The 247370-nt window shown below is 40.9% G+C and overlaps 2 protein-coding genes across 2 annotated transcripts; both read right to left on the reverse strand.

Annotated features, from left to right (window-relative positions):
- Nucleotides 1-20881: 20881 nt before the first annotated feature.
- On the reverse strand, nucleotides 20882-229483 carry fstl5 (follistatin-like 5). The gene is made up of 16 exons (XM_061047595.1): nucleotides 228928-229483; nucleotides 196316-196457; nucleotides 182740-182770; nucleotides 154820-155068; nucleotides 119154-119341; nucleotides 113476-113596; nucleotides 89819-89985; nucleotides 80178-80298; nucleotides 64914-65075; nucleotides 63615-63749; nucleotides 44170-44196; nucleotides 43645-43763; nucleotides 38121-38270; nucleotides 32326-32433; nucleotides 30622-30746; nucleotides 20882-23373 (listed from the first exon to the last, which is right to left on the reverse strand). The coding sequence occupies exons 1-16, from the start codon at nucleotides 228948-228950 to the stop codon at nucleotides 22671-22673; spliced, it is 2571 nt and encodes an 856-aa protein (XP_060903578.1). The 5' UTR covers nucleotides 228951-229483; the 3' UTR covers nucleotides 20882-22670.
- Nucleotides 229484-230121: 638 nt separating this feature from the next.
- Nucleotides 230122-232663, reverse strand: LOC132982568 (putative nuclease HARBI1). The gene is made up of 5 exons (XM_061049119.1): nucleotides 232143-232663; nucleotides 231984-232049; nucleotides 231262-231536; nucleotides 230987-231057; nucleotides 230122-230167 (listed from the first exon to the last, which is right to left on the reverse strand). Exons 1-5 carry the CDS (start codon nucleotides 232228-232230, stop codon nucleotides 230122-230124), a joined length of 546 nt encoding a protein of 181 aa, XP_060905102.1. The 5' UTR covers nucleotides 232231-232663.
- Nucleotides 232664-247370: the final 14707 nt, after the last annotated feature.

Genomic DNA, 247370 nt, shown 5'->3' on the forward strand with positions numbered 1-247370 from the left:
ACTAAAAAACAAAACAATTGCACCAGCTGGAAATGAAAGCACTGAGACGCTATCCGTTGTACAGTTAGGCCACCCTGGCTTCTGGCCCTTTCAGGTCAGCTGATCGCAGTTTCAGCCTCTGATTGGTTGACAGACCACAACAAGATAACAGTCGGTTTAGCTGAGTGAGCTAACAACTGAAATTACACTATTCAAAACAAAATAATTTTAAAAAAGAAGAAAAAGGGGGTGGCACTGTGGGTTCCTGGTACAAATCATCCAGCTGACGGGGGCTAAACCTTCTGTGTGGACTTTGCATGTTTTCCATCACACATTTCTTGGGGTACTTCCGCCTCCCTCCACAGTCTTAACAAATGCCGATTAGATTAACTGCCGACTCTAAATTGTATGTGGTGATGCATGCATGATTGTCAATGTCAGCTCTGTGATTGACTGGCGACCCGTCCAGAGTGTACCCGGCCTCTCGCCCAACGACAGCTGGGATCGGCCCCAGCCCCGCGACCTTCAACGCGATAAACGGTTCAGATAATGGACGGAATGAGGGATGGACAGTAGAAAAAAGACAAAACACATGCCCTCTTTCTGTTTACCCTTGCTGGTAAACACAAGTAAAACAACACAACAGTGGGCCTGTAAAGACATGAAGACATTAAAATAACAGAACGATGCAGCAATGATTAAAATGCACACTTTTTATTGCATACTTGATTTGTTCTTTGCACTGCAGCCTCTCATAAGCATTGCATTAATCCATTGTTATCCTCCATTGGCATAACAAGAAAACAGTGTTGGTGATGACTTTATTCACTGTGAGCGATGCAGAAAAGATGCTTAAAGATGCTTTTAGTACCAAAGATGCTTAAAGATGCTTTTAGTACCCATACTTGAAGTATGGGGAGAGGAAATGTTGAGGCTAGCAGGGACGCTGTCATCTCAAAGGCAATCATAAGATTACTGTAAAGGCCGAGTTGCATTCAGGAAATCAATTTGCTTGACTGTCATACAGACTGTAATTTCTGTCAGTTGAATATTGTGAAATCACTTTTCGCTGCAGCTGAACTTTCAGGATGTTTTTGCACTTTTTAAAAAAAACAAGACGTCTTAAGGAAGGGCGCTTGAAATACAAGTTTAATTTGGACAGATCTCTTCATGTGCCCTCGTTACTCCACGTCTCGGGCCCTACAGTGACCAATCAAAGCTTCCAGTGCCCGAGTAAAGAGCGATGTGTGACTGTTGAATTTTTTTATCTCTCTTTAAGGAGAAAACAAATGGGTGTAGCGCCGGGTTTTGCTTTTTCTTGTATATAGTGTTTTAACTGTGTAATGGGAGTCTCACTTTCTCTGGCTCTCCCTCTAATTATCTCTGTAAACGGGCTCTCTCTCTCTCTGATAATTAAATGCAGTTCTGCAGCGGAAAAAATGCAAATGAACGGGACAAACGGAGCAACAAGTTTCTCTGGCTGTTCCCCGCGGACATGCCGAGCCAGGAAAGAGATTCAGAGGCAACAAAGGAAACAGCCTCCATTGTGATAGCAGGAGAAGAGTATTTCATGTTTTTTTTTTACTGTCAGCTGCAGAACATAACGAACCTCTTCTCTGTGTTCGGTTACCGTGCAGGCCTCCCAATTCCCTGCGCTCGTTAAGAACTAAATGAAGCAATGTTGTTTCTCCGACAAGCTAACTTAGACTGTGAATGTATGGCGTTCTTGAAATCACACATTTATATTTGGACAAAGTCTCTTTTAGGGTTTGTCTCCTCTGCAGCTTAAAGTTTTTAATTACACTAAATCACTTCACACGCTGTGCAGGTTAGAAAGTGCTCCACATAACGGTTCGTATGTTCCATAATAACCAAAGTGAAAGTAATAACATAAAAATACAGACATCACAACATGCATACAAATGATGGCAAACCATGGCAGTAAATCTCCTACGCAGACCCCTATGGACCCCCTACCTTTTTAGTGCAAGAAGCCCAGGAGGTCTTGTCCCGGCAGCAGAAGACGGGCTATCGAGTAGACGGAGCTACCCCGACCTTCAGCGAGGTGATCAGGCACTACTACCACCCGACGTCCCTGATGCCCAGCCACTACCTTGTCGTCCCTCAACCACCTCCCGCTATACATTTACAGTCTGACTTAGCTTGTCGGAGAAACAGCACTGCTTCATTTAGTTCTGAACGAGCGCAGGGAATTGGGAGGCCTTCACCGTACCGAACACGGAGAAGAGGTTCACCCAGCCTCCGTCATCGGACTGCGTCGTCCCCACAGCCACCACCGTCGTCCTCTTTCATGCACGGCCTGCTCCGACCTCCACCTCAGCTGCAAGGAAGTGTGGACAACAGGAACGAGAGGAATACAAAGGAGAAATCCTTCCTGCATCTTATCCCATATACTTTTTTTTTGTAAAGCGTCTCCATCTGCAGAGTCCCTCTGCACCTTTAAGAAAAAGCTAAAGACCCAGCTCTTTCATGAATACCTACTAACTTAATGATGATGGTCTCCATATTATTGATGATGATGATGGTAATGACGATGGTTTTTGTTTGATAACGACGACTTATAAGATGGTTTCTATACTGATTAGAGCTCTCAAGAACTGCCCTCAATGTTGTGCTTTGCCTCTGGTCACTTCCTGTCAGCACCTGTGTGTCCAATCAGACTCAAAGCTGATCGTTTGCTCTTACTGACATTGTTCCCTTTTTTCTAGATCCTTGCTTGTGTTGTTCTTACTCTCTGATGTACGTCGCTTTGGATAAAAGAGTCTGCTAAGTGAATTGTAGAATTGTAGAGATAACACTTGTTATGAGTTGGTGCTATAAAAATAATGATTGATGGATTGATTGATTGATTGATTGGTTGATTGGGGGTCATACAGCCATATGACTTTTCTTTGACAGCCCAGTATGTAAAGGAACAGATTGTGAAGGATGATGCACATCAAACATGCAAGTTAAAACCAAAACAGCGGCCATATAATGTTGCTTGATTTGCCTTTGCTTGAACAACGATATATTTTGGTGTCTAAAAAGGCAGGGAAATGTATTCTTGAGGAGTTATTCTTGCATTTTGGGGCTAATCAGTCACTCGATGCTAAGTGCTAAAGCTAGCTCTTTAACAGTCTCACAGATGATTGGAGTAGATCCTGAAGTATGTACTAATCCAAAAATAGACTTTGACTCATGAATCCAGAATCGTTTCGAATCAAAAATAAATTCTGAATCGAATCTTGACCCCAAGAATCGAAATCGAATCGTAAGACACCCAAAGATTCCCAGCCATACTTCAAACCTTCATCAGGTTACATGACCATCTCTCATTCTTGTAAAGTCATCCAGTTTCTGTCAATCAGTTCACCTCTACTCATAGAGGACTATAACTTTGTCTGTGTAAATTAAACGGCCAGGATGCAGTCTTTGGGATGAATTAAAATCTAGAAGTCACTCTCCAAAAACAACATCCAGTATATGATGCATAACCAGTTTACATCTGTATCTTTAAAAATCTTTCTAGCAGTTCCAAATCTGCAAACGACATCTAGAAAAACACACAAAACTGAATACACAACAATAAATGCACTTGGCTATTTCTATTCCATGCATGGGCGCTCACAGATACAATAAAAAAACAAACATGCACCCAATTCTATTACCTGTACCGCCTCTTTCTTTACATTTCATCTATTCAAAGCGTCACACCTCAGTATTCCCACACAGCTGTGTGAAATTGCAAAGACCTTTACGACTGGTCACCAGATAATTTCCTCGAGTCAGTAGCTGGCAGAGCTGAAGGACTTTGCAATAACAAAAGATGAACGTGCATGCCTTCTGAAAGCTGCTTCTGTGTTCCATATATTCCCAGGAAAAAACTCCAGAGTCCCCGAGTGAGGGAAGTGTGGTGGGTCGCGGGGCAGGCAGGCGTTGAGAAATGCTGCAAACATTGGCCGCCTCTTTATTATTTTGGGAAATATAAGCTCGCTTGCTCAATTGCATTTGAATTGCCTCCGACTCACCTGTGCATAGCATTCTCCTGGAGGGAATAACTGTTTATACTCACACCATATGTGGTGTTTTTCCCCCCCTCGCTGTAACAAAATAAATGCATATTGAGAGCCATAAAGAGTAGCCCCAATCTCTTCCGGTGTAAGAGCTTTTATTTTCATCGGGGGACGAGTGAGAGAGAAGATTAACATCTTGTTACAGTGTCAAACATCGCTGAAACATCTGAAAGCTATGTGACTGAAACTGTAAATCAAACGTCCCTGCAGATTTGAACACGTTTGGTTTACCTTCTTTATAGCACAAAAGGTTGTGGCTCTTTTTCCCTCTGACACCTCTGCCTGTGTCAGTGCATGCACTTCACCTCAGGGCAGTAAAAAAAACAATTTCATGTCATTCTGAGCACAATATGTAAAGCCGTCACCTGCAGCCAACAGGACGTGTGTGTTAGAGACCGGAGATATGCATCCCATCATGTGGACAATGCATATGCATATATATAAATGCATATTTTTACCAAAGGAATATTCTTGTACTGCATGTATCTGGCTTTTTCTGAAACACGTTTCGTCTCAGAGTTAATATATCAAAGAGGAATTCATAAATATATGCAGAGACTGTAGAAGGGAAACATATTTTTTTCCACAGGTGGAACTAGAGGGCAAGCCAAGAGACTGCATGATTTATAAAGTATGTTTCCTTTTTAATGGATGTTTTTAATTAAGTGACCACACATCGGAAAAATTTGAGACATTCATTTTTACATACATTTTTTTCAAACATGGCAACACCACTGTGGCCTTCATAGCTCAATGCATTCCAACTTAAGAAAACATACATAGCGAGAGATATTGAAGAAAACATCTCAGTCTCTCAAATTTGACATTTAACACCAAAAAAAACGTACAAGTTAGAAAAGAGAGACTAACATTTAAAGGCCGAAAGAAGAAAATAAGTCTTTTAAGCCTAAAGGAGGACTACCCCTTTTATCCTCCTGATCAGGTTATTCACACATGCACCTCACAGTGGGAGACTATCCCTGTCGGACGGGAGGTGGGGGGGGGGGGGGACTCCTGAGGCAATGCATTACGTAAAAAGAACGATGTGGATTTGTCAGACGAAGCTATGAATCAGGGCGATGTAATTAGACAGGAACATAATATCAAACAAAGAGCACACAAGAACAGAAAACATAATGCAGCTGTTTAATCGAGTGTACGGAGAGAGAGATGTGAGGGGCTGCACGACAGAGAACGCCAGAGCAGTTGAGTTGAGGCTTCGATGCATTTCTCAAGATCCCCTCAGAAGTGCTGGAAGTCGCTCCAGCAACCAGTCCCAAACTCCATACTTTGGTCCTTACTTTTGACCATACCAGGACTTGAACCAGCGACCTTTCCGGTTTCCAACTTGAGTCCCAACAGACTGAGCTACTGCTGCTCCAAAAGTAAAGTTTTAAATAAGTATATATAAAATGAAGGAGGATCATGTTATATTTAGTGCTGTATGGCTTGTTTTCCCTGGGTTGAACATTTCAAGTGAACATGCAGTATGTTGACACCACTGTTTAGGTGACACCACACTGAATAATTTATTACTGCACCTCTCCAAACAGTGTTTTTTATTTACCCCGGAGGCAGGGGGAACCAGTGTTTTATTTGGAACAGGATTTTCTAACACAAACAGGCTTTCAGTGCTAATTTCTGTTTGATGCAAACTCGAAACCTCACAGGTAAACATCCATGTTTACCTGATGTCTTGATTGGTGTGGCATAAGGTAAAGTATTAAAATCAGCACAGAAAGTCAGCGGGAGACTGACATGCTGTGCACAACAGTCAATTTCAGTCTTTAATTTGCAGAATACAGAAACCTGATTGTACGCAAAACCATGCAGGTTTTTTCACTGGATTTCAATCACATATCCTGACCATGAACGGAAAAAAAAAAGATGCATGACACGACAGCCCAAACATTTAGAGCTCCCTCTGCAGTATAGTTCATTAGCTCCGCCTCCTCAGTGTCAACAGATAGGACATGGCTAAAACCAGAAAATCAAAACACACAGTACACACATTTTTTCTCCAAAATGTTTTTTTGTCATTATTGATCATTATTTTCAAGATGAGAAGTAAAGTATAAATGAATTATTTGATTATATAAAAAATGTTTACAATGTCATGATTAGCTAGCTCCCTTTAAAAATGCGTTGTCTATCTTTATTGTCATTGCTATAAAAACGACGCAAAAAAGTTTAGCAGCTCTTGTCACTTGCAGCACACACAGATGGACGGTAAGACTGATTATGTAAAGACAAATAAAAATCACATCATAAGAAGCAAACAGTAAAAAGGCTCTGGAAAAGTGCAAATGGTGCAGAGCAGCGATCAGGTTCTAGAAAAGTTCAAGTAGTGCAGAGCAGCTGTCTTGCTCTCTGAGGAAAGAGAGGTAACAAACACTTATCACGAGAGAGTCGTTGAACTTTCCATAACTGTGACTGTCAGTTATTGGGTACCTCGCAAAGCCCTGGACAGACTCCAGTATGTGCAGAACCCAGCTGCCATGGGAACACATCTTCCCCCCCTCATCAACCTTCACTGGCTCCGGGTTAAATCAAGAATCACACAAAAAACCTACAAATCTCTGCACGGCCTTTCATGAACCCTTCTTACCTCCTCCACGCCCCATAATCCGCCCCTGAACCTCCGGGTCCTCGGACACTGGTCTGCTCTCCTTTCCCCACACCAACCTGTGGACTATGGGAGGCAGAGCCTTCAGTGTGGCCGCTCCCCCTTCCTCTGGAACTCTCTCCCTGGAGGTATCTGCAATGCTACATCTTTGGACACCCACCTGTTCAGCTCTGGATTTGATTAACTGTGTTGTCTTTGTGTGTTCTGATGTTAAGCGTCCTTGGGTACATTGAAAGGAGCTATGTTTAAATTCAAGATATTATCATTATTATTCATCTGAGGAGGAAATGATTTGTTTTATATCTTGTACCTGGATCTCAGGGGAATAATTCAGTCCTTACAAAGAAAAAGCAAATAATGTCCATTACTTGAAGATATGGTCGGTGTAATTGTGTTAAAGAACTTGCCATTGTCGACACAGCTGGATGGAGAGATGGATGGATTTTTAATTGATCCCAAACTTGGAAAATAACGACTTCACAGCGGCAGGTTATCGGTGAAAAATGTAGCCCCAGAGAATAAATATACACAGTCAATGAACCCTCACGCTAGAAGAAAGAAGTACAAACATCCAGACAGTCTACTCAACACAAATTAATCATAGCCTCAAATATAATCAAACTAATTATTGTACAGAGGTGAATGATGTGCAGAGATTTAAAACCAAAGATACTGCATGTTATTAAAAACGATGCAGTACGACCTCTGGTCTTTAAAATAAAAACGATATAAGACAAACAAAAACAAACTCAGAAAGATGTCAGTCATCTTTAAAGAAGGTTCAGCTTTAATCACGTTCAATAACAGTCTGTGGTGTTTGGATGTGTGGTGACCTTTGACCCCTGTTCGTTCATTAAAGTCACCTGTTTTAGTAGGTTGTTCACAGCAGCTGTTGTTTTCTCTCCGGTTCACGCTGTTGGTGTTTCTCTTCAGGTTTTTCTTTTATTTTTTTAACAGTTCCATCAGACAACTTCAGGTGTTGAATGTCTTTAATTTAATTGCCTATTTATGGACTGTTGCACATTGGTTATACACTAGTATTAGTCATCTGGTGTCAACTGTTGCCTAGTAACGGCAGCGGTAAGCAAGAGAGTGCTGGGAGGACTGAGAAGGTAAAAAAAAGTAATGACATGAAGACTTGATTGTAGACTTTTTTAAATAAATAAATATACTATCATTGTTTTGAATTACCTTCACAAAGAGATTAAAATAAACATGTGATGCTAACTGTGATCAGCAGCAGACTGAGCTGTCTGCTGCTGTCAACTCTCCAAGAATACTGCAGGTCGATGAATCACTGTGAAACTCTTTCAGCGTCCATGTAGCTCACATAATTATACAGAAACAAAGTTTGAGATCAATATTATAAGTCTTGTGTACTGCAGCCTAAAGACCGGCGTACACTGTATGACTGTAGATAAGTCATGGTGGAGAAATGTGCTCACACTGAACGAATTAAATCAGGACGGAGTATTCACAAAAGTCGGTTGAAGTCAGATATAGTTCAGTTTTCTCATATGCACAGCTTCAATACAAACACAGACAAAATCTGTATCAACAATAAACACCAGCTAACTAGGACTTAAATCCTTACAAATATTCCCCGTCAGCTGGAGGTCTGCATGTTTCCTGCCAACGTTTCTTTTCATGATGGGAGGCGGGAGAGGAATTAAAACAGGCATTGCTGCCGTTGTCATGGTGATTTCGGATGCTGTTTCTCAGTCTGTGCTGGTAAAATCAGCAAAAAATTTCCCTTAATCTGGGAATCATGTCTCACACTCACACTCACAAAGTGCTCTATAAATAAAGTGTAGTATTATAACTGTACCAGTGTGTGCAGTCGTACAACCAGAATATCAAAGATGCCAAAGTTCATCTGATCAGCTGTGATCGGCCTCTGAGTGCACTGCATGATTAACGTGCAGTCGGGCTGAAATTTGGCCGAACTTTAAAAATCAGTTGTACAACAAAAAAAATAAAATAAATCAGGTCTAAATTGTCCTGAAATCTTAGAGAGTACGCCCGGCTTAAAACGGAGTCAATGGTTTCAGGAAAGAAATATTATGGAGAAGGAAAAAAAAACAGGTCAGCTCCGTCTTTAATATTGCAATAACAGAAGAAGTCATATGAATATAAAATAAATAGTGAAATATAACGGAGAAAATATAAAGCTGAATCAATACAGAAAAATTGAGTTGATGAGGTTGGTACGGATATGAGGTGTGTGAAAGTAAAAGTGAGGCACTGTTAAGATTTTCAAATTAAAACTTAATTTTTTTTAAAGCTGTAATTTACAGCTTGCTGTCTCTTCCAGGGGTTTTTAATTAAGAGAAAATATTCCTTTAAACTCAGAGGAAAGATAAAACTCATGTAGTAAATCTCCTTTCCCTGATATCTAGTAAATCAGTGACACGCACTTATAAGGAGTCAATTACTACTGAAGATTTCTGTAGAAAGGAGCATTTCTCCATAACTGAAAATGACCTTTGATACTTAACTTGCAAACCAAAAATAAAATTAAATAAACTTAGAGTAGTTCTCACTATATGTCTTCTTTATGAATCATATCATGCACAGTCACTAAACGTGCTGTGATTGATTCTGTTCAACAGAAAATGAAAATACTGTAATTCCGTTCTTTAGATCCTCCAGGAATCTGAAAGAATATCTCCGACTGCTGCTATCAGCGAGCTTGTACTTTACAGCTGATTGATGCTGAAGTGTTTGTGGCTCATTTATATATCCTCTCTATCACTCACATCCCTTTATTCTGTCTCTTCACGGCCATGCTCCGCTAAAGCTAAGCAGCAAATTCAAACACCTTGAAGCATGATTTATTTAAGTACATTTTGTTAGTAAAGTTTGGAGACTGAATTCACTGTAAAAAAGTCGGCCAATCAAAAGGCACTTTTCTCAGCACAAATGCAAATATGATTAAAATGCATTTTGCAATTTGAGCTTTTATGATTCCGTTGAAAAGCGCAGACTCCATCACTGATCGGGATAAGGGCTAATTGGAAACGGCAGAACAGTGAAAGCCTTTGAACTCAGTCTTCTTTAAATCTGAAGCTGAGGTCAAGAATGGACTTAAAAGCCAGTAGGGTTATGTTTTTACTTTCCATGCTAATGTAGACCTTCACATTTTTGTTGCAAAGGCATGTTTGTTTTCTCCTTTTCTGCAAACAGAGAATTGACTGAATCTTTAAGGTGAAAAGCAAAGCAAGAATATAATTGCAGCAAAAAACTACAAACGCAGTTTACTGTTGTGTTTTTTATGCACACTCTCTCTGTCTTTCTCTCTCTGTCTCTCAGCTTCTCTCTCTTCGTCTGTCTTCCTCCCCCTCAACACGCCCAAAATAAGCACAGGACACTTTACACTAATGTCACTTTATCAGGTATACTGTCCTCCCCTCATCAGCAACACTGAAGCATCGGCCACCTTTAAAGAAAAGGAATTTGGGGCGCTGGTGGAGCAGTGGTTGCTGCGCGTGCCCCATGTATGGAGGCTTGTGGTCCTCCAGGCGGGCGGCCCAGGTTCGAGTCCCACCTGCGGCTTCTTTCCCGCATGTCATTCCCTACTCTCTCTTTCCCTGATTTAGAACTCTGTCCACTATCCTATCTCTCCATTAAAAGGCACAAAAAGCCAAAAAATAGACAAAGGAATTTTAAATAATACACTGGAGCACCATCTTTGTTGACTAAGTTAGCGCCTCAATCCATCCATTATCTATACTGCTTTTCCCATTCAGGGTCGCAGCGGGGGGCTGAAGTCGATCCCAGCTATCATACACCCTTGACTGGACGCCAGCCAATCACAGGGCTGACATATAGAGACAGACAACACTCACATTCACCAACAGGCAATTTAGAGTCAGCAGTTAACCTAACGAGCATGTCTTTGGACTGTGGGAGGAAGTCAGAAAACCCAAGTATGCACTGGGAGAACATGCAAACTCCACATAGTCTGTTTTGATCTTTGAAGGCAATCCTTTACACTGTGTTTTTAACGGACTCCGAAGCTCCTTCAGTGAGCGACTAGTGATGCCACAATGTTCCACTGAACGTCTCAGGCGGTCCTTTGTTCCTGCAGCAGTCCGATATTTTAATGAACATTTGTAGTTGTGTTTCTGACTCACGGCTGTACATTCAAATGGTTTCAGTGGTGTTTGTTATTCTCAAAGCTCTCTCAGTCACGTGCGTCAAAAGGTCAGAGCAGTAGAGGAGGCTATTGGGTGAAACATTGGATTAAGTTTGAGTTTCAGTGACAAACAGTCGCTGATTCAGCTGCAGGCACATTCCCAGAGGACAGACAGAGAAACGCTCTGTAAGTACAAGAATGTGTCACCAACGCATAACATATATCTCTATATTCACACATCATATGGTGTCAGACTCACACTTTCTCTTTCCTTTTCATATTCATGTGACATCTGTAACCTGTATGTTATTTCATCACCCGTCACTGTCAGGTAGGCCGTGAGTGTCAGCCTGCAGGAGACGACCTGGAGGCTACAGGTTAGATCTCAGAATATCTGAACGACGTGAGTTTAAAGTTTAATTCAGCTGTTTTGACACCGCACATTGTTCTCATGGTATATTTGAGGATTGTGTGTAGAGTGGGCCGGATGTGTGTGTGTGCCCTTTCAATCAGGTATGAAAATCTGATTTAAAAAGGGCAACATGCTTAAAGACGATCTGCGCAGAAAGGTCGTCATCTGCTGTTATCGTCTGCTAAACAACGAGATAAGGAGTCTGCAGCCGGGGCTAGCAGGTGTGAGAGGCTGAACCCAGGCGTAGCAAGCTCACAATAAACATGCTAATGCTAATGTCTACCATGTTTACAATCTTAGCAAAGAGTTCTAGCATGCTCACACCTTCTTATTAGTAGAATAACAAACTCTCTGTGAAGCTGATTACTTTGCACTTATTTGGTCAAATCCATGGACTGTTAATATATCAGTGGATGAAGCCTGAGTGACATCACCCATTGGTTTCTGAAGGGCTGTTGGTAAACCTATCCATATGGGGTCGCCATACTGGAAATGCTGAATCTATAAAATGTGTCTCAGCCGTTCTCTCACTCATAGTTATTTCCATTTTTCATTGATCACTTTGAGCTGCTGTTTTTTTAAGTTTTAAGTCTGTTGTAGTTTTCTTCAGGTAAAGTGCTTCATGATGTTCTGCTCATGCTCGACGCTGCATGAATAGTTTCTCACTTACTTTTCAAAGTTAAACTTCTGCCTCTTTAGCATTCGATACAATTACAGTCATTTACACAGTTCAGGCGTAATGTGTAATTAGATAAACCCTTGAGTACAAGTGTAAAAATATGTAATCTCCTCTAAACTACATTACAGATAAACGTCCCTGTGTGTGTGTGGGGGCAGTCCTGCTGGCTCCGAGCCCAGAACAAGGACTTGTTGACATCCAATCATGACATCATAAGGAATTAGACTGTTTTTTATTTCTTTCCAACTGAGACTCAAAATGTTGTTGATGACCAGTTTTATGAGGACGTTTTAAAAAAGAGTCAACTTCTCATTTCTGTGAAGAAGAGCCAACCATATCATACATGCAAACTGTCAATACTTTTCTTAGCAAGCTGTCTCACAATGAGCCTGAGTACAGTAGTTGTAACAATTCACAACTAGACTCAGTTGCAGAGAAAAGTCCAGGACACAAAAAGCAGGTTGAAAGAGAAAGTGATTTAATTAACAGTTTGTTGGTCATACACAAGGAGACAGTCAGCGAGGGTCATAAAATCCAAAGAAGGGCAAATCCACAAAATCCAATCAATGGTCAAAACCGGGCAAGCAGACACGAGGTAAATAATGCTGGAAAGCATGAAACACTAGAGTAACGATGACAATCACAGGGGTATAAATACAGGTCAGACTAATGGGAGATGAGACACAGGTGTGTTGGAACAAAAGGCGGGAAAACCGAACCGAACAATGGCAGGAAGTCAGACTAGAAATCACACACAAGCAGCAGACAACAAAAATGAAACAGGAAGTGAACATAAAACAAAATGTTGACTAACAGAATATCACAGTAGTAGGTTTGATTTGGTTTTCTGAAGGTATGTCTCAGTAAAATCAAATTATAGCTCAGCTTGCAACACTGCAGAGGAAACATGTATTTTGCATACCAAAGTATGTCTCCCCTTCAATTAAGGTACAAAACTGTTGGACAATAATGCACATAAAAAATGTTTGTAGATGTTCAAGTCAAGTGTAAAACATTTTGAATTTCCTTTTGGATTGTCAACAGGCTGTTGGTTTTAGGCTCATTATTGTATTTGTAACCTCTCAGAGATTTGGACATATCTCAGCGTGATTATGTCAACATGAGGAATGCTACTTATCACCTAGCTGTATTTCTTCCAAGTCCTACCCACACCTTAGCTGAACTCCACCCACAGATCATCTTACAAATCTCCAAACTTTCTAATATTTAAAACTTTATTGACTCAACAGGAACTTAAAAACGTCCAAGTGGATAAAATATTCAAGCTGTACAGACACGAGAGATATATAGTAGACAGACACAGCAGATACATTTCCAGTATATGTCCTCGTTCTGTTCTGCAGTCTGCCTCTTCACTTGAGAGCTTTACATATTGGAGGAGTCCCTCACGGCCTGAAAACCACAGGACTTCTCCGTCTCCGTGCACTCAGACTTCCTCTCTGAACAGCTGGCTCTCTGGCTGAGAGCCGTCGAGCTGGAGAGGGCTGAGCCGTGTTTCCTCCTGGCAGTGATAGAGCTGCTCTCCAGAACGCTTTCCCCCTGGTGCAGGATGCTTCTCACTGTGTTTGGCAACCCGGGAGGGGGGGCATCACATCTGGTCCTGTGCTGTGCAGAGGCAGTCGAGAGAAGTAAATTCTCTTAATGACGACTGACTGGCCATCGGCCCGGTCCTCTGCGGCCGGGATCGTGAAGCTGAACTCCTGCTTGAGCGGAGAGAGAAATCTAAAGACGGAGAACTTTAGTGATGTGTGAAACAGAGAACACATTTCAGGTTTTTTTTTTAAATTGGTGCCTGAATGAAAATGAGGGTGCTTGAAGCGGAACATGTTGCTTCTTGTTTCGCTGGATGATCTGACATTTTACTTGGCTCTCCTCTCCAAGGTCACACTGTGTGCTCTAAACGCTGCTGTGTCCAGATGTGCGGTCAGTCAGATCGATGATAGATGCTTAGAACCCACAGTGGATCCATTAATGAATGATTCAAGACATGGGTGGGTTTAAACTTTCAGCTTGTCCATACATATATTCAAGTCCAACCTTTGGGATCAGAATACACTCTATAACTTCATATTCTTGTTTTTTTTTCTTTCAAAGTGTTAAACATAACCCAAATCATTTCTAAAATCACTTTCTAAAGCAGTTTGTCAATGCAACCTCAGCGTCTCTCGTGCTAGATCTTTTTAAAACTGCTTGATTAACCAAAACTTTGTGGCGTCTGGTAAGAATGCGTGTATAAAAATACCATTAAAACTCTAAACATCTGACTCTACTCCAAGAAGCTTTCCTCAAAAGGGAATTTCAAAATTAACATATTTTGCAATGAGGGAACATTTAGTCACTTTTTGAGCCGATTTGCGCCTGCAAACCTGATGGGTGACTAAAGTCATCAGCCATAATCTTAACTAAACTACCCTCCTGACAATGGCTCTACAGGTGTTTAAAACACTTGAATAAAGAGTATATTATAGTGGGAAACAGTGCTTACGCAAGCTGCAAGCAACGGTCCAGTCAACCCAGCTCAAAAACATATATTGTCAAGTGGTCTCGAGGGTTAGATCTCGGTCATTCTGTGTCAATTTGTGTGCAATATGTAGCTTCAAGCTAACCAAAGTGTGCTAACATTAGCCTGCTAACACAACAATGCAGGACACAGGCAACTTATTAAGCTTAGTGCTTACTTATGGTGCGTTCAAAATTGATAACTCCTTTGTGCAATCGTGAGGGTAGAGGGGTTGGTGTTGTGTCGCTGTAGGAGAGCGGAGGCTTCAGAATAGCCAAACAGCAGTTTGTTTTGGTTTAATGCGGGTGCTCAAGGGCGACATCTACTGGATCAAAAAGCCGCACATTCTTCCTTTTAAAGCAAAATGCGTTCAGTTCACCTCATGTCTTCTTTAAAGTCTGAAACATAAAGTTTCAACCTGGTTTCAAGTCCAACCTGTGGCTCCATTCTCGATGTCATTCCCCACTCTCTCTCCAAATTACCTACTCCATCCACTGCCTTGTCCAAATAAAGGCAAAGCCCCAAAATGAATCTAAAAGAGAATAACAACCCTAAAGGCATCTCTGCGTTAACGGTTGACACATATACACACAGTGCTGTGTTTGTGACGTTTTGGTCTGACAGCTCTGATATGTTACCTTCTAATCTGACAGGATGTGACAGCAGAGGTGTAAAAGCTCTTCACAAACACCTTTATCCGTAACTTTTAGACTTTTTCCCTCCTCGGGTCGACCTTGAGGACTCCCTCCGTCTTTTTTGCAGCACACTGAGCAGCCGAAGAAACAGGCCAGGTTGCATGCTAAGTGGAGGTGGTGGCTCCTGTCATCGCCGACCTGGGTGCTATCAGGAGCGGATCAGTCGGCTGTGTCTGGATGACATGACTCCGAGTCACCGCTGAGGCGTCCCGCGGCCTCGGTGTCATGGCAGCCCGGCTCAGCATGACAAGAGGGAGACTAGAGGGGGTGAGGAGTCAGCATCTGAAACCACATCCTGGGGGTGCTTCCACAGCCATATGTTTACTTCACAGCTCACCCCCAAAATCATATAAACAGATTAAAAAAAGATAATAACGACTTATAACTGAGCATCTTAAGGCAGTGGGAGAGACGAGGGAGGACAGTAGTAACGGCAGCCGGTGCAAGAATACAACTTGAAATGGATCTGACAGTTTAAGACGTACCTCCACATAGCATTGAATCTGCAAATTGAAACGCCGTCTCCTTTGTTTACACGAGGTCCTGTGAGGTGATGTGATTATCCTGTAGTATGAGAATATCTTGTAGTGTGTGCTTGCTTGCTTGAGATTAAAGAGAAGAATATCTGATGAGATCTATATATATACCTCCTTAAGTGCATGATGGTACCTGACTTCAAAATCGGGTATGATTTTAAAACTCCTGCAGTTCTCATCTATTGTTGCAGCATGCATCCAGTGATTTGGTCGGTCCATGACTTTTTTTCCTTCCTTCTTCCACTCGATTGGAAGGATTGGTTCTGACATGTCTTTCTCTGTGGATGTTATCTACTACCTTTGATCGTGTCCAGTTGTTCCTCTAGTTTAACTTTCATACTAACATTTGTAGGTTTGAGGGGAATGTCTCAACAACTGTGGGATAAAACGTCATGAGGTTTTGATTTGATATCCATGGTTGTTAAAGGATGTATCTTACTGACATTTATGATTAATGAATTATCCTCTAGATTTACCACAGTATTAAAGAACGTACCTCAGAGGCAAAGAAATGTCACGGCGCTCATGTTCATGACCCCGCTCAGGTTTAATTAATAAAACTTTGTGTAATGCTCCAAAAGTCAAAGTCCTATCGCAGCATCGAGTTGTCCGGAAGTGCCGCCGGTGCTCAACTAACTGAACACCTAATGCTTCCAACTGCTTATCTTGGTTGGTTGAATGATTTTTGTAATCGGGCTGAAATAAACTGAATGTACGCCTGTGGTAGCCCCCCCCCCCCCCCCCCCACCCGCCCCCGCTCACAAACGTCATACAAGAACTCTAACTTTTACAAAAACTATTGCTTCTACCCAGTGTTCTCGTATCCTTATCACTGAGTGTTTTTGACCAAAGGCGACCACCGCGGACAAATCGGCGTTCTTTTTGTCGTCTTTTGACACAAGTTACACTTTGAATGCACTAGTGACAATCAAACCGTAGCCTACTGAACTTCGGCACTTCAGTGGTTGCTGTGAGAATGTCAGTCAGCATTATGGTGTCAGCACTTAGACCAGTTCAAGACTTCCCGCGTGGCAAACGTGGGGCCCTCTGACCTTCCTCACAAGACACAAAATAATGTACAGTGCCTTTTCAAAATCATCTTAACTTCACATCCTGTATTAGTAAGAACAAAGTATACTTAGTTTTAAAGTTGGATCAGGGATACATAAATGTAAAATATTTAGGCTTCATTGTGATTCACTTGTACTGTAAATCGTTCATTTACAAGACAAGCTGTTTCACCTGCCCCCCCTTTCTGAGGAGGGTTTGTTGTTCGTTTGGTGCCTGTTTTGATGTAATGTTGAGAAAGTGGCAAGGCCGTATATATTGTGTTTTATTTTGAAATTGACCGGACGCTCTGTGTGTTTCCTTGTCTGACTTCCTGTCCGGGGTTGTCATAAACTGTCTAGCTTGACTGTAGCGTACTGCGTCGAAAAAATGGACTCACAGTGTATTTGAAACTGAGCAGAGCGATGTGGCCCTTAATTAAATCATCACTTGCCTCTCTGAAAAAATAAATGAATCAATAAATGTAGGCCGTTAAATGACCTGGTTGTGACACCCGGGTAAAGTCTATTTGTTTGGAAACACTGGATGACCATTACCTTACTGCCATCATGTTTCTATTGCAGGCTCTGATGTGAAAAAAATGCTTTGTGTAAACATGAGGCCCCCCATAGATGATGAGGGGTGAGCCTGTCATTAAAGCACCAATGACAGAGCAGCTAGCATGGCAATAGACTCTTCTTCTGTTATCTTTTCAGGATTTTGTTGAGCACACCTCCGCTGTTCTTTTTACTCACTTTTTCAAGCACTAAGGTAGAGAGCATATACTGTACAAAAGCAGGAAAAAAAATGGATTGTTTAATCAATAAGGGAAATAATCACCCTGCAGGGGATCAAAATTGTTATTTCCTGTAATTGATACAAAGTGCACGTTTGAATTAGGGTAATTAAATTCATTCTTTATTTACATTCTGCTTACTGCATCGCTCTGACAAGTCCATTTTGCAGTTCAGACGGCTTCTTTCTCTGAGAGAGAAAATCTATTTTCTAACTGCTGTCGCCCCCCCGCCACCGAGAAGTCCACTGATTATTCTGCAGAGAGAGAGAGAGAGAGAGAGAGAGAGAGAGAGAGAGAGAGCAGGGTGCAGCTCCAGCAGTGGCCTCCATCAGTCATCAGGTGTGCTGGAATAGGATGCAGCACACAGGTTGTACTGCCGGCAACATGATGAAGGAGCCCGGCGGCGTGATTACGCTGCTGCTCGCCTTATGAATGGAATAATAGAGAGAGGCAGAGTGCGGTGCTAAATCCTCCTGATGGAGGGCGAGACTGGAAGTGTGTGCGGTGGGGAGGAGTCCCGGGCCCTCCCATGTGACCGGGAGAAGATAAAGGACTGACAATAGATAATTAAGGAAGTGCCAGGACCTCTTCCCTCCTCACACGGCTGTTTTATTAAAGGGGGTTCAGTAAGGAGGAATATTAATAAAAACTACCAGCCTGGGTGAGTCAGGGATGAATATAAATTGGGACCGGTGGGGGGAGGAATGCTTCAGGGAGCATTTATCAGGAGTGTAGAGAGAGAGAGAGAGAGAGAGGGGGGGTGGGGGGGGGGGGGGGGGGGTGCACACTGATCATCATGGCTGCTCTGAAGCTCCTGCTGCTGTGTGGATCTCTGGTGAATAACCAAACACCTGTCATCAGCAACAAAAGTGCTTTAACGGGCTCTCATGTACGTACACTCACACTGCTGTTCACATATTCATGTGCATGCTACACCGCTGTGCATTTAATGCTCTTTTTCTTCTTTGCTTCCCCCCATTTCACAGAGACACATTGTTCCTGTTTTCTGCCTTTTCAAAACAGCTGCTATCGCTCTGTATAGATTCCTACCTGCTCAAAGACGACAACTCACCGCTGTGTTCTTGTGGTTTAACTCGAGCCGGGGAAGTGAACGTTGTGGTAGTTCAGAGACAGAAATCTCACGGCTGAATCACATGTTTGTTTACAGCGCACAATGTTTTTGCTCCTGCGCTGGCGTTAGCGTAACCTCGCCCGATTGTCGTCGGCTGTTTCACATAAAGTAACGAGTTCTTTTAAATGACTGTTGTTGAATCTGGAAGGTTACTAATTTCTTACTAGTTACCACAAATACTAACACTTTAGCCTCAACACTGGATATACTACCTCAACCATTAACATCAGTGAGATTCTTTTAAACGTTGCTGATTGGTTGATTGATTTTATTTGATTATTGTGTCATGCATAAACATCATGCCCAGCCCAAAACAGGCTAACAAGACTCCATTTTTAATACAAAGACAATGTTGCTGTTACATCAGTCACAATAAACCAGTAATAATAATAATATCATTTTATGATTGGACCTATTCTGGGTCATACAGTAAGTACGTTTAGTTTTTTATATGTAAAACATGCTCTGTATAAAAGGGCGAGTTAATCAAAACTAGTGCCCGCTACTTTACAGCACACTTAGCAGATACAAAGAGAAAGTTAAAACAGACTCAATAAAACAAGAATCAAACATTTTCATAAAAACACGGTCCACTTTAAAAATCCTCATTTTTTGATAAACATATTATTATAATTATTATGTATTATTATTATTATATAAGGTCTTCTATTCAGAAGACTTCTTCTTCCTCCATGGATACTTGCACCTTAAACACTCCAACTCCCTAAATTGAGCATATTTCATACGAAGGAGAAAAGTTTTTGGGAGATTTCGAGGTTAAAGTCGTATTTGAGAATAAAGTCTTAAGAGCAGAAAGTTGTACATTTACCAGAATAAATTCTTTATTTGAGTCTATAGTATAGAGTGAACGTGGAGCATCTTGTGAAGTTATACTTTAGTAAAGGTTTCACAAATAAGGAAATAATTCATCTTTTGGCACATCAGCGTCACACTGTCATGACTATCATGACTATCAGGACGCTGAAGGGTACTGCAAGAAACTGGAGAAAGACCCACACTGGCATGGAGAAAATGATTTCTTTTGTGGCAGAGGAAATGTCTTTGAGGGTTTTCCTTTCATCATTTTGGCGCAGGCTGATGGCTGATATTCTGATACAACCTTTCAGAATAATAACCAAAAGTAATTTCGATCGAATTAAGAATTTAATATTATGAATTAACAAACTCATTCGCTTCAATTTACAACTTTAATCTCAAAATCGTAGAATTCTTTTTTCTTTAACATTGCCCTACTACGTTGTAATTTCAATATATTCTGTATGAGAATGTCGTATTTTAGCTTAAATAAATTTTTCTTTCATTTTTACTTTTAAACCTCGGCTGTGGCTCAGTGGGTAGAGTCGGTCGTCTCTCAACTGGAAGGTCAAGGGTTCAATCCCCAGATCCTGCAGCAACATGTCCGATGTGTCCTTGGGCAAAATGCTTAACCCCAAGTTGCTCCCACTGCTTCGTCGGCAGTGTATGAATGTGTATGAATGGATTAGTTACTTAAACACAGCAGCCTCTACCATCAGGGTGTGAATGTGTAGGTGTGACCTGCAGTGTAAAAGTGCTTTGAGAAGTCAGAAGGATAGAAAAATCTTATACAAGCTCAAGTCTATTTACCATTTAACTCTGTAAAGCACTTTGAAATTGCTTCATATTAGATCGGCGCTCTATAAATGAATCCGCCTCTGCTTTCCTGGCTCAAATTTGATATCAGAAAGTAATAATAATCAAAGAGAAAGTGTACCTTTAAAAGTGTTACGCACTTTCCATTTAGCCTTCAGGCAGTCATACGTTGAGTCATGTTCATGCCAATCACATTTCCCAGGAAGTCCAAAAAAAGATGACAGCCTTTCCCAGTAAAAGAGAAGTGAAATGATGTGAATGTATTCGACACAATCTGACGACTCGATGAGTAGCTCTGCACTCTGAACACTCTGACTTCCTGCTCGCTCAGTCTGCTTCCTCTTCTGCTCACAGATCTTTAAGTCTCACAATCATCTTATCCTTTCTTTGCTAATTAATACTGACGCTTTACAATGCACGCTAACACCGCAGGATAAATGCACCCAAAGGGACGACAGAGTCTTGACCTTGTTCTTGTAGCATCTCTTGCAGAATAATTACTTGGCAACAGGCTGCGATGGCAAACGTTGTCGACGTGTGTTTGTCTGCGGAGCAGCTTGAAAAACAGCATAAAGGGTTTGTTTTTTAATGAGGACAAGAGGCGACATCACATTTTGTTTTTTCATGATCTAGTTTTTATTGTTGGGTAAAATGACAAGCGTGTTTTCTCTATATAAATAACAATCACATGAAGGAACATACGAGACATGGCTATAATGGAGGTGAGAGCGGTGTTTGTGATCACAATGCGCTTGTTTGTGCACAGGATGTAGAGAATGACAGCTGTAGTGTAGTTTGTTCTCATTTCTTAAAAAGGAAGGTGAGTATTTGCTCGGCAGGAAAAAAAAGGACAGAAACCTGTGTGGATCTGTACATCGATGGGAAACTAATGGAGTCACAGTCAGCCGCTATGTACAGAAACATAAATAGAAAGGAAGAGGTCATCATCACCAGTACAGTCGGGTTTAAAGGTTATAAAGGAAAAAACAAAACAGATGAAATCAAAAGATATACAAGTCAGGTTTTACAGGAAAGACAGAGTGACTTTATATAATCTGTACACATTAAAAGTCAGTACTAAATTTTGCGATACAGTTGCCCATTGTGATTCACAGAGTCATAGAGTGCCAGGGTGATTATGCATAGAAATGTGTCCAGCTAGGGAACAGTTTCATCGACTTGCCAACTATATTTCTGCTGCAGGAGCGTTCGGGTAAAAGAGCCGAGTCTTTAAATTCAAAGACCCTCTCTCTCTCTCTCTCTCTCTCCACAGTGTGACGACCCCGCCCTCCAGTGTGCTAGCTCATCATTAACTTAAGTTACACAACATCCACTCAAAGAATCACGCTGTCAAACAGAGCAGCGTGTCTCTCACAGGTCTTTTTTTTTTGTTTTTGATGCAGCGAGAGGCTTTCTATTTTATTTTACTTTTTTGGTCCAGGGACAAAGAAATTAAGATTTCTTCACACGTGAGTGCTCTATTGACTCACTGCTAAGGAAACATTTGAAATCCTTACGATTTCACAATGTGGAGTGTTTAAAGCTGGTACAGTTTAACTAACATCACCACTGACTTTCTGCTTTGGACTAAACAAAAAGGGAGATTTATATATTTGAAAACCTTCCCCAACGCTGGGTATAATTTGGGATCAAAGGTTACAGATCGCACAACTGTAATGAACCGCTCAGTCTCTGTCTGCACTTCAAACAGGATGGGATCACAGCAAGGGCTCGTTTTAATTAGACTGAGGCGGCTGCGTTGGGCGGATGGAAAGACGAGAGAGAGCGGGGGGATTGTGAGGAACAGCTCTGACCACAAATGGAGGGGTCAAAGGAAAAGGTGTAGTCTGCAGTCACACAGGGAATAATTACGCTAATTCCTCTGATGGAGGGGAATTTTCCTTGAAGGCACAGGAAAAAAGTTTGGGATGGGTAACTTTAATTACAATCTGGACATATACAGTATATATATTTATATATATTGATTTTTGCCAATTTTCTTTAAATATTAGTTTAATTCAGAGATTATCTACAGCATTCCCACACACTGAAAACAACTGTTTTTGATTAATAATTGCAAAAGTTGCACATGTTTACGGACTCATACCGATTTTTCCTGAAAAAGAGAACCAGCAAGCAACATTATGTTGACTTAAACGTGATCCAACAAGTGGGAAAACGTGTTTTTAACTCTGCTTTAAGACGATCAATCGACAATCAATTACTCCTTCGCTTTTTTTTTGCTTTTTTTTTTCATGACAGTCCTTCATCCAATGGACTTACAAAATTTGTTAGTATTCACAATTGCACTCCCACAAAATTAAAGAATCTGCAACAGAATTCAGTGCAACAGTACCTTTGAAGGAAAACAAAGCTCGTTGGGTCTTTACGTTTGCGTTACTTAAGACTCTCCAACCCACACCACCACGTTGCCTTTGAGGACGTCGGTGATCTCACAGTTGAGCTTGTTGAGCCGTCCGTCCAGGATGAAGAGAGACTCCCTGGACGGGGTCATGAGGTACTGTCCGAACAGTCCGCTGCCCGCCATCACCCTGTTCCTGCCGCTCCACGGCCACTCGAACGACCTGGTGGCCTCCTTCAGGCTCTTGATCATCTTGACCTTGCCGGAGCTCAGCTCCACGAACAGAGCGTCAGTTTGGCGGCCGGAGCTGCCGAACACGTTGTACTGGTGGACCTCGGTGAAGGAGCGCTGGAAGGACAGGTCGGACAGGTGGAGGTTGGTGTGGATGTCGAAGGGCTCCTGGATCTCCCCACGCTCCGAGATCTTCTGGATCCTCATCAGGCCATCGCTGTCGTCCACGGTTACCAAGTAGTGACCATCTGGGGACGCGTAGGGAGTGCCGGTGACGTCGCGGTTCTGGCCGATCACACTATCAGTCACACTGTCCAAGACGAGCTGTGGCTGCGTGGCACCGGTGGAGTCGGCCCTGCAGTTGACGAAGTAGTAGCCACCGAGGTGGGTGTAGGCCACCGACTTGGGGATGCAATTATACTCCCACAAACTGATGTTCTTCACGTAGGACGTCGTCTCCAGGTCGATCTTGTGGAGAATGGGCTCGTTTCGATGAAGGATGAGGCCAAATCTGTTAAAGAATGGTGAGAGAAGAAAACAAAGAAAACAATTTAATCAATAACATTTTGTTGTTTTCTTTGTTGTTAGTCCCAGTTTATGAAAGATGGATTTTTTTAGCAACACACAGTGGAGACTGGCATGATTGGACGATCCATCCACCACTTTGGTCCAGACTGAAATCTCTGGATAACTGTGGGATGGGTGGCCAAGAACATTTGCTCAGACATTCATCGCTCCAAACAGATGAAGCCTAAAGAAAATATCGTGTCCAAATGTTATCTACCAATTGACAAGAGTCAACATTTTATTAATCCCAGGAGTATTTTATTGGAAGGATTAATTGGTACACCATTTGACCAACAATGTACAGATTTGTCATTGAATATATGTCCCTTTCACAATACACAGTAATGACTTGGATGATCCTTGATGTGTCCCCATGATGAATGGAATTGAAACAATGGTAATCTTTCACCCACCTCGTATGAACATCATTTGGCTTTTTAGCTTAAATGCTAAACCTTCATCTAAATAGCCTGAGATGTAATACCAAGTTTCAAGGTTCAGGGTTGTCTTTATTCTCCCTGTGAGAGGGCAATTTGTTTTGCTGTCAGCAGTAAAATTCATACATACAGCAAGTAATCAGCATACAACATAAGAAGGACACTAAGAAGTAAAAATAAATAAATACAATAGATAAAAAACAGATGAAAAAAAGCAACACAACAAGTCGTTCAAGCATGCTAACTCGCACGCTAAGATGTCTAACATTTAACTAGCTAAACATCAGCATTAGTCTTGTGGTTGTGAAAATGACAGCTTGCAGAAACTTTCTTATCCAGAGAGAAACTAGTGCAACAGAAGGGAAGGCTAAACCGGAATTACCACCAATAGTCCAGTCCTTTAGGATACTTTAGACTGCAGGATATCTTGTAAATGCTGACTGAACATCATTTTAAACTGGTCATTCATCATGCTTTGTGTCGAACAAATCCTTTTTTTTTTTTCTTTTTTTGCAAGTTAAGAGTTTTGATGGTCTCTTGTTTTCTTAAGTTCATTAATTCTCAGGCAGCATATGGTAACGTATTAAAATAAAGCTGCACAATGCGCATATCAAGGAGAAGTCAACCTGAAAGAGAAAAATGCAAATTGATTTGTTCTGGGTAATTATAAAAGTTGTTGGACTGGCATAATGTTAAAGAAATGTTCAGGAGAGAAAAAAAACAAACCCTGAACGTTCCTTCTTGGTCCATTTAACCCTTGAACGGCTAAATTCTAATCCCTGACAATCTTTAGATCGTCAGTATAATCTTCACTTTCCCGTCTGATAAGAGTTATGGCCGTTTCACATGTGGGTCATGGATTGTGGTGAAAACGCTAAAGGACCCGGAGAATCTGTTAATGGGTCATTACATTTTAACAGCTGAACAGAGTAGACGGGGGAATATGCACACAGCTGACGGGCCTCAATTAATTGTGAATACCAGCTGATCGATGCTGACAGCCACTTAAATCTCGCCGTCATTCATCATTTTTTATGCCGTTTTAACACCGAGCTGTCTCTACCTGTGAACGAGAAAATGTCTGTTTAAAAGCCAAAGAGCACATTATCATCCCTGTGGAGGGAATCATTGATCCAGAGATCGTCGTGTTCATTGGGTCCAGTCAGAAATTAACAGGATATAATGTGAAAAGATCTTTAACATGCAGACACTGTATTGGTTCGGCCTCAGTTGTTACCCAATATGCTCGTCCATGACTTATTTTAGAATCGTATTAGTTGGTTGACATTTCCTAAATTGTTGGATTTTGTGGCCTGACAGAATTTGGGGGCCGGCTGTCTTGCATTTTGAGAAGTTCTGAGATTGGATTTCCCACCTTACTGGGGGAGCACTTTTCAATTTATGGATAAGGCTGTGTTTGTGATACAAATGAAAACCGAACCTGGCTGAAAACAGACAAATATTAATGTCCTTATTGGTCCAGCCATCTGTGGCTCCGCTGTGTTATTTTCTGTCTCCAGCTTTCTGTCGAACAATTACTCGAACTGTCAAAGAAGAAGTTGGGGCGAAACTTGTTTAAGTCGAGTGTGAGCACGTTGGACGATGCTGCAAACTGAGGCGTGAGATAAAGAAAATGACAAAAGAAAAGTGTCTTTCAAGCTTAAGGCATGTCAAAGATAACACTTTATTTAATATATAAATATGCTTGGTTTTTTTTTACAGGCATTGTTTAAATTACATTGTCAACAGTCTGACAGCTTTGGAGTCTGTTCAGCATTAACAATGGGCTTTGGGACAATCCACTGCAGTCATGAGTAGGCAAATCAGTCACAGTGAACAATATTCGATGTAGCAAAAGAAAGGGCGGGGGGAATGCAAATCCATTCAGGGGGGGGTAAGACGCTGTGAGAGCAGAGGTGCAGGTGTGCAAGTGTGTGTATGTGCATGCATGCAGATGTCAGCGTTGGAAAGAGTGTGAGTAGATAAAAGAATGAAGAAAATGGAGGGGAAGTAAGATGAGTAGATTTGCAGATGAATCAATTGGGGGTTAAGTGTCTTGCCCAAGAACACATCGGACATGTTGCTGCAGGAGCTGGGGATCAAACCCTCGACCTTCCTGGTTGAGAGACGACCGACTCTACCAGCTGAGCCACAGCTGCCCCATGCCCTCTTGGTTGCAAAAGGATAATCATAATAAAAATGATATAGTTATTTCACTATAAATCCTGCTTTTCATCTCTTAAAAAACTACAACTATTATCACTATTCTCAAATGCTAATTGGTTTTCGGGGAAGAAAAGGACGTTTTGCATTGTGGCTCTTGCAAAAGTATATACATATATATATTTTAATGTGGCTCTTGAGTTGGGTAAGGTTGAGTAGCACAGTCTATAGACTGAATAAACACAGATTTGATCCACCTTCTCATCTAATGGTTAGGTAACTTGAGGTCTTAACTTCCATGTCAAACCTACTTAATGTGCTTCATGTGATTTATCTGTGTCATATGATTCAAATCAAAGGCGGATCTCTGACACGTTACAGAATGGGTCTTGATCTTAATCTGTCAGACCTATTTAACTCATTTGACTTAAGGAAAAGTGATTTTTAAAATGTACAGCACAGTTCCAACCTGAACAAGCCGCCTGTCAAACACTGTTGGATTGTTTTGCTTTTGGGATGCATTCAGTAATCGTTCCTGTGATGACAGATCAATGAGTGGTGAGCACACGCTGTGATGGATCGCTAACCTGCCCGAGAGCTTAAAGGTCAAGGGTGCATTTATCCTGCAATCAAAAATATGACTTTCACCAACAGAGAGATGAAATGTTTTCATGTTTGATCAATTAATAATCAGACGTTGTTTGGCGTCGCTGTGATGTGAACACAGCTGGGCTGTTTCTTTGGCAGACCCAGAAACGCTCTCAGCCAAAATGACAGCTGCTGTTTGTCATTTGTACCGATGATTAATGCATTAAAGATTCTCCCTGCCTCTGCACAGCGGGGGATGTGTTCAAATAAAGATGCACTTCACAATTTATCATCCACATCTTCATGTCAATGTCTCCAGGAAATAAAGAAACGAGTGGGTCCCAGCCCTTTGCTCTGCGGTTCAGTGGAAGATCCTTAGGGCAAATTCATGAACAGGAAACAGATCATTGAATGCTGCGCAGTAAAAGATATATAACACAGGAATTCTTGTTCACCCTTCCTCCAGTGCAAAAAACATCAAATCAACATCTCGCTCCGCTTGTTTTGCCAAAAGGCAGTCTGGCAGAGTACTGACGATGTGGGAAGAAATAAGAAATAAGAGCTTAGTTCTGCTGACGCGTCGACTCTCCTGACTGTAAGTCGATGGTTTTAATGAACGACGGCCCCCAGAAGTTCCTGCCTGCCTTCGAGTTGCTGCTGAGGGAATCCCCAGTCATGAAACAATCCCGGGAAGTCGCTGAATATATGTCCACTCCTCAACACACTGCTCATGTTGCTAAATTGACTAATCAATGGCGCTCTCCTGCCAGCAGACGAACGACCGAGCGGGTACCGGATCAAAAAAAATAAATCAGAGGCACAAGGCAGTAGTTAATTTTAAACTTTTCCAAATATTTTTGGTATAAACAACAGTCGAGGTAATAAAAAAAACATCCAGGCTCTGTGTGTGCTTCAACTGTTCACTGATACACAAACTGGCAGATATACAGAGGACTTCTTCACAACACTGGCACCAGGCCATGAGTTTGTGACAAGACTACAAGGGACGCCAACCGAGTCTCAGCGTGATTCTTCCATCTGCTCTCGGTAAAATGTAGTAAATCAAATTATTAATGAAGTCCAAATCCGTCTGTAACAAGAAAGAAGGATGATGAAGAAGGACAAGATCTGAAAAAAAGTACGCTAACATTTTTATTTAAGGTCTCAATATTCACCATTAACTAGCTGCTTATTAGCATGCTAATTAGTAGCATACTGGTTTATTAAGCGCTTATTAGTGCCTCATACATCACCAAAGTCTAAAGGTAATAGGTTATAACTTAAAGAGTTTCCTCTCCTAATCACTGCTTATTGATAGTAAGTCAGGAAGTTGTTCAACATGAATTATGTTCTTATGCTTTGATTAGTCTGGTCCTTATAAGTTAGAAGTAAGCAAAGCAAATTGAGATCAGAATCAGAATCTGGGTTTATTGCCAAGTACATTTACACATACAAGGAATTTGACTTGGTGTATTGGTGCTAAACAATTAACAGGGAAATAAAGCAGAACTAGCAACAACTTAAATAATACAGTATAAGAAGCTATTAAAATATATAAAATTGAATTTAAAAATGTATGAAATAAAGATAAAAAACACAAAATGTACAAAAGGTGCAATGTAGGAGCTGTGCAGTGGACTATGAGATCATAATTCATGTTCAACAACTTCCTGACTTACTATCAATAAGCAGTGATTAGGAGAGGAAACTCTTTGAAACTGACCTATGACTACTGTTTTGTGTTTCTGAAATAAGACTCATGATAAACATAATGATAGCCAAACTCACAACATAGACTGTAAAACATAGACATGGTCACCATTTGGTTTTTGAAGCCGAAGGATGTAGGAAACACTATCTCCACCTCACTTCAGTCGGGGGAACAGGCAAAGAGGTGGAGCTGACTCTCTTGGCTAACAGCTACAATGCACACACCTGTCAATCAACTCTGCCACGCCCCTTATGATGCAAACAAATTCCTAACTGTTAGCCTTAATGTCATCAAAACAGATGAGTTATAAAATAAGCTTTTTTGAAGCTATCACTCTTCATCTCAGGGGATTTATCATGGGCACTTTCCAGTTTTTCCATTGCTGCAACACCTGTTGGTTTGACTGATAACTGGTCTCATATCTGGCAAACCGAGGGGCGTCCAAAACGGCCATGTGTGGGGGAGCCTTAAAAGCGCCTAACCTTCTCTGGTCCAAACAAATCCAGAGCATTCAGGAGCAGAATCTAAAGTTAGAAGGAGGACATACTAGCTGCTGCATTGTTGTCAGAGAAGCCAGCACTTCAACATAGCATGTTTCCTTAATGTCTGATCATATAGTAAGATACCTTTATCATTTCACTCTGTAGATATCTTACTGATTGGACAGGAAAATTGTCTTTGATTTTCTTTGAAAAATTGATTTTAAATAGTAGCTACCCAGTTACAGATGACATAAAGTAGTACAATCAGTGACTGAAGATCTCATCCACAGTGGTATTTTAAAAGGCCTGCTCAAAGATTTGGAGCTACACAAAGACAAAGCATTTTAACATTTGAAGGACAAGAAGAAGAATACTGAGGCACCACACAACACGTTTTCAACCGTTTGCTATGTGAAGGTATTTGTTCAGGTATCGTGTTTCACATTTCAGCCGTCTAAACATTAAACAAGAAGATGAGGAAGCTGCAGAAAAGTACAGAGAGCTAATTTTAAAAGCATCAAAATGATGAGCAACCTGTAGGTAAAGACTGCAATTTTCTAACACAAGATTGCAAAAAAAGAAAATGTGGCCACACTTTCCTGCAATCTTCCTCACAGGTCCCAAAGGATCTAATTACAGCTGTGCCAGCATCCCCCGACCAATACACAAACACAAACACACACACACATACATACACACACACGCTGGCCTGCCTTCCCCTCCTCTCCAGGAGACCGTTAACATCCTCAAATCCTCCAGACCTCCTGCGTGTTTCTGGCCTCTCCATGACATTAGTCAAGCGTTTGGGACCAGCTTTTCTCAGTCCACCGTAAGCCTGACTCTGACATCGCTCATGATTTATAAAATCCACAGCAGCGCGTTTCAGCTCTCTCTGCATTCAGTGTGTGCGTTTGCTCTATGATGAACCGAAATGATAAAAGATGGAAAGGTGCCAACTGTCTTCATGTGGCCAACGTGTTCAAAGCTTTGTGCAGGATTCTTTTTTTTTATCTTGGGGAAACAAAATGAAAAAAAAGTAATCAGCCTTTTAATGTTCGAATGTCTTGTGTCGTTCTAGTTTAAAGGCTTTATATGAGATTTTTCACACTTAAATATAATATAAATCAAGTATATCCTCTGAAAATAACTCTGTGAGTCATGACTGTCTACAATGGGTGTAACACCCGAGTCCCACTGTCTGTGATGTTTTCAGAGTTTTCAGAGTCCTGTCTTCACTTTGTTTACATCGCCCGGCCGGCCGGCTGACTCCTCCCCTCGTGTATAAAAGTTGTTTAGTTGAGGGACTAGAGAAAAGAAGAATAACATACTGTACTCACTGCTTAACTGTGTTTCTAGATCACACTCATTTCAGGTAAATTTACATGCAGTGTGAAGATGGAGGATATAGAGGATGCATGTGTGCCCAGCTCTGTTCATTATACTGATGTTTTTCCAACCTTTTAATTAACATTGTTTTTTATTGCAATATTTGTTTTTATATTTCTTTCCCTGCTGGCCAAATAACAAGGCTAATCTTTAGATAATTAGACAATCATCAAAGGTTGTTATAAAGTCAGATATGAAGAGTTGATTCAACAGCGAAAGAGAAAAGGGTTTATTTTCTTCATCATGTTCAATCTCTCTCTAAAAAAACCCCTCCATGCCAGCGTTACCAGACATGCTCACCCTCCAACATCATTACTGTAGTATTGAGCCCAACAGACAAAAAGTGGATAAAACACCAGTGGGGTTGGATTTTAAATTGCAAATCAATTTGCATTAGGCGCATTCTTGGATCACACCGGACCTACCTGATGTGGTTAATGATGAGGCTGGAGGCAGGGATGAAGAAGTCGTCCACTCGGTCGAAGCGTCTGCCGATGGGCTGCGTGTGCACCGTGTGGTGGGAGACTCTTCCACTGGCCTGATTGATCACCTGGTGAATGCCAGCGGAGGGAAGAGGTGGGTGTTAAAGACGGGTGGGATGAATACACTCTGCTCCTCATTTAAGTTTATCACTCATACTTATCTGTAGCTTGAAACCAGGAGGGAGTGATACCTGTGATATTTACTCATATTATTCCATAAAGCAGGATACACTGGAATAAATCACTAAATAAGAACGCTATCTTTTGTATCTCAGCTTTAGGTGCATCGATTGGGAAAACAACCCCTCCAGTTTTTTTTTTTGCCTTCTTGCTGAGATGTTGGAGCTTCACAGTGGGAGGTGATGTGTGCTGCTGTCACTGGGTGTCGAAAATAAAGAGTGGTGCATGCATGAGAGCAGGCAGACAAGCGCTCGTGTGTAGGCAGGGTTTTTTGCTTTGATTGTGCCACAATGCACAAAGAAAATTGCCTCACGAGAAACCTCGCATTATGAGTTTCTGTGCAGGCGATGACAGGCAGGATTTTTAAAGCTACACGGGAAAATCACCTCGAGCTGACTCAGGCGGATTCTCAGAGGAAACAACAGATAAATAAATACATTATTATTATTACGCCTCTGTTGTTTCTGTCTGTGTCACAGTCACATGCAGTCCGGTCATTACAACATGTTGCTGCTGAAAGTGACCTTGAAGGACCGGCCTTCCATCCTTCATCAAAGTTAACCATGAAGGAACACTTTTCAATGTCCTGCCAAACAAACATTTTCAGACAATGTTTAAAGAAGCTATGATTCCTTGTAGTTCAAATATAATGGGGGGTGAATGCATTTTTGGATGGATACATTAATTTATTTTACTTTTAAATTAATCTGACTAAAAACATTAAGAATCCGCCATTTATCATCTTATTCAGTGTTTTAATTTTAATTCAAATCAGCCGGAGGTTTGAGCCAAAACACTAGAAAAAGTCTCACTTTCCAAATCCACACACCACGCTGTAAGTGACTTTTAATTACCCCTCATCAGACCAGACAAACACACCAACAATTAGAAAGCCGTCAGAGGCTGCAGTGATGAATGCCACGTCGATGTCATAACACGGGAAAAGAGGTGGAGGAAAAGTGTGAGAGTTGTACAGCCTTCCCATGATAGTGATTAAAATCATATTTAGAATGAACTGTACGTGTTGCTATGGCAATGACTTTATACAACTTTACACACAGCATAAGCTATTATTAGCATAATAAGCTAAGTAGCTAATAAATAAATGACTGTCCTGATTACAAAGTTCGTTGTGAGGAAAGGCAGTCGAAATGTAAAGGTCTAGGCACTCTGATGCAGTGTAGAAGTATAGAGTCGAAACACATAGACACATCTCTGTTTAATGAATACATGCTCAGGATTCGTTCTTATGACGCTTCCTTTTTACTAGACCCAAGTACAAGTGCAACACAAACACAAACACACACGCATGCACCGCCTCTCAGGTAACGACTAAATTCAAATACTGTGCAGAGATCTGCATCTTTGTTTGTCTCATTCTCCGTCCTTCTTCCAATTCAAAGGAATGAAACTCAGCAGAGAAATAAATCACATTAGAGTGCAACAAACAGTGAGCTGTGGCCTTACCTGAAGAGTGGGGAAGTTTTTCTCCATGTCTCCCCAGCTGAGCAGCCACACCTGGTCGTGAGATTTATCATAGTGAAGCTTCACCGGATAAGGGTCTGTGCTGACCGTCTGGAGGGGGACACACACACACAAACAAAACAGAGTTTTTAAACGACCGCTGGGGCCACAGAATCCCAATTCATGGCAATCAACTTTGAAAAAAAAGATCCCTTTTTGGAATGTTCTCCTGCAGACTAATGCGTCTTGCCGTCGACAGGAGCAAGTGTTCTCTTAACAAGGCGGATTGGAAGGTGTGTGCCAGGTGTATTTGGTGTCGAGCTGCATTTCAAATCAAGTGGTGACAGACACAATTGCTTCACCACACTGAGGTAATTGCTTTCAGTCTTTATCCATTATTTGACACCGCTGCAATATTCCAGGGCAGAACAATAGACGATGTGGCATGTGACAGGAAAGCGCTCCTCATGCATTATGTCCACCTGAGTGCAGAGAGACAGGCGGCTCAAAGGGAATAGGGAACGCACCATGGGAGAAGAAGAATGCATGCAGCAGCTGCCTACACCTTCAACAGCAGCAAAAAGAAAAAGCAATCTTTTCCCTCAGAAAATTATTGCAACTGCGCTTTCCCCTACAAACCTCTCTGACTGGAGCTTACCTCTTACATATCTGTTGTGCTTTATAGCCCCTAATAGTGTTGTTTACCGTGGTAAAATATATATTGTTTCACCGAGAGCGCAAACAGCTCCTGAGAGGTTTTATTGCAAATAAGACAGGGGGGGTATCTGTTGAATCCTAACTAATCTCCGCTCATGTAGTCATGAGAGAAAACAGGTGTTCGGATTGTTTTTTTCCCCTCTTGACTAACAACTTCTTCCTAGCCGCGGTAGATTATCCAGATCCTCATCCAATATGCTCGCATCAACGCTAGCGCCGACTGTGAATCCGTCAGAGATCAAGCGAGGAAAACATCACAGCAGCTTCAAACATTTATCCCTGTTTACTTGGCGATTAATCGGTTTTAACAAGCTGAATACAATCTGCTCATTAAAAAAAGTCTTCAGCGAGGGTTTAATTGGTTACACATTTAAAAAATACAATTCGTTCATTATTATAACTTTATGCATGTCGATCATTTTAATGATTCAATCAGAATATTGAAAGCGGGGGAACTTAAAACGGCAGAACTCGAGTCTGTTTTACTATTCAAGAGGAGCGACGGGTTCAGGTGGTTAATTAACAACTTCTAATTTAATGCAATGAAGCTAAACCTCCAGGCGACTGAATAATGAGCTTGTGACAGTCTCTAGGACACCAACCTGCTTACCGGCATCCCTGAGAGGCTCACGAGCTGTAAACAGCCATCAGGGTGTCCAAAACATCTGCAGGGATCTCGGATTAACCTGACACGACCAAAAAAACCCACTGACACCGATGATTTAACTTCAATGCTGCAGACTGGAAATGAGCTGAATGTTGTCACTCAGACACGTGCTGCCTTGCATAAAATAAACGGTGCTGCAAAAAATGGCAGAGTGAGTGATCTGTAAGGTAAACGGCATGGGGCTGGTTGCCATGTTACAATTTCTATGAATGGGGTTGCAGAAGGTTACAGTCTCCATGAAGAGGTGGGTCACAGGGGTTATTTGGCACACCACATCAGTGTGGCGGTTAAGTGTAGGTCTTGACTGCTGCAGTGTGTATGAAACAGGTTGGGGTCAGAGGTGAGCAGATGAGCTGAAGGTGAGAAAAAATGGATCTGAAAGCTGAATAAGCTGCACTTGAGATGGTCAGAGTAAGAGGGGAGGGCAGGGGGGATACACACTGCAAAGGCTGAAGCCAAGCAACACAAAAGACATTTTACTGGGCTTTCACACTTGCAGGAAGCTCCAGATATTTCCAGGAGGAGCGGTATATGTGTGAACGCAAACAGCCACATTTTTCACTTGGACTCCACCCGGAATTTTTCCTGCCAGCCCCCTTAGTATTTTTGTGTGCGAGTGATCCTATGTGAGAGCGCAGCAGGATATTATCAGGGGAATCCACTCGAGCCAATGGGAGAAGGGAGGGATGTTTATATACTGTGACTGCTGTTCCATGATTCATAGAGTGTATGAACGCGACCGCTACGATCTCCATGCACGTAATTAAACAGCTGCATGAAGTTTTCTGTTCTCCAGTGTGTTGTTCTCCGCTCTTTTGTTGACATTGTGATTCCGCAGACGCACACATTACATTGACTTAAAGGGATACTTCACCCATTTGCATTAATCTTTGTATCATTAGAAACCTGGTAGTATTTTTGAATGGTCGTGCATCCCGCCCTCATTTTCCCCTGAGATGGGAAATCTTTGTATTTCTGAGTCTGAAAAGGAGCTCTTCCAGTGACGCAAAGATTTTGCGTCACTGGAAGCTGTTGCGGTTAGCGGGGTGAAACTACAACGCAGGGGAAACTACAACGCTAGTTCCTCTGAAGCTACAGACCAATCACAGATCAGTGGGTGGGACCTCACTCCCAGAATCGAAACTTAACGTCCGCCATATTGCTTGGAAGCTATGCTAACAGGCTCATACCATCTATATAATATTCTCATCATAGCATCGTGTAGCCGTCTGGGTTGCTCTGTCCCCTATTCCCGCGTCGTTTTTTTACGTCTCATCTAACCTCAGGAGATTTCCCCCCCCCCCCCCCCAGTCTCCAGCTGTGATGTTCTTATGTGAACAGCCAGGTCAGGAGAATCTCCTTAGCAGGAGTGCATTATGTGAAACTGGCTTTACATATGTTTTTTGTATGAGTTTGAATGCACCCAGACCTTGTTATCAAATCTAATATGGTTTAGCTTTACACATCTGCAACTGACTCCAACTGTGCAAATGAATTATGATGTGAACCCAGCTTTCTGTAGCCGCGCAGAAACAGGTTCTGAGTGGCAGCCTGATTAATTTCCACATCCTGTAGCTGCAAACTGAAACTGAGACGAGCATGACAAGTTCAGAAATGTTGATTAAATTTGTCTGACACATTTGAATAACAGGAGAAGACTTATGCACACTTCTTAGTTTGACATCTTATTTTTCCAAACACTGCAGGTCCTGAAGACGACCTGATAAGAAGTTGATTCACTTATATCATGACATGATATTCATTAAGATTCCCCAACTGAAATCGATGTGACACAATCAGTTGTTCTTCTCCAGATATGTCATCACTTTGTTGCTGGATGGCTAAACAGACTCCTTTTAAAAGACAGGTGGAATACCTGTCTTTTAAAAGGAGTCTGTTTAGCCATGTCTACCTGACAGCAGCTTGAAGGGAACAATATGCAAGGAAATTAGTTACATCTGATATTGTTGTTGGTGTGCTGTTTAAGCTGGTAAAACATGAGGACCTACGTTGTTCTTTACTCCAAGAAAAAATACAAATTGGATCCAGCGTTTCAGTTTGATATTTCTTAAAACATAACCGAAGCATGTTGTGATCTAAGGCCCCGTGTCCACCTAGCGCTTTTGGGATCTTCCATCTTATTTTTGTGATTGCAGCAGCAAATGTGAGTGCGGCCGCTCCGAGCACTTTAAGTTGAAGATCTTTCAACTTTTCAGAAAGGTACTGTTTACGTAACCGACGCTCAAAATGTAAGATATTCACGGTATTTTTACCTCCTACGGATCGTGTGTTGTATCCACATCGTCTTTGCTCCGTGTCTGCTGGGGTCATAATGATCTCAAATATAAAACATGCAATATATAGCTACGTTGTTACCGATGCAGCACATGAAGATAGATTGATGATATCTGGGCACACAAATCTGATCTGATCACCTCAAAATAACAGTGATCAAAGCCTGATTACTGAGTTGCTGACTTTGAGTGTCTGACTGAGTCTCTGATCACCTGTGGAGAGCAGGTATAAAGTTTACATCAAACTAGGGCTGACCCCATATAGCCGAGTACTGGACGATTCGTTTATCAGAGCCTCAGTCGACTGCCAGTCTCACAGTCGAGCACAAGGATCATTCCACTCCAGCTATATGGGGCTGTTTGATGTCTAATTTCACAAATATATGTGTCTTTTCTCCAAATAATTAATGACTCATAGCCTCTCATCGTATAAATATCACCTTATTAATACCCTTAATGCAGCTCTGAAAACCACTCGTTATTTAAATCAATCTCCTTAATGTTCATGAAGAAATCCCCTGAAGTATAAAAGAAACCAGCGGATCCCTGGTTGGAGAATTTCATTGGCTACACGAAATGTCAGTCATTGGCATAGTTGTGTGGAATTGGCCGTCAGAACAGGGGGAGGGGCCTCTTTTCAACAAGGGCTCTCTCATTGGCTGCTATACGCTGCTATCTCGTGTCATGAAAAGGTCAGCGGAAGAGCAGAGTTTTTTTTTCCAGTTCCTTGAATCTTTATGGATCTAACATGTTTGGGTTAACTCTTTGAACCCCCCCCCCCCTGAGTTTTCCCAGTAGACATCACTCCTCTGTAGGGAGAATAAAAATGGCAGATCTGCGCAAAAGTTTTGTTCTAGTCTGGGGGTGGAGTCCATGGGTGGAGATACCAGGGGAGGGGAGGGGATGTTTTTTTTCCCAGAATCCCACTGTGACATCACAAGGAGAGCAAATTTGAAACGGAGCATTTTTCTCTGTGTTGTAAGACTTATGCAGACCACAAACAAAGGACTGGATGGTTTATTTCACATGTTGTGGGTCAGTAGACACTCAGGTTACCCAAATACATGTTCGAGGATTTTTTACAATACGTCCCCTTTAATTGGGGAGACTCAGTTTGGTGGATTATTATGATCAGGAGAGTTCAGTAAATCTTTAAATGGTAAATTAAAAGATGCTGTTTGTTTGTTTGTTTGTTTGACCCACACACACACTGGGCCGTCATTGTGATGTCACATTAATGCAGATATAATGAGTTAGAAAAACAATGTCCTGTCACAGAATAAATTGTTATTCCAAGATTAGAAGACAAATAGTTTACTGAGAATGTGGATCAATAAGCGCAAAAAACAACAAAACTTTTGACTGTCAGTCGACTATAGGAAAATCTGACTATGTAAATTCTTACTCGAGGACAGGCCTACATCCAACCAGCCGTACGTGCAGCCTCCTATCTGTTTCTGAAGCGCAACAAGGCTGCTATCTGCACACACCCTGCACTCATTCTGGTGTCATAGACGTACCTCTACATTATTAATCAAGTCGAGTATTTCAAGTCAGTTTGCACCAGATGTTTCCCCGAGAAAGTCTGCAGAAAGTTCTCATGCAGTTTTGGTGAAAGTGGAGAGCTTCTAGTCCAATGCTCTCACATAATTGAGTTTCTGGATGAAGGACGATGTATTGTATCAAACAGCACCCAGAGTGGAAGGGGACGATTTAATGAAAAAAAAAAAAAAAAGTCTCCTTCATTCAACAAAATCGATCACAGAAAATACCCATGTGAAGAAATGATTTATCGAGGGTTTTAGTGAAAAAAACTATGTGGGAACATTTTTTTTTCTTCCCCCCGGTACAACAGTTTGACAACACAAGACGGAGAGCAGGAGGAGAAACCGCTCTCTCTCCTCTGACAACCTTGAGTTTGTCTTTCTGGCAACAGATGGAGGAAAGATTTCCAGTTCTCCGAGAAGAACTTTTATGACTGTACAAAATCTGAGAGATTATTTATTTCCCCCGCCTTGCTCTGTGTAAAATTAAACCTCCCATCCCAGGACATATTGTTGTTGTGCTGCTGGCAAATTGGACATGAACCTGTTTTTTTTCCAATTTAGCCTGAAGCCTACCTGGACGGCCTTCTGAGACTGGATGTCGACTATGAGCACTCGGTCCAAGGTCGGCTGTGTCACATAAATAAACTTGTCCTTGACGTTGACCGCTGATGACCACACACACCTCTGCACCTCCTCTCCCGGCGAGGTGGGGCACACCTCCTCCTAGAGAAAAAAAAAAAACACACATTCACCGTTTACTAATGATTTTTCATATCACAGGAAAAAAAAACATGTCATTAAAAATCAATTAACTTCATCCAGTTGTTAGCCTGTGTTGTTTACTCCTTAAGCTCTTATCACCTATGCTGATGTGAGTCGTGTTATCTTGGCAAACGTGACGAGATAAATGAGCTTTGCAAGGTCCTGAAAAAATCCTCTGATCGCTCCTATTTGTCCACACATAATCCTGCAGAACAAAGCCTGCAGATGCTGTGAGGCTGTTCCGCTTCCAGACTTGGCTTCTCTCCCCTTCCTCCCCGGCCAACAGAAATCTCCACCAGCCTCCTCTCTCTCTCTCTCTCTCTCTCGAGTTTTACCTCCCCTTCTCGCCCCCCTTTTCACCAGCCGTCCAAACCTCCGAGCTCTGCCCAGTCATCTGTTCCAAACTCGGAGGGACGATTTAGGGAGCTGCAGCAGAGCCGGGGAAGGATGAATGAAGGGCTTTCGGCATGGCAGGATGAACTCTTTCTCCCATATTTACAACCGCAGAGGAAAGCACATGACAGGCGGCGTCCCACAGGTCAACTCCTCTCACTTAAACGTTTTTTTTTTTTTTTTTAAATGTATGAACTTCAGTGAACTCTTATCAGGGAGGAGGGGGAGGTGCAGCGTCCCTGACAGAATTGATCTCATCTTGAGTTCAAACCCCCGACTCCTCCTGTCCCTTTTGTAATTCATCCCCGCAGACAAAGAAGGTTAATTTGGTCAGACATGAGAGAATAAAAATCTTGTGAAAATGTTGTTTCATGATGCGACGAGCCAAAACAGCGACACTGCTCCGGCTTTTTTTTTTTTTTGGCTTCTTATTAAAGTTGTTTTATTCTTTGAAGCTGTTATGTAATTTGTTGTCCAGTTGTAGCACCATCTGTCTGTTGTTTGGATCCAACAACAGGTTCGGGGAAAGAAAGTTTATAATGCCTCCACTTTGGTGAAGTAATCATTGAGTCATCAGAGGTGAACCCTGCGGGACCCCTGCAGACCCACTCTGAGGTCATTTTGTGCTACAGGGCTGTAAATAATCCCACTTGTTACACCTCTAGGAGGTGAGAAATCGAACATTTGATGCCCGGCAGAGGGTGTGAATGGAGGCGGCTGTAACCCTTCCAATGTTTATGTGTTGCATATGTCGGTACACACGTGGGCGCATTGCATGTATACGATTTATGGACTTTATCTGACTTTGTCTTAAGACTGCAGATGTGCTTTTTTAGCCCCCTTTGTTATGGAAATGTCCACGATCTCCAGAGCTGTATATATTTTTCATGCATCCAATAAAACCCATTACTGCATAGGACATTATGCAGCACTGGAATCGTGCCAGAAACACTACAGTACAATATGATACTGTATCTCTTCAGAGGGAGGTGTAAAAAATATACTACAGCAAAATAAAACTTTAAAGGGAATTGTACTCGTTTCACTCCTGAATATTGCTGGTGACATTTAAAGAGCTATGTGGAGATATATGAAGGCTCTGATATCCCCCCCCCACCCCCCAGTTAAGCCACTGTGTGATTTGTAGTGCTAATATATGTGTGACACATCATCAGGCATCTGTGGGGACAGAAAAAAAAAACAGCAGCAGACAGTGAATCTGCAACATCCAAAGTGTCAAATAGAAGGAAAAAAGCAACATCTACTTCTATTTCTCAAGGTGTTTTTCTTTTTCCAAGGTCTCACTCCAAACTGCGACAAACTCCTCAAGTTGTAGATAAGTGGAACCTCATCATGTAACATTTTGATAAACTGAATCACTGCGCATTAAGGGAAAGTACATCTCCTACACACAGGGCTCGTTTTCTTTCATATTTTCACCCTGATGTTTTCAATAAAGTGCAGTTAAGTCTAACTAGATCCCCCCCCCCCTTACATCCAGAAGTTGAATTTCCTGCCGTGTGTGTATATACAAACATGTTGATCATCTGAGATCCTCTCTGAATGACTAAAAGCTCAGAAAATGCTTCTGGTGATGGAAAGTGAAGTGAAAAATGGAGACGAAGTGCAAATGAGCTGTTGATTATCATGTGCCAAAGTCCCTTCAGGCAAAGAAGAAAACAGCACGGAAATATGCAGCTGCTTGTTTACAAGTGGTATCTTGATGGTTTTTTTTTTTAAATCTAGTTTTATTATTTTTTTAAATGAACACAAATTATTCTGTATTGTGATTCCCCCCCCTTGAAAATAAGGAGCCCTATGGTCATAGTAAATTGCAAGCACATCTTCTCATCTGAGCTGCAGACGGAGGCCCAAAAAAAAGACACTTCCTGACTTTTCTGCATCTGGATACAACAGCTTTTTTTTTTTCTGTTTTACAGTCAAACACTCTATATGGTAGTTCAGCAAAATGGATTGGCTATAAAATTACCATAAACCAATCAATCAAGGCATCCTCTGCGATGGAGAAAACATGCAGGGATTGGCCTCAAGTGTTCACACGGTGATACCCCCCCTAGTGACAGTGCTGGAGCTGGCATCACAGCATTGCACAGCAGTGATTGATATCCTAATACACACACAGCTCTCAGAGGAACACTTGGCTGATTGTTGTGCATTCATAGCATCGCTTCATGTGTAACAGCCATCCAATAAGCACGGGGCTCACAGATGAAGAGTAGAGTAGGGCGACACATGTAAAGCTAACAGGTAGAAATCAGCGACAGGCTTTGAATGTTTTGCTGCTAGGGAGCTTCGGTGATAAACGGTGATCTGAGGGGGATGAGGATGGGGGGGGGGAGGAGGGTGGACGTTAAGGGTCCGCTGAGAGGTCAAACCTCTGCTGCTGCATTTGGTCTGTCAGTGAACTCAATTAAAGGGAGTGATCCAACACTGTGAGGTGGCCATGAGTCCACCCGGTGTGTGTTATATCTCCAACTCTGCAGAGCGTCTAAGAGCGTTTAAGCATCTCTTTAAGGCATCGTTTTAGAAGAGCGCACAACTCCACTGTTTTGTTTTAGCCTGACAGTGATGACATTTCCATTGTTAGCAGGCAATGTTTTTTACAATACAAAAAAGAGAGAAGAAGTTCAGATTAAGCCACCGTACAGCCAGATATTTCCCCCAGGAGTCAGTGAGAAAACCAAAGACGGAGCTAAAAGAGGAGTGGATATTGGACCAAGAATAATAATGCAGACATAAACACGACTCCGAGTGAATGCTAATGTCCCTGCGTAGGCTGAATGTTTAAAAAGGCGACTGCTATACAAACACGTCTGCCATAACACTTTGGTAATGTGATATGTCTTTGTGTGTCTCGCCTTATACGTCAACCATTTCAGGACTAAAAAACAAACAGACAGATAAAGTGATGCAGATTGTAAGAGCAGCTCTCGTTGGCCTATTACATACTTCATCGTCTTTTCATAGTATTGTTTACAGTTTTCAAGTCGTCCATTCCTTTATTTTACTTTTCTTTTTTTTCCGATGCAATGAAACTCATAACTATAACAACAGCATTGTATGTTTTTTCAAATCTATAAAACCTTAATTTAACTTAAACAGTAAAATTGAATTGAGCTTCTTTATCGCTTTTCTAGTCTTCTGACTCGTGTTGTAGTACTCAAAATCGGTCTGGGTGTCAAGACCGGTCTAGAGACCACTTTCTGAAGGTCTTTTTGAAGGTCTCGGTCTCACCTCGTGATCAAAATCATTTTTACTTGGCCTTGTCTCGGTCTCAGACTGGGTGGACTATATCAAGACCGGTCAAGACCACCACTGATGGGCTATTTTCCACGTTATAACTGTGATTAGAAGGAAAAGGCCTCGTTCTAAAACCTTCCCGGTGTTACGGTCTAAGTGAGTGACACACCCGCTGTAGACAAGATGATGATTTTTTTTATAGATATTTATGGTCTTGGTCTTAACTCGGTCTCGGAGCACTCCGGTCTCGGGTATGTCTTGGTCTCGGTAAGTGTGATCTTGACTACAACACTACTTCTGACTACTCAAAAGTGCTTTTACATCGCAGGTCACACCTACACATTCACACACTGATGGTAGAAGCTGCTTTGTAAAGTGACCATCAGTGTTAACTAATCACATTCATACACATTCATACACCACCGCCGAAGCAGAGGGAGCAACTTGGGGTTAAGCGTCTTGCCCAAGGACACAACCTTGTGATCGAGAGACGACGACTCTACTTCAAACATTCAATAAAACTGTCCATATTACATGAATAGCAAATATTCACCATGATAGGTTGTTTTATATACACACCTCAAATACCCTTGGATTTTACTAAAAAAAAATATACCACCAACGTCTCTGCACAAGTACCTCACATGAACTGTTCTCATAGATTTGACAAAGAATATAAAAAGAAAACAGAAACGTTTTTCCTTTTGGATCAGGCACAATCACAATGAATGACTTCACCATGAATCATGTAGTTGTTCCAGGTAGGACATAAAAAATCAGGGTGCAAATCATATCCATGCATGGTGGCATGCTCGTTAGAGGCTTTGTGTGAATTTACAAGTGTGACAGCAAATCCCCTTCTTGAGCACGACAGTGAAGCTGCTTGGCTGCATGTGAATAAGACTCCCGGCCAAATCCCAGCACAAACTTTATTGACTGCTAATGATTGATTGGAGTAGCTGTTACTAGGTCAGCCAACAGGACGCGTCAAGTGCTGTTTGTCAGGCCTGGTGAATAATAAATGACATGCGTCACACGCTACCACATTATTCTATTTAGAAACTCTAACACCCCTCGTATTAACCCACGGGAGTTCACCCTGCAAACTTTGAATCATAAATGTTTTAGTGTTTACTGCTTTGGGCTTGAAAATGTACAGCTCATGATTAATGGCACACGGTCAAACAGTCACTTTAAGCACATTAGAAATCATGTCAAACAACAACATGGCAATGAAACAATGACAAAAGGAGACGTTTTTATCAGAAAGCACACTGACTGTTTGGAGAAGGAAGGATGCTGGCTAAGTTTGCAGAGACAGTCGGAGGACCAAATGGACGCATTTAAAGGAGATCTATTCTGCTGGTCCATATTTAAAGACATACATATAATGTTGTGGTGATGGATGTCCGTTGTTGTTGCTAGTTCTGCTTTATCTCCTTGTTAATTGTTTAGCACCAATACACCAAGTCAAATTCCTTGTATGTGTAAATGTACTTGGCAATAAACCCCCGATTCTGATTCTGATTCTGATTCTGATAAACCTTGGCAACGTTTATCAAAACACAAGATACACAGTTGTTGGTGTAATCTGTCGACCTATCAGAGCAAAGCATGGAGCAAAGTTGTAGGACACGCCCAAGTAAAAGCTGCTGAATTTTTTGCTCCCAAAAAAACTCACCTGCAAGGCCAGCAGCTTCTCACTGGGCTTAATGTGTCGCTGTATCTCGCACGCCACAGGCTGGATGACTTTAATACCGTCGTCATAGAACACGTAGAACATGTTGCCGATGCCAAGACCTGGAGAGAGAGAGAGCGAGAGAGGGAGAGAGAGAGAGAGATAGAGAGAGATAGAGAGAGGGAGAGAGAAAGAGAGAGAGAAAAAGAGAGAGAGCGAGAGAGAGAGAGCGAGAGAGAGAGAGAAAGCGAGATAGAGAGAGAGAGAGAGAAAGCGAGATAGAGAGAGAGAGAGACAGAGAGAGAAAGAGAGAGAGAGAGAGCAGCTTCAGTGTGCATCCATAAAAATAGCTCATGGGACCGCAGTGTGGATATTTTGCAACAGGAAATAAGCCTACAACACAGCTATCTGCTTTGAAAGCATCAAATCATTTAATCCCTCTCATCACAGTTCAGTAACCCTATTACACAAATTCAATTAACTCAGTTTAATGAACGCCATAGTGAGGCAGAAGCAGTCTAGACGTACCTTCTTCTCGCCACAGAATGTTTGCCACTGCGAGGGAGAAAAAAAGAGGAAAGCAGGGTTAGAAATCAATGGAGGAATCAATAGAGTCCCTTTGTGAGCGTTAACACCCAAACACTAACTCCTATCGAGGCGAAGAGGAAAGCAGGCCGCATGAAAGTTTTATGGAAACCGTCTCTCTCCCCGACACCTAGTGCAACAAATAATCGATGGAGACCCTCTGCTTTGGAAATAATTTGATACCAAACACTGGAGAGTGCAGTGAAGTCGACATACTACAGTTACACAGTTTAAAATCTTACACAGTCAGATTATCATGCATCAATATGAGTTTTTATGGATAAGCCGTCTTAGACACCCATGAGCAGTCCGCAGGTTTCAGGCTCGGAAAATAATCACAAGTCATTGGGGAGGGGGATTAGCGTGCGCCTGCAAAAGCAGTTTTTGGGGATTTCTATAACAGGTAATTTCTCATTAAATTCAGTTGAAGGTGTCTAATGATGTGAAATGTTGAATGAAAAGCAAATAACACCCTGAGTGATTTTAATAGCCGACCTGAATTACAGACCAGCTGCTGGCTCTCTGGGCAGTCTTAAGATAAAGGATGCTATTACTTAGAATTACATGACTCAAGAGTGATGGGGTGAGGAGCAAAATCTAAAGCTATTATAAAGTTATTTTCCATGCAAATATAAGAGCAGATTCTCCTTTTGTCATATTTATTCTGAGATCCTGCTGTAGCACTACTATCCTCTCACGGCGCCGTTTTTTATTTGTGACCTTCTTCTCTCATTGTTCATCCGTCCCCGGGTCTTCCCTCGGCTTCCACCCCATCTTCCATTTCCCAGGCATTTTCAGTCTACAAACCAATCTCCGAGCCAATTCACATCCGATTCTAATCTCGCCCTCTATTGCGATGCTCATTCCTGCAGCCTCTTGCTTTCGGGTGGACAGACGCAGGGAAAAACAAAAGGAGAGAGGGGTGGGGGGGGGGGGGGGGGGGGGGGGGGGGAGAGACAAAGCCGACAGGACACTGCTGTGCCGTTAGTCAGCCTTAATCTTTCAAAAGTGCTTTGTCAAGGGTTTCCTGTGCAGCCTTGCATACATTTGGCTCATTAAAAGTTACACAAAAGGAGTTTATAGATAGAGGGACAAGGAGGGAAGGCAGGACAGATTAAAAAAAAAAAGAAAAAAAAAGAGGAAAACAATACAATTTATTTGAGTTGTGCCTAAAATGGAAAAAAAAGGAGAAAATGGAAAAGAAGAACAGAGATGAGATCTTGTGTGCCCCGGTCTTTTCCAATAGCCCACAGTATTGGTGCTATTTATCACTTGGCAGAAAGACTGTGGCTGCTCAGAGCATACAAGGGGCCCATACATCAACTTCATCATCCATATAAGAAAACAAGCTCGCTGCCACTGTAGGCGGTGAGTTCACTCTTTTCTGCTGGTAATAACTGTGTTTCCACTGGGCTCCAAACATCGAGAGCAACATGCTCGCCAGCCAGCCAGCCTGGACTCCGCAGTTCCTACCCGTCAGCAAGGTTACATAAATTCAATTTGTTTACAAGAACAAGCTAGTGCGACAGTAGACCAAACATGCCTGTAGTGTTTACCGTAGTGATATTACAGAAGACAGCAGATGTATGAAATAGGTTGAGTAATTGGTTCACAGAAGATGGAAATACAAAGTGTAACTCAGGATGACAGCCTTTGGGGTTGCAAGGTTTTGCATCCCTCGAGAGTTTAACCCTGAAATGTCTTGGACCTTGAGCCTTGCTTTAACTGCAAGAAACTTTAATAACGACAAACTGCAAGTGTGGTGATAATCAGAGGGATGGTTCACTGCTGTAGGCCAGAAACGAGCAGAGCAGATATCCAACTTAAAGCAAATAAAACTCACTTTTTTCTTCATCTGCGTTCATAAAAAACATGCAGTATATCTCTTTCATGCAGCGATGGATAACATGCAGAGCTGTTACACAACAGAACCATTTTCTGTAGCTGCACTAAACAGATTCTGATGCACCTGCCATAAGTCACTCACAGAACACACAGTTCCTAAACCAGGCTGCCTCAGAACCTCTGTTTTTGGGTCCAGAGCCAGTAACCATGACAATAGGTTGGTAGAAACGTGTCCTCATCAATCTGACCCTCTCATAGTGTCTGTAATTATCTTATTCCAAGCATTCCCCTCTTCAATACTTACCTACTCTAAAAGCTTGAGCGTTGGGTCAAATGTTTGTATCTTTGTATCTTGTCTTAATTAAATATGTTTGCAAATGGAGCCGCTGTGACGCAAGACACATTTCAGACCGTGTCTGACAATAAGGTTCTATCAGTCAATCAATCAATCAATCAATCAATCAATCAATCAATCAACCAACCAACCAACCAACCAATCAATCAATCAATCAATCAGCCCACAGGTACACACTTAATGTGAAGTTGCCTAGCTGAGTTTCTGAACCCTAAAATATAAATCTAAAGGATGGTTGTTTTTTATAAAGTTTGATTGTATTAGAAACAAAGTTGTGTGAGTCTTTGAAGGATAAAGAAACAATGTTTGAAAATCCTATCCAAAGACTGAAACAATACCCTAATACTTGCTACATTCACAGATTTCTCAAACAACCGAGTCAGAATCTCGACAGTTTTGATGGAGTTTGCAGCTGGCGTGTTGATCACAGGGACGCCCACCAGAGCTGTTGTCCATGAATTGAATGTTCATTTTCCTACTATTATTATTCTACTGATAACTTGGCGGCACATCTGAAGAACATATTGTAACCGCCGGCTTGAAACAATCTGGCTTAAACATGTTTACCAATAAAGTTTAAGAGAGAAAAGATTGCCCTTTTTATAGAAAAACTTCCATAGTTTATTTGAACGTCGTAAAAGATGAAGCGCTGTATTGTTCTTTTAGTTTGGTATGAAATCACTGGGTTTATTCTTTTGCATGTTTTACTGAATGTAAAAATGACGATGGATAGAGCTGAGAAAAGTTTTCACAGGTCATTTGAGAAGTCTAATTGGAAGAGGCCTTCGCTTGGCGGTAACATGACTTATCAAGAGTTTAAGTCCATACTGATCAAAAATATCAGTCATAGTTTCAGTGCTTTGTGCTCTCCACTCGGCTTCTTGGCTCAGCGCACTGCACGCAGTCATGATTCACTTGGCGATCAAATCCCACTTCTGACGGAGCAAAAAAAAAGTCTCTGGGCTTTTTTATTTTACCCATCAATTCTTCAGCCAGAGGTTTCTTTTTTTTCAAACAGCTTTTAGCTAGTCTCTGCTGCATATATTTGAGGGCGCTTAAAGATTGAGGGCTGACTCCAACAGTGAGTCCCTGCAGTACTATTTACAGTCAGGTAGAGTGAGGAAGTCTTCAAAAAATAGCAGGACTGACTGCACTAGAATTAGAGCTGGAAGCCTGGCGGAGGACTGAAGGCTGTATCATCTCTTTAAGAGGGAAAGGCATTTGAAAGACTTAATCCTTGGAGAAAAATCCAGGAGAGTTTAAAAAAATAAAAATAAAATACATGTTACTGACGAGAAGCTGAAGTGTCGAGGATGACAAATGAAATTCTCTCTCTAAGTGCTTGTGCTCAGTGCAAACAAAAACAGACAGGAGGAGATAAATAACTATTTTTACAATGAATATGACGCACCATCATGGGAAAGGTTGGGTTTTTATGCTTATAGGACTCGTTAAAGGCTTCATATGTGATTTTTTGATCTAGCAGATGTCGCCCTTGAGCACCAGCATGAAACCAAAACAACTCGCGCTGCATTGTTGTGTTAGCATGCTAATGCTAGTGATCTTTATTATGCTCGTATCTTCACACTGCATGTAAATTTACCTGAAATGAGCGTGATCTAGAAACACAGTTAAGCAGTGAGTACAGTATGTTATTCTTCTTTTCTCTTGTCCCTCAATTAAACAACTTTTATATGCGAGGGGAGGAGTCAGCCGGCCGTCCTGGCGATGTAAACAAATTGAAGATAGGACTCTGAAAACTCTGAAAACATCACAGACAGTGGGACTCGGGTGTTACACCCATTGTAGACAGTCATGACTCACAGAGTTATTTTCAGAGGATATACTTGATTTATATTATATTTAAGTGTAAAGAATTGCATATAAAGACTTTAATGTTTGGTGAATTCACTCAGGATAATGCAAACTGTATGACCTTTAAATAAGTTCAGTGTTATTCATCATATTTCTTGTATTACTGTAATTAGTCAGTCACTTATCAGGGTTAAAATTGTGTCCTTTGTGTTGTCTCTGCTCTTACACATTGATAACTTATTTAAAAAGACGGCTTCTCTCTTCATAACTATGATTATTTCATCACCCTTTTCACAGAGAGCATCATAGGAAATATTCATAAGCTGTCATGTTGTAACCAGGGCTTAAAGGCGTTTAAACTTTCCACTGGATTTACAATATTCATTTCAGAAAAGCTCGAGCATGAAACTCAGTCGACAGGCAGTAGGCTGCTGACACTGTGGGTAGCGTCACTGCCTGGTTTGAGCCCCTTGTTGCTGACAGCGTGTCCAACTCTGTGTGAAGGCCCGCTGTGATGGGGAGGGACCGCTGATGGAAAAACATGGACGCGGCTCCTTTTGGCACGTATAGTTGGTCCTCTCCATTCAGAGGATATGGAGCAGACAGCACGGCCGACCCGCGCGGAATAAAAACAGCTTTGTGAAGTCTTTGGTATGGAGCGGAGGTTCACAGTCGTTTGCCGTCCAGGCCCCGAGAGATTGCAGGGCTTTGTTCCAACCAATCACTTCAGTGGCAGATTTCACTGATTAGATCTTCCTCTCCGCCTGAATCTCTGAAATCAACAACGCCGTGTTTGATTGGAACAAAGGCATACCAACTGCGACACATCAAAAAAATGTTTATACACGCTGTACAGAGTGTGGACTAAAGATAGTGGGTTGTACAGGAGATTGCAGAATATAGAGAGCAGATAGCAGAGTCTATAAAATTGAGATAATAAAATGGGTAATAAAAAAAATATATTAGGATGAAATGCCAGGATTTGTCATTGAAGGAGTGGAGAAGGTTACTCATAAATTACAGGAATTATTAGCAAAGTTTGGAGACTTACACACTATATTAGTCTTAAGAAGTCATTCAGTGTCATGTGTAAATGTTTCCGAAGAGGAAAGAACCCTTCCAGGAGGATAAAATAAGCCAACACTGTTTCCTTCTTTGAGGAAATGTCGCTATGTTTGGCTCAACAGTGTGGTTCTGGACGTAAAAGTCCCATTCATGTTCTCCATAGTGGATTTTATCATTAGTCGTAACGTCGTAACCATCCAAGGTAGACTGACCATGAACTAACTGAGTGTGAAACGATGGTTTATGTTCCTGTAGGAGACACAAGTTTGTATGATATCAACCTGTTTTTGAGAAAAAACATGGGTTGTTCTCGATATTGGGGAAAAAAACTACCATAACCACGATCATAGAGTGTCACAGCAACGTCTCTGATTGGGGGAGCTCCCTGTTACCATGGCAATGAATGCTGCCCCTCTGCGCCATATGCAAACGGATAGTTTCGCTAGCAAGCTAGCTGGGTAGTTAGCTAACGCGTTATGTACTAATGACCTTGTTATGCCGCAGTGAATGTAGTTTATATATTCAACAACACAAAATACAAGATAGTACAACACTTGTATCAACATTTGAAACACTATAACAAAAAGAAGAAGCCATAGCATTCCCAATGGATTGTCGACTCTGAAAAGTGATGTACAGAGTCTTGTACCTTATCGGTTTTCTCTGTCTTTCAATGTCACTCTGGTGCTGAATCAAATGTTTTATAGTCACAGGATTCCCCAGTTTTGGGGAAGCTGGTTTGCTTGGTTCCAAGCTTCAATCTCTTGATATAAGGATTTTGTGAAAAGAAGATTTGAAAGGGGAAATTTACTTCCTGAAGCAAAGCTGCCGAAAAAGTGGGTCGTCACTGTTGAGCTCTATAGAAACAAAAAACAACCACCTGGTCTTAATCTATGATCAAGTAACTTAAAATAAAATATCTGTAAAACAGTGTTTGTTTGGGGGGAAATGAAGTATCTCCTATATTTGCACATTTGTTCACAGAAGTAGGTTTTAAAAGTCTGACTCACAGCTTACTGTCCAACATTTAAACCCACTCCCCACTACAGCTCCAAGACGTTCTGTTCCCGCTGAGGTATGTAAAGGTCATGCATCACTTTCAGTGAGTCATGAAGTATCGAGTGAATATGAAGTTAAGAGTACATGCTGGAGTCCTGAGTGGGATATGAAGCGGGGAGATACACACACTCCTCGACCTGATATACATCACTATAAAAAGAAGCATACAGTGACTGTTTATGATTGTGTTGCTTATTAACCTAATTTGCAAAACAGTTAAGGAGCGATTTGTAACTCGCACACCTAGTGTTTACCAAATTTAAGAAGTAAAACTTAAATAAAAATAAGAAAAAGGATTTTTTTTATTTTCATTGTCAGAGAATGAAAATAATCCAACTTTTTTCCTGAATTTACTTTAATTTAATTCTTTAGTTTCTTGATACGTATTGTGAGTTGACTGTGTTCTTATAAGGTCTGTCTCTGCCTTCCTTCTTTGGTACAGTAGCTGCAGCAATGTGCATCCAATAACAAACTTCATTATTTAAGTTGAATTAACCTCAGCGAACGAGTCAGCTACTGGCCCGTTAAAATGTTTCAGGGAACCTGAGTGCCAAGCTAATTAACAATATCAACCTCCTAAAACAAAGCTAATAGGATTCGGGGAAGTTTGCAGCGCTTATACTGCTTATTAACAACGTTTAAATATCCGGGCACAAGGGGTCAAGGGGTCAAGGGTAACTGCTACGGTACACTGACCACGAATAAAACACTCCTGCTGTAGCCACTTTGTGTCCTCTGTGCTCACAGCCTTTCTAATGAGGACTTAGTGAGAATACAGTGGCAACACTGTGAAACTAAGGTCTTAGGTTACATTCAAAAGAAACTCAAACTGCGAGGTCCGTCAGCGCCACGTTTTTTCTCCGTCAGATGGTGCGCAGCAACAAAGAGAAAAAACATACTAACATGTAGCTTTGTCTATCTGAGGATGATTTGGTGTTCATTCGGTGCCTGTTTTGACGTAATGTTGATAAAGTGATGAAAAATACGATCGTGAGTCCGTATATATGTGTTTTATTTTTAAATTAAGTGGACGCTCTGTGTGTTTCCTTGTCTGACTTCCTGTCCGGGGATGTCATATTCTGTCCACCCAATCACTTTAAACAACAGCGGCAAAGGGTTCACGGTGGTCTGATGCAGAGGTCTCGAGTGTTTACTGGAAATTTTGGCGGGCGCAAATATTCAGAGTCAGCTGGATAAAACCCACAAACACTCTGAGGAAAACCCACCGGTAACACTTTATATTAAGGTGCTTGTAATAAGCATTAATAACAGGTATTAGGTCACTCATAAGTCACTTATAAGACCTTTTTAGATTCTTATTAACAGAAATAAGACTATATATGTGTTAATATAGGCATAATTAACACATTTGTTATGTCTTATTAGACACTTATAGGTTCTTATTAGAAACTTATTAACACTTTATATAGGTCATAAACATTAATAAGATGTTTATTAACATTAATAAGACTAATTAAACTATAAATACATTTATAATTGGCTTGTAAGATATTAATTAACACAAAGAAACATGTTTATAGACCACTTATTATAAGATCATAAGATGTTTATTAACACTGATAAGACTTTATTAGGTTCATATTAATGCCTTATGAATACATAAATAAATACTTTATTATGGACTAATTAACAGTTAATAATGCTCCTCTGCAGGTACTGGATCTAAAGTGGGAACACTAATAAAGATTAATAAATACTTTATTATTTATTATGCACTTTTAACAGCTCAGTGGGAACAGGTTACCAATCCGCCAATGTATAATGTTTGAGATGATGACATATGTACAAGAGGTATATGCTCAGGCCGAGTCGGGCTAGTAGGGGACTTGGGACTGGGAGGGGGAGGGGGGACATTTGTGCTTTGGCATGGTATGGGGCAACTGGGTGTCAGTGTGCATGTGCTGTAAGAATAAATCTATAATAATTATGTCTTTATTTGGTCCAGAAGGGCTCTTCAGTTAAAGGGGCCAAAGGGGCATCAGCTTGAGCCTGTATATGCACTGTGGGGTACTCAGCAGGTCCCTGATATGAGGCCTGAGCATAATGTAGAGACATTAAGTGGAGAGACGAATGCCACAAACGCTCGTTCTGAGCCTCGCAGATCCTCTGACATTGCAAAAATAATTGGCACGTTGTGAAGGGCAGATATTTATGCCAGTTTAGCGGCAGACTGTGCAGAGATGGATGGTGCACTGCCTGCTGGTGACAGACTCGGTTAAAGAGATCTCAGAATAGTGACTGCTCAGGTTTTTTCACAAACAACAAAGCGCTCGGGTAAATCTGAGAGAAAAAACAATTCACTTTGGTACGTCGTCTGAGGAGAAGAGGTTTTGTGACCTTCAAGCCCCTCGGTGGTGAATTCATCTGACGGAGATGGTTCATGCCTGGCTCATAAAATCATGTTTTTCAGTTCATCTCTCTGCTTAATACCTTATTCAGCCCTTTGACAACTGGCTTAGTTAGTTATTCAGCTCCGTCTCTCTCGTAGTTGAGTGTCTGAATGAGGAGCCCGAGGCAGGTCATAAACACAATGCTTTCACAGAATGAGATCATTACTTTCCACAAAGTCAGATATCGCAAACATTTCCAAGTATAATCATGACGCTTCACTTAAATCCGGGGGTCTGTTACAGATCAATGGGATTAGATCAAGGGGTAGTCTGGCACCACAACATGCCCACCAGCGTGTCAACTTCCGCGGGATCAGACAGCGCAGGGATCTCGTGGTTGAAAGCGTCCTTGATGCTGATACTTAAAGGCAAAAGCCGTCCTTTTTTTAATAGCGTCCGTATCTCTTCCCTGAGCCTGGAGAACATTAGGTCAGTCCTTGAGAACATTGTTTGCTTATGGCAAAAGAATCAGAAAGAGGGATACTTGAAAACAAAATAGGAAAATAAAATAGAAAGTATTATGTTGAAAATGAACCGACGGACTGAAGTAGATAAGTTTTTGGGAGGTAGTTAAGATGTTCAGGAGTTCGTTTTTAAGATGCTCAAATGTGTGTATTATATGAGACGTGGTTAAGTTGAACTGTGTTTAGGTTTGATCTGGTTAGGGTCAGATCTTCAACGATAACGTCACTTCCTGTAGTCTCTCCTTTAAAGCCAGGATGCTACACCAGATGCTGATCCATAGATGGGAAATGATCGGGCCAATCACTTTTGAGAGCCTCTCTGTACAAACCTGATGTCACCAGACTCAGTGTACGAGGCAGAAAAACTCAATCAGGCACTGATTCATGTGGATCAGTTTATCTTGTCTCACTTCACCAGCTCATTTTAAGAAGGCTAATGAGTAAACTGTTGTTTTGGACCAAGCATCAACCTCTGGTGTTTTTGAAGACAATTCAGAAGTGCAAAAAACTGCAGTTCTTCGAGTGTCCACTTAATGCTGGCTCCAAGAGCACAGGAAGTCACATACACACCAAACTCAAAAAAGCCGTTTTTGTTTACGGCCTGGTACAAAAACGATATTGGTCTGTAATCGTCCTCATGGGCACACACTGTACGGTGGGTGAATTCTTAAAAAATAATGTTTTGATTCTATGAACAAAACGTGTTATCCAGTTAGGCGCGTATTTGACCTGATTGACAAGTGGGCGCGATGTTACAGTTTGTCAAGAGGCTTAAAACCCGCTTCAGTTCCAGCTCTCAGTCTGTCGTTAAGTTGACTGAAAGTTAGACTGAGACAGCATTTCCAACATGGCGGCTGCTGTAGATGAGCCTCCAGAGCCCCCTGCAGGAACAGATGGGTGACGTCACTCAGGCTTCATCCATTGGTTTAGCAGAAGAAATATGCTAACTCACCCTGCTGGAGATAACACTCTCACTATACAGTATCCCTTACACACACATAACTTGTTGAATGTACAAAATCAATAAACACATTTACAGAAGAAACTGTGCAAAGTAAAATGTGTAAATACAAAAGTCTAAATTTCATGGAGCCTTGTAAGTATTTATTTTAATACAGACCCAGAAGTTTAAAATGTTCATTCAAAAAAATTTAAAAATTGTTGAAAAACTTTTTTTTTTACTACGACTGTTGCGGTGGAGCGGCTGTATTGGCACTGTTTGCAAAAAAAAAATGTGAGAAGATAGCATCATTATATGAACATTACTTCAGACAGAATTCCTTATCTGTACTCGGCAGAGGAGAGGGGGGGGATATGAACTCACTGAGTGCATGTCAGTAACTTCTTCATCTTAACTCACAATCGCTCTTCCTGCCGTTTGACAGTTAGTGCCGGGAGAGGAAGTCGAGTTCACCTGGGCCAGGCTTTGTACTCCAAGCAGGTGAAAAAACTCTTAGATGCGAGGTTTCATGTACTAGCGAGGGGGCTAACCAGGGAATGCGTTTTCTTTCAGTGTAGTGAAATCTCACCCCGAGCTGGACCTTATTCAGAAGCAGCAACTTTATTTGAACTATGAGAAGCTCCATGAAATGAATCCTTCCTCTCTGAAGAACTTAACTATACTTTTTACAAAGCTGTTTGAAAAACCTATTTCTCTATTAATACACGGCTAACCATTTGTCATTCTCCAGGAGAGGTCTAGCTGGGGAAATCAGGTTTGCGTAATTCCGTTTCCCTGATTACATAAACCGGGCTTCTTGTAAACACAGTGAGTGAAATGATGTTTATGGTAATGAGACGGGCAGGAATGATAACCAGACCTGGTGAAGTCTGGCCATTCCTGCTTAACTGCTGATGTGTCTGGCTCTGACAGTGAAAAGCATTACGAATACATAAGTTGATTCTAATGTGATTTAAAGTGCTTCGGCCCAGTTTGGTGTGTGCTTCTCCACAGAGGTTTCACAGATGCAGGTTTTTCCTCTGCCTCATTACGGCTGCATGCCATTTACAAGAAGGTGGCTGATGACGGTTAAAGACTGGTGTTGTAGAAGGATGTAGACAAAAATAAGGGCTGAGCTGGAATATCAATCGACTTCAAAGTTTCATAGTCAAGAGAAAAATAAGTGGATGTGAAGATTTTCCAATTCTTTGTTTGTATTGATCTGTTTTTTTGTATGAGAATGAATAAATAGCATTTGATGGAGCTTTGAGAAAACCTGCAGAGATTGATTGATAGCTGACCTGGAGCATGATCAGTCTTCTACCTTCTGGTCAGGTCACCCTGACAAAGACGGTACGTGCAAAGAAATACAAAATTTGGTTTTCCACTGAGGGATAAAGGACAACATTTTGTTATAATCCTACTGTAATAGTTCATCATGTTTTTCAAAATACTAAGGCAGATACACTTTCTGTAATGTTTCATTTCTCCTTTTTATTCCAACTTTTTTTAAAGGTTTATTTTTGGGCTTTTTATTCCTTTATTGTAGAGACAGGACAGTGGATAGAGTCTGAAATCAAGGACAGAGAGAGAGTGGGGAATGACATGAGGGAAAGAAGCCACAGGTTGGATTTGAACCTGGGCCGCCTGCTTCTAGGACTACAGCTTCTCTACATTGGGCGTGCAATCCTACACATGGCAGAACAGCGAACAATGGAGGGTGGGTGTGCTGAGGGACACGAGGTATGGCCACAGAAAACATTTGTTTTATAGTCTTAAAGACGGCTGCTAAAAAGCAAATTAGAAACATCTAGAAAGCTGTATGCATGGCATCTACTTTTTTATTTACTTATGAGGAAATGTTTCTTGCATGTGTCCCTGTTAAAGAAACGGATAAATACAAAAATGTTCAACCAACATAGGAACATCAAGTCTTGGGAAGATATGCAAAAATTAATTCATGTGATTTTCTTAGAAAATAAGATGCTGGTAGTCTTCCAGCATCTCATGTGATAATGATAGTGCGTGTGTGTATGTGTGTGTGTGTGTGTGTGTGTGTGTGTGTGTGTGGTAACTGCATATGGGAGCAACTTAACCCGTCTTGCAAGATCATGTTTGCACTGAGCTTAATGTGACATGCTGATTCTCTGGGTTTATTCAATTATTCATGTTTTTGTAAAAGCAGCTTCTTCCGTAACATAATATTTACTGACAAAGAGTCACTCAGGTCAGAGAAGCTGCCGTGTTCAAAGACCCTTTGTGCTGATCGAGTTTGCTGTGATAACAACGAAAATCGCAATTAACACAAGCAGCTCAGACTCTCCTCGTTTTTTCTGCTCTGGCCTTAAACCGCCTGATGTACTGACCGCAGCTGGCAAGCTTCCTAGAAAATATCACCCAGCCGCCCTTTTACTGGAGAAACCAATAAAAATATCTGTCCATCTCCGCTGGCTAATCAAATGCTAAGATAATGCAAATGACAAGACAGGGTCAGCACTGAAACCTGGAGCCTTCTCCCAGATTTAATAATCTTTGTGTGTGTGTTTGTTTCACCTTCTTATGAGAGCAGCTGCACGGCCAGAATCAAGGCTGCTCTCTCATATTAGTTTTTCTCCTCAGCTTTATATCATCCTTCATAAAGTATATGAAAAAGTATTCTAAATATGAGATTTTTCTCCCCCACTTTGACTCATTATATGATCAAAGTCTTTATATGTGATTTTTCACACTTAAATGTAATATAAATCAAGTATCTCCTCTGAAAATAACTCTGTGAGTCATGACTGTCTACAATGGGTGTAACACCCGAGTCCCACTGTCTGTGATGTTTTCAGAGTTTTCAGAGTCCTATCTTCAGTTTGTTTACATCGCCCGGACGGCCGGCTGACTCCTCCCCTCGTGTATAAAAGTTGTTTAATTGAGGGACTAGAGAAAAGAAGAATAGCATACTGTACTCACTGCTTAACTGTGTTTCTAGATCACGCTCATTTCAGGTAAATTTACATGCAGTGTGAAGATACGAGCATAATAAAGATTGCTAGCATTAGCATGCTAACACAACAATGCAGCGCAAGTTGTTTTGGTTTCATGCTGGTGTTCAAGGGCGACATCTACTGGATCAAAAAATCTCATATAAAGCATTTAAACATATATTTATATCAAAATAATTATATTTGCAGGTGTCGCCATTACATACTCTGAAAAACAGTTTTTTTTTTTAAACACTTTTGAGCATTTTCAAAAATATTTTTTGCATTTCAATCAGATGAAAAACTTGAATTGAACGATAAAAAAAGACTAATTTCATAATGACTTGAGACATTAATGATTTTTCTGATCTATCATACCCACTTTCACATTTAATGGTGTCAGTCTGGGACACCTATTGAGTAGCGTTGTGAGATGTGAAGCTCAAAAACTTCTTATTTATCTGATACTGGCGTCAGTAAAATATCTCATTTCAGCCTCTGACTCAAACAGTTCATTCTAGCTGCTGTCTCTTTAAGGCCCGCCTCCTCACATGCACACTTTTCTCTGATTGGCCAGCTCTGTTTGAAGCCACAGGGAAATTTGAGTCTGCATCCAGATGGGCGTGTCCTACAACTCCATGCTTTGCTCTGATACGTGACATTATATGTATGTATTTAAATACAGATCAGCATAATAGATCTCCTTTAAGTTTCTTTATATCTGTGCAGTCGTCTTTATCAGTCACATCTCTATTTTCTCACATGGACGCACACAGTCGTCGGCTGTAAAGTACTTTCTGATGGACCTGCATTAAAAGCACTTTAGACTACTGAAGCAGGAATAGAAATAGACTTGACCTTTTGCGACTTTTCAACTAATTACAAATCTGATATTGCTCTTTCTGTCTCATTATTCTCCAGACCTCTTTTGGTTTCTAAATGAAGGACACAGAGGTGATTTACCTTCTGAATACTTGAAAACATGGAACACAAGGTATATGTTTCATCGCTTCTTTATCATCCTGATGTTTAAAATAATTACCGGAACAGGCAAAGTGAGAATCTGGAAATATGTCAAGACATACCTCAAGCAGAAGTATGAGCACGGCTGGAGATGCTAGTTATAACGGATTCAACGGCAATTAGCGATCTTTCTCACCTGAAAAAATAAACCTCAAACGAACCGTCCTCTTTCTAAACCTTTGATATGGAAGATTTCAGAGCAAAATGAGACAACTAATAGATTTCCAAAGGGGCTGAATCACCTGTGATCAAAACCAACAGCTGCATCAGTACCATAAAAAAACTTCATCATCATCTCCTTCTTTTTTTTTTTTAATCCAGGAGAAACAGCCCGGACAACTCAGGGCAACACATGCTGCAGGAAGAAAGAGAAACCAGCAGCGATCAAGCTGAAACTAATTAACGACTGAGCCCTGATAACTGTGTATGACAAATATAAAAACTTTTAAAAGGCAATAAAGCGTATAGATGATTAAAATAACTGTTTAACAGGTAATTAACTATACATGAGCAATTTCACTGTTAAAATCCACCAGATGCGTGTGTGGTCCGTCTCCCGACACCACGGCAGCAGAGCTGGTCTTCACTTTAGTCAATGTGTGTGTTTCCACTTGCTCCGCTGTGCTGCGTCTCTGCAGTCCAGAGCCCAAAGCAGTCGATATGCTAGGCTTTTCATTTTGCGGCGCATCATTTAACCACAGAGCAGATCGAGAGTCACAGGAAACGTCCGGTTAATTTTCATAATAAAACTCTCCATTTTGACGGTTCAGAACAATGGCCTCATGTGTGTTTGTTGTCGTGTTTTTATACAGTTTTATATCACATGCAGCGTCTTATCTTGCGCTGTCTGCTTGGTTTTGCGACTCCAGCTGTCCAGCGGTGCTGCTCTGTGCTGCTCTGTGTGCACGGAGATGTACTAGAGCAGAGCTGACACATAATGCATGCATATCTGGTGGAAGTTCTGGGTTACAGTTATTGTGATATTTGGGTTACTCACTACTTGTATGAGGAAAGAGTTTCCAAATGAGGCAGTTTTTCATGCCGCAAAAAAAGTCCAGCTCCCTGGATATGAACTAGTTTACCTTTCTGTCTCATACATCATAAATGAAAAGGAATATTCTACTTTCTTCACTGTCAGAAAAATCCCATAAAAAGGATTAAAACATAAGCAAGACATACCTCATTCCTCAAGCCACAGATCTCCATTGTTGTTTAAAAACACACTCAAAGAAACATCACTCAACCTCAGGACTGAACTGGGTTACATGTTTCTGAATTAGTGAGACTTAGGGGCTGTAGGTGGATTTAAACTGGATTATATTGTAACTGCAGGTGCACCAAATCCTCAGCTGCAAAAAAAGTCCCACACAAACAAACACAAACTATACAGAACTGAGAGTGTTAAGAGAAGGATAAGAGTACCTCTTACTGTAGGGCAACATGTGATCCTCTGTGTGAATTTACTCTCCAGCTGATTTACGTTTTAGACATTTTTTCAACAGTAATATTATTATATATTTGTACCTGACTATCACTTGAAAAATCGATTATCTTGTATTGAAGCATTGCTTTGTTTTAAAGATTTATTTTGATAGGACAGTGAATAGAGTAGGAAACCGGGGAGAGAGAGAGAGAGAGAGAGAGACAGTGGGGAATGACATGTTGGAAAGGATCCACAGATCGGACTCCAACGCCGGGCGGTCCACTTAGAGGACAGTATCCACTGCACATGGGGCTCAGCCAAACCGCTAGGCCATCTGTGCCATGTTTAGGGACGCTTTAATGGCTGAAACTTTGTATTCATTGCTCACAGCCTTAAAAAAAAAAAAAAAAAAACTTGTGTTGCCCATGTTTGTCTCAGTCTTCTCATGGGACTTTATTCAATGCCTCTAAAATGAATAAAAACCACCCTCATCGTTCAAGAGCTTTCTGGGACGGTCTGACATGAGTTTGAAATAATTAGGTTCAATGATGTAATTTATGAAAACACGATACAACATATTTACATGTGGAAACGGTAAATCCACTTTTTTTACACCGCAGTTCACATTCACACACTGATGGTAGAGTCTGCTATGTAAAGTGTCCATCAGTATTAACTCATCCATTCACACGTCGCAGACAAAGCAGAGGGAGCAACTTAGTGTGTCTTGCCAAAGGACACACTAAGTTGCAGGTCATGTGGCTGCAGGAGCTGGGGATTGAACCCCCCAACCTTCCTGTTGAGGATGACTGACTCTACCAGCCACAGCCGCCGTTCATAGGAAAGAACCATAACATTTGTAAGTTCCCATAAAGTGTCAAGTACCCCTCCTGACCTCTATGTTTGGTCTGGACGTTTATTTTTAGCAGCAGAGGTGAAGCTCTCAGCGGTTGAAGGCTGAAGTGACCATCAGCCCCGAGCTCGCAGCGAGAGAGACTCTCTCCATGGAAAAACAGACACTGAGCTCATACTTAACTTCTTTGTGAATGAAGGTTTCATTCTCAAGGGAAATCAGAGGAGTGGGTCATGTACATTGATGCCACACACTGTAGTAGAGTGTGTTTTGATTCTGTCTACTTTCCATAATGTAGTAGTGTAGCCATGTCCGGCTGTCTGCTCACGTCCCTTTGAACTCCTCTCCTGAGGGGCCGCTCGCTCTCCGCTACATTCAAGTCCCCGTAGCATTTTAGCCCGACGTAGACCTTGAAAAGCTTCAAAGCCCACGAGTGACTTCTGACCTCGCTGAGCTCGCTCCTCCTGAAGCGTGACAGGCCGCGAGGAGGAGGAGGAGGAGGAGGCGTCGCAATGATGGGACGGCATCTAAACGTGTGTCAGAGGTATGTGACGGTGTGACCGGACTGTAAAGTTCTTCAACGTGTTGTTTGGAAAACGTTATTAACCACAACAAACTTAAACCCCCCGAAGACACATTCTGACATTTGTGGAGAAGGTCAGAGTTAATTACCGCGCAAGACTCCGTGCACAGAGAGGGAACAAGACGAGATTGTTTGTGTTGAAAAAATAATGCCAAATTTGAATAAGGTTACATGTGTCACTGCACTAATGCGACATATTGGCAGTGGACGTCTGAGGCCAAATATCACCTTGATCAATTCATATCCCCCTCCACAAAATACTGATGTGATGCATGGCGGGGGATGGAAATGTCAGACGATGAGGTTGATTTACCGACTGACAAGAAAATAACAACAACGGCATAACAGAAAGACTTGACTTCTAGTGATGAAAGATACGACAGAAAAATCAAAGTACTTGGTCTTTTTCGATTCTTGTTTTCAAAATCCAAAACACAAAAACGACACTTCAAATCCATTATTACCCCTTTACCTTTTTTGAAGATTATTTGCTTTTTAATATAGATGGAAATGGAAGAAAAATGTGCTGTTTGCGACAAAAAAAAGTGTTACCTGCAACTAGTTTAACGTATTTGCAGCATTTCTTCAATTTGCATGAATATTTGGTGATCAGTTAAAGTCCCTGACCGTTGAAGATTAAAGCCGACATTGGAGGGTTTTTTAACTATTTATTTGAAATGTCATTAAAGGCTTTATATGCGATTTTTGGATCCAGCAGATGTCGTCCTTGAGCACCAGCATGAAACCAAAACAACTCGTGCTGCATTGTTGTGTTAGCATGCTAATGCTAGCGATCGTTATTATGCTCGTATCTTCACACTGCATGTAAATTTACCTGAAATGAGCGTGATCTAGAAACACAGTTAAGCAGTGAGTACAGTATGTTATTCTTCTTTTCTCTAGTCCCTCAATTAAACAACTTTTATACACGAGGGGAGGAGTCAGCCGGCCGGCCGGGCGATGTAAACAAGCTGAAGATAGGACTCTGAAAACTCTGAAAACATCACAGACAGTGGGACTCGAGTGTTACACCCATTGTAGACAGTCATGACTCACAGAGTTATTTTCAGAGGATATACTTGATTTCTATGATATTTAAGTGTGAAAAATCACATAAAGTAAAAATGTTTAAAATGAAATATCAACTGAAAAGCAACAGCTAAATGTATTTCAAAATAAAGCTGCAACTAACAACTATTGTCAAATGCACAACACCTTCATTGCACCTTGAATTATTCAAAATGACTCAAACTCAAAATATGCTAATTTAAATCTTAAGCTTTGGACAAAACTTGTGTTTACATAACATGATAACTTTGCTTTAATGTGTAGCCTGGTTACCATGGTGATATGATGAGAGATTGCTCCACTGTTTAGTGGTGGGAGGGGAGGATGAAAAAGGGAACGAAGCAGAAAAAGAGAAAAATGATGAGAGAAGTGAGAAGTGGGGGAAATGTTTTAAGGTGAGCGACCGAGAATTTAATGTTAACATCTGACTGTTGATTGAACATCACCGTTGATTCTTGAAAGAGAGACGTCCAACGTGTCATCTCTTTTAATGCTCGCACTTCACCGACATGCTGCTGTGATAAGCACGGTCCAAACACATCTCACAATCTGTCTCTTTGCAGCGTCTACGGTGAAACTCTCCCTCACATCAGAAGTTTAAGGACATGATGGTGCTGCGTTTTGTCTGTCTGTCACTTCTCGATATATTTTGCATGTGCAACTCTCTGCATACTGCATCAGTAAGGATACGAGAAGGCTCACACCTCAGCTACTCAGCTGCAGAAAACAAAGTTCTGTCTGCACACAGCATTGCAAACACACACACAATGACACAACCAACAAATTAAAGACGATATTATTGGTTGGCAAATTATTTTGTCATCAACTTTTCAGACATTGTTGACTAATCGTTGCTCCCCATTTATTTTTACCGGTTAATATTTCAGTTTTATCATTTTTATGACCATTTAACTGGTTGTATAAGTAATACAAAATATCAGAAAATGATCTGTGTAAGTTCTCAGTCATCCAGGTCATGGTCAACTCGAAGCTTGATCCAAACCAGTCCAGTTGCCTTTGGATCAAGCTTTTAATTGGTCAGAAAATTGTGTAAAACGATGAGCATCATTTAGCTAGATCCCAAAAAATAGTTTTCCTCTGACTGACAGGCCGAGCTCAACATATACTCAGTTTACAAGGATGCAAAACAGAGTGAAGGTTTGAGATTTAAGAGGAGAGAAAGTGAATGTTTTTGCATTTAATAGATTTTAGTTTCTCTTCTAACAATCATCCTCTAATTTTAGCTCTTAAAAAATGTCCCATCAGGGCAATGGAAGAGACAAGGTGAGGTACAGAATGTCTCCCTGAGTGGATGGAAAGCTGCATGAACCATTACTTCTTCCTCTAGAACAGGAGACCAAGAGAGTAAAGATAGTATCAGCATTACTTCCCTTGCAGAGAGGCTCCATCATAACATCACAGGATATCAACTATTAAGAACAGACAGCATCCATTATTAAGAGCTCCATTATCCTCTGACTCAAAACAGAGACCGACATCATGACTTATACATACAAGTTTTGCGTGCAGAGTCCTCCACAAATAGCGACGAGATGTCCTCGTCCACGCCGGCTTCATTCTTGGCGATGCAGGTGTAGGCGCCCGTGTCCTCAAAGTGCACGTTGCTGATGTGCACTTCACTGCCATTAGCTTCATGGAACAACAGAAGGGGAAAAAAAGACAGTTAGCATTTCCAGATAGAGATAAAAGGCAGATTCGATGCTACCATCCCCTGCGTCCATGTTTCTGTTACATAACAGTTCTATAATATGTTAGAAAGGAAGGTAAGAAGTTTATTTTGGAGGGAATTAAAGATAAAGTGATTGGAGTTCAAAGTAAGAATTTGGCACAGGTACACCACATGCTGTGTTTGTGTGAAGCACTGGAACAGATTTCAGGTGAAGTGCTTTTGAGTACAATTTCACAGGAAAAGCATTTAGCTTTAGGTAGAGTGAGGTAAAGTTTACTGGGGTAAAGTGTATTTTTCATAATATGTAATGTATGTAATATGTGTGACCTTTAAACCTTACACGTGGGACCGCTCTGCTGCTTGTGCTGGCTTTAGAGATGGAAATAATGTTAATCTTATGATAACTCGCTTTTTTTTCCCTTCTCGAATATTTGAATTTATTTATTTTAATAGGGACAATGCAATTTAACATAATTTCAATACAAAGCATGAAACTGATGTGCTGCATAAAGAGGATATAGCTATTGCTAGTATATACTATTGTGAAATTTTAATGGTATAACATACATATGTTTAAAAAAACAAAGACATTGTGACATGTTTACACATCTCCATAGGCCAGCACAGCAGTACTCATCAACAGGGGTCTCTCCCTCTCTCCATATTCTACATTTGTTCACATTTAAATATTATTTCTGGTGTAAATTTGACTATTTTATAGTTTTTCCTATCTTTGCTTTGCAAGTTTTGTTTGAAAATAATTAAAGATCCGTCTCATATTGAGGCCTGTCCCACATGAACGCAGGGTCATCTTGTAGACTGAAGTAAATAAGAGCCCAGGCTATGAATCAAAGGTTTAAGGTATGTATTAATATGTTTATTTTATGAATTTTTCTATTTTCTATTTTAGGTTTATTGCCAAGCTCCAATCTACAGCATTATTCATCGTCTAACCAATAATAGTGACATGGTTCTTACTGGTAGTAGCAGCAGCAGTAAGAGCACCTGAAGCAGTAAAAGAGTGAAACAGCCGTAATAAAAACAAGAATATAAGTAGCAGTAGGGGGGGATAAAAATGTGTGAGTGTGCATGCAGTGAGCAGCACAGTCGTGACTCCTCTGTACCTTGCAGGGTGAGCTGTTTGGATAGTTTGCTTGTGATGTCCATGCCGTTCTTCAGCCAGGCCAGCTGGGGGCTGGGGATGCCCTCAGCATGGCAGCGCAGGCTGGCAGTGACACCCGGCTCTCTGGCTTGGCTCTCTGGGTACACTCGGATGACCGGAGGAACTGGAGACAAAAAAAACAAAAAACAGGAGAGACAGATGAGTCGATGAAAGACTAAATGTAATACATTTTTTACATTAGTACCACTAGAGAAGAGAGGCAGACCTTTCTTAAAACAGGAAGTTTGGAGAGAAGATGCCAAGTCCCTGAACTTATAGTTAAGCATTAGCATACGCTATCAATAAGATCGAGTGTTTTTTCAGCGTTGCCGAATGCCTTTAGATAAGGTGAACACGCTCTGTGAAGCCAAACAAATCAGATAGATAAATAAGGCGGAGAACCTCTGTTCAGACGTCATCGATTCTGCTTGCTTGCCATTGATTTTATGTAACCTTTTGTCAGGAAGGAGATGAGGGGATAGAAGCCGAGAAAACACACAAAAAAAAAGTGTGAAGGAAGAAAAGACGCAGACTAAATGTCACTCTTGTCTGCAAGAATGTTCCAAAAGCGGAGTCATACATTTCTGCACATAATGCCATTGTCATGCCGGGGTTTCACATCTTTACTCTACCCTGAAGCAAAAACAAACAACCAAAAAAAAGACTCCCAAACATACTGTATTTCCAAGCACCATAAATCAACATGAATCAATACAACACACAAATACATTAAAAATATGCATTTATGCATTGGCTGAGACTATGCCACAACTTTTTTTTCTCCTCACACCCGGGGGCTAACTTGTTAGAGTCGTGCTCCACAAAACATGGAAATATCAAAAGGATGAATTTGAATAATCCTTTAAAAGGAAAGAAAGTCTGCTGTGCATAACGGCATAACAATGATGAAAGCTTTCAAAAGGGATAGTGGCATATCTGAGGAGACGCTCCGGCTGAAATGGAGACGGAAAACTCGGACAGTGAACGATGAAGTATTTACAGAGGGACCGTAAAAAAAAAAAAAGAAGCAGCATGAGTCATTCCACAACAGCCTGTCACATATAAAGATGACAACCTGGCAGTGGTTTATGTAGGGACATGAAATCTCTCTATCGTGCCATCATGTTTTGAGAAATCCCTCGTAGCCTCTGTGGCCCAAATCAGTGTCCTCTTTTTTCTTTTTCTGAAACTGACTTCAGAGACTTGAGCCGAAGGATGGAAGAGAGAGAGAGTGTTGGCAGAAGTAAAGAAGACAGGCGTGCAGTGGAGACTGTTTCCTGTGGGCTAGCGGGTTAGAGGAAGTCTTTACTCAGCCAGGTGAGTGAAAGGAGTGAAGATTGTTGCCACGGCCATCTGGTAGAACGTCGACTTTGAGTGCCAAGGCGGCCTCGGCGGGCTCTTATGATCCCCAGGTATCTCAACCAATCACAGTCACAGAGACACTCCGGTCGCACTGATTCCCCTCAGCATTATCGCGGTTCACTGAAATACAACCCGTGGATACTAATTATTTTGTGAAGATTATCACTCACACTTAAAGATCCTCTTGAATGCCCACAGGAGCAAATCAAAGCTCTGGCCCCGTTTCTCCTAGTTTGGGCAGCTCATGTTGCTCGTCTGGTTTTCTTCTTCTTATCTCTCTTTGTGTCGTGTGTTAACTGTTAATTACTCTGCGGCAGCCATGTTTGTTGAAAAATGCTCTGCAAATAAAGGATTGTTTGAATCTATAGCTGTCTCTGAACATTAATCTTCCTGAATGCACCAGCAGAGAGAGAGAGCAGGGATCGAAGTATTTCTTTAGGTTTGTACTTTTACAGCAGTGTTCAAATCATTTGCATGCTTTCAAATTTAACCAAAACTACATCAGATTCTGCTTCCTGTGTAACAAGTGTATCTGAGCGCAGTATATAGAAATACAATACAGTTAAGCATTAAAAATCCTGTTACCAAGTATGTGTACATGAATGCAAGTATCCTAGCAGGGGTGGACAGGGATACTACTTCAGGTCAGATAGATATGGGCAGCCTTTTTAGGATAGGACAGCTGAAGAGAGACAGGAAATGTCGGGAGGAGAGAGCGGGGACGACATGCATTGAAGTGTCAAGGTCGAATTTGAACCCACTGCCGCTGTAACAAGGACTATACTGTACATGGGGCGCACGACACAACCGCTATAGGCTATGCAGCGCCCCGGGGCGGGACTCCATCCCAGGCCACCCTGTCCACATGAACCGCTTAATTGTGTCCCTATTCTACACATCCAGTTAAAACAGTAAGAAACAACCTGTCTCCATATTCCAATCCCTGTTTGAACAAAAAAGCTACCACTGTAGAGTTTTGAGTTCATTTACTCCAGTTACCTTAATAATAAGCTAACAGGCTATGTAGTAATGCTTTCTGCCATTTTGTCACTTATGTCATCTTTATCAAGTCCAATAAGAATCTCCTTCTCAGTTGCCAGTAGCAGATGGAGCTATTGATCATCGTCATAGATCCCAATAACATTATGATAGAGCTACTGTGACTTTCATAGTGAGATGGAGGCTATGCACTTCCATTAGCTTGACTGGTTGAAACACACCGCTCGGCCGCTCTGTTGCACTCATTATTGCCATGCTGCTTAGCTAGCCATGCTGTGTATGTGCAGGCTAACCTCGCCCCTGACTGTCGATCATGTCATTTATTTTGAAGCATTTCTCTGTGTCTGTGGAGAGGGCCTCTCTCTTTCTTATTCTCTCCCTCACTGCTCCACTTTTCCTTTTTCTTGTGACCGTCCAGGGGATAATGTTGTCAATGTGTACATGTGCTTTTTCGGACTTTGGTATGATTGTATGTGAGTCTAATGGGTGTGAATGTTTTTTTTTTTTATCTTATCTGAGCCTCTATCCAAAGCTTATTTTCTGTTACTATGTGAGAGACAATACCGTTTCTTTTAATCTTAAAAGTCTGTTCCATGTGAGAGAACAGTCACTTAGCGGGATCCTCAATTATCATTGTATTCATTTACTCCTAAATCCATGAAAGGTGTTAATAGCAGCACGTTTCTGCAGCCAGAAATCACACATGGATCTTCCCCGACTCTTGAAGTAACTCTAAATGACAGATTTGAAGGAGGAGTTTGTGGTGGAGGCGTTAAAGACTATAGCGAGTGCTGAAGCAGACGATCAGAGACCGGTTTAATTAGATTTAGGTATAAAGGGAGCTTCATAACCGGGTTCTGTGCTCCACGTATACTTAATATCCCAGGTGTGATCAAATCTAGTTCACCGGGGTGCATGTTCATGTTGTAATTATGAAGGCTAGGCAATGTTTCCCTTCAGTCAGGCTGAAGTTAGAAGAGATAAATTATGCTTGAAGTCCAACTCATCCTTTATCTAAATGGCCAAATTGGTGCCCCATGCGCAGCCTAAACACGTTCTCAGGGACACACGGTAGCAGGAACAAACCATGAAAATTAAATCAAAAGATATAGTAAAGTTATTTTCAGTCTGCCACAGACTTTTGATTTTGATTTAAATTTCCAACACATTCTTTTTGATGGTTGGTTTTAATAAAGGACTTTTTTTTTTCAGCAAAGTCTAAGCAGAGTCTAACTGTGTCATAAAGGAAAAGGTCAAATTAAATCAAAAAGGAATCATGGAGGATTAAAGGTGTGAAATATCAACTTTATCAACACATTTATCTAATTCATTCTCAAACTGTGATATGCAGACCACTGGTGATCTCTCCTTTGGTACACCGGGAGTTTCTTATACGGGAGTCTGATTATTTTTTAAATTTCTAAATAAAGATGTACAGATCAAATGTTTGACAAGCTGTAATGGCAGGCGGAGGAGGCAAATATGATGGTTAAAATTTCTTGCATTTGTAGCTCCAAACGGGATATATTACATAGAAAAGTGCGGCGGATACGTGGAGCAGCACAGAAGAAACTGAAGTCAACGACAATGAACCCAGCACAGGTGCGAGAGGCGACGTTAGCAGTGCAAGTGATGCTTCGGTAACCACTAGCAACAAACAAATTTAAACAGTAAAAAAATACCACTCGAGTCACATCCAGTTTGGATTCTTTTGGAGCAGTTCAGAGAGTGAGCCCTGGCCGCAGTGCGTTGGTGTTCGATCAATAATAAATATCATGCATATCAAGAATGAAATGGCCGCCTGTGTAAACTGTAGATGTAGTTAAATAGCCCTACGCTATTTTATTTCAATGTTGGCCATAATGGTGGTACTTGGAGAGGAACATATTCTCTGTGGTGGTACTCACTGTGGAAAGTTTGAGAACCCCTGATCTACTTTATAATCTCAGACTGAACAGCAGGATGAGATTTCAGAGTCATTGCACACGTATCCTTCGACGCTAGCCCAAAACCACAACAATCTACTCATCAACTGTACAGTGCGAGCTCCCATCGACCAGGTTCCCATGAGTGCCTCATTAATTAAACCTCTCCAGTAATCATGAAAGTGGCATTCATTAGTGAGTTGGAATTAAATCAAAACAGATCAACTATGGGGTTTTTTTCATTAAAGGAGAAACTGTTCACACGGTTTGAATTCGGCGAGCTTTGTTAGACAAAGCTTCAGACGCAAATCTCACATATGGTGAAGTAATTAAAAGGCACTTTATATACGGAGGTAGAGATGTTAATGCATTCTTTATTGTTTTTATCCATGCTGATATGCGCCGTATTAATCTGATTTACCAGAAGCTACACTTAAGAATGTCATCTTACAATCAAGGGCTTTGTATTAACATCTTCACAAATTCAACAGATCTCCTCTGAAGAATGAAAAAGTGTTGAATAATGTGGCAGAAAGTGGAAAAATGATGTGGATACAACTCGACCAGCTGCGTCCCAGAAGGTTTTGGATGGTTTGTTTGACTAGTCGACAAGTTAAAACTGATTCTCTTTGAGAATGGATGAGGAATAAATGTACTGTACTACAGCTTGTCAAGTTAGAAATGTATTCATTAGAATTGTTCAGAATTGTTTAGTTAATATATTTTTGAGAGATTTAAAAAAATCTCAAAATGGTGTATCTTCACAAACCAATTTCTGTGATTTGGTGAAATCTATCTGGACACAGGTTTGGAGAGGACGAGACAGGGCAGAGATCTGATGATCTGGATGGTCTTTTGTTGGAGCTATATTGAGCTATCTGCTGATGCTATTGAGACTGATAGAAAAAAAAAGAAAAAAAGATGACATGACGTGCAGCTTCCATCTCATCTCACACACGTTTTGGGAAAAATTGCTTGTGTGATTGGAGAAGATGGAACTGGTTGGCACTTTGTGCTGGAGATGATGATGATCCAATCATAGCTGCTGACACCCCTTGCAGGTGTCCGATAGGTTACAGTAGAAGTGCTTGTGCAGTGTGCAGAGGTGTAATTACTGAGTAGGTGAGAGCAGGTTTGATCAGAGCTCAGAATAGGGATGTAAAGGTTGGTCAGGAGCAGAGCAGTTTGAGTCCTCTCTGGGTTTCCTGGATCTAATTCAACCAAACATCTGGGCTGGGAGTGCCTGCTGAAACTTTAATAACCCGGCCTGTTTTTTCTCAAATGTCAAGAGAGATTTGTACGCAGGTATTCACCCCAGTGCAGCATGGCATGATTACATAGTTAAACAGAGAAACATTGTTAAATATTTGAATGAATACTGAACACATTGACTGATAAAGGGGAAGTGAATTTCAGAAAAGTTTCTGAGTCTCTTGAAAGGTCACGAGTAATATCGAAGGAGACTGAATTAACATTTATTTTTAGACACAGTAAGTGTGAAAGCTGCGAGATATGGGGCGCCAGTAGCCTATTGGTAAGTGTGCACGCCCCGTGCATGGAGGCTGTAGTCCTTCAGGCGGGCGGCCCGGGTTCAAATCCGACTTTCCAGCATGTCATTCCCCATTCTTTCTCTCCCTGATTTCTGACTCTATCACCTGTGGTTAGTGCTTTCTTCCTACTGATTGGGGCTTTTTCTTCCTTTATTTAGAAAGGAGGGAGAATCAAGTTAGAACTCAGGGAGAGAGAGTGAGGAGTGACATGCAAGAAAGGAGCCACTGATCGGATTTGAACCGGGGCTGCCCGCTTGGAGGACATCAGCGTGCCCACTAACCACCAGGCTACAGGCGCACCACCAAGGTGACCATTTTGCAGATTATTTAAAGTTTTTGTCATTTAGTTGGACGCACTCAGCTATGATTTTTGCAAAGACGAAGTCATTAAAGGGACAATGTGATCTCACAGCATGATTTTGCTGGTAATGCAATGTTAGTTTTGATAAACATCAATATGTAAATGTTATCTTCCAAAAGTGCTGAATCTTTTCCTCATTCATTATTAACTGTCGAACAATGGAGCTCATCTCGTCCGACCTCTCTGCCGAGCCAGAGAAGCTCTGTGCCCTACAGTTTGCATTGAATTAGCTGCTATAGATTTTTCTGTCAGGTATCTGCTCTGCATATCTAGCTTATCTATCTCTACTCTGAAATGTGGCTGTTGTCCATCAGTTACTGTTCCTCGGGGGTGGGGGGGAAGGAGCGGTGGGAGGATGTCAGAGATTTCTGTAGGAGGAGCCAATTCCCATCAATGATCCTGAAAATCCCCACTGGCTGCACATATAGAGCTCAATAAAGGTTATTTCTTAGTCAAAGGCCCATTATCTGAGAAAAGCTTATGTCAGTGAATTCCCTGAATGTGGGAGAGGAGGAACATCATGAGCTGCTGGAGATGTCAATTAAGGTTCAAGGTTTCTTTATTAGAACCTACAAAAGGTAAATGTGCAGACAGGAGTAATGTTGAATGCTTTTAGTAACTGATCGAGGCTAAAAGCATTTATATATTATCACCTACCCCATCCGAGGTAGAATGAAACAATAACAACTTTGTGAGGAAATAGTGGAATATACCATGTTAAGAGACAGGCTGAATAATGATTGCATGGCATGGCTTTGGATGACTGTAAACACAAATGTTGCAGAGCTGCATAATAAAGAACTGAAACCTATTTAGTGTATGTGATTAAAATGAGAACACATTCAGCTGATATACTATCAGGAGGGTTGGGGCTAATTGTTTTCAGCTTTGGATAATCACTGTTTGTTACTCACGTTAATTAACTAGAAAGAGTGTTTTTTTTTAATATGACACACATAAATGGATGAGTCTATTTTATAAAATGCAACACCTTGTGACTAATATGGTTTAGAAACCTAAGGCAAATGTGGAACTGGAACTTGAACATTAAAGCAACAATATGTATGAATTCACTCTGATGCTCTTTGGCGCCCACCTAATGTCTCAGAGTGCAAATGCACAGAGCGCTGTTTTAAGCCTCCTCCTCTACTCTCCCCCTCACAGAGAACGTGCATCTGTTGGCGAGAGAGGCGGTGTTGAGAGAAGGCAAAGTCTGATGTCGACTGCCAAGGTACGGTAATATCACCGGATTTTGTTTAATATGCTAAAAGTAATGCTCAAACAAGTTTTGGACAAAGGAAAAGAAAACAGAAATTAAATTTGTCAGAAGTTTAAAGAGGGTGAAGGTTTATGAAACGTAACCTGCTGGCACACCTCATGTGATTGTAGCTGTCTTCTCCTGAGACCTTCATATTTAAAGGAGCATTATGTAACTCTGACCCCTAGTGTTTAAGATGGGTACTGCAGGCCAAATTCAAAACATTGCAGAGAGCTGTCTCCCCCCGCCCCCTCCTCTCTAGTAGATGTGCACTCAGGTCACCATGTGGTGGACTCTGAAGCTTCAGTGTTTATCCAGCTCTGCATGGGTCTGTAAACCTTTCTGTGTTCTAACCTCTCTCCATTTTTCAAAAGCATCTCCAATATTGATCCTAGTTTGAGCACGTTTCTGCTCGTGGAGCTTATTAGAAACATGCAGAGGCTTTTTAGGTCGGGTACAATCACTTCTATCTGAACCACTTCTCTTGCCCGCTTCCATCGCTGCAACACCTGTTGACCTGATAACTGCTCTCATATCTGGCAAACCGAGGGGCGTCCAAAACGGCCGTGTGGGGGCGCCTTAAAAGCGCCTACCTTCTCTGGTCCAAACAAATCCAGAGCATTCAGGAGCAGAATCTAAAGTTAGAAGGAGGACATACTGGCTGCTGCATTGTTGTCAGAGAAGCCAGCACTTCAACATAGCATGTTTCCTTAATGTCTGATCAGATAGTAAGATACCTTTATCATTTCATTCTGTAGACATCCTACGTATTGCTTCCTGAAAAGAAAAGTGTTTTTACAAAGTAAATCCACATCTTCCACCACGTACCTAAAAGCCTTATTAGCTATAGAAAATCATGTCTTATACACACAACAAAAGTGGGCATTTAAACAGCTAGCATACTGTATCAGCCTTTCTTATGCCTGCATGGACGGTCGCTAAAATGAAAGGAGCAAGCTGGTCAGTGGGATTTTTCCCCTCAAACTCGATTCAGACAAGATGTGAGAGAAGTGGCATTCTGATGTGTTTCTGAGAGTGTCAGGAGAGCCTCTGCCAGGAGAATGCAATGCAGCAGGGCTGACAGCTCCATCATAAAGCTCCCCAGCCAGTCGTCAATCACTCAGCAAGGCTCCCGTCGGCCAACGCGCTGTGGAAGATGAGCAGGCGTGAAGACACACACACACACACACACACACACACACACACACACACACACACACACACACACACACACACACACACACACACACACACACACACACACACACACACACACACACACACACACACACAAACACACAAACACCATGGCAGGAGACCACTTCACCATCACACTACTGGGAGATTTCCAACTAAGCCTGGCAGACTCGTTACAACTCTTCAATCAGTTCAAACTCACGGCTGTTTTCTTCCAAACATGGCGGTCATAACCATCTGATTGTAAGAAGTGCCCTGGTTACCTGTGAACATCCCCCACTCCGAATAACACACATAATCCCTCTGCCCTCTCTATCACATGTACGCAACCACTCACTTATACACCAGAAGGACTGTACACACACACACACACACACACACACTGACATCACACTATGGCACAATGCACACAGCATGATAAAAGCCTGCTCACTCAGCTGTGATTACTCGCTCACCTGAGCTCTGGATGTGGGATTAATCCAGCTCAGAGGACTCTATTGTCCAGAGTCTGAACCCAATGCATCACATGTTCATCACATAGCCCGGAATAAAAAACAACTACTCAGAAATAAAACAAAAAAGGAAGAACAAATACTGGAGCAGTTCTTAAAAAAAGAAGATCTGGGACAAAAATTAAGTAGGATAATGGATCTCTGGGGAATTCCACTACGCTGTCGTTGCTTTGCTTTCTACCTCGAAAGTCGAGGATTCTTGGGTGTCGCGCAGGCAGAGCTTTTTTTTTTTTTTTTTTACCTTTTGATGTGTGTTTTTTTTCTCACTCATTTTGTTTATTGCAAATCTAAACACTAAGATTAAAACAAAAGTAATGTAGTCCACAGAGGCTTTTTGCTTTTAACAATAATGAACAATATATTAAAAAAAACATGAATATGAAATACAGCATTCATTAATTTCTAAGAAAGCTAAAGTTTGGGCTGAAAAAGTAACAAGGTAGAGGGAGGGAAAGTGATCTGTAACAATGGCAAGTAGATGGTAGATTTGAGATAGATTTGAGCTGCAGTGGTAAATATCTAATATTATTAAACGACCGCTGACTGAAATGATAAAGTGAGCTTACTCTATGATCAGACATTAAGGAAACATGCTATGTTGAAGTGCTTCTCTGACAACAATGCAGCAGCCAGTATGTCCTCCTTCTAACTTCAGATTCTGCTCCTGAATGTTCTGGATTTGTTTGGACCAGAGAAGGTAGGCGGTTTTAAGGCGACCCCCTCCACACGGCCCGTGTTGGACACCCCTCGGTTTGTCAGATATGAGAGCAGTTATCAGGTCAAACCAACAGGTGTTGCAGCGATGGAAGCGGGTCAAGAGAAGTGGTTCAGATAGAAGTGATTGTACCCGACCTAAAAAGCCTCTGCATGTTTCTAATAAGCTCCACGAGCAGAAACGTGCTCAAACTAGGATCAATATTGGAGATGCTTTTGAAAAATGGAGAGAGGTTAGAACACAGAAAGGTTTACAGACCCATGCAGAGCTGGATAAACACTGAAGCTTCAGAGTCCACCACATGGCAACCTGTGTGAGCATCGACTCTAGAGAGGAGGGGGTGGTGGGAGACAGCTCTCTCTAATGTTTTGAATATGGACTGCAGTACCCATTTTAAACACTAGGTGTCAGAGTTGCATATTGCTCCTTTAAGAAATGTATGTCTGACGTACATCAACGAAAGTCTTTGAAAAGATTAAAACAAGTATCAAAATAGAAGCTAATTAAATTTCTGTATTTAGATGTATCAACTGTTTCATCTCAAGTTCTTCCTAATCACACATTCTAGGAGAAATATGAAGACCCCCCCCCAAGTGACACAAGCTCTTTGGAACTGGCAGTAAACGCAGTAAAGCAGAACTCTCGAGCTGTCCTCGGTGCAACATCAAGGCAACCCTCTCACTCCCAGAGGAGAACTCGAACATGTGAGTATCCCCAGGAGAACTCAGGAACTGCTGTGCACAGAGGTGAGCTCAACTCTTATTTACCTGGATATATGTCTCTGTAATGGCTCCAGCTGGTCCCTTCCACTAGGGAATATGACACTTTGGGTCCTGAGGGACATTTTTTTAAAGCCTTAGAACAGCAGAAGTGCACGCATTGTTTTAAGTGAAGTCAATGCTGAAGCTCCTTAAACAAACTAATCCTACTAAACCCTGAAGAAGGCGCAGGTCAATACCTGTTGGTGTATTTTTTAAATGGTTCTAGCAGCATGAATTAAAGGCTTTTATTATATTTTTCAAACCCATCCTAGTGGTAACGATTGAAGACTCTGATCAAGTCTTGATAATGGCATGAATATTGAATAAAATAATTAACCCATCCATATTTCTCAATGGCTTTGTCCACTCCTTGATTCTATAAACTAACTTGAATTATTGACAACATTAATCGCCTACCACTTACAGATAACCTTTAAAGGCTTTATATGTGATTTTTTGATCCAGCAGATGTCGCCCCTTGAGCACCAGCATGAAACCAAAACAACTCGCGCTGCATTGTTGTGTTAGCATGCTAATGCTAGCGATCTTTATCATGCTCGTATCTTCACACTGCATGTAAATTTACCTGAAATGAGCGTGATCTAGAAACACAGTTAAGCAGTGAGTACAGTATGTTATTCTTATTTTCTCTAGTCCCTCAATTAAACAACTTTTATACACGAGGGGAGGAGTCAGCCGGCCGCCCTGACGATGTAAACAAACTGAAGATAGGACTCTGAAAACTCTGAAAACATCACAGACAGTGGGACTCGGGTGTTACACCCATTGTAGACAGTCATGACTCACAGAGTTATTTTCAGAGGATAGACTTGATTTATATTATATTTAAGAGTGAAAAATCACATAGAAAGACTTTAAGTCTCTCTTTGGTTGCAGTCTAACATTACTGCTCAACAAGGCCCCATGGGTACAGACTTTCCATGCACATCAGGTATTTGAAATCTCTTGGTGACCCCCTTCCCCTCCTCACTTGGGAGTCCACATCAGGATCTTTAAACAACAAAAACAATGTCACAGGTGCAGACAACAAACCCAGAAAAACAAGATAATTAGGCTGAGAAGTATATGATGCGATCATTTCTCGAAAACAGTTGGAAGGCAATAATAATATGACAATGATGAAGAACTGGGCGTGTAGACCGCATCAGTAATGTTTCTGTAATGAATCATTGGTAACTGCAAGCAGCTTAAGCTACCTTTAGAAAGATGATGCTGCCAGGCACAAGCAAACACAACATTAGGATTCATATTGTTCCATTTTACCCATCAGAAATACTTAGATTTCAAATTAGGTTTTCAAAATGAGTGCAGCTTATCCGGGGGTTGGAAAACTAAATGTGTTTTCCCAGTGGCAGGAGTGGTTGGTGTACTTGGTGATTCGACTCAGACTTCCATTAATTTAACCCCCTAAAAAAAAAAAACGATTTGTTTTCTACTAAAGTGGCTGGGAGAGCGGCCCGAAGTTTGCAGCCACAGTACAAATTAGATGCAGCTCTATTGATTCCTGTGGGTAAAGCGGGTCACAGCAACAAAGAGAGAGCTTCAGATAAAAACATAAGAGGAGACAACGTAACTGAGGGTAGCAAATAATCACAATGAAACTGACATTTTTTGAGGGTAAAAGTCAGCATTACGGCGTCTTCTTCATCGAGATTTCAGCACAAATCAAAGAGACCGTCTATAAGGAAGCATTAGCATCAAACCTCCTGAATGATCCTCCACACATTGAACAGGCTGACAGTACAGCTTGTGCAGAGAGTGGAGGATCATTCAGGAAAGAGGATCCGGCTGTGCCTGCTTCACGGGGAAATCAAAAAGTTCCTCTTAAAGCACCTTCTGTCTAAATTGCATCAGCTCTTCTAAATGAAACTCCACATGCTGTATATCTTGTCGTTCTCATGCGGCCTCAGAGTGATGGACAGCATTCTGAATCCACTTTCCCAGAGCTACCCTCTCTCTCTCTCTTTTTCTCTCTCAGCTGTTTCTTAATTGAGTTTTTAGAAATCCTCAGTAGTCACGGCAGGATAATAGCCGCTCCTCAGAGACTTGAGCCCCGACCAAGAATATGGAATTCATTGTCTGCAGTAAAAAAGGTCATCTGCAAGTTTCAGTATCAATTACGGACAAAAGTAATCGCTCTCATGGGGTTCTTTCTGTTTCCATAAACACAATACTGGGTATAATGAGACCTGTGTATTATTGCAATTAACCTTGGAGTGATCTTTCAGAAGAATGATAATGAACCAAACTGTCTGTCAAATGTGATTAATACATGAAGCTTCCTTTTTGGCACATTGTGGTTTATGCACATTCGTCTCATTAGGAGAAGGAAACAGGCTCATTCACACAAACTCAATCTCAGCGCAGCCTCTACACCTTTGCCCTCCGCAGGCCGTCTCTGTTTCAGCATTCACGAGGCGCGTTCACACACTCACGACTTTTCAAAACCAATTAGCTTGAAGTGGAATATAAAACTCTTTACTGGAAATTGGTACCATGGCTTACATAGGCCCCGTGTCCACCTAGCCTTCAGAAAAGCGCTGGCTGTGAACTCAGGAGCGCTTGCATGAAGCGCTGAGAAGAAAAGTGATGCATGTCCGTCCTGTCTCTATGACAACAGTCCGTCGACAATGGCCGCTATATGACCAACACTCTGTTATTTTTTTACTGTATGTTTTTTATTTTAGTTAATTTCCCAATCAAACACAGAGCAAAGAGGATGTGGGTATCAAGACATGATCCCAAGGCGGGATAACTACGGGGAATATCGAAAAGGGCGCCAACCCCTTCTGAAAAGTTAAAGATTTCAAATTGATCACTCAGAGCGGCCACCCAAAATAAACAGAGCGCTCAGAACAATTACGCTGTGGGCTTTTTGTCCAGGCAGCAGCTGCTCATTCTCTCTCCTCATTGGAGAAAAGATCATGGCGCTCAGAAGAAAACGCTAGGTGGACACGGGGCCTTAAAGCACAGGTGTTCATTAAAATGGATGTGATGTACTGTATATGGGTCTTAAATGGTGGTAAATAAATCATATTTCAGATTTAGATTTTTTAATTTGTCACTCTTTTTGGCTAAATTAACATGACTGAGAAAAAGTCATTATTAATATAACATGTTGCCCGTGTCACAGTTATAGGTGTGCATTTGTATTTGTTATTTCTGAGTGGTTGTCAATCTCTAGAGGGTAAATCTAAGATAAATCGACCTTGTCAGAGGAAAGGTGTCAAGGTCACAGAGATTATGAGTGAAAGGAGGGGAGATAAAAGTATTTCAGCGCAGACAGTGATTGACAGTGTCTGACAATCCCTGAAGATTTTCACCGTAGTCTCTTCCTTCACCTCGATTTGTTAACATAAATGAATTGAGACCAACACCAGGCCCTGTGCACGACTGACTATATGACAAGAGGATGGAGGTAGACATGACCGAGCATACAGCCACACATGGACAAGCAGAGGAAGAACAGTGGGATGTTTTCTAAATTTATCTCAGTATGGGGTTACATCAGAATCCCATCTGGTGTTGAGTTACAAGCCATTAAGGTAAGAAGTGGACTGTTGGTATAAGGTAATGCAAAGTCTGAAGGTTTATAAATACCCATAGACAGTATAGCTGTTTTTTAGGTCTACAATCTTGTTTAATATTTTTGTCATGATCAGTAGAATCTAAAAGAACCATAACCAGAAAACTAAAGATCTTCATATTTGAACCCAACGCTGTCAGAGAAAGCAGCAGTGGTCCATTCATATTCATATGTCGGCAAACAATCAAAATAGACATTTCTCACTTCCTGTAAGCATCTCAAAAATATGCAAAAGTTATTTTGTCATCTCTCACAAAGAGACAGAGAGCAGAGGTTGAACATTGTTGCCATTGCATTTGTGCAATTTAGAGAGTGTGCAGATATTTGCTTGAAATCTTTGGTCATTAAAAACAAGGACATACCTAAAATTAACTTCTCTTTTTGTTGCCATGGTATTAAAACAAGTATTAATATCATTAGATTATTTCTCTGGTATCCTATTGATGTTTAAAACTCTGGGACTGTTACAACCTGAGCTGTTACTTGAAGATAATTTTGCTGCCCGTAAACTGAAGTACATATGTAGGAAGATGTCACTGTTTTTCTGTTCTGTTTTAAGAGTCAGCCTCAAGTGGACATTAGAGGAACTGCAGTTTTCTACACTCCCAACGTTTGGCCTTATTTTTCCATTTTAATTAGTTTTTTTGTGGCTTTATAGGATAGGACAGAAATAGAGTAACAGGAAATGTGGGGATAAAGAGTGGTGGATAACATGTATCAAATAGCGTCAGGTGTGGGAGTCAAACCTGCAGCCAATGGGAGTCTCCGTACATGGAGGGCCTGCACCACCAACTGAGCTAAACCGGCGCCCCTCAACACCAGAGGTTGGTGCTTGGGTGTCACACAGTTTACCTCTTTATACTACTGTTTGTAAGTGATCTAAAGAGACTGTGGGGAGTGTTGCTAGGGAATGACACTTTTGGAAATACTTACTAATAATTACTAAGACAATTTCTTTTCATATGTGGTGTCATCTTACCATTCACTTGGAGAGTGTGGGTCTGAAAAAGTTTGGCATATCCATCAGCATGACAGGTGTAGTTGCCCATGTGGGTCGTGGTCACCTTGGTGATGTAAAGTGAGCCGTCGTCTCCAAAGTCCTACCAAAGAGAGGAGGAGAAAACAAAGTTTAAAATGATATATTTAAGAAAGTTCTGTTTTTTTTTTTTTTTTCTGGCAGTGCAGCGGTGAGAGTTGAAGGCGGCTGTAGCTGGAAATGAAGTGTGTGCCAATCAGGATGCAACAAAACCTGCAGAGTGCAGATGAGACGACAAACATTCATCGCAAAGGGAAATGAAAATATGACAATCGTACAAAAAAGGCACTTTGTGGAGCAATGTCCATCAATCTTCAGTCAGAAGGCAATTGGAGCCAAAGCAAACAAAAATAAATGACAATGGTAAGAGGAATAGTTTTCTGCTTCGTCTTTTTTCCACTCAGAGGAAAGTGATCTGATGGAAAAGGGCTGAAGCCATAACTGAAGAGCATAAAAATTACATAGAATTTAATACAAAAACAGTTACATATATTTAACAAAAGTGTGAGTTGATGGTCGGCATGCTGCTCCAACAAATACACAGAACATGTTGCACGTCCATTCTCCGGAGGCCTATTTAAAGCAAAACAAAAGATGTGATCACACCAAACCTATCCATGACGTTAACGTGTGTGGAGCGAACTGAAACATGATTAATTCATGCTGTGTCGTGACAATTAAGCCAGAGAACGCACCGAAGAAATGGAGAGAGAGAATAAATGAGTCAGCTGTGAAACATAAAGAAGCCCCCCAAAGCTAATGAGACCAGCGACGGTGTGCCACAGGGATGAATCGTCCCGGTAAAGAGCCAAAGCATGCCATCTTGACAAGTCATTGTGATGAGTTTTTTTTTTCTTCTATTGTTGTGTCTTCATCATGTTTTGTGTGAATGCCAAATCAGTGGAAATGGAAAACATTGCCAACTGAAGTAATTTATTCCTTAAGTACATTTACCAGGAAGAGTTGTGCAGGAGTAGCTGCAGGTTTGACGTCGCCCTGCAGTATTCCTTTCATATACTCCGCTTACTAAAATAAGAACTGACCAATCAAACACACGATTAATGCTGAGTGTTTAATAATTCTTATTGAATGTGCTTCTCTTAAACTCATTGGTAGAGTTGGTCGTCTCTCAACTGGAAGGTCGAGGGTTCGATCCCCAGATCCTGCAGCAACATGTCCGCAATTTCTCCAACTTTCACATTTCTTTACCAAAACTCCATACCGCACCTTTAAGGCTGTTACTTTGATTAATGTTGCCAAATGTTGAGCTCATAGTGGATTAACATTTGGTCCATAAATAATATAATAAAGAGTTCGGTCTGGACCTGCTCTTTCTGTAAAGTGTCCCAAGAGAACATTTGTTGTAAATTGGCGCCATACAAATACAAATAATGATTCATTAATTAAATATGTACCTGCCCCTAACATCCACATGCTCTGGTGTTTTGGGATGCAATACTCATTTTTCAATACCTGGTAGTTTATCAAAATAATATGCAATTTGTAGGCGCTGGAATATTAATCATCATTAAGCAGATTTTTTTTCAAACATTTCAGAACAAATGTCCAAAATAATCTTTAAGATTACATTTTGATTCGTAATTTCAGGAAAAAAACTCAAAATATATCTTCAATTATTTAGTAACAGACAATACAGCAAATCAACTTAATTAAACTAATATTAAATGAATCTGCAGAGACACTTGGAGTTAAAATAATGCGTATCATAGTCGATTTTTCACCACTTTTGATTTCACAGCAGCTCTCCAGCAGCCTTTTTTTTTTTTTTCCCAGCGCCCTCTGACTTGATGAAGGCCGTGTGTCAAAACGTGATCACTGCCATGCATTAAAGAATTATCCGGGTATCTTCTTAGTGCTGTGAACTTTCGATCTTCAGATTGTCCACGACTCTGCCCCTGTGCTCCTTTTGTCTCATAACTGAACACACCAATCTTTTACTAAAAAGAACAGCTCAGCCCTGATTACTAGTCCTCTGTCAGAAGAGTTCACAGCAGGACGAGAACCTTCTCTCATTAAAAAGCTTTTAACATTTCCAACACCTCTTCGCTGGCTGTTTTCTTCTTGGCATCCAGCCTCTCTGTAAATGTGTAAAAAACAGGCGCCATTGTGTTTACAGGCGTACTGTGTGTTTATCAGTTCGTCCTGGTATGCTCTGATCTAACCTGCAAGCTCGGTAACCGGGCTCGGGCTGAGTGAAGCATCAGAGCTTCACAATATGAGGGGAAATCGATGGTGCGTTTTGGCCCCTCGGGCTGAGAGCATATTGTGTCACCTTCTTAAATGAAAAATGAATGGGGGGGAAGAAATGAAACTCAGGGGGGTGGAACGAGCCGCGGCAGAGGCTGTCGACATGATTCCTCCACCTCGCCTCACCACGGCTATCAGCGGCACCCAGCAGCACCCAGCTCTCTGCAGACGCAGCAAGCCGGCGTGTGAAGGGTGACAAGGGCAGGTAGAGGTGGATTTACAAATAGGCCACAGCCCTCAAGAAACTATAATTAATAAAGCTGCCAGTGACAGGTCACCTCTGAAAAGGACACCTAAAGAGCCACCGCATTGGACAGCTAACCTCTCAGCTAAGTGACGAGGCATTTCAGAAAACCCGTACTGGAGAAGTTTGCAGGCTGGCCTTATGAAACTTTGTGAAAAGGAGCACAACAACGTGCTGGGTGAAAATAGCCTGCGGTGTGAACTCAGAGTCAGAGGAACTTGCTTCTCTCAAATTAAAACCGTTTTAGGTCAACACAACTAAAAATAGAGGGCTGCTTCACTAAATTACTACAATCACATTTTCTCACTTTCCTTCAGGGGTATAGAGTCACACTGCCACTTTCAGTTTTGTGTGCCAATGTTTTTAGATGTCTACTGCAAACAAAAAGTCCTACCTACACCTCAATGTTATCAAGGTAAAATAGTTTCAGAAGTAACCCTGCAGCATCCACAAACCTCAGAACTGGAACTACTTTCAAACACGGCCAAGATAAATTGTTCACATTTGTAAGAATACCTGGAGTACCATGGGTACTTCTTTTTCTTTACAAACTGCATTAGTCCCCTATTAATTCTTCATCTTGATTTAGAGACATGCTACTAAACACAGAAGTCCCAAATTAAACACGGGACCCATGGTGTCTTGCTCAAGGCCACCTCAGCAGTACCTGTCACCTGGAACCTCTGGAAGCTTTCCATACTTTGATCTGCACCAGTACTTGAACCGGCGACCCTCTGGTTCCCATTCTAAGTCCCTATAGACTGAGCTACTGCTGCCATAAAACCAGAGTTAGGTGGACATTTCAGAGTTGATCATTTGATAGTATCATGCCATAGAAGAACAAACTATCTTCATGCATTTGTTACAGTAGAAAGGTACGGTAAAGTACTGTAAAGACTGCAGAGCTAAAGTGGATAAATATGTGCTCCAAACTCCCACAGACTCATATTATTTAAATGTTTTTTTAGGAATGAAAAAGCTTTTCATTTCTCAACTCACACAGAATATTTTCACAATCCTTACGTCATGTTTCCATTTCACTCAACAAAAGAACAAACTGTGCTCCCAATAACATCTTTATCTTTTTGAGTGGTGAAGCCACCGATGGCAGAGGCTGCTATCTAAAAGTGTCCATCAGTGTGAATTAATCCTTTTCATACACATTTGCTGACACGTCAACATGTGGCTGCAGGAGCTTGGGATCGAACCCCAGACCGTCCGATTCAGAGATGACAGACTCACTGAATCACAGCCGACCATTTAAGTTTGTAAATTGTAAAAAACCTTACAGGATAAAGAGTCATTTTATGCTTTTCTCTTTTAATAAATTCCAGGGGAAGAAGGAAAAAGAACAAAATATTGATCCTCTGATATCTCTTCTTTTCTGCATCACAGAGCTCCTTAACGACCTGAATGAGCCACAACACTGCGCTGTATAAAATAATGTTTCTTCATTACCACAAACCTAGCCGCTTGTTGTTTTTGTTTGTTTCCTTCTAAGCTGTTAAAAGGAAACTATTCAGAGTGTTTTTTTAGGAATCAGTATATCTTCTTACGCCAATGATTGATATACTGAACAGGAAGTAGAGGCTTTGAGTCAGAGAGCTGCAGACTGGCTCACAGCTGTGTGAGATGAACACATCGTTGATTTTGTTGACCGTGTAGGTTCTCAGTCATCCTGGTCATGGTGTGAATTCAAAGCTTGATCCAAAGGTAACTGGACTTGGTTGAAGATCTTGAAGATGTTTCACCTCTCCTCTGAAATAGCTCCGCCCACTAGAGAGTTCAGAACTGAAGAAGCCTTTTGGAGGAAGAGAGGTGAAAAGTCTTCAAGATCTTTAACCAAGTCCAGCTGCCTTTGGATCAAGCTTGGAATCATCTTTTCAAAGGTTTGTTGGCGATATATCTCGACCCTGACCTTTAATGCTTTGTTCTCACAAGTGTATGTGTTAATATGCATTCAATTTGTTTTCATCTGCAGGAGAATAAAAACCTAATTCTCATCTTATTACACGATTTTAACCTGTGCATATGCTGATTACAGCACCGTGCGTCTGCTGTAGGCACCTTGTTAGCTTTGTGGGATTTTTGTGAATGAAACATGAATAAAAAAAAAGTGAAGGCATGTCCGTCTGTCGAGGCAAACATAAACGAGTAAATACATAAAAACAGCCTACCTGGGTTGGGATCTGTTGGGGAGAGAAAACAGGTCAAACATTGATGAGGTTAATTCATTTAAAGCAGCGAAGGGGAAGAAAAACAAAATCAGTCAAGTGACACTTCAGATGACGTGATCACAGATTCATCTATGTTGTAAGTATTCTCCTCGTTGTAGATCCAACTTAATAATCTCACAGTGTGTCTGCAGACTCCCTGACCACATTATTAATACACCAACAATACCCTCTTGATAGGAGATGAAGATGTATTCAAAGTGACCACGGTGGTTCAGTAAGATTTATGTGTTATCTGCCTTCCAAAGATGCAGCGCTTCATTTATCCCTCCTCTGGGAACAGCAGCACAGAGAGAATACAAATTCCATCGCTGGTGGTCATGCACAATGATCAAAACTGAATGTAGATATTTTAAATGATGACGATGATACATTCAATGTTACATGACATGCAGAGGCGCTGCTTGTCAACAGGCAGGGCAGGATACTGGTCGGGACCTCAGGCCAGTAAGGGGCCCCTGAGGGCTGACAAACTTAAAAAAATGGCGGTGGCTTAAATCTAGAAATTCTTGTAATGACAATGTAAGGTGGCCCCATCTGACATCACTCCTTCTTGTTGCCCTGCTAAGCATCTCAAGCATCATTACTGTTAAAACACAAAGTGCTTCAATGAAGTCACTTAAAGGCTTTATATGACAGACAGGAGGAGATAAATAACTATTTTTACAATGAATATGAAGCACCATCATGGGAAAGGTTGGGTTTTTATGCTTATAGGACTTGTTAAAGTCTTTATATGTGATTTTTTGATCCAGCAGATGTCGCCCTTGAGCACCAGCATGAAACCAAAACAACTTATAACCAATATGGCGCCGTCACAGAATCAATATGAACGTACAAAGACGAGATGACGGCCGAGCTTCAGTGCAGAAAAAAGTCTGAAAGTCTGAAACCCGTAAAAATAAATGAAGAAGCTTCAGTCCAGTTAAAACCATCTGAGGATTTTATCGCATTTTTCAACATGGTAGAAAGTCAGGATTTTGCTTAACCTTTAAATTCCATACTTCAAGTTTTTATCCACAGCTTTCTGCGGACCTTAAAGATCAGCCCTTAAAGTCTTTATATGTGATTTTTTTTGATCCAGCAGATGTCGCCCTTGAGCACCAGCATGAAACCAAAACAACTCACGCTGCATTGTTGTGTTAGCATGCTAATGCTAGCGATCTTTATTATGCTCGTATCTTCACACTGCATGTAAATTTACCTGAAATGAGAGTGATCTAGAAACACAGTTAAGCAGTGAGTACAGTATGTTATTCTTCTTTTCTCTAGTCCCTCAATTAAACATCTTTTATACACGAGGGGAGGAGTCAGCCGGCCGTCCCGGCGATGTAAACAAAGTGAAGATAGGACTCTGAAAACTCTGAAAACATCACAGACAGTGGGACTCGGGTGTTACACCCATTGTAGACAGTCATGACTCACAGAGTTATTTTCAGAGGATATACTTGATTTACATTTAAGTGTGAAAAATCACATATAAAGACTTTAAAGAATTATCCGTCTGGGAGTGAAAAAAGAGAGGAAGAGGAATAAGCTGCAGGACACTGGAAGACATGATGGGGATGAACGCTGCGGTTGGAGGGGCCCCATATACAATTTTGGCTAAGGCCCCAACAGACTCTAGAATCTCCACTGGGTACATGTGGACAATACAGAGGTAATGTGAGACTGAATGGAGTAAAGCTTCAAAGCAGTGAGGGAGATAAAACACCTTTTTTTTGACGGACGAGATAAGAAAGCAGGAAAAGGAAACAGAGCGCAGATTGCACGGCTTCCTGCCTCATATCGTTGAGTTTTGTTTGAAGCAGCAGTCTTCAGAACTCTTTCGATTCTTATTAATTCAACGTCTTTCCAGGATTTTGTGCTAAATGTGAAATACTTTTGCTGTGACCTTGCAAATTGACTTTGCAACTAGGACATGTTACACCAAAAATGAAAAAAAAGCAGCGGAGAAATATTTCTTGAAGGGGTTGATTTCCTAAACTTTTTAAAGAATTACAAAAAGTGCATTTTTTCATCTTCTGTGCTGGGACTGCAGAATCATCATCCCAAGACGCTAACATTAACAGTCAGGCACACACACATACAGCAAACTGTCTTTGGCTCGGCCACTCAGGGAGAATTGAAATACTGACAGCCTTAGATGATGATGCAATAGCCAGCAACTGTCAACTTCATGGAATTACAGTAAGCTGCTTTGTCAAAAATTTAGAGAGGCTCCATTGAACTCCGGGATACAAGCGCACCCATGGGGATTAATGCCGATCTACTAAGTGTGAACGTCGACAAAATTTCAAAAAAATCAACCCCGTTCTAAACTGGGAAGGCCGGCGAGATCGGAATTCATAAAGCTCCCGTGTGTGCTCACAGGAATATGACTCTAATTAAGGCTGGCAGTGGATACTCACAAATATTAACAGCCAGCAATTATGCAGGAATTGTCTGCAAGGCAATTTAGAACGAGTCGGAGGATGCCAGGTGCAGAGAAAAATCCATTCTCCTCTCTGGAAGGAGCAACACATGATTGACTGGATGTCTGAGAGCCAAAAATAAATCTGGATTAAGCCGCGGTTGATGTGTTCCCCCACCGGTTAGTTTTCTCTCGATGCAGCGTGGTTTTGCACATCTTTTTTTCCTGATGAGTCACAAGAGACATGTCGACACTCGTGCTGATTCGCTCGCTGTGTTGGTGCAGATGCTCGGGAAGTATTTTGTGCACCAGCAGGGGTTGTAAACTCTGGGTATGTTAGACATCTGACAGTCGTAGACCTCCAGGGTTAAAGAACAGCAAGTTCTCTCGGTCTGAAGAGGCAGTTTAAGACTCACTTCATGAAGCTGCAGCCTGACGTGCTGTGTGCACCACAGAGACAGAGGAAGACTCTTTTAGTGCAAAAAACATTAAACCTGGTTCATACACAGAGCCTGGGAGTGGCAAAGTGTTCCAGGGTTAATTAAAATGCAGACTTTGTTGCACCCTTTTTTTTCCGCTCTGTTCCCTCCATGACGTTAAGCTTCTTCAGAGTGAAATCTAATTTTTACGACTTGTCCAGGTGTTTGATGGTTGGAAAGCACAAAAGGCTGCGCTTTTGAACACAGGATGTCCTCCTTTCCGATCCCTCATTAAGCTGAAAAACAGAGACTGCAAAGGAGATGTTATATTTAAAAAAGTTGCCCAAAAAAAGTCAGACACTTTCATATCGTTGTTCTATCTGCGGCCATTATTCCAGCCATTGATGAACTTCACACAAAGCTTTTTTTGGTGACTTTTTTGCTGCTACAATGGAAACACTGAAAAGCATTTGACAGCAGAATCTTTCATCTCCGCTCGGATATGTGAAAAGAAAAAAAAAAGGGCCTGTGCAGGATCTGCATATTAGTCACCATGCAGGAAAGTGATGATTGTGTGAAGTGCAGACAAAGACCACACCTCGGTCGGGTCTTGCTGTGTGTCTTCAGGCAATTATTAAAGAAGAAACACATTTATGTTTTATTGTTTTTGCAAAAGGAGAAAAAATGAAAAAGAACAAAACAGTTCCTGGGAAGAAGAATAAAAAGAAAGACAGATCAAAAGACTACTTTGACCTTGCAGGACCTCGCACCTCTCTTTCTCTTCTTCTTCCACAAATCCTCTGAAAGATATTCAGAGCCGTTTTTTTTAAAGAAATAATCTGACTTGACATTTCTTTTTCTCTCACTCCCAGCGTTTTCACACATCTTCTTTTGGAGCTGGATTGCTTAAAAGCAGTCACAGTATATTATGGGGGAAAAAAAATTGCAAAAAAAAAACAAACAAAAAAACGCGAATGGTGGGTAAAGCTGTATCGCTCTCATGTGCACGGCCTGAAAATCACCTCATGATGTCGACGCCGCTCTTAATGTGCATCTCCACGTCGCGGGGAAACCAGAACCAGCGTGCTAGTTTAGAAGCCAGTTGATGGTGCCAAGGATGACTGGCGACAGCTGGCCGCCTCTTACTCATTTTAAGGGTCATCAACATTTAATGTTACATTAGCGGCTTCGCTGGGTCTCCCTTTATCTACTGCGACAGTGTTGACTTAATTATGCACAGCAGTATCACACTCATCTCGGTCAGCGGTGACACGCGCAGATGAAAAAAGGGGGAAGGAGAAAGCGTCTTGCCTTCTGTGCACCTCGTCAACCTAAGTGTCCTTCTTCCTTTTTTTGATGTGGATGAAAGTGACACAGCGGGCTGTCTGGGGCCGCGCTCGCAGATTAACACACACACACACACACACACACACACACACACACACACAGGCGCACATAGGCGCACATAGACATACACATGGCGTACAGTCTTTTCACAGAGCTGGAAAAGTAGGTCCTTCCTCTAGGGCTGAACCCCTTTGGAATCCCCCCCTTCATCTTCTTTCCTTTTGTCTGAAATCCCTGTCCCTCCAAGCGAGTCTCTGAACACAGACACCAGGAACACAAACTGACATCCTGGATTACTGTCAGACCTACAATACAAAGCCAGCGCCAACAGTCAAATAAAATGTGCTGACAATCTGAGCGGCTGCCAAAAAATATAAAAAATAAAGTCGGAATATGACAAGGTATAAATATAGGTTGAAATTATCTGGAGTTTTGCAGCTTGCGTCGTTAAGAATTGATGATGCTTCCCAATGTGAAGACACAATAATCAGACCTGCTCTCTGCTCGTGTCACAGCCATTTAACTATTAATCCTGATTCTATATTGATCTGCCTATCCATGTTTATATATGTCCGCTACCTACCTATCCCTCTTATCTCACCATCTATCTCTCCGTACACAATAAATCAGAGCGAGGAGTGATGACAGCCGGCTCTTACATTGATGTCGTCCAGGTTCAAGGAGTTCAGGTATTGATGGTTTCTCTTCCACAATATTGGCGGCCTCCGCTCCCCGGTGATGGCACATGTCATCACGGCGCTTTGGCCCACTGTTACCGTGGTGACGCTCACTCTCTGGTCATCTGGAAGGCTGAGCAGGTACACATCTGTTGAGGAGGGAAAACACAACGTTAGATGCATCGTCTGACGGGGGACTGATGTTTTTTTCTTTTGGAGTTTGGAGACATTTTATGAAACTGAGGAGTAAAGAAGTAGCAGCAATTAGTTCTGTGTAAAACTTTTAATTTGAGTTTACTTTATGTCTGCATATTGAAGGACTTTCCTTTCTTGTAACAGCTCATAATTCAGATAAACTCACTGAGATACTTCACGATGCAAGATTTCATGTTTTGTTTTTTTCTTCCTCGGCACATTTTCACTTAATGAAGCCTGAAAAACAACAATGCACAATACAGAGTGTCTCAATTAGCTGCTGTTCTGCCGTATCTATAGAGGCAGATGTTTTTTTTTTTGTTTTTAGCTAAAGATGCACTGAGGCAGCACAATTATTGCAATTTGCAAAGTAATGGGAATAGATTAGGTTAAATGTTCTGTAAATCCTTTGCATAATTTATGTAATGATACAATAATGAAAGTCCTGCTTCCTCTGCTGGTCTCTCTGAGGACCCCAGGTCCACCAATCTGCACCTTCTTTTTTTTTTTTGCCAGCAGCACAAAAACAGACACATCTGGGAGGCGGCGGTTCTGCTGGTGTAAGCGTGCTGCTTTGTAACTAGAAGCTGGAATATTTTTAAACATGCTCGCTGCTTTGAGAGTATTAAACAAGCAAGCTAGGCTCTCCACGTAGCTGTAAAAGCCCAGGAGTGCACCTTTACTGATGAAAGAGACATGGCAAAAAATAAGCTTTGCACTGCCAGCGAGGTTCCCCACGGAAACACAAGCCTCGACTTCGACCCGACTCACTGCTTTGCTTGATTCTGTAATTCTGTAACACCAGCATGGAGCATGCTTTTGGTGGTTACGAGACGGGGATACATTCTCTGTGGTAAATTTTTCTACCCATAATTGAAAGTAAATAGGGCCACAAAGGGGACGTCAGGGTGGGTTCTGAGGTCAGCATGGCTATGGTTGGTGTTTTTTGTCGAGACAGAATGCACACCCCTCACTAATTCTCCTGCTGTGTTACGTAACATGGCCTGTGAGAGAATGCGATTTTAATCTTTCTCTTGGGTAATGAGCAACGGAGCAAAAGGAAACACAGACTCAATTTGTTCTGCTCCTAAGGGCATGAAATACAAAAACCTAATGAAAGAGCAGGTCCAGCAGACAGTGTTTCGGTCGCCACAGCCCCGAGAATAAGGATGAGAGCACCTTCAATTACAGCAGGACTCCGATGGCCCCGTACCAATCGGCTTCTGAATGCTTTTTTTTTTTTTTTTTTAAACCTTCTCGCTCGTTTGCTCCACTCGTTGTGTCTTTGAGCTGTGTGAACTTACGGGCCTCTTTGATCCAGGCCGTTCACACTGAGAGCCGTGAGAGAGAGAAACTCAAACTTCTTCATTTCAGCAGGAAGCTTGCAGAGTTAAGACTCGTAATCTGTCGTTTGGCCTGGAGAAACCCCCCGAATAAACCCCCGCCAAATCTCCTCAAAATTACAGGATTAATAACAGACATTCCTTCTAAGTGGAGCAGAACTCTAACTGTGGGAGATTATACTGTCAGTGGAGAGTTTGATCCAGCTCTGGGGTGATTTGGGATGACTATAGTGCCAAAACTTCATGAACCCAACTCTTTCTTTTGGTTTTAATTATTTAAGTATTGTTGTATTATTTTTACAGACTTCTTATTTAAATAAAAATGAACTGTTTTTTGACGGTAGTTGCACGTCCACATCATCAAATTATCTCTATTTATAGCTTGACATGGTGCAGTGGTTAGCGCTGTTGCCTCACAGCGAGGAGCTTCCTGGTTCAAATCCCCGTCTGACAGGAGCATCTCTGTGTGGAGTTTGGATGTTCTCCCCGAGCATGTGTGGGTTCCCTCTGAGTACTCCAGCTTCCTCCCACGTTAGTTTAAATGGTGACCCTACAATCGCCAGTAGGTGTGAATGTGTGTGTGGCTGGTTTCCTGTCTCTATATGTCAGCTCTGTGATTGACTGGCGATCAGTCCAGCGTGTAACCCCGTCTCTCGCCCAATGACAGCTGGGATTTGCTCCAGCTCCCCAGCGACCCCGAACGGAGTAAAGATAATGGATGGACGGAAGGAGTAGCTTAACATTCAGCTGTTTAAACATGACAACACAGACAACTGAAAGTATCAGCCTGTAAGTCTACACATCACTCTTTGTAACTTCTCATATTTGGTTTTCCTAAAATGTTTGCTGTTTTATTAATTTATTTTGGAAAATGTAATCAGGAAAAGATTACACCTTCAGTACTTTTAACATGTATTCATTTCTTCCTATTAACTTACATCGTACCTATTATGTGCGTTTGCGTTTTCCTTTCTAACAGGGCTGTCAAATAATCAAAAATAGTAAATCCTGACTAATTGCTAGATTGCAATTGTTAATTTATATTAATGACATTTTGATTTCATATTTAAAATTATTTTATTTTACATCTAAAAATACAAATTGTTAGGCTTTTATTTTGAAATGTTGTACTGTCTTAAGCTGACAGTATTTTACTCGCTGTTTGAATTCAACCCTGCTTTTATTTTGAAATAAAGTAAGGACCCTCTGGTAGAGTGAAGGTTAGGACATGTAGTTAAGCACAAAAACAGGAAGTGGTTAGGGATCCCAAACTGAGGTCAAACAGCTCAAAGGAACGGTAACAAAGGTCAATGTGTGATGTCATCAGGTCAATGTGTGATGTCATAAGGTGGATATGACTTTGGACTCGTCAGCTGAGCTGTCTGAGAGTTTGTTAAAGTGAAATGAGACATTGAAAGATGCAGCAGTGTCCTTCTTTTACATCACTGAGACTACAGGGAGACACTGAGGACGAGTATCTACGGAGAGCCTGAAGGGACAAAACAGCATGGCGTTTAAAAAACAAAATGATGCGTTAATTTGAGACTAATAATGCTGACAGTCCGACTTTCTAATCTGTATAAATCCAAACACCTGTAACTGCTTGCAGACATAACACCTAGTTGAATATCACCTAAACTTTGACAGCTTTTTTTTTCGCTCTTTTTCGAGTTTCGCTCAACTTATCTCACAGCTTTCTTGACAGACAAACACTTTATAACGTAAGTGAATGCAACACCACTAATGTTGGCTGTAAACACAGTTTTTTAGCAAACACATCAGAGACACTTTCAGCTCCATGAAGCCGGAGATGGTTGCCAAGCTATTGCAGCAGATTGAATTATATAACCCAGGTGCTATGATACAGAGTCCACTGCCATGTATTTTTAGATCTTATGCTCATTTTGTTGCTGTATTCTGAATACTTTTTTTGCTTTTTTTTTTAATGGAGCTTTTAACTGTAGCACCTTGAGATAATCATTTTGAAACCAAAGTTTCACAAACTGTTATGAATACAAAGTGATCTCACCCACATGAGACAAAGTGAGACTCAGTTTAATGATTCATTAGTGATCCAATCAGTCTCTCATTTCTAAAACACAAACATGAATGCATTCACTCATTAGTGAGTCTCTTTGATTGGCTGGTGATAAAGCTGTCTTGTGATGGCGTGCACACGGGGGGAGTCCTCCTGTCATGAACACAACCCGTCACTTACACTGATGTAGACAAAGAAAAAGGTTTAAATCGTACATGAAAAGCAATAAGGAAGTTCATAAAGAGACTGAGACATTTCCCTTGTGGACTTCATTATGTGACAGAAATCATTTGATGTGACTCGTTTGATCAGTGAGGAGCTGTTTGTATGTAATGAAGATGTGACAACAGCAGTCAGCAGGGGTGATATGAGAGCCTTTAAGGACAGATAGAAAAGAAATTACTTTTGGAAAATGAAAAATATTGAAGCGAAGAGAAGCTATTACTGTAAAGGTCCTCGATTAAACCGTTTGTCATTGGATGAGTTGAGAAAGTGGAAGTCTGGAAGTTGAGCTGACCTTTAGTTTGAGAGGGTTACTTGTTGTGTTGGGTGTCAGGGGCGTGTCCAGACTTTATGACTTTACTCTTTTGTGAAAACAGTCCATCAGAAGAAACTAATCCCTTCATATAGCGCAGACGAAGCAGCGGGAGCAACTTGTGGTTAAGTGTCTTGCCTAAGGACACATCTGACATGTCGAACCCTCGACCTTCCGGTTGAGAGACGACGACTCCACCACCACAGCCGCCCCTTAATAATGGCAACATATCTCCTTAGCTTAATGCTTTATGACATGTTCAAATGCCTAATATAAAGTAGCCTACTTGAAAAATTGCATGCAAACTCCTGCACAGTCTAACGCGAAAAAAAAACAAACATTTATTTGCAGAGCTTTGGTCCCGACACATTGTCAGTTAGTTCATTGCAAGTACGACAGAGTGCATTACTTTCCTTTGCACCTGTTTTGTAAAATAAATGTGCAAAGTATGTGTTTACAATTTAAAGTACAATATCCTGTAATATGCTACTTTGATATGTAAGGAGTACTTGCAGTCTTTTGCAAAAAAAAAAGCCTGAATAGTTAATACTTAAGCACCGTTTCTGACAGGGCAAATAGCCAATCACAGTTTAGGATTTCTGGGTTGGCTAATAAGATTTTAAGTGGGCCCATTCCTCCTTATGGACACAACTCCAGACTGACCCCCTGTTGGGTGTTTCATGTGAAAATGGCCTGTAGTTTATGTCGATCATTTCTGCAGCAACAACCTGCAACTCTGATGTAATTTGCATGATGTCGTTTCTGACTGAGAAAAACTATGATCCAGGAACAATGTGAGAAAATAAATAGACTCAACAAACTGGGCGACAAATAATAAGTACGCATATTAAACAAGCAGTCAGATTAGTTGAGATTTCAAGATTAAACTAAAAGTGAATGCACCTGTAATGTTGATATTGAGAATTACTGAGGCAAGTACAACAAGTTAAACCAGGAAGACTCTCTTTGAAAGTGAAATGCAATTTTACTATTTACCTTTATTTTTATTTTCCAAAAAATTGTCTCAAGGTTTTTGAAAACTTAGAATTTCAAATCTTCGTCTCTTCAGGTTTGGTTTCTGAACAAAAATGGAAGGTCATCATTAATAATGTTGATGTCTTTTGAAAAAATGTTAGGCTAATTGTTGTTTTTTTGTTTGTTTCTAAATGGCATTTTTTGGGGGCATTTTTGTCTTTATTGGAGAGGACAGCTAAAGAGAGACAGGAAATGTTGGATGAGAGAGCAGAGGACAACATGCAGCAAAGGGTAAAGGTCAGATTCAAACCCCACGTCTGCTGCAATGAGGACTATAGCCTCTGTACATGGGACGGACAACGTAACCACTAGGCTACAGGCACCCCTGGTGGGCTAATAGTTAGTGTGGGTTTCCTAAATAAATGTCAATATAAGGAAATAAAAAAAAAAACCTGTCCAGATGGAAAGCAAAAATCTCAGAGCCAGCAGAGGAAAATGAAAAAGACCGAAGAGGGGAAAAAAAGTATTTATAGGAAACAACAAAAGTGGGACATTTAACTCATGGAATCAGCAGACATGCAGAAAGTGAAGAATAAAGGAAAATGGATCTTCCATCAGTCACGCGTGGCTAATCCATGACTCTCCTCCTCCTCCTCCTCCTCTGGCACTATTAACGCAAGAGCCCGGAAGGAACACCATGCAGCCACTCTGCGTTTCTCCATGGTGCTGAGACGATGGTGGGTGGAGACGCTGACAAAAATCTCCTTCAATAATGTCCTCCCTAACCATTCAATTACAGCCCCCTTGTCTGTTAATGCTCCTGGAATACGCTGCAAGCAACAAACTCCATTTGCCGCTGATCCCCCTGGGGATAGAAATGTGTGAAGCTACAGCGAGAATTTAAAGAAGGAAGTGGGCAGACAGAGAAACAGGCAGGTTGGCTCCATCATAGCTTTAGCCGGGCTGACGGAGGAAGGAGGGGAAGTGTAGAGAGGGAAGCGAAAGGCTTGTATCCGACCTGAATGAGAAACTCCTCAGAGAGATGGAAGTCTGGGCTGCTGGATGCGACTCAAACACTCTGAGTGCAGCGGGGCCCCCTCCTCTGCGAGAGATTTATCAAGAGGAGGAAGTGGCCTTGGCTCCTCTTTTTGGTCTGATTTGAGGGCCTGAGGGGACTCTTGCCTCCTGGGACGGATCAACCTTCTCCGTCCAGAACCTGTAATTAGTGATTAACTGTGAAGCCCATACTTTTGATTTACTCCGCTCTGCACCCAGACCGGGATGTTGGTCGGTTGCCTCGGCGAGAGGTAAATCACCTTCTGCACTGGAGGCAACAAGCTTGTCAGGGGAAAATAGCATGGGCACTGCAGGACGTAGCGAGGGGCCCGGCTGCATGAAGACAAATTGCGGCGAGGTTGCTTAGCCAACCCCCTTACTCCGTCCTCTATCATGCTCTGTCGCTCCCTTTCTGCAACACACGCTTTCTTGCTTCTGTCTCTCTTCAGCAGCTCTCCCATTCCTCTAACACACTCCCTCTCACACTCCCTCTCAATGATGTTTGAGACTACTAAAGCTGAACGCTTGTGTAGCCCCCATCGCTTTAGATTTGACATTCTGAAGTGGAGATAAAAGAAGTTTCCCTGATGCTGAGCCTGAGTATTCATAGCCCATGTGTAAAGACTAAAGGGTGGGAAAAACACCCCCCCCCCCCAAAAAAAACAAAAAAAAAAACAGAATGCAGAATCAAGTGAGAAGTATCTGATCTTTGATGCGTGAGTAGATTTGTGCAAACTCTTTCCCCAAAAACAAGAAGAAGGGAGCTGCTTGTTTTGATTCCAACTCGGCGGACTTGAATGTTTGACAGAGGAAGAAAACAGTTTGAAACGCAGAAACACACACATTCCCTTTGTTTTCCCGAGGAAAATACTTATTTTTCTTCTTTTTATGTTGAACTGCCACCACTAGTCGCGCTGCTAAACAAAGCCGTTCCCTGTACAATAAAGGGACTGAACAATAACAAAACACCAATCATGTGAATTTCAAGAGAAAGTGCTCCATGAAGACAAACACACATGTTGACAGGGAGAGATCTCGTCTATGCACCGTCCCAGGATCGGAGTTATTCCTCTAAACTCTTGACAGAAAACTCAGTTTAAAAGAGTTGGAAATGTATTCTGACTGAAACTTAGGGAATGAAAATGGGAAGAAAAAACTAAACAAAGAGAGGAGGTAGTCCCCTCCCTGAAAACTGAAAGCCCCCGTCTAAAAGAAAAGCAGACATAAAGTTTACAGACTGTTCTGGGACAGTTGAGGTGCTTTATCTTTCATGTACACATCACTCTTCTTATTCTAAAGCACAGCTTCTCAATGACTGACATGTTTCCTTTTGAGCTTTCAGGAGCTTTTATTTTCCATATTTGGACTTCCTCAGATTTGATTTTGCACCTCTACCAAACCGGTGTTTAATGTGCATACACCATCGTTGTAAGCAGGCAGCAGAAGACTGGACTTAAGGTCAATAAAAACAGTTACAATTGAGCACAATTGATTAATAAAAATGACTAAACACTGTTCAAACACTGTCCATATTGTGTGTACCCTTCTAATTGCTATTTGAAACAGTTAAATGGCATCTTCAATTACAAAAAAACACTATTTTTAATGAATTGTGAATTGTGAACTCTGCGACTTGCATTAGTTTGCACAGTATGGCCAATGTGGGGTCAGCCCAATGGTCCCACAGCCCAATGGTCCCACAGCCCTATGTTCCCACAGCCCGATGTTCCCACAGTCCTGGGGATTTAGCTAAAAGCTACATTCCATCTGTAGTCCATTGCTACTGGATAATAGGTTGGGTGTAATTGGCTACCAAATTGGGATAAAGGGGGATAAAATCGGATACAAAAAGGTGCTAGCACCAGCAGCCTTCAGTCCTCCTTGCAGGTCAATGTCCACATTGCTGTGCTATATGTGGCTATGCATTGTTCTTGTCGATTGGTTATATGCCAGTTTACCTGTGCTGAATTATGGATGCAATATTACATTTACTTTTGATCAATCTGTGGACTAGGCTGAACCGCTATAAACATCCATTAGTGCTGATGTGCATTATATTCTGAATAAGATGTAATGTAGGATGTGCCAAGGGGTCAATATGTCCTTACATCACTGCTGCAGGAAGGTGTTTTTATATTTGGAATTGTTACATGTTTTGTATGATTCTCTTGTAACTGCAGGTCGGAGTCCAGGACACGTTTCCCTTTGAGGACAATAAAGTTTATCTTATCTGATAATATAAACAAAATGTAAACAATTTAAGCTCGTTCATCACAGACAGAAATAGCATTGCATGAGCCTTTCTCAAAGGTAGAAATAAGTGAAGTCAAAACTGACTGAGGCAGTCTGTTCACACGCTGATTTATCAAAAAATAAATAAGTGAATGTTTGTTTATTTGAAAACTCGGGAGCTCAACTTTAGGTCAGAGAACTTTGGCAACATTTTAAAGGCACAACTGCCTTTGATGTGGAGTCTGAGCTTTTCCACTTAAATGAGATTATTTTAAAAGGCTCTTCAACAGTTCCTACCCTGAGGAAAACACCCAAGGCAGGACTTACAGTGGCCAGTCTTTCAGTATCTATCGTCATCTCTTGTCTCGTACTGCTGCATCCAGACAACCACAAGAAAAAAAGTCATGTGTTTTGTTTTTTTTGCAGGATCGTCGCTATAACATGTTTAAAAATGCAAAAATGACAGGTGTGACGTAAAGGTTAATAATTACCCTCTTCCTCTCTCCTCCCACAAACATTATAAACATCAAGATGGCTGTAAAACTCCAACAAACGGCCTCAGTGAGTGCATTACCTCCGGCTGATCAGCCTTCAGTCTGTTTCCAAAGCAGCTGTTGGGAAAGAGATCCTCGGGGAGGGCCGACATTAGTATGCTACTGAGCCTGAGAGGAGCTCTAATTGGATTAATTTTATCACAGCTACCTTGTGGAAAACAACTAATGAAAAATCCCCTATCTTACCGCAATACGTAAATCATAGAGTGCTTAAGCTATAGCAAAGAAGAGGTTGTGATTTAGTGCTTTCATTGTATTTGAACCACGTAAGCCTGCGTTTCTCTAAACTGGGTTCGATTGCTTTCTTTAATATTTTTTCAGGGTTCAACGTTGATTGGCTCCGGAGTTCTTTATATTGGGGAGCGACGATATCCTGGCGGTTATGTTGCAAGCTCCATGTACAGAGGTTAAAGTCCTCATCGCAGGGGCTGTGGGTTCGAATCTGACCTCTGACCTTTGCTGCATGTCATCCCCTGCTCTCCCCTCCCAACTGTCCTGTCTCTCTGCAGCTGTCTCATCCAATAAAGGCAAAAATACCCCAAAAATAACTTTATTTATTTACATTTTTGGGGGGCTTTTTGTGCCTTTATTGTAGAGACAGGACAGAGCCGGAAACCAGGGAGAGAGAGAGAGAGAGAGAGAGAGAGAGAGAGAGAGAGAGAGAGAGAGAGAGAGAGGGGAATGACGTGCGGGAAAGGAGCCACAGGTTGGACCTGAACCCGGGTGGCCCGCCCAGAGGACCACATCCCCCTATCATGGGGTGCCCACACTAACCTCTGCGCCACCAGCGCACCCTAAAAAATAACTTCCATGAAAACAAAAACGAGTTCTGTATATTTAGCACATGCATGAACCTACTTTACAGTCCAGTAAGCTTTCATCCGACTGCCTGCATATTGTGCTTGTTTTCCACCAGCATCAGCCTCACAGCTGAACTCTTGGAGAGCGGCAGAGCTGCAAATAGCCCGTGCCAACACCTCGGACTGGATGACAGGAGATGGTAAATGTTGAGAAAAAAGGAGGACTGTAGCAATCTGTTTACACTGAACTGCTAAACAATCCTGACAGCCAGAAAAGCACGTTGAACCTCTCTCAGTCGGAGGGCGACGGAATATATTCAGAAAAAAGAACGTTTTTCTTCTAACTGTGAATTCAGAGCAGGCCCGTCTGTGACGCGTGAGCTGTGCTGAAGCGTCATCCACTGAATCAACAAAATCTTGGACGTCTAACAGTGTCACCGCCTTCAAAGTCAGCGATCTTTATCAATAGTTCACAATATATACAGGAAGAGGATTTTGGATTTATGCAATTTCAAACAGCTGCCTACAAAGATTAAACTTCACAAAGCAAGCCAGCAGGGAGAAAAAAAAAGAGTTTGAGCTTTAAAAACAGCAGGGGGTAGTGCAGTGATTTACTTCTGGGAGATGATGTGTTCTTTTTGGAAAGGCTGCTGTTGTTGATCCTCCTTTATTTAGATTTATTCTCTGTCACATTTTTTAATTCCAGCAGTTTTATATTCATCATTTATCATGTTCTCTGAGATGTTACACTGCTCTGTCTGCTCCTAAAAGTGAAAAAAAAGCAAATCACTTAGTTAGCTATCTATCTATTTTTTTGTACATTTTTTTGTACATTTTTTATTTTTATTTAAATTGTGTACTGTGTTCACTTTTTGTTTGCAATCTTTTCTCTTTGCTGCTGTAACACTGTACATTTCCCCGTTGTGGGATAAATAAAGGATTATCTTATCTTAGTGGGTGAGCTATGCTTTTAAAACTAGAGCTGGTTTATACAAAATCTCAAAAGAGGACTGCAACAACATCAGTGTAGATGAAATAAAAATCTTTGGACTTTTTTTACTCTATACGGACTGATCAAGCAGAGTATGAAATAAATAGTGATGATAGCCAACTATGCCATACAAACAAGTAAAGCTAATGTAATGCTGATGTTTGCAGCACCGTCCCTCCGGACATCCACCGTCTGTTTAAGAGCATCAGAAAGACATGGATGATTTTGGGAGTATCCGCTTCTTTTGTGTATTTTAACAACAGGTTGTAAATATTAATGTTTGAAGCCTGACTGATGTCAGCCGTCTGTTCCTGCAGGGGGCTCCGGAGGCTCATCGGCAGCAGCCGCCATGTTGGAAATCCTGTCTCAGCCCAACTTTGAGTCAACCTAACGACAGGCTGAGAGCTGGAGCTGAACATCAAGCCTGCCTGTCAAATAGTCCAGCTCCTAACCTCACTATGCATCGTTCAGAAAAATGGGTGGTGGAGCAGACCAATAAGTCCAGAGTCGGACTGCTGAAGCAGGAAAGGTTAACACTACCTAAAGGCAAGACAACAAAACAAGAACAAAGAACAGAGGCCTACATTAGGACGGGACAGCGTATCAATAAAGGAGCATGAACAGTTATTATGTGTTTCAGAGATGGAAAGCTCACGGCTGAACGATCAACTCAATTTGCTAATTTCTTTCTAGTTACCGCAAATCAAAGTGACTCCACTTCGTCCCAAAACTGACATCTCATAAGTCACATTGAAACCCTTAAAGGCTTTATTTGTGATTTTTCACACTTAAATGTAATAGAAATCAAGTATATCCTCTGAAAATAACTCTGTGAGTCATGACTGTCTACAATGGGTGTAACACCCGAGTCCCACTGTCTGTGATGTTTTCAGAGTCCTATCTTCAGTTTGTTTACATCGCCCGGACGGCCGGCTGACTCCTCCCCTCGTGTATAAAAGTTGTTTAATTGAGGGACTAGAGAAAAGAAGAATAACATACTGTACTCACTGCTTAACTGTGTTTCTAGATCACGCTCATTTCAGGTAAATTTACATGCAGTGTGAAGATACGAGCATAATAAAGATCGCTAGCATTAGCATGCTAACACAACAATGCAGCGCGAGTTGTTTTGGTTTCATGCTGGTGCTCAAGGGCGACATCTGCTGGATCAAAAAATCACATATAAAACCTTTAAAGCAGGACAACAGTACATAAGACATGAACAATAAAAGACGGCTCAATCATAGAGTTTTAAGTGAATCCTCTAGCTTCTTATACCCTCTGATTAAAAATAAGACTGTGCTTATATTTGTGTCATATTACTCACAGCCGCGTGTAAAAGCTAAGAAATCCAAACTTTAGCTTGCATTTTAAAGTTGATATTTTCATAAATTGTTTCTTAGGTCCTATTTGCTGATAAATGAGGAGCCTAGAGTCCGCTGAACCCTCGAAGATCCAACTCTCTCATGATCTTGATTAAAATACATGAGAATTTTTTTTTTTTAAATAAAGAATAATAATCTTTGTCTTGTGTGTGTGTGTTTGGTAAATATATAATTTGTTGAAAACACACAAAGCCTTCATTCCTTCATCAGGTTCAAGAGGAACAGAATAATCCTTTCTTGGGAATTGTTGAGAAGATTGCCTCTTGCCACTTGAGTTGAAGATCTCTTAGAATAAAAAGTAAAAAAAAAGTAATTTGACTTCTTTGAAATCTCTCTAATACATTCTGGAGATGGAAAAACTCACATGTTGGAAAATGAACCATGAATTATGAAACCGTTTTAACACCACTTCTTGCTGCCTGTGTAGTGAATGCTCAGCAGGGGGGTTTGACAAGTGAAAACTTGAGTATCCATTAATTTGTCGCCGTGCCATGGGAGCTGAATAACAGCGAACTCGTCTTAATGCAGGGAGCCGTCCCCAGAGGGGCACTGTTGGTTTGGATGTCTAATTATAATCTTCACCGACGAACAGAGTGTAAGTCAACTCATTTCTCCAGCTTCGGAAACTTTCCGCAAATGTAGGGATTACTTCAGACTCGGAGGCAAACAAGAATAAAGCCGTCTGGCATTACGAGAAAAGACAATAAGAAGGAGGATAAAATCTACAGAATGAACTGAAACAAAGGAACAAAGAAGTGCAGGATAGAAACACCATAGAGTGAGGAAGGAAATCACAACTGTAAAGCAAATACAGCTATCTTTCCCGAAATGACACCCATAAATAAAACAGATATTTCAGTTTTCTTACACCAATATATGAAGATTAGAAAATCAGTTAAGTCATTTCAAACCATGTCGAGGATTACGTTTCCTCTGCGTCTGATAGAAATCTCCCATAACTATGACCAAGGCCAGAATTAAGATTTAAACTTAAACAAGTACTAAGTTTAGCAGTAGGGCTGGGAAATTAATCGAAACCCACATTCAGAACCTCTAATCGGTGTAATCTTACCCATGTCGATTATTTTGATTTTTTTCAGGGCAGAGTCACCTGACGACACGTCCAATCCGCGACATGACAGCAATGTCCGTCGTTTGGACGCATTTTGTCTTTAAGGAAGACAACACCGAACAAAAAGAAGTCAAACTTAAACACTGCTGAAAAACGAAGAAGTTATTTATTTTCTACTGTTTTAGAGAAGTTCATTTTACTTTAAAGCTAAAATGTGTCGTTTTTATTTCAAGCCAAGCCTTGATTTCAGTTTGAAATATTCAATAAGTAACCACAAAATAGTTCATCATATGTGCACTCTCTCATTAGGAAACATATCCCAGATTTAATAGTTCAGTTCATATTTACAGTAGAGACCTCGTCAGTGAACTATGAGGGCAAAAAACTAAAACTAAATAATCGCTCATTCATTGTAATCGAGGTCAAAGGTTAAATTAATCATGATATTGATTTGAGGTCATATCGCCCAGACCTACTTGCCCAGTTAACTTTAGAAGTTCATTCTTAAGAAATAATCAAACCACGAGGTCCATTTGGTAGCTGTTATTGAGGGTTAACACAAACAACATCATGGGCCATCTGGGATGAGATAAACCATACAACCAACATCTCAAACACCATAATACTATTTTTGTAATTTATTGTAAGAAACGCTAAAAGCAGAACACAAGTTATCCTTTGAACTACCTTTTTTATATGTAATTTCACAATAATGGTTCTATGTTTTAGAAAGGACTCTCAGTAACCCCCTCTCAGTGTCTCACAATCTCCCATGGGGTACAGACCCCCACTTTGGGAACCACTGGCCTAAGGCATATTTTGAGGTTGGTGTATAGCTTTGTCCTTTACTTTGCCGCAAAATTAAATAGATTTTAAAATGCATTTTTGGAGTTATGTACAATATGGACATTAGTAAGTATAATGGACATTAGTAAATATTTCACAGTCCGATGAAAATGGAAGACCATCCCTCATCAAAACATACATCACGCTGTCCTTGAAAGACAACGTTGGTCCCCTGGTTCCCCTCATGTAATCTGAGGACCACGTCAACATTTCAATATGATGGATCTCATTACAGGTCATCTCATTTTCCCAGCAGTCCCTCTGGAATATAGCAGGTATATACAGTACACCGAGGTGTTTCCAGCCTCAGCAGAAATCAAAGAGCTGTATCTCCAGGCTCAGTGGAAAAAGTCAGGGTTCAGATCGATATCTTGGCAGCCAAGAAACAACAAGCAAGGGTGAGAAATGTCCCACAGTGCAGCGCTGATAGCATTAGCACTCTACTCAATAGAAAGTACAATTGAGGTCATTACTGTGAGTCAATAAATAAAGTGTAATGAAGACGTAAACTTTACATCCATAACGTTTTGCATAGGTGACAGACACTCCACCGTCGATCATCAACTGCAAGACTGCTATGGCCAGAGTGTCAAAACTCAGTCCTCTGTTAAAGGCTTTATACGTGATTTTTTTGATCCAGCAGATGTCGCCCCTTGAGCACCAGCATGAAACCAAAACAACTCGCGCTGCATTGTTGTGTTAGCATGCTAATGCTAGCGATCTTTATTATGCTCGTATCTTCACACTGCATGTAAATTTACCTGAAATGAGCGTGATCTAGAAACACAGTTAAGCAGTGAGTACAGTATGTTATTCTTCTTTTCTCTAGTCCCTCAATTAAACAACTTTTATACGTGAGGGGAGGAGTCAGCCGGCCGTCCTGGCGATGTAAACAAAGTGAAGATAGGACTCTGAAAACTCTGAAAACATCACAGACAGTGGGACTCGGGTGTTACACCCATTGTAGACAGTCATGACTCACAGAGTTATTTTCAGAGGACATACTTGATTTATATTATATTTAAGTGTGAAAAATCACAAATAAAGCCTTTAAAGATGAGGCCTTTTCACATGTCACTTTGTTATTTTTTTTGTATTATATCTTTGCTTTATTACAGTGTATAGCTTCTGTACAGTTTATTTTAATTTACTTAGTGTCATGATTTGGTTTTGTATTTGAGTTTCCCTGTTTTATCCCAGTGTTGCTTGTTTTCCTTGTGTGTTAATGTTCACTAGTGTTGCTGGTTTTTCCTTTGTGTGTTTCCTAGTTTTGTCTTCAGTGTTTTCTGTTTTATTTTGTCATTTATTATCCTCGTGTATCTCTGTGTTCTAGTGTGTTTTGTTAGACTCTTGAGTTCTGTGTGTCTTTAGTGTTTCATGATTTATTTTGTATTGTCCTCAGTGTTTCTCCCTGCCTTGATTGCCCTGATTGTCTTTACCTGTGTTATTAGTCTCACCTGTGTTTGATTACTCCCTAAAGTGGATAGTGAAAGGAGATAGGAGGGACAATTCGAATGCACCCTTAGTCTCTGTGTTTCTTCCCTTCTGGGGCACTTCATTGTCGTTTGTTGTTTCTATGTCTTTTTGTTTATTAAAGACTTTTAGTTCATTCTGCACTTGGGTCCACCTCTACTCGTTTTCCGACACTCTGCAACACTTAGCTGTTACTACGACTTATTTATTTTATTTGTACTTTTCTACTCTTTTTTTTTTCTTATAATGCTATTCTATTTTATATATAATTTTTACATTTCTTGGAGAAACGCACAAAAATTCCAATGTACCTGAACCGTCCTGTACCTGTACAAATGGCAATAAACATCTATTCTATTCTATTCTATTCTATGTGCTTAGAAAGCAAGGTACACCTTAAAAGTCTGCTGTGCAGGGACCTCAGAGGAGGGATGAGAGTCAAGCCAACAAACTAGCCTGAGGGAGCATTCAGACACAGGATTCTTTCCGAGCGCTTGCTCCTCGTCTTCATTGTTGTCTGTGAAGTCAGCGTGTCTAGACACTTAGAGGATGCATTTAAAAAGGTGTACCCAAACTAATAACATTAAGCTGTGTGGAGGCAGAGCTCCCTGTGATTGTCCAAGCCAACTTCAAAGGGCTTAAACAGCCCATTGGCACGGGGACTAGGTCACAGTCTGCCTTGTGTGGAGCAGCTTTTTAGAAAAACCCTCTGTCTGAACGAGTCCCACAAAGAAACTGTTCAGCCCACCTAGAGACACTGATCAGTTTTATACTGTCAGAGAATGGTAGCTCATTTCATATATGGTAAATGGATTTGAGCTTGTATAGCACTTTTCTATTCTTCTGACTACTTAAAGCACTTTTTTACCCCTACAAGTTATGTTTTAACTTGGTAATTTTTTATCTTACTTTGTTTATTTATGTTTTATATTCATACTTTTTATTATTATTAATATTATTGTTTTTTTGATCATTTAATCACTTGTTTCTATTTCTTTCCCTGCTCTTACCTTCTTATTGCTGTTATCTTTTTATTTCATTTTAGCTCTTTTAGTTTCTTACATCTTTTTAAATCTTTGGTCCTCTTGGTCTCAGCTCGTGTTGTTGGGTTCTTGTGTTTCCCGGGTTCTTATGATGGTTCTTGTGATGGTTCTTGTGATGGTTCTTGTGATGGTTCTTGTGATGGTCGGGTTATATATGTCTGTTGGGTATCGTGCACTTTGGGTTCTTTTCTGTTGAATTGTATTTAATTATTTTTAGTATTTTGTATTTGTTATGTTCTTGCTGTTGTTTATGTTCTTCTGTGTTTGCTTTAGTTTGTTCTTGTTTTTGCTGTTTGTCAAAGCACTTTGTAAACCTGTGTTTTTAAAAGGTGCTATATAAATAAAGTTATTATTACACATTCACACACTGATGGTAGAAGCTGCTGTGTAAAGCCATTATTAACTTATCCCATTCATACAAGCCGCCGACGAATCAGCAGGAGCAACTAGGGTTAAGTGTCTTTCCAAAGGACACATCTGACATGTGGCTGCAGGAGCTGGGGATCGAACCCGTGACCTTTTGGATGACAGACGACCTATGGATCTACCACTGATCGGTAGCCGCCCCATTGGACCCAACGCACATACATATAAACTCTCTGGTAAGACTTACATAAGGAATACATTGTTCCATTTTTAAATTCAGGCTGACATATTATTGTGACCGCTGTGGGTCAGTGGGAGTCTCGTTCGTCTCTCAATGGTCAGGAGTTCGATCCCCAGCTCCTGCAGTCATGTGTATAAATGGATCACTTAATACTGATGGACACATTTGAAGTGGTGAGAATGTGTAGGTGTGACCTGCTGTGTTAAAAGCGCTCTGAGTTGTCAGAAGAATAGCAAAGTGTTATACAAGCTCAAGTCCATTTACCGTTTACGTATGACTCAGATGTGGCAGATGGCAAACGTTCACAGTGATCAAAGATGTGCACTGTGTCTGCTGCTGAAGACAGACCTCCCTCGCAGCACCAGTGTTGCCAGATGGAAAATACAGCAATATCGTACTGCAGCTTTAAAATTATCGCATTTTACTTAAAACTATCGTACATATTTTTAAAAAATGAGAAGGGTCCTTAATATCGCACTGAATAGCAAAACAATGCCCTGCACACCACATTAATTTAAATAAACAAACAAAGGACAAAGTTTTAAGTGACATTGAAATTGCCAAATTGTCGTACATTTGGCCTTTTCTGCAATTACTGATCGTACATCATACAGAGGGCAAAATGATGGTACAAATATGATAGTTATCATACATCTGGCAACACTGCACAGCACTGAATGCAGAATTTTTTTTTTAACTATTTTGTTTTTAGCAGAGTGAAGAGCTCTGGAGTAAACCAGGGAAAAGAGAACAATGTAAGAAAAATGTTTTTGAAAGCACCTGTATCACATTTCCCTCCTCACCTTCTGAACAGATGCTCCATTTCTGCTCAGTCTCTAAAATATAGAGTACGATTCAAATCTTTTCACATTTCTATAGTATACACTTTGCTAAAGAAAATCATGGTGATTGCTGGGCCTATTACTCGACAGGACTGTAGGTTTCCTCACAGTATGTCCATTTGTCTCTGTGCTGCTGAAAGTTGATGTCAACGTCTGACAGTCGATGCCGACGTGTTGCAATATTCCCCGACAAAAAGTTAATGACACTTTATGATAGATGACACCTTATCTGTTTACCCATGATGCACCAGGCCATCACTCACTAAATTATTCAACGATGACAAGGGGGTGACTATCAGTAACGTGGCAGACATCATTCATATCTGTAACATCATCTAATTAAAAGACATCACTTCTGCCAGACAGCTTCCTTACTGCTAGCTGAGGCAAATTGATTCCCCCCCCCCCCCCCCCCCCCCCCAGTCTATGCAAAGCAGGGATGAATAATGCATGCACATTAAAGTCTTATCTGCTGTCCTGACAAACAATGTTGCCACGCTTTGAATATTCCACTAAGGTGTGCAAAGGGGTCCTTATTAGTGAGTACTCGGGACAGGTGCCGTTTTCATAGGGGGAGTCATTCAAAGATTTACTGCCGTTCCTTTCCCCGAGCTGCGCTGTGATTCTGGACGCGGCGGATCAGCTGATTTACTTCATGACGGCGCTCAGTTTACGACAGCGCTTAAGGTATTTGCATAGATTTTTACAGCTGCCACTCACAGATTATGTCGGCAGTGAACTGGGAAAAAGTATAACTTTGCAATTCATTTTTTCTCCTCAGGCAGCTGAGACCTGCTAATGCTCCATCTGAAAGCTACATGTCATTGAAACACGTGTTCAAGGCTACAACTTAAGTCATTACTGAAGACATCTGCAGTTGCATTCTGTCACTGACAAAGCACCTCGCCTCCCATATTAAGGACAAAGATGAAGCTTTAATATTATGTTTTTGTGTTTGTACCTTCATATGGGAGAATACCAAACGCTATAAAGCAGATTGGCCACGCTCAGTAAATCTGACTGACTGGTGTTTTTAACTCGACATAACAACAGCATAAAAGAGTAATGCTTCTCCAATTAGCATTTATGTCCTAATGAGAGGATGTAGATGATGCTTGATGATTATTGGCATATGTGCAGGGTAGACAATGCAGCGCTGTGATCTGGTTTTGGTACAGATGGTTTTACAACTGGAGAGGCCGAGTCGCTATATGGTGTTAAATAGGGGTGGGAGAAAATGTCATTAGATACAGTCGGCATCAAGGGGAACGCCCACAAAATGTCGCTGAGGGGGAAAACAAACCGCTAGATACAACGCCAAAGTGCTGCTGTGTGCCCTTCGTCACTCAAAATAAACTGAAATATCAAAATATAAGGTTTTATATTTTACCCAACCGCAAGCACTGAGCACAATAGGAGAGAATGGAGGCGGTAGGATGAGCTTAGTCGCTATTGAGATCCAAAATTCAAACGTTTATGCCTGAAGTCAGCACTGCATTTGGGAACGACAATTCGGTCCGTTTAGTCTGATCTTTCGTCCCGTCTTTTAAAACGTATCGGACAACAACTCCATCCTCTTCTGTTCAGTTTATGAATATATCTTTCTTTGTCAATTGACAGTAATGAATCAATATGGGACATGACAGCTTGTAAGCGCTACCATCGGAGTTCAAAATCCACACGTTTGCATTATTGGTGGCAGGGGGAAAGGATTATTTTCCCCCACGTGAGGCCCCGCCCCCAACTATGACGCGATGCCGACTGTATCTATACGGCAATATTCTGTCATCCTGACTCGTGTGATAGATAGATGTACTATATTGATCCCAAACTGAGAAATTGTGTAATACAAATATAAATATTTTAATTTATAAACATATTGCACTAAACAGATTCCCTTACTAATTTCACTAACGTCATCACCACATCATGACACCTCAAGACATGACTGAGGGAAAATAAGTTTATTGGCCAAAGAAGAAGTTGACAGCGGGATAAAAGAAGAAGTAGAAGAAAGAGGGAGAATGTCCGACAGAGGTGGAAATATTGAGTATCCTACCATATGTCAATGTACATTATCATATCGTATCCATATATCGTATAGTACTGAAGTTATCATATCGTATAGTACAGTATCGTACCCTACCATATCGTCAGTGTTAATATCATCAAAGAAATAAATGACAAAAATATTCGTTGACGAAGGTCTTTTTAAATTAGTCAACCATGACGATGAGACGAAACTCCGCTATTTGACGATTTGATAAATAATATTACTTCATCGTTTAATTGACGAAAATGTGACGAAACGAAAACTACATCACAAGTGAGGATTATCACGTACCCCCCTCAGCTGTTCTAAAATCATTGTAAACCATAGCAGACTTCATCAAAGGTGTGTGTGTGTGTGTGTGTGTGTGTGTGTGTGTGTGTGTGTGTGTGTGTGTGTGTGCAGAAATACAATGTGCAGCCTCTCACCTGCAGGTCCGTGAAGCCCCGCCCCCCTGGAGCTTCTGTTAATCAAAATAAAAGCTTGTGTCTGATTTCGTTGACTAAAATATCTTCTATTTTCGTCAACTAAAATTATGTGCAATTTTAGTCAGTGACTAACTGACTAAATTAAATCAATAACAAATGATTAATATCTGACTAAATATAAAAGGACATTTTCGTCAGGAGACTATGACTATGACTAAATTAGAAAATGGTGTGAAGATTAACACTGCATATTGTACGGTATCCTACTGTAACATATCACGAGTTGCCTTTCAATTCCCTCCCCTGGTGTTAAAGAAATGTTAGTAATACTGAATCCATTGATATTTCCATCGAGTCCAGATCTCTGCAAATTTCAGCACTTTGGATCACTTTTTTGTTTGCTTGTCCGTGCAGCTTCACAATATTCCATATTATATTCTTTATTTCTCTTTCTAACTAGCCTGATGCTGATGTGTTGATAAATGAACATCTCCAGTTTTTGTATTTTTTTTTATTCTTCTTTTAAGAATGAACAACCAGGGGGCTTGTTGCTTTTTTGGCTCCAGCCCTTTCCAGCATGACTCTGTAATCCTCCTAACATGTATGAATAAGAGTTCTATTGAAATTAAGTAAATTGGAATGTTCAGTGCAGTTGTGAGTCTTCTGAAAAAGGTTGAATTGGCCGACCTTACTATCAAAGCCTCTCCTCTTCAGCTGCCTCGCAGGCCCTTTTTTTTCAAGCACCTAAGCATTTTCGCAGGCTGATGTAGGTCGATGGATAAAGTGAAGACGACGCCATCTGTGAACTGCAATGACCTCCAAGTGTGTCAAAGCGCTCATTTAAATTTAAGTTGAACGGAGGTGGAACGGCTCGGAGCACTCCAGGAGAAGTGAATGAAATTCTTAAGTCAAGTTGAGTTGTTGACAAAGACATAGAAACTGATATCAAGCACTTTATTATTGCCTGATTAGATCCTCCATGTTTTTATAGTCACCTGAATAATTGAGCAATCATCGTGAAATGATTTAATAAAAAAGGCTTTTGCAATCAGTCATTCATATTTTTCCAGCTAAATAACAACGTTAGGTAGCACATACAGATGAAGAATGGAAGTAAAAGAGAGGGAGGAAGACGGGTTGAAAGGAAGTCAGCCACAGCACTAAGATTTATTATCATTAAATATCCCATTTCCGTGCGTGAAGTTAAGCTGGGAGCTTGCAAAGAAAAGATCAGACAACTGAGGAGGAAGTAGCTGGAGTTAGAGAAACTTAACTCTTCAGAAAAAAAAAAAAAAAAAACAGCCCAGCCCTCCCAGGATTGGGTGAGGCAACTTTCTTTTTTGTGACTTGCCAGAAGGGGTTTAGTTCTCCCACACATTCACGTATATGATGTGAAGAATAGCAGATGAGAATGAGACCCTTCCCCTTTTTACCATTTTGCTCTCATGACTTCGTTTGCTCTAAGAAATGCTTAAAACACAAAAGGGGTCGACGGGATGAAGGTTGATTATGAATTCTCTCCGACTCGTAAATGTGTCAAGCCAGCCAAATGTCAGAGGAAACTGTGTCAGAGGATATTGAGCCGCCTGAAAATGTCAGACAGGGAGTATCGAGAGAGGGGGGGAAACAAAAGGAGGAACTCTGCGCACATGTGTAGGCTTCACTCGGATGCAGCAGAGCACCTGTCATCGTTATGTTGCCTAATGAGGGCAGGGTTTCGGTTTGAATCCATGTTTAACCCCTCAATCAATGGAATCAAACTCTCAAATTGGTTGAGATTACAGCAACAATCTGGAGTTCATCCTTTGACGAGATGTCAATTTGGAAGGAGCCATGTTTCCAAGCAGGTGCAACAAAGTAAAAAAAAAAAAAAAATCATCTGAACTGCTCCTCAGATTTCACAGTAAAACACAATCAACACTTGATTTTTCTTTTATGAAGCACAGAAGGTTCACACATTTTCAGACAGCTGGCTTTGATTTTATGCCTTTTAAAAAAGGAAAGCAGAGATGAAACAGGTGTTTCAGGATTTGAGGATTTATTCAAGTGTGTAAATCAATTTTGTCACGTGTTGTTACATATTCCTGTCTTCCTTTTTTAAACTTGAATCCCAAGTATTGAAATATTGGCCAGGCCAAACACACAGGCATGCACACACATACAGAGATAGCTAAACTTCTAACTGGGCCTGATGTATTGTGCAAACTCTAAACCATCAACTTGGTTCCAACATGGTAACCAGATATAGTCTCATTCACACCTTTGTTGGACGCACCCCTGACCTCCCTGTCAGTACTCATATGGTGCATTCATGTGGTGTCAGACACATTGGAAAAATGTGTTTCCGAGTTGTTAAATGCACATGAACGTCTACTCAAGTCGGAGCAACACCTTGGAAACAGGGGAAAGAACTAGGTGCCCGACTTGCCAACTTGGCGTCATAATCATTATCACCTGGGGGGCAAAATATGTTTTGTTCATGTTAAGATTTTCTTTATTAATTCACGTATTGCACATCAACTTTTTGCTCAAATATAACTTGTAACAGAGAAATTCAAACATCTTGTTGTTGTTACAACATTCAGACTTTTTGAATTCAAAATACGTAAACGCACTGAAGTCAGAAGAATGACTTGCATACTTGGAAACTGGGAAACTTCCGAGGAGCACCTGAATGCAGCAGTACCAACAAATCAAACCAGCCCACATTTGCAGGTACCTTATCGGCTGATTTATATGATTTTTTTTTTCAGTTTCATACCTACAGTACCGTATTTAAATGACGTTTGCAATGTGTTAATTATTGACCCTGATGAAGGCCACAAGCCGAAACATTTCAGTCTAATAAAGTTAATTAAGTTGATCTTCATAAAGTGCTGCTCGGGTTTTTTTTACCTCTTCAAGCCTTTTTCACTCTCCTTGCATCTTGGTTAGTGTACTCTCCTTCTCTGGGACCGATGTATTACATTTTTTAGTCCTACACGCTCTTAGCCATGCTCTCTCAAATGAAGGACAAGGAAATTGTAAGCATAAAAATATCAGAAGCTGTCTTCTGAGCGCTCCATTTTTCAGCAAAGGCTTTTTTGAACTTCATGAAAAATAGAAAACTTGCAGTGTTTCTTTTTCTTCTTCCAAAAGGACTCAACAATTTCTTTTAAAAACCTTCAAACTTACCAAAAGCTGTGTAAAACTCTTCTTTCGTCAGGTGCTCGTCGTCATTGACATCGTTGTACTTGAGCAGGTCGAACAGCGTGCACTCGGAGACATCCTTGGACAGACCCTCTTGTTTGATGACCTTCAATGAAAGCAGTGAGATTTGTTAAAGAAAGTGAACTGTTTGTTGGACTATGCATGAATGAATACTTCAAAAAGTCCGCCCTCACACATCCGTGGGTGCATACTCAGTACCTCATTCACACAGCCCATATAATAGCACAATACAGAAATACAATAATACCTCAATAAGCATATCAAATCACATACAAAACCAATGAAGTCATCCCAGGGTGTCCATTCTCGCAACAGCTCAAATTCAAGTTTGGTGTTTAAAGGCTTTATATGTGATTTTTCACACTTCTCTTATCACTTATCACACTTTTCCTATCTTCACTTTGTTTACATCGCCGGGACGGCCGGCTGACTCCTCCCCTCACGAATAAAAGTTGTTTAATTGAGGGACTAGAGAAAAGAAGAATAACATACTGTACTCACTGCTTAACTGTGTTCCTAGATCACGCTCATTTCAGGTAAATTTACATGCAGTGTGAAGATACGAGCATAATAAAGATCGCTAGCATTAGCATGCTAACACAACAATGCAGCGCGAGTTGTTTTGGTTTCATGCTGGTGCTCAAGGGCGACACCTGCTGGATCAAAAAATCACATATAAAGCCTTGAAGACATTTTTGTTATCCTAAATTAAAAAAAAAACTAAAACATAACCCTGTGAAATATAATGGAGTTATAAAATAAAGCAGAGTGAAATTAAAAGGAATAATCAGAAAAGTACGAGTCTCCCACAGTTGTACTTGTCAATGTGATTACTTTATGCCCTTAATCTGCTGTCAGCTTTGAAAAAGTTTGGACACAATCTCATCTCTATAGTGAGTCCAAGGTTACGTGCCTATTCTCAACTTTTGGTTGAATGTCAGAGTTGATGAAACACACAGATTATGAGCTGTCAGTTTGTCGTTTAGGCAGACGGAGGCTCGCTGAAGTTTTTGTCACAGTGGATGGTGAAAGTGCCCCCAAACACTGTGCAGGCTTTCTGATTATCCTGATCCTATTTAACCCCCCTCTGCATGGCCCCAACAGTAAATCATCCATCACACTCCATCAGCTGTCAACACGCTGATCACATGGGACAGCTTTGCACATCATGACTCACATATCGGATCAGTGCATTTCCCCTTTTTGCTTTCCTAAAATTAAAGGAGTCACCTGTAGTAGAGTTTTCTAGAAACCCTCAAAAACAACTGACTGTGCAAAATCAACAGACGCTTGTGCCCTAAATTACTTGAGCTCATCTGCAAAATGAACTACTGATCCTCTTCTTGCTTATAATAATTAGCCGATTTCTTTCTAACTCAAACCAGAAGGGAGCAAGTGATGACTAAAAATGCTTTTTGCAGATTCCTCAGGGAGAAAAGTTATTGCCTCTCTGGTCCTTCTTGCTTGCTTGCTTTCTGGAGTGGTGTAGGTGTAGGTGGGGATATATTTGTACTGTAAGTGATGTTGCAGTCACAGGTTTTTTTAAGCTTTAACTCTATGTCTTCAATATTTCATGACATGGCCTTGCACCCCGCACACAAACTTGTGATTGCATCAGACTTCTGCAGTCACTTTCCTATAGCAGGTGACTGATTCATCCACGGAGAAAGAAGATCAAGAAAAACAGCCAGAAAGGCAAATGTTTTCTTGCTTCCAGGAGACCTTGCGAGCTAAATGAACTGAGAAACATCGTGGACAGGATAACTGGCTTTAATGTTTAGAGCTCCAAATGGAAGCTGAATATAATCTATACAGACACAGTAAGACTGGCTGCTCAGTCAGGTATAACACTTACAAATTAAAGAAAGGCTACGTTTTTATCACCGCAAAACCGTTTATAAGAGGACATATTATCCCCCTTCTCCACCTTTTCAAACAGTCCCCCTGTGGTTTAAATGAAACATCCGTGCTGTGCTTTGATCAAAATATAACATGAATCAAGCACCAGAGGAGGTTTGTGACCCTGTATAAACCAGCTCTCTCAGAACGCTCCGTTTTGGTGTGTGTGTCTCTTTAAATGCAATGAGCCCCGCCCCCTCACTCCGCCCCTCGTCGGTGTGCCTACAAGTTCAGCTTTGAGCTTCCATGGCATCTCGTCAGCGTGCCACCTGGGAAAAACATGGCTGCCAGAGACAACACAGGAGGGGAGGGGATTATTATTATTTTTTTTTTACCAGAATCTCACTGTGACATCACAAGGGGAGCAAATTTGAAACGGAGCATTTTTCTCTGTGTTGTAAGACTTATGCAGACCACAAACAAAGGACTGGATGGGTTTATTTCACATTTTGTGGGTCAGTAGACTCTCAGGTTACCCAGATATATGTTCAACAACACTGTAAAAATAGATTTGTCATAATATGTCCCCTTTAAGTACAAAGGAACTACTCTGTTGGAGGCAGTACACTCTATGGCTGCTTGAGCCAGTACGCTGATCACTGGAAAAAGATGTGAAGAGGTCATATATGATACAGAAGGGTCTGATAGAAGGGTCTTTATTCAACTCTAAGAAAGAGGTTGTGTTTGTAAGGATCTCAACATGCTTTTTTCCTTATTTTTTGTCAGGTAAGAGTCACAAAATATTGGTGAGAGCATAGTTTGGGTTTCGGAAGCACTTTTCAAAAGACTTCCAAAGCTGCATAACAAACTGGATAGACTGTATGGAGACACAGAAGCTCTGACCTTGAACTGTTTTTAATGGATTTTAATTGGAAAAACTCATATTTTTAAAATGCTTTTTGAAAGATCTAAACCAAGCGGATATAGAAATAAAGTTTCTGCTCTCAGCTCAATGACCTGACCTATTGTGTGTGCATTTTTTTTTTTTTTTTTGTAGCACGACTGCTAAGAAGGGTTCAAAACTCATGGCCAACTATCAACATAAAGGTCAAATATATATAAAGGGCAAATAAAAAGGGGGGTGCAGTCTTTAAATAAGCAGTGATCAGGTGATTTAAAGTTTATGTAACAAGTGACAGAATGCAAACGGCAACCTATCGAGGGGAGTGAGAGGAAGGGAGACACCAGGAAGTGTAAAAAAAGTGAGGTAGGAGAAGAAAGGAAGTGAAAGGAAACAGAATAATGATCTGGATGGAGTCCATGCAGGACAAGGAAATGTCTCTGAAATTTCTGGTGTTCTGTCTTAGGTTAAATGATAGATTCAGGCGATGTATAAAAGAAAAAAGGAAGAAGTTTTGATTTGCCATTTTAAAAAGGGCACCCAGGACTAAAAGGCCAGGGACGATTGCTCCCCGTGCCCCTTCATGTGCACAGCCTAGCAAGTCAAGTAAGCCAGGGTGAGCGATTTCCATCCCAGAATTTCAGATGAGATCAGAGAATGCACCAATTATAAAAGGGCGCTTCAGGGCAAGATGGAGGCAGCCATAGTTTTCTACTTTTAACGGCTCATAGAACTGTGATTTTCCACTTTTTCAGGTCATGTTCATGTAAAAAAAAAAAAAAAAAGTACATTTCTTGTCGTTTGTGATGATCATCTTTTGTCACTTAGACAGTTCTCTGGTTTCTCAAGAGTTCGGGGGTTAAAGAGATTTCTTTGATACTTGATGTAGGTGAAACTGAACCATTATGTTTTTATATCCTCTAAGGAGAGCAAGGTAACTGTATTTTCTCGGCTATTAATTAAATTCTGATTCAACATTTAATTCACCGGCATAAAAAAAATAATCATTAAAGACCCAATCCATAATTGCATTCAGACGCCCTTATTTTGAGTCACTAACCCACAACCGCCTTAGTTTATGACGTGTTTCATCACATTGACGAAACTATTCCACTGTGGCGTTCATCATGGACTCATTTATTATGCAATAATTCTCTTCTGGAGTGAAATAATGCTCAAGTTCAACATTTTTAGGATGTTTTTGTGTGTACAGGCCTGTAAAGTTTAGAGGGTCAAAAAACATCTTTAGATTATAATCATGATTTTAAAGCTGTAGAGAATAAAGAGAACAAATCAAACCAACACAAAGACAATGTTTTTTTTTTTTTTCTAAGAGGGCCACGGATGGTTAGATGCTTGGATTCAAAAAATCAATCAATCACAATCATTATTTGTATAGCGCCAATTCATAACGAGTGTTATCTGGAGACGCTTTACAAAAAGAACGTGTGGGAAAATATGCAGGAAGGATTTCTCCTTTGTGTTCCTCCCGTTCCTGTTGTCCACACTTTCTTGCAGCTGAGGTGGAGGTCGGAGCAGGCCGTGCATGAATGAAGACGCCTATTTGACACCCTTTGACTTTAGCCCCATAAGGTCCACCTGATATTTGAAAGTCTGACTATTCCAGGGAAGCTCAACGCTCCTCGTTTCTTTGAGAGATTGTCTCATGAAGCTCCGAGTGAATTTAAATTTGCCAAGATTCCTACATGTGTCATGGATTTAAAAAAAAAGCAAAGGGAGGCTTAAAGCAGCAGTGTAGGAACCTCTGAAAAGAGCTTCTCCATCTGGATGTTAACTATTGCAGACTAGCTTGTGTCATTCAAACACTGGGGGAGACTTGGAGCGACACGTCTCGAACTGGAAAAGAGTTAAAGGCATCACCAAGAGGTTTTGAAAAATAGGTCCAAAGTTATATTAAAAAAGGTTTATTTGGAGCATACTTACAATATTATTATTCCTAGAATCACAACACACAACACGGGTTGTTGGCTGTAGATTTCACTCACTTAGCATTGACTCTGCGTGTGCTGGCAGGGGGGCGCCGTGTAAATGTAAAAACATGTAAAAATATGATAATAATATGAAAATATGGTGGAAAATATCCCCATTTTGAGGCGATATTTGGATGCTCTGAACTCAAGAAAATGTTAATACATTCACTGGAGTCTAATGAGACCTCCCCTGTTGGGCGAGAGAGCACTGACAGAGCTAACCAAGGTGACCCCCGTACAGATGGGACATCTTACAGGATCAACACGAGACTGACCCTAAGCACAGCAACTGGTTTCAAGGCTCTGGAAAAAATCACTCGCAAGGTTGCTTACCCTTTCAATTATTTACATACTTCTTATATTGAATCAGTCCTAAGGTGCTGAGAGACAGTATTTGTTATGCACAGAATCTTCCTCCTTCTTCACAGCGGCCACAAAAAGCTCTTTTATACACCCCGTCCCTCTTGGCAGCGCTGGTCAAAAAGGCTGCAGCCTCCCGCGAGCACAGCGCTCCTTTTGGCCCCACATTGCTTTTCAAAAGATTCACTTAGAGCCTTGTGCTGAAGCTACCAGAGGGAAGGGTAAGAGGAGGGAAAGTGGACACAATTATGGAAGACATCAAAGTGGTGAGTTTGAACACCTGAGCACACAGATGGATGGTTCATTTGTAGTCTCCTTTCGGATGGATTTTTAAATAAAAATGACAGTTTTTGACAGACATCAGAGGTGCTGTGTGTGTGTGTGTGTGTGTGTGGGGGGGGGGGGGGGGGGGCTGTCTTCAAAGTTTGTGGGTAAAAAGAATCAGACAGTTCATGTACTTAAATACATTCTCATAAATCTTCTTATCAAGGTCGTTGCATTTTAACCTTCAAACTTATAATTCAAATCATTAGAAATGTCCTCGTCCTCACCTGTGAGAGCTCGCCGGCACCTATTTGACCGTCGTTATCCGCATCAAAGCGTTTGAACATCATGTCGACCAGTTGCTTCCTGGCAGCCATGTTGTCCTTGTGGATCTTAGACCCCATGTAGCGTTTGTCATGCAAATCCAGAATCTTGGTTTTCAGCCGACGGTAGTCGCTCAGTCTGCAGTTATCATCTGGGAATAAAACAATGAAAAAGAAAGGGTAAGAAGAGAACGAGTCGTGTGGTAGAAATCACTGCTGTTAGAGTTTCCGAGAGGGAAATATTGTATTTTATGGTCTTAAAAGACACAATTTGAATTTTAAGCAGATGTCTGAACAGATATTTTATGAACACTTAGATGAATCCCAGATGATGGAAAAGGTGCGTGATTAAAAGCGTTGATCTAAAGATTCCTAAAATTGGATAAAATGTTTTCCAATCTCAGCCAATTAGTACCTGTGAAATCTGCAATCCCCCCGAAGACTCGCATTATTAAACAATAAGAAGCTTGTTTATATCCAGCCAAACCTTCAAATCCGAGCACCTCTTTGATTGTCTTCATCACAATAACAAATGCTAAGGATTATTTTCCCAAGGGGGGAGAACAAACAGTGACAGTCGCGCAAGCATTTCGCCCGCCTACAACACAAAGGAAAAAAAGACGAACAAATCCATCACACGGATGTCAAGAAGCCGAGTCTGACAGCGGCAGAAAACACGATGCTGTTGTATTTACAATCCGCCATCAAAAGGCTGCAGATCAAAGAAGTCGACTTCATGAAAGGTTGAGCAGAGTAAAGTCGAGGCAAAGGGAAAAATAATGAGTAGAACTAGGTGTTGACACATGTCATATCAACTCCTCATTGTTAGATCTGGGAGTGTTTCTCCCCCTAATAACAGTTACATTAACTGGTGTCAACAAACCCACAGGAAGAAAAAAAAACTTTGTTGTTTCTTGAGATGCTTTTCAAAATCTCCTGGGAGAGGGTGACATCTTGAGCTCATCGTACGGAGTGATCAAACCTGGAAAGATATAAAACAAGAAGCTGCCTCTGTGGAGGAAAATGAACTTATTTTGAGGGGGGGGGGGGGGTGGGGGGTTGATCAGGCGAGAATGATTTAGAGAGCGCTGTAATGAGATCTCCGCTCAGTAGAGCTGGGTGCTCGCTGGGAGCTGATGATTAAAATCAGAGCAGGAATCAGAGCGACCCCAGAAACCAAATGACATGTCATTATGGGATGCGTTTGGATCTAATTTTTGTCTAAAACATTTCTCCCAGCATTCCTTTAGTGAAACAACTTGAGCAATCAAAATTGAAATGAGATGCTGAGAGTAATCCTGACACCGACCTTCATTTTTGGGGTAAGAGGGGCTGAAAAGAATTTCTAACACGTTGTCGGTAAAAATCAGTTCAACAGAAGCTTTTAAGTCATTTCCACTCTAATCACAATTCTGTGTGACCTCGTAACCATCCACAGATATTCAAACTTTACTTCCTGGCGTTGGTTTATTCAGCACTGTGACTAAACAGGGTTTGAGCTACAACAGTGATGAACTCTGATTTCATTGTCCTGGTTAAACATGAAAGATGTTGGCAGTGTTGGAGTGTTACACCGTCTCTGAGAAGGATCAGCGATATGCAGTTTGTTAGACATGTCCCAATCTAAGTGTTCATTTGAAAAACCAGACACAAAGAATTAACAGGAAGTCATGGAAAATCATCGGTATTGGAATCGGAAAAAGGCTAAGTCGATATTTGAAACAAGTATTGGTACTTTTCACAATAGGTGCATTTATAATAATAATAATAATAATAATAATACATTTTATTTAAAGGCGCCTTTCAAAACTCGCAAGGTCACCTTACAGAGAGAGATAAAAACAACAAAGTAAGAACACAACGATAAAATGAACAATAAAAACACAAATGTACAGGATGTTAAGGAGTTATGAGAGCGGATGGAGAATGATCAGACTGAATATGCCGGTTTAAAAAGATGTGTTTTGAGAAGAGATTTGAAAATGGAGAGGTTTTGTGGTGGAGGGAGTTCCAGAGGTGGGGGGGCAGAGCGGCTGAAGGCCCTGGACCCCCATGGTGGACAGGTGGGCGGGTGGTGAATTTATAACTCAAACAGTATGAAATGGACTTGAGCTCTTTTCTATTCTTCTGACTACTCAAAGTGTTTTTACACCGCAGGTCACACCTACACATTCACACACTGATGGTAGAGGCTGCTGTGTGAAGAGACCATAAGAATTAACTACTCAATTCATACACATCGGGAGTCATTTCGGGTTGAGTGTCTTGCCCTACATCGGACATGTAGCTGCAGGAGCTGGGGATCGAACCCCGGACCTTCCTGTTGAGGGATGACGGACTCTACCAGCTGAGCCATTCCCCTCATCTGCAAAACATCAGTTGTCTGCACAGTCAGAAAAGTTTACATTTTTCTCATAACAGCCTCTCCTGTCGAGCAGCTAACAGCGCTGTTCCAAAGGGGTTTTTTGCAAACTTAGCTGCCAGTCACCCCAAAGCATCAGAGCACCAAACAAGACTGGTGTTGTTCTGACCTGCGTCCTATGGCTGTCTATTGTTTCTTCAGGTCTCACTTTGTAACGTTTACAGCCTGCCATCCTGTCACTCCTGCGTTGCTCTGTTCTGTGAACAATGGAGCTGTCCTAAAAACTAAAGATTCCCCACAGTGCCGCTCCGCCTGGATTATGTAACTTGTAAAATTGATACACGTCCCCAAACCCCGGTGGAGAAAAAAAACAAAAACAATCATGTAAAATATTCAACATAAATGTTGCCATTTAATGCACTGAACCAGAGTAAGCTTACAGCTGGATTTCCTCTTCGTCTGAAAGGAGATACATGATTAAAAACAGATGCCTCGATAAGAGTGTGTAAATAAAAAAGTCACTTCTTTTGCAGCCTCCGGCTCCAAATCCAGTTTTACACCTAAAGGACCGTTTGTTAGACAATGTCTCCACCATCAGAACACCTTATGGGGGAATACTTTTGGGAAAAACAAGACTCATGTGGAATCTCTGCCAATGATTACTGACGCTGGTGTGGATACTCACAGGGGGTTAAACACCTGACTGAAACATTTAATGTTGGTTTTTCCTTTGATTTTTCGCCTGCCTTGTGTTTTAACAAGGCCTCTGTTGTTTCAACTTGGGCCACTGAATAATTGAAAGATCCCAAAGCCAGGTGGAGAGAATTAAACATAAGCACGGAGCTGTGTGGAACAATGTTCCAGTTTGTTTTAGGAGGCACACCTGTCACTGCTAGAAACAGCAGAGTTGTTGACAGATGTTTGAGCTGCACACTCAGTCTGAAGCTTCCTGCAAACATCAGGGTGGGAACAACAACAGTGTTGGTTGGTCTCCTCTTCCAGCTACTGCAGATAACAACACAGCTGGAAGATCGATTAGATTACTAAAACGCTTTGGCTTTCAAAAAAAAAAAGAAGCACGGTGACTGGTGACTTCTTGGGAATGGAATTGGCAAAGTTTAATTCTTTTCCTGTGAACGCCATGAGCCTTTAGAGCGCACGTCTTTCAGGCTGCAGCATGCCACATATCATGGGAGAGGGTCTGTTTTGACAGCCGTCAGTGCCAGAGAAGCTGTCTTAGTCACAAATGGCAAAATGAATAAAAGATAAATGGCTGCTGGCATAACCAGGGGATATGAAGGTCAGTTACGTCAAAGGAGCACATGCTGGTGCATGAACACATAGGCGCAAAGGTACACAAACACACACAAAATGTATAAGACAACACACATATGCCAACAGTCTCAAAACATATTAGTATCCAAACAGTACATTTTTTTAATTAGCTGCTGTTATTTCTCACAATTAAAGGAGATCTTTCATGCCGATCCATATTTGAATACATACATACAGTATAATGTCACCATGTTGGATGTCTATACTAAACCACTGCAGCATTTTTTCCACAACGTGGTTTCCTGCGGCTCTGAACGAGACTTTACGAGAACTTGGCGAGACTTGGCCAGAAATCTGACGTCAGGTTCTGCCGACGTATTAGAACAAAGCACGGAGCCAAGATGTGGGACAAGTTCAACCTGGTAGCTCACTTAAATTTCCCTGCAACTGCAAAAAAAAGCTGGCCAATCAGAGCAAAGTGGGCATGTGGGGAGGCTGGCCTTAAAGAGACAGCAGCTGAAATGAACTGTTTCAGGCAGAAGCAGAAATGAGGGATTTTACTGACGCCAGTATGAGATAAATAAAGAGATTTTTGAGCTAGACATCTCGCAACGATACTCAATAGGTGTCCCAAACTGACCTAGTTAGTGAGAATAATAGATCTCCTTTAACCAACATACATTTTTTAAAGCAAGCCTTTAAGGAACAATGAACAGCTCAGAAAATATCAAATACAGTCCAGTGCATCAAGTCAAATCAAGAACTACTTGTAGCATTCTCAGTCTGGTAGAACTGATTTTTTTTAATAGTGACTCAAAGTGCATCTGAGCTGTGTGGGATTCATTAGAATGCAAACTGCTTGGTTCCCCTCATAGATCTGGGTGTGTAATCAATCAACACACAAAAACAAATTAAGTGATTTTTATCCATGATGCGTTTGGACAAACTAGGGTTGCCCCCTCATGCTGGTGACTTCGATCATCAGTCAAGAAGCTCGGGTTCGAACCTCATGTTGTCAGTCAAATCCTCTGTGTTTCATTTGCTGTGTAATTGTTCAGAGAGGAAGCAGAGTGACCTGGTTGTTCATAAACGTTAGTGGAATTCAATGCTGGGCATCACAGAGGCAAAGGAGTGCATTTCTACATTATATTTATGGGGTAAATTATCATTAGCTAAAATATTGTGCATTCTTAAAACCAAAACTGAAAAATACATGAACAATAAAAACCAAAGTCCTAAAACAAAGGGTGACTGCAACTGTTGGGGTGTAATTTGCATGAAGGTCAATTCATCCATTCTGTATTATAACATGTTTAATGATCCCATATTATTCCCATTTTCACCTTTCATGTTGGCAGTCTGTGAAACCTATAGAGCGGCTTTGGACCTTTAAAAACTGGCATCCATAAAAACAACCTGATTTTAGCCTCTGCCTGAAATGGGTCGTTTCAGCTTGCCGTCTCTTTAAGGCCCTCCTCCCCACATGCACACTTTCTTCTTATTTGCAAGGTTCTCTGGAAGCCTTTCGCGGGCAGAACGCTGCAGGGCTGCCAGGAGAGGGCTGCTCTCCAGTGCCAGAAGAAGAGAGCCTATATGCAAGAGGTTTCACCGGCTTACGTCGAGGCCTTAAGCCATCTCGGCATAGTGGACCTATGCGGTATTCTGGGATTACTCCCATTCATGTTTACTTCATGAGCTGAAAATTTGCCCACCTTTAGGACATCCAGCATTGTTAACACTACATGTGAGTTTTAAAACAGGGATCAACATAAGAATCTAACTTATGCATGAATGTAACTGAATGTTTGGAGAAGCTGAGTGGGGCTTTCTGGCACAACTTTATCAACTACCAAAAAGGCTTGAAGAGGTGAAAAAGCTCCATCCACACAGCTGAAAAGTGTCTTATAAGGTAAATAAAATTGATCTTCATACTACAAGTGTTGCTGATTGTTTGCAATTTAAACCGGAGGCAGGTTGAGCAATGCATGATACTCACTTAAAGTGTTTGTCTCTTGCCTGTCATGTCACCGACGCAAATACACCTCGTACACTTTATGGAAAAGTGTGATTTCTGCTGGACTGACAAAAACATCCAAGTGTTTCCTGTCTCCTCTATTCTCACACATGGAGCACAACACAACGGTCTGACCTTCAAACAAGCTTTAAGAGGACGTTTACAGACAAATAAAACCTCAAAAGGAATCATAAAAATGTTCTTCTCTTGTCATCCGACGTCTGTTCTTTCATATAACATTCTTTATACAACGTGGACCTGTTGTTCCTGTTTTCCAAAATTGGTCAAGGGTGTTGTGGCGGAACCATTAGCTGTAAGATCTGCACTGAATCGGTTTATTGTAATGCAGGTTTCGTCTACATTATTCATGGATGAGACATGTAGGGCAGAAAGGTTGTGTGGAGAAGCCTGCCGATATAACTGAATTAGGTGGTTTGGAGTCAGGCTTTGAACATTTTTCATCCACTCACAGGAGCTTTTACTCTCAATTTTTCACTAAACCTCTCACTATTTTGTGGGATTTAAAAAATCTTTGGAAAGGCATCTTCTCTATAACGGGGTTGTTAATCTGTCAGAGTGGCTTTTAGTCAAAAATGTCCATGTAGTGGTATTTCATGGGTGGGCGGTGTTAACGTCTGAACACCGCTGGTAATAGCTACAGACGGGATGCAGTCCTGTCGGTTTGCTTTACTGTTGGCTCTGACGGCTCAATGACCTTGCTGGTGACGAATGTCTCCGGTCACATGGGCGCCATATGAGACGAGTGACTGGCCAGGTTCCACCATGAAGAGCCATTGCCTTGAACTGTTCCTATAACGTGGAGGTCAAGCTCCCACCTGGAGGGAAATCCATGTAAGAGTGAGAGGACTCGTATGTGCTTCATTGATTGGAGGGGGTAGATCATTTGATTGATTAAAGCTATTTGTTGAAAACACAACAGCAGACGTCCTGTGTCCTGTGAGTAAAGAGTTTCATTATTCAAATGAAAGACCAAGAGTTGTTTTTTCAGCCAGAGCCGTTGTTGCCAACTCTCACTTTTATTTGTACATCTGGTAAATTACTAAACGAGAAGAATCGTTTTTTTTACAGCCTTTTTGAGTTGAAAGAAATAGTCCATTGGTTGTATTGTGTTGAGTGAGCTACTTAGCAGCTCATGGTCGATAGAAAGTGTTTGAAGAGTGCTTTGAAAATCTCTCTCTTTGGAAGAAAGAAATTGTCTTTAAATTAGAGATGCATTAATTGTGAAAAAAGCGCTGATGTTTCCAGTAACAATCTAGTTGATTGCCAATTCACATAAGTTTATAATTCCTTCTTGTTAATTCTTTGAGTCTGTTTTTTCCAATGAGCTATGATAATCAATGTTTTTAATTTGTTGTTAGTAGACCCTCTTCTTAAAATGTCACTAGATCATGTCTTATAAACTGCATGTCGCTGATCTTTCCCAGAGATAGTATAACACTCCCACACTGCCAGAGTTTGTCCAACAGGTGACTTCCTCTCCCTAACGACAAAACTCTTCTCTGAATCAGCTACGTTAGCTATATTAGATTTGCAGCTTTAAACTGATGCAACTCAACAGATACACATCTGCTACTGGCTTCTGTGCATGACACACTATTTGCTGACGGGCTGATGATTGTCAAGAGGGCAGATGCATCATCCAATACTTCTTAATATTTTGTTTTGTTGTTTTTTAATTTGGTGATATTTCAACATTATTTAGGTGGAGGCTTCTGAATATTGTCTATTTTGTTATTTGTTTAAAATGTGTTTTTTTTTTCTTACTGTGCCAATAAATAAATAAATACTAAAATACTGACGCTGAACCAATGCATCGGTGCATCCCTACTTTTTAAAAAGGAGTAACCCATCTGTTATGGCACCAGAGGGAGCTGCCCAACTGACCTTGAGTTTGTTCAATCTTAAGAAAGAACATTTGAAAGTGTAAAACAACCAACAACACATCAGTATGTGTGGAGTCAGAAAGACTTGAGCATACTAGACAACTGCATCCCACTGTTTAGCTCTACTTGAGCGTGTGACTCAAGGCTACAAAAGCCTCAAACATTTTTTTTTTAACTTTGCATCATGAATTGAACATTAGTAAAATAGTCATTGATGTCGGACAAACAGATTCATTGTGACGACCTAGCCTGTTGCAAGAAAGTGAAATAATTATCTTCACTTCAATAATTTGATTCCTATCATGCTGAAAAGGTAGGAAACGACACAAAAGGAGCCTGTCCAGCAGCATTGGCATATATCTATTAAAATACTCAGAAGGTTTTATCAGTCTGCAACAAATTACATCTCTCATTGTACAAGCAATTTGTGAAAAACTGCCAACAGAGATTACTGGACATAAAATATGCACAAACAGATAGCTGCTGATGAAGTAATCTTTCTACATGTTTGGTGTTTTCACAGTCCGACCTCCTCCCTTAGCAGGTGATGATTCTGTGGATGAAATGGAAACTAAAGAGAAGAAATAATGCTGTACATGTAAAAGTATCAACAGGATTTAAACAAAATCCAACCCTCAGACAACTTTAAATTAATAGTAAAGGCTTAATGTGACCATAGCAGGAGAGTCAATACAGCAGCCAGTACTGATTTATAATTTACCTCCTGATTCATACAAGTGACTCTCATCCTGCTTTAAAATGCACTAAAGACTTCCCCTCTAATCAGATCCATGCTACCATTAAAAAGAGATCAGATAAGGGCCAAGGGTGTTCTTTGACGCTGCTGTAGTACGACTAAATGTAAAGTCCAGGGTCCTCAGGCCATTACAAGAAAAAGAATAATTACTGTGCCGAGAAGGAGCCTTCTACTTCAGCTATTCACGTATTTTTTAATCCAGCAGCTTCATTCACTGCGCTCGCTCAGTTTGAAATGTCTTTATTGAAGTCAATGAACAGAACTGCTGAGCAGTTCATGAATTACTTCAACAATGCAACTTTTTCACCAACTGGGAGATGTGAAAAAGCTCTAACTAAAATGCAAAATTCCAAGTTTAAAGCTCACATGAGATCAGAATACATGTTCTACACACTGGATATGTAGATGTAAACTATCCATAACGATTAATTCCTATAAAAAAAGGAGCAGTATGTAACTCTGACCCCTAGTGTTTAAAATGGGTACTGCAGTCCATATTCAAAACATTGGAGAGCACCGTCTCCCCCCCACCCCCTCCTCCTATAGAGTCGATGCTCACACAGGTCACCATGTGGTGGACACTGAAGCTTCAGTGTTTATCCAGCTCTGCATGGGTCTGTAAACCTTTCTGTGTTCTAACCTCTCTCCATTTTTCAAAAAGCATCTCCAATATTGATCCTAGTTTGAGCACGTTTCTGCTCGTGGAGCTTATTAGAAACATGCAGAGGCTTTTTAGGTCGGGTACAATCACTTCTATCTGAACCACTTCTCTTGCCCGCTTCCATCGCTGCAACACCTGTTGACCTGATAACTGCTCTCATATCTGGCAAACAGAGGGGCGTCCAAAACGGCCGCGTTTAGTGGGTGCCTTAAAACCGCCTACCTTCTCTGGTCCAAACAAATCCAGAGCATTCAGGAGCAGAATCTAAAGTTAGAAGGAGGACATACTGGCTGCTGCATTGTTGTCAGAGAAGCCAGCACTTCAACATAGCATGTTTCCTTAACGTCTGATCAGATAGTAAGCTCACTTTATCATTTCATTCAGTAGATATCTTACTGATTGGTCCCTTAAATTAAAAAAATGTAGCCTCTACCATTTACTGAAACATATGAATCAATTCAAACTGACTTTATCATGATTTAAATTCTTGCCGACATCATGAGAAAGTCTCAGCTTTATGATTACATTTCAATGTATTCCACTTTGGGGAAGAAATGTTCCCACTATATACTTTAATAATATTATATTTGTCTATTAAATAACATATAGTTCATGTGATACACAGAATATAAAGCATTAGAGTCAATATAGCATCATAAAAAGAGCATATTAAGGGAATTCTTTAATGCATGAACTCATTTGGGTTTTGTTTAAGCCGATTCTTGTGGATTAATGTACTTGTAGTTTTGTGCAGTATGTATGTTGTTAGCTTTGTCTTTAAATCATTTTCACTGTTTTTTTTGTTGTTGTTGTCATTACAGGATGATTTAGTTTCCCCATCATAAGAAAATGTCCAATATCCTGGCAACGTGGCACTTCAATTAACCTGGAAAACAACCACATGCCTACAACAGAAGAAAAACAACAAAACTTGGCGTGCAAACGAGAAACATGATGACATCCTCCTGAGTGCTGCAGCAGCGATCCACAGGGAAGAGCTGGATTGTGATGAACAAACTAGATGATGCATGAAGGCTAACAACAATGTTGGCTTTTAAGTATCTGTTTTTGCACAAAGCTTTTTTTTTTTTGCAGATATGGGAGTAATGAAATTGAAGTGACATCAATATTTTGAACACCTGCTTTCTAGGCAGCTCAGAGGATTCACTCCCGTGCACCAGGAATCTGCAGCTATCGATGCACACTGTGATTTTTGAGTGACGTCTACATTTACAGTGCGTGATTCTTTGTGCACAAAGTACCTTCTGAATTAAAAAAAAAAATACTAAGAAAATGAACCAGATTGTCTCCTAAAAAAAAAAAACCCACTTCTCTAGTTTGGAAAACAAAATGAAGTCGAAGAATAAAAAGAAAAAACCTTCTACATGCTGTTTTGTTTACTGAGGCGATAACCATGAGTGAACCCCCTAACCCCTCCTCCTCCATCTGCCCGTCTAAAAGCACCACTGTTTTATTTATATAAAGAAAAGGGTGGCTCAGCAGAATGCCTCGAGTCAACTCGGCCGAAAACTGTCCCATCTTTGCACCGCTGAGTCTGCTCCCACACCACCGCCACCCTCCCCCTCCTCCAGCTTTTCCATCTCCGTCACCGGGGCCTCGGGTACTGCCACGGCTCACAATACATCAAGACAGCGCAGCGTGACAACTGGGTTACCCAAATCAGAGGTCACTGATTGCAATCTTTAAGAGCAACTAGAGGTGTCACCGCGGCAACACCTGACTGGATCTGAAATGGATATCTGGGCAGTAGGGCAGCAATCTCCTCACAGCCGCTCTGCCTGGGATGATACAGATGCACAAAAAAAAAAAAAAACTCAGAGCAGACCTCAGGGACAGATAACAGACTTTGTATATTCCAGAGTTTAGAGTCAAACTTTCAGTTTTCTCTCTGACTGTCATACTGAATGGCTTTGCAGCTTTATAAATCTGAAGGGTAAGAATTCAAAATTGAGGTTTTCTTGACCTTGAAAACAGCTGCAAGGAAAACACTCTTAGCATAAAGTCTGTTTATTTACAATCTTATTGCATGATCATCATCTGTTAATGGAGTTTACAGAGCTATCATGCGGCTGTGACACTTTATCATGCACTATGGTGGGTTGCTGTCTGACGCTTCTTTTCCAAAACAAACAAACAAACAAACTTGAACGCCCCGGTCACATTCCCATGAGGCCGAGGTGACATTTTGGAAACTTGCAAATGCGACTTCTGCAGTCAACTTTCTCATCAGCTACCCTGACATTTAAGGTCTCTAAATGAAGGTGGTCACACAAAGAAACTAGCAGAGTCACTGTTCCTGCTGTAGCTAGTTAACTTGACTTGAAGTGTTTTAATAGTGGCTAAATATTTGAAACAGTGAGCAACAATATCTAATTAAAAACAAGAGCAAGACGATTTGATCTCTTCAAAGATGTTTTATTATTTTGAAGGGTTGAATTCACTTTTTCAACATGAAGGAGGAGGTAATGCAGATGGAAAGAAATGTCATCGTCATTGTAGCAAACTGTTCTGTTCTGAAGAGCTCTTACACAGCAGTTTCTTTTCTGGGGGGGGGGGGGGACTTTACTTTGAGGACAATTTTAAAACTTTCTGAGTTTTTCGGTAACAGCTCAAGACAGATTCCCTCCTTCATTCAGTCTCTGTCACTTCTGTTTCCTCCCTGGATGCAGGTATAATTCTCTCCCTCCCATCTTTCATCAGGGCTGCTGCACTTCCTCATGTCTTAATCTTTGATGTATTACGCTCCACCCCTCCTCTCTCACCTTGAAGGGGATCATTATCATCCAGCAGGCTTTACTTGAACCTCAACACGGCAATCTGACTCGCCCCCCTCCCACGTTCATCTTCTTCTGTGGGTTTTTACACAAACTTCTAAAGGCTATAGTGATCCAATCTGCAAGATATCAACTGAATTAAATGATAAAATGACCTTACTCTATCATCAGTCATTAAGGAAACATGCTATGTTGAAGTTCTCTGACAACAATGCAGCAGCCAGTATGTCCTCCTTCTTACTTTAGATTGCGGTGTTTAATGGTTTTGTTTGGACCAGAGAAGTAGGCGGCACCCCCACATGGCTGTTTTGGACAACCCTTGGTTTGCCAGGCAAACAACAAACCAACAGGTTTTGCAGGTTTCTATTCAGATAGAAGTGATTGTACCCGACCTAAAAAGCCTCTGCATGTTTCTAATAAGCTCCACGAGCAGAAACGTGCTCAAACTAGGATCAATATTGGAGATGCTTTTGAAAAATGGAGAGAGGTTAGAACACAGAAAGGTTTACAGACCAATGCAGAGCTGGATAAACACTGAAGCTTCAGTGTCCAAGAAATGGCAACCTGCATGAGCATTGACTCTAGAGAGGAGGGGGGGCGGTGGGAGACAGCTCTCTACAATGTTTTGAATTTGGACTGCAGTACCCATTTTAAACACTAGGTGTCAGAGTTACAGATTGCTCCTTTAAGGAAAATTCTGCTACCATTAACAGCAACCCCCCCTCCTTCAGTTCTTGCAGTTTACCAGGCTTTTCCTTTAGCTCTGTTAGACCCTTATAATGTTGGTTATGTCATAAGTTCTGATGGTTCATAACAAATCTTCTCCAGTACACAGGGGAACATATGGCTCATCTTAACTCCCACATTGTATTGTAAGCATGGCGTGTGAATGCTGTTAGCTGGAGCACATTTAATTATCACAATTTATGCATTATGAATGTGAGTGAGGCTGCAGATAGGAACACACTTCTTAAAGACTTTTTGTTTACAAGTGTTATTGCTTTTGTGTTGAAGTCATTTTTTCAGGACGATCCTCAGATTTGATAAAATATGCAGATATAAACTAATTTCCCCACATCATCGTACGCCACCAGACACACACAAACAAGCGAAAACAAGACAGACGTAGACTGAAAAAGAAAAGGAAAAAGAGGAGGAGATGGCGAGAAGAAGGTCTTTGTTTACTTCTCAAGTGTGATCCCAGTAGAGTCGTTCACACAGAGCTTACTCCTTCAGCACACCTCGGACGAGACATCAGATCAACACATGGCTGCAGGTTTATATTTGGACTTTATGGTATACAGACTGGGGAATATTGTTCTCCACAGTTGGGCCGTATGTCGACCGGCGGTGGCTTTCCACTAGACACGGGGACATTTATCAGATGTCACTACTGTAGTTGATTTAGAGATTTAATACGAGAGACTAAAGATCAGTGGGAAAACCGAGCAAAATGAGACGAGTCAAACATTATAAATCAAGTTACTCTTGCAAAAAAAAAAAAAAAAAAATGCAGTCTTGCTGTAATAAATCATCCAGACACACAGAAGTGATGATGTGCCCATTTTGGACCACTCATAGTGCGGGCAGGTTAGCCAAGGCTTAGTCAGTGGATATGAACTTTTACATTCTGCTCTCCTGTCGGGTGTTTGTGTTCACATCATCGTGGAGACATCTTATTCGAGGAGAAGGATTAGAGCTCACATCTCTTGTTAAAATCTATTTTCATATGCCAACATGCTGTGAGCAATGACAGAGATTCTGTGTTTAAACGCTGTAACCTTCAGTCTTATGAATTCATCATTAGTGAATGCCAAAAAACAATTTGAAACATTTTTCTTTCATATCTTGCAAGGACAGCGTAATGTTTTCTGTCAGACTTGTTATGCTTAGTTGCTGTTAACCCCTCTCTTAAAGGGGACATATTATAAAAAAAAATCCACTTTTACAGTGTTTTTGAACATTTATTTGGGTAACCTGAGAGTCTACAGACCCACAAAATGTGAAATAAACCCATCCAGTCCTTTGTTTGTGGTCTGCATAAGTCTTACAACACAGAGAAAAAGTCTCCGTTTCAAATTTGCTCTCCTTGTGATGTCACAGTGGGATTCTGGTTTTCTGCATTTAAAGAGACACACACAGCAAAACGGAGAATTCTGAGAGAGCTGGTTTATACAGGGTCACAAACCTCCTCTGGTGCTTGATTCATGTTATATTTTGACCAAAGCACAGCACAGATGTTTCATTTAGACCACAGGTGACTGTTTGAAAAGGTGGAGAAGGGGGATCATATGTATATCATATATATAAGTACCTAACAACAAATGAGTAAAAACACAAATCCTACAGCCCACAGTATATATCCATCAGTTGAGTCATTATGATGGAGATAAAAGTAGTCCAGCCCAGCAGGAGGTCTCATTTGAACAAATCCAACCCCCGACTCAGTATGAGTTTGACAACCCTGCTTTAGACTGATCTCAGATATGAAACAAATGAACATTTTTACATGGAAAAATTAGCATTACATTTAATTTTAACAAATGAGTAACTGCTGAATTCAATGATACAAATGAAGGCCGCTGAATCATTCTGTAAGTGGGTGTTTAGTTGAATATGTTTTGTTAAGTGCTTTGTTTTTTTTTTAAATTGGAGACACATGTTTGAGTAGGGCTCCAATTCATTTAAACTTTGATTAAACGTCAAAGCTTTTTTTTTTCGAGCTTTCTTGTCTGTGCTGCTGTAACGCCCGAATTTCCCCTCTGGGGATCAATAAAGTACTATCCTATCCTATCCTATCCTATCCTGTCCTAACCTGATGCTCATCACAATCTCTGAAAAGCCCAAAGTGACACCTTCAAATTGCTTCATTTGTTTAACCAATAGTTAGAAAGCAGAGACCTCCCTTTCCCTCAGACTGTCATAGAAGATAAAGTAAAGTAGAAAATCCTGACATTTAAAGGGCTGGAGGTAGCAAGTGTAAGACATCCTTTCATTGATTAATAGGGAATTAAGACAGTTGGCGACCAATCTGACCAATCGGTTCTAATCCAGCTCTAACAAGTTTAGACACTTGAATAAATACTGATCCAACTCTATCTGCTAGGGCTTCTCCTGCATTCAGAAATTGGAGGCGGCCGCCAAATTTCACCAGCCAGAACACATTTCCAAGAGCAGCACCTTCTATTTTCAGTTACAGCTGTACGCATGGTGGTGGCGCTGTATTGTAATCAATCCAGTGCACCAGAAAATGTGCTGCCATCAACAAAAGAGGAGGGACAATGAAAGGAGAGGAAGGTCATTTTTTTCCGGTAAGAGCGTCTGTTTGTTTTCTGTTGCGCTGCTGTACAGACATATCCCACCCAATGAATTGTCCTACAATTATAAACATCTCTATGCAGATTTCTGAATTTGGTGTTCAGCCTGGGGAAGGCACGTTTATTTGACTCAGTTGGGAACATTAGAGACTCCAGACTGCAGCAGATTTCATGAACAGAGAGTCACACAGAGTACCACAAGGATTCATGTTTTTCCACCATAAACTGTACACCCAACTATGGATAACACGTATGGTTCATAAAATCAAAACACCCCCCCGTACATTGCGTGCCCATGATGACAATAACTAATCAGACCTATTATGTTTTTTGTACCAGGCTGTAAACATGTTCATTTTTGCTGTAAATACAACTTTTTTGCCTGTGGTGTGTATGTGACTGCTTGTGTTCCTGCAGCCAGCCTCTAGTGGACACTCGACGAATTGCCGGATTTTGCACTTCCGCATTAGCTTCATTTTTCAAGGGTTGCTGCTTGGTTTAAATGCGCCGTTTTTGTTTTTGTTTTCAAGCACTGCACACACATTAACGTAGGAAAGGTACCATCACCGCCTCATTTTAAACCAGGAAACACCCTGATCTGCTTTGAAGATTATAATTGTGTTAAAAGCTTGAGAACATTAAGTGAGAATATTTGTCAACCAGGACAGTTTATCATTTTTATGAGATAAAAGTTGGCCTTACTACGCTGCTGTTTTGGCACTACAGTGTGGAATGTCTCCTGTAGTGACCTAGTTAGCTAACCATTAGCAGAGCAGATGACTTTTAGCCTACATTTCATCCAGCTTTCTTTTAACTTTTAACTCCTTTGACTCAGCATATCGGTGTTTACTTCACCCGAGTGTATTCCAGTCCCCGGAGAGCTCAGCCTCTGAGAAATGATTGTCCTGTATGAATAAAACTGCAGTCTGCCATAAGTGTGTTTGTGGTCCAGAGGATTACAAGAATCAATCTAGCTTTCATGTAATGTCTAGTAATATACTGCAGGCATTAATGGATACAAGGAGGCATCTAGACTCTCTCTTTCTCTTCGACTATAAAGCAGACCCTTATACTGACCGGCATTACCTCTGATTATCACAATGCCTCCAGAGTCCTGCTTTCATACCACAGCGGGGTCAGCATTGTGCTAAAGGACTCTATTATCATCTATCCAGCCCCTCGACTCATAGCTGGGAACCATAAAAGAGTTGAAGTCCGATAGATCTGCTGCTCCAGATATGGCATACAGCCTTTATTGATCGGGTTATAAAACATTCAGCTTCACAAACAGGGATGGAGAAAATAAAAAAACGGTTGTGTCTCAAACTCCACCTGCAGCCTGCCTTTTCATACACACTGTCTTTTGGGTTTTTACAAACTCCCAACATGCTGCAGACGGAGCACTGAGGGAATTCAAAATGATGCTAGTTTTTGAAATCACTAGCCCTGCCTTTAATGTTTATCTTGATATATTTCTAGAACTTATCAGGCTACCTTGCATATGTAAGTGCTGTCATCGCTCTCTTTAATCTCAGTTTTGTTCTCCACCAACTCCTGAGTAGAATATCCTGCTCGACTGCACAATGTTTCATGAAAAAAAGTAGAAATGAGAAGCTAATTCGTGATCTTTTTTACCCCTTGTGAACTTGTAACCTCGACTGTTTCAGGTACAAGAATCAATATTTTGACACATTCTCATCAATCTTGGATGTTTATGTTCTCTTTCCTGAAGTGCTTTGAGATCATCATGACCAAAGAAGTAGGTCCAGGTCTGCCGGGCTGTGCAGCATTTCATGTGTGACTAGAACCTGCATTTTTCTTTTCTGATGGTTTGTCAGGAATCCGACTGTTTTCTGATGTATTGAGTAATCTGCCGTATTGGCAGCCAGTGCAGTCATTACCGCTTTTGACAGACTCTCATTCAAACTGATAGAGCCATGGTGAAAGCAAAAAGTATTTCAAACCAAACACAGAGGATTCTTTATGTCCAGTATACTGTGCTGGATCTTTAAGCTGTTCTCAAAATACACGACTGCAATTTCCTTTGAATATTGAACCATCAGAGGAATTTTAAAAAAGCCACATTTGAGAAGTTCTATCATTAATGTCTTAAACTGCTTGGCAACCATTTTGTGGCATAATTTAGGTCGTGTGATGCCTCATTTTCTCCTCATTTATCATTTTTGGTTTTGGAGAATAATTCACAGCTCATTAAAAAACATAAAGCTGAATATATCAGGCAGAGATAGTTCATACTTTTTTTTTTTGGCTTTGGCAGATTCTCCAATCAAAAACAATCTCTCATAAGGCCCATTTTCTCTCTTGTTCTGAAGTTGTCAACCATATCAAACACTCCTGCCACATGCAGTATTCTCAGAATAAAAGAAAGTTCAGAGCACTTTAAATCAATTTTTTTTATAACCTGTCAAACGTCAGTGCAGTTGCCTTTTTCATTAAGCTCTGAGTTTGCTGGAATGTCACAATGTGCCAGGAGTCCGTTGAACAAGCCGACTTTTGTCACTAATTCTGGACCGATCTTTGGCGCATTAGAAGTTATTATCAAGTTTGATCTCTTTTAGCTGCTCTTGCCTGCAACGTCATCCATAGCAGGAGGCTTTCCTCTAAAAACATTGTGTAGTCGAGCAGGATATTCTACTCAGGAGTTGGTGGAGAACAAAACTGAGATTAAAGAGAGCGATGACAGCACTTACTTTTACAATGAGTAGCCTTACAAGTTCTAGAAATGAAAGATAATGCTGCTCTAAACATGCTGGACAATGATACAAGCTAACGGATGCTAACACTTTACTAAACATTGGATGATGTTTTAATGTTTTCCCCTGGGGGAAGGAGAAACAGGTTATTAAAGGTCATGTTTTATGCCAAATACTATTAACCATGTTTTTCTACCACTAGTATGTTTCCCTAACCTGTTTGCAAGTCCCCCTTATTATGAGAAAAGTCCATCCTCTCCATCTTCTACCTGCTCCACTTTTCAGAAAATGTTAGCTCAAACAGGCCGTTTGGAGATGTTCCCTTCACGACATCACAAAGGGTAGTAGCCCCTCCCCCAGGTGGGTGACACTCCCACAGCTAGGTGTTTGTTCTGCCCTCTGATTCTGTCTTCTCACCGTAAACAATAGAAGATGGAGTGAGAAAGCCCAAGTACACCCAAGACCTTCCAGAGAGGGGGTGTGGTCAGACACAGCTCATTTACATATTTAAAGGTACAGACACAGAAACAGCCTGTTCTGAGCAGGGCTGAAATAGAGGGGTTTATAGACATGATCAAATACAGGATCAGAGTGGATTTAGAACAAGAAACTTCACAGACATGTTCTGAGGAGCTCTGAGACTTATTTAAACTGGATAACAAGGAGAATAATATGTGACCTTTAAGTCATTTTCTGAGCAAAAATTACACAGATTTTCAGTTTAACACTTTCAACGATAGCAAAAGAACCTTTGGCCGAGGGCTGTTGGTCTGCCAAGGTGAGAAATGTCATCTTGCAGCAAGTGAAGCTGTTGAGGACATTTCTCACTAATTAATTAATCGAGAAGATAATTATCAGAATAATGGGTTAATAAAATAACTGTCGATCGCAGCACTACAGGGAGGGCTGAATAACAAGTTTCTACAGGATGACGCTCGGGGCAATGGCACAAGCAGCCAGTATGCAGATGAGATCATTAATACAGTACAGGTAGTCGAGTAGCAGCACTGTAATTATGAAAGTATGAAAGTAAACAAACCAAACAGGAAGTAAAGTACCCTCAGTCTTAATATTCAAAATAACAGCCTTACAGAAAATGGAAAATAATGGATTTTAAACACGCGATTAAAAAAGCCATTCATTCCTGAATAACGATTGAAATCCAGCGATTGATCATGATTACACAATCTAATAGTTTGACAGACTTAACCTAAACACAATCTCAAACAACAAAAAGTGTGTCTGCTTGATGATTGCATGCTCTGCAACAGTTTGGAGCAGGCTTCCCACAATCCCACAGATTTTCCTTTTCTTCCTCAGAAGAAAGGCGTTGCTCACTTCACCGCAGCGCCCTGCACCTACAATCCAACTCATTTGTCACATCATCGGGTCAGAAGGGTTGTGCTATACATAGAATGAAGTCAACGCTTTTGATATTTCAAGACGCCCACAACGCAGAAACCCAGTCAACCCTCCCCCCCCACACACACACACCACACACACACACACACACAAACAAGCTCTCCTTCTCCTCATCTTTGCATCTGCTACTTACTCACAAAAGCTCTTCTTCAAGCAGTGTTGGCAGCTATTGTTCACTTTCATTTTACCAAATTGTTCAAAGACTTCACATCCAGGATGGAGAAAGTGGGCAGAAACAAAAGAGAGCGAGGAAGGAGGAGGCAGTGAAATACTGTCAGGGTAATGGCCTGCACAGGAAGATGAATTTTTTAACCAATACTTTAATGGAGAGCAAACCTTGTGCAGAATGCAAAATGGTTTCACTCATAGCAAACAGTTATAACAGAATGCAATTCATCAATTAGTCTGACAAATTTTTAAGGGTTAAAGAGGACACCTTTTTCAAACAGTCCCCCTGTGGTCTAAATGAAACATCTGTGCTGTGCTTTGGTCAAAATATAACATGAATCAAGCACCAGAGGAGGTTTGTGACCCTGTATAAACCATCTCTCTCAGAACGCTCCGTTTTGGTGTGTGTGTCTCTTTAAATGCAAAGAGCCCCGCCCCTGAGTTTTCCCAGTAGACATCACTCCTTCACTAGCGAGAATAAAAATGGAGAACCTGCGCAAAAGTTTTGTTTTAGGCTGGGGGTGGAGTCCATGGGTGGAGATACCAGGGGAGGGGAGGGTTGTTGTTTTTTTAACCAGAATCCCACTGTGACATCACAAATAGAGGAAATTGGAAACGGAGCCTTTTCCTCTGTGTTGTAAGACTTATGCAGACCACAAACAAAGGACTGGATGGGTTTATTTCACATTTTGTGGGTCTGTAGACTCTCAGGTTACAGTTTAAAAACACTGTAAAAGTGGATTTTTCATAATATGTCGCCTTTAAAGAGTCAGGGAGAGACCATGTGGAGTTAGCATTTCTGCCCATGTGTTGGAGAAGTATCTTATAATTCTGACACAGTTTAGGTAAAAGCATTACACTACGCTACAGCTGGGAGGCTATCAGAAGACACTTCAGCTAAGTTTGCTCTCGGAGAGACATAATAAAGAATCATACATGAAATGTTACCTCCTCAGAAGTTAAGAGCATCTCAACAAACACAAAAATGTCTCTTTTACTTTTTCTCTTTGAAACACCTTCATCATGGCCACCGACGCTCTCAGAGAAATAAGTGGCTTTTTAATAACTACACAATAACTATACAATTTATATAGTATAGAATACTATACAATTTTTTTTTTTACCAGAATCCCACTGTGACATCACAAGGAGAGCACATTTGAAACGGAGACCAGAAACAAAGGACTGGATGGGTTTATTTCACATTTTGTGGGTCAGAAGTCACTCAGGTTACCCAAATAATCACACAATTAACCACAATAAACCACAATTTCCCAGTTTGGGATCAATAAAGTAATTCTATTCTATTCTATTCTAAATATATGTTCAAAAACAAAGTGGATTTTTTATAATATGCCCCCTTTAATATAGACGTGCATACTTATCGGAAAGTTTAAGAAACAGACAGTGAAGCGAATGAATACTTATTTAAGGTTTCATATTTGTAACAAACAAAGAGCTGATAAACTAACGGTTAACTTATTCTATTTGAATACATTTGAAATGTGAAAACTGTGGCTACTCTTTCCTTCCACAGAAACTCCGCTTGTGAACATCAATACAATCATTCTGCTCCTTTAACCTCTTATTCAGCACTGCGGGGAGGAGGAACTTCAAACATGTTTAATTGGCTAATTTGTCAAATGATTGTTTGGGATCCGCGGCCCAGTCCTCTGCACACACCTCTGATGGAATAATTGGCCATTTTAGGCACACAATGAACATGCAAATGAACATAGGCAGCTTTGAAGCTCAGCAAGCTATAAATAAAGCGATCGATCAAAGACGGCGGCTCTTTGTCTTTGGATGTACTAACCTTCAGGTGGCTTTGGCGTTGTCGACGTCAGATTGTCTAAAAATAAAAAAGACTAGAAAGTACCAATAAGTATCAAGTGATGAATATGTTTTCTAGCTGTGTAGATGTTGGATTGATAAACTATGCATCATGAAGACATCACTTCAGATTCAGCTCGCGTGCTCTGATGTTCTGTGGATCAAAAATGTTTTATTCATACATTTCTTTCAAAAGGAACATGTTCATGTTTTAGTATCAGAGTGAAGCTTGTTGTCCTTCACATCAGTGAAGTCTTCATGTAACATTTATGATGAGCATGTGGTAATGTAGGAAAACATGTCTTTAAGAGTAAACGTAGGGCTGCAGTTAAGCATTGTGTTTGGATGGAAATATAAAAGAACATTTACATATTTATACATTTTGACTCTAATGAAATTAAAATGATTATCTCAGTTAGTTCATGAAGATGATTATTCCGCCCACACCATGTTTGTTGTTGTCTACATGTTTACTGTCTTAATGAAGATAATGTAACTGTTCTACCAAACAGCATCATTCCTCTTTAGCTTGCCCCCCCTCATAGACTAATACAGGGGGTTCACCAGGGGGGTGCAGATACATGAGGGGGTGCTGGTTGCCTGGATGAGGTGTGTCCAGAGGCATGGTTAGGGGTGGTCTGGGCCCCTCCTGAAATCTGATTGGCGACACCAGATGCCACTCCAAAATCTCAAACTATAAAATATTTTCAGAGGCGGAAAACTATCTGGGACATAATTATTTTTTCTTGTGGGGCTATATTTTTGGGACTAAATAAGTCTAAAGTTTGGGGTTATATGCAGCAGATTAGATGACACTCTTTTGTAATGTATATTTTCTTGTGTTTAAAGTCACTCTCGGTCATTTCTTTCCTTCAATTCCTCAGAGAAAATCGTGTTCCAGTCTCTAAACAAACCAAGCCAAACTTCAAGTACGTCACATGATATATAACTACTTTCTGGTTGCCCGAGGATTGTCTTATATAAAAACAAACTGTGAAGCAGCTGCTGATAATTGTTCTTATAAAAAAAAGGGAAAATTAAGCCTCAGGTGCTTCGACTATGCACCTCTGGGGAAAAAATTACAGAAAACACAAACCATGAACGCAAACTGAATAAATTAGATGTTTGTGTGAGAAAATCCTCAAGGGTTCTTTTTCATTTTTCAAAAAAACAACCCGATATAAACATATTCATAAATGCACACACAGTGAGAGGCGATGCTACTGAAACACATTACATCATAATTCTGATAACACTCTGGACATTTGAACAACTATTGTTTTCTGCGGGCTGTGAAAAGGATTAGAAGAGCACCAGCATCTGTAATGTCAAGAGAGACCGTTACACTTTCTGTAAAGAATCGACCAAAAATTTAAAGGAATTTATTCAAATGATAACACTGTGTAACGAGGCTTCACCTTCCTGCATTAAGAATAATGTTTGTTAAGAAAGCAGCTTGCAGAGGTGGTGTGATTTAGGCCATCAGCCATCTGTTCCTGCAGGGGGCTCCAGAGGCTCATCGGCAGCAGCCGCCATGTTGGAAATCCTGTCTCAGCCTACAGCAGCACCGCAACTCGCAGGCTATCTGTACTTCAGAACTTTTACCTCATATGCTGAGAGCTCAACTACCGTACTGCAGCTAGTAGGAGTGCAACCCCCACAAATCCAAAAACAGATGGTACTAACAGAGCTGCACAGAAGTTTCACTTTGAAGAATTTGCTGATTGCAGTGGAAATCATCATGTAGGAAGACAGTTTAAACTTTTTTCACCCTGAGAAAATTGCTGCTAATTACTAATTGCTGCTGAACATTTGCTGGATATGAATTTATTGAAAACAAAATAATTGTTCCGTTTCCCGCACTCAAGTGTCTTTATTCAGACCACAGAATTGATCACTATTCATGCACTTCTATGCTATCAACTTTAGAGTCGTTGTGTGTAGTTATTAAAAAGCCACTTATTTCTCTGAGAGCGTCGGTGGCCATGATGAAGGTGTTTCAAAGAGAAAAAGTAAAACAGACATTTTTGTGTTTGTTGAGATGCTCTTAACTTCTGAGGAGGTAACATTTCATGTATGATTCTTTATTATGACTCTCCGAGAGCAAACTTAGCTGAAGTGTCTTCTGATAGCCTCCCAGCTGTAGCGTAGTGTAATGCTTTTACCTAAACTGTGTCAGAATTATAAGATACTTCTCCAACACATGGGCAGAAATGTTAACTCCACATGGTCTCTCCCTGACTCTTTAAAGGCGACATATTATGAAAAATCCACTTTTACAGTGTTTTTGAACTGTAACCTGAGAGTCTACAGACCCACAACATGTGAAATAAACCCATCCAGTCTGTTTGTTTGTGGTCTGCATAAGTCTTACAACACAGAGGAAAATGCTCTGTTTCAAATTTGCTCTCCTTGTGATGTCACAGTGGGATTCTGCTAAAAGAATTACTCTCCCCTCCCCTGGTATCTCCACCCATGGACTCCGCCCCCAGCCTAGAACAACATTTTTGCACAGGTCAGCCATTTTTATTCTCGCTACAGGAGTGATGTCTACGGGGAAAACTCAGGGGGGGGCTCGTTACATTTAAAGAGACACACACACCAAAATGGAGCGTTCTGAGAGAGCTGGTTTATACAGGGTCACAAACCTCCTCTGGTGCTTGATTCATGTTATATTTTGACCAAAGCACAGCACGGATGTTTCATTTAGACCACAGGGGGACTGTGGTGGAGAAGGGGGATAATATGTCCTCTTTAAGTTCAAATAAAGGTATTTTTTTGCCAACAGTTGACAGAGTTATCCGCTGAGCTATTATGTATCACCCAGCAATAAAGGACAGCAGATGCCATCTCTGTGTTTGGATACTTGTGGCGAGGCCTCCGCCTTCGTGGTCTTGAGATTTCAGTTTACTTTTGGGAAAACATGACGTAAAGAAGGTGCAATCGTATCAGCTTCTACCGAAAACCCCCGTATGACAGGAGCTGCTGTAAAAACCTCTAACCAATGACTTACCAGCTAATTTAGGTGACATGTCGTAAGGTTCAGTGTTTTGACAGGAGTCAGGGCTGTGAGTAAACAAACTGAGCCCGCAGCCTTTCAAAATTAGGGCTGAGTAGCTGCTCATCCTTGTCAAACAGCACCGGGGGATAGCGGTGCCAGGCTGTGTCCTTCACTAAATATTAACTGTCCTCACAATCCCCATACATCTTGTGCAACTCAGCCCTATGATTGCATGTTTCAGCAATCTTGCCTTTTGATCTATTACACGATCAAGACTAACACATCTGAGCGCTTTACTGTACGAGTGGCTGTGCGGTCCTGGGCGGGAAACTGGAAATGTTTGGACACACAGCTTATTTCTAAGGGTGGGGGAGCTTTTAGCCGCTCTCATCACAAGAGACAGGCTGATATAGAATTCACCTGATGCTCAGTCTGATCATGTAATGCAGAAAAGAAGCTAGCTTGAAGGGATTAATCTCAATATGTTGTTTTTCAGCAAGGTACACTCAAGCTCAGCTAAGTCTGCACTAGAATGCATTGGCTACTGTATGTATAATAATGTTAAACATTCAATATATTAACTAGAAGCCTTTTGAGTTGCCTTTTTTTGTGTGTAATCATTTTACCCTTATCGGATAGGACAGCTGAAGAGAAACAGGACCTGTACGGGGGAGAGAGTTAGGGATGACATGCAGCAAAAGGCCGAGGTCGGATTTGAACCAACGGCTGCTGCGACTAGGAGTATAGCCTCTGTTCATTGGGTGCACGACCTAACCGCTAGTCCATCCACCGCCTCTGCTTTGTATTGTTAGATTGTTGCAACTATGTGATACAATCCATGGGAAGAAAAAGCCAAATATCCACTTTTTTTGCCCCCTATGTTAATATTCATAACGTTCTCCAGGGCAGATTTCTTTTCTTTCCTACTTTGCCATTACATTCTATGCGACTAGAAATCACTTATTCTCCTTCCTTTGCAAGGGAATCTCTGCAGACAACTGCCTAAGAAGAGCTAATCCTGCGAGCAGAGCCACAAAGAGTAATGAGAGTGAAACTTCCCTGACCATATCAGGTTTCAACAAATGGGCCAAGTGCCACTCCCCTACAGCTATGTCCTACATCTGCACTGTTTTTTTCTGCTGCATCTGTCTTCATTCCGCCTGTAATATGGGAAGCAAACGCTGCCATGTTTTCAGTGATATGAGTATCATTAGCGGATGCCCGTGTCTGAGTAAAAAAAAAGAAGAGAAAAAAGCAGGGAAAATCGATGGGGAAAAAAGTGACAACATCTTTAATCCCAAAGCTGATCCAAGGTGTGCTATATCCTGAAGGCTTCCGCTGATCAAATTTGTGAAGCATCGATTCCTACACTACAAAGAGACGTATGCATACTCAGTGTCATTGCTCCAGACAGAAGGCCTTTTGAATGTCTCCTATTAAAATGTGTCAAAGTGACTCATGGAGGCACCGTTCATTCAAGTCCTTTCAATGTGTTCTTTCAAGTATTATTCCATGAACCCAGCCTTGCACTTCTCTTTTCTCCGCGACTTGTCAAACTTTAATTTTCTTACTGACCATTAAAAAACGGCACAATGACGACTGCAGACACTGAGCGTATGCAAGCCGCAGCGTCTCAAGGCTGAGGGTGTGTTGCTCTCTTTGCTGCTTTATCTTTCATGTAATAGCTTTTTTGCCCTTATTTTTGACTTTTTTCTCGACTGTGATAAGGTTGTTGGCGTAAATATCAATTTTCAGCAAAATAAAAATGTGATACGAGCGTATGAGCTTATTTTTCATGGTATCAATTTACACACCCCAAAGATAGTCACACAGCCCGTGTCGTGTGTGTGTGTGTGTGTGTGAGGCTGTTCTTAGTAAAAAGAAAACAATCTGATCCCGCATCAACTGATCTGATACACAGCAGATGAGCTCATAATCTGGATAGATTGAACTGCAACATTAATCTCCTCCGCCCTGAGTGCTTCAGACTCCAACAGGAACATTTAGCCAGTTGATTCAGCCTCTAGTTTGTTTGTTCAAAATTCAGAACATGTCCGACAAAAAAAAATATTTGGCGTGCGCTAACTTCAAAACAAAAAGATTAAAGAGACTGTAACGGTCTCCCCCTTTTTTTACCCTAAAGAGAGGTCTTATTTCTAGGTTTTCTTAGTTGATCCGCAGACAAACAATCTATGGATCTAATTTTGCAGAAAAACCTCTTTAATCAACGAAGGGTGGAGGATGTAAACAGATTTAACTTCAGAGTCGACAGGCACAATCGACCCTTTAGCTGACAATGGTTTGGATGCCCTTGCAGGCTTAATGATCCACAGGTTTTGGATTTTAATGAGGAGCTTGTTCTTTGGCGCTGATGTCGATGACAATGCCAGGTCTCGCACAGAGGTCACAGCGGTAATGGCGCCACAGAGTCATTAAAAAGAAAGTGAGAATGCTCAGGAGGTTCTGACGGCACTTTACTGTACACAGGCGGATCTCGTTGGAGAGCCTCTCCACTGGGACAGAGACAAACACATCACTGAGGTAGCAGGCCTCCGGAGGCGGGAAACCATGATGCTTCATGAGCATGTTTTTCTTGGCAGAGCCCAGGGGAGTCATCCACAAAGAGTTTGTTGTGCTGAGACACCAGGGAAGCAGCTAACAACAGAAGCTCTGTAGTTCAACAAGCCCTACTTTTATAGACAGCCTAATTACAGATGTTCATCATGCTGTGCCTGTTTTTCTTCAAAATGTAAAATATAACCGGGCTTTATAGTGGTTATAAAACAAGAGTATACAAAGATAATACCAAAATATTTAAAAAAAAATTGGTTCTTAAGTTCTTATTTGTGTTTTGAGGAGAATGGGAGCCACAATGCACATTAAAACAACGCTCGTATAACAAACATCCACCAATAAGACAATCCGAGATCGAAAACATACAGTACACAAATCCTCTAAATGAGATCTGCCACTAGTATGAGTTGGTTAGTCAGTACCTTTTGTTATAGATTAATCGTTTTTTAAAGGTCACATATTATGCATAATACACTTTACCATGTTTCTCTAACTCTAATATGTGTCTCTAGTCTGTCTACAAACCCCCAATGATGAGAAAAGTCCATCCTCTCCGTCTTTTACCTGCTCCACTTTTCAGAAAATGTATGCTCAAACAGGCCGTTTGGAGATTTCCCTTCATGACATCACAAAGGGCAGTAACCCCTCCCCCAGGTGGGTGACACTCCCACAGCTAGGTGTTTGTTCTGCCCTCTGAGTCTGCCTTCTCACCGTAAACAATAGGACATGGAGCGAGAAAGCACAGAGTACACCCAAGCCCTTCCAGAGAGGGGGCGTGGTCAGACACAGCTCATTTACATATTTAAAGGTACAGACACAGAAACAGTCTGCTCTGAGCAGGGCTGAAATAGAGGGGTTTATAGGCATGATCAAATACAGGATCAGAGTGGATTTAGAACAAGAAACTTCACAGACATGTTTTGAGGAGCTCTGAGGCTTATTTAAACTGGTTGAAGAGGAGAATATCTGCCCTTTAAGTTATTTCTTTTTAGCAAAAATTACAACACTTAACTTTTCAATAGTACCGTTTCACCGATAGCAAAATAACCTATGGTTTAGGAATGTCGGTCTGCCAAGGTGAGACATGTCATCTTGCAGCAAGTGAAGCTGTTGAGGACATTTCTCACTAATTAATTAATTGAGAAGATAATTATCAGAATAATGGGTTAATAACATAACTGTCGTTCTCAGCACTACAGGGAGGGCTGAATAACAAGTTTCTACAGGATGACGCTCGGGGCAATGGCACAAGCAGCAAGTATGCAGATGAGATCATTAATACAGTACAGGTAGTCGAGTAGCAGCACTGTAATTATGAAAGTGAGACTGCTGTTGTAAGTTCTCAGACATTAATCATTAATCAAATTTTCACAGTAATTTTAGAGAACGTTCAGGAACCCATTCCTGATTGAGAGCACGCAAGCTGTTCAAAGTAGCATGTTATTGCACTTTCCAATCTCTGTCACCTGTATGAGCACGATGGTGGTGGTAGAAAGCTCACTTTATATTTTGACACTAGAGCTTTTAAGACGACTGGATTCGAGGGTGATAATGGCTTGTGTTTTGGTCCACAATGTTGTATCAGAAAATGCATTTCCCTTTTCCAGTCTGTCTCTTTTGATTTGGCTTTCTTTTCCAAAAAAAAGTCCTGTGTGTTTTTATTTGACAGAAAAACAGTCTCTGAAACAAAGACTGTTTAAAAACTTTGATTCTTCTTCCCCCAAACATCATGATGAAACTGGAAAGTAAATGATGCTGTTAAACCCTACAGTAAGTAGTAAATAAAAAATTGAGAAGCTCTGGCACGGGCGGTTTATTGGAAGCCTAAATGTTCGAAGGTTTTCTAAATGTATGATCTCCCAGATAATTGGATGTGCTGAATGCAATGAAACCACTTGCTTGATGTGCCTCAACCTTAGCCCTGATTGTCTCTCCGCCACTGGCAATTGCCTGCTGCAGAGATGGCTCGCTTTCATGCACACATTTCCCTCCGCAGATTGGACAGGCTTTTGTGCACCACTTAATTTTCAATCAGATCCGATCCTGGCTAAGTTGCCAGGCCCTGCGAGGGGTAAATGGAGGGTCATATGCTCTCCCCACTGCTAATGAGAAGCTTCAGTCAACACATGGCTGTCATTTTTTATCCCGTCTCTCACAGCAGATGAGAGGCGCAGAGAAGGTATGGCTGACAAGGTCCGGCCATTTCCAGCATGGACCCATTCAGCTGGGACCAGAACCAATAATGGTCTCAACTTCATTGGGTATGGGTGTCAATTCTAAAGCAATCTTCTCCACAACTACTCTGAATTAAAGCTTGCCCAGGGGGACTAATTGTCTGTCCATCAAATTAAAATAAAAACTGAATCCCTTCAGAGATCATGAGCTGCCCCGGCCTCATCTGCTGAAGAGATGTGGTCACAGTAAGACATCACATCGACATTTAAACGTAGCAGATAGCTTTAGCTTCGACTAAATCATGAAGCCACTGTCTCTGCAGCAACGTATCTGTACTGTAGCACTATTATTCCACCTTTCAAAATAGCAAGCAGAAGCAAATTCTAAGTTATAAATTGCCTGCAATAACGTAGAGTACCCCAGAGAAGTGTAAATATGCAAATCTACTTCATAAAAATTGTGAATAAGCCTCGGCGTTTCAATAACACATTGTTTTATGAATATTTGTACTGGAGGAGGTTTAGTGTTTAATCAGCAGTATTGTTGCAGATTACAGGAATATTTGGTTTTTAGCTTTAGATCTGCTGAACTCACACACACAAGTCTTCATGAGATGATCGGCACATCGAGAATTAAAAACGAGATTGGTCCTGAATGTTTGGCCGAAGAATGAAAGTGTCTGTAAAGAGACCATCAGTGGCAGCTGATCGCCGTTTTATTAGCTTCTGTATACCCAACGACAACAAAGAATATGAGACAATCTGTGGCAGACAGTGGAGCATTAGTGGAGCCGGCAAGTCATCCATCTCCTAATGACAGTTCATTTAAGGCAACGTGTTTTGAATTTTACAGTCCGCGGTCATAGATTACAACCAGTTTAATGTATCGGACAGAAGGAAGACCTTATGCTGCTGTAACGACAAGCTTTGACTGTGGCAACAACGAGGGCTGTGTATAGAGGAAGTGGTAAGGCTTATCCGTCTGTTGTTCATGTGCACATAAATAGATATGGAGGTAATTATAAAGCAGACGCATCAGAATTATATTCGTTTGTTTTAATGGCTGCGATTTGTGCCCCGTTTCCCCCAATACACCTAAAAAAATAATGTTTCTAAGCTTTCTCTAATGAACAATTTGTGATAACTGCGATGTAAATGAATGCTTCCACTGATCAATTATGCAGTGGCACGCTGCACAGTGCAATATGTAGGGGAGAGCAGCACTGCAGCACTTTGTTCCTTAAAGAAAGGGTTGAGCTTCATTTAGCTGGAAACGCTCAGTTGGAAAATATTCCCTGTGTTAACGATCCTTCTCTATGAACGGAAATGGTCAACAGACAGAAGTGTATAGCACTTTTGTAGACTTTTCTGACTACTCAAAACTTCACTAAAATGCTCCTTAAATAAAATGGAATATATAAAATGCTGCTTTCCTGCACATTAAAATACACACAGCTGTTTTTTTTTTGTTATGCAGGTGCTTTTCGAGTTTTTCTCAGAGAGGGAGAACAGGGTCAAGAGGGAGGGCCGGTGAGATGAGAAATAGGGGAACTGGCGGCTCTACAGTGGAAACCAATAACGTTATTTTATTTCGACCGCGAGGGGAAGAGAGCGGAGGCTTCAGTATGGAGGAGGTGCGGCCAAACAGAAGTTTGTTTTGGTTTCACGCTGGCGCTCAAGGGCGACATCTACTGGATGAAAAAGTTGCACATTCTTCCTTTAAGATGGCACTAGATATAAGGGCAGCGGATCATGTAATGTACAAAATCACTTTTAAAACCCCATTTTTATTGTAAGGCCTTCTTATAATCCTTATTTCATCCATGATGTTTTATTTGTTTTACTGTTAACTTTAGCCAATCTTTGTCTCAGTTGTTTCTCTTTTCTCTGTTAATTGGATGATTGCTGGGCTATTTTATTTTTCACGCTTTTTTAATTGGATTTTATTGTTGTGTATTTGACTGTTGGGATGTTTCTTTTTTCTGTAAAGCACTTTGTCACTTTGGTTTTGATAAATGCTTTATAAATAAACTTTATTATTATTATTATAATTCTTCAAAAGAAAAATGCATGGCAGAGAATCATTTTCAAGATGGTGGCACTAGAGGAAATGTCAATGGATGACCAAACTCTGTGAGCCGTTTCCTCTGGAGAGCATGAATCTCCAAAAGATTTCATGACAATACAGCTGCTGTTTGAGACACTTCTGCCAGGACCAAACTATTGGACCAATCAACATTTCCATTCCTGTGGCCTTAAAAAAGTAATCATTTGCTGACTGGCCCATTGTCAGGCTTTCTAACCAACTTAATTGAAATCTGTTACCCCAGGAAATAACAAAAAAAAACAACCAGACGGAGACACAAGAGGGACTGGAAGCATAACCTCCTTGGTGGAGGGAGCTAATACAGCAGTGAACTAAATTCATAATTGTGCCGCGATAATGACTACATATCTCCATATTGTGAGGTGAATTGAACCCATTACCTGGAGGACAAATAATCGAGTGACATATTTAACATACCATTGAGGGCACATTCCATTTTACCCACTAATGAACCTGAATCATAATTACATCTAGATTTGGTGTGTAAGCTCTATTACGTTTGCTCAATTATCCACTTCGTCTGATTACCACGGCGCCTTTTGTAGTCGCAACGAAGGATAAATGCACCGCAGTTGTGTAATATTTAGGAAATCCATCCGTTTCCCCATATGCAAAGATACTGAAGCCAAACATGTTTATGGTTTAATTTTAAACATTGGTGAAAAGCAAACGCCTTTAATAAAGATTACTAATTGCTTCAACGGGTGCCGTGTCCTCTCCCTGGAGCTCTCGTCCAATGAGAAATTGATTACACATCAGTCACAGTAGAAAGAAGAAACGTCTTGACTGAGCGAGGGGATGAGATGAGAGAGAGAGAGAGAGAGAGTGAGTGAGAGAGAGAGAGAGAGAGAGAGAGAAACAAGGCTTGTGGGTTCTTTTTGTATTCCTCCTTTTTGCTCCTGTTGATCTGATATTGATTGCTTGACATTGGTCAAATATCCCACTCTGCATTGCTGATAGATGCTGATTGGCTGTAAATGGAGCCGGGAGGGAGGAGGAATAATCTTGACAGGACAGGACACACGAGAGCCTGATTAGGCCCGTCACCGAGCGGGGGGAAGCATTATTGATCTGAATGTCTTTTTTATGTAATCTGGATAAAACAAGCTTTGGTTCTTAACATGGGCTTTCCTATTCCCCCCCAACAGGATGCACTTAATGAATGCCAAGTTATAAAACTGTGTTTTCAAGATGGCAGCTCCTGTGAATGCTTTTAAATAAAGATAAAGATAAAGATCAACTTTCTTGATTGTTTTTTTGTCACAACAGCTCAAGAAACAGGAATATAATTATCAAAAATAACAAGAAGTTAAAAATCAAACATATGTACATCAGTTAAATAAAGGGAGAAAAAATACAATAATAGAATAATACAAGGTATGTACACTTCCACTTAAGAGTTATTATCATCAAAAACACACACAGTGTGTAGCATTATTTATGAGTCATGAGGTGGTGATGCTGTTTTCCTCAATGCAGCGAGACTTTCTTTACCTATAAACAAAACATTTAAGTAGTAGGAGATTGTGCTTCCTTGTGGTTTCTTTTGGTTTTGGTATGTTTCAGCTTTTACGACCACGAGGAAGCTGCACCAAAAAAAACTCTGAGTAAGAATTCAGCTGCAGAGAGTTTCATCAGAGTATGGATCCACAGCAGCTGCTCCCAGAGTCGTATGAAGTAGCTTTTCAAAGTTAACAAGTGAACTAAGCAACCCTGTCGAATCGATGCACGGACCCAGTCAATCGCTCATGAATACTATGACTGTGCATGCCCTCTGCCCACTATTACCCCCCCTCGCCCCCCGGATTTGAAGAAGAAGTGCAGACGGTCAGGAGCTCCTACTTCACTGACGTCTAGCTTTACAAAAAGGGAGAGTAGCCTTGTTTCCAGGGAGTATAAGAATAATTGGTGTGTTTATACAATCAATGGTAGAGAGCAGTCAACCTTCTCTGGGGAAATATGAACACCACAGCAACACCACCTGCTCCATGCCTCTGAAGCAAAGGCTGCATTTCACAAAGAGCCATACGACTGCTATCACACTGTGTGCTTTGTTCTTTATGCTTTATATTAGACATCACCGTATTGCTCAATATTTCATGTCATCCCTTCTTGCCTGTTCTGTAATATCTTTTGGGCCAGCTGTAATATCTCTCAGACGTGTTATTGCCTGGATTTTGACATGAAGTGTCTTGCAAGATGGAACAAGATGCATCTACTTCAAAATATTATGCTTACACCATAAGAGATACATTGCTTATACAATGCTGTTTTTCATATTGCCCGTGTTTAAGGGGGCCATTTTTGATCATCTCTATTTACAGAATCTACATAGAATATAAGAATCTGTTCTGGATTTTCAACATGAAAAGGGATCTGGATTCCGAAACGTATCAGCAGGCTTTGGTGAGGAGAAACAGTCTATGTGGACAGGAAAATCGAGGCGGGACGTTATCGGCGCTAATGACATAGCAGCCATCAGCAGAAATTATAATGATTTATTGATCTCTATAAACAGATATCTAAATAAACATGCAGCTGAGAATCAATCAGAGATCACACATTTCAGCTCGAGCCTTGTATCTGTTTGACGCTGTGTTGTTAAAGCCAATTAGCGAGCAACGGAAACACGTCTGAATTGATCAATCCGACCATCATTCAAAGAAAAGTAAAACAATGTTGTTTTCTTCTCATGAGGAAAGACTTGACAAAGCTTGCATGTTTACTTTTTACAACTCTGCATCATGATTTTCTTATTTTAGCTAACTTAATCCCAGTTAATCGCAAAAAAATCTGTTTCTTGTCCCGACTCGTACCGCTGAAGTGAAGCAGCTGTGTAACTTTGAATCTATACTGTTGAACTGAACTGACTCACTTCAGACGTTTTAAGGGCGTCATACACCGGGATGTGATGGACCGAGATTCACCGGCATGGAAAAGGAAGTCTTTCCTGGAAGCTGTTTAACCCTTACCGCTGGATTCACCAGAATCACAGAGAAATTAACGTGTGGTTCCAGAGGTTTACATCGTCGATCAGATCAGATAGGCGATGATTGCTGATTGGCTACAAGATTTTATTTTGGATAAAAATGCAGATGTAATAATGTATTCTATTGTAACTGGGCACAGGTTTACCAACAAGAGACATGGGTTTTAAAAAAGAGTAGTGCAAAATAGATTTTTTTTACCTCTGCAGTCACACTAAAGGACAGTTTGACCTGGTAAATATTTGCTGTCCTGCAAAGTATTTGATGCAAAGGATACCAATTTTAAATTCCCAAAATAACAAAGGCTACCTCCATCACCTCTGGAATATCAATGTTTTTAATACCGCGTCTTTTTTTTGTTCAATCCACACAAAAACATTTGAGTATGAACTGATAATTTGCATGTCCACCATGAGTTTTGTTAGGGACTATTTCTTGGCTGCAAAAAGTCATTTCTTTTCTGTTTCCCCTTGTTGCTTGGCAGCTGCTTAATTAGTGACCTCTAGGTGTGTTTGAAGGCAGATTAAGTTATCTTCAGATTCATCAAGGCTACATGTTTTTCTTATTTCAGTCCCTTTGCTACGGCCAATTTCTCAAAATGCCAAGAAAAAGATGTTCCATTTTACACACTGGTTGCAAATTCTATACAGTTTGGAAGAATAAGTGTAAGACGTCAAATAACCCCGATGAAGGCCACAAGCCGAAACGCGTCCGTCTAATAAAATTGATCAAGTTGAGATTTGTACTGCATGTGTTGATGGAGCTTTTTTCACTCTCCATGCACCTCATAGTTGGTGAAGTTGTGAAGAGGTCAAAAAGCTCCATTTGTGTTGCTGTAGCTTTTTTACTCTTCATGCACCCAAATAACCTTACTCTTCTTCTAAGAAAAATAAGCAAAACACAGCAAAGCAAACTTTTCACACTCAAATCACTGCTTGTGGTTGAGGTTAATATCTATCTATGTTGGAGGACTAACTCAATACCCCGTTAAGATCCAAGGAAAACCTTTATGTTTGTAGGCCAAAATGAGACTTTGACTCTTTCTTTTGATGGTTGGTCAACTGGCAAAGACACTGGTGGAGTAAACTAGCTTAGCATTCACATTTTCTTCCGCTTGATTAAGCCTCCTGCTGACAGATTTTTCATTTTTTTAATATTCTTTTACGCTGAAAAGTCATTAATTAATCTTATTAGTTTTAGTCTTAAAAAACTTAGTCTTAATTCACCTTCATTTCCATTTTCCTTGAGGTCATGTGTAACCTCGCTGCATTCATGTACAGCTCAATTGGTCAGAAAGGCACTAATACCGCCCAGGGCAAAGCATGTGTGTCCCACTGGGGTACCTATAGACTGCATATGTTGGATGACATCATAGTGTGCACTTTGTAGGTCATTTCCTTTATTCTAGTATAATAATATAATATAGTATATTCTAGTATCTAGACTGGGGGTAACCTTACTTTTCAAACTGAGAAACAGCTTTCAGGGTATGCAAATGCTAAATGTGCACAGAGCGATCTTTCTCACTCATATCCTCCACTAGAGAAGGGTCACATGACTCTTACCTTTGTAGAAGCACTCCTCGCTGTGCATGATGGTAATCTTGTGTCCTCGGAGACAGGAGGCCCGGTGGAGCTCGCAGTGGTTCTGGTACAGCTTCCCATCTGAACCGCACACGGGTTTATAGTGTGGCTTGCAGTGATCCAAGCACTTACACTCTCCTTGGTCGGTGTCATGGTTGACCACACAGTGACGCCCCAAGCCACAGTACTTGTGTTCACATGGACCCGGCAGGCCAGGGTGTCCCATAAAACCTGCAGAAAATCACACAGGGAGCAAAGGAAAATAAAGGTTACATTTCGCCTCGCTGTCAATCTACACGTGCAGAGACAAACCTTTAAAACAGACAATTTTAATTACATGGATTCATTGTATTTTCCAGGCTGTAAACCTTATACGTCACTTCTTATGTGCATTCAAAAGGAGGCTCTGTCATTTAGAGGCTTTTTTAAAATCAGTTTTTGAAGGACACTGCTGAAACTTCTGACAAGTATGCTACAGTATCAGTAACACCTGCACAAAATCATCAAACAAAGTCAAAGTCATCTATGATGTCAATTTTTGCCAAATGCTTGACATACAGAAAAATCGAGAAAAAAATGTCTCTAGAAACCACGGTGCAAGCTGGTAAAAGTATAACAAGATTTAAAAAAGAAGATATAAAATCTCAGGGGGGAGAGGTGGAGGAGAGGGTAGAGAGTTCCGCTTCCTGACAGCTCGGTGGATGAAACTGTTACAGTTATATTATAAGATCTGCCGTGTTTCCTGTCTCCCACTCTCATTTGATTAACTTAAAGTCTAAGCTTTAAAATGATGATGTAGTGAAGTTAAAACAAGGAAATGTACAAAATATTAGTATAGATGAATCTACAGACTCATTTCCTTTATCTATGTATGACTGTGCAGATCTTGATTTATTTATCCTTTTTATAAATTAAATAGAAAATCATCAATATCTTGAGTATGTGACTTGTTATTAAATTGAAAAAAGAAATTGCTTCTTTTCTTGTCAATTCAATTTATCTTAGCAGCTCTAATGCTCCAAATGTAACTGTGTTCTTATAAAGTCATATTTGCTGTACAAGTCACCTTTAAAAAAGAATCAGTTGTTTTTTAATTTCATGGAGAAAGCCACAAAAAAATCTGTTAACAAGAAAATAAATAATCGTTTAAAAAAAACAAAAAACCTGTTACATCCAATGGAGTATTTTTGAAAGATGTTCTTCAATCATTGCTTTATCTCTTGGAAATATTTTATTATTTCACCTCTTTAAACAGCAACAACTCATTCAACTCAGTCTTAGAAGATCTTCAGTTTAAGCTTTTTGATTAACTCACAGTTTACAGCTCATCATCTGTTTACAAGAGGACAAAACAAGCAATCGGTATACTTAAAACGTCAGGAGACAAAAAGGTGGGGCGCTGAGTAGCCTAGCGATTACTGTATGTGGTTGCTGTGGGTCAGTGGGGCGGCGTTGGCTAAGTTGGTGGATTCAGTTGTCTCCCAACTGGAAGTCAGGGGTTTCGATCCCCAGCTCCTGCAGCTACATGTCGTTGCGTCCTTGGACTAGACACTTAACCACAAGTTGCTCCCGCTGCTTTGGCGACAGTGTATGAATGAGAATGAATGGGATTATGGTCTCTCTACACTCTACCATCAGTGTGTGAATGTGTAGGTGTGACATGTGGTGTGAAAGCATAGTCAGAAGACTAGAAAAGTGCCATACAAGCTCAAGTCCATTTACCATTTATGTCATGTGACTCATGACATAGAGGCTATAGCTCTCATCGCAGCGACCACGTCCTATCCAGGCTATCCAGTAACAAAAGGCTGGAAAAATAACCTTTAAAAAAAAAAAACACACAAAAAGGTAAGGAACTGGGTCTGTTTACCTTTAATTTACCCTCTATGTTGCTGTGAGTATCCCACTGTGAGTTTGCCTTCAGAAAGTCTCCACAGTGAGGAGGTTCGGGTGTTGCAGCAACAAACACCTTCTCTCAGAAAGTGACCTTCATAATGAGAGGGCATGACTTATCAGGGTGGAATTCATTTTGTCCAAGGACTGAGGGAGTTTGAGGGGTTTGGAATGAAAAGCAAAGCTAAATCAAACGTGAGGAAAGTGTCCTTGCGCAAGACATTTTTATTCCAAGCCTGCAGTTCTTCTGGGGGGTGCAGTTCTGCAGCAGACCCTGAACTCCAAACACTGCGCGGAGGAGGCAAGAAAAAAGGAGAAATTCTCTATGGGGATTAGAGAAGTAGCAGGAAAAAATAAGGTGCAAAACATTGCATCTTGTATGATGTTTGGGAAGTCGAGAGGAAAAATATATGAAAAGAAGAGACATGCAGACGTTCTGGAAAGATGACTCCATTCAATGGAAGTTTTTCTTTCTGAAGAATTGTTTCTTATAAGAATCGATCTGCCTGATTTTCTTCTCATTTTGACCTGTTTGAACTAATGAGTCTTGAAAGGCCACAGGTCAGTCAGCACAGTGACCCAAATCAAGTACAGTCTTTGTGCCTGCAGCTTGCTCACACTTTTAGGGCTTTCATACTTGCAGAAATCTACTTAAAAAACTCAGGATATTTCCAGGAGGAGCTGTATGTGTGAACGCAAACAGCCACATTTTTTACTCAGACTTCACCCAGAGTTTCTCCTGCCAAATAGTATTTTTCCCGCAGCTAGTCCGAGTGAGCTGATGTGAGAACGCAGCAGGATATTCTCCGGAGAATTCACCTCCAGCCAATAGGAGGGGGTGGTGACGTTTATACACTGTGACTGCGGCGCGCTGCATAGAGTGTCTGCACGCGACATACTCTTAATTAAACGGCTGCATTATGTTTTCTGTTCTCCAGTATGTTCCTCTCCGCTCTTTTATGATGTTGTCATTCCGTTGGACTACATGTAGGATTGATATAAAGGCACATAGTCTCATTATAGCGTTTTGCTTTGTTTTCTACTTCTGCGTTGTACTTTGAAGTCTTACCTCAGGAGACCCCCTGCTCCCCCTCCTGTCTGAAAGGGATAGTCTCCCACTGTGAGGAGCATATGTTAACAGCCAGGTTGGGATAATATCATGAGCAGTCCTCCTGAAATGATCTAGATATTTTCCTGGAGTGCATAATGTGAAAACGGCTTTAGACTGCCTTTGAGTGATGCTGAAGAAAAGCAGTATGATGAGAATGAAGTCGGTTGTGGAAAACAGTCAAAATGATGAGAGTAAAAGCCTCTCAAGGCTGCACTGTAACATTAAATAAACACATAAGGCTCTATTGGAAATGATTACAGGTTAGTCCACTGCTTATTCTATTTGTGTAAAGGTCAATGCATTCACAAGTGTTCACACAGTCCTTTAGAAAAACTGCCAAAGTAATGAGATTACAATAAAAATATACGCCTTGTCATTTCCTCTTTTATAGCCTTTTCAGACGGAGCCCTTTTTAATGGCCGCTATGAAAGCTGTAATGTTCATCACATCACATGTCCACATTCCTACACACAAAGACTCACTCACGTTCAGCGTATAGATGAATGAAAGCTCTGACACCACAGACGCCGCTGCGCCACAGCAAACAGCCTCATGAAACTGTCTTATGAATTCATTTTTAATGAAGACAAAATAAATCACATAACACGCCTAATGCATAATAAGCAAACGACATAACGCTCTATCACCGTGAAAGGATCACACAGAGGAGACAGACCTTAGAAGAAGACATGGGGGGTTGACATGGAAACATTAGATCAGGCTGTCATTTGTTGGGCCTGAACGGTTTCTGATTAAACCCGGAAAACCAGCAAAGATGTTTCCATGCTCTGAGCAGAGAAGTCAGGATACATTAATCTTTAACTTTGATACCATAAAAATCAAAAGATATCATTAACTGACAGGCAGATAGGAGAGTGGACAGAGTAGGAAATCAGGAGAGAGAGAGAGAGAGAGAGAGAGAGAGAGAGAGAGAGAGAGAGTGGGGAATGACATGCAGCAAAGAAGTCACAGGTCGGACTTGAACCCAGGCCAACTGGTTCAAGCTCCAACTGGGGCACTGACTCATACAGGGGTGGCCTGTGCGCACAAACACACACAAATAAATCTAAATTATTTACCGTGTCTAACCTCATTAATAATTTCTACTGTATAACACAAGATAACGGCAACATTAGCTTAATTTTTTTCCGAACACAAAAATAAGATGTATGTTCAAAGTCCCAATTTAAAGTACTTAAAAATGTCTATGCAAACTCCTGCACAGTCTAACTTGGGACAATGATCCTGACACATTGCCAGTAAGTTCTCTTCAAATAAGGCATTACTTTTTCCCATATTGTCTTGTGATACATATATTTTTTTATTTATAATCTAAAATACAAACAGAAGAAACTATTCTACATTGACATGTAAAGAAAACTACCTGCAGCCTTCTGCAAAAAAGATCAAATAGTTGGTTTTGACATAAGCCCCGCCTCTGACAGGGCAGGTAGCAGTTAGGCATTGTTTGAGTGGCACCTGGGGCGGCGAATCAGATTTCTGACCACCCCTGGTCACCAACTCTGCTCACATCCTTAATTTAGGCCATCAGCGCCCCTTTACAATTTGTTTTTTTTAAGTCTAAATAAGTTTGATGGAAACAAAGCCAACAAGACTATTTTTAAAAATCTTTTTCAGCATAAAAAACTAAAGTTTAAACAAAACTATCTTCAGAAAAGTTCAATGCCACTGCAGAGTATTCATAATGAAAATATCTGCAAATATAAATGTCAATTTTTTATTTGTTTTGCTTACAATACAGACTCCTAGAACCTGAGGCAAGGTTATAATTGTAATGGTTATTTCTTCTAAACTCAAAGCTGTTTATATGAGAAATGGCTGTGCAGGTCTTTGTTAAATATGAATCAAATTGACGCTGTGGTGATGCATGAAGAATCATTCAAAGCAGCCTGACAATGTTACAACACATGCACGTGAACAAACTGTTTTCAGAGACATTCTCCAACACGTGTTAGAATAAAAAAAAAAATGACCTTCAGGTATGTTACAGGAAACAGGTTTCACTATGTCCATCTGATCTGTTGTAGACAAAAGAGAGATAAAACCTGAGGAGCACACAGAGTCAGAGTGGCATCCTCAAACTTTACTCTCACACTGCACACTCTTTGTATGCGGCGCTGACAAAATAAATATCGACTCGAGAGTGGTGCTTCGCTGCTTTAATTACAATCTATGATGCATTTGGCTTTGAGCACAATGGCTTCCTGATATATTAACTCACGCGAAAGCCAAGGCGTTCGGTGATACGCCTCAGCAAATAGTCATGGCAAGGCATTAGAGAGACGGCTTTGCTTCACATCGTGGAGTTAATATCACAGTGCCTGTCTGAGGAAACCAAAACACTTGTTATTTTGTGCACTCTTACTATTTCTACAGTGCCTCGGATAACCTGCTATAACCCTCTTTAAAATCCCTGCAGGACATCAGTGTAGAAACCAGGTGATATGAAATCCATAAATTTGGCAGAATAAATGGGTTTCAATTAAAAAGCATTCATGAATATCTGAGCCCTGTTTTAGGCTTTTAATAATAGGGTAAACAAACTGACTTTAAGTGCTAAGCCTCATTCACATCCTTCACATCTCCCCCTCACACACACACAGGGCGTGCATTATCCTGCGGCCGTCACAGAGGATTTACATGAGATACGAGTGTGTACACTGTGACCTGATTGGAGCCAGTCAATTTGCTAGTTTATTAAATCCCTGTGGTGCCCCGGCGTAATGATTATTTAGTGAATTTGTGTCGCACAGCCAGGCATCCTCTGGCACCAGCAGGGTCAACGAAGGGCGCAGTCATTTGTTATCAGCATGCACGTCCAACGGTCCGCTCATCAGCTGACATCGGAGACAAAATGAGGGATTGTGCGGCGCCATTCATTGACGACCTATTACGCCTCGGAGCGTGGAGGGAAATACACGATGCTCATGGAGCTCAATGTGATCCTGAGGGTTGTTATGAAAACCTTCAGCAGAGTAACATGACAGTATGATGTGATGTGATACAACACTGTGCGTTAAATATAATGATGTAGAATTTCCCCCGACAGATGCGTGCTTTGGCTGTACAACAGAGAAGTCTATTTTTAACCCGTTAGAAACTGCAATATGTTAGTAAACTATCATTCTTTCTTAAGCTGCGGCACGGCCAGAACACTGCCTGATACAAGACGACAACAAAAACACCAAGAGAAGAAATTTCTATTTTTAATTTTCAACTGATTTTTAAATTAAAGACCACACCAAACATGCATTTAGCTGGGACCCAACTATCAGTGTGACTCATTTACTCTTCTGCTTGGATAAACTACGAGCACAAACGTAACAATGGAAAAGATGTAAACAACCTCTTTTTGTGGTCTGAAAGGTATGATTGTATCAAAGACTTATTTACAGTTTACTGAGATTCTCTCATTTTTAACATCCATCCATCCATTGTGTGGCAGCTAGTGGGAGCTATTAACACGCAAAGACTTGGAGGGTTGGTGGCCGAGTGGTTAGTTCACCCGCCCCATGTACAGAGGCTGTTGTCCTCAACAGCCTGGGTACGAATCCGACCTGTGGCTTCTTTTCCGTATGTGATATCTAACTCTGTCCACTGTCCTGTCTCTCAAACAAAAGCCCCCAAATTAATATAACAAGAATAAAGGAATAAACTGTTTCAGAAGCTCAAATACCCGAGTTTTTTTAAGGTAATGATAATTAATTGTTTAACACAGATTTACCTGGCAACTGTTCAAGAGCTGTCCATGACTTAGATGGAAAACTGTGGCATGCAATCACATTGACTGTGAGAAAAAAATATTAATAAATATATTGAAATAGAAAGACGACATCTTTGGTACTTATAACTGCATCATTCTATCTACCAACTGAGCCACAGATGTCTCAAAATAGGAAGACAACTTAAATACTTGCATAATAACTGCAACTTTAAATTGAACATTTACATTACAGCAAATCGTTCCTTTAACCTTAAAGTCTTTCTATGTGATTTTTCACATTTAAATATAATATAAATCAAGTATATCCTCTGAAAATAACTCTGTGAGTCATGACTGTCTACAATGGGTGTAACACCCGAGTCCCACTGTCTGTGATGTTTTCAGAGTTTTCAGAGTCCTATCTTCAATTTGTTTACATCGCCCGGACGGCCGGCTGACTCCTCCCCTCGTGTTTAAAAGTTGTTTAATTGAGGGACTAGAAAAAAGAAGAATAACATACTGTACTCACTGCTTAACTGTGTTTCTAGATCACTCTCATTTCAGGTAAATTTACATGCAGTGTGAAGATACAAGCATAATAAAGATCGCTAGCATTAGCATGCTAACACAACAATGCACCGCGAGTTGTTTTGGTTTCATGTTGGTGCTCAAGGGGCGACATCTACTGGATCAAAAAATCGCATATAAAGCCTTTAAACTTTTTGCACATCCATAACCTTGTTTGAAGAAGTTTTACAAAAACAACAACAACAAACCAGCACCAGAACTGTGGTGTGCAGAGAAGCTTCAGTGGTCAAAGAAAATGAGCCTGAATTGTCTCATTAAAAACAAAGCAGGTGGAAAATGTGCCGGGTGCAGGTAAAATGTTGACCTTTAGTCAGAGTGTGTATGCAACATCAAGGTCTTGACATATGTGACTCCGGTGAGCATCTTTGAAGGGCATCAGCCGTCCGATGCATGCATAATGAGGTGAACACAGTGTAAAAGGATAACAGAAGTACTCCGACATGATCAGATTGTCGTTGCAGGAGGATGAAAGCCTCGCTATACCACAGCCGCAGACAGGTTTGAGAAGAAAAAAAAAAACACAAAGGATTTTAATGGAAACTGCCCTCCACAAATGTGCAACAACCTGCCTCTCTTTATTGTTGCCTTCTGACATCTCCTCTGCTGCTCAGGCTGAATCTAAATGCACACAAACACTTAAGCAATACGCCTCAATGTTTCCAAGTACAGTCACTCTTAGACGTGCATCTCTCTCTCTTAAAAAAAAAAAGAAAAAGCAGCACTGCGTTTCCTATTTTGTGAGTGGCTTTTCCGTCTCTATATCTAAACTAAGAACGTTTGTCTGGTAGTCATCTGATGTTTTCCATTACAGCAGCTCGGAGTCCTTTGGGAGAGAGCAGAGCGAGGTAAACAACAGTCAGAGGCCCTGAGCTCACTCGGTGCACCGAGTTAAGCTGCCCCACAAGGCCCGCGAACGACAACAAGGGGATGCAAATCAGAATGAACCACTACTAAAATAACGCTTAAAACTTCACACGGCGCATAAACATGGCCAGATTCTCTCGCACAAGCCGACACTTTGCTCGATTAAGTTCTTTGAAAGTCTCAGGTAGTTCAGCAGGTACGCACGGCTGCTCAGAGAGCTGCTGAATATTTTTAAAAAACGCACACAGAGGCTTCTACTGTAGCAGAAAGCAGTTAAGGGTATTTTTAGCCAACCTGTTGTCAAGCAAACGCAAAAGTTGATCGTTTTCACAACTAAACGGTTGACGTCATTCAATCTGTCATCAGGCCGGGGGTTTTCTCCCCCCACGATGACTGCATTAAACTGTGACCATTAGCAGTGTCTCAGGAGCATCCCGCTCCTGAATGTCACCTATTTGTAGACGATAAATCGCTGGTGACATATTTATAGAACGAGCAAGTTAATGGCCCCCAGCCTTGTGCAGCTATACAGCCAGCTTGAGACGCAGGTATGCACAAACATGTAGATATTATTGTAGACTCTCATTAAGGGAATAAACTGTGGTGCAGTTACGCCGACGGACGCTTTAACAAGCCTGTAACCAGCAGACACATTTTTCATACGACTAAACAGAAGTGTCACATAAAAACCCTTTCAAAACGGGAAGTCTTAAAGGTGTAATGTGTAGACTTTTGACACAGAAATATCATAATAATGATATAAATTAATTATAAAGTCACCAAAACTATGTTTTATTTAGTTTTTATCTCAAATATAATATTTCATTTCCAACAGTTCTCAAAGCCAGAAAATTTCTTAATTTTATAGATGTAACAGCGCCCTGTCTTTTGTGGTGGCCAAGTCAGACACAACATGTGGTATCATTGCCATGGAAACACCGGATGTTACCTCAAAGACCGCTACACAAGGAAGCGTGAGCTGCTACTGAAAGCTGCCGTACTGTTGCTGTATGTTTATGTAAATTATACTCGAACACGTACTCTTCCTCAGGTCGGTTTCGCCCGGTCGTCTTGACTACGATCAACTCGGAGTTCGTTTTCATCGGGGGTGGGGGGACGGAGTAGCAGAGAGAATCACTCCCATGATTCCCCAACAGACTCGATGTCATCTTTTGTTATTGTTTGGATGGAGAGCCCCCCCTGGTGGTGGAATTGACATACAGTACTGTGGGTTGAACACAAATTGGCTCCTCTTCTACAAAACTCTTTGGATGGTGAAAAACAAACTTTTTAAAGCAACAACAAAAAAAATATTTGTTATTTTCTTTGCTTTTACACCGTGTTTTTGTCTTTGGGCTATTGACTCCAGGTTGTGCCCAAAGCAGCTACATCCCCAAAGGTTGTACTCTACAAGTAAAATAAGCTGGAAACACCTTATTGGCTTCTACCAAATGTTAAACTACATCCACATATCAGTTTATAAATGTATTTGTCACATTAAAACAGGCTCATGAGTATACTTTTGGCTTGAAAAAACTAATGAGTTGCTGTTCAGCATACTGTTAGCTGGTACAAAATGTACCCGTAATTCATTTTAAAGTGAGAAGTTATTCAGTTTGTTTGCTGTGGCTCTGTGTTGTTATCCTTGGGCTATCAATTCCACACTCTGCTGAAGGCAGCTGCACTGCCGAAGGATGTACTCTGTAAGTACGAAATGAGCTGGAAGCAACTTTTCTGGCTTCAGCAATTTACTCAGAGAGGCTACCTGATGTTTTACTCCAAAATCTGCAGCCACCATCATGTTTGTGACTCAAGCACTCCTGTGCCTAATCGAAAGTCTGCACAGCTATAGTTATCGCTTTTTACACACGGCTGTGTATTCATTGAGCTGGTGTGTTTTGAAATATGGATACTTGACGAATGAGCACATTGAATGGCCCAGAGCTGGATCCAGTTTCAGACAGTACGAGGCACAGGTACAACCATGGATCAACATTTAAGGCTTCCAATAAGGTTTGAAGCAGGGGTTTAGTTTTTCCAAGAGATACTTTAACAAACCCTAAACCACACTCAGATAAGTAATAAGAAGCCTACAATAGATTTATGTACATAACAATAACAAAATAACAATAAAACACATTGGTTGTGTTTGACATTTTTTGGTTGATGGACTTGAGTTTAGCAACTTTATAGTCTTCTCAAAGTGCAGGTCACACCTACCCATTCACAAGTATCCATCAGTAATAACTAATCCCATTCAGACACCAACGCCACCGAAGCAGCTGGAGCAACTTGTGGTTAAGCATCTTCAAGGACACATCAGACGTGGTTAATTTCTTGCTCATTGCACACTGCACTTTCACTTTTATCACTTTTATCTGGATGCTGGTGCGTCTCTGCTGTGCTTTCATGTTTTATGTTTTATGTATTTATGCACCTAATGTTAGTCGGATTATGTCTTAGCGTTGTCTATTGTATGTTTCCGGCTGCAAACAGATTTCCCTGCGGGGACAATAAAGATACCTTTGACCTTTGCAGGACTTGAGGCTCGAACTTCAGGTTAAGAGACGACCGATTCTACCAACCGAGCCACATCCGCCCCTTCTGTGATGAAACATGTCCTCTATTTATTTTCAAGTGAAAAATGGTTCAGTTTATTATGTTTGGCTGTTGTTGCGACCTTGGGGCTTTCAATCCCATCTTGTGCCTTGAAGCTACTGCGTTGCCAAAGGATGTTCTCAGTAAAAATATCCTGAAAGCAAATACTTTTTTTTTGCATAGCTTCCGTTTCTTTCACATGTACAAGTGTAAATATGCATACTGTCACTTTCCCACACAGCTGTCAATTTATGTATTTCCTCTGTTAAATATATTCAGATTTATGCAGAAACGTCACCAGCAGTATCTTGGTAAGCATTCCCATTCGGATTAAACTGGTGTTTAGTAGCACTGGTTGTAAGAAAGGCAGCCAGTTTCATGCCTAACATAACTTCTTTCCTTCCTGTCCTCGAGTTGCAGACCTGCTGACAGACATGTATATAAACAACACATGTAGGTGTTGTGTTATCACCTGCTGAAAAACAATTTATCCCCTTCACTGTGTGCTAATTGCTACACTGTGACGAGACGTTAACTCCTGGTGGCATAAACAACTCGTGAACATTTTATGAGAAGCTATTTAAGGCATAAGAGCTTTTTCAACCCCTTCGGAGCTGAAATAACCCACTAAGTCTAAAACATTGATGACTTCCCTTCCACCTCAGTGACTCCGTTCCTTTGGTCTTTCATCTGAAATGCAAAATCCAAGTGAGGTCCTGTGTCATGCTTTATTTTTAGTCATTTCATAGTTTTTTCAAAGCGATCATGTGAGTGCAGGCAAACATGTGGAAATATATAATATCAGGTTTTATATGACTGGATTCACTTTTGAATTTAATTAGCTAGCATGTGTTTTTTGCATTTTCTTTAGTTCGATGAAATCTGACTATTAGCGAGCAGAGGACACAGCCTTGGCATCATTAATAAAGTGGAAGGCCTTTTTTTCCTTTTCTAATGGAAGCTGAGCTCTCCAACCTGCTGATTTGAAACCTTGCAGCCTTACTCTGCTTCTTGCTTTCTAACAATAAAAAAAAAAAAAAACGAAGCACTTGTGGTGAAGAGATAGTTTTTTTTTGCACTCACAGTTTAGACATTCACCTCTTATGCGAGATGACTGAACAGCGGGAAAGCAATTTCCTCTTTAACAGTAAAAAGTGCAGAGGTCAAAGCCACTTCAGCGCGTGCTGACAGGAGTATAGCAACAACAACGCTCCTCCTGCACCTCTAATGATCAGGTATAGAAAGGTGTTTGATCGAGATACACAGCAAAGAGGACGTATATTACATTTTTAAACAAGACAGGAGTTTCAGAGCAGGTATAGGAGGCAGTTAGAGGATAGAGAGGGGTTTTACTACCAGACATCCATCATGTAGTTCTCTACAAACATAACTGACAGCACATGAAAAGACTGCTGAGTGTTTGAAAAAATCTAACAAAACAGGCAAAACAAATCACGTCAGAATTGATGTATTTAATGCTTTCTGACACATTCTTTTAAAAGAACACTTTGCAGAGCACTATGGAGTTTTATGTAAATACAAACTATAACTGTATGAATAAACTCTCACGGAGTATTCTACACAGACATGAACAGCTACACAACATGCCCGTCCTCTATAATGCTTATTATGAAGTACCCCACTTTTGACTCTAATATTTAGTCGTTATACATCTTTGAATCACAGCAAATTAATTCTACTGCTCTGACACAGATCCATAAGGACATGAATGAATACAAATCAAATCAAATCTTTGTTTTCCCTGCAAGTTTTTGGAATAATTCAACAGCAAGAGGTTTGAACATGACTGTGCACTCTTTCTTTACTCCTTAGCCCACTTTAAATATTGCACTGGAAACCGACCGTGTTAGCAGAAATAATGTCTGGTATATTTGCCAAGATAACAGCCATTACTCGACCAAAGTGTCTTCACAAGAAGCAAGCAAGGCTGCAGCAAAACAAAGTTATACAATAACCAAAATAAGACACATTGGTAAGACACTTTATTCAGTTGAATAAATGTCTGTAAAGTCACTATTTTTTTGCTGTATGAGCTAACAAGATTACAAGTGTGCATGTCGCCAAATGAGGAGAGCCCTTTCATTTGCTTTACTCTTCCAAGTGTGTATTCACACCTGGTTCATTTTGACAAGTTTGAACACAGCAATCAAACTCTGATGCAGAACAAAACAAGTGAGCCAAGATTGCCAGGAAGAGGTGGTGTCGGCTCACTTCCAATCGAACCCTGGAGCGGATTGTTTGTAGTGAGAACACAATCAAATCAGGGACCAGAACGAATGCCTGGTTGACTCATCACACTCCAGCAGTATGGGTAAGCAGCAGCAGAAGCAGAAGCAGAGGAAGTTGTAGCCTTGTAGTTGTAGTGGTAATACGCAGTTATAGGCAATTTTGACTTGAGCTGATAATCATCATAAAAATAGCGATAGGCTATTACCTTTTGTGAGTGTTGTCAAATATGTTAATCTACCTACATATCGAGGAGTTACCTCCCCACTGCTCCAAGTCAACTCACAACTCATGCTGTTGCTAGGATAACGAGCTAACTAGCGTCTTAGAGGCGCCCAATAATGCAAAATGTGACTAGTAGACAAGGATTCTTTTACTTACTTAGTGGGGAAAGAAGGCCATGATGTAATAACGTACGGACCTGCGTTGATGTGTGCTTTGGTCCAATTGCATTGTGAACATAAAACGACCCATGGGAAAAATGCAACATCAAATAATTTTGTATCTGAATCGGAAAAAAAGCAAACACGCTGTAGGGGTAAAAACACAACAAAGACGCTGGTTTTGGAGTCGAGAATCTCAAGTCACTGCTAGCTGGTCTACCAGAGAAATTCCACTGAAGCAGTGTACTTTCTTCACAACAGTTGGTATGCAGGAACAAACAAACAAAAAAGGACTGATCATGAAACTTCAAAAGCCAGTTTTAATTCAAAGAAAAAATGAACTTCAATGTAAAGAGGAAGGCAGAACGTTCAAACCATCAGCTCTGTGTGAGTGAGGTCCAAAAGCACACCTGAGCCAGCAGACTGTTTATCTCTAGAGGTGCTGCCAAAGAAAATGAAAACAGACATCTTACAGATTACTTTGAATATCATTCAGGCCACCAGAATGATCAAATCACAAACATTGGGTTTTTCCAGCCATGAACATTTTCCTCCAATAACTTAACCCATGTTAAGGTCACTGGATGACAACAGAGCTTACCATGCAATGATGTGCGGATAATGACCATGGGAGATGGTTGATTGCGCAGAGATCATGTAATGTAGTTTTGGAATGACAGGATTATGTTCCTGGTTGGTTTTTACCATTTCCCCTGTGTAACTCTCTCTGCTTATTCTAGAGCAGTGCAAACCCATTCACCCTGTATCTCATTGATAAACAGACATTATCAGACATTATTTGGTTTATTTGGCAGACGCAGTATACATGGATCTGAACAATACTTTTCTAATGCATTGCACCACAACAATTATAGCTAATGCTAATTTCCAATGTATGTCCCTTAAAGGGCCACGAATATAAAATACATATAATATATATATAGAGAGAGAATGCTCACAAAAAGAGCTAATCCATCCATCCATCCAACTATCCATCCATCCATCCATATGTCCATGTATCCATCCATCCATCCATCCATATGTCCATGTATCCATCCATCCATCATCCATCCAACTATGCATCTGTCATCTATCCATCATCCATACAATTACACTTAAAATGTTTAAAATTACAATTTTGACTATAAAAATAAAAACTTTAGGTAATGTGATTTTGGTTAGTAACCTCACAGCAGTGTGAAAAGGAAACATTTGGCTGTTTCCTGGTTAATGTGCTCAGGAAGCTAATGTCTAGTTGAAGATTACAGACTTAGTTATGCACTGTGACTGTAGCTCTAGAAAAATACCTTTCATTTCAAAGAGGGGGAAACATTTAATCACCATTTGTTTTCTAATGTAGCTCATCTTTTTAAAGCTTGTGTGTTCAGGTAGTGGAGATTATTAGACCTTCTGTGATCACTGTACTGTCTCAGCCAACAAAATGAGATTACAGATGCTAATTTAATCTTTTGATTAAATTCAAACTGAATTACATATTCAGTACTGTGGTCGCTTATATAACTGTTTAAAGCTAGATCTTATTAAATTCAATACAGAGAATGAGAGGATTCAGATTTTAATCAATACTGGATTTCTATTCATTCAAGAACAGCCCTCTCAATGTTTTGGTACTGTTTTAAAGAAAGGACTTTTTAACATGAAAGATACTTTACTCTCTCCAGCAAGTTAAAAAGGATTTCAATGTTTTTATTGGATATTTCTGTAAACTCACTCCAATAGACATTGCTTTGTTTGTCATGTGAAGGCAGTGTAGCTAAGACTTTAACTAATGGAATAAAATCTACCCTGCACATCCATCACTCTCATGTGCACCTGCTTTTTTTTAGTTACTATGCTTTTTAGCCTCTTGTGTCAGGTGTTTGAATATGCTGTGATAAAGATAGTCGACTCATCACCTTCACATGGCTCAGCAGATTCTACAATATTTATTACATTTGCCTACACTGAGGTTGCATAACTTGTAATGTAATGTAAAAACCTGAGTCATGTAAAAATAAAACACTACACAAATATATTGAATTTCTGGAAAAAAAAAAAAAAAGACTAAAAGAAATGTGTTCCATCCACCCGCTCACAGTGTTCATGCAGCATGCGTGCTGGTCTCTGGTGGAGTGCATGTGCTGGAGTGTGAATATGAGAGCACCTGGCAGCCACTTGGCAACTTTCCGTCCCATTTCATTCCCTCGACTAATGACTGAACGTGGGCCCGGCTCCTCTCTCTCACTCTGTCCACATCAGGATGCAGCTCTGAGAGCGTTTCCACCAACAACCCCATTTGTCAGAGATTGCAGACTAATTGTAAGCACCCCACGCTACTACCCATCTCTACTTCACATTACACTGAGCGGAGTGTTAAGTGGTTAAAACAGCAAACCACAGAGGAGCATATTTTTTAGCATATTTCATACTTTGTGGTTTGCTCGTTGTGCGATGATAGTTTCAGCTGATTGTGTAAATAAGAGTAATTATCTTTTTTAAGTATCCAGTATTACTACTTCCTACTCACTACAGGCCAGCCTGATTGAGACTCTTATGGTGCATTTATGTGGTGTCGGGCATATCGGAAAAAATTGTTTTAGGAGTTGTGAAATGCACATGAACACCTGCTCAAGTCGGAACAACAACTCGGAAACTAATTAGCCGCCCAACTTGTCGACTTGACTTCAGAATCGTCATCACATGGGGGACAAATTTTACGTATTTCCCATCAACCTTTTGCTCAAATATGACTTGTAACAGTTACGTTCCACAGATCCCCTTTTTAGTTTCCCAACTCTGAGACTTAGACCTCCCCGAGTAGCACATGAATGCAGCATTACTCTCTCTCAGCTGGGCCTGCTGCAAACCACCTCAGACTTTCCAATAACCTCGATACTGCACTCATCGCGAACGTCATGCATTATCACTCACACAGAAATTTCAGATGTGACTGATTTATCATACTAAAGATAATTTATCTGTGTGTTGCTTCCGTCTTTGTTACCAGCCTTGCATGAGCCAGGTGGTAAAATTCCCTTTAGACTAGTCGACTCGTCTAAATTTACATTTCTGTTTAATCCACACATTGAAGTAGTTCCTTGTGTTTTTATAGTAAGTGTTACAACTGAAGATAAAATTTACATAGAAAAGAAATAGATCTGTACTTCAGTGGCTTTATGCTGCTTCAATACACTCTAATATATTACTATTTTGCTTACACAATGAAAAGTTTAGAAAGAAAATTCATCCACTCCAAAGGATTGCCATGTTCAGCGCTTCAAAGCCAAATGGTCATAATGGTAAAAGCTCTCTGTGCAGTGGTGTAGTGCAGGGTGCACACAGGTATACAGACTATATCCACTTCAGTCTCCATAAGGTATACCCACTTCTTAATATTAACTGATTACTTAGATTGAAAAACCAAAAAAACAAACTATCAGAGTTAGTACACTGGTGCATCAATGCATGATCCCCAACACTGCTCAGGAAAAAAGGAATAGTTCACTCAAAATGCATCATTATGAAGTGGTCTCAGCCTTTAGTCTGATTGTCTTCTGTGGCTTATGTTCATTTCATAACATTCCCTAGTCCCTTAAGTCAAGCAGCATAAATCGAGTTGAAAAGGTTCAAAGATAAAAGGCCCATTGTTGAGGGGAACTAAATATGCAAAAGTACCTAACATGTCTCTGTTTATAACAGAGGATGTTTATCCTCTGCTGGACCGGCCCCTTAAAGAAAACATTGGGGAACAGTTTAGAGCAGTGTTTCTCGACTGGTGGGTCGGGACGCAAAAGGGGGTCGAGGAGCTGTTTTCAGTGGGTCACGAACATGTGACTGAAAAAAAAACATGTCAAAACGTTTAAGAAGCGCTCTTAAAACATGTTGATTTTGTTCCTTGTTTCGTACCATGTGAGGTCCAAATTGCACAATTTTTCTTTCAATACATCTGATTGGTGGAAAAAATATCAGAAATTTGGGTCACTACAGTATTTTCATGAAGGAGTTGGTGGTGGGTCCTTATGCTAGACCAGTTGAGAACCACTGGTTTAGAGTATACCCACTGCGTCTGTGTGTTCATGGTAATACTGCAGGGAGGTTTTAAAGTTAACAAATAAATACCTCTAAAAACATGAAGTACAGAGAAACATTGACGAAGATTCGATTAGCTTCTCTCCATAAAGGACGACACACGGATGAGGAGTATTTTCAGAAGAGAAACACAGGAATTTAAAATCACCAGAACAAGGTTGATCAAAATGATACACCTTTGTGCACACTGCACAGCAATCACATAAAAGTATAGTCATTTTTTGTCAAAGCAATAGGATCTTTCATTTTGTGATGAAACCTGTTTGATTCTGTGTCTCTGCCCTCGGCCGAAAAGCTAGAGAGAGAGGGCCAGAGGCTTTTGTTATTTAGACTTCTGAGGGTTATACTGTTTAAACTCAATAGGGGGGCTTTTTTCAAAAGGGCAGGAAAAGAAATACACTGTCACTGAAACACAGCACATGAGCTGAGGAGTGAAGAGCTTAACGCACACACTGCTCGTCTCTGACGGAAAACAAACAGCAGAAGAGATTTTTTTTTTCTCTCCATGATGAAACACATAAAAGGCTGTCTCAGAATTCAGCTCAACGAGGAATGCAAAGAAACAAAAAATTGCAGCTGTGTTGTTTTTCCTTTCCACTAACGGCAACGATGAGCTTGAACCCCCTGCTGAGAGGAGTACTACACAACAAGACGAGAGAGTACCGTCAGTCTAAAGGACTTCTAAACATCACTCAACATGCAAACAGAGATACTAACCATAGGTACTAAAGAGGGAAGATCATCTGGAATCTGAGTGTTTTATAGAAACACTGAGACCTCAGCTGTTTTCACTCACTCTCTCGGGTTATTTACTCCAAATGCTGCTCAGATTATAAGACTGTTGTGGCTGCTTTGAGGCGATTAACGTCAAGCTTCTGGAAAGGAGCTGGCTAGACTTTTTAAGAAATCTTACGTAATGTTTTCTTCTGTTTGAAGACACCAAGGCTTAAGAAGTCACTTTTACTTTGAACCTAACGCACTGATGGCTAAAATAAAATATGAACGGGCTTTCTTATGGAGTATAACTTCATGTTTGGACACTGTCGCGAGGGGGGCCTGCCGCTCAGATAAAAAGGAAACATTAAAGTTAATCTTGGCAGGGAGCGGGGAACCGTCCTTCAAGATAATGTTCTCTTCCTGCGATTACTGTGTCGACCTTCATGTGGACGGAGAGAGAAAAAAAAAAAAAAAGGAATCACTGCCATTGCCAAGCCTTCATCATTATCGGCTGTAAGTACTGCAGGTTGGTGCAGATCACTAAGAATTATTGATGTATCTCAATTACATTCGTCTCGCTCCATTTAATTCTACATATTCAGAAATGCTTTGCCAAAAAAGATTACGAGTATCAACATCCTGGGAGTCGTTCATGAGCCGAGGATGAGTGTGGACGGTGATATTGTTGATCTTGCTAAGTGTGTGGCCCGTTATGCTTCCTTTGGCAGTACTGATGATCGCCATGACACCTATCACTCCCTTTTATACCCTTGTGTACGTTATTATTTTCAAATAAGCGCTTTAATGTCCTTTGAGTGTTCATTAAGCAATTCAAAGACCTTAGAATAAATTGCATGTCATAATAGTTAACTGCGGTACAGCTTGTGAATATGTTTGTAATGGTGTTGGACCTTAAAATTCTATCAGCATTAAAAGTTTATTTCTAAGCCGGGGGGGAAGACGTTTGGTTTGAGTCTTTAGATAGATGTTTTTTTATTTGACATGGACGTCAAAATGACACTAGGGGCGAACCAGATGCATCATTTCAATGTTTTAGCACATATGCTAATTCTCAAAACTTGCCCACAGGTATTTCAAAGTAATAATAATGAGAGTTAATATTACCGTCTCAAAATTTTAGCTGTGTTTTTAAACTGTTTATAGGTTTCATTAAACTGCACATTGGTATCTATTCTTATTCCTGCATGGGTTATGTAAAATGTCTTTGTATAGGTCTAATTCTTAAATGCATGGGTTTAATTTGTATCTATGTTTCTTTAAATCTTTTAGAGGTTAATATGGGGGGGGCAGTGGTTGTTGTTTAGATGAAACCAATATTTCATGTCATGCATGTTTCTGTGAGCTGCTACTGGATGCTTTGAATTTCCTTTGAGATCAATGAATTGTCTATCCATCCATCAATCCACCTACCTACCTACCTACCTAACTATCTGCCTGCCTGCCTACCTGCCTGCCTACCTACCTACCCACCTACCTACCTACCCACCTATACATCCAACCATCCATCCTGTTTAAAAACTGTTCCAGGCTACTTTGGATTTCAAATCTGGACACTAAAACGCAATTGAATTAAAAGTAACATTTGGACCATTTATAGTCTTTCCTTCGTCTCTCTTCCTGAGACAAACAAGAAATGTCTACATTTTAACTGGATATCAGGACAGGTGTTTGAAGCTCATTTAAAAAGAAAGAAATCAAATGTTACAAGTCCAAAACATTCAGTCTTTCATGAGTTTTCTGTGGATCAGTTCTAAACCACTCCAACAGATGCCTCCTCCAGTTGCTCAGAAACATTTTTTTTTTTTTTTACTTTACACCAGACAGTGATCGGAGTCAAACAGATAACTTGTTAATCGAAATGAGTATCCAGGGGTGAGAGCAGCCGAGCCAACGCACTTCCTGCCATTTGTGAGAACACTATTTGAACAGTAATTTCTCACAGATAGAAGCTCGTTAGAAGTCTGTGGTGTGCAGGCAGGAAACATTTCAGTTGTTCAATTATGGCTCACAAGTCACAGAGTTCTGCTGCTTTATATTCTGTCTGACTTACACCTGAGACATCAGGTGTTAAGACACTTAACGAGCTAGTGTGACGGAAACTACTGTGGGCTTCAACACTTTATCAAAAAAAGTATTCTTATTCAGTGTTCACACTTTGAAGGTCTGAGAGGAACAAATCTGAACTTTCCATGCAAGTGCGAAAAACACAGTTGACATGAGTTTGAGTTTAAAATTGGGAACATTTGGCAACAAAGTATATTTGGACTTGTCACTGATGTCAAACAATCAGGAGTACATGATATTATTAACTGTTTTGTTCATGCTAATTGTAAGAAATGCATTTGCAAAAAAGCCAAACAGCTGAGTCAAAATGTCCAATGTGAACAGATTCTGTATCAAAACCGCTTCACATTCATGGAAAACATTAAAACTGGGATTCCTCGTTCACCAGTGACTATTGCAACTCCCAAATGAGCAACTTTTCTAATTCCTTTGTGTAACTTTTTTGTATATAACTGCAGTGTCTCAGGAAGATCACCAAGAAGGGTTAAAGGAGCAGTATGTAACTCTGACACCTAGTGTTTAAAATGGGTACTGCAGTATAAAAACTCAAAACATAGTAGAGAGCTGTCTCTCCCCCCCCCTCCTCTCTAGAGTCCATGCTCACGCAGGTTGCCATGTGGTGGACACTGAAGCTTCAGTGTTTATCCAGCTCTGCATGGGTCTGTAAACCTTTCTGTGTTCAAACCTCTCTCCATTTTTCAAAAAGCATCTCCAATATTGATCCTAGTTTGAGCACGTTTCTTTTTAGGTCGGGTACAATCACTTCTATCTGAACCACTTCTCTTGCCCGCTTCCATCGCTGCAACACCTGTTGGTTTGACCTGATGACTGGTCTCATAACTGGCAAACAGAGGGGCGTCCAAAACGGCCGTGTGGGGGAGTCGCCTTAAAAGCGCCTACCTTCTCTGGTCCAAACAAATCCAGAGCATTCAGGACCAGAATCTAAAGTTAGAAGGAGGACATACTGGCTGCTGCATTGTCGTCAGAGAAGCCAGCACTTCAACACAGCATGTTTCCTTAATGTCTGATCATATAGTAAGCTCACTTTATCATTTCAGTCAGTAGATATCTTACAAATGTATCCTTTAACAAAGTCTCTCTAGTGTCTGTTTTCAGTTACACTAAGAAGAACAAGCATCTGAAGAACAAGATGAAACTTAATACAAAGCAATTGAAAATGGATCAACAAGCGGCCACAAGCTATAAAAGAGATCCAATGTTTTAAAACCTGTGTGTCATTTTAATGCGAGACAAATATTACTCTTATATCCTTTAGTTTGCTGTGAAACTATTATTTAATAATCATCACTGCTGCACCTCCTTTGTACAAGTCATAAAAATTAAGTCTAAACCAACCAGAGTTTTGTCTCCTTAACATGGAGTTAGCTCTCCTCAAATCACCAGCGTCAGGAGTCTTGTCACACTCAGAGGATAATAAGCTTAAAAGGGGGGGTATTGGAAAACGCTGGGTCAACAACAAAATGCAATACGATATTCTGCCTTTTTTACTTTACCAGCAATATTGCTTATCAGACAACTTGTGACTTATTTAAGGATGTGGACACAAAATAAGGATTTGAGCTTCGAGTTAATACCGAGCATGAAGACCTGCAGAGCAAACACAGGCTAATGCTCTTTAAAGTGCCGTGTGACCGTGAAAGGTATATAGCCGGCTTTCTCCCCCGAGGAGGCGACTTGAGCTGTCCCGTACAGTATTTAGGCCAGACACAACTGTCCTCTTACGGCTTAGTGGGTCAAGGAGCATAAGCGGCCTGTAAAGCTAGCCAGAACGTCCTGTGGGAATTCCAAAAAGAAAATCCAAAAGACTTTTTTTTTTTTTTTTTTTAAATTCGGCTACTCATCTTAGCCCGTCAGCGGAGCTCATAAGCAGATGGTGCAGTGACTTCCCACAGCCTCTCTTTTTTAAAAATGACTTCTCTCCCCGTGCACAGAAAAAGACCGCACACTCCATGAAACTACAGTAACTTCATTAAGACTTACTGTATGAAAGGTAGAGCAAATTCAATTGTGGCAAAACTGTGAAAGGTTAGGTGGAACGACGGGGAGTCTTCTAATAATTCTGTCTGAGGAAAGTGTAGAGCAGCACTCAGCGCTCCTCCGTACAGCTGTGACGACTTATTAAAAGTGTAACGCGGGCCCAGGGGGTGGTGTGTAATTTTAGAATTAATATACAATTTAGAGCTTGGTGTTTGCAGCCGCTGAATTATTCAAATGTACTTCTGCTGTGGGCTGGGACTTGGTGAGGGGTGAGGCAGCTGCCATGCATACAAATGAACATATTATGTCAGTATATGAAAGAATGGGAGACGACATAGATTAGGGGAACATAAACACTGGCGCCCAGGCAGCAAAACAAGATGTTTGCTCTCGTGCAGAGTTCAAACCTCAAAGGCTGAACTGCACTAATGGGAATTGTCTAGGATGTTCGATTGTTATATAAGACTGATATTGCTCTTTCTCTGTGGGGAAATCTTCCTTCAGCATCTGGGTTTACATGCATGAAGTGATCACTTCACCTGCTTACCCAATGAACCTGAAGTTTATGAGGACTTTGATTAAACCGCTGGATTTCCCCAACATTAAACAGAATCTGTCCAGTCAGACAGTTCCTGTTTCAAAATGTATTTAGATTAAGTGACATTAAACCTGTGGGCGAGCCCATTGAACTTAACTGTTAGGACGGTAATGTCGAGCTGGGTATCGATATGCTGGGACCTGCACAAAGTCAGGGTGCCAAAAAGAAACGCGGCATTTGACTCCAAAAGTATAACCTGGCAGCAAACGTTTTGCAGTAAGCTCCAAAAGCGAATCAGAGCCAGGCAGAGGAGGGCTAATGTTAACAAGGAGGCTAACACTACCGATCCAACATGTGTTTAAAGACATCTGGAGGGCCCGTTCACTTGGCCTCTCAGAACAAATGCATCCGGCATTGTATTGGTGAAAGCTAACAGGTGAGAGGATGGGAACATCGTCTGGTGTTTGGACTCGATTCTGTTCACTTAAAAAAGTTGACAATTCTTGTCTAAAACAAAAAAGGTAAAGAAACAAATCTGACTTTTAACTTGAAGCTCTAAAGAGACGGCTGCTGCAGTCGCCTTTAAGCGATTAAAAGCAGAAAGAACATTTGTGGAACAGAACTAAAGTTTTTCTTTATCTTAAAATATTTATTGCTCTCATTGTTAAGTTATAGAATATATAAATCATATTCCTGATAACAAAAAATAACACCAGTATGATGGGCTAATGTTAGCATGCACTGAATTAGTATTATCCAACCACCTGTAATGTGATGACCATAAATATACTAATTTATTGAAGTGATTGAGCTGTTTGAAGTTAGCTGACAAACCTGATCTACATCTCTGCTAAGACGATTACAGAGAGCGTCTAGAGGTAAATGCCATGACCCGTTTCTAGAGTGTCATCATCGTCCACTGCAACAAGATTACAAACAGTAAGGTCTGGACAAGCCAGTTATCGCTGTGGAAACTTTTCTGACACCTCCTGCTTAAAACCCAAAAAGTGAAAAGCATCGTGAGGCCGCGCTTTCACAGTCTGTATTCTCGGTCTGTATAATGAAAATCAAGATCATGTGAGCTTTTGCAATTCTGCTCCACAGGAGGTTTCTGTCCTCCCTGAGCTCGCCTTAGGACACCTGCCTTAATGTTTGACAGGTATATCTCCCTACCTGCTATGTAAAGTGACCATCAGTATAAACAAATCCATTCATACACCGCCAATGAAGCAGCGGGAGCAACTTGGGGTTAAGTGTCTTGCCAAAGGACACATCGGACATGTGGCTGCAGGAGCTGGGGATCGAACCCCCGACCTTCCATTTGAGGGACGACCAACTGAGTCACACCCACACAGTACATAAAAACAGTTATCCATGCTGTTAAGAATAATCTACTGTAACAAACTGTACATTTCTGAATATGTACTCTTGTTAAGTCTAATTTCCAGAGAATATTAGGTGTAATAACCCCAAAACGTATGTAATCTTGATTAAAGAAGCCTCTTTAACCTGGAACTTCTTTATTTTCAAATAATCGGGGATTACTTTAAAGACGAGTCCCGCTCTCTGTGATGTTTCTGAGTTTTCCGAGTCATATCTTCACTTTGTTTACATCGCCGGGACGGCCGGCTGACTCCTCCCCTCGTGTATAAAAGTTGTTTAATTGAGGGACTAGAGAAAAGAAGAATAACATACTGTACTCACTGCTTAACTGTGTTTCTAGATCACGCTCATTTCAGGTAAATTTACATGCAGTGTGAAGATACGAGCATAATAAAGATCGCTAGCATTAGCATGCTAACACAACAATGCAGCGCGAGTTGTTTTGGTTTCATGGTGGTGCTCAAGGGCGACATCTGCTGGATCAAAAAATTGCATATAAAGCCTTTAAACTGAGAATAGGTCGAAACATTTACCCACCACACCAGCACAACACATCCGTCATAACAGTGCTGCCTCCGCTGACATGTTTTACACGTAATGAGGAAGGTGAGATTATCTAAAAAAAGTAGCAGTAGGTGTTTCATATGGCTAAATATGTCTATTTATACTGTAAAATCACATTTCAGCAACAGCCCAAGGTCTCGCTGCTGCCAGCATAACAAGCTGTGTAAGTGTGGCACACTGCTTCCTTCTGGGACTCCAATTACAGAGCTTCCTGATAAACGGCTGGCATTTTTTCTGTCTTTGTCTCTTCTGAGCTGACATTCAGCGAGAGTTTATGGGGGCGCTGCATTCCCCCGGATCTATAATTATTTCTTTTTTTTTTTTGTTGTTGTCTCATCCACACTGAACTGTAGGAATGTAATACCCTTCCATCCGTTATCTTAAATGCTCATCCTGCTCAGGGTTGCAGCTCGCATTAGGTAAAAGATTGAGCCGGGTTGTCCCCCTGGACAGGTCGTCAGTTTATCACAGGCTGCAGAATATTAAAGTCGTAAGACAAGTGAACACATCTGAGTTTGTATGAATACAGAACAAGACCTTGGGGGGGAATTCAACACTCCAAAGCAAAACAGACCATTAAGTGGTTTTGATTTGTAGGTACCAAAGTATGTTCGAAGGCTCAGAAAATGTAAATACCCAAGTAGAAGCCCCGAACTATAATGAATGTATTCTGCAGGATTTTTCAAACTCAGGCAAGTATTTCACTTAAAGAAATATTTTGCACTTTGTTCAGCTGCTCTTTCTTTTCTCTTCATAGATTCAAAATGTCAATGATACGCAGCTTTGTAAGACTGAAGTTTGATGCTAAATTGACCTCAGTTGCCAGATAGCAAGGAGCCCCCAATCGTACGGGTTGATGCTTGAATTATTGATGATCTTTTTTTTTTTTTACAGTCTGCTTGCCTTCTGGTTATCAGGGCTGGAAATGAGTTTGCTGAAAACTAGCCAAAGTAAGATCGCCCCTCTCGGCTTACAGAACATGGTGCATTAAAGTGAATCACAGCAGACAGCTGGGGCCGCCCTTTATGGTAATGCACCCTCTACAATTACTGATTCGACCTTCCCTGGTGGAGAAAAATGGGGAGACGTCCATTTAGCAGCCCTTTCAAACACTTAGTGGCAGACATGTTGGGCGGCGGGACCACCTTTTGCCCGACATTGACTCTTGTTTAGAGGAGACGCAGGAGACGTTAGATAGGTGACAGGTTGACAGATAAGCATGCATCCGTCAAACAGCAAGAGGACCGCAGTGCATTAATGCATTAATACATCCACAGCAGCTTGTGCCACACCAGGAGATGGAGCGGGTTGGAGATAATGATGCCAACTACACCTGCTACTAATGGTTACCTTCATTTCAGGTCCATCTATCTTTTAATCCCTTTTTAATGGGATGCATTGTGTATTAAATGATAACAGTGAAAATGCTCATCACAGAGTCCTCGTTCAAGGGGACACGCTGAATTGTTTGTGCAAGAAACGGGTCATTAACTGCGTAAAACAGATGATTCTTTAGAGTTCTACACGGATAAGGAGAGTAGACATTTAATGTTATTCTGAACTCAAACCATATCAAAATTCAGACATTCTTTTTGAGCAAAAATTCTAAATATCTTCAGTTACATCTTCCAAAAGTTAGGTAGGCAGATGGCCTAGCAGTAGCAGTCTCCATATCTGCCTCCAACACTGCACAGTACATCCACAGTAGTTTAATCAGTCCTCTGATCATAGAAGTATCCCATATGTTATTGGTTATTTCAATTGTTGTATATCTCCTAAAGGGGAGTTTGTGTTCTTACAGACAATATCTGACACAAGTCCAAATTTGACTTACCACAAAGTTTATAATGTAGATCATTGTCATGCACAAAGGGTTAATTTATTGTGTTCCTAAACAAAAATACATAAAGTATATCAGATGTTCTGTGGTTGCTATAACTTCACAGCACAAAATGTTTCTTTCCAGAGCTGAGAATTGAACTATAGTCTCTTTTGGATTGAAGGTAAATGTAACATCCGACAACTTCAAACTCAATCTTCCACTTAGCTCGCGGAGAGGAAATTTAAGTCTTTCACTTTTCATGATGTGTTCAAAGCTCATGAGTAACTTCAGGCATTTTGTTCATTTCCACCAGACTTCATAAAAACCAGGACTGCAAGAAAGAAAAAAAAAGATATGAAATCACAGCAGAACAAAAGGGATGCTGAAGGGCTTATTCATTCACAAAGACGCTTTCAAAGTATTAAACTTTCTCTGAAATCTATATTTCAAACTGCACACTGATATACAGGATAGTGAGCAAAAAAAACCTCTATTACGATCAGTAGAAACATAATTCTCACAACCAGCTCGTAATAACTGACACACATCAGGCTGAGGCAAGAGGAGGCAGACGATGTACAGTATATCCTTTGTGAGATTGATTGTAAAAACAACTACAGAGGTCCGATCTCCTCCCCACTTCCTCTGTTTGACTTCTCACAAGTCCCCCGTGGATCACTATACATGCAGTCCATGCATCATTTAGGGATTTCTTTAGTAGGGTATTGATGTTGAGGTGAAAGATGGCTTGAACCAAAACAATTTTTTTTTCTGTTTCAAGATTGGTCATGACTCATACATTTTAAAACACAACGCATCACTGTGGAGCGAAACAATGTGCATCTCCGCACCGTTCTGCGCCTGTTGAGACTACACAGTGAGAAAATGCTGCTTCTTCTAGCCACAGTCCAAAAAGCAGCACCCCGTCTATCTGAAAAACCAAAAGAGGAGAGAGCACCACAGCCGATGTTGTTGCACCAGAATGCGGTCGGTGATTATCCGGTGAGATCTTCACAACGAGCCAAATAAACAGGTTGAAAGCGGAGGCGATGGAGTGCTGTGCTCCTAATGGCTTTTCTGCTGCAAATATTTTTTCTTTTTCTTAAAAGCTGCTCTCTGCATCTGGTGTTCTGTATGAAAAATACATTGAACACATGAATCCTTTACAAAGTTCCAACAGCAGATGTGCTTTAGCCACGCTGCGGCCTCCATCAGACAACACTCCTATACATCTGACCTGGATGCATTTCAAGAAGGGAGGAGGATAAAGAGCAAAGGAATGAAAAATGGACACTCACCCTTTATCCTCAAGCTCTCAGGGATCCCATCCTGTTGAGAAAAAAAGAAGAAAGAAATGACTGTTATGATAAACCAGCAGCTCACAGCATCAACAACATGACAGGAAGTTCTTTTCTGCTCATCTAAAATAATATCTTGAATTTATTCAGCGCTTTTCAAAGGACCCAAGGACACTTTACATCAGGAAACACAACTGCACAATTAAACGCCTCTGAGAGTTTAATCCTTGACGATGATATTCTACGGACCAATCGACTCATCGTGCGTCTTTCTTTTTGAATGACTCTGCAGGGTTACGATCGTGTCATTTCATTCAGACCACTACAAGAACTTCCACAACATAATGCAGTGCTGCCTGTTGGAATGATGCATTGATAACTTCGACCTTAGTGTCATTTTGTTGAGTAATTGTGTTCTTCAGTTGAATGCATAGTGATAAACCTTTCAACATGTTACCATGGTCACATCCCATATAACTTGATTTTGAGCTTTAAAGAAACTTTTATTCCTTTTCATGGTTTTTAGATTTATTTTTGGGCTTTTCGGCTACATTTAAGAGGATAGTGGATAGAGTAGGAAATTGAATGAAGGAGCCACAGGAGGGACTCAAATCCGGGCGGCCAGCTTGGAGGACGATAGCCTCTGTACAGTACATGGGGCGGGACCTAACCACTGGGCTATCTGTACCAATTTTTTGTTTTAATCAGGGTTGTTGCCTTATGTTCTCACTACTATTTGATCATTCAATGATCACTGAACTACACTTCAGTTTTTAAACATATTCATCTTTTCCATTATTGTGAAACTGTCAGGACAACAGTGGTGGTTCTAGACCACTTTTACTGAGGGGGCCAAACTGGGGCCAGTTGTTTTGTCAGAGAGGACATTAAACCCAGGAGAAAAATAGACAAAGATGATCGCTTTAAAAAAAATATATATTATGCCAAATAATAGCACACATCATAAAATACCACAACATAAAATACAATGATCTATATTTGTTTCTGTAACAGTATTTAATACTAGATTGTGAGGTGGGTTCTTCCTTTTGGAGGGGTGGCCACAGGGGGGACCAAGCTCAGTGTTACAGGGGCACTGGCCCCTGTTGGCCCCTGCCTAGTACCGCCCATGCAGGACAACAACAATTCGGCAACACCAACTATTGACAAGCTTACCCTATAGCACACCACTGCATCAATGTTTTAATTTATTTTCTTGAAGACTACATCCTTCCTCTTCAACACTTCCATGTGTGATCATCCAATGTACAAATTCAATGTAAGAAAAGATTTAGGGGTGTAATATTCCTCTCTGTTTTAGAGAGTGAATATATGCAGCTTCTTTGATCGCCATTCCAAATATCACCTCTCCAGTTTGGAACATTTTGGCTTTAAAAAGAAAAGAAAAAGGGAAAGCCATCAAATATGCACAGTCTGGGGCGAGAGAGAGGCCCCCTGTGAAGGAGGGAAAAAGCTTTAAAAGTGAGGGCTCATCTTGCTACCTATTATCCAGCTGTCAATGTGCAGCTGCCCCACGCAGCACCCAGTGGTGGTTGCAGCCTCATAGGGCCATAGTTTGCAGACAATGAGGAGTGGCTGAAGCGAACACATTAAATACCCGTACGCTTTCACCACAAATAAAACCGCATGGTTGCACTAACCTTAATGATCACAGGGGAAGAAGAAGCAGTACACCATTACAGCTCTATATATTTGCATTTTTAACTGTCTTGCTTTTTAACATTTTTCTTCCCTCATTCACAGCAAACCAACATCTAACTGAGCTGTGTTTTACAAAAACATACTGGAGTTGCCAAAAGAAAAAAAAAAAGGTGCAGACATACAATGAAGAACAAATAACCATGACCCCCCCTGAGTAGGTAGATTCTGCATTTAGAGCATGCACGGTGTAGAAAATGCTGTTATCAAGACTACTATTCCAAGTAGCTACTGCTCTCCACAAACCATGAATACGAAAAGAAAGAAGCATTAATATTTGATCTCGCTACCGTGAAAATCTGCATTGCTCATCCTTCTTTTGTGTTGAAAAATCCATCCTCTTGTTTCTAGCAGCTCCAGCACTGTGCTGTTATGAAGAGGATGCATTATGCAACAGGTCCACAGTCAATAAAGAACACTGGTCCCTGTTTGCCTGCTGAAAATAGAAGATTACCCAATTCCTGGTTTGCACACAAGATCTGCATACTTCCTGTTTTTTCTTTATAAAATATGCTCAGCTGATTCAAACATTTAACAGAGTACGCGGTTCCTTCTGGTATCACAGGAGTTCACTGATTTAGAAATACGTTTCGCTTCAAGAATTATTCAGCTCCCTTAGCTCCTACATTATACAATCTGTGCCATGTTTCCTCATTATGTCATCCATGTACTTTCATTACGGCTGAACTGAGCCTTTACACTCGCATTAATAATTGCTGTTGCTAATGAGACCCTTCTCAGAGCAACGAACACCCACATGAGCACTTACAAACTTTTAACAAGTCCTGAACTGACCGGGGGAGAAATTCTGAAGCTCCTTTTAAATACAATTATTGGTGCTTATGTACTGCAGCTGAAAGGAAAAACAAAAACACTGAAATGTCTATTGGATGGAACTAGTAATACACATGGAGATACAACTGCCTTTAAAGATGTTTTGGAATGACAATTTTTACTGTTTGGGTAATATCGTTTGGCTGACTGATTTGTTCTAACATCACTTTAAAACTTTTTTGCTAAATGACCCTTTCAGTGCAAACAACATAGGACTGTATTTATGCAAGCCATAAGCCATTTTCACACACGTGATCCTGAACATTATCTAGAAGCCTTCAGGCAGGCTGACCATGAAATCTCTCTGACTTGCTTGTTCATACATGCACCGCAGTGCAAAACAGGAAGCCATGCTACCACCGTCTGTCAAGGATTGAGAACGAACTGGACCCAAGTGCAGATACTTAACAAAATCTATTTATTTTAGCAAAAAGGCTAGATGCAATATGCAAAACAAAAACTTACAAGAACAAAATCCAAAAAGGGAAAACAAGGAAACACTAGAAACTCTGACATTGACGGACAACTACTCTGCACTTACAACACCATCAAACAACAATGAACTGACACTGAGGGGAAGGAACACAGAGACTAAATAGACTTGGGGTAATCAGATACAGGTGAGACTAATGACACAGGTGAAGACAATGAGGGCAATCAACACTGGAGGGAAACACACAGAGACAGGACAAGAAACACTGAGGACAACTGTGACATAAATACATGAAACACTGAAGACACTGTTAAAGTCAAGAATGAAACATCAAGACACACTAGAACATAGAGGGACACAAGGATATGAAATGACAAAATAACACAGGAAACACTGAAGACTAAACTAGGAAACACACAAGGGAAAAACCAGCAACACCAGGGAAGAATGAGACCTAAAAGATAAATACATCTAAACTGTGAAAAACAAAACTAAACAGACCAACTCATGACACCATCGGACGGGAGAGAGAGTCTCAGGAGGCAGCACACGATGAAAAGAGAGCAACAAGGGAGTGGTCGACAAAGCAACAGACAATTGTGATGGCAATTTCCAACTTTGTATCCAATTATAGTATGTATCTCTCTCTCTCTCGCTCACTCTCTCTCTCTCTCTCTCTCTGAACACAAGCAAGTGAATAGCATCTTGTAAGAAGAGTTTAGAACAGTATTTTGTTGGAGAATATAAATATAGAGTTAAATGACCATGTTACCCAGAGTAATGCATGCAGCATCCTTCACATGCATGTGGATGTTAACCTGCAAAGACGACCGAAGAATGGTGGTGCTAGCACTGCTAACGTTAGCCACAAGACCCGCACCTCCAGATTCCTAAACAGTTTCTACCCAAGCACCGATAAGGAACCGACCTCTGTCAAAATCTAGAACTGTGGTCGATATGGGGCAAGAGCAATAAGCATGACCAAGTGCAATTGAACTGACCTTTATTACTTTTTTACAGTTTCTGTGTAAGTATTTCTCATTTTTTACCTCTTATAACTCCGTCGTTTATTTTAACCTCCTACTGAGAGATGATGCACTGAAATGTTGTTTCACATCAGTGCAATGACAATAAAGATTCTATTTTGACTGCTATCTGAGTATTATCTGAACATTAGATTAGTCGGTTAGACCGAATTTTAATTTCCATTTAACTAGAAAATTAGTGTCGGCACATCCTCAGTATCCATCATTTTTATTTATTTTTTTAAGTCTTCAATGTTCAATTTGTTTTTGTACTTGAGCATGTTTTCATGACATACGAAGTAGCTCAAAATGGTTATCATAAGAGTATCTCAATACCCTTTGAATTCTTATTCATTTGAATTACTTTGTTTGAACTTCATTTCTTGAAACCTGGAGGAAAACTCAGTTAAACGTCATGATCTGGTAAATAAAAAAAAAACTATTTTGTGTGTTGTTTTAAGAAAACATTGCTGACTAGTGGACCCAGCGGGCCCACACACCTGTGGCTCTCTGACATCTTGGCACCCCCTCCACCCACTGGAGAAGGTGACATTTAGAATCGCACTTCAGGTAGGGAAGATATCAAATGGGGCTTATTTGCATATTGCAGTCAGTGTTCACACTTCATTTGTTTGAAGAGAGTGATTTCCCCGGGGGCCGCTGGCAGACCTGTCTCTGCTGCTCCGAGACTCCGGGGACAGAGAAGCACCCAGCTGTACAACCTGTGGTTCATCTGGCCCTGTCACAGCTAGCTGGCTGACCGCCCACATCTCCCTCTCTCTCTCTCTCTCTCAGGCTTTATCTCTCAGACTCCCCCCTTAACTCACCCACCCAGAGCACCCTCCTCCTCCTCCTTCTTATCTCCTTCTCCTGCTTCAGATCTGACATCTCTCACTCCTCCACACCATCAACTTCCAAGTGCACTTCAACTCGTAGCACAAAAGTGCAAATTGCAACATACAAGGGTGACAAGCGAGAAGAATATACAGTCCTATGCTCCATCAGCAAGGATGGGTTTATCTTTTAGACCCAGTTCAGACAGAATTGCAAGTTAAAAAACAACAACAGAGACTCATCCTTTACTTTAAAGTGAAGGCTGCTTTGAAAAGAAAAACAACAACAGGGATCCTGGGAAAAATGCTGAACCTGGCTCAACTTTTACTGCAGCCAAATCCACTTTTTTACTTCTTTTTCTGTTTTAGAATAAAGTGACATAATATGATGATATAACAGGCAGCCAATAGGAAGTGAGACAATGCAGAGACAGTTACAGTTACATATAGGGATGATGTAAGACAAGTTATGAAGAAGAGATATCACTTTGTTTGGAAAAATGTAGAAAAAATAGAAGAGACAAAATGTAATCACTCAAGTGTCCTTAATTGTCAATACACTCCTTTAAATTCCAGTTGTATACACCCCTCCTCTTTTTATTGTATTTATCTTATCTATTCTGTTCCGTCCATCCATCCATTGTCTTCTGCATATCAGAATTTGGGGTCGTGGTGGCAGCAAGCGCAGCAAGTCAACCCAGACGTCCCTCTCCCTAGCATCGTTTTCCAGTTCCTCCTGGGTGATTCTGAGACGTTCCCAGACCATACGGGATTTATAATCCCTCCTGCAAACTCATGGTCTACCACGGGGTCTCCTCCCAGTTGGGCATACCCGGAAAACCAGATGCCCCCAAACCATCTCAACTGGCTCCTTTCGAGTACAAAGGAGAAGCGGGTCTACCCCTGAATGTCTGAGCTCCTCACCTTATCTCTAAGGCTGAGCCCCGCCCCCCTCTGGAGGAAACTCCATATTCTGTTTTCATTTTTTGTACTAAAACTACTACTTGTCTTGTGTTGCTGCAATGCTGAATTCCCCCACTAGGGATCAATAAAATATGATCTTATCTAAATTAAGTAGGGTACAGTATGAGTGGTATCTTATTGTGTGCATTGTCTTATGCTACAGGCAGGGATCCACCTCATGTGATCGGGTGAGGAGTGAGAGGATTGTTAAGAGTGTGGGTGTGTGTGTGTGTGTGTGTGTGTGTGTGTGTGGGGGGGGGGGGGGGGGGTTGTAAGGAGGAAAAGACAATTACATAAATCATTGAACAATGATTAATTAGATTGTAACTTTGAAGTGGTAATCATGACGGTAATTTGCCATAGCCAAATCCAACTGATCCAGTCACAAGCAGCGGTGGAAAACCAATAACAGGAAAATACACATGCCTGGTTGATTACTTCATAATGTCAATACGGCACTAGCGAACTCACAATCATTATTATTTCTTACCAACCCCGTGGACGTTCCCTATAGTGATTCACTCTGTGCAGACTGACACTAGGAAGGGGCAGCAGCAGAATGAGTTTGGTTGTACTGCTTTTCTACTGGAGTTTTCTGCCTTTGTGCAAAGCAGTGCTGTTAGATTCCTTATTCCTCTTCTTAAAAGCTCTGGTTTTATAATTTGAAATGACGAGTGAGCGTACCGAACACGGTGGCAGCTGGCTGGAGGGGACCTCACAGGAGGGCTCATAGTTTTCTGCTAAGAGTGAGTTTCCTGCCAGATTGTTAATTACAAACTCTGTTGGCTGCGATGTCAAAGATTTTCAGTAACAAAACATCTAAATATTACAATATAAAAGAACATAGGATAGCAAACTCTACTTTTTTTCTTGAGCGCATGTCTCCAGTTTTGTAGTTCTTTTTTTTTTTTTAAAGGCAAATGTTACAGATTCAGAGTGGACAAAAAGCAAGCAATGTCATGCAATATGCCTCAACAGTTGCAAACTGACTTGCCCCAAGCTTCTCTGCAGTATTGGGGCCTCTGATTGGTCATCATCAAACAGAGCTTGTAGGTCAAAACACTGCATCGAGACTTTTAAGAGCCTGCAGAAAATGTGTAGACATCTCCATATATTTTTGTCCTGCACCAATCTGTGCTTGTTGACATGTCGGGACACTCCACACCGACACAAGCGCTGGTTACTGGTGTTAAAAAAAATACAACAAAGATATGCATGCAGCAGAAAAGTCTGCAAAACACGGGTATAGCCATTAGCGCAGACATTGACGTCTTGTTATTGTTTTAGCAGATTGGCTCCATACTGCGTCTGCCTCTTAGGCCCCTGTGGAGATTGTACACAAGCTGGTTACCTCGGCCTCGGGCTGCCTGCCATTTGAAAGTAGACAGCTCATCAACATGAGTGACAAGGGTTGGGGCTTAGACTGACCAGCCGAGGAAGAGGCTGGAAATAATAGCGGCAGAAAGTAACATAGAAGCCAAACCTGTAGCTTTAACTATGCGTCATGCTGTTTCTGAGAACTTTTAACATTCATCCTGGTTATTTCTCCCATTCCCCGTCTCTGTATCTCAATCTCATTTGCCCATCCCCCCCCATCCTACTCTTTCTCTCTGCTTATCCCCTGTTAATCTAGATTTGCCATGTGGCCGAGCCAGTGCGGGGATGGATGGGGCTTTGCACACAGTCGTCCCAGCCTCCATTTTGTTTGTCCTGACATAACAGCTTGATGTCAGAGAGACAAACTCTCAGCAATTGCTTTTTGTCCCCCTCGTGTCGAGCGAGCCCAGCCAAGAGTCTACAAATTTCACAAATTGCACATCGAGTCTCCCTCCATCATTTTAACGGTTAAAAGCTTGAGGGATACGACACTGTATAAAATAAAAAGCCCCCATGTAATTTAAAACCTGGGAACAGTAACTCTTTCTCTGAGAGTGAGTCCCAAATGTAACAAATGATAAAGGCCTGGATTCTGGTGGAACGGATCTGTGTCCTATTCCTGACCCCATGTGGAGGATTTCACCGTGAATGTCTGGAACAATACCATGGGAATTACGGGTAGAGCATGTGACCAGCTGTTTATTGCAGAGTGGCTCATGATGATTGAAGTCTTTGTGAGGAAAGCTTATGAGGTCATATGCGATCTTGTTACCCTTGTCAAACACTGTCCTTCAAAGTAAAAGGAAAAAGAGACAGCCTTTACACGGCCACCTGGAGGTGTTGTCAGGTTTTTGTTTTTTATATATTTAACTCAATGCATGGAGCAAAGAAATTAATGCATGTTAATTTTTAAATATATGTTGGTATTTACAGTCACAATCTATCAATTAAAGAAGTGCAGGTGCCATGTTTTTCTTCCTGATAATAATTCTGAAGCTTACAGTTTTCTGAGTATTTGTTGATATCAGTTCTCGCTCAGCTCACGTCAAGCTGAACCGATGGAAAAAACACTGAGGGCTGATATTTTTCAAGCTTTCAAGAACTCCATAGTCTCCTCTAAAACTACACTGATGTAGTTACCGTAAGATCTGGAATACAAGTTGCACAGGTTTACAAGATGAAGTTTAAACTGTCTTCCTGTTTGACGATTTTTCCAACAAATTCTACAACATGTAGTTTAGTTTTCAGCTGTTTAACTCTTACACAACAGGATAATCTGTTTTTCAACATGTCGATTTTTCAGTCCTGCCAGGAAGGAAGTTGAGCTCTGAGCCAAAGGTAACATCAATATGTGTGAATCAAAACAGCACACCACACGATCAATTTACCTCACAGTGAGTACCCCTGTTTTCTTTAAATTCAGGATTACGACTTAATGTGTGAGAAAAGCTGTTAAAAAGATGCCTCCACCAGCGTACAAAGATATCCCAGCACGCCTAAGTGGCCGCTTGCATTACACAACAAATGGTGGCACATTTTAAGCCATGTGTTGTGTGCAGTAGGTGATGGTTGTTGCAACACTCGCAGGCATGACGTTGAATGTCTCATTATTATACACTCATATTATTGTCAAAATAGTATTCACCTGTAACCTGCTGATTATTGGAGGAGCTAATACATTAACGTATTGGATTGGTCATTTGGCCCACATCCTCTCTGACACCCTATACTGCACAGTAAGAAATATCAGAGGCCAATGTTAGATTAGATTAGATTGGATGTTTATTGCGTTTTGCACGGATACAGGACAGAACAGGTGTATTTGATTTTCTGTACATTTCTTCCAGAGTTACATAATCCCAGAAGAAGACACTGCACAATGAAATATAAAAATCATATCTTATCCTGCAGATCCTGTAGATCTATTATTGCACCTGAGATAAATGCACACAGGTTAATATAGCACATTGTTATTGCACTGTGAGGTAGTCAGCTGTCCCTTCAGTAGGTGAGGTGTGGGTTGAAGCCAGTGTTTCCAACTCCTCAGTGAGGAAAGCTGTCCTAAAACTTGCTAAATGGCGTCATCGCTTAATTTGCATAATTGGCAGGTTGCATGTAATTGTAACGGACCCTGTAGGAGAGAAAAATAACATGGTGGGAGAGTCAAAAAGTGAGTAAAAAACACCCTATATATGTTTAGAACTCAACAAGACTGACCGCCTAGGAGTACTTTGGGACGGGGGAGGGGCTCACGGCATCACCCGCCGCTGGTTGAGGACAGAAACTGCAGAGCGATACATGCTTTCCCGTCAGAGTCTCCAATAAAACCAGAAAAGGTCGCTAGATTTGTCGCTAGTAGCTTTTGACAAAAAAAGTCGGCAAGAGGATTAGGAAAGTTGCAAGATATAGAGAAAGTCCCCCAAGTTGGCAGCATTACCTTCCCACTTTAATGTCCTCTGCTACAAGAAACACTTACTTCACTGAATGATGAATATGAGAGGACTTTTTATTCAAAATGTGATGCAACTTTTTGCCCAAATTTGCTGTAACAAGTGACTGTAGCTACCTTCTGTCCTTTAAAAAGTAAGTAAAAAAGAGAGAGCTGTCACCTTTCCTGCAACTTGGTATGTCTTTTTCTACAATCTCTGGATATCTCATTTTGAAACAACTGTTCTTTAACGCTGCTCAGTCAGCTGTATTGACAAGTGGATGACCCGAACCTCTCCGCTATCTAGCCGAGGGCGGAGAAAATTCTCAAAGCAACAAAGGCCATTGACACGTTGAGGAAAAAGAGCCTGTGATGTGGCAGTTTTTCCACCAAAGGGCTTTAAATTCGAGAGCCTTTTTTTTTTTTTTGACAGGCGGATAGATGAGCAGAGTTTACCTCTGTCCTCTCACAGGATGGATTGTAATGGTATGCAGATGCTGTAATGACATTCCTCCGCAATGTAATCACAGCTCCTGGCACATTAATTTCATTGAAGTGGAAAAGCACATGCATCATTTTTTGTAGCTCCCTGTCAGGTTCCCGCTGCATGTGGACATACATTACTTTAATTATTAAAGTCATTCTGCTTCCAGAACGGGGTAATAAAAAGAGAGAAAGTCAAAAAGTATTTGGTTTCAACAAGAGATAAAATATCCAGTTTGTTACAAAAGAGGCAATTTATACAACCTTCAGAATGTGTGTAACAGGAAAAAGTGTCAGTTCTTCTTAAAGAAAGTGTGACTGCCTGAGTCCAATGACATTTAAAATAGAAGGGAACATATTTTACTCTCAGTGCTACAATTCTACAATTCATTTAGCAGACGCTTTCATCCAAAGGGACGTTCATCAGAGAGTAAGTACAACACAAGCAAGGATGAAGAGAGGAGGAAACAACTTCAGTAAGAGCAAACAAACAGCTTTAAGTCTGATCAGACACACAGGTGTTGACAGGAAGTGACGAGAGGTGCTGACAGGAAGTGACCAGAGGCAAAGCACGACATCGACAGCTGTTCTAATACTCATCATAACCATCCCAAAATCATCATTATCAAACAAAACCATTATCATGATCATCATCGTCATCAATAATATCATTACTGTCGTACAGTAGGTGTTCATGAAAGAGCTGGGTCTTTAGCTTTTTCTTAAAGGTGCAGAGGGACTCTGCAGATCGAAAACAAACTTCTCCACTTGTGTTCACCAGAACAAGTTATGAATTAGAACGCACCATAATTAAGCACCACTAAGCGCAAGCAGCGGACAAAATTGTCCTTTGCTCGAGCTGCAATTGCCTGTGTCCTGCATTGTTACGTTAGCATGCTAATGTTAGCACACTTTGATTAGCTCATAGCTTCATATTGCATATAAATTAAAAACAGAATGAGCATGATCTAAAGACACTAACTTGACATCCAAATAATCAGTGAGTATGTTCTTCTTCTTCTCTCTAGTTCTTGACTAAAACAGCTTTTATACACAAGGGGAGGAGCCGGCCGTCCCGTCCATGTAAACACGCCTCTGACAACAACACAGCCAGCGGGACTCGAGCTTCTCACTCACTGTGATTTCTGCTCTTGTGTGAGATGTCGCACATTCTTCCTTTATGGTCATAACCCTGGTTCATCCAAAGACCAAAATTTAAGATATTGATATTCGTATTTGTTTGTTTCGGGACCTTTAAATGAATTTAAACACCTAGTTTACCTTTTATCGTTTAAATTATTTATTGTTCAAAAAGCATCCCAGCCCTACAGTCAAAATTCCCCCATCAGATCCCACTGTGTAGATTCCCTTAGATCTGACATACCTTCTGACACTTTTTCTTCCAACACTCTCCTGTATCTGTTGGACTTGTTGAAACAGAAGCACCTTAATCTTTCCTCAGAATCTGACACTGTAAAGGTGTGAACACAAGCTTAGGTAAGATACACCATATCCTTCAGACTTCAGAGCATCTGCTTTCCTGAGACGCTGTGATACTTTATTTCCACTTGCTTCAGCTTAGCTGCAGGTTACGGAGGATCTGGAGCTTGGCTGTAAAAGTATTGACAAAACAATGGTGCAATGCCACACTGCACATAGAGATAAGGTTAATAACAAAACAGGCATCTGTTCCTTTAAGACTGGAATCTAACACATCCAGACAGGGGGAGGGAGCTCAATCGTTTGCCTCTCTCTTCCCCTCGGTATAAAGCATCCCAGCCTGGCAGAAGTGCTATCTCTGCAGTTCACTCAGATCAAATTACAGGATTTTTGGATATTGAACTTTAAATCTCTTAACTTCCTTAGCGCGCGCACACATACACACACACACACACACACACACACACACACAAACACACAATTTCTAAGGTAGCTGTGACTAGAAAGAGGCTTGTTTGGCTGATACCTGCAGAGGGTGCATTTAGAAAGCATCTCTGTGATTAAAATCTTGTTCCAAAGGTCAAAATGTGTTTGACCACTTCTGTCCTTTCAACAGCTTTGCATCGCCCCCTGGCTCCACTCTAAACTCCGATACAGTCCAATGACATCCCCACCATCTGCTCCCTCTGTTTTTTATCTCTTTCTCTTTCTAACTACCTTCACACAGCAACCCTTTAGTACCGGTCGGTGTTTGCCTTTTGTCTTCCTGAAGGTGATTGAAACACATTTTAAAAGGCAATATTCAGCGTGAAGATGAAAGATTTCCTCTTGAGTGCAACTGTTTTTACTGAGCTCAGTAGTCACTGCTAATTTTTTTTTTTTATCTTGGATTGGAAAGAAGTGTTTACCAGCAAACAGAATTTGGGGGAGAAAAAAAAGGGCTTGTGGGAAATGTGTTCTGAAGGACCACATTTTGACTAATGCCTCTTGACAAAACACTTTTGCTTTTCTCAAGTCTTCCGTCTGCCAAAAACAGTCCATTTCTTTCCCAGCCTGGTTCTAATTGATCTATCTCTGCTGCTGCTGGTGTTTTTGGAAACAAATCATAGTTTACTACTCGTTAAGAGGAGGGGGGGGGGAAAGTACTGCATTCCTTGAAATGCAGCGACAGAGATTTAAAAAATATATATATTATTGAATTTATTACCATATTATGCTTTTTCTGGTTTTATTTGCTCTTTAGTGTGTGTTCCAAGTGTCCTGTGCATGTTTAGGCACATCTATGTGCAAAAATTCAGAGTCCGCGGGAACGCAGCTTCTCCTACCTCCTCCTGTTAGCTGCAGCATTAGCTGCATGTAACGCTCGGTTCTAGCCCCCCTCAATAAAAATGTGTCAGTGTGACGTCATTGTCATTGTGAGATCACTGATCTAAGTCCATTGGCTCGTTGTGGCAAGCCCAGCAGCTCATGTTGAAATTTCCGAGAAGCGTGCTGAGCAACTGACCATTAACGACAGAGCGGATCGGCAGACCAATCAGAGCAGACTTGGCCCACGTGGGGTCTAACAGTGTGGGCTCAACAGAGTGTAGCTGACTGACTCAGAGCGGAGAGGGAGCAAGGAGGAGCAGTACATGAAAACAGACACTTTTTTCAGACTTTAGCTATTGTGAACGTACAAAAGTAGGAACATAGATTAAATATACGAACCCCAAAAAGGACATAATATGGACTCTTTAAACGATCAGATAATACGGCATGCAATCGTCTTAAATTCATTCAAAGCTCGTCTTCATCGTTGCTCAGATGTGGATGCACTATTCTGATTTTGTCTTTTCAAACGACAGTCCCCTGGCACAGAGGGAGGGATAATGATTCATCGAGGGTTTTTTCAGTGGGCAGAAAAACAAAAACAACAACAACAGGAGAGTCATCTGAAGCAGGAGAGAAAGAGCCGCTGTAATTAGTTTCATACTTGGCAAAAAGCACATAAGGCTTTCTTGTTACGGGTTTGGCAAATGAAAAAAGACGGGGGGATCAATACCTTGTGTCGAAATCTCACGACCGGTCGATAGGGCGGCGACCTGAATCCCTCCTTGTTGGGCGTCCCGTCGGTGCCGAGCACAGCGAGCCCCAGCAGTAAAGTTGCCGCCGACCACCATCTGGCTGTCTTCATTGGTCTTCTCCTGTCAAAAAAAAACACCAAAACAAAGAATGGTGAGTTCTCTACTCTCCAAACACACCGGAGGTTCAATACCAGGCCAGGGCCAAGACAATACATCAAGTCCAGCGTAATTAGTGCAGACAATGAGATCCGCAAAACTGTCGCTGGATTAAAGTAAAGCTATCAATACGTACCCCACACTCAGATGGGAGATTACATCTCCTTTAGAATCAATTAGGGGGGAAATAGACGTCATGAGAAAAATCAAGATAAAGGCGAGAGAGCGACGATATATTAAGGCAATTAAAGTGAGGTGCTCTGGATTAATTAGTGCCTGAGTCGAGCAACTGTGATGGAGGGGCGAGATTACATCTTTTAACAGTTTTCCTCACACACACCCTCACCAGAGATGCAGACCAAATATATTTATCCAACAGTAGCGGGGGAATGTTCATCTTTTCATCCCCCTAAATATAACTGCATTTTTCAATAATTCTTCGCACTGCATGAAAACGAGTTTGACCTCTGGATGACGGGAATGAAACGAAAAAAAAAAACATGCTCCGAGTAAATGTTTGTTTCTCGGAAAAAACAGCAAATCTAGGAAGTAAAAAAGGCAGGAAATACACAGAGAAGAGGATCTGTGGTAGGATTAACACACAAACAAATACACAAGCACACAAGCACACAGTCTTTATGTTCGAATCTGCAATGCGTTGCTTCCTGCTTATTTTTATCCCTTGTCTTTATCTGCATTTATGCCCTTGGTTCTTTGTGCGGATCGTAGTCCCCTTTGTTAGAACCGCAGCGTTTTTTTTACGCAGCCTCACTTGTTGATTTTTCACAGGAAAACACTGAGCTGTTCTTTCTACAAGACGTCTGAAGCCACCGGTGTCTGCTCATCATCCTTCAGCGCAGGGAGATGACTGACAGCAGGATGGTGACCCTGCTTCCTGATTCTTTTTTTCGAGTGACACCGAGTCAGAAAACAGTGGCGCTGCAGTGGAACCTCTAGTGGGGCAACGTGCTTTTCCACTGGAGGTCGGGGAGGTCACGCCCGGCAGAGCGGGGATGTCACTTTGATGTGGCGGACAAAGACGGAGCATTAAAGTTTATTTTCTGTGACTTTTGATGTCTCCCTGAGCTTCCTGACATCTGAAGATTTCCTGGACATTTTCTGCTATGAAATCTTCTTTTTTCTCTCCTTGAACAGAGACGACGCATCATTCTCGCTCCCATGTCATCAGACACCAAAATGTGGCCATGCCTCTCATTGTCTCACTCTGAAGCACAATGTACCCTTCAGTGCTGGCCTGAGACACACCTGGCTTTCAAATAACTCCAATGCAAACCCATCAGGGACTAAATTTCCTACATCACACAGAGCTGGTTGTTTGGGTTGGTGGGCAGATATGACAGATGGCTTTAAAAAATCACAGGACCTTCACATTGGAGGATCATTTGTGTAGAAAAGGATCTGACAGGGGAGTTGGATTTTTGGGGTGGTGCTGACTTGGCATGAAAGAGTGTAAAACTTTTTGTACAGTATGTGAATAATGCTTATGGATAACTTTTATAAGAATATGAAGAAGATTTACTTTATTAATCCCACGAGGGGAAATTCAAATTTTACACTCTGTTATTGAGACATGCTCCACACACATGCACAAACAGGATCATATGGACATGCACTGATGGAGAGATGTCAGAGTGAGGGGGGCTGCCCACAGCGAGTGCTCCTGAGCTGCTGGGGGTGGGGGGGGCATCTCAGCAGAGCTCAAGAAGAGAACTGGCATTTCCAGACATTGCCCCCGGGGCCCCTCTGGCTCCCAACCCAAGTCCCTGCAGACTGAGCTATATCAACAGCTTGGGTTTGCATATATTGAAAAATTCAAAAAGTACATTTCCAGACTTCTTGTCCGACCTTTGAATTTAAAAATGTATTTTTTCAAACTGTGAGGCAACTTCTATATATACTCTCCTCCCATGCAAATCACATCAACAACCAGATAACCTAGCAACCATCCAGTCCAGGTTCTCTTGTTGAAATGACAGAAAAATAAATGTCAAGTCCCCCCCCGAGACAAACAGGCGGGCTAATTACAGCAGGTATTCAAAAGAAATGACTTTAATGTACACGTTAAAAGGAACACGCTGGCATAATGCAGCAGCTCTGAGTCTTGGTTTTTAGCCTTTTTTCCTTTGGAACAAAGCTCTTAGCCTTTGTAGACGAGAAGTCGTGTTGTGTCAGTCCCTCACTCCTCAATGTCAGTGTGGCAGGGAGGGGGCATTCAAAGTGCCTTAATCATCCAGGGGGCAGAGCGCTTTAATTCCAAAGTACGGGTCTAGAAATTCAAAAGATTTCTGAACATGGCAAAGTAATTGTTAAAGTGCTGGTAATGATCAACAGCCTTACCCGCCGCCCCTGCAGCACATTATGCTCATTTGGGGCTATGGGGCACTAAAAAATCTTACTTATTGCTTCTGTAATGTGATCACATTCATTCTTTATGCATTTTTCCAAGTCTCCAGATCCAGGTAGGACCCCTGCCTGCAGCTGCTGCTGCTCCACTTCTAACACAGTGTTTCAGCCACACGAGGTGGATTAGCATAACCGCTAGCACAATCAATCAACTTCACTGCAGCGTCCCGGTGTTAAATGGGTTATTAATGGACTAACTTTTTCAGGATGCTGTGTCAGAGACGGAGACATGTGCACAGTTTTTTAGAAGTTTCACTGTGTCATGCAGCAAAGTCACTCACATATCTAACTCATTAGAATCAGTCACAGGTCCAAAACATACATGTTCGATTTCATTTTCTAATTACTATTCAATCATCGATAATCTTAGGAGCTTTGAATCTTTTCTGCTGTTCTGTATACTATTGAAAAAGCCTTTACTCCACTCAAGACTACAGATCGAACATTTGTGGCCAGTGGTGAGTTATTTCTCCGTCATTGAGTCTATTTTCCATTTTCATTTTGTGCACCAGAACTGTGAACAGAGCTTTGGCACAGAGACAAACTTCACATAGCAATGAGGAGAGAGTGAAACTGAAGGCAGACACTGGATTAAAGATATACTTCTAGTGTAAATATAAATATTAACCACAGCCACTGAGTCGGTAGTATTGTTGAATTGTATTACACTACTGAGAAGAGCGTCTTGTATTTTGTCAGTCCACTGAATATTACAAACACCTGTAAATATAACAGTACAATTCAACAGCACTTTCATCAGAAATTACCATAATTATTAAAAAATAGTGCAAACAACACTATAACACAAGATCATGAACCTTATAATTCATCACCAAGCCACGTATAAGAATCGTAGCCGATAACCTAAAACGTACAATATGTAGAATTTTATTAGGATGTAAAGTATATTTTCTTTGTTGAGTACTTTCATCGCCTCAAATATTTCCAACAGTTATCAAAGCCGGAGAAATCCTTAATTATGTTGTCGTGACAGACACCATGGCACAGCCACCATGACAGACACGACATGTTTATCGTTGCCATGGAAACGTCAAAGTAACACCCAAGGTTTTGCTCCATCAGACGGTGCACGACCTGCCCCACAGGATCTGTTCCTGGAACGCGAGCGCAGTCATGATCAGCTTGTTCACAACTCACAGGAGAACTACAAGATCACGCGGGAATAAAGAGAAAAAAAACGTGCAAACAACATGTTGCTTTGTCTTTCTGAGGATGGTTTGTAGTTCGTTCGGTGCCTGTTTTAATGGAATTTTGATAAAGTGATAAAAAAAAAAAAGGTTGAGAGTCCGTATATTGTGTTTTACTTTAAAACTGACGTTCTGTGCATTTCCTTGTCCGACTTCCTGTCTGGGTTGTTAAATTCTGTCCAGCTTGACGCGTGCCTGCAGCTTGTAGTAGCGCTGGTGGCACGCTTTGTATGTGGTAATTGGGGGTAAGTCTACATCCAAGTTTTACACAGCCTATGGTGTAAATCCAGCAGAGTAAGGATTTACATTGAAAAATACATAATTTGTTCCAGGGACTGCCATGACAACTTGTTATGACAGCGTTTAGATTACATGGTGCTCTTACTGACATAACCACTCTAGTGAGCATGTTATATATAATTGTGTTTACAAGTCGCTGTCTGTGAGAGGGGGAATGTGTGTAGTTGAGCAAATACTCCAAAGTCTGATTTATTTGCCTTAAAAGCACAAGAGACAGAAACAGCCTGGAAGTTTTCCCTGGACCCCCTCCGGGACTGCCATCATAACTTTGGCTTGAGGTTTTTTTTTTAAATTCCCCCGAGCACGTCTAAGCTTTGGCATTGACTTTCAAATGAAGACTACCCATTTCCCACTATGTACACAATGCATCATGTCTTGACAAGCTCACAGCCGCGCTCCTCCGACCCTCCCCATCCGTCTCATTCAGCAGATTTTTTGCCATTCAGTGCACAGGGTTGGCATAACAATAGAAATGTCCATACAGCCTCTGTACAGATATATGTGCATGCACCACCTGACTGCAACATTCTGGGCATGTTCTGGGTTTGTCTGCATGCACACGCTGTAATTTAATATCGGCTGTTATGCATGTTTGGCAAGTCACAAGTCTGGAAAATAGGAACACATTATTAAACATGCCATACATTTTCCTGACATCATGCATGATTTTACGCCCCAAAAGGCCTCCTGACTATTAACCAGCTAAGACAAATTCTGACTTAAAGCTGATAAGTCTTCAATTTACAGCTTTCTAATTACAGCCCGCCTGTCTCAAATGTAATTAAACTGAGCCCAAGAGAAATCAGGAATTCTGAATATGGCTGATGGGCTGTTGGGAACACTGAGTCGTTTCTCCAGTGGTCAGTACAGTGTGAGCTCATTTTCTAAACAAGACTGAAAACGTACACTTTCAATAATCCAAATAACATATGGCATAAGATGAGATATGTTAGTCTTAAAGCAAAGGGCAATGTAACCTCTACTAGAGTGTGAAAATATTTCAGCAACAACAACCACAGCCGACGCTTCCCTTTAGCATCTGTTTTGCTGTGCAAGCTCACATTTATAACATAGTTTGCCACAACAACTAAAGATTTGAAAAAGAAAACCTGGTCTGAGACTGAGGTTTAATTACCATAATCGTAGTACCCTGAAAGTCTGAAAGACCAACTCTGTAGGTTTCAGAGAAAGCTGCAGGGTAAAATCTCAAACCAGCATGGAAATGGCAATGTCTATTTAGATGCACTGGAACAAAACATGACTATTATCCAGACAATCCAGACATATGAGGTCAAAAAAACATAAAAATTAACCATTCAATTTGACGTATGATTACTTACCGACCCAAGGATGTTTTGCTTTTTATGTGATGAAGTTATCAAGACATATTTGGACAACTGATGCTTCAATAACAAACCAAGAGTTGACACAATGAATATGCATTTACAGTCAAATTTAAAATCTTTCTGTCAACATTTAGAATTTTTAATATAAAAACTCAAAGACATTTGGACATCGGTGGCATCCAGCCATCAGTGATCATTGGCTATTACTTGAGTGACATCTAACCAATCAGATAGTGTTGTGGGCGGGACATTAGGCGAGACAGTAGACGCGGCAGAGCCAAAGTAGCAGACTTTCTAGAAATCCATTTTATCTGCAATCAATAAAATAAAACTCTGATACAGATAATCAGCCAAATGAATGAATATCTGGCTCCAATATTTGAGTAAGTTTCAGCAAACAAAAGAAGACAAGTTTGTCATCAACAGGAAATACAAAAACAAGTTTGTGTTCTGTTCCTCATCTTCTCCAACACTTAGATTTTTCTTGTTAACCCTGAAGAGGTTTTTGAGCCTCCACATTGAGAACCATTTTCCTCTCCTGCCTCCAAAGATGTAGCTACTCAAAGAATCCTGAGAAAGCTGCCATCGAAGACGTTAGAGGTCTTCCTATACTCCTTTTTGTATTCTGCTATTCAAAGTCTAAAAAGCATTCAAAGCTGCCATGTTCTACACCTTTCAACTCCTTTAAGTTCCCAATGAGTTGTTCATAAACACCAGAGTGCTGCATCGGTACTGCACAGCTCCCAAGGGTGAGTGAAGGGGTAAACAGCTATGAATGACAAACAGGGCAGTGCTGAGAGAAACATGCAAGCTCAGTCCACCGACAAAGGCCAAAACAACCACTAAAGGAATCTGAAGGTGACCTCTACAAGGTCAACGTGCTGTTACAGAGACATCACACTAAGACTCAGACATCCTTTCAATATGAAATCAAAACATAACTAAGCAACTGAAATATAGAAAAACGTGTTAACGAGTTAGTAAAAGCAAACATGTTCAGTACCTTTTCATTCATGACCTTTGAAACATACGCCGAGTATTTAGAACAATCTCGCCTCCCCATATAGTTATTGTAGTCCTATATGTCTTTATCACATTCAACGTGGAGATTTTCTCTTCTCGTGATGAGAGACAGAAGCTATTGCTAATCATGCAAGTGATTTTATTTCAGAGAGTTTCAATCAGAGCATGTCGTGCAAGATAGACCATTTCCTAACAAACGGTCTTTAAAGCCATTTTTTTTTTGCAAACGGTGTCTGAAAACTGTCAACTTTTTAAAATGTTTATTTGAAGCATAATTTATCTGCTTCCTGTGGCAGCAACTTTTCAGCACTTTGGCAGGTGTATCCAATTTGTTTCAAAGGTATGAAATGAAAAGTGTCCAAAAAAAAAAAAAAATTCCCCCCTCACTGTTATTTATCCACTTTGCTGAGCATGCATGCACGTTTTCTACAAACAGCCTGCTTCAGAGTCAGAGAGTGCTGCAGATTTCTGTGAGAGCTGAGCTGTTCACCAACACTGAAGTGCCTTGCTCAACATTAGCAGAAGGTGATATTTACCTAACATTTAAGGTTTTTATCCCTTTTATTTGTTTAAACATTGGTTTTAACTGAAAGCAATGATGAGTAGCTATATAAGGCAGATGTCCACTTCCTTCTTCAGTAACTTTACTGTAAGTAATAAATCTGAAGCTTATAAAAATAAAAATAAAGCATAGCCCACTATACTTATTTAAAGTCATTACCACGAGATTCGGGGACTTCCAGTAATAGGGGACTTTAAAGTCTTTATATGTGATTTTTCACACTTAAATGTAATATAAATCAAGTATATCCTCTGAAAATAACTCTGTGATTCATGACTGTCTACAATGGGTGTAACACCCGAGTCCCACTGTCTGTGATGTTTTCAGAGTCCTATCTTCAGTTTGTTTACATCGCAGGGACGGCCGGCTGACTCCTCCCCTCGAGTATAAAAGTTGTTTAATTGAGGGACTAGAGAAAAGAAGAATAACATACTGTACTCACTGCTTAACTGTGTTTCTAGATCACGCTCATTTCAGGTAAATTTACATGCAGTGTGAAGATACGAGCATAATAAAGATCGCTAGCATTAGCATGCTAACACAACAATGCACCGTAAGTTGTTTTGGTTTCATGCTGGTGCTCAAGGACGACATCTGCTGGATCAAAAAAATTGCATATAAAGCCTTTAAACATAATACGGACATACTCAAACTAGATGATCTGTACCCAGCCTGAGCACACTTCACCCTGAAAGTCCAGCTCGTTTGACTAGTGCGAGTGCTCCAGTAATGTAGGTAACCCTGCTCAGGCCCAGTGAGTCTTGAGGCAGTGTGAGTGCAGGCCAGCGGGGGAATGTGGAGGTGGGAGAAAGCCTGGTACGGGACAACTGGGCGTAGTGTGAGTGTGCCCTAAGTTTGTTTTGCATACTCAATGAGTAAGTCAGTTTTATTGTTGATTTTTTAGAGGAATTTGCTCTCAACGCAGGATGGCATTTAAATTTCTGCAGTTCTGAATGCTGCAGACTAACCAACAACTTCAATGTCCAACTATATGAGTAAACATATTCATGATTTGAAGCTCCTTTGGTTGGTCCCTGCAAAGAAAGCAACACTATTTTCACCATGCACATATCCAGTAAAAAAATGAAGCCCCTCCTGTGCTGCTGAGAAATTGGATTGCGATAGCGGCCGTGTTTCTGTTCCAACCAGCGAGGATGCACCGGTGCTCACAGTGCTCCTCTGTAAACCAGTGATTTCCAGGAGAAGCTTGTTTGAAATTATTCAAATGGTCAGCGAGGTCACTGAAGGGGAACTTGGAGTCAGCAGATAAACTGCTCCGCTCCCCCCCCCCCCCCTCCCCCTCACACATGCTTCAGCTGTCACATCCCTGACCTCCTGTGGGCAGATCTCTTTAAGCACGCTCAGCGCGATTTCTATGTACACATCAATTTGGTTTGGAGTACTACGGTTTGTCTCTGAGATATCTGGAGAACACTGAAGCATCTGCTGTGTGTTTGCTGCCCAAGCACCCTGCTGCAGCATGTCTTATTTTGGCAGAGTTATCACGGCACTTCCCGCACTCAAACATCCCCGGCAGCACTGTACACTGATAAAGGACTCCTTCAAGTTCAAAGCACGTCCGAAAACCACAGGGCGACACATTCTTCCCCCCCCAGGGTAGTGCTTCCGCTCGGTCCTTGTTCTTTCCTTACAAATGCAGAAAACGCTGTGCCAATCTCTCAGATTGAAGCACGACAAAAGGAACAGAGGGATGACTTTGAATGTCATACATGCTTAAACTATTATGTCTCATTGTATTCATCATATTATGTTCCCCGTGTGGTGTCTGCATGAATCCATTTCAAGTGTTCCTACCCCCTACAATTCCTTTTGCCATTATTTTTGCTGCATGAATGAAACGTCAGCTGTCTCAGTAGTGCTCTCATTTGTGATGTGCATGAAAATGAAACTCTTGAGGTTTGAAAAGGATACGCTGAGAATATTTTGCATGGTGTGAAAAAAGAAGAAAGTATTTCACTACAGTTTTGTGGTGGGGGTTTTGAAGGAGTGGGGTAGGCCGCACTACATTTCTTTTCTGCAAGACCTGCAGTCAGAGAGTCAGTTAATAAACTGCAAAGTGGGTTCATAAAAAAAAGAGGGGCAGCGCTTGCCTAGAGGTGAGAGAAGTTTGATGTTGAATGTGAGGTTGCAGGATTATATGAAGCTCATATAAGCTCAAAGGAAAGTGGACGTTTGAAATCTTATCCTTTTGCGAAATACTGCTGAGCAAAGCGCTCAACACAAAACATTCTCTATAAAACTACAGGCCAGACGACAGCACAATAAAGTGAGCGGAGCGTCCTCGCTTTGTAATTTGTCAAAGGGTGATGATCTGATATTTAACTTACAGGGGAGAAGAAAGAGGTTTGCGCACATCTCATATTTCCAAACAGGCTCAAAATGCAGGTAACAGTGTTCAGGCTATAAAACATAAATCAACCCTGGAACCGTTTATTAGCTGTAAAGTTTTTAAAGGATCAGATTTTTCTTTTATTTCCTTTTTAACAATGAAGCCATTATGAAAAGCTTTAAACATCCCTCAGCTCACCGGCAACAATGAATCCCCCCCAAAAAAACTCTTTAATTCCCCCGCAGGCCGCGCAAATTAGTTGTTGTTAATTACAACACTGATAACCTGTGCTTGTAATTCGTTAAAGGTACAAGGCGGGATAAATGTCACATTGTTTATGGTTAATTTGAACAATCGCTGCGGTGTGTTTACCCCGTTGTTTGCCCAATACATCATTAATAACGGAGAGCACACACCCGAAACAAGAAGACTGATTTCCAGATCAACTTCCTCTACCCTGTTTTACACAGAAGATTCAATATTTGTTCCTGTTGTTCTTACAGTACACAACATTTGATTCTGCTTCAGTGTTAATCAGATCATCACATTGACCTTCATCACATGCTAACACCATTAGCATGCTTCAGAATGGAGGACATGGCATTGACCCTTTAGGATCAGAAGGGCTATCTTCATCTTTCACTTTCTATTTATCCTTTGTCTGCAGCAATGACCTTGACTGACCTTCATTGTTAGGACCCGTGTCCACCTAGCGGTTTTTTTTTTCTCAGCACCAGCATCTTTTTTTCAGTTGTTTTCAATGGGTAGAAAGCGCAGCGCCCAGTGTCTTTTTTTAGCATTTTTTTTGCTCAAGTTGAAAAGCGTTCAACTTGTCAGAACGGCGCTGTTGACGTCACAGGCGCTCTTTTTTTTTAAATGCATTGTATTCCCTGTATTTTTGCTCTTTGCTCCGTGCCTGATCGGGTTAAAAAAAACAATCTCAAACATAAAACATGCAGTAAAAAGTAACAGTGTCGGTCATACAGCGGCCGTTGTCTCAGAGACAGGACGGACGTACAGTACTTTTCTTCTCAGCGCACAAACGCTTCATGCAGACACTCCTGAGCGTACAGCCAACGCTCTTCTGCCCTGAAAAAACGCTAGGTGGACACGGGGCCTTAGAGTATCAATGTTGTCTTTATGGTTCAAATAAACTGTAGGAGCTCATAAGCTGTCCACACACTGCGACTCCACTACAGCACTGTAATGAAGTTCAGCCCGCATTACCACTTTGTACTTGAACGTTGCATCCACAACGGCGTTATTTGGGTGTCCCAGTGCGTGAGTTCTCATTGCATTATGATGTTTCAGAAGCAAACGAGACACGGCGAGTAAACCCAGTGGGAGCTTCACATACACACTCAAACATGCACACACACACACAACACTGTCTTTGCGTCGTATTTAGCAAATGTTGAATCTTCTGTATGAAACATGTTCACGTTCCCCATCACCGTCGTCTACCTCCTGTGACGCCTGTGTTACTACTTCAGATGGCGCTTCAGTCGCCCCAGCGTTCTGCCTGTGTGTGTTACACATTGTCACAGACGAGGCGTAACACAGTTACAGTTCAGGGTAACTCATGTCGATGTCTAGTGTGTAAAGACACAAATCACAGGGCGGGTGACAGTCAAGACAAATTGCCTTCTACTTGTAGAAATCCAAGAATTTCTTTATGGAGTGCCGACCTAGTTGAGCTTTCTGCAGACGAGGCGTAACAGGGTCGTAAATATCCTGCAATTTAACTTTCAATATGTAAGTGACAACCTGAGTGTCCTGGGTCAACTTTCTGTCCCTGTTGGATTAATTCACCCATTCCAGCTTCCTTTTCATTCAGACTATAACGCTTAGCCATGTGACAACCTATAATTTTCCTGCTTATATAACTTATACATGTCGTCGATAAGGCTCTGTTTGTCTGTCTCTCTCCTTCTCTCCCTTCATCCCACCTCCTGGGCTCAGCCAGTCACATCAGTGCTGTGCTCATGGTGGAGTCATGTTGAGTCTCTCTAAATAATATAACAAAGAGAAAGGTCTAGACCTGCTCTTTCTGTACTGTCTTTTTAAGCTTTGGAGCTCAATGAATAGAAGTGATCAAAGACATTTAGATTTGACGTTCATTTACACCAGAATGAGCTGCTTTAATTTAAAACGTTTCCCCCTCAAAATAATCAAAAATGATCTTAAATATAAAGGTAAGAACTTATTTTTAAATTGCCTTTTATATTTTTGGTAATATTGCTAAAAAAAAAACTTTGAAATCTTGTTTAGTCCACAAAGAAATATACGATTAAAAAACCCAGTGAAGGCCAATAATTGGAGGTTGTTTGATTATAATTTTTTTTTCAAACTCTTGCTTCCATGGATAAACTTCCATTCAGAAACTTTACATGCATGTGAATACGTCGCCCAGGAGGTCTTGTACCGGCAGCAGAAGCCGGGCTCTCGAGTAGACGGAGCTCCTCCAACCTTCAGCGAGGTGATCGGGCACTACTACAACCCGACGTCCCTGACACCCAGCCTCCACCATCGGACTGTGTGGTCCCTCAACCACCACCGTCCTCATTCATACCTTTTTCTATGTAAGGTATTTTACCTGCTCTTCTGTAAAGAGTCTCAAGATAACATTTGTCATGAATTGAGGCCATTCAAATAATGATTGACTGATTGATGTGTCCAGGTGTAATTGTAGGAGAAAGGACTTCAATTTATAAACACGAGTTTGCTTTTCATTGTGGTTCATCATGATACAGTCAAAATAAATATGGTACTAATCTGATGAGTTAAGATCAGATACATTTTATTGATTCCCCATTGGGGCAGTGTTGTAGTCAAGACAACACCAACCGAGACCAAGACGTACCTGAGACCAGAGTGCTCCAAGACAAGACCAAGACATTTAGGGATCCAGACAGAGTCAAGACCATGACCATCGCAGAGGGTGGATCACCCAGTTAGACCGGCCGAAACCAGGGTTAAGAAATCAAACTAGAAATGAATTGAAGTTATTCATTGTTCAGAAAGCGGGGTTTTCCATCCCAGACGCAGATCTAACAAAGAACATTTATTTAAACAGAAAAAAGCTAAAGGCAAACACACAACTTACTCAAGGCGAAAACTAGCAGCGAGGAAACCATACCATACAAACAATGAACTGACACAGAAGGGAAGAAACACAGAGACTAAATAGACACAGGGGTAATCAGACACAGGTGAAGACAATGAGGGTAATCACACTGGAGGGAAACACACAGAGGCAGGAATAAACACAAGACAAGAAACACTGGAGACTAGAACTACAACATAAATCAAGAAACACTAAGATACACAGAGAACTCAAGAATGTAACATAACCACTAGAACAAAGAAACACAACGATAAGAAACTACAAAATAAAACAGGAAACACTAAAGACTAAACTATGAAACATTAAGACATAAACACATGAGGGAAACAAACAACACTAGGATGGACAGGAGAAATTAAAACATGGAAACCTAAACACTGAAATACAAAACTAAATAAGACCAAATCATGACACTATCAGTGGTGGTCTTGATTTAAAATCTGGAGTCCACCCAGTGTGAGACCAAAATATTTTCAATTACAAGACGAGACCAAGACCTTCAAAAGGTGGTCTCAAGAAAGACAGATCTTGAGTACTACAACACTACATTGGGGGAAATGTGGCTGCTACAACAGCTCAGAAAAATAAGAGGAATAGAGTCAGTAAAAAAAATAACAAGAAGTTAAAAACAAACATATTTCCATTTATTAAATATAAGAAGAAAGATACAGACGTAATAACACAATACTAGGAACACCATGTGCTGTTTTACTTGTGGAAAGACAGAGAACAGTAAAAACTTGCACAGTGTAGCATGTTGATGGTGATGAACATTATGATACAGATCACTCCTCTATTATAATATTTATCACAGAAAAACAAAATGTTTCTACTTTGCAGGGCTGTTCATAAAGTTTGTTTGTGGACCCAGACACGCTTACTGTACATTAAAATGTTCCCATCCTTATGTTTCTGTCAAGCTGTTGCAGCAGCTGGAAAAACATAAAACACACATAATGCTTCCTTCAGCACCAAAAAAAAAACTACAATGAACCAGATGCTGAAGACTGTCAAATGTGAAGGTGATCATGAAAAGGAAATTCTTTGAATCAAAATTCTTTGATATCAATTGGAAACACACAATCACAGCCGTCAGGAACCTTCACATGAACCCAGAAACATTATGAGAAAATCTCTTTCTTTATCCTCACTGCAGAAATCTGTTGATTTCTCCACGGTCATGGTTCCTTTAATCCCAAAATGCTCCTGCTCCCAAGGTAGTATACTCTGATGGTTCAGGAACAAACAGAAAGCTTTTAGTATTAAAACTAACAATCCCAATCAAAATAGAGGCCTAAAGGTCGGTAAGACAATTTATTCAGAGTGATTTCAGAGTTTGTTTTTTGGTTTAAATAGATGAGTTTCCATGTTAACTCAAAGGCAGGGTTGGTAATTTTCTTTGTTCCTTTTTCAGAGAACATGAGTTATTCATTTCTGTCAGGACATAAAGACACTTTCAACCAGAATTTAAAAAAGTGAATCTGGAGAAAATTACCAACCCTGCCTTTAAAGGTCCTTTATTATTCTGAATTTAGTCTTCTTGACTCTCAGACTTTTTCACCAAAAGGTCTAATAAATGAATTATTATCAAAATACCTAACTCTAACTGATCTAAATCTGATTTCAAATCCTCACATGTAACCTCTCATATGAGTTGATTTTCCACAGACGAATGAACCGTCTTGTCTTTTTCCCCGGAATTAGGTTTTACAGAGCGACCTCCTGACAGAACCGTCATTGTGTAATCACCGGCCATTCATCTGAAATGACGTGGTGACAGATGTTTCGGTGAGAGCGTGTACAGCAGCTTTTTTTTGTTTTTTTGCGGAGAGCACTTCCTCTACAGATACCCAGCTGTGCTGGCGGTTGCATCTGCTGACAGCTCGTGTGGATTCTGCTTTGTGTGCAGCCTACAATTTTCCCTGAGATCGCCATATTTGGAAAAAAAACACACATTTACATTCAGCACAATAAGCTCATACTACCACATAGAATCAGTCATACATGGCATTTAGGATGTGATGCAGGTCTCTGCTGATTCATAGGAAAAAACACATTTTGACGGCTCTGCAACTATTCTACCTTTAAATACCAGCCTAAGATGGCCTTGTTTGTACTCTGACAGCAGATTGTCTCTCCCTAGTTGCCAATAGAGAAGCTTAATGTGTCCCAAAGCATCAAAATACTCGTACCTATAGCATCGTATTAGTGTCATTCCTGGATGCTCTTCTTCAGCTTAAGTTTTTATGTGGCTTTTAAGTCAGGTGATGTATTATAGAGAGTACAACAGTCTGTCTTGGAAAGGGTTTGGGTGTGTCAAACAAACTCTACTTCAAAAGACCAGGGTTTAATTTCCTGTGAAATAAATTATCTTTGTCAATGTCTTTGAAAGGATTGCTTTCATTTTAAGTTGCATACATTTGTTACAGTTTGCTAGTGTTAAGTCTTATTTCAACCCAGACCATGATGTTTTTCCTAAACCAGATCTAAACCTAACCATAACCAATGCTGACGTGTTAAGTGGGCGAAAACCAACTTGTGACAGAAAGTTTGGTTGCGGTCTTTTCACATTGTAATGTTCTGGACCATCTGGATGCCTTTCTAATTATTTGAATTGTTTGGCAGCGGAAGACAAGTTGTCTTAGAGTGACAAGCTGATCCTTACCAATGGGGTGAGGTTTCCTGATGAACTTACTCGTAGGTCAGTGGGTCAAGCATCCAAGTAAATGACCAAAGTTACAGTGGCTGGTGTTACAGTTCAAAGAGTTACCATGTTAACTGGCGACTGCGTCTGTAGTTATTGTATTTACTAGTGATGTAGTGTCTCATGGATTGCCTCTTATTTAGAGACATATCAGATGAGTAGTTTTGACATTATTATACAAAACTAAAAGAGGCATTTGTTAGGACACTTTCCGTCTTCTGCATCTCTTCTCTCGAAAGTTGCCAGATAACACAGTCACTCTTTAAACTGTAACATCAAAACGAATCGCATATGTTGTAAAGAAACCCAGCTTCTTTCACAATTAAAAACTTGAGGCATACAACACATACTGTTTTGAAGTTTGCAGTCATTTCCAGGACATTGAATACCAAGATTTGTCAGATTGTTTTCATTCATTAAGGACTGCCTAGCCAGCGTCAAGGACAAAAAATGCAGCTAGACAAGCTATCCCAAAGAAGTCCAACAACTATACTGATTGGTAACTTACATGGTTGGGTTTGCATCAACTCTTTGTTAATTATTTAAATCAATTTTTAATTAATGTTGGAACACTGTAAATCCCTGGAAGTACTGCTTCATCATGTTTCTTCTTCTTTAAGAAGAATGTATCGTCTTCAGCATAGCGAGCGTGTCAGAAACCTTGGAGGTATTATGGATTCTAATCTAAACTTCCATCATCACACAACAGCATTAACAAAGACAGACCAATATCATCTAAATAACATTTCCAAACTAAGGTGTGGTATGTAACAGTATATGGTTAATGGTCTTGAGCTTGTTCATTGCTTTTCTAGTCCTCTGGCTATTCAAAGCAATTTTACACCGCAGGTCACAACTACACATTCACACCCATTGACACCCTGATGGAAGACCTTTCACATTCATGTGACTGCAGGAGCTAGGGATTGAACCCCCAACCTTTTGGTTGAGACTCAATCAACTCTACCACTGAGCCATACCACAGTCCCTAATCCAACTTTGAAAACCTGGTCCATGCATTAATCGCCTGATTAGATTAATGTATCACCCTTTATGCTGGACTGCCTAACAGGTCGATAGGTAACTCTGCAGCTAGTGTGATAACAGGTACTTTACAACATTATACATATTCTGAAAGATCTCCACTGCAATTCCAAGTTAGTCCATTACGCACCATCTTATCAGATGTTTCTTGTTTCTCATTGCTAAATTGACTGTTTGATCAAGCAGAAGATATTAATATTCCTACCTTGGCACACAAACAAAAGTGATGCTAAAGGAGTGCCCAGATTGTCATATTTTTTCACATATGACATTCGACTTTAGGCCTCAGATCAAAGTGTTCGGAAAGAATGTTTCCTCTTTCAATAGTTTGGAGAAGAACGCAACACTCTACGGCATGGTTTTTTTTGGCTACCAATCCTCCAACCAGTCTGAGCTTTGTAATCTCTATATGTGTAGTAGAGGAGTAAGGCAGAGGGAAAGTGACTGAAGAGGTTGCCAGTGACACCTGATGAGTTATAACGTTATTCCAAAGGGGTATACTTTCACTTCAGAAGGAAAGAGCCCCTTCTGTCACATGACATATTAACTACTCTGACTCGAGCCAACCTTTGAGCCGCCTCTCTCACTGCAGCCTACTTTTCCGATTGGTAAAATGCCAAAGAAAGTGTGAGACTTCATTAACTGTACCCTGGTTTGGTGTCTTCAGAGCACGGTAATGAGCAGTAGTGGCCTCGGAACAAGAAAAGAGTTGAAAAGGGCCCGTTTCTTTTACAACATACCTCTTGTGCTTTCTCGCTTTCTTTTCATCTGAGGAGCAATTTTCAGACAGGGGATTTCTTTGTGGGGCTTACATTGGGTCCAAATATTTAGGTTAAATCTGAGCAGGGCCTGAAAAGATGAGGCACCAAAGCTGGCACAGCCTTAATCATCTCCCAGATATTCTGGATCACGTCCAAATGAGAGGCACTTGAGCTGCCTAATGTCCCTCTATAATCACCATGATATATCAAGTAGGAGCAGGTATGCTAATAGGCTAATCCATTAAGACTATTAATTAATTTGCTTAATGAATTAGCATTCATTTGTGTACATTTTAAATCAATATAATTGCCGTTATATAACATGTAGGCGTTTTTTATGCTGTACTGTGAAAAAAAAAAAGTCTTCCTACATTGATATGCAAATGTATGCACTGTGGTTCCCCAACATTTAATCACTTAGTTCAATACTCTGCAATATGCATCTGAAGTCTAACTCAGTCACCAGTATGATGATGTAACATCTTGCCGCCATGTGCTGTGCTGGTGGGAGGTAAAAACATCCCGATGGAGAGAAAGTGTGACACTGATGGGAGTCCTTGAAGTGAGATAGGTCGTCTTACTGCACCGAATAATTAACTCGCACCTACTTGAACTTTAAAAAGGGTTCATATTTTCACACTTTGTCAACCGACTCTTGTCTGCTTCAGTCAACGAAAGGTTTAAAAACCGATGTGACCGGAAGGGCAATGAAAGACAGCGAGGTCTGCTTCTCTGTACAGAGAATTAAAAAGTACACTTAAAGGAAGAATGTGCAACTTTTTTGATCCAGTAGATGTTGCCCTTGAGCACCAGCATGATACCAAAACAAACTGCTGTTTGGCCACACCTCCTCCATACTGAAGCCTCCGCTCTCCTACAGCGACACACCCCCAACCCCTCTCCCCTCGCATTTGCACAAAGGAGTTTTCACATTGGGACGCACTTTGTCCTTGTCTTGGGGCGCTGGTGGCGCAGTGGTTAGTGCGCGCGCCCCATGTATGGAGGCTATAGTCCTCCAAGCGGGCGGCCCAGGCTCAAATCCAGCCTGTGGCTCCCTTCCCACATGTCATTCCCCACTCTCTCTCTCTCTCTCCCTGATTTCCAACTCTATCCACTGTCCTATCTCTCCATTAAAAGGCACAAAAAGCCCCCAAAAAAAGAAAAAATTGTCCTTGTCTTGAGCTGCATTGTTGTGTTAGCAGGCTAATGTTAGCGTAGCGCTCTTTAGTTAGCTCGTAGCTTCACATTACATGTACATTTACTTGAAATTACTTTCAAATGAGCAGTGAGTACAGTATCGTATTCAGCTTTTATACACAAGGGGATAAGGCGGTCGCCCCGTCCATGTAAACACACCTCAGACAACAACACAGACAACGGGACTCGCGCATAGACAGTCATGACCTCTGCTGTAAATTTATGTGGAAATTGTCGCACATTCTGCCTTTAATGGTATGATGTGTGGCATTCTGAATATCAATATAGCAAATATTCAAATTTACCCTTTGTAAATATATTGTGGAGTAAAGATTTCCTAAAAAAGAGAGTGAAGTTAAACTCCCTGTGGATTTGTTGTTCTGAACAATGTGTTCACACGGACAGGACAGACTGGCTCAGATATGTTTCATACAAGTTTGTTTTTCAAGTGAACCCCATCCTCCTTAACTGTAAGTGGGGGGAGAGTCCTTGTTGTTGGAAATGATAAACAAATGTCTTCTTCAGTTTGCTGTAAATAGTCTCATTTGACACCGGCCCCTTGTGGCAGCCGTTACAGACATTACAAATTAGCATATAGAAATAGAAAATGTATCACTGACGGTCGTGTTTACTTTTGTAGGTCATAAAAAGGCATCAGTATCAGTCTGTTTCATAACCAGCTAAAACCTTCTCAGGAGAGCTTTCGAAAATTATATGTTTTCAACATTGACAGCTTGTCTCTACTGCCCCCAGGTGGCCCAAAAAAAAATCTGTAATTTCAGCTTTAAAGAATGTAGAAATTATAAATGTTTACTGACACAGACTTTTCACTGGATTTGCTCTTGTTAACTCTTTCTTCTTGTTATTGGAGACAGCCATGACAGTTTTCAGATACTAGGCCTTCTCTTTGAAGCATTATTTTATTTCCTTCATGACTCAAAGTGCTGATTACTGAAAGTTAAAGAACGCATTCAAGGAAGGAATTGAGGTTCTGTCACTCCTGAAGATAGCTAAAGACATTCCCATTAAGTCTGTAGATGCTTATCTGGTATTAACTGCAAGTAGTAGCATGCACGTGGTTCCTACTCTCTTTGCTGCTGTGTTAATGAAACAACAATTATACGACAATTTAAAGTTTTTCAGAGATTGTATTCGATAATGAATGTTTGCAATGATTCTGGGCAAAGTTAAAATAGGTAAGGATTTTGAAAACTCAAAGTGTTTGCAGGGAGGCTGCAACAGAAGCGATTCCATAACAAGCTTGATTCAGGACTATAATAAAGTATAAATCTGAAGCTGGCTCTCTAGACGACTCTCTGCTACCTCATTACCCACAGTTAAGGTGCACTCCAGCTCCTATAGGTCCAGTGGGGCTGCTCAGCGGGCCGAGAGCTTAAAGCTGTGGTTGTTCAGGGGTGGCTCTCAGATGTGACCGTGTGTGGTGAAGTGTGAAGTTTACTGATGGCATCCAACACTTGGTAAATGATCAAAATTCAGGGGGGAAATGACAAGACAGCTGACGTATGTAACATGTGAATGTTTTACCCCCAAGATATTTTCATAAACTCTTTTAATGTTGAACAGTTTGTTTAAATTGACAGAACATCTTTAATAAGAAGCTGCTCCAAGCCTGCAACCCATCATCGTTCTGATGTCAGCACTGAATCAGCAAATTTATAAACTACAACTACAGAAAGCCTTAAAATTAAATCATTAATACGTCACATCATAATGTTAAGTTCAGGGGGAAATAAAACTCCTGAAAGCTAAATTACAATCCAAACAGAAAATCTGAAAAGTGACAGTAAATCAAAAGTTATACAATATTAACCTAATAATACCCATTTTCCCTATGTCACGAATAAGTCCCCACAAATAAGACTAGTGTAAAAAAAAACGTTATCTGTAACCACAGTAATCGGTGATGAGATGCACAAGTAATCTAGAAGATGCAAACACACAAAACTAAAGGTTTAATGTCCTCTGTCATGGACTGAAACTATTGAAGAAGATATACTTTACTTCATTAATCCTGCAAGGGGAACTATGTTGTTGAGACAATTCTCATCTTTCAAGCCTGCGTCTATCAGTCATTTCTTATTCCCTGCAATACATTACAAACAAGCCCCCCCCCCCCCTGACTTCCCTGCCATGCTGTATAATTAGCTGAGACATCTCAGGCACCATGAACCCCTCACTCTCACCGGACTTCAAAGCAGCGACTTTGTCGTCTTACAACCCTGCTTCTGAACCCTCCAGGATGCCGCCGCTCCGATATCATCGGCTCATTAGACAGGAAGCGACGGCTCCAAATGCCAAGCGGATAACAGCGGAGCATCTCCGTGCCACAAGATAACGGATAAAAGAAGGGAGATGGGGCCCTTGTGCAAATTTGTTGGCTGCATGTTGTGATGACATAATTCATTATCCCCCCATCCTTTTTTATGAGGCTGTTATCTGTCTCAGTCAGATATCTATCCAAACGCATAAAATGTGATTACACTGAGCTTTGAACTTATGCCGCCGTATTGTGTCTCCTCACCAAATCCCCAATGCACCATGGGTACATTTTACCACTGAAGTAATGTTTGTTTATTTTGTATACATTTGTGTGCATGCATATGTTTGTGATAAGAAAAGCTGCTTTACAGTACACGGCAGTGTCTCATCTATATTTAATTCTACACAGCTGTCAATCTCTTTCCACACCCAGGCCTCTAATTAAGTTTTAATAAACTCTTCTGCTAACATTAGGGTCGCACAAACACATCATATTCTGCATGTTTGGAATATCTCAGATGTGGGAATGTGTGAGCCGCAGTACGCATGGCAATGTTGGATGAGAAAAAATATATATTTTACTGCCCTGGTAGGGACTGCAAAACCCCAGAGCTAAATCACTTTCAAAGTTAATCTGCTATAAATCCTGGCAGGCAGTGCAAATCTAGGCAGAGAAACTTTTGAAATCAAATGTGGAATTTCAATGATCCTCGCGCTCGGGGGGGGGGGGGGTGCAACAGCAGTATCACACACAAAACGAGGCAGGAATTTTCCCCCTACAGAGATCACCTGCGATACTTTTAAATCCCACAGGACTCCTGCACTAAATATGTGGGATTCAAACAAAGCCTGATGCCGCAGCCATGTGAGACTGATGCACAAGAGCTAGGAGAAAGGATCCAGAGCGTTGAACACACGAGGAAGGTGTTTGAGGGTAACCACAGTTCAGATGGTCAATGGCGGGGACGTTAATGAGCCTTTGATGTGTTTCAGCTAGCTGCTTTGTTCTCAGCAGGACTAAAGATGTTTTTGTGTTGTGGACTGCGAGCGTTGAGCGCTGATCACTGAGACTGACTGAGTGATCCTGCAGGCCCTCACACATTAGTCTCTGATCTCGTAAACAAGTTGTGTCCTGTGTACTCTCTTTCAGCTTCATAATTATTATCTCTATTGTTTTATTGAAGATGTGTATGTGTAAAAAAAATTATGTTTTGTTAGATTGATAACTAAACGTGTTTATGATACATCCCCTGTGAAGACAACTGGGCATGAATGATTTAAGAACGAGCCTTTTTACTGACTGGTTTAGGAAAGATTGTTTAAACTAATCTTTAAATCCAGCAGGCTAGACCTGTGCTGGGACTTGAACTGGGGACCCTCCGATTCCCAACCCAAGTCCCTACAGACTGAGCTACTGCCGCCCCTATGTGTATGAGCACTGGCCTGTTGACTGCAGGGATGCATCTCAACTAGATTCCACTTTTGATTATAAAATGTAACGTTTCATATAAATGTTCAATTTGAGTCTTTGTAGTTTTGGGCAATTTGTTTGCAAATATTTTGTGCATGATTTCAAAGTAGTCCAACATGGTCTGCTAAGTTTGGACGCCATTGTTTAAAAGGGTAAAAAAGAAGCGGGAAAAAGCTCAACACAGTTGCATAGAGACCCCACTGCACTAAAGGATGTTAGCTTGGAAATTAAGAAGAGTACTGACACAACAGCATACATATATAAATACTCACATGCCTTGGCCACTTGCCTTGGCGTAGGCTCTACGTTATTAGAAACTTCAAGCTTAGGAAAACAAAAATCTGCAAGAACAAAGCCCGGGTAGCTTCTCTTTACCCTGCAAGTGTTGGCTTTATATCAACTGTATAAAAATGACAGGACCAAAGTCAAAGTCAAAGTCAAAGTCAAAGTCAACTTTATTGTCAATTTCAAAATATGCCAGACATACAGTGGAATCGAAATTGTGTTTGTCTCCGTCCCGCGGTGCAATACAACCAAAATAAGGTAAATTAAGATAAGGTAAAATAGATCAAATAAAATGAGGTAAAAATAAGATAAATAATATTTACCGTAATAAATTCTAAATTGTGCAAAAGGTACAAAATGGTAAATAAAATAAAATTTAAAGAAAAAGTAAACTTGTGCAATATGTGCAATGTGCAGTAAACTGATTGTACTTTTGAGATGTTAGCTTCAGATAATCCAATCCAATTCCAATAATGTTATGTAACTTCTGGGAAGGAGACGAATGAGCATATTCTCTGAAATGTCAAACTTTCACTTTAAAGCTCCTGTGAGAAGTTTTTTTGCTGACTATGAATTAAATTAATACCAACTCGTGACCTACGAGGCAAATTATTCCACCAGAGTGAAAATGTCTTCATTATAATTCATTCTGTTAGAATAAATGCTGCAGGGTAGGTGTCACTCAAAGTGATTAGCAGCATATTTACACGACTCTAAAACAACACAACTGAAATACACAGGGTTAAGCTTAAACTAACTTTAGGAAACATGAGAATGTACTACATGTGCAGGGGGGGTTGTAGGAGTCTCTCCTTTAAATCTCTTGTGGAGAGTAAATTAAACTTCTCTTTGATCCACTCAGGCAGTCCTGTAAGAAATGCCAGACAGGGAAACTGTGAGTTGTTACTGAATGAAAACTTTTAAACTAATTCATCCTTACACTTTAGCTAGTGTGTTAATCATTCATCACAGCTCTGAATAAAACCACCCAGTGAGAAAGTGAAGCGATTGTAATAATTCCTTTGTTACATGCAGGGTTTCTGTCTATTGCTTGGCACCACATCTGAGAATACAAACTGTTTTCTATCAACTCCAATTGCACATTTTGGATTCATCCTAAAGCCACAATTTTAAACAATTGAGCACATGACTGAGGACAGGAAAATGTTTCACAGCCGCTTTGCATAGAAGAGGTTCCAGGACCCCTTTTTTGTGGGTCTATAAGTTCTGTATGACTAAGGTTTGACAGCGGGGACACAGCGGGCATTATATGGACCACATTACAATCATTTATGATCCCAGGAGACTCCACATACAAGGCATCAGCAGGAAAGACCTTGACTCTTCTTTTATAGCCTTTTAATTTATAGACCATTTCAAATGCCGTGAGGTGCAGGACGTCGTTACAACTGAGCAGGGAACAAAAAAAAAAAAAAAAAGGTTGGCAGAGACACATCGGCTCTCTCATTGTTAACAATCATTACATAATCAGACGGAGCAGATCTGCTGTATACTGTGCCCGGAACAATGCCGTCACACTTGGCCGCGGCACCAGCGAACAGCGACCTGCGACCTGGGGATGCCATTAAAATGCAACGCATGGCCAGACCACCCAAACAACCGCCTCCCAGAGAGCCAAACACCTCCAACAAACAGCAAACAAACAGCATTATTATGTCAAAGACAGACTGTGAAACACCAACAGCCACTGAAACATGTTTCAAAAATGCCTCAGGTCGCACTTGCCATGAGCCCTCCTGCACCACACTGACAGGATTAGCACATAAACCCAGAGCCTGTTGACCCTCGCCCTTAAAGTTTGTGCAACTTCTATTACGGTCTGACCATCTGCCAGACAGGAGCGCTGAGACGCAGAAAGAGGCGTCTCTGTGTTTTACCCCGACCTCGGCTTTAAAAGAAGCCTTGTTGCTGCTTTACAGAACGAAATGGCTCATGACAATAACAATTTAACAATCCACTCGGAGTCCAATCAAGGCACGGAGCGGAGGAGGTCATTGCTTCAGACATCGAGAGCTGCTTTGAAAAGTCAGGAGACAGAGGCTCGTTCTGTTGCCTTGGATTGATTCTTAGAGGGAAGAAAAGTGATTCAGTGGAAATGTTACCGGACGGACCTGACTGCACACAGACCAGACATTCATGCATCATCACAGCAACTACAGCACATGCTTATTATCTCAGTTACATCATGACTACAGCTGTCAAAGGATTGATTTTGTTTACTCAATATTTTAGCAGTAAATCACAAGTTAGCACATTTTAAAATACTAAAATACTTTCAAATGTCCGTATTAACAATTGAAAGCAGTTCCTACCAGTGCCCTGATTTGGGAATCAAATGAATGCAAATAAATCTACTTTATAAGCTGGACTTTAGATTCATTATCTTAATAAGTGCTGCACTGTTAAACCAGTTTTATCTGACACCATGACTTGTCAGCTTCAAAGTGCCTTTCTGTTAATGAAAGTTTTTCTCATCGACTCATCGATGTACACACATGTACAAATGACTCCCTTCCAATGAGCCCCGTTTAATGCAACAGCAGTTTCCACTGTTCCAGTTTAGCAGCTTTCTCCGTGTCATGCAGGTCCTGTATGCATGAAGCTATAGTTCCCCATGATGGTTATGCATATCACTGGTAACAAGCCGACCTGAGGATGTCACTTTGACCAGCGTCTGTAACGATGTTGCAATCATTTGCCATCCATTTAGCAAACACTGTACTGTAGTTGGCTCATTGTTTTGGTTTCATCCACTGGTCTCTGGTGATTCACTTCATTATAGTGCTCTAGCTGCTCTTGTGGCGTGGCTGACCGCTAACTTCAGTCTGAATAACTGCACCTGTATGCTTAGCTCGTAGGTGGTAGCTAAAACTTGAATTACAGCGGTATTATTTCAATTCAAAAGTGCAGTGGTATCGTTATATTTCATCACTGCAGCAGCAGGAAGATGCTTAACTACACTGCGCCAAAATGGGGTAAAATTGTTTGAAATTAACGGGAACAATTTGTCAGATTTATTCCTTAATTGCATGACAATAAGGCTGTAAAGTTGCAAATTTGAAAATAGGGGTGGATATGCATTGTTCTGACTCGATTAACAGGCCGCTATGGAAGCAACTTATCAATCGCATGTAGCCATGCAGGCCCTGAAGCACATTGACCATTTTATTCAAAATGGAGCCACTATTTATAAAATTGCCGTTTGAAATAATTTGCGACCAGTTGAGTCGCCACCTGCTGACCATTAGAAGTAATGCAGGTTTAAGGCTGTATGTGTTCATTATGAATAAAAGGCTACACCCACATTTCACACACAGTCTATGGTTGCAATAGAGAGACCAATCGATGAAAGCGGAAAGGAAAAATGACCCTACTTCTCAGTGGATTTATTACCTCAGTAAACATCTTTCTTAAGACTTTATGGTCTTCATCGCTTGGCTGAGGTCATCTGCAATACAACATGATGTTCAGTTTGTGAGTGATGGTCCCATTTGGAGAAATCTTAGATTATAGCATGATTTACTTTACTGTGTGGCTACATGTGAAAGGCAAATCTGTACCAGTTCAATAGAAATGGGAAAGAGCAGTAACAAAGTGGATCCATCTTGTTTTCCGATATGGTCTCCAAAGTGGACAAGCTTGCAATGACAAAAAGTGAGTTCCCTGGACAATGAGTGACATCCCAGTGGCTGTGTCTAATCCTGATAAACAGTCTATGATTTAAAATCCCCCAGAAACAGTGGGCTTAAAACCATAAAAGAGAAACCTTCACTATAAAGGGAAAACAGGTTCTCACATCATGAAACAAACGTTCTGCTTGCCGGGGGGAGATATAACATATCTCTTAAACATGGCGGCGGGATAAGATTTTTCAACGTGTGTGGGTCTGCTGTACAATAAAGATTCAACGTATTGAAGAGGGGAACTACAAAGACAGACGGGGAGACACAGAAGGGAGTTGGCAGCGGTTACAGCTTAGCTCAGAGTGGGAATAAAAGGGGGAGATGGGAAAGGGGGAATACATTGTTAGTATATAAATACAAGTGTTATTGCCGAGGTGGGTGGGGGGCTGAGCTTTAGTGAGATTTAACATTAAACCTTAAAAAAATGTTTTCTAAAAACATTCATGGAAATCCTTTAAACTGGGATTCTAAAAGAGCGTTTGATCCCTTAAATGATTTTACTTGCAGAAACATTTCATCTGATTCTATTTGACCTGTTTTGAAACATGGACCCTACATTTATAAGAGGACAGTCATCAGTCATAGCAGGAGTTCCTAATCGACTGCAGAGGGAGGATTCAAGAAGTAAACAGCACACAGATAGCGCTGATTGGCCCATTTCTAAAAGTGCTTTACTCTCCATATTGCTCCGGCGAGGTCGCTGTGGCTGTAATGGACAACTCCCAGGTGGGATTGTGAGTAACTGTGAATGTGAAACCAGGCATTGCTCAGAAGGAGAATATGAACTCTGGCAATAAAAACAATACAGACGTGTTATTTCAATGAGGAATAGTTTGATATTTTGGTTTGGGTGGATGGATGGGACATGGTCAGTATTGTAATAAAAATATGGGGTTATAGTTCGGCCATTTTTCTTTTGCGTTGTTGGTCGCATTTTGCAAATAATATTATTTTAAACCCTACAAGGAAAAGCTTAAAACAATCCTGACTCCAACAGACTGGTTGGAAAATAAATAAAGGTATCATAATCACTGAATGAGCTAATAAACCAGGTATGGTAACTACAGTAAACTTTGTTTAACTGTGTGTGATCTCAGACTGATCTCCATTCAGATATGCTGTTCAAGTTTTGAAAGTCTGTTGGTTCTCCTTCAGTTGTACTCTTGCAATGAAATGCAACCATTACGCCTCTCTTCCCCCACATCATGGCACGGTTAAGTGGTGGCAGGACCAAGAGTTAGAGGGTTTCAAATGAATGCAACATGTTGAGACTGTGAGAGAAACATAAACAAGCTGAAGTAAGTGCTGTCCCATATCAACATAGAGCCAACAAAACGGATATCTTCGTATCTATCGTATTTTAATGTTTAAAATGTTGTAAATTATATCTTTAAGTGACCGAACTGGATGATGTAATGTCTTGCAGAAAGCCAGCTATATCTACCTGTCACTCAAAGTAACCAAACCCCATCACTCTAAGCCTTAATATAATTAAAATGGGTGAGCTATTATTCTATATAAAAATGATCTACAAAGACCAGACCATTTTTGTGGCAGTCTGTACACATGTTTATTTCTGCTGTAAAAATTTGAATTTAAATATGAGGCCTGGTGTTTATTTTGGCTTTTGTAGACAGCCTCAAGTGGACACTCAAGGAACTGCACTTTTCTAATTCTGAATTGGCTTTTTTTCTACTTTGGAGGCAGCTGCTTGGGATGGACGCAGGTATTTCAGATCACAAAACCTGCGCTAATACAACCAAAACCATCAAACTACTCACTAATTTTAATTTTTTTACATCATTTCAACCTTTTTTGAATCAATTAAACTTTGAGAGTTTAACTCTCTGACATGATACTGCTTTTAGAAGGTTTTCCATTATGGCCTTTTTTTTACATTATGTGATAATATTGCAGTAAACGTGTTTGGTTCACATCAAACTTGACGAGAACATGTTTGAAAAGCACTAATAGAGCCCCAAAGGGAGCTTGTAGTACAGTTGTTTGATATCCCATGTGGGTCCCAGTAGAAATAACTAGGAGCTTACAAGCTACACTACAGTGGCTTTAGAGGGGCTTGTGCTGGATGAAAAAAAAATATTGGTGGGTGTAATGGAAAAAAACCTTTTAGACCTGAAGCAGCTCATGGAGTATCTCGGAAAGTGAGCTGCAGGGAAAAATATGCTTCTTAAAACCAGTTTGCCCTGCAAAAAAACAGCCTCTTACCTGTCATCGGTAAAGATTTCTAAACCTGCTTGGACGCCAGAGATGAGATCATTGTGAAGACCCTCAAACGCTGTTTTCACATTTTCACTGCCAGCTCCATTTTTCCTGCCCAGCTTTTTATTGTCATATCATTCAAATCTGCCCCCCACCCCCACTACCTGCTGCCATTACTGGGTGCCCACACCCCCGCTTTTTTTTTCTCCTCTCACATCTGAAATGCTTTGATCAGTTTCAGAGTTTTCTTTCTAGTGAAAAGAAGTATTGACTCAAACGCCTTTGCCTCCCTGCGGTGCTTCAGGAAAGTCATTGTAATGAAAAGCAGAGCCGCTCCATTAACACCGCTATACTCAGCTGGCTCCATCCCCTACCTGTTGTTAAATGGTTTAATTGGATGCCGGGTGGGAAGGGGAAAAAAAAGGGAACGAAAAGACTAATTCTGGTCTATGTGTAATGGAGAAAAAATGTTTTCCCGGTGAGAACCTGAACACTATTGTTTCAGCTTTGTTGGTCTACTTCTGCGTTTGAATATTCCTATGAGGATGATTGAAGTGCAGAACGACTTCGGAGTCATTGTGGAAATGAGCGTTTTCTTTCCTTTCTTCATCTGGCTCCCAGTTACTGCTCCCATGAAATTTAAGACTCTGCTGCTCGCTTACAAAACGTCTCCTCCTTACTTTAACTCTCTCATCCAGGTCTACACTCCCTCCCGCCCACTACGCTCTGCCAATGAAAGGCATCTGATCCAACCTTCACAACAGGGTCCTAAGACGCTGACTAGACTCTTCTCCTCTGTCGCCCCCCGGTGGTGGAATGAACTTCCAAACTCCATTGGATCTGCAGAGTCCCTCTGCACCTTTAAGAAAAAGCTAAAGACCCAGCTCTTTCATGAATACCTACTAACTTAATGATGATGGTCTCCATATTATTGATGATGATGATGGTAATGACGATGGTTTTTGTTTGATAACGACGACTTATAAGATGGTTTCTATACTGATTAGAGCTCTCAAGAACTGCCCTCAATGTTGTGCTTTGCCTCTGGTCACTTCCTGTCAACACCTGTGTGTCCAATCAGACTCAAAGCTGATCGTTTGCTCTTACTGACATTGTTCCCTTTTTTCTAGATCCTTGCTTGTGTTGTTCTTACTCTCTGATGTACGTTGCTTTGGATAAAAGCGTCTGCTAAGTGAATTGTAGAATTGTAGAATTCATATCCTGAGTCTGTTATTTATGAACACTAGAGTGTTTAGCAGGAATTCTCATTATACTCTGCACGTTCTTTACAGTGTAGAGCCTATATGAATGATACATTACTTGGTTTCTGGTTTACTGAAGTGGAGAATCAATTAGTGAGTGCAGCCTTGAAAAAACAGATCCCCTCATTCATCTAAAAAGCGCCACTGGAAATAGATTGTATCTTGTGGTTTTCAAAGAGCTCTCACAGATAAAGTGAATGCATTGTGGGAATTCAGGGATTTGAAGCTGGATTGTAAAGGCCCCGCAGATGGCTGAGCGTTCAGACTGCACGGCTTTCTGCAGCACTCTTGCTTCCACTACAAGAATTCAAATTACTGTTGTAATTAGAGGAGAATGTGCCGGGATGGTTAAGTGTCTGCGCGCAGTGTGACTCACAAATGCACAACAAGTACAACATACATGCTCTGAGGGATTTACTTGGATCAACAAAGACAGTGTTAGAGTTCCTGTATCCTTTTACAGGATGGAGCTGTCACCAGACACAATCACACAAATGATGAGATATACAGAAAGTGCTCATTTATCAGTGAAGTTACCAAAATGTCCTCACAATCAGCGATGGAGGAAGTTCATGAAGTAAAAGAAGAAATATCACAATGTACAAATCCTAATATGAGTAAAATGTCTGCCCTGAAAATGTGACTTAAGCAGAAAGACACACAAATATTATTCACAAAATGTACTTAAAGGCTTACGATGCGATTTTTTGATCCAGCAGATGTCGCCCTTGAGCACCAGCATGAAACCAAAACAACTCGCGCTGCATTGTTGTGTTAGCATGCTAATGCTAGCGATCTTTATTATGCTTGTATCTTCACATTACATGTAAATTTACCTGAAATGAGCGTGATCTAGAAACACAGTTAAGCAGTGAGTACAGTATGTTATTCTTCTTTTCTCTAGTCCATCAATTAAACAACTTTTATACGCGAGGGGAGGAGTCAGCCGGCCGTCCCGGCGATGTAAACAAAGTGAAGATAGGACTCTGAAAACTCTGAAAACATCACAGACAGTGGGACTCGGGTGTTACACCCATTGTAGACAGTCATGACTCACAGAGTTATTTTCAGAGGATATACTTGATTTATATTATATTTAAGTGTGAAAAATCGCATATCGCCTTTAAAGTTTAAGATACAGATACTCAATGGAGTGTTTTGGCACCAGTGATGGATAGACCGATATACACTCACTGGCCACTTTATTTGGTACAGCTGTTCAGCTGCTGGTTAATGCAAATATCTAGTCAGCCAATCACATGGCAGCAACTCAATGCCTTTAGGCATGCAGAAATGGTCAAGGCCATCTGCTTAATTTCAAACCGAGCACCAGAACGTGGAACGCTGGAGCAGCAGATTCGTCTCATGGATGTGCAGCCGGCTGTGTGATGCTATCAATGCCGATATAGACCAAAATCTCTAAAGAAATGTTTCCAGCACCTTGTTGAATCTATGCCATGAAGAATTAAGGCAGTTCTGAAGGCAAAAGGGGGTCCCAACCCGGTACTATCAAGGTGTTCCTGATATAATGGCCGATGAGTGTCTACTTCAAAAACTAATTTGTAATAATTTTGTGTCGATGGGAAGCTTTTAAAAAAAATATTGCTTATACTTTTGAGAAGTTTAATCGCAATGCATGATACTTTTTTCTGTTGCATTTTTAATACAGCTTTTGTTCACTTTGGTTAAATATGCAATCTGTGGTATCATTTGGAGAATGCTTCTCTGTTTACATGTGGATTATTGTTTGTCTTTCATGTTTATTCATTGATACGACTGTAGAGGCAGACTAATGTGTGCAGCACTGGAGTCCAAGACAAATGTCCCCCAGAGGAAAATAAAGTATATCATATCGTTTCTTATCATATCATGTTGTATCGTATCGTATTGTAAATGGTAAACGGACTTGAGCTTATGTAACGCTCTTCTACTGCTTTTACATCGCAGGTCACACCTACACATTCACACACTGATGGTAGAGGCTGCTGAGTAAAGAGTCCATCAGAACTAACTCATCCATTCATACACATTCACACACCGCCGAACCCCAAATTGGGGTTAAGTGTCTTGCCCAAGGACACATCGGACATGTAGTGTCAGGAGCTGGAAATCGGACCCCCGACCTTCTCATTCGGAGACGACCAACTCTACCAACTGAGCCACAGCCGCTGCATCTTCTAGTATCGTTTCTTATCATGTCGTATCATATTGTATAGTACGGTATTGTACTTTGAAAAATCCTTAATTTGTTTTGTGTAATTTGAAAACAAACAAAATCTGTCAAATCTCATTGTAATGAAATGTAATGGAGCTCTCCAATGAGTGCCTTGAAATAAAGCACTATAGAGTGGGTGAGCCACCAGTGCTTACTGAATGAATCATTTATGTATTGTAAATTGTGTTTTTGTTTGTTAACTAATGAGTTGTAAATGAATCCAAATTGTCCTTTTTTGGTAGTTATTGTCCTGTGTGTGTAATGTCTTTCCATTAGCCTGCTATGTATCCCACTACAGACCCCTCTTAAAAGGATCCCAGGCTGTAAATCTGAGTGGTATCGATGGCACAACTTAATCTGCTTTTTAGGTTAGCTCCTACTTCATCTGCTGCACAGACTTTACACAAAAATTAGTCCAAAATTGTCCTACGCAAAACCCATCAAACAACACAATTAATGTCCATCCCCTGCGTTAGAGAGCCTGTAATATTCTGCCAGATGAGTCAGGCGCAGAGCGGAGGATGAAAAACAAAAGTATAATCCCTCTGCTGCTAACGGTGTCACTCAAGGATTAGTGTGCCAAGGCAAAAAAAAAAAGAGGAAAAAATAACACACTAAGTACTACGCGGATAAATTAAAAGCTCTGGGGCAACGTGGCGAGTCTTTACACACATTGGGAGCGATGCACAGAGATGCTCGGTGTGCACAGAATAACAGCAACTGTAATCTATAACTTCAAATATCCTGATAGCAGCTGATTCCTGCCTCCGGGACCTGGACAGAAATGTGTGAAAGCCTTAGGTAGCAGATTGGGGGGTGGGGGGGGGGGGGTATTTTCTGAGTCAATGAGAGTGACCTGGTGGATAAATCTAAAATAGTTGCGTCCCCGTAATGTTGATGATGGATGCATACATAACAAACTAAAGAATACAGAACATCAGATTTCCTTACCTGTGTTCCCAGAGGTAAACCATCCAGGGGGATAATCCAAGAAAGATTAGCGACGAGCGCAACACTTCTCAACAAAGTACTGATAATCTCGCAGCAGCTCCGGTCAAATCCACGGCTGGTGCGCGGTGCTATTTCCCCCGATATGTAGAGCAAAGAGATGTCCTCTGTGGAAGTTTTCAGCTATAAACAGCCAAAGGGGATGTTGTTAATCCGTTCTCAGAATATCTCTAACGCGCAGAAGAGCACGCAGAAGAAGTAGAAGAAGAAGGACGCGGAGTTCAGCACCACGGCGCAGTGGACAGCTCCGTCTGCGCAGAGAGAAAAAGAGAGAGAGAGAGAGATCTCACCTCGTCCGCTCTCAGGTCTCTTGTGCGCCACCGAGGCAGGAGCCACCAGCCCCAACCCTCACCTACTGGCTCAGTCCCGACCGGATTTACATACAATCACGCGTGAGGGAGGGAGGATAGGAGAGGGATGAACCAATCACAGATGTCCCGTAGTAGGCAGCAGCAGCAGCAGAAAAAGCGACAAAACGAGGACAGACGGAATGTCGCTCCGTGCCAACAAGCGAAAACTGCCCTTGACTGAGCAGCAAGAGGAGTGTGAGAGAGAGAGAGAGAGAGAGAGAGCGAGAGGAAAAGAGAGGGAGTAGAGTTTTTTATTATCGCTGCCTCACTCGCACATAAACACACTGTGCATGTGCGCCGCTCCTGTGATGGATAGGTGTATAAGAAGCTGCTGCTGTATCCACCATTTTATTCAGGACATGACCACACTGTAACCGTAACTGTACGACCTCCAGGTGACCCTAAAGGAGAGAAAACGACCTCTAAAATCACCAGATGATTTTTCGAGTTCACTTCGTTTTTTTTTTTGTATTTCCGGTTTATACCTTCTTTTTTTAAATTACCCTTGACGAGATAACCTCTGATAAGACAAGTTATCAATTTAATGATGAAGGAAAGTTTCATCATTCATTTGACTAGTGTTTGATGTAGCCAGTGAGAGAAGTACATCTTCTTCCATTATACCCTACATTATCATTCTACTTCAACACATTTCACTCCACTACACTTTTCTAACATCTACACCTCACAGTTTCCGATTTCAGGCGTCCCATGCAGTTGCTCTTTTTCACAATACAGGATATAAATATGAGTTAATAGTCAAAGTCAAGTTCTCTTTATTGTCATTTCAAGCATATGTGATGTACACAGTGAGGCGAAATGTTGCTGCGATGCTACATGAGATAAATGAGAATTAAAAATTAAGAGGTAGGAATCTGAGATAAAACGCAAAGACAAGAAGATGGTTATGAATAGTTAAATTAGTAAACAAGCAAGTGGATTGAAAAACAAACAAACAGTTAAACCAGTAACAACAATTTAAAGTGACTAGATAAAGTGACTCAAACAGGTAGAGAGGCAATTTAAAGTGACAACGGCAGAGAATCAGAATGAGCTTTGTTGGCCATGTATGCTTACACACACACACAGATGATTAATTTAGTTTAGTTTTATTGTTTATTTGAATCAGGGACAGTGTACAAAAAAAACAGTCTCAGAAGACGAGAGATGCTTTGTACCAGATTTAGTAAGCGAGCTAATTTCCATCTGACATGAGGTAGAGTTTTTTTACAGTTTTTACATAAGCAGTGTGCATAGATTGATGAGGAGGATAATATTACAGTATTTACATGTTTAGGTTATTGGACATAAAAATTTGTCTTAAATAGTCTTATGTACATTCAGAGTGGGTGATTGTTGAAGCGTACTTCACAGCGACAGGTCTGACACTCTGGGACTGTTAAGCGTTCATCAGAAAGGGGGGGGGTAGAAACTGTTCTTATGATCTGTAGGCGTTACAGATCGGGGTGTGAGGAGTTGGCAGTGATGCTACCTGCCCGTTTCCTAGCAGCTCAGCTCACTTAACAACAATAATAACTTAACGTCCACTTACTCAAGTCCCTTTTGGGCTGCATTCCTGCGGCCACTGAACAGGCGTTGGGAAAAGGCCTCTTGTGTCCTGTTCCGTCCCTTAATTAATTTAATAAATATACGTTAGTTTGGCGTAATAGTAAAGTTGCCTGTGTATATACGACACCACTGCAGGAACAAAGGTTGGCTTGATCTACAGGAAAAAATACAAGTTTAATGTAGCTGTATAATGAAAGTAAACATGCTCGAATAGCTTGCATTACGCTGCTCTTTTGTTTTCATTATTGTCTCAGAATGTCCATACCTGTATTACTTTGCTGCTTATATTTAATTGCCACTGCTCAGCACTTATTCAACAAGTGTGTACTTAGATTTACACATTAATGCTGTCTCTCACCTCCAGGGCCTTGGGGAAGATGCTGCGCCACCGCGTCTTCATCATGCCAATCGTCCTTTCCACCACACACCGTGCTTTGGCATGATGCCGGTTGTATCGTGCATGAACAGGGTTTTGCACCGGCTCCCTGAATGGGGTCATCAGGCTGATTGGTGCAGCCAGGCAGGGATACCCCCCATCCCCAACAATACACCAGCCATGAGGAGGGTAGAGTTGGTGTACGTACAGAGAACTCCACCGCAGGACCCTGGCATCGTGGACAGAGCCCGGAAGTCCTGTGAACAAGGGCGATGTATTGTGAATATGTCATTGTACTTGACATGGTACAGGACACATTATGTTGAAAATGCCCGTCTCAAACACTTCTGAAATGTGACATCACAAATTCAATTGTGATTATACAATATATTTTAAAGTAATTACAATGTTTACAATCATGAGATAAGTAGAAATTCACACATGAACATAATGACGTCGCAGTTGTTGGGTGACAAATACAAATCACAGTAAGTGTGAGTCCTGGTCCACATTCACTTTAATTGTATGTGAGATGACTGCAACACCTTTTTCCTGAGAAACTCCAGCAGTGTTAGGTGGACTTAAAGTTAACCCAACCTTCCATAGGTATTAATGTCAGTAAATGATGACTGAATTATTTATTGGATCAACAATCTCTTTAGCAGTGTAAGCTGTACTAATACATTTCTGACTTTCATTTCTACCTGTATATGTATTAAGGAAGCGGCCTTTGTGATCACACACCACCTGCAGCTGAATGCAAGAGCTTCCTGTTGAACAACACAAAATGTAATTGATAACCAATCACATTGATATGGGATTAAAAACAGGTTTATATAGGTGGTATTTTGTATGCAGGTTACCTGTTAAGGTAGTCTTCTTTGTTTGCTGCAGGTGGCTTGATTCTAATGTGTGTCCCATCAATGCTGCCAGCCGCTCTGCAGAAGGCATGAGAGCCAGCCAGGTGGGCAAAGCCTTCCCCTATTCCCTCTAGCTCATCAGCAGCAGGGAGATGAACCACCCTCTTCATGATGCTGATGATACTTCCAGCGACTCGATGAACAACATCATGAACCGTGGTGATGGGGACACCAAAGGCTCCTGACACCACCCGATACGAGGTGGCACTGGCCAGCCAGTATAAATATATCCCCACTTCGAGGTCTTTGCTTCAGCCATGGTCCTTGGTGTATCCCAGACACTCCACCAAGGCCTTCACTGTCTGCCTTGACAGACTGAAGTCTTTCTTTAGTTCTCCATCTCCCAGGTAGAGGCGGATAGTAGCGCTGTGGCCATTCAATTAGAGGTATTGTCCTCACAGTCCACGCTGAGTAGGGACAGGATGTTTCAGGTGTCTGAACTTGTGTTTCCAAAGTGAAAAGTGTTTTACCATTCATGAAGTGTTTTTTGGTTACTGATATAATACTGTTGTCAGTTTGAATTTAATTCAATGTTAAGAAATGAAGTGGTTACTAATAAACATATACACAATAGTATTTATTGACTTATATTTGAGGTGAGGAGCTTACATTAACTTCCTTACATAATCCCACTTTACCCTTACAAATATTTAATGTGTCCTATTTACACGGTCTTCATTTTGTAATAGGATAGCCAGAATGTTTCTCCTGTTGGCAGCTTGTCTCCTTGCAACATTGTGTGCATGAACCAATGACAAATATGACATATTCTGATATTTGTGTCTTACCACCGCAGATGTTCCTGATTTTTCGACTGTACGATGCATGTGCCACATGTGGACAAGCTGCTGCAGTTACAGGGTCCTTGGCTTGCTCTCTTATTACATATTATTCATAGCTGTGTAAAAATTAAACCTGAATGCTTGAAAAGTATACTACAATGTTCATAGTATATTTCAGAATGTAATGAAATAAATTACTACTAATATTAGCATGCTAATCATATTTCAACCACAGGTGTTATGTATAAATGACAGAAGATGACATATTGTTGACTGTTTTCTTTTAATTATGTTAATTACTTTTTTACATGGTCGATAATCAAAGTCAGAGTAAAACACACAAACAAAATACCAATTAACAAGTTGATGAAAAGGCACCCAGCTTGATTAAAGCAGAATTACAAGAATGATGGAACGCAGCCTTCACCAGATGAATGAGATCCGTCTCCGTTACGCCCGGATGACAGTCAAATACAGCTGAATTAACTTAGACCTGATGTCACAGGTAAATGTTTATGTCCCATGTAAAATAAGGACAATCGAAATGAAGCACTTGTCAGTTTATTTCACTACACCGTAGTTGCGTTTACCTCCAGATGGGCCGTTGTTTACTTCCGCATTCCAGGACCGGAAACCGGAAACCAGTTTAACCGGGGCCAAGCATACTGCAAAATAACCGACAACTGGCAGTCATACTACATACTACTGTTGAACGCAGTATGCAGTATATACTCAAGTATGCAGTATATACTCAACTCATAACAAGTGTTATCTCGAGACACTTTACAAAAAGCAGGTAAAATACCTTACTCTTTGTATGCAATGAGGGTAATCAAAACGGAGGGAAACACTGAAGACAAGATTCACAGAGGGGAAAAAGAAACTACAACTGGAAACACTAAAGGAATAGGAAATTAGAAACTAAAAACACTAAAGACTAAACTAGGAAACATTAAGATAAAGAAACACACAAGGGGAAACAACCAACACCAGGGAGCAATGAGGAAAACTAAAACAAGAAACTCTGAAAATATACAAAACCAAAAAAGACAGACAACTCAAGAGTGTTACAAAAGTCCAACTAGCAGTAAAGAGAAAAAATAAAACTTATAAGAAATCATAACTGAGTCTTATTTCTCTACAGGGAGACGTGTAAACTGTTTCTATAGCTACAGGCTGTTTGAATGTACAGTATGAGTCCAGAGCACACTGGTGATGTTTGACGTCGATTATTAGCTCCTGCTAAAGCTCCTCTAAATAACTTGTATCAGGTCAATAACATTTATAATGTATCAGTGTGTGCTACATTTACACACTGCTTCAAACACTGTGTTTTTCCCCTCCGTGCAAATACAGTTATTTATGCGCTTTTATCATTATTAATTCATAGATTTATTCCTGTTGAGCGTACTGTTCACTTGGTTTCTATTCACAGCAAATTCCAGTTTTTCGATTAACACTTCAAGGCATCCGAGTCTGACAGCAGAATATACACTGTACTGAATGTGGGCCTCTAAAGAAAGCAGTGGTTCTCAAAAGGTGGCTCGGGACCCAAAAGTGGGTCGCAGAGATTTGTTCAGTGGGTCGTGAATGTGTGTCAAAAAGTCTACGCAGCGGTGTTTAGACTTTTTTGTTTTGTTCAGTCTCTTTGTTCTGTCATGGGTTTTGAAGTGTCTGAGATCCAGACTACACTATTTTTCATCAAATAAATCTGATTGGTTGAAAATTTTTAAAAAATTAGACTTTTAGCATTGAGGAGTTGTTGTCGGGGTCCTGAGGCTAGACTAGTTGAGAACCACTGCTTCAAAGTGTGTCTGGTCCCGTGTGCGTCAGAGACGACTCTTTCCAGTATGAAAATGCCCTGTCCTTTAATCCTTTGAAATGTTCTTTTCACATAATTGCAATTGAAAAAGATGTCTGACGTATACATGCCATTATCATACTACTCATAGGTTAGTCACCCATCATTAAATCCTCAGTGAATCAGGTTGAGACTCTAACCTGAACTCAAGGGCCGATGGAAACCATGATGATGCTGGACCACATTTGCTTCTCCAGATTTTCCAGTTTCCTAGCATTTATAAAATGGTTTCTAAGCATGCATTATCCTTTAAGTATAGGACTGTGCAGCTAAACGAGGTAGTCTCTACATCAGAGGAAAGTACTCTCTGCGCTAATGAACATCAACCTTGGAAATACATCATAAAATGTTGACTCATCCAATCATTTGTGGGAATCCTGAGCTGCTCAAAATACATGAATATCAGAATCTCTCTTGTCTACCGCCCTCACACTCGAATGATAGCAACAGATCTTTTTTTAACATGCATGACACTCAGGGAACACACGGAGTTACCATTTTTCAATATTCATGTGTAGCTTGTGAGCTGTAGCCTCAATTCAAAATAGCTTTTAGGTTAATCCATCCATTATCTATACCGCTTTTCCTATTCGGGGTCGTGGGGGGGGGGGGCTACAGCTGATCCCAGCTGTCATTGGGCGAGAGGCGGGGTTACACCCTGGATTATTCGGCAGTTAATCACAGAGTTGACATATAGAGACAGACAACCAGCCACAGTCACGCCTACAGGCTATTTAGAGTCACCAATTAGCCTAACAAGCATGTGTTTGGACTGTGGAAGAAAACGGGAATACCTGGAGAGAACCCACACATGCACGGGGAGAACATGCAGACTCCACACAAAGAGGCTTCAAACCAGGAACCTCCTCACTGTGAGGCAACAGTGCTAACCACAGCACCACTGTGCAGCCTGTTTTTGGGTTAAATTATGTCAATTGTACAATCATAATCAGCTGCAAAATTATTATGACTGAATAGTTTATTACCTGTGCTGCCTGCTTTGAGGACTACAGCCTCCAGTATATGGGGCGTTTTCTACTACAAGGCAATCTGCGTCCCAATGAATTGGTTATACTTTACTTTTTCTGGAGCGACACATCTGTAAGCTACTTGCTAAAAGGTCAAGTTAAGGCACCTTGAGCATTTTGGTTATTGTTGGAGAAACCTGATAATGGTTAAAAGGAAACAAACAACAAGGCTTTGAACTTCCCAATTACAAATGTTAACCTGGAACCCCTCATTTAATGTTTTATCCAAGAGGCATTATCAATAGGTGCAGATTGGAGCACCTCTGAACACTGAATCAGTCAGAGCTGCCTACATGCCTAGTGGTGAGCTTCTTGGCTAGCTATCAAGCACAGGCGATATAAAACATGGACCTAGTTTCAGCGTTGTTCAAGAAGAGGTGTTATGAAGCAGTGGAAGTCACCATATTGTAAATGTTATCTCAGATTAACTTTTGATAAATCAAGAAACAGGCAGAGAGGTGGAGCTAAAGCGAGCATTCATCCTCATGGCAAACATCTACAACGTGTCAAGGTGTCATGCCCTTGTTATGCAGAAGTTGCCTATAGATAGCTTTTGATCTTCAAAACAGATGCATTATAAGTCAAATTCATCCCCCATACAACAAAAACATGACCTCCAGAGATGAACACTTTTTTTTGTACCAGGTTGAAACTATTTCTTTGTAAAAGTTGGCATTTTAACATGAGCTCTAAAGGGGGCTTTTACAATCAGCCTCAAGTGGTCACTTGAGGTACTGCATTTTTTCACACTTCTGCACTGGGTTCAGGTTTCAATACTGGAGGTTGCCTCTTGCTTTCAAGCTTCACCATATAATTAATTTGGCTTCAGGCTCAACATGAGTTAGTATAGTCAACACATTATATTTGTAGTTAACATGAACTGCTAGCCAGTTTATTTAAAGAAGGTACAAAGGGAGATGCATTATGTTCCACATCAGTGGCAGCCATCTTGGTTGTTTACAAAATAGCAGCATGGACTTAATCAGCTGAATTCACTCTCTCACACCAGCAGATTTATCTCATTCTCAGAGTAACTGATACCAAAAACACTCTGTGATCTTAACCTCAGCCACAGGAGCCAGGGATCCAATTTGGGTTCTGTATTGAGAGTTTCAGGTCATAAAAAAAGTCCTTTGGTCGGGAGGAGTATTGACTTTCAGGAGATGGTATGCAAACCAGGATCTAAACTGTTTAAGTCAGCCACTTTGTATGGACAGTACCTCCTTTCTAAATCTCTGTGTTGCTGTCCTTCCTCCCTTGCTTTTAGGAGAGGACAGTCTGTATTTACCACAGAGGTCACCTGTCAGGAGAGAGTAAACAGGTCTTTTTAACAAACAAACAGTACCAGTGAGGACAGTCCTCCCGGGTGATACAACCTGACCGGACCTGGCTACAGACAAATCTCACCAACTGAGTCTCTCTCGTCTTTGCCTCAGCTGCCCCTGAGGATCCTGAATCTATGATCACTATATATCACCACCAAGATTTACAAACCTTTTAACCCTTTAGCCAGGACGTGTCCAGCATTTTTTAATGGGGTGGCTTACAGACACATGCAGGAGTGGCATGAAGTATGTGTGTGCACACAAGGAAAAACATTTGTTCTAATAACATTTATCATTTCTGTCTTAATATCAAGTGTCAGTATCATATCTACCAGAACTCTTGGGTGAGTGATGAAGTATTTTGGTGGAGTAAATGTGATGAGATACATTGTTTTGCAATGTTTTTAATGACATTTTAAAGTATGCTCATTAGCCTGTAAATGAACACACACATACCATGCAGGGGTGATGATTACAAAATCTCCCGTATGTTAATGTAAATCATAAAAAAGGAGCCATGAGCTTCCTGTCCCATGTGTAAACACAGAGTCAGAGTCACATCAGCATAATCAAACATGATGTACGTGCTCGCTCTCAGTCTGCACGTGTGCCAAATGTGCTGCTGCCGCTGTAAAATTAAGTTATAGCATGATTCATTAAGGCAAAGAAGGGGGAGCTTTCCCCCTGACATTCTCTCGAATCCAGAGATTATGTCGCCACATCTGTGCTTATAAACAACCCCAGTGCGTGTGTGTAGGTGTGTGTGTGTGTGTGTGTGTATGTATATCACACAGGTGCTGCTGACAATTATAGCCCTGAATGTTAATTAGAGAAGACGTGGAGGGAAATGCTACTGTAGCATGTTGTTGTTTTGTTATTCAAGACGGAAGTTCATTTTGTTGTGTGTGTGTGTGTGTGTGTGTGTGTGTGTGTGTGTGTGTTAGAAGTTGTAATGATACCAGACATTTAAATTTCGACACAACATTGGTCGAAATCAAACAATCATTGTTCCCTCTTTCGATACCACAGCAACAAAATAACCTCCTGGGCACAAAAAAAACTGGGTAGATTTGTTTCCCTTTATTTCTAACCGATAGACTGCGGTTGTGTGGTGTGTGCCATCACATAGTTGAGTGGCAGAAGGTCCACTTCTGTGTATGCGTGTGTATATTCAGTTGTTTGCATGTGTCTGTGTGTAAAAGTGTATATGTGTGTGTGTGTGTGTGTGTGTATGTGACTTCTGTAGTTGCGCCTTAATTCCGGGGCTGCATCCTTAAGTGTGCATTTGAAGACAGCACATCAAAAGGTGTCTCATTTGCAGGGTCCTTCAGATGCGGCCGATAAAAAATGCCCCTCTTTTCCTCGCGGCTGGGGGTGAAGATCCATCCAGTGCATCGAATATGGTTTACACATCCAGAGATTCAGTGCACTCCAATTCAAACATGAAGGCGGACCTTCAAGCGGCCAACAATAAACCTTTAAATGTAAATAACTGGTTTCAAGTTAATCAAACATCTGCTGGTATAAATTTAAGGGAGCAAAAGTAGCCTTAAACTTGAAATTATATTTGAAATAATAATAATAATAATAATGAGTTCCTCGATATTGGTTAAGTTAGCTAGTTCCGGAGCAGCTGTTGTGGTTGCTAGGCGAGCAGTGCTTAGTAACAAAAGGAGCGTGAACAGCTGGTGATGTAAACAGCAAATCCTCTCTGTAAGGGAGTAAACTACCAAGCAGGATTCATCATAACATGAAAATCCCTGGAGTATGGTGGACTATAGCTTCGTTGTATAGGCCCCAGACCTCTTCATCTCAGATCGGCCTAAGTCCTTGGTAGGATGCTACCCCTGAAATGGGACACAGCTTGTGTTAGAGAGCACAATAAATAGGGGGGGGGGTGTCCTTTTTTTTGAGTGACACAAAGTCCACTCATGTAGGTTTGTGTGCAGATTAAGTAATTTGCATGAATCTATGTGCATTTACAGAGAGTAATCATTTTGTTTGTGTGTGTGTGTGTGTGTGTGTGTGTGTGTGTGTGTGTGTGTGTGTGTGTGTGTGTGTGTGTGTGTGTGTGTGTGTGTGTGTGATCCAGAACACTGCTGCTAGAGTGCTCACCAAGACCAAGAAAATGGATCACATCAATCCAGTTCTGAGGTCTTTACACTGGCTCCCAGTCTGTCAGAGAATAGACTTTAAAATCCTGCTGCTGGTTTTATAAAGCGCTTAATGGTTTAGGGCAAAAATACATTAGTGACCTCCTGATTAATTACAAACCATCCAGACCGCTCAGTTCGTCTGGGACAGGTCTGCTCTCTGTCCCCAGAGTCAGAACCAAACATGGAGAAGCAGCGTTCAGTTTCTATGCTCCGTATATCTGGAACAAACTCCCAGAAAACTGCAGGTCTGCTGAAACTCTCAGCTCTTTTAAATCCAGGTTGAAGACACATCTGTTTACAGCTGCCTTTCATTAAACAATTTTAATCAGATTTTAAATTTTTACCCAGCACTGTAATTATTATTTTTTTTAACTCTTAATTTCTTTACTTTTAATTTCTTTATTTTTTTTATTTAAATTAATTTAATTTAAATTATTTTTATTTGAAAATATTTTCAGATTTAATAATTTCAGTGATTTTTTAATTTTCTATTTTAATGTTTATTTTCTTTCCTCTGTCATGATGCTCTTGTCTTGTGTGAAACACTTTGAATTGCCTTGCCTTGTGTGTGGATGCTTGGTGTGTGTGTACTTGTTTACATGACAAATGAGAACATTTCTAAGATTACACACCTAGACTATGAGGACTCTTGGAAAAATGAGGACATTTTTCGGTTCCTCATTTTTCCGAGCCTACTACAGTGTTGTTGGTGTGTTGGTGTGTGTGCTGCAGACTGTAATGGACTGTGACACATCGTACGTGGAGCATCAGCACAGCCACCCAGATGTGACATGTGGCCAGTTTCTCATCCCATTATCCGCTGGATTTTACCGTGTCGTGCTCGGCTCCAGATTGCGGTGTCACCTCGGCGTGCGTTCACTGGCTGCCGCTGCCGCGTTAGGGGCGAAGCATATGGCTCCGTTTCCTCTGCTCACACGCAGCGACATTAGTTTGGATCTATCTCCTCGGAGTGAAGGCTTTCAGTTTGACCTCTCTGGATTAATGCAGCAGAATCTGCGTTTTCTCTTTCCTCAGAGTGCGTGCAGCAGACGGGTGGAGCTCGGTTTGAAAAACGGCTTTTGTGACAAACTCATTATAAAAAGTAATGGAGGGTGGATTTCTGTGGACCTGTAGAAAGCAGATCCTTCAGCGCGCGAGGCAAACACTGATTAAATTACTGCAGAAAGATGAGTCAGTAAACAGATTGGTCAACAGAAAGAAAATTAATTATGATCAGATTTGATTGATTTGTCTTTTATGCAGCAAGAATATCAAACTTCGAGAGCGTTCTTTTTTTTCATTTTTGTTTATTTTTAGTCAAACATCTTAAAGTTTTGGATTATTTTTATTGTCTTTGTAAATATGCCTAATCTCAATTTTAATTAGGATCTTGTGAAAGTCTGCAGTCTTTATTTTTGTAAAAACGCAGCGATGTTGAATACTACTTGATTCTGATTGGTCAACGACACATAGCAACGGTCTGGTTGTTAAGAAGAACAAACCATTACTTAGAAAAGCAGATGGTTGTGGGACGTGGCTCTCATCACAGACTCAGGTGGACTTTAGTTTGAAGTTTTATTTTGAACATGTAAGAAAAGAGAAAGAATTAAAGTAATCATCATAAAAAAAGAGGCTCTCAAATTCTTTCTACTTTAATTTACATGTCTGAAAAGGAGCGGGAAGAAGTATTTAACTAATTTAATGCCACCCCTTCTCCATTAATTCAAAAATGTTTTATTCATCTTAGAATAAAAATGTCTGTTTTTACTCATGACTAGTGAAATCAATCCGTGGAAAAGAAGTCTGGTTTGTTGGTCTGTTTACTGAGAGAAAAGATCAGAATGCAGAGAAGAGGTCAAAGGATGCAGAGAGAGAAATCTACAGAGCAGAAAGAGACGCTCTTTTCTGATAGATGGATGTTATATTGAAGGCATTTTGTGTTTTTATGATAAAGTTTGTTGATTTTATGTTGAGTTGCTGTTTAATAAACAGTGTGGTTTCAGGAGGTAATTAAATATGTATGATGTGTGTTCCCATAAAGACCCGGGCTCTTCAGACCCAGTGGTTTTTTATTTTATTCTATTCATTTATATTTTTTAAAGATATTTTTTGTTAACTGTTAGGCTATCGACGCCCCCCAAAAAAGTTTCTTCAAACCAGGCTGTAAACATGTTGATGTCTGCTGTGAAAAATGGGCGATTTAATAAGAGCGTGTATGAGACTTCTGAGGCTTTGCAGCCTGCCTCAAGAGGACACTCGAGGAACTGCAGGTGTTTGCACCTCTGCATTAGTTTCATTTTTAAACACTAGAGGTTGTAGTTGTTGCATGCTGGTACTCTCTACCTGTATTTTCATTTTACACTCTGTTATAAGAGACATGCTTCTCACACACAGATGCACAAACAAGACCTGTGGACATGTATCAATGGAGAGATGTCAGAGTGGGGCTGCTACACACTGATACACAGGGAGCGCCCCAGAGCACCTTTGCAGTATTTGGGAAGTGACCTGTCACCTCTCCACCGACCAGACCACCCTCCATATATTGGTCTGTACTTGAACTGGCAACCCTCCGGTTCCCAACCCAAGTCCCTACAAGCTGTACTACTGCCGCCCCATAACCTCAAGTGCCCACAGTGTTACCAAATACCAAACAAAACAAAAATACAACTTGTGCTAAAACTAAATACAATAAACAAATAATTGACAAAAGGGTAAAAGAGGAAACATCTCATCCAAATAAAGCAAATGGATACTCTAATAATACCACTTGATATACAAAACTTAATACACATCTAAATACTAACAACACGTAAATGGCTCCTACAGTTATGAATGAAGCAGTCACAGTATAGAAAGGTGGTTTGGTTTGTTTCCTAATGGGATAATACAAGCACAGAGATGTATATTAATTAAACCCCCTCTCTGCATTGTATTTGGATTAATAATTAATAATTTCTGTCTGGTTTGGATCTGCAACCAAACTGGACAGACACAGACAGCAACGGACTATAAGGACTGCAGAAGAAATCATTGGTGTCGACCTGCCCCCCATCCAGGACTTGTACCGGTAGTATCACTGCAGACCCCTCACACCCTGGACACAAATTTTTCAAACTCCTGCCCTCTGGCAGGCGTTACAGAACACTGTATGGCAAAACAAACCGCCATAAGAACAGTTTCTTCCCCCAGGCTGTCACTCTGATGAACGCTAAACAGTCACAGTGTCAGACCTGTTACTGGGAAATAATCCTGGAACAAAACTGTCACTGTATGTACATATACTTAATTTAACTTAAATTATCGTAAATACTGTCAAAACTACCTCATGTTTACTTCAGCATCTTTTCACTACTCACCACTGCACTATTATCTTATATTATCCTATTTAGCCTTGTACATATTAGTCTTTGCTAATTTGTTTATTATTGATATTTAATGTTATACCTTTGTACAAAGAAAGAAAGTAAAATTCCTTGTGTGTTTAAGCATACCTGGCCAATAAAGCTGATTCTGATTGTAAGTCTGATCAGTCTCCGTTTCTGTCTCTGTTAATACAGATCCTGCTTTCTGCGTTTGTGTGTCTCTCCTCCCCGAATGCTTTCAGCGGGCCTCGCTCACTGGTCGGCTCCTCTTATTTAAGTGATACTTTGAAAATGAGTGGAATACTTTGCTGAGTCAGTCCTGATGGAAAACTCTGCTGCTACATTCATAATGCAGCGGCTCCAGCACTCTGACTGAAAGCTTTTGTGTCTGGCTGCCGGAGGTCAGAGTTCAAACATCGCTCTGATACCACGAGTTAAGAAAAAAAAAAACCCAAACAGGGACTTTAAGTGGAACATGGCACCGTGCTACTTTCAAGGCCAACTCCACTTTTATTGTCGGCCGGAGTGTGTTTCACCCAAATTACTGCAGATCAATTCAGCCAAAGGCATCGGTCCAGAATTCACAGAATAATTACGATTAAATATTGAATTTATACCCTAATTAGGAAGCAAGTTCTATAAAAGGGGAAGAAGAAGAGAGAGTGTGCTCGCTGTTTAGCAATTAAGATGATTTTTCTGGCATATGTTATTACTTTTGGACATCCTTATGAGTGCAGGAAACTGGTTCCTGAACGTCTCACCGCCATCTACTACAGCCAAACATGTTCCCAGAGGATGCAAACAACAACACTGATCAAGACTTTGTGCAGTCACTACAACTAAACGACGGAGCCTTTTGAAGTGCTTCTTAGCCAAGAGTGGTTTCCCCCGAAGAACGAAATCTGACTCAGCAGGAAGAGAAACAGGAACATGAAACATGTCTTTCTCATAAAGAGACACAAAACGGATCTACAGCAGGTCTAAGAATGGGCAGAACTTCAAGAAAACATCCTTTGATTCCACTGTTTTAATCACGTTCTGCCTTCTGGCTTCACACTACATCTACAAAATCATTTCACAAGTAGGTCATGCATTTGTTTAAATAGAACAAGTTTCTTTGACAAATGTACATACACGTACAGAACTACAGAAGCCATATGGTAACAAACATTTCTGGCATAATGAAATCTCAAAGATCCCTTTAACAATTTGCATAATCATTACACCCCACTGGTTGGAGTGTGTTTGGCTATGGGAGGATGAATAAACCCATAAAACTGTAGAGTTAATCCACACAAGATGCCATCTCAAAACAACCTCAGAGTGAGCTCTTGATATATTATGGTATTAGGCTACACAGTGTGAAAGCAGAGAGTCCCCTTACACTCAGAAACATCAGAAAATATGAGGATAAACATGGATTCAAAATTCAAAATGATGCAAAACAAACAGGTGAGAAGCTGTCGGGATTGTTGCATAAGAGCCGGAGAGGAGCTGAGAGAGAGGAAGGAGAAACAAAGCAAGCTGTCAGATGTAATGAAGGCACTAAAGATACTCTAAACAGTGGTGTGAAAGATATTGTGTAAAATGTGAAAAAAAAGGATGCAGAGCTTTATTTTTCATAAAGTAGCATAAACAGCTGCAGAGAGTTAAAGCTCTACATCCAAAATAATACTAATACTAGTAATGTGTATTTTTTAAACATTAACCCATATCACATAATAGAAACAGAAATATATCCTTACCTGCTGCTCTCCCTTGTTTTCTCTTGCCAACATGACTTTGCTAAATGTTGCTTAGTGTTCAAGATGGATTAACGTTGGGTCGTTGTAGATACAGGGGTGCAAACTGATCAGGGACGAAAAAGGTGACATGGATCCAAACCACCTAGGGGGGTCTGGGGGCATGCTCCCCCGGGAAGATTTTTTATTTATTTTTTTAAATATCAGCTTTAAAATGTGAATTTACAGACAAAAGAAGCAGTGCAAACAATAAGAAAAACACAATTGCTTGTCTATATCTATGTTCTGTTCTAACTTTTTGATAAAGCTTCAGTGAAACATGAAGAACCCCATGATGCTCCCAACCTTCAGTCCCTTTTTATAAATGGGATGTATTTGCAGAACAGGGCTTACCATGTTCCACTAAGGGGTGATGTGAAGGGCAGTCACTATGCAAGTAGCTCTCAGAGCAGAGTCTGAGAGAGCATCATAATACAGTCATCAAGTATGACAATATTTTCTCATCTTTTCTATCATATATATGTAACATTATCAATATATGAACCCGATGTTTTGCTCCTGCTGGTTTTCATTAAGTTTATATTCCCTCTCTTATTACATGTGTTGACCAGCTGTCACTTTAATGTTGCCTGAGATAATAATGAACCAGAGAGCTGCATGAAGTTACCTTCAGCTAGCACACATTTCTCTCAACATCTTTATCTATGGCTACCAAACGGTAAATATGATCAGACAGGATGTTTAACAGAAAGGCTGGCTTGCTAGCCAGACTTCGAGTCTTTCCACAGTGTTTTCACGGAAAAATAACTTTATGTAAATCAGCCATGTGCTGCACATTGCGACTCATTGAATCAGGTTTCATGTTTCTTGCGGTCGGTGCGGCGATATTGCGCAATCGCGGTCGGCGCGAGAATGGTCCGCGGAGGATCTGAGCGCCCAGCCGCACACCGCCGAGGTTTTGTAACAGTGCCGACCGCGTTGCAATGATTGGCTACAGGGGCTGGAAGTACTTTCTTCGTGCCGTGTTAAGCAATCAGACCGCTCTGACCGCAATCAGTATGAAACGTCTCGACGTTTGCAGGGACCTTGCTCGCCGGCTGAAAGAAGCATGACAGCTCGCGTCATAGATCAAACCCCCGACCTTCCTGTTGAGAGAAGACCGACTCTACCAACTGAGCCACAGCCGCCCCCTTTGTGAATGATTGGGATCATTTTGACAGTATGTATACGGACAAAGTGTGAACTCAGACATCTGAGACATCTTAAATGCGTCCAAAAGCTCCAACCAGATGGAGTTTTTTTGGAAAGCCTCAGTACATCAGACTTGTGCCTCTACAGTGCTTCAGTAAATGTAGTTATTTTCTACCTCTGCAGACGTGATTCAGATAGCGGATGCACGTTGAAGTGATGTATAAACTGTGAATCACAGGAAAAAGGAGCCTGCGACGGCGATAAATGGAGGTTTGAAAAAGAGAAGCGGGCAGATTTGGATCAGAACCAAGCTCCGACAAGGAAGTGAGAGGAATGAAACATCTTCCTCCAGATGGAGAAGTCTCCTCACAACATGCCTCTCGCACACTCTGCACAAAGAAAACAGCAACATGACAGACTGAAATCCCTCTGATGGACAGAAATGACAGCATGGAGGGAGATAAAGTCTTTGTCTTTAATGCTTTGATTGGTGCACCGATGTTAGACTTCGACCCCCTGAAGAAAAGGAAAGAAGCGATAGAATAAATAACACAAACTTCCATAGAATTCCCTTCAGATGTATATCTGAGCAACGTTCAAACATGTGGACTCTCCTTATTTATGTTGTAAATATCATTATATGTGATGCGAGATAATCCTGATGACCTCAAGATCTCATGTTCATTCCAATATTTCTGGTTTCACCTTTAATGAACAATCCAATCCGGCCTTTACACTTACATCCCGGATTTATATGCACGCCTGCATCCTGTCCATATTGTGATCTGATCTCATTATGCAAAGCAAGCGAACATGGCAGCTCTCGTCAAACAGCCTCAACTTATTTTCTCGTTTGCTTCGGAGGGGGTTGGGAGAAGAGGGGTTGGGGATCACACATACAAATGAGGCCAACACTTGAAGTGATGAAAACACTTCTTCACTTTCTTATGGGAGTTGTGACTGAACACCATGCTGAGGAGGGTTGTAGTTGATCTTGTTTCTTACTGGTTTTAACAGACGACATCACATCACTTATTTACTTCCTGCCCTTCACTGACACTCTGTCTGTTTTTGAATTGATTTTGCCAATCCCCTCTTTAAAGCTCTGCTGGGTCTTGCCCTGAATTACATTTTACAAATGACCGCTGATGAACCATGTCCAAGTCTTAGGTCCTTGGCTGGAGCCTTTCTGGTGGTTTCAATGTGTCTGACATCCTTGCTTTGTAGTGTACAGTCATTTTGGAAAGAAGTTCCCTTTTATGCATTCTGTACAGCAGCCTTTCCCAAACTTAAGACTGCCGCGGCCCGCTTTGAAATACAAAATTACCCCGGGGCCCATTATAAAAAAAAATGTGTGACTACAGCTATAACTTTCAGTAAAGGTAAATTATTGGACATTACAACATAATATTATGGCAAGATAGACACAAAAGTTTTCTAAACATTACGTCCATGAATAGTCATGACACGCCTTACTAATCACTTAAAGGGTTGACTCGTGGTAAATCATCATTATTGTGATATTTATTTTATTTTTAAAATTGGTGGAGGGCTTTTCGCGGCCCACCTGCAGTACCCACACGGCCCACACTTTGGGAAGCACTGCTGTACAGTAACAAATACATTATTCAACAGCTAAATATCCTATTTTTTTGTGTCCATTTTGAAAATGTAAATTGTGCAGATGACGAGTGGTGTCATGTATTTGTTTCTGAAATAAA

The sequence above is a fragment of the Labrus mixtus genome, chromosome 10 (assembly GCF_963584025.1).
Source record: "Labrus mixtus chromosome 10, fLabMix1.1, whole genome shotgun sequence".
Lineage (NCBI taxonomy): Eukaryota > Metazoa > Chordata > Actinopteri > Labriformes > Labridae > Labrus > Labrus mixtus.

Bases quoted from the DNA above. Each gene is read 5' to 3' on its own strand.
- fstl5 (XM_061047595.1), bottom strand. From the start codon at position 228,950: ATGGTTTACCTCTGGGAACACAG. The intron at 182,771-196,315 runs GTATTGATCCCC...TTTTCTCAACAG, and splicing joins TCGTGAGATTTCGACACAAG to GATGGGATCCCTGAGAGCTT. The intron at 63,750-64,913 runs GTACAGAGGAGT...TGTTCCATGAAG, and splicing joins CAAACAGCTCACCCTGCAAG to CTAATGGCAGTGAAGTGCAC.
- LOC132982568 (XM_061049119.1), bottom strand. From the start codon at position 232,230: ATGCCTTCTGCAGAGCGGCTGGCAGCATTGATGGGACACACATTAGAA. The intron at 231,537-231,983 runs GTAGAAATGAAA...CCTTGTTCACAG, and splicing joins CTTCCTTAATACATATACAG to GACTTCCGGGCTCTGTCCAC. The intron at 230,168-230,986 runs GTATATTTATTA...TATCTCATGTAG, and splicing joins TACTATTACGCCAAACTAAC to CATCGCAGCAACATTTCGCC.